At 36.1% G+C, this 256,618-nt stretch overlaps 1 protein-coding gene and 1 non-coding gene across 2 annotated transcripts; one reads left to right on the plus strand and one right to left on the minus strand.

The window, feature by feature from the left end:
- Positions 1 to 33,331: 33,331 nt before the first annotated feature.
- On the minus strand, positions 33,332 to 196,299 carry LOC145690031 (uncharacterized). The gene is made up of 7 exons (XM_081764529.1): positions 196,123 to 196,299; positions 173,693 to 173,754; positions 160,943 to 161,449; positions 142,819 to 142,956; positions 52,478 to 52,519; positions 49,667 to 49,768; positions 33,332 to 34,073 (listed from the first exon to the last, which is right to left on the minus strand). Exons 1-7 carry the CDS (start codon positions 196,247 to 196,249, stop codon positions 33,801 to 33,803), a joined length of 1,251 nt encoding a protein of 416 aa, XP_081620655.1. The 5' UTR covers positions 196,250 to 196,299; the 3' UTR covers positions 33,332 to 33,800.
- TRNAR-UCG (transfer RNA arginine (anticodon UCG)) lies at positions 49,038 to 49,111 on the plus strand. Its single transcript has one exon. It is a non-coding gene; the product is annotated as a tRNA-Arg (tRNA).
- Positions 196,300 to 256,618: the final 60,319 nt, after the last annotated feature.

The following is a 256,618-nucleotide window of genomic DNA, read 5'->3' on the forward strand; positions in this document are numbered from 1 at the left end:
AAAAAGCCAGCGCGCGTTCGATTTTCAGTTGTTCTCAAACATCACGTGATGCTGATCTCTTAACTTTCGGCGACAAGAAAGTGTTCGCGTTTTTTGTGTCTTTTTAGCATTCACCTTGAATAAAGGACAAAGCTTAATTATTTTTTTAAAAAAGTGTGTCGTCTAATACTCTAGTCCCACGTACCTATAATATTGCCCTTTACTTTCTCATATTTCGGTATCCATGAAGCATAGTGAATTGCGGTATTACATATAAAGCATAAATGTGAACATAGATGGCAGCAGATTCGAGCCTACCTATTTTGCGAAAGAATATAAAACTGTTGCAGATATTTTAATACGAACTTAAAGTTTAACTTATACTATAAACTTTATCTGAATACTGTGTTTAAAGTATAAACATTTTTCTGTATTTTTATATTTAAAAAAAGGTAGAAATTTCAAGTACTCGCGGCTAATATAGCAATCTATTGGATATTGGTAAGAAGCAACGACGCATTCCTTATCACAACAAAATCATTATGAATATTTTGATTTTTTGTAGAAGCAGATCAGAGTCGTGAATTGTCTTCACGGCTGTGCATTTGCTTCAATAATTGAAAAAAATGATGGGAAATTTATGTCATACATGTATTTGATGTGCTTAAGGATTGTAGCATGGATTTCTTACTGTTTTATGTTTTACCTAAATTCGCTTGCAAGAAGCTTAATAAGGCTCGCCATTGATAAGTTACGCTTATATTTGGCTTGTGTTTTACTTGTGAAGACAAATTTGCCGCAAGCCTTGCCCTGATGTAACTAACTAGCTTGCAGCAAGCAAATTGGTTTGCATAGTATAGCTTACGACAAGCCAATTGACCTGCAACAACACAAGTCTGCCGCAACCTTGCAGCAAGTTTAAATTAACAGCAATGATAAGAACTTGGCTTGGCCTAGGTTGGCTTAACAGCAATGATAAGAAGTTAATTGTTTGAAACCTCTACACGGACAACTGGGAAATTTCAGTAAAATATATACCAGATTACATCGAAATTATTACGAACGGAAAATAATTTATCACATAACGTAAACGTAGGGTTGCGATTCCTCACGGAAATTCCGGGACCGTCACGGTATCAAGATCTGCGCTCCGGAGTCCCGAAAATATTTCTTGGGACGCTTAAATGTTCCGAATTTCAAGGATGAAGAAACGAAGGAAATATTATTGTTTGCTTTTTTCGCAGGATTAGGTATAATTTATATATGATATATATTATATATGATGATTATATATGATTTCTCTCTTCAACTCCTAAATATAGCAATTCAAAAGTTGAAAAAAAAAAAAAAAAAAACATGCAAGTTGTTGAGTGTTAGCTTGTTAAAAATAACAGAAATAAAGTAAAAATTCAACGAAAGAAGTTCTTTGAAGATAACAAACGCCGCTAGAACATATTGCCAATGAATTAACTGTTAAAAAAGCAACAAACAGGCAAAACTTGTGAACGGAAACATCATACCTTGCATGGGCTAAAATACTGTATATTCTCAGACACGAAATATAACAGATCCTAAGGAATTAAAAGAAACAATTTTGCTTACCAGAGGGGAAGGGATAAACCATCTGCTTACGTTTGCTTAATTAGGGAGGAGGTCTACTAAAAAGGACTAGCTCGGGAGAGTAATGCTCCCGGAAGTAGAAACAAGAAACACAGTTCTGATTGGTTGGCGTTATCCACTTCTTGCCACGTTGCATTAAAATAGCAGAAATCAAACGCTTTCTGCTATCGGTCTTCGTGGCCGAGTGGGTTAGCGCCACATGCTAGTAATAAAATTCTCTTTTGGCGTGAGTTCAAACCCGACCCGAGGAAAGTTTTTTTTTTTACATTTTTTTACATTTTTATAAGAGTTATTAAAAATTAAAATAATACGAAAATAATACTTAAAAAAGTGATTTATTTACTTTTGTAAAGATAAGTAGTTGTAGTACTTATGCCCTTGTACTCCATGATATAGGGCTCGTTTTGTTCCCCTTGTACTTCATGATATAAATTTTATGACCAACTTAAAACAGCTGACTAGGATAGCGCGTAAAACAGCTGGCTAGAGTAGCGCGCGGAAAAACGTACTTCCGGGAGTATTACTCTCCCGAGCGGGTCGTTACTAAAATGACTAAAAAAATGTGATTTCGTAATATTTGAACAACTCTACCGAATGGAAGAAAGTAAATTAGTAGATAACACTTCTTTTCATTTTAACAATTCCAGTTTCTCGTAATTTAGTAGCGTCCCGGATTTTCATTTTTGAAATATGGCAACCGTATCTAAACGGGAAAACTTCAAAGCTCTGAAATGTGATTTACTCTTTTACGCACACACACACACACACATACACGCACACTATCTACTAGCAATTTCATATCTAAGCAATTACGATGGTGAGGACGCATACAAAAATACACCATTGCCTAAAATTTAATATTTTTTTTAAAAAAAAGAAAGCTATAGTATGAAAAATAGAATTTATTTTGTTCTCACCTATACATAATATTGTTCTCAGTTATAGAAAATGATAGCACAACAAATCCTAGTTTAAACCAGTATTATGTCCTTTTTAAACCAAAAAGGCATTCGAAAACCAATACAAGAAATTAACAACATAATATTGGGTGAAAGATCACGGTAAAATGTAATGGAGTGCGAAGACAAATGCATTTTACTAGATGTGCAAAACTCAGAGAGAGAATTCAGCTCTTTTCCCAACTATTAAAAATAAAAAAAGAAAAGAAAAATCTGCAATTGCACAAACATTCGGAAGAAATTTATTGCAACACGTACTTGATTCATTTTCCGTCGCCTAAATATATATTTTTTCTGGTTAAAAAGAATAAAAAAAAATCTCTCTCTGTCTTGATTTACTAGGAAACCTGATAATGAAGGGCATGGTAGGACTAATGGCGTGGACACGTTGCTGTTGTAGCATTGCCAATAGTAATTAATCTTCTTTCAACCAAGAAGAATATTGGAGGATTTGTTCGTGGGGGCCAAGCTGGCATCCACCAGCGTCGCACAAGCTGGTAAACACCTTCGGAACAGAAGTGCTGGGTACTTTATTATGACGATTTACGTGCTCTGAGAATTCTGTAGTCGTGAGGAACGAGAGAGGAGGAGGAGGGTGAGAGGAACAAGAGGTATGCTACCATATGTGTGTGAGCTTGGATATATGTGTGCTCTCAAGTCTAGTTAGAGAAGCATCTGTGGGAACAAGATTACAGGGATAGGAATTGTATAGAGTTTAACGGATTCAAAGAGAAATTTTATTACACATAACTGAGGTAAGGAAAACCCAATAGTCTAATCGGGAGCGGGGCACAGTGGCACAGTGGTAGACCGCATTTGGTTCGATCCCCGGCCAAGTATGTGGTGGACACCAATTCTTCCATCATCATTCACTTGCTTTAATTATCATCTCACTTAGTCTCATTGGCGGGACGTTACACTGAAAGATTTCATTTCATTTTATTTCCAATGGCGCGTGCCTTTGACGCAAGCAGTTTCGAATTCGATTACACGGAGAAAATTAAATTAAATTTCTAGTTTTACGCCCCACGATTATGCGCATTAGGCTAAAGAAATCTTTAATGAAGGCGAATAACGGAAGAATTTGTGAAATGAGAACACGGGAGGAAACGGGAGAACCCTAAGAAAAGTCACAGACACGATGTCGTTCACCACAATCTCGCTTGGTCTGAAATCGAACCAAAGACCTTTTGCACCAGAAGTGAACGATCTACCACCGAGTCATCGTGCAATTCTCGGTAGAGTATTTAACGCATTTGTTGATTTAGATTCCACCTTAAGACCAAGGACAGAATATCTAGATGCAGTTACAAAGAAGAGACCTTATCAGAGTATAAAACAGCTCTCCCAATCACGGCGAGATTATAATGCCGCTAATTTTACAGTAATTAGGTAATATCTTCAAACAGATAAAAGGTAATCGAAAAAAAAGTGGAACAAAACATGGTTTTGGTGTTATTTTGTAACAAAATACATCAAATTTTGACTCACGTAGTACACTAGTTGAGAAACAAGCCACCGAAAGCGCTAGCGGCAGTTGCAGCAAAGATGGCTACCTTTACTAGTCCCAAACGTGTTAGCTATGTGTTTTGGTTTGAAAAATCCAAGTCTGCGACAACTGTGCAACGTAATCTTCGTACAAATTATGATGAAGATCCTCCCAGTAGGTCTACTATTTATCAGCGGCATAAGTGTTTTATTGAAACTGGATGTTCGATACGACACAACAAATCTTCGTGCTGCATCACAAATGGAAGCCTCATTGAACCTCTTTAGGTATATTAAAAAAAAAATGTATTTTGCTACAGACACCAAAACCATGTCTGTAAGCTAACTAAATAAATCAATATGAGTTTTCAAAGTTGTTAAGTTCTTTTTTAAATACCCTGTACATACTATAGTTTCTGAACCAAAACGAAGAGAAACTGGCCATCCTAGCCATGCTATACTGTCTTCGTGGTCCCCAGTTTCCGGTAGGAGAATAGCGCACAATTTGCTTTCGAGCATAACACTTCGAAAAGGCGACGTATCAAGGATATAATTTTTTTAAAAAAAAAATCCGTTTTCTTTGTATGATCTTTTGAACTTGAAAACGTCCAACCCTGTAGCAAGAGGTGACAGCGTTACGATCTTTCCTCTGTTTGGGGTCTTCTCCCATGACACTGGGGAAGTCCCCACCCGCATACCTGGCGCCACCACGCACCATTTCCTGCTATTACTTCCACCAATTAACCCTAAACGAAAAAAAAGGACGCCTCTAAACGACTGGCATTTAGTGCCTTTACATTCTACTTTCTGGAGTCGATTTTCAAAACTCGAAGCATTCATTCCTTTTTTTTTTCTCTCTCTCTCTCTCTCTCCTCTGCAAACACCGCGGCCGTGTATTTTCAGACGGCTACAAGACTCAGCTCTAATGAATTGCCCAAAATATTTATATCTTCTTGTGACACAAACAAGTGAAAAGAACGGGAATACAACAATGAATAACAAGAAGCAGGTCATTAGCCCGGTGACCCTCTAATTTGTTTTCACCTACACAATCTAAGGAAACTTCGTTTTATTTAGGATCTTTACTTGTTTTAATCATATTGTTGAAATAGCAAGGTTGCTATGTAGTTACTTTTAGAGTGCTGTCTCTTACCATACAGATAATGTACTTCATCTTATTAGAAATACATTTTCCACTAGACCCGTAATCAGCGGGAACCATCTTCCAATGGTCTATGATGCATGTCCCGTCCATGAAATATAATCATAATGATAGTGTAAAATCTTATGCGATCGATGAAATTCGCCCAATCTTACCATGATATTCTAGATCTTAACGAGTTTAGTATGCATATGAAGCATTATTTTGCAGGACTTTGGTTTTCCAGTTGGAACCATCAAAGTTTGCGCTTTGGACTTAGTCAAATTTTCGCACACACACACAAATTACTTGCCATCATATTTAGAACAAAAATACATGGAACATTTTGCTAAGCCTTAATTTGAGGCACGAAAATACAGAGGTTGTTCAGTCTACATTTGGCCAATTTCGACTTACCTAAAAATTTAGAAGAATCCATGGCGCCAGGTCCGTAAGTGTTCGATGTGTTTCCCTTGGTTCCTAACAATAGCCCGACAGCGTAATTTCCACTGTAATAGGCTTCTCTGAAGAACTGGGAGGGGAATCTTGTCCCATTCCCTTTGCACAGCTTTCCAAAATCCTTCCACAGTTGTCACACGCCGTTTTCCCAAAGCCCGCTTCAGCAATCCAAATCCACAATAGTCCATAGGACTTGCATCTGGAGATTTAACAGATACCTAATTGAAAGGTATCACCTGTATACCGCTTGCCTCCTCCATCTCCCTGCAGAATGCGAGGGACGGTCGTGAGGTATGTGATGAGGCCTTGTCCATGTGAATGCGCACCAGATTGGCGTCATTTCCGTACATTGTTGGAATCTCATGCTCGTAAATCGGCCGCATGATCTGCTCCTGAAAATACTGCGAATTTATTTTGCAGTTCTTCGCCACCCTACGAATCTTCAGTTTACCTCGATAACAATAACCAGTAACGACCATGAACCCTTTCGGGAAGCATTCTTTACAGACACGGACCCACCTTCTGAAGTTCTTGGCGTCTTTCTCTCGGTACATGATGGCTCTCGGTTTGACGCAGTCGAAAGGTAAATCCATGCTTTATTGAGCGTTACGACGTACATCCACCTTTGTTTTGCCAGATGCCGTTCATACAGCTTCTGGGCGTTGCACTTTCGTTCCTTTTGGTGGGCATCCGTGAGAAGATGGCCGCGAGCTCTCATGACTTTTTCCAGCTTGAGTTGATGGTGTAACGTCCGGCTCACAGTCCCCAAAGACACGTCAAGACGATTAGCTATACACCTTTGTGTTGGCGGATTTTCTTGCATTGTCATTTTGCGAAGTTCCTCTGCATGGTGGAGGTGGCCTTGGTGCATTCCCGCTTCCTAGGCAACTTCGTTGGTGATCCAAATTGTAAAGCTTCGTTGTCCTTGTACTTTTTAATAATTTTTTTTTTATTCCACTTAAACTGATGTTGCAACCATTCTTCTTACTCTGTTTTCTAATGACAGAAACACTAAAGTGGGCGTCATAAAGAGCTGCAACATAGCCTTCCCAAAACCGGCTTAGTTTGGGCGGCATTTTGGTCACAGAGCGGAAACCCCACACACTTGGAAAAATTTAACACAACACTCACAACAATGGTTCTGTTTTGTGCGTTATTGTCGTCCGCGCGGAAAAAAACAACTCCGTTCCCAGGAAGCCACTGCACAACACTGCAGGACGCCACGAGCCAGGTCGGGTGAGTCCATTCTGGCCGGGAGGGGGAAGGAACGAAATCGGCCAAACGTAGGCTGAACAACCTCTGTAAATTATGAAAAGGTTTAGTTTATTTCCAAAAGTTTTTTTTTAACGGTTTCTCAATCTTCGGGATGAAATGTTCTACAAGTGCTAATTTTACAGTAGAAGTGAATTAACGGATGAATAAATATTTTTTATTTTGACAAACCCTATCGCGTAATCAGAGTTGATCTCATCGATTCAGAAATCATTAATGGTCAATTTAGTATTTAAAAAAAAACTCTTGAAATAGAGCTTCTCATTAATGTATTGTGTACTTATATTAAAAATCTACTTTAAAAAAAATGAAGTTAGAATTTTCTCTGCAATGGGGAAACTAGAGTCTGTACCTCCTGTCTACACTGCTGTTATACTTTTCTGTTAGGTTCGAAATGTGCGTGATAAATTATGGCGAGTTATCATTTAACACTCTTTCCGTGAGGAATGATCAAAAAAAGGATCAAATTATTTTTTTGTGATGTTGGGCAACAATTAGTTTTTGGATCAGGGTCCACAAAATTTTTGAACAGCCCCTAAATCGAGTTTTCGTATTTTCTATGGGATAAGCACATCATACGAGTTAAGTGATAGGTCGGGTGTGGCTACACTATAGAAAAAATATGTAGTTCTATAGATATAAGGCGTACAAGAAAATTTTTGATTCAATGAAATATATTCGATCTTGGATCAGGGGTCACAAAATTTTTGAACGGCCCCTAAATCGAGTTTTCGTATTTTCTACGGAAAAAAGCACATCATACTGAGTTAAGTAATAGTATGGGTTTGGCGGTAGTTCTCCAGATATAAGGCGTACAAGAAAATTTTTGATGAAATATATTGGATCTTTTGATCCAAGGAGGAAAAAAGGTGGATATAGGATTACGTCCACGATAACGAATAAAAGTGGAATTAAGTTAACCAAATAACGTAGTTTCGTTCGTTCGTTTGTTTGTTTCTTGGGAGTAAAATCTATTCGTTGTTTTACCCAGACTACCTTCGTTTATTATGTAAAATCTATTCGATGTTTCTACCCAGACTACCTTCGTCTATTATGTAAAATCTATTCGTTATTTCTACTCAGACTACCTTCGTTTATTATGTAAAATCTATTCGATGTTTCTACTCAGACTACCTTTGTTTATTATGTAAAATCTATTCGTTATTTCTAAATAGACTACCTTCGTTTATTATATAAAATCTATTCGATGTTTCTACCCAGACTACCTTCGTTTATTATGTAAAATCTATTCGATGTTTCTACCCAGACTACCTTCGTTTATTATGTAAAATCTATTCGATGTTTCTACCCAGACTACCTTTGTTTATTATGTAAAATCTATTCGATGTTTCTATCCAGACTAGCTTCGTTCATTAGTGTCTATGTCTACCACAACGTTATTTCTCCGTTTCATCATCTTACATACAGTTCTAACAACCAAATATTCAAACTCAGTATCCCCCACTTAAAAAAAAATCTACACTCGAAAAATGCTAACATGTCCCCAGCCTAAGATCATTTATAATTGTTATCCTTATTTATTCGAGGCACCTCTTAATACCTCTTAAACTACAATCTAAATGACATCAACACACAAACACACAAGAACAATGTTTTCTTTTTTAAAATAGGACAAAAAAAAAACTAATTATGATATACGATATTTCGATGCTTCTGGGACATAAACAAGGGGTTTTTCGCTCTTCTCTGAAATATATGAAAAAGAAGAGATAGAAAGAAAAAACGGGGGACTAAAAGCACGACGTTCGCCACCAGAGAATGTGAAAATATGGGGAGTACAAAAAAAAAAAAAAAAAAAAACAATCGATAGCAAGTAATTTGTGAAGCGCTGTGGGTACCTGAAATCTTCACTCAGCTTCTGTTGTTTTATGGCGTAGTAAATCAATTCGACAGTTGTTTCTGCAAGGAAAAACTAATACATCCACAAACACGTACAAAAATATGTATAAAATACAAAAAGAAAAGCAGACGAAGAGAAGAACAATGAAAGGACAAGAACGAAAAGTACTTAAATAACACAACAAGAGAAAGAATGTCAGGTATTTCGAAGGATTAGAAAGAAACAAATACACAGTTTGGTAAAGACGCTGTTTAAGATGTTAAGACACATAATTTATCTTCTGAGTGATTCAGATTACAACATCAGTGATCTTCACAATGCTGGAAAAAAGTATTAGTTTCGTTTGCTGAATTATTATTATTATTATTATTATTATTATTATTATTATTATTATTATTATTATTATTATTATTATATTTTACGAATTATTGATGCCCATTGATCAAACTTACACCAAAGGTCTCCTTAGTACACCAATGCTTAGAACGCGTAGTTTTGTAAGCCCAGCCTCGGGTCCGACAATCGCTGGAAATGCATGTTTTTGTGTTCCCGCGACAAATGTACTGTAAGTTTAGTTTTATAGTCATATATTGAAAATTGACGTTAAGAGGCCTAATCACGGCGAAATAAAAATACCGCTAATTTTATAGTAATTGTGTGATATCTTTAAATACATAAAAGATAATTAAAATGTGGAACAAGAGCGCACTAGACAATATTATTTTGCTTGAGGTACCGTTATCACAACTCATCTAGTGGCTTTCCGTTTTCAGCCGTTTATAAACGCGAAAATAAATGCCGATTTTCAAAATGGCTCGAAATCTAAAGCAGATAAGTGAGTCGTGATAACGGTATCTCATGTAAAATGATATTGTCTAGGGCGCTCTTGTTCCACATTTCGATTATCTTTTATCTATTTGAAGATATCACATAATTACTCTAAAATTAGCGGTATTTTAATTTCGTCGGGATGAGGCCTCTTAGCTACAACCAAGCAAATAAACAATAGATATGACATATTTTTTTTTACAATATTACAGGAAACAGTGTACACTAACAAATAGACGTTATCAAACCAACAAACCTGCGCCATCTAACAAGTAGTGACCGTTGCTGCGAAACTTCCACACCAGCAATCTCGAGCCAATTTTTCCATGACAAGGGTAACTTATGCCCATTTTTTTCTTTGTGTGGTGAATATAGTTGCACTCCTATTCGTTATCTGGTATAATTTAACTCCATTTCTTTTCTTTGTATGTTGAAATTTAGCCCCACTACTAATCGTTATCTGGCGACCTTAGCCTACCTTTATTTGAGAGATGTGGCTAACCGGGTACATTACAGCGCGAGCAGATGACAGATACGCCTCATTCTCTGGCAACACCGCAGCCTTCTCATTTGTTATGTAATAGCGTTTAAAGGAAACTCGGAGCACCAAATTCAAATGCCATAAACGATGTCTCTTAAGGCACATTGTCACGCTACATAAATCTTGTAGCTGTCATAAAAAAAATTGCAACCCGATCTTTCTATTTACTGTTTAGACGTTACAACTTCCTGAAAGCAAGAAAGGTATCTCCACTCATGCAGCACTGCACTCTAGTGGACAAATAGTGAATTTCCTCATTAGAAACGTGTATTTTGGCGCACTTCCCCTCCCTGTCCAAAAGAATCCGCTGTTTCGGAAGCGGCGAAACTGTTTTTTCCTTTATGTCAGCGAGAGGGCGACAGCAGGTAGCAAGCAAGACGTCCCAGAAAGTTGCACATGGTTCAACTCCTTGCAAGGTGGAAAAAAATGTTGTTCAACACTGTTTACATGGAGAAAAATAGTAGGGTTGCAAGGTTTTTTTTTTTTTTTTTTTTTTAATGATAGCTGCAAGATTCATGTAACGCGACAACCAGCCATTAGGATAAGTAGATATTACTAACATATAATAAAAATAATAACACTGTTTATCAGCATGTAAAATTTAATCAAAATTCAGTATCTGTATCCTCGTATGTGGAAAGGAACACCTGATCTCGGGATCAACCCGTTTCCAATATATAATAAAACAAAAAGTGGTAATTTAAATTATCTTCAAAATTCTTGTAGAAAATACAAGTTGAAATCCTCGTGATTGAAACAGCTAAGAATAAAAAGAAACAATGCATATAACATCCGCTTAGCTTTTTTTTTTTTTTTTTTTTTTTACTAATTTTATTTTATTTATTTACATTCTTCTGTTCATATTCGTTCACTGACCAAGAAATCGAAATGGAAATGTTGACGATTTAAGATTAAGTCATCAAAAAAAGTGAACCAATGAATTGGGCACCACATCTTTTTTGTTACCTCGATGGATTGAGCCTCACTTTTTTTTTTCGTTACCTATGTGAATTGAGCCCCATTTCTTTTTGTTACATAGGTCAGTTAGGTTCTATTTTTGATTTTGTTAATTAGGTGAATTTAACACTGGTTCTTTTATGTGATTTTTCTTAAAATTAAAAAATTTTAAAAAAATAATCACAAGGACAATAAATGTCGTACGCAATCTATACTACTCATCTGATTTTGACTTAACTTGGTGTTAAGATAGACCAGAAGTTACTTAGTACGTATATTAAATATTTTCCTGTCCAGATCTCTGGTTCTTGAGTTATGTTCCATTAAAATTAAGGGTTGGGCTTAGTCAAACTTTCGAGAAAAAAGAAACACAAATTGATATTTAGTAGACTTGGATACAGCGGAAGTTGGAGAAGATAAAATGGACAGAGAGAGTAACAAATGAAGATGTTTTAAAACGGATAGAAGAGAAGAGGACACTTTTAGCCAGCATCCTTCGTAGGAAGGCCAATTAGATTGGGCAAATTTTGTGAAGAAATTGTCTTCTTCATATCGCTCCACAAAGAAAGGTGGAAGGAAAGTGAGGAATAGGAAGAAGAACACAACTAATCGATGGTTTGAAAAATCGGTCCCAGGACATGCCAACAAGCAGAATACTTAATAATAATAATAATAATAATAATAATAATAATAATAATAATAATAATAATAATAATAATAATAATAATAATAATATAGAAAAGAATTAGGGCAAACACATGGAACAAACCTGTTAAACGTTAAGTAAATGCATGAAAACTTACAACAATAAAGATTTGAGTTGAGTTGATTTTAAGTTTAACCGTCCCTTTTAGCAGCGAGGCTATATGAGACGGGACCTACTGATTAACGTGGAATCCGAACCACATGAGCTCCCGCCGGGAATCAAACCCAGGTTTCCCACGCCAAGGGCGCGGACGCTAGCAGCTTAGCCACGAAGGAGCTCAATAAGGATTTGCTGTGGTTTGTAATAACGGCGGAAGTGAATATTTTCTTCCCGCAAACGGGAAACTCATAACTAGGCTTAGGGATGCGCACGAGACAAGATTTGAGGCTGTCTCGTCTCGAAAATGCGCTGTGAAAGTGATGTCTCGACTCGAAAAACGTATATTTTTCTATTGGAAGAGCTGTGTCTCGACTAGAATTTTCTCAGGAAAATTCTGTCTCGACTCGACTCGTGCGCATCCCTAATTAGGCTTATCTGGTGAATTGAACTTTTCTTACATTTTGTGCAGGAAAAAATCCGCTTTGCCATAGGTATTAGCAATTGGGTGAAAAAAAAAACTAACAAATAAATAAACGTAGTGGTTATATTGAGGGAAGCTTTTTTCTCTCCTTCTCTAGCGAATGTTACAGTACAGTTTTCATGTTAATAAAAATATGTCCACTATATAGGAGATCCATTTTTGTCACATCTTTTTTATATAGGGACAAGCATGAGCTTTATAAAATGAAGTGAACCTTAATCAAAACATGCATTTTTTTAACCAAAAAAAAAATCAACGTGAAAAATCTACCCTATCTAGTACCACCCCTCCCATGTATCTCCAAACAAAACGACTATCGCTTGATGCAGGCAGGCAGGCCGCAGCCAGCTAGCTTCTGTTCACCTCTTTATGGGCAAATGCTTATGCAACACAGAGTGCACCATCCGGGGTAACAACGCCAGGCCATGTACACTTCAATCAATGTCGAATAACTGCAACGCACACAAGGGCCGTCAATGAAAAGTGTTCAATCACAATGAAAATGGATCGGCACTGAACACATCTGTACAAACATCACTCCACACGAAGCGAAAAGGATTTATATTTTACTGTCAATGTTCAGGGACCAAGCATAACTCTTTTGGGCGGAGAATTTTGCGATAAATCAGTATCGAAGAGGGATAAATCAGGGGCTGGATTCGCTGCTAAATCAAGTTTTCACAGGCGACGTTTATATGTACTGTCTGCAAGAGACCAATTTGATTCGGGGGGCGAGAAGGGGGTGGTAGTAGGCGGGCAAAAGAGGGTGAACAGCTTGTAAATCAAGCATCCGATTTATCTGGAGCCAGAAAGTGGAGCGGGGGCTGAGAGGAATCAGAGAGGATTTTTTTTTTTTTTTTTAAATTCTTCTACCACCCCAAAAAATTGCTGTCGTGTTTGCAAGCTGTCCTTTCGTTCATGTACAAGCGCATCGGTCGTTCATTGATGCTAAGCTCGATGTTTTAATAATTCCACGGGTTGGACTTCAAATCAAAACAAGCTGAAAGACCATGTAATGCATCGATCACAGAATATTGCCGTCATACTGTGGAACATCTATTAATGTACTTGTCTGGCATATATATATATATACACGCCACACAAAATAGTAGTATTTCAGTCATGAGATAAAAGAGGAGGAAATTATTGCTTAATAATATTTATGTGGGTGCTAGGCTTTGAGCATAAATCGCTTCTCATAAAGACCTGCAATCAACAAAGTCATTTACCACACAATTACCACAATCACTTATTGCAAGAAGACATACAAGTGTTATTTCCAATCATGACTTCAATCATTTTAATATTAAAAATGGTTGAACCAAACACTTAAAACAATCATGCCGTATTGGGTTCAAGTCCTGAAACAGACAACTGTTGTCCAGACCTTTACACTTATCAAGAGCACGAGCACTGTTCGGATATGCTAAAAAAACAAAGCGTAACAAACACAGTTTGTCATCGTATCGAAACTAAGCTGAAATCACAAATGGATTTAAAATGAATCTATGTTAAAACAAGCAAACTTAATTGTTTTTCGCAATATATATCACACCGTAGTTTGTCTCCATAGTACAACAGTATACTAATCAAGTCTCAAAAGATACAAATTACTGCACTAAACTTTCTCGTTCCCAATCCTTAAATCATGTTATGCTGCAATTATTAGTAAAGCATTTATTTATGAAATGAATATATATATCTCTTGAATTATTTTTGAGAAAATTTTTAGAAAAAAAAAACACCGCCATAAGTAAGTTACTCTGTGTGGATTTTTAAAGAACAAATTATTTATATCATATTATAAGGCTGTTAATGAACTAGTGATTAACGAAACAGGAGAAACAAAATCTTAAAGAGACGTTTTCGAGAAATCTGCAATTGTTAGTTTTCCCCCTTCAGTATGCTACAGCTATTTTGGGGAACAAGAAGAAAATTCGAATCTCTCTGAAGAATCCTACGAAAATCCATTGTAATATGAAAAAGCACTTAATTACTGTACTTTGAAGGGAAAAAAACAACGAAAAATCCATCAAAGAAAAATCCTTTATTCGATAGGAAAGAAAAGCCAGACCATCGGACAAAGTGGGGTTTCTAGTTCCAACGAATTATTTGTAGGGCTTTAAAAAGTAATTTTCAAACACAAAAGTGTTTTCATAAATAATTTAATAGTGTTAGCAATAATTATTCTGAAAATACCATCATCATCAAAAGTATTCTGTCATTATTGGCAGATCACTTGCCACAACTTACAAGTTTTCATGCTCCACTGTCTTTCGTTAGCCTCTTCGTCTTCACGTACGATTTCTTTGTTTTGATATCGTCCATCAACTGTAGTCTCATTTGTCCCCTCCCTCTCTTTCCTGTCACCATATTTACTAGCACGTTCCTCATGATACAGTTCCTTCTTAACCAATATCCCAACCAGTTTCTCTTCCTCTTCTGAATAATATCTAAAATTGTTCTTTTCTACCTCACCATTTTCAATACCCTTTCATTTGTGTTCCGCTCGACCCAGCTAATTTTCTCCATTCTTCTCCATACCCACATTTCGAAGGGGCTGTGATAACTCTCGAACTATTGTTCTACCTTTTCTCCAACCATTTCCAACATTCTCACATTTGATTTCCGCTCGACCCAGCCAATTCTCTCTACTCTTCTCCACACCCACATGTAGTAGTTAAATTTTGTGGAACAACATTGTCGCTTATTATTTATGCACATACTAGGACTTCGGTTAGTAACGTTTTAGGAGCTAAAGACACATTTTAGGAAAGAGATTATGCTGAACAAATATATATCTATCTATATACATAGCATTTATTGAGGTCATTATAATTGGAGGGAAAACAGTACCCAAGTTTCCGATTTTCAAACATTCTGATATAATACAATAGTAAAGAAATTAAGTTTTGTAAATAATGAAATTTTACTACCGCTGAACTAATCATGCTTCAAATTGTCGTTAGTATTTTTAATTTTGTAAACTGAGCATAAATTAGGTTCTAATAGAATATCTGAAACTTTCAATAATTTCTCAACGAAGAACGAAATGCAAGCGAAATGTTATACCAAAACCAAAATAATATTGTATCTGTTTGTTTTTATCATACTTTTTTTCTTGCCTATCAGTTTGAATTTAGGTAATTCGGAAGATATATGTATGACAAGAAGTATAACTTTCAGGCATTGGATTGCGGACGTTAGGCAACCAAATTGACGCTACTGATATGCTGGGTTGCATAACTGAATTTCCTTTCAACCAAATAGATAAAAAATCAACCACGATAGAGAGACATTGAACCTAGCATTCACGACTAGTAATGTAAAATTATCTCTTTAATTCTAAAACTTACCATAGGAAAATAAAAATGTGGTACTCGAATAAGAAAGTCACAAAAAGTTCAATACGCGAAAATTACCGTTTTTAATCTGCTTTTTGCATCCTTAGTTACAACACTTCCGAAAATTTTAAAATAAATTTAAAAAGAAATTTTTACTCAACTCAAGAACGAAATGTTCTTCCGATTTCACATTCTCACAACTTCTTGAGACATGCGAGAAAACTTAAGACGTTCTGATTTCAATATACGGACCAAAAAAAGCAGATAATTGGAGAAGAAAGAATAATAATGAAATCAGTGAAATTTTGGTAGAAGAAAGATGTAGTGAGATTTATGAAAGCAAAAACAGAAATGCAGTCAAGGAGAAGAAAGACCCAAAATCGAAAAGAGTGGAGGCATGTTATAGAGAATGCCAAGACAGCTGTATAGCTAGTTGATACGGTAAGGTAAGTAGTTCAATCTTATTTCTGTACAAATTACATCAAATTTTACTGATAGGACTCATAGTCAGACAAAAGGCCATGCTTAAAGCAGTATCCGAACCATAGTCAGATTCAGATGGAACTACATCAATCGAGAATCGATTCTGGGACTATGTGGAAAGACAGTACGCGCGCTAATCTTTCAAACGAAAGTTGATTATAAAATTAAAAGATGAACTTTTTTTTTTTACGGAGTAAATGGGAAACAAAGTTTATGATTTCCTTGGGGAAAAAATCCGTTTTTTTTAGTTTAACGTCCCACGGTTATGCAACAAGGACAAGACAGACGCTGATAAGGATGGAATGACGAAAGTGGGAGAATCACGAGAAAACCCACACATACAGTGTTTATCCACCACAAAACCCACTTGGTGGGAGCTGCAATCGAAGCAGGGACCCCACATACCAGACGGAGCTACCGTGGCCTCCACTATCAAGATATATAGGTAGATACATAGTGAAAGAGCCTATCCGGCTGCAATTATGTGAACAGATTTTGGGGAGATGGCTGAAGTTCAGCTCAAATGTAGGAGAGATTATGTACATTCTATATTCCAAAAGCAAATTGTTCTAAAATTGATGGAACATGGTCAAAAAGCACGAAACAATAAATTAATGTCAATAGAAAACCAATGAAAAACAAATAATTCCTACACTTATCTGAAAAACCAAAAGAGAGAGAGATGACTGAAAATCAGCTCAAATCTAGAAAAGACTACATAGATTCTACATTCAAAAAGGAAATTGTCCTCAAGATGGAACATAATAAAAAAATAAAAAAATCAAGACACATGTAAATGAAAGTCAACGAAAAATCAATGAAAAAAATGAATTTGTTCACATATTCCAAAAACTATAACAAGAAGATGGCTAATTGAAAGATTATTGCAAACACATAATGAAAAGCTTAAAAACGATGTATAGCACATAAGGTAAATATGGATACAGCATTGTCAAAAGTCAAGTTGTTTAAGTAAAACTAATAATAAAGTATATGGATCTTCTTCGAATTACCCAGGGAGCCCCAAGCGGAGGTTACGAGCTTGCCATATCTCACATCTGGATTTGGAATCTCCAGACTCGATTTAGCATGCAACCTGACTTGTGACCTGATGACGTGATACAGACTAATCCTTATGGCAAACCGGGCAGGCCCTGTCTACAATTTAAGGTAAAATCCGAATCATCTTAATACACTCAATGCGAGAATTAACTCGGGACTCTATGCACCAAAGGCGCGCGCGCTAGCCACTAGACTAGCGGAAAAAGCAACACACTGAAAAAAAAATTCTAAAAGATGAATTCGTAAATCTTAATATGGATCAACTTTATATTTTTCTTCCTTCGCGTTAATATTCAAAATGGGATAGACTGAGCCTGCAGTAATAATGTTACACATTGTAGAACAATCTTAAGCCATTTTCCGTCTCTTTTCCCAATTCATTTAAGGTTGATTTAAAGGGACAAGTTTTGTTGATAAATGTCACTACAGTCTTTGTATCTCTCTCATGTATTTTTTTACCTTTCACAAAAATTCGCATTTTTCTTACAAATTTCAACCTAGAGACTTCAATTTTTCTAGAGAAGCAAATTCATAACCTATCGAAGGTAACAATCCGTGCCGATTATTTATTTAGAATTTTCTTCACTGCTGAAATGGCTTGATCGTTGAAATGGATATCCAAACCTTTAACAATATAACTGTTTCAACAATGAAGAAAATTATAAATAAAAAATAGACACGGATTGTTGTCTTCGATAGGCTATGAAGTTCCTTCTCAAAAAAAAAAAAAAAAAGAAAGAAAGAAAGAAAGAAAAGAAAAAAGAAAAAAGAAAGAAAGAAATCGTGAATCTTCGTGAAAGGTAAAAAGTACATGAAAGAAATACGAAGATTGTAGTGACATCTACCGCCAAAGCTTGTCCCTTTACACCAACCTTAAGAAATTTTCCAGTGGTCTTCCTTAAGCTTTTTCTTGATGGAGGTGCTATTAACAGGCTGCCTCATAGTCTTCATTTAGTGAAACACCAATGTCCTTCAAATAATTTGGAAAGCTGTCAGTTGTTATTGATAAAAATCGAGTCATGTTTTCATTATAGTCTTGCTATTTCGGTTATTGACCCAAGACTTCTTCCCACGTACGTTTACCCCCTGGGACACATGTTTCTGCTTGGTATGAAAGACACCAAGTCGTTACACATGTACACCTTGATGTTAATATCACAATGACATTTGTCTTTCATAATCACCATCCTAAAATTTGTACATTGTTTTACAAAAATATTTTTCCTTCTTCCTGCCTAGTTTGTTGCTTTAAAAGAACATCAGACCTTTCGGCACTATCAGCATGAAACATTTTGTTTTTTGGGGTGAAAACATACCTAGATAAATACAGACCAGATTCTTGCTTCACATATCAACGCCACTGTCGTGTTATGGCATCACTTGTAAGTAACTTGCCCCAAAAGTAAGAAATTTCCATCCACTAGCCTAATTTCCTCGTTTTGACGTATTTTTGATTGTTTTCTATACACTATTTTTACAATATTTCAATGACTCACAGTGAAACTATTTTTTAAAAATTTCAATTGGTACACACTCATGTCCAAAATGATTGTCGCATATCTATAACTGTCTTCTTGTAACAATATAATTTGATAATGATTTTGCAGGGTACTTGTAATACTGATACTATGTGTATGATCAGCAAATGTATATTTGTGGTAAATTTCATAGGAAAAGAAGTATAAATACGAAAATTAGAATGAGTACAACAAAATGATGCTAAATGGACAAGAAAGTTTTATTTTCGTTTTGTTGTTCTTATTTACTGCTCTTTTGACATGAAATTTGCCACATACAAGTCTTTGCCGATTATACACATACTAACATTATAAGAAATACCGGGCTAATTTATTATCAAATTATATTCCTGCAACAAAATATTCATAGACATGCGACAATAATTTTGGACATGAGTGTACCTATTATAAACGAGAAAATGTAAACGAAATCTTCCAATTTTACACCTCACGATAGAGACCTGCACGGGCCGAATGTTTTGGTCCGAGCCCAATCGAGCCCGAACGTGCTTAGGCCCGGCCCAGCCCGGGCCCGAAAAGTTCTGGAGATTTTCGGCCCGAGCCCGGCCCGGCCTGGGCCCGATAAATTTTAAAAGTTTTCGGCCCGACCCCGGCCCGATAATTTTTTTTTAAAAAAAATTAGCTCGAGCCCGAATCTTTCTCAAAATTTAGTACTAAATTTGACCTAACCCTCAGAAACATTTTCTAAACTTTGGTTCACAACCTGACGCTTGCCTTCCGAATCGTACCACTGCCTCCTAGAACTTTGCCTGTCATAGAGAGAACAAAAACTCCATTCCCTGTAACAAAAATCTAACTTAATTGATTTTTAGCATAAAGTGAAGATGGCAATATTATTTAGCGACAGGTAAAAAATTCCCACCCCTTCTTTTTATATTTTGAGTTCAGTAAAGGTCAAGGTCAGAGCTCAATTTACCGCATAATGCCTGCAATCCTCTATAGTGAAAGTGGAGCCGCTAAGCAACACAAACTGTAAATAGCTATTGCATTCTTTGTATCATTTTTAACGGACACACTTCTTCAACGTTTGGCTTTATTCCAATTATCGTTTAACGAAAGTCAATAATTATTAAAGAGTTGCAATTGATCGGCCCCATCCCGGCCCGAACTGAAGAGAAATCAGTGTCGGCCAGCCCAAGCCCGGCCCGGCCCAAAGAAATAACAGTGTCGGCCCGCCCAAGCCCGGCCCGGCCCAAAGAAACAACAGAGTCGGCCCGCCCAAGCCCGGCCCGTGCAGGTCTTTACCTCACGAACATACCCAGTAGTCAAAATGAGACAGATAATAAAGTAAAGTAAATGATTATGAAAGAAACTGGTAGAAAAAAATGGAATGAAATTTTTCAGTTTAACGGCCCACAATTATGCTCGTTAAGCTGAGAAAGATGATGATAATGCAAGTGAATGATGATGGAAGAGTTTGTGGAATGAGAATGTGGGAGGAAACGGGAGTAACTCGAAAAACCCACTGACACGATGTTGTCCACCACAAACTCAGTTGGACGGGCATCAAAACAGGATCCCACACACCAGAAGTAAGTACTCTACCACTGAGCCACCGTGCCCTCCAAGCAACTGATAAAATGAGAATGTAGGAGGAAAAGGAGAACCCCGAGAAAACCCACAGCATGATGTTGAAAATGAAATCTTTCAGTTTAACACCCCACGATTATGCTAAGAGAGATGATGATGATGATGAAAACTAAATTATGATGGACGAATTGGTGGAATGAGAATGTGGCAGAAAACGAAAATACTCCGAGAAAACCCAACGATGTTGTCCACTACAAACTTATTAGGGCGGTAATCGAAACAGGGATCCTACTACCAAAGGTAAGAACTCTACCACTGACCCACAGTGGAAAACGATGTTGTCCACCAAATTACAAAACATACGTAGTTTTCCAGTTTAGGAAAGGACGCGCGCTCTTCTCGCTGGTCTAGTAGCTAGCGCGTGTATCTTTGGTCCACGAGGGCTCATGTACGATTTCCAGTAGAAGAATAACTTGAAATTTGAACGCAAAATGGTGATTCGGATTACAGCTTGAAACTGTAGGTCCATGTCTCATATAGCCCCGCTGCTAAAAATCGACACTAAACTCCAGCCAGCCAATTAAATGGAAAAGAAGCAAAGATAGTATATATACTGAGTAATTTTGAAAACAATTTCATTATATTATTATTATTATTGTTATTATTATTATTATTATTATTATTATTATTAGTAGTAGTAGTAGTAGTAGTAGTAGTAGTAATAGTAGTAGTAGTAGTAGTAGTAATAGTAGTAGTAGTAGTAGTAGTAGTAATAGTAGTAGTAGTGTAGTAGTAGTAATAGTAGTAGTAGTAGTAGTAGTAGTAGTAGTAGTAGTAGTAGTAGTAGTAGTAGTAGTAGTAGTAGTAGTAGTAGTAGTAGTAAATTTTTTGTAAAAAATTAATTTTAATTGTTAATTTTACTTGTGTAGAAGTAGAGACACGATTTTTTGGTGACACGCAGAAACGCGAAATGTATCAGTTTTGTATGAAAATGTCGTGTACCTAAAATATATATTTGTTTTACTATTTGTTAGACCATATAACGCTCGCGATTAAACGCTAAATTCTCTCGAATTAGCGAAATTTGCAACAAGTCTAGATATTCCACGAAATTTACGCAAAAGTGGCAATTTTTAGACGCTTTTACGATTTATTCATTATCATTATTTGGCAAATACTAGCAACCTGATGGAAATTCCCTTTTTTTTTTTCAGAAAATAGACCACCATGAATTTTCGAAATTTTTACATGCAGTTACAAAATGAGCTCTAAACAGTATCTACTAGTGAAGTGGATACGAAAGAGTGTTGCGGGATGTGTTAGATAAACATTCAGAAATCGCTGATAGGTGTCTCCAACGAATGTGCATATCAGTTTCGAATGTTGATGTGGAGAGGGCTCTCTCTTCTTGCAATGCCATACTTACCACAGGGGTGCCCACAAGGGGGGCCTATGACGCAAAGTGCGTCATTGAAATATTTGGGAGGTTAAAAATCTGTATAAATATGTTTGAGGGAGTGTCAAAATTAATCGAAAAGAAGATTTTTTCATGGAAGAACGCCTACGGGTAGACAATTGGGGGGGGGGGGTGCGTCATGGACATAAGGGGGGGTGGGCACTACTGCTTACCACCAAAAGCACAAACTTAACACCAGAAAACATTCAAATAATGCCTACGTGTTATTTGCATAAATAAACTGTGAATACTAAATTTATTTTTTTCTATTAATGTTCTGTGTGTGTGTGTGTGTTTTCTTTAAATGATACTTTTATTCAATGAGGATGCTTAGTGTTATATTTTAGAAACTCAAATATTGTTTAATATAGTCATACATAAGTTATGATAATTGATGAGTGGAAATTAAGGTGAAATACAAGGTAACTAATTTTAATTACCAGGGAAAATAGTGTTCTTACACTGCATTTTTATTAACCGATTTTATCCCGCTTTACGGATATTTTTAATAACGAAATACGAATTCTTATTTACCACAAAATCGTGTCTCTACGTATAAGAAAAATATGCTTCAAAATTCTTTGCTACTCACAATTACGAGTATATACAATGTATTATTTATGTCAGGCCCGTATTCACGGAGGGTCTAGGGGGGCCGGGCCCACCAAAAAGTTTTACTAGCCCCCTCCTAAAATTTTTACGATAGGCTTGCAAATGAACTATAATATGGTGATGAAATATAATATGGTTGGATCGGACCCCCCCTAACTTCTACCATCCACCCTTACATTTTTGGGCTGCCTACCGGCCTGATTTATGTCCCTATAGAACCCTTTTTCCTGATTAAAATAAAACAACTATGATTTGTTACGGAAATCGTAAACGAACTATGTTAAATTACAGTAATCCTCACCAGGTGTCCTTTGATAGTTCCTTATACTCCTCAAGGATGTTCATCAAACCTTTCCGGTTTAGAATATTGGGACGCTTAATTGATTGCAAAAAACAGAATCTCGCTATCTATTACCGGTTTTACTCTATAGTAATCAACGTTAAAACCGGAAGTGATTTATTTCTGCCACTTCCAGTTTGAATAAAGGGTTAAGAATGAAGATGCTACCTATTCTTTAAGAACGCTAAATCAACTCCAACAAAAAAATGTTTCTCGCTAACTTTTATCAATTTTGCTCTATCAAGATCAATATTGAAACCGGAAGTTGTAGTGAATTTCTTTCACATCCGGTTTGAGTACAGAGTTAAGGATGGAATTAAATGTATTTTGGGACTACTAGGTTATCAAAGCTGTCCAAATTTGCGAGCTCGGCTCTCGACTACAATCAGCCTCGAGTTCAATAGCGAGACATCAACACATCTTTAAGTTTTACTTCCCACGGTTATGCCGGTTAGGCTAAAGGAGACGGTGATGACGAGTAATGAATGAAATGGTGGAATGAAGAAAGTGGGAGGAAACGGGAGAACCCCGAGAAAACCCACGCACACGGTGTTTGTCCATCACAAAGTTTACTTGGCGGGGTCTGGGATCGAACCCGGGACCCCAAGCACCAGAGGTGAACGCTCTACCACTGAGCCACGGCGGCCCCGCAATGTATAGCGAGTAAGAGCCTAAGTTCGAACGAGCGCATGTCCCAATGAGGTTAATGAGCGCAAGTACGACCCACTGAAGGGTCTAAGCACGTGCTCTTAGTATACGTGAGATCGAGCTAGCTCAGGTTTCATGGAGGATAACGAGCGTGAGCTCTACAGAGTGCAAACCTGAGCTACAGTGAGCCTTACTAAGGTTAGTGAACTCAATCCTCTTTGAGAATAGTGAACCTGACGACACACGAGTCCCGGTTCAAAAATGGCTTTCTCTGGTATATATTTTGTAAATGAAATGAAATGAAATATTTAAGTTTTACGTCCCACGTTATGCCTGCTAGGCTGAAGAAGACGGTATGATAAGAAATGAATGAAATGATGGAGACAAGAAAGTGGGAGAACCCCGAGAAAATCCACGCAGACGGTGTTTGTCCCCCCCCACAAAGCTCACTTGGCGCGAGCTGGGATCGAACCATGGACTCCATGCACCAGAGGTGAACGCTATACCACTGAATATATATTTTGCATCCGAAGAAAAACATGAAAATGGGAATCGAGTCCAAGACCACTCGGAATCAGCCACTTCGATGCCTGTATCTTCATTACATACTTCCTTCCACAAGTTAATTAATGTCTGTCCTAAATGATACCTGACAAAGAGAAACGAAGGCAACGGGACACCACCAATAAAGATAGAATACACGATACTTTTCTCTTTTTTTAAAAAGACAAATTTCTAGATCTTCCGACAGTAAATATAGCTAAATTTTCCCCCTAGAATAAAGAGAAATGTCGGTTCATTTGGCAACACTAAATATAGGCTGGCGCCATTCACAGAATACCAAAGCTAAAACTTCTCCGATTGTTGCAGCTTTCGAGCTCCGTAGGCCGATTCCTTACCTGTCGCTTGGCGATGCCTATCTTCCAATTCTCCTATGGTGAATCCTGCTGTTCTGTCGCCAACCAAATCGGCTCTTATAGGTGTGGGAAACACAGGAAAAAAAGAAATGATAGTTATCATAACGGCTCTTCTTAGGGAGATATATACTAAGAAAAGCACAGAAAACAAACTTGAGAACCTCAGGTATATAGAATATACATACTGGAGGAAATCTGTTTTCTAGTCGGCATACTCTCACAATGTTAGCAGATAAACACAAGATCCTCAGTTCGTCTGTTACTATACGATGAACCTACCGAATTTTGCAGATGCCACCAAAGGGCAACATTTTGTAATAAAGTTCGATTCCCTTTGTAAGTAGAGAATAACATCTAACATGCAAAACAGTGTATTAAAAAAAATAAAAAAAAATAGGAAGACCCACTATAATTCAGATGTATTTTTCCGAAGTTACAATTCTTAGAATAACAGTCGCTTTCAAGATATATATATATATATATATATATATATATATATATATTAGTACTATTAATGAAAATGGAACGGAAAATATTTTGAGTTCCTGTCCCGGAACCCAAATAAAATGTTTTAATTCGGTGTGCTTCGGGGGAAGTGAACCGAAACACATTTCGACTTATCGGTTCTTGTTCACGAAATCGAACGCCAAAATCACATTGAATTATGTTTCGAACCAGTTTAATCACCATCGTTAGCTCAAAATTGTTACAAGCTGTAAACGATGTTTAACAACGATGATCTCGTTAAGTCAAGGGAACCACCTACAGCAACGAAAGACCAGTCCTGTATCGGTTCTTGTAGCGGACAAATAATAAAAGCCCTCCACCCGCCCCCCAAAAAATCGGCTTTGTTCCCAGAACCAGAGCCGAAATGACATAAAAGTATACTTTTTGGTCATATTTTAGCCGAACTTTATTTATTGCTCAGAAATATATTTACCAGTATTGGCAAGATTTTATTTGGAACTTCTGTAACAGGATTGGAAGGATGTAAGAAGATAAAATGGTTGACCTGGAGTAACTTCAGATATCCTCTGAAGTCAAGTTTCTTTGTTGCATATTGGTAGAAAATATTTCCATCTACATCCGGACTTTAAATACACAGAAAATTAAAGCAATACTACAAAAATATTGGTAATACATACTGAACACGATTGGATCTATGATCCCGGGAGAAAAAAATGAAACGAAATGAAATCTTTGAGGTTTACGTCCCATGGTTATGCCGTGGAGGCTAACGAAGACGGTGATGGTGAGAAATGAATGAAATGGTGGAATGACACGGTGTTTGTCCAGCACAAAGCCCAGTTGGCGCGAGCTGGAATCCAACCAGGGACCACACACACCAGAAATGAATGCTCTATCACTGAGCCACCGCGGTCCCATAATCCCGGGAGAATCTTTTCCCGAGACACCTGATATCATCACTTGCACTTATAAAATCGTCTTTCTTTTTTTTTTCTTTCTTTACACTGAACATACGGATTTTATTATTATTATTATTATTATTATTATTATTATTATTATTATTATTATTATTATTATTAACTGAGAGTGATATTGGACAAATGTTGGAGGGATTTTTGTCACAGAACCTGGCATCACTGAAAGTGAGTGATTTTTAAGCGTCATTTCAGTACTTCCTTGGGGAGAAAAAGAATTTCCGATATTGAGTTTCACGTTTTTAATTAGCATATTTTTATAACGTTTATTGATATATATATATATATATATATATATATATATATATATATATATATATATATATATATATATATTCAGGGGCATTTCCCTCAATCCTGCAGCCCCAAACACGTCTTTGCTTTTTGGGTTACATTTTAGGTCATATGTTCCCATTTTTTATTATTATTTTTTGGCATAGTTAAATGCAATTTGAAAGCATATTTCCAAAGATTTTAGGCCACAGAAATCCGAGCACTAATGATATTATAGGGAATTCCTTACATCCTACAGCAATGGACGAATTCGGTACCGGACACAGAACAGTTTTTATCACATTTTTCTCCGTTCCTAGTCCGAATTGTTTTTACCATTACCAACCCTGATAAATGAAGGAACTTATATATATTGTTTTTATATCAATGGCTGATTTGGATAAGATCTTATGTACAAATCTGAAGTTTTACAGGAAATTTAATTTCTTTTTTATTCAATTATCAAGCAGGTCGAACATATATTCAGAGTAAGTTTTACGACATGTATGAAATAAGAATTGCATCATCTCAAATGCGAGTGTTTTCTTTTTCTTTTTGTTTTTCAAATACCAACTATACTTTTTTTTCTTTCTTTTTCATCGACGCTTTAAACTTAAAAAATAGTGTATCTCCAGTGGTAGAAGTTACGTTGAATATTACTACTCGTAGTATTACTAAGATATTTGCAGATACTTCCAGGAAAATTTGGGAATAATAATTATCACACTGAGAATCAGCAGCGGGGTTCTTAACCTGGTGATTTTTATCTTTACTAGCTAGCGTCCATACATCACAATTTCGACATTATCACCAGAGAGATGCATACACGGTACATAACAACGAAAAATGGCAATAACCGCGATTACTACAGATAAAATTAAGGTTAGTAGGACTACGAGGGAGCAATGCACTTAAGAATGGAAGGAATGTGTTCCCTTTCACTTTGGCAACAGAAACAACAAAACAAATTGTTACCACTGCTTTGTTGTCTCTTTAGGGTGCTTTATGACCGTGAGTATGGCCCCTCGACAATCTGGCACCAAAAGGTTCCCCAATTTGGACATTTTGGACCAAAGATCTCAAAACTAACGACCAATAAATGAGCGCCAGTTCTCTAAGTAGATAACAAGCCAGAGCTCGAGTCTGAGTGGGTGCGAACCTCAAGTGTAAGCATGCGCGTGTGCGAGCTTCATTAACTATTGGCATGAATCCTTACTGAGTACGAGCTCAATATAATTAATGAGCGCGAGCTCCAAGTGCAAGTTCGGTGAGGACAGCGAGTCAGAGCCCGAGTTCGAGCACGCACGAGCCTCAGTGAGGCTAGCGAGAGTGACCATGAACATGTGCGAGCTTCAGTCACCGAGCATTAACCTTTACTAAGCACAAGTTTCATTGAGAATAGCGAGCCCGAGCGAGTGTGAGTCTATGTTACCGCGAGCATCTTTTTTGATAGAGTCTGAGTCCGTGCGAGTCCAAGTAAGATCCAACTACAAAATTTTGAATTCTGCTTTGGATTATCACATTTGTATATATATAATAATGAAACCGATGTTGTTTGTGATCAAATCACGGGCAAATGGTTGAGCCGATTGAAATTACTTTTCTGATATAGTTATCACCTACCATTAAGTTTTTTTTTTTAATGTTAGTTTGATTAAATGCATATCCCAAGGGAAGAGCGGGAGGTAACAGTTTATGCGAAAAATTTAGTATCTCACGAACTCCTCAAGCTAGAAACATGAAACTCCGTACTCTATATGAACATGTCATTAAAAATAAACGAACACTTGTTCCAGTGTTTTATTTTAATTTTTGTTATAATAGGGGTCAAGGGGGCGTTTTATATCTATATGTTCCAGGTTAACTCTGCAAATCCTGGAGCAATTTTCCACTTGGTACACATATAATTTACAATCTCGAAACAAGTAGTGTGGGATACGACACCCTTAGCAACCCTAGAGAGTTAGGGGGCGGTGGTATAAAAATATTAAAAATGAATGATGATATTGTCGAATCCATAGTTCTCGGGATTTCTGAGATGAATAGTGACACTTCCGATGCCGTTTAAGTCCAACTTCAGCCTTCACTAGGGTTAATGTTTCTTGCACTCCCAGCGGGTGGGAAAAGAGTAGCATGTAAAGATAACATGTAAACGAGCAATATTAGTGTCTAATCCTCCACAGTCTGCGGAGTCGCTGAGATTACTAGTAACATTCCTGATGCCGTTAAACTCCAAATTCGGCTTTTATCGGCATGGAGGTTGAGAAGGCGTTAAAATGCCTAAAATAACTAAGATTAGTATAGAATCCATAGCTTCTAAGGGCGGGAAAACGGCTGACCCGTTTGAAATTACTTTTGGAACATAAGTTAGTACCCATCTCAAGGTGGAATTTTATCATGTATCACTTTGATTAAAAGGCGTATTCTAGAACAGCGTTTCCCAACCGGTATGCCGTGAATGGGCCGCTGGTGTGCCGCGAGGATTCGAAACAAAATTATTAATTTTATAGCAATCAAATTGCAAAACGTAGGGGAAAATGTATATTTGTATTTCACATTACTGTGAACCTCTACAATGAATCTACAATTTTAAGTTTCATACCGGGTTACTGTTTTGTACATTTCTAATGTTGAAAAAAGTATTTGTTATAACTGTTATGACCATTATTGCTTCTTTATTGTTGCAGACTATTTTGTAACTTGAAAATTTAAAATATCATTCAATCCTTTCGATAAATTACTTACATTTGTGTTTTAAAAGTAAAAAAGACTTGTTTGTTCGTTCGTTGTTTAGTGATCTTCCTTCTTAGTAATAGGTTGGATACAGTTTTTAAAAAGAAAGCGTATTTTTAAAAGTCTAAGTCCAATATTTCTTTGCAATTGTTTTCTATTTTTAAATTAGAATGAAAAATAAGCATAATGATTTACCACGGGGAAAACCCAGTGATAGAGCTTTCTTCTCTGTGAGAAGGAGATCAACAATCACAGAAAAAATACCACTGTGTTTTATATTTACAAATAATAATATCTATAAGTGTGCCGCAAGAATCCAAGTAACACCCGTAGTGTGCCGCAAGTTGAAAAAGGTTGGGAAACGCTGTTCTAGAAGGATAGGATGTTTTAAAATTTATGTCAAAAGTAAAGTCTCTTATCGATTATTACCACTACACTTTAATTTAAATGAGTATCCTAAAGGGGAAAAGGGATTCAAATATTTTCCATATCCTATTTTCACTGTGCAACTGCGAAGAATGGGAATTTTTCAGCTGGCAAACCTATAACAGAGATGCAGAAACTCGAAAGACTGACCCAGAATAGTGAACCCGAGCACTTAGTGAGCGGGATCCCAATGAGACTAGTGAAGGTAGCTCGAGCGAGTGCGAGCCCGAGACAGCGTAAGGCTCAGTGAGCACAAACCTTGTTGGGAATAGTACTGTATAAAGTTTATGGAATACCATTTTGTTTTACACAAATAACTTAGTTAAATATTTGTGTGAAATAAGTGGTTCATTTATAGGTTTGGGAGGAATTTAATGATCTCTAATCTTACACATAAAGCAAAATGTTTTATTATTATTAATATTTTTTTTTTCATTTTGCACGTTTGTCCTTTATACATTGTCCACAAACACCAAAATCCACATTGTCGGCCTGGCATAAGGCTATTTTTAGATAACTGTAGGAAAAAGACCCTAAGTTATTTGTAATTTCTGAGAAGTGTGTCCTAAGGGGTGCGTTCAAAATTCATGTAAAGAAAATACAGCACCTCACGACTCTCTCTCAAATTAGACACTCAAAACTTAGAATGAAAACTTAAAAAAAAAAAAAAAAAAAAGTTTAAACGTGCTCAGGTGTATTCGAAAATTCTGCTTCTATAGGAGGCAATGTCTATATTGTTTCAATTTATTTTGTACTCACAAAACGGTAAAGGTAAGGAAACTGTTGATTCGTTTATTAAAAAAAAATTATTTATTTATTTATTTTGTAAGTGGTTAGCACTTGAGTAGGCATGTAATTTTGTCATTACTCCTAAAGGGGAAAAGGGTGCTTACAATTTTCACATACTACACCTCTTGAAATTAAATTCTGAACATAGTACGTCGAGCTGGGTTTTTATTCTTTCATTTCGATTCAAATACGCATCCTAAAGGAAGAAAGAGCCTATACCTTTTAAATATTTTTTATAAACATACTATTTTTCCTATGAGAATTTTCATCTAGTGTATAATGAGCTGAAATTTTTTACAAATTCTTGAGGCTACATATTCCTAACAGTGACACACTAACTGTAGAACTCGGAGGTTCAATGCCGCGTTTACAAAAGCTACCCACTAACTTCTGTCCTTAGCCAACTGGATCCAGTTTCTACTTTGTATTCCTATTTCTGCGAGATCTATCTTAATATTGTCCTCCTATCTGCGCCTAGGTCTTCCTAACGGCCGTTTTCCGATTGGACTCCCACTTAAAACTCAAAGCGTTCCTACTTTTCTTCCATTTTGGCTACATCGCCTGCCCATCCTGAACCTCATAGACTTGATGACCATGACAGTGATACACACTATTTGAAATAATAATAATAATAATAATAATAATAATAATAATAATAATAATAATAATAATAATAATAATAATAATAATAATAACAATAATAAACGTTCTACTTTTTTCTCTATAACTTCTCGATTGCCTTCGTTATAATCATTAGTGTTTCTCTCGTTCTAACCAGCAAGTAGAATAAAATCGTGTAAAAACAACTGAACAAATGAACAAAAACAAATACCGTAGAAACAAATAATATTGTTTCTCTTGAACATCCAGGTAGACAAAAAAATCAGATTAATTCATTTTTTGTAGGTTTAAAAAGAAATAATTGATAAAGAAAGGAAATTAAATTTTCTCAGTCTATTCACTTGATTTCAATATAAGAATAGCTGCATAAACTAACAGGCAAGAATTAGCCATACTACAGAATTACTAAGCACAAGAATTGTTCTTAGGTACCGCCAGCGTTTGCACACAACCCTGACGTCATTAGTGCTGAACCGGCTCTAAACTGCTGTTAACTATGGAACATTTAATACAAGCCACATTAAAATCACAAAAATGCTATTGTTTTCTTTCCACATATACTACATACTACATGCTTCTATCCAAAAATGTACGGAAGTAGTAACTAAAAAAGGTACTAAGAGAACTATAACATTCCAACAATTACAAGCCGTACCGAAGGATCCGATTATAGGGTTAGAAATTGTTCTCAACGAAAGTTATCAAATTAACATTTTTGAGAGCTAACTTTGTGAAACATGTGCCATTAACTTCAAAATGAATGACTTGTTGTATTGCGGGAGAGAGTATGTAATCATTCATTGGAGCGATCTACAAAGCGGCAGAACTAAACACCATTTTACTCACTCAAAGGATAAGTACTCGAAGACAGGCACGAATTCAGTTGTTCCCAATTTTGCTTTCTTTCCTTCTTTTCAAGCTATGTTATCATAAACAAGAAACGCTACGTTTTATTTACAAATTAACCGAATATTATCGAATAAATATGTTCGTACACTCAATGACAAATGTTCTTTAACGTTTGGTAAAATCTAATTTGAGATTAACAGTGGTATGGCAGGAAGGTACAAGGGTAGAATGGCTGGAACGTACAGAAAATTGTGTTCTTTTTAATTTAATGAAAACTACTCAAATTGTCCTTCCATTCTGAAGTTGTTTACGAAACTAATTTCATCAAACGGGAAGAACTTTTGTCACTGAATGTACATTTAACGTTCATTGCCATCATATATATATATATATATATATATATATATATATATATATATATATATACACCAGAAGTTCTGAAACTTACAAGGAGAAAGTAGACTTTGGTAAGTGAACTTCGGGGCCATTTTTTGCGAGGTGCTAGTGAACATTTAAAGAGTTAATATTACAAACTGGGAGAGCGTAATGGGCAAAAATAACGGAGAAAAACAGTCTTAAAGTTTTCTACTCAATGCATTATCGTACGACGCGCAAACTTATCAAGTGACGACGTGGCAGAGTGGGAAGGATCCTCGATTTACGTACAAAGGGTTTCGGGTTCGATTCCCTTTCGAGTCAAGCTTTTTTTGTTTTTTGTTTCAAGCAATAAAGTAGCCATTTGTAACTATAAGTAAAATATTAATTCGCCATATGTTTATAATGAATTAAAACAATAGAAATTTTCAATCACTTGTAAAATCTTTCAATGATCCATGTTAACTAGGAACAAAATTTAATCTCTTCCGGATCCTTTGCATATGTGTCGCACACTTTACTCACCCTGCCACCCCGTTACTTGATAAACTTGCATGTCGTACAGAATATGTGTCGAGTAGAAATCTTTTTGAAGGCGGTTTTTCTCCGTTATTTTTGCCCATTGCGCTCTCCCAGTTTGTAATATTAACTCTTTAAATGTGCACTAGCACCTCGCAAAAAATGGCCCCGAAGTTCACTTACCAAAGTCTGCCTTCTCCTTGTTAGCAAAATGAATAATTTACGGCGGATGCTCCCAAGGATGTGATGCGAAGAGTGTCACTGAAATTTTAAGGGGGCAAAGTTATTCTTTATTAAAGACTAAATATTTAAAGACTAAAAATTTATTTAAAAAAAATGTTAAAGAATTACCACTCATGTTAATGGTAAAAATGCCTAAGCTTGGATGAAATTTTATATATATAATGTGTTTCTGGAATAAACCTGGTAAACGTTAATCTGATGCATAAAAAGGTAAATAACGAAATGATTGATAATTTATATGGTAAACGCAGTGTGTATTTATAATGAAGATTTGTTAAAAGAAATCAATAAATGTCAGTTTTTACAGATTTATAGAAACTAAAACGAGATAGCTGCTGTATGTTCGGCAATAGCGTGGCTAATATTTGCGTACCGCCTAGGACCAAAAGAAATTACGAATATCACTGAAAACAGAAGGATATGCAACGCGTTGTTTCAATTTCCTCAAAGCTGGGAACTAACAGAAAAACAATGCACGATACTTCTCAATATGCGGTAGTTTACCTGTCAATGATAGCACCAAATTCATAACGATAGTGATGAAGAAGATTCTGTTCTGTGTTTTATGCGGCTTGATTCGTCATTTGTTGAAAATATATGTTACAAAGATGCATTATGATTATTAGAGATACATTCAAAAAAATCACACCAATCTGTCATATTATACCGCATATCTATTCAATTTTCTTAACAGAAACTACATTTTCCATAGATAATTAAGTTCAGATGGTACATTGCACTCAACGTGGTTCCACAATGACATTTTGCACACTTTATCATTTGTCCTCGTGTCTGAGATTCCATACGTAACAACTCAATATAAAAGGGTATTCACAAAATGAAAGACAGCCAAACACAACATTCCACAATTGAATTCACATTCTCACCCACATGACAGCGCCTTTTCAAAGCGTGGAATTTCCCCTATACGTTATACACTGAAAGAACCTAACAACTTGAGTTATACCATTTTTTTTTTTCTTTTCGGGAGTTGTAGTAGTTGTACTATATATATATATATATATTACACGTGTGTATGTATATATGCTGAAGAATTACTTTTGTGTGTCCTCATTCATCGTCCGTGATTTATTACGAAGGCATGTTCTTTTTCTTAAGTGAACCCGCACAAGACTTGCAATGCATACACATATATAAACTGCTAAACTCTCATCAATTCAATACAAAGCAATTCATAATAGAATGCGTTTAAAAAGTGGCCGCCTTCACTGCCAATAAACACAGAGTAGCAGGCCTTAATGGGAAAGGAACCTGTGCGGTTAATCTTACAGCAAAGTCACCGGGCATTGTCAACAACGTTGGGATGAAAATAATGCATCTGATGAATGGCTTAGAACGGAAGCAGCATCTGCTTTTAAGTATTTGTTCATCCCACTCTCTCCCTCTTTCCTCCAGGGCGTCGCAAGACAGAAAAAAAAAATCATCTTCTCCAGGCGTGATTTCCAGTAGCAACTTCAGTCGCTGTAAAGATTTTAAACACGTCTGTTAGCAAGCATCTTAACGAGATATGCTGTAGAAAAAGAGAAGGATAAAAACTTCGCCATGAAATTTTAACATTCATTTTCTCTTCACAAAACGAGGGGTGGAGACAATTGTGTTTTTTGGACGAGAAGAAGAATAAAGATTCTAGCTCCCCGAGAAACAAAAAGCTCAAGATCCATTTGTGGGGTCCTCCAAAAAGGTTCTGGAATGTGGTAATACGTGACCCTTAGTTAACGAAGATAAGAGAATGTATCATATACTGTGTATATAAATATACAGAGGACGGACATATAGGGCGGGAATATGTAGTTTCATATCTCTCATGAAATACGAGCCTCCTGGTTTCATAGATCATGGGTTAAAAATGGACCGCGAGGAGATGATTTAGGGGGCTTCAGATTGAACGGCACATCGCCTAGCTACCGGGGCCGAGACTCCCGCACTCCTGTGTGCGCTAAGGACCGGTTCTGTATCCCTCTGTTTCATCACAAATGAAGGTTCTTTATAGTGTTCTCCCAGTGCAGACGTTGTCTGTGCTAGGCAACTTCTGGTTGCGTGACCCCAAACAAGAAATCATCATGCCGTGTCAAACCAGTGGGTGTAAGCTTTAAACGAATACTATATATATTGCAAGCACCGCGACGCGCAGAAGCAGGATCACTCCCGAGATACGAACCGCATTCCTCCACGTACTAAGATGTCTTGGTGTAAGAAAGAAAGAAAGAAAGAAAGAAAGGAAAAAATCCTAAAAATACCGTACTCAACTTGTGTGGGAACTTCGTTACGTGCAAGTCTTTTCCCCTTTACTAGCAACTAATTAAAATCAAGTAAGATACAAAACATCCACATATTTATACAAATCATAATTCATTTTCAAATTTTGAAAGGAAAAACAAGTAACCAAATTACAAATATTTTGTCCATGGAACATTATATAACTATGAGCTATTTTTATTTATGTATTTATTTACTTATTTGTATCACACACTTAATATGTAAAAGAAGACGATACCATCGTTGAGTGTCACGGCTCTACCCACGAAATTCTACTTTTATTCATTTTAAACTAGATTTCTAATTTTTGGTTTCACAATTTTAAATGAGAAGAGTTTTCTTCAAACAAGCGTTTGTAATGTTCAGCGTTACGTTTCATTTAGATTCGACACAATTTTATCCAGTTACTAAAACGCGAAAATAATGTTTTAAAACAACAGCTGGATTTTTTTTTTTTTTTTTTGATAAGTGAATGGCATCGAACAAGTTATCATAGTAAAAAGTTACTATGTATTTACTAATCCATGGATCACTTGTTGAAATTTTCCCCGTATTTTCCATACGAGTAACGTGCCTCGCCCATCTCTGGTGTTCTGATTTTAAAATTCGTGTGATTACTATTGGTTGTGAAAATAATCCTTTTGAAAATGAAATGAAATCTGTAAGTTTTACGTCCCACGGTTATGCCGGTTAGGCTAAAAGAGACGGTGATAATGAAAGATGAGTGAAATGAAGAAAGTGGGAGGAAACGGGAGAACCCCGAGAAAACCTACGGGCACGGTGTTTAATAATCCTTTTGAATATCGTCCAAAAACTACATTTTTTTATACGAAATGCAAAGGTGGAGACACAGCTGAATACTTCTGCAACACCGACTCATAAAAGGATGTGATATGAATTAGTGATGGGCAAAATCGGTTTCCAGAAAAAAAGAAAATTGAAAATCAACAGCTCGGTTTTCTGCTAATCCAGTTCGATTTTTGACAGAAATCTGTTTCAGTTTTGCACCGAAACCTCTCTCTATTTTCTCCAAAGAGTTTTCAGTTTTTACCGAAAACGGTGTGATTTTCACCGAAGCCGGTACTTGTTCTTGTTCTTGCAGTACCGGTACTGTTTCCCAACAAGTTAGAGCCCTCCTATTTCAAGTGTGCCCCTGTTGTCGATGTGTCTTTTCCCGTACCTGCCTCGAAAAAGGAGAGAGAATTTGCTGTGACCGAGATCCTTCAATAGCTCAATGCGAACAGGGTTGTCACATTGAATTATTTCACGGACTTCGCTGTGCACTGTCTTGTTAGCCTAGCCTATTCTAAGTAGCTCACGGTTCTTCACTCGCCAAAACAAAACGATTGAATGACAAATTGGCAACACAGCAGAGGTCATTCAATTCTTTCCCCAAAGCAAAGGGGAGGTTTCTTCCGTAAGAGGGTGGGGCCAAAATATGTTTCACATATTTTCCGAGGGCACACTTGAAAAAGAAAAGCTCCAGAGAAGAAGTAAAATGTTTATGAAAGAAAACCGAATCGCTGTTTCGGTTTTCCCTTAAAATCGAAAAACCGGTATTTGCGTTCATCACTAATAAAAACCGGTTTTGCGGCCGGCTTTTACTCCTACATTTCACCAAGTGCAAGTACACCTTGCTGAAAGAGGCTGGGACAACCCCTTATGTGTATTTGGACAATATAAAAATTAGATAAATTTCCACTTCATTGGACATCGAATATGAGTTGTCTTGTTGGTAAGTAGAAAGCTCACCAACTATGTCACCGCATCTCTATATCCTTTCACTTCAACCCCCCCCCCTCCCATTTGTAGTTTTCTACATACCTTTTCGACTCTACCCTTTACTACTTTAGTATTCATGAAATACGAACAAAATCCCCCAAATTGCTTTTTAAGAAAATCGCCCGAGAAAACACCCCCAAGAATAAATTACCCTGTATGGGATTTTTCAGGCCAAATGAATTATGCCATATTGTCATGTTGGTAATTTATGAAATAGCCTTCGTCCGAGAAAAACTCACCTCCAAGAGAATAAATTACCCTGTATGAGATTTTTCAGGCCAAATGAATTATGCCATATTGTCATGTTAGTAATTTATGAAATAGCCTTCGTCCGAGAAAAACTCACCTCCAAGAGAATAAATTACCCTGTATGAGATTTTTCAGGCCAAATGAATTATGCCATATTGTCATGTTAGTAATTTATGAAATAGCCTTCGTCCGAGAAAAAAAAAACATCTTCAACAGAATAAATTACCCTGTATGGGATTTTTCAGGCCAAATGAATTATGCCATATTGTCATGTTAGTAATTTATGAAGTATCCTTCATCTTAGAAAAACTCACCTCCAAGAGTAAACTACCCCTTCTTGGTTTTCCCCAGAGAAATGACATGTATACCACAGTACAGGGTTGCTAATTAAATATTGATATATGAAATATACACAAAATCGTTAGAGCCATTTTCGAGAAAAATTACAATTCCTGATTTTCCCTCATCAGTAATCTATTCTTAATTTTGGGATAAGAAGAAAACTCGAATCTTCCCCTGGAGAAACCTATAAAAAAAACCGTAAGTTTAAAATTTGATGCGGATACAGAACGTAAAACGTTAGGATAAATGGGCTATACATTCAGATAAGGTAGAAGCAGTTTGAACAATGAATGTGGTCATATCATATAGAACTATGTAAGGTCATCCGACAGACTAAAATGTTACACTCATCCACTCCTGACTATATATATATATATATATATATATATATATATATATATATATAAAGATAAATTCAAGACGGTGATTCATTCAATACATTGTAATCACTTCTCCTATTCACCTTTTACTAATTCAGCAAACTGAATACATCTTATCGTTTTAATGCACCTAAACACACACAGTTTAAAATGTTTAACAATGGGAAGTACAGAAGACTAAACACTACTGTTCAAAGTACAGATCATTCCAAGAAATCCTTTCTTACTCCAATTTGATAAGAACTGAATGCATACGGTCAGCACATTGACTTCATAAGTAGTTTATAGTTGTGTAACCTGATGCTGCTATTAGCTAGTTAAGATATCTACTCAAAAGATATACTGCGAATGTCTGAAACATAACGCCACGCTTGTTTATAGTTGTATGCAAACTTGATAAGTAACTAGATAATAAGAATAGAAGAATACATTGCAGTGAACTACTGCATGTATATCGTTGATCCCAGGACCCCGTTGAATGGTAACGGTGTTATTCTCCTTTTTTTACCCATTTTCCCTTAGCACCATTTTCCCACATGTTTTCCGCTGTAAAAGTCTTCACTGTAGACAATATTTCGGGAAGAATTGGTCAACTTGTAATGGCATTCAGGTATTTTACATTAATAATAATAATAATAATAATAATAATAATAATAATAATAATAATAATAATAATAATAATAAATAATCTATGTAAAAACAATTTCTGTTGTTGAGAGGTATAACAGCTTAATGTGGAATTTAATATGAGTTCCTGCAGGAATCTATGTGAGTCTCCCGTGTTGAAGGCGCATATCCTAACCATATAACCACAAGAGAATATAATTTCTACCAAGTGTTACATGAGAGACATTATATTTTCATATATTCATTACATAATGATGTAGTTAATTCATTACATTATATTGTTTCTAATACTAGCTGAAATGACCGTTCTTCGCATGGGCAGAATAGGTTTGTGGACAGTATTTGAACCCAATTCGCACTCCCTTCTCATTAGTGAGTCAGAGTAGGTGGTAGATTATGGTAGATCGTAGGTCAGTGGGGGTCACGATGGGTCATGGGTCAAATTTATATTGACCCACTCCATCTCTGTTCTACATGTTCCCGAAGGCACAACTTTCTTTGTCTTTCTGCGATGAGCCTTTATAAGTCAAAAATTTTCTGCAGGAATCCTGCAAAAATTTTCTGCAGAGGACACACTTGTGATTGTTAAAAATACACTTTACGCGACGTAAAACGCAGTTCAAACTATATTTATGCGAGTCGTCCATACATTTAAGACACCTACACACAGCAGGCATGTTTTTATACTTTTCTGTTGGCTATTTTTTTTCTCTTGCAATTTTTCTGCACAAGCGTGGCAAATTTTCTGCGATCATATTGCAGATCGCGGCATATTCTGCTATGGGGTACATGTCCAAGTATATGATGTAGCGATCACCCTTGGCCAACACTCCGATTGGACTCAATACGGTTTCATGCTCACTGCTCCACAAGGAACAGATCTAATTAATTTGTGTTTCGGCATCTCACGTGGTTCTTCTCTGATGGCCTAACAGAGGTTAGAAAAAAAAGTCCTCATACAAAATAGTTCTGTCTGCAAATCATGAATCTTGCCTGTCTAAAGATGATGATACGCCTTGGAAACTGAAACTACGTCATTTGGATCCAGAAAAATCACAAAACTGTTTTGTCTTTTCAAAATACCAGAACATTCAATCACCGATGATCGGAAAATTTGGATTAAAATTTTTAAAAGGCAATAGTAAAAGAAGAGGAAGAGAAAAAAGGGAATTAGGGCCAAATTAAGGGTATAAAGAAACCAAGAGGACAAAAAGGTGGTATAGATGCTGGAAAACCGGTTTTGTTTTTCTTTAAAAAAACAGGATTTCCTTTCTCTCCAAAGTAGTTCTGAATTTTTTACTGAAACCAATGCGACTTTTCACCAAAGTAAGTATCTGATGTTCTTAGAGTCCTCATTCCCAAACAAGTTAGCAAAACGGAAAACAGAACCGTTTTTTTTTTTTTTTTAACAGGTATTTTTGAAAATTTTCAAAAAAAAAACATTTTTTTTCGAAAAACCGAAAGAAAAACTGTTTTTGTGGGTAACACTACATTTGACACATCGAGTACTTTCAGAGAGTGCGTCTAAAAATCCTACTCCTTTAATAACATTTTGTATATACTACATCAAGCCCACTTTCTAAACTTTTGATCATCTTTATTGCATTTAACTTAACCACTAACATTTAACATAGTGGACGGAATATTTACGAAGTCTAATCACTGCGAAATTAAAATACTGCTAATTTTACAGTAATTATGTGATATCTTCAAATAGGTAAAATATAATCAAAATATGGAACAAGAGCGCCCTAGACAATACTATTTTGCATGAGGTACCGTTATCACGAGTCACCTAGTTGCTCCCCATTTGCAGCCATTTAGAAACGCGAAAATAGATATCGATTTTCTAAATAGCTGGAAATCGAAAGCAGATAAGTGAGTCATGATAACGGTATCTCATGTAAAATATTGTTTAGGGAGCACTTGTTCCACTTTTTGATTATCTTTTATCTATTTAAAAATATCACATAATTACTATAAAATTACGGTGTTTTAATTTCGCTGTGATGGGGCCTCTTAAGAGGGTACAATTAAAAAAATGATGCTATTACTGCGACTTCAGCCGCAAGTAATTTATTCTACTACAGATCTATTTTAATGCGTAACTTGTAATTATAACGGAAAATTATAGTATATATATATATATATTTGGACATACAGCAATACAGTAGTTCCCGGTATACGTCTTTTATCCGTTTCAGATCCTTGGACGTATACCAAACATTTTTTTCCATAACACATAAAGGAAAAAATATTAATCCGATCCTATTTTTTTTAAAAAAAATCCTATTGTTATTGGCATTATTATACACTAATGAGGTTGTATATCTTCTCGTCCTACTTTCAATGCGAAGGTAGGACGAGAGGATATTTTCAAACCGATTATAGGGAACGAAAGTCTGCATAAGGAAAGTAATGACAACGGTGTTAGACTCGTGAACTTTGCAACATTCAAAAACCTTATGGTGAAGAGTACAAAACTCCCACATCGCGACGTTCATAAATACACTTGGACCTCACCAGACGGAAAAACACATAATCAAATTGATCACGTTTTAATAGATAGAAGAAGATAATCTAGCATAATTGATGTCCGGTCATTTAGAGGGGCTGACTGCGACACTGATCACTACCTAGTAGCAGCGATAATAAGAGAGAGATTATCGTTGAACAAAGGAAATATTCAATGTCTGAAAACGGAGAGATTTAATGTAAAGAAATTAGAAAACAGCCAGGTAAGACAGGAATACCAGATTGAAGTTTCGAATAGATTCTCAGCTTTAGAAGATTCGGAGTGCACTAGTGTTGAGGATACCTGGATTGAAATTAGAGACAACATTAAAATTTCAGCAAAAGAAAAATTGGGATACGCGGAAATACGTAGGAACAAACAATGGTTCGACCAGGAATGCATTAAACCACCAGAGAAGAGAAAACAAGCAAAATTACGTTGGCTACAAAATACGAATGAAATAACTACACAAAATTTCGTACACATCAAGCGGAAAACTTCCAAAACTTTTAAAACAAAGAAACGCGATTTTTTGAAAGCTAAAATTAAGGAATTTGAAGATAATAGCAAAAATAGAAACATTCGGGACATGTATAAGGGGATCAATGAATTTAAGAAAGGCTATCAACCTCGTGCTTACATATTAAAGAAAGTTGACGGAACAGTTCTCACGGATACAGACAGCATCTTAAATAGATGGAAAGATTTCTTTGACGATTTGCTTAACACGCAGCCAAAAACTAATATGCGTGGAGAAAGGGAGTTACACAACGCAGAACCGTATATTCCAGAACCGAACCGAATAGAAGAAGAAAATGCTATAAAGAAATTAAAGAAACATAAATCTCTGGGTGTAGATGGAATTCCGGCTGAGTTAACTTTAGCTGAAGGCAAAAAATTGTGGAACAAGATACATACACTCATTCTCCTTATCTGGAACAAGGAAGAATTGCCACAAGAATGGAAAGAATCAATCATTGTTCCAATTCACAAGAAAGGTGACAAAACTGACTAATAATTATCGAGGCATTTCTCATGTCAACATCCTATGAAATCCTGTCAAACATTTTATTAGCAAGATGACCCCATACGCAGATGAAATTATTGGAGATTATCAGTGCGGATTTAGACGAAATCGATCAACCACAGACCAAATATTTACCATTCGCCAAATACTCGAAAAGAAATGGGAATACAATACCCCGGTACATCAACTATTTATTGATTTTAGAAAGACATACAACTCGGTTAGAAGAGAAACATTGTGCAACGTCCTTACAGAATTTGGAATACCGAAAAAGCTAATTAGATTAATTAAGATATGTTTAAATGAATCCCAAAGTAAAGTCCAGATAGGAAAATTTTTGGCCACGAGCTTTCACGTCGAGAATGGCCTGAAACAAGGACATGCGTTGTCGCCATTATCATTCAACTTTGTCCTTGAATACGCTATAAGGAAAATCAAAGATAGCAACCAGGGCCTAGAGTTGAACGGAGTTCACCAGGTTATGGCGTACGTTGAAATAAATTTAATAGGGGATGATAGAAGAACAGAAAGAAATGCAGAGGTCCTATTAAACGCTTGCAGTGACTTGAGTTTAGAAGTAAATGCAGAGAAAACTAAATACATGGAAGAGCGTCGAGACCGTAATACGGCAAATTATGGATGCGTTAAAATGTTAAATAATACTTTTGATGAAGTGGATAGTTTCAAATATATAGGATCAATATTAACAGATAAAAATCATATTTACGAAGAAATTAAAAGCAGGGAATTCGTGTTGTTATTAGTTCAAAATCTCTTGTCGTCGCGAATTCTGTCGAGGAATTTGAAGCTTAAAATATATAAAACGATAATCATGCCTGTTGTTCTGTATGGTTGCGAAACATGATCGCTTACTCTGAGGGAAGAACATAGACTGAAAGTATTTGAGAACAAGATCCTGAGACGAATATTCGGACCTAAGAGGAACGGGAATGGGGAATGGTGGAAACTTCATAATGAGGAAATACATAAATTATACGGTTTACCAAACATTGTTAGAGTCATCAAATCTAGGAGGCTTAGGTGGGCAGGTCATGTAACCAGGATGGAAGGAAGTTGAAACGCTTTCAAAGTCTTGACTGGAAGACCCATCGGAAAACGACCATTAGGAAGACCTAGGCGCAGATGGGAGGACAATTTTAAGATAGATCTTGCAGAAACAGGAATACTAAGTAGAAACTGGATCCAATTAGCTAAGGATAGAAGTCAGTGGAGAGCTTTTGTGAACGCGGCATTGAACCTCCGGGTTCCATAGGCCATAGAGTTAGTTAGTTTTAATGGGGTTGTATAAATACACTTAAACATTGTTTTAAAATACAAAAGTAATTAGATTAAATAAATTAAATTTTACTTCACTCCACTTTTCTGAGAAGGGTCGAGTGCCTACTGAAATGGGAGAAGGAAGAAAGTTTGTAGTAAAGCTTCAGGAATCTGAAATTATGTTCTTTTCTCTCACTTTCTTTCTTTTTTCTGTCTCTTTTCACTACTTGATTTGGTTGAAGTGAGGTTCACAAAATCTAACTTTTTTTTTCTTTTTTGCTAAAAATATGTCCAAAGAACTTTGTTTCTACATTCTCTTTAGTAATAGGCCCACTATTTATTGCACATTCTTTACGGGTATACGTACTAAACATTGTATTTACCCTACGGTACTGAAACTCGTGGGCAGTCGTGGCTTTGTCTCAAGAGAGGTAAACAAGGGTAGCGCGTGGTAAATTGACTCATTTTTATCCAAACATATTCCAGCAGGCGATTCGTATTCCAAACAAAGATTGTATATCAGGCAAAATTTTTCGTGTCCACACAGGACGTATACAAAATTGGATGTATATCGCGCTACAACTGGATATTACTTGCATTATGCTAGTATCTTATTATGTTATTAACAAGTGAGATAGTTACCTGTTAGTCACAAAAGAAAATGAATTGTAAGTTTAAGACATTAAAAAAGTACGATTGGAAACAGAAATAATACAGAATGATACTACACAAGCTTAGTTGCCCTGAAGAGAAACTACATGAGGAAATTTTCAAAACGGAAAACTAGTTTCAAATGTGTTTATTCAGAAATAGTTCAACCGATTATATATATATATATATATATATATATATATATATATATATATATATATTCCTTTTGCTATGGTTATATTATATTAACGGAATATATTATCTCTTGATTAGAAAAAAAAAAACTGGAACATACATGAAAGCAAACTTGGTCGTGGAAACGTATCGTATTAAGGGAGATGAGGCTGATGATAATAATAATTCTACTCGTACAGAACTGAAAACTGCTCGAAGCAACAGAGAGAGAGAGAGAGTTTGGCTGAGTGATGCTCAAAACAAGAGCTGGAGGAATTGTTGCATTGGATGAACTGCCGGATTGATATTAATTAAAACGTCCACAGGCATACATGGGGCATGGAAGCAAACCAAACCTGCCTGGCTGCACCCTCTCTGGGGAGCGGTTTTCCAGCTCGGTCGTGGCTGATTAACCCCAGTGTTGATTTAATTACCGACTTGGTAATTGGTGTAGCTTCTGTCTGTCCGATCCCTTCATACTCCCCCTCTCCTACTATGTTCAATGCAATATATATATATATATATATATATATATATATATCCAATCCACTAGCACAAATTCTCCTGCATATTCATACTTTGGTACTGATGTGATGTGATGACAAAATCCCCCACCCATGGCATTTCTCTGCCTCAAATCCTCCAGCCCTGTCTCTTTCTCTCTCTCTCTCTCTGTTGCCTATATCTCCAACCAATCCTGCAATTTCCTCTCTCCGCCCTCCATCTCTTGTACTGGTTCTCTCTCTCTCTCTAAGGCCGAGGTCGCTACACCAAAATGACGAATGAACTTTGCGGTAAAACGTTCCGAGCAGAAATGTTTGTTTCTCTTCCTGTTATACTACATTATCCTTATTTCTTCCAACTGAAGAAGTTAAGACCTATCCTTTTACGATTCACGAGTTATCTTCAAACACAGTAGACTCAAAAACAACATGTTGTTTACATGCAAAATGTCATTTCAATTAAGAACCGCGGTTATGTAATTTTCTTCACTTTTTTTTCTTCGGTAAATTATTCCAAATATTAATATAAGCAAACAGAAAATACCGCTACCTTAATTCGTTGCTCAACTTCCAAATAAAGACTCTGTTAATTTCTTTTCAACAGTTTCGATTCTACGACAGAGGTTAGTCGTTTAATTTAAGGCTGTCTCTCAACACCGGAATGCATAGAACTTTCCTATATGTTTCGTAACTTTAAAATAGACATATTTGTTTATTAATTTGAATAAATGATCCTAGGACATTGCTTATTATTTGTTATATTTAGATGTGAATAGTTTATGATAATTATTGAACAATTGAAATGGTTTTACGGTTTTTGGTAAAAAAAAAAAATAATAATTTACATGCATTTTAATTATAATTACAATAAGTTATATAGAATTGAAAAAAAAGGTTACAGAAATTATGAATTAAAACAATTAAGCTTGTTTTGGAAGAAGACTTTTATGCATGGAACTTTTTGTGTGTTGCTTTTTAGCATGATTAACTGAAAGTCATTTACAGGATAATTTGATGGTATAAGCTTAGGTTTATCCTGACAAGGTTTTTTTTAAATTTAGTGGTTGATAGTTTTGAGTGACCGACTGACTTTTGTTTACTTACTGTTTAGTTTAAACACCTCTGGTTTTTGGCTTTTTACCTGTATAAGTTCCTTGTTTTGTTTTTGTATTTTCGTTATTTTTACTTATATTTTTTGATTTCACTTCCTTGAAAGTGAACTTGTTTATGGAAACTTAGCTTGTATATTTTTATTTTTAATTTAAAAAGTTTATATATATATATATATATATATATATATATATATATATATATATATATATATATATATATTGATGTGTTCGAAGTTACATTACATTGCCTCTTCTGGGAAAGAAAGAAAAAAAATCAAGTGCTTGTTAAAGTCATTGGTTACTACTTTGCTCTCTTCTTACTTTATTTTTATTATTATTTTTATATATATACACATTGATGTGTTTAAAATTATATTACAATAATAACATCACATACTTCTTATTTTATACATTTAAACTATTTACTTTATACATTTTAAAATTTGTCCAGGTATTTGTTATTTTTACTGCTGTATGTTCATTTTTACTTTTCTTGCAATTGAAAGCTGAAACATGGCCTGGATTTCGCAACAGCGGAAGGTTCATTTTAGAGCTAGACAAGGAAGTTTCTTTGTCGAACAAAAAATTCTTTCTTTCGCACATTGTGTCGAAGAATTTGAAGCTTAAAATATATAAAACGATAATTATGCTTGTTGTGCTGTATGGTTGCGAAACATGGTCGCTTACTCAGAGGGAACAACCTATACTGAAAGTATTTGAAAACACGACCCTGAGACGAATATTCGAACCTAAGACGGACTAGAATGGGAAATGGTGAAAATGTCATAACGGGAAACTGCATACTTTCTACCGCTTACTTAATATTATTAGAATCATTACGTCTAGGAAGCTCCGGTGGGCAGGTCATGTAGCTATAATGGATGGAAGTAGGAACGTTTTGAAAGTTTTAACTGAAAACCCAATCGGAAAAGTATCATTAGGAAATCCTAAGCGCAGATGGGAAGACAAGATTAAGATGAATACCTCGGAAATAGGAATTAATCCAGTTGGTTAGGAACGTAAGTCAACGGAGAGCTTTTATGAATGCGACATTGAACCAGAATATTACATACATCGCCAAATATATATATATATATATATATATATATATATATATATATATATATATATATATATATATATATATATATATAAAGAAGATCAAATACGGAAATGGAAATATCGTGGTAGATCTCAACACCTATTTCAAACTTACAGTGCTCAAATAAGAAAATCCACAGGGGAAAACGAAACCAACAACACTGAAGTGGTGAGTATCGAATGCCAGGGTTATGAAAATAGTGATGAAAAATAGGTTACAGTGCCATACGTAAACTGCTTATCCACGAAACTAAAAAGGATTTTCCGGTATTTCAACTTAAAAATTGGTTTGATCTCTCCCTCCGAATAAACAAAAATCTGTTTCGTTTCACAAAAAGTGTTTTGTAAAAGACCTTGAAAATCCGGCTATATGCAGGGTGTTTCAAAACAATACCGACAACGTTTGGGAGGTGATTCCCGACGCCAAGATAAAGACAAAAAGTATAGACCAACCTGGGTTCAGAAATGCTTCCTTTCGGAGTTATAGGCTGTAGAAAGCATAAAAAAATGAACTTTAAAGGTCCCTGGCTCCAATACTATGGGACGTACCGTAGTCGGGTCAAGACTTTATTTAGGAACTAGTATATGCCCTATCCAAATATCCATGTTTCAGAATCCTGCGGTACTTCCGCAACAAGTTTTATGAAGGTAGTTGGTGAGTACTTCAAATTATATGCCGTAGCGTTCGAGGGGGACACTTTAAGACAATTTTCTTACTCCATATACGATACGAACATGAAATTATAAATGAAACATCAAACAGGTTCATTACATTACGTAAACAAAACAGCACACAAAGGTAAATAAAACAAAAATGAGTCGTGGGCCCATTTCAGTAAAAAAAGTCTACTACTATTAGGGGCCCTAGAAATAATATTTATCCGTATGGCTTTGAGATTTGTCAATATTGTCCCCTTAATTAATTTATCATGTATGGAACGGGACCATGCGCCTAACTATAACAGCCCCGCAGACCTTGCCGTGCGGGAGGGTCCATAGACTCCGGGGGGCCATAAAGAGCAACAATGACTAGTACATTAGCAACAATGACTAGTACGTAAAAGCATAGAACTATAGCGTCGAGCTATCGAAGTCACATAAAGAGAAATTCACCTTATAGAGGTAAACTTCGACTCGTACAGGTTCGTAGATATGAAAGTTCGAGTTATCGAGGTTTTTAAATATGATTATGAAACCCTTAAAATTAGTCCTATCGAGGTTGTGATGTTTAAACATTCGACTTATAGAGGTTATTTTAACATTGAGTGTTATGAAGAGTTCAAGGGAATGTTTAAAAAATCGAGTTATCAAGAAATTCGAGTTATCGAAATCCAATTGTATTAATATTAACGAAGCTAACACACTCAGCATAGTAATTATATTTGTATTTATACGCCTGGTGGTGTCTAATTTCTAATATATATATAGGAAATTTTGTTTCTCGGGGAACATAGATCTATTAGATTTTTTAAAAAATGTCACAAATCGCGTATGTCATAAATCATGTCTTACGCTTAGCGTAATTCAAATATATTCTTAGTCTGTATAAAAAAAAAAAAAAAAAAAAAAAAAAGGAAATCCCTCACGGAACATAGAATTAAAATACAGTCATACAGTCATAACAATCAGTTAACCTTTTAACCCCCTTTATTTTCCAGATAGTGTATTGCCACTTATGAATCAAAATTCATATCTACATTCATATTTTCACGCTTTGGAGACCGAGACTTTCTCACAACGTAAGGTAGCTGGAACCGGGCAGATTTTCAGATTTTCAGCAAAGTGGATATATACTATTTTAAAATGTCTGTAAATGTGTCCTTATATTCCTAGAAAGTTGAAACAAAAACTGGATATACGGAATAGAACAGATTTTCAGAGCACGCATGCATGACATGGGTTCACTGCCTCAGAAGGAAGGGGGAGGGAAAATTGAAATATTCAAGTATTTTTCACTAACAAATGGGATTTTTCCCACTGTCTCCAGGCAACTACGCAATACATGTAACTGAAGCTGATTGACAGAGGTAATAACAATCCGCATGGGCCAAAGGAACGTTTACACACAGAAATTACATTCTGTTCCATAAATAGTGAGTAATGAAAAATTAGTTTTTTTTTTTTTTAAACAAAAAGAAGCGACCATTTTCCCCTTAAAAAATGTAAGAAAAATGTTTTGGACCTGATAACATTAAATACTGTTTTACAAGCATGTATTTAGAAGACATTTAAAGCATAGCAAGAAATGGAAAATATGATAGTGTTTCCAAGGTAACTATATATAGTTACATGATACCATTCGCGTTACCTGAAACTAATTATATACACAGTATACAAAGGTAATTATTTGATAATCAAAAGATTAATGATAAGCTCTTAAGGTTATTAGCTTATTACATATGTGATGCAAACTCTTTCATGGATAGTGGCCCCGCGTAGCGTAGTCGCTAACGCTCTCGCCTTCGGTGCGAGCGGTCCCGGGTTCGATTCCCGGTGGGGGCACTCATTCGAAAAAGTAAAAAACGCTTTTTCAGGCCAGCCTGAATGAGGTTTTCCTGGGCTTTCCTCGTTCACACCAGGCAACTAAAAAACCCATCCTTTCTTCCTTTCCTTTCCCCGGATTGTGTGCTCGCTGAGGGACGTGAAGGGCTAAATAGTCTTAGATGCCGAAAGACCAAAAATCTAAAATCCTATTCTATCCTATCCTATCTTTCATGGATAATAAGTTAAATAGGTGACGGATCGAGCTAATGTTGTAAATAAGAAATCACTGAAAACAACCCACAATGCGTGTGTGAAAAGTGCTGTGCAAGTATAAGAAAAGTTCTCTCTCCGAAGCTGTCAGGCTAATACATAATTAAACTAATGAACAAAACCCCCTGCTTTACCTGCAACCCACAATACATAGATGCAAAACTGGTTGCCCGCACATAAGGAATGTATCTCTTCATATCGATCAGGCTAATACCACCAACAGAATTACACATCTCCCAACTTGATAAAGTATCTTATAAATGAGCACACAATAATTATAATTATTTTAAAATCTCTACTTACCTTCATCCTGACGAATCGTGGATTCTCGCCCGCAAGTTTTGCCAGAGCTTGATAATCACCTTGGGCAGCACGAACTAACCACTCTCGAGACTTTGGATCCAGCTAAACGGAAAGCCCAAGTTATAATAGAAAATACTACAAATAATATACGTACTAAGAAACTACCAAACTGCGTTAATTTCACTAATTGTCCACAGTACTGCGTTCGCAAAAGAACTCTACCTAACTACATACTGCATTCGGACTCAATAAAGCAGCCAATATTACACTAACTGGAAAGTTGACCATCTCTCTATAACTTCATCACACATGTTTAATTTGGTCACATACATAGCAGAGGGTGATTTACTTTACAGACTGACATTTGTATAAGTAGATACCTTCACTGAAATTACTAGATGGTCAAAATACAATGGGTTACACTGTGTTGTATACAGACTTTTTTCGAGCTTTTACGGACAAAGAGCAACCTTGGGCTCACAAAAGCGGTGAGTTGTTCAAAGTGTTGGCATCATTATCGTGCACTGAGTTCCTCGTTGATAACTTTATAGTGCACCCACTGAGTTCCCTACTGATAGCTTGACCGTGCACTGAGTACCCTATTGATAGTGTAGTAAGTTCTCTGTTGTCAACTTAATTATGCAGTGAATTCCCTTTGCTAACGTTATCGTAAACAGAGTTCCTTGTTGCCAATGATAGCGTGCGCTGAATTCCTTAGTTGCCAATAATAGCATGTGCTGAATTCCCTTTTGATAACTATATCATGTACTGAGTTCTCTAGTGATAACTTTATTGTGCACTGTGTTATCTTATTGATAATTTTATAGGGCCCTCAGTTTCCTGTTCTCTACTCTATTATCGTGCACTGAGTTCCTCGTTGATAACTTTATAGTGCACCCACTGAGTTCCCTACTGATAACTTGACCGTGCACTGAGTACCCTATTGATAGCTTTATAGTGTAGTAAGTGCCCTGTTGTTAACTTAATTATGCAATGAATTCCCTGTTGCTAACGTTATCGTAAACAGAGTTCCTTGTTGCCAATGATAGCGTGCGCTGAATTCCTTAGTTGCCAATAATAGCATGCGCTGAATTCCCTTTTGATAACTATATCATGTACTGAGTTCTCTAGTGATAACTTTATTGTGCACTGTGTTATCTTATTGATAATTTTATAGAGCCCTCAGTTTCCTGTTCCCTACTCTATTATCGTGCACTGAGTTTCCTGTTGATAACTTTATCGTGCCCTGAGTCCCATGTTGTCAAATTTATTACGCACTGTGTTCCCTGTTGCCAAATTTGTCATACGCTAAGTTCGTTGTTGTTAACGCTATCGTTTACTAATTTTCCTGTTGTCAATGTTATCATGCATTAGTTTCCTGTTGCCAAATATATCGTGAACTGAGTTCCCTATTACCAACTTTATCGACACAAATCGAAACCGTTCTACCAAACGGCTGACTGATCTGATCTTTCCTAAATTTCTATATTCCACCATTACTGAAATCACGCACTAGAAACAAGAATGTATTTGCAAGGTAAGCAATAACAGAACATAATGGTAACACTACACTTCATTCTCAGAAGTTATTCCCGAAAAAAAAAAAAAAAAAAAAAAAAACCACCAAGCAGATTAAAAGTATTGAGTAATAAATAAAATGCTTAAACAGCGATTATTTCTTGATTCAAGTCACTCAGTACAATATTTTGTATTCTCCTTATTATACTTACATGTACACTCATGTCCAAAATTATTGTCGCATATCTATAACTGTCTTCTTGTAAGAATATAATTTGATAATGATTTTGCAGGCTACTGTTAATACTGATACTACGTGTATAATCGGGAAATATATATTTGTGGTAAATCTCATAGGAAAAGAATTATAAACACGAAAATTAGAATGAGTAAAACAAAATGTTGCTAAATGAACAAGAACGTTTTATTTTCGTTTTATTGTTCTTATTTACTGCTCTTTTGACATGAACTTTGCCACATACATGTCTTTGCCGATTATACACCTACTAACATTATAAGAAATACCGGTCGAATTCGTTATCAAATTATATTCCTACAACAACAAAATTTATAGACATGCGACAATAATTTTGGACATGAGTGTACGTGGAGCATGTTATTTAATGCAAATAATTTCTATTTTTTTTAAAAAAAATCTCAAACCGTAAGATTCCGATATTTGGTGGGAACCAGAGCTAACTACAGTGACAATGCGAGATTATTATTAGTTTTATTATATATGCTAATGCACTGCAGTATTAAAGTTAGCAGATTTGTGTCCAGATTTGAACATAAGTTCTACTTTTGCCTATTTAAATACGCCTGCCTCGGACCTTAATATCTGATTAAAAAGGATCCAGCCCGGTTTTTACTTCACCCTGTATACTATTCTCGAAGACTTTTATACTGCATAAGCAGCCAGAAATAGAAATTTAAGAAATTGTCCTTACCTTTTCTTTTTCTCTTTACTTCTGTAAACATGCATTTACTTCATAACACTAAGTTTGTTTTTACGTTACCAATAAAACTAAATGCAGTTCTCATTACATTTTTGCTTGCGAACTACTTCGAAATGCGTTGACCAACATCAATAGTTTTCTTCTTCAATAGCGTACACAAACTTAATATTATATTGTACCGGAAACTGTACTCTAAACTGGTCAATTAGTTCCGAAGTGTTTCACAAAAGAACATATACGTGGAGGTATGAACATTTGGCAGGCAACTGAAGTACATATTTACATTTTTTTAATGCTTGAAGTATTAACAACAAAGAATGATTATTTTACTCACATTAACAGAAGAAACTGACGCCGTGTCATCCTCGTCTTGATTCTGAAATAAGAAATTAGAAATAATAAAACGATGTTAACAGTTCAATGCATTGATTCCACCAAAAAAAAAAAAAAAAAACATAATTTTCTATTTTAAAATGTACGTTAGTTTATTTATGAAACCAAATTTTTCAAGGTTTCTTCAGTGTTAACAGATTTCTTTCTTTTTTTTTTTTTCCACTTATCTAAATCTGTCATTTTCAACTCAATACCTCGTGATGTCACGTTTTCTTCCTACCAATTCAATAGACACAAGCAGCAAACTAAGAAACCTAACGTTGACAAAACCAGTTGTGACAAGCAAACAAAAACATCGGTAGTGAAGTCACTGACTCTGCATGAACCAACTCGAAAAATTCATAGTACTTAATCGTACACTACCAACACTTCACTACACTTTTCGTCCACCTATCCCTACGTCATGCTCTGGCGTCTACAGTACATAACCCAGTTGGAAAAGACTAATACAGAAGATCCGAGTGAAAAGACCTGTTTTGACGTCACATATCACTTACTTGGAAATGACACAGACGTTCCTAGCGTAAAGATATGCTCTATCCTCACACACCGGACAGTCGCAAATGATTGATACAGATGGTCAAAGTATAAATTTGTGCTCTGGTGTCACATATCGGACAGTCGGAAATGACTGATACAGACGATTCAAGCGAAAATGTGTGCTCTATCATGAAACAGTAGTCACTTGGAAATGATTGATGATAATTCTAGCGTAAAAGCGTGCTCTGACGTCACACATCCGATAGACGAAAATTATTGATATACAAAATCCGAGATAAAGGCGCGCTCTAGCGTGAGCGTAAATGCGTACTTTAGCGTCACAAATCAGTGGGATGGAAATGATTTATACAGACGATCTGAGCGTAAATGTGTGCTGCCGTAGCACGTCAGTCTGCTGGAAATGATTTATATAGACGATCAGAATGTAAATGAGTGCTCCATCGTCACACATCACCTAACTGGAAATGATTCATGCCGATGATCTGAGCGTAAATGCGTGCTCAGTCGTCACACATCAAGTCAGCTGGAAATGATTGATGGAGACGATTCGTGCGTAAATATGTGTTCTGTCGTTACATATCAGTCAGCTATAAATGACTGATGCTGATGATCCGAGAATAAATGCGTGCTACGTCGTCACAGATCAGTCAAATGGATAACATTGATCCAGATAATCCGAGCGTAAAGGCGTGCTCTGGCATGTCATACTGGACAGTCGGAAGTGGCTAATACGAATGGGCATTTTACACCGGGAAAACATTATCAGCAATGGAAGATTAACGGCACTGAGAAATGTTTGGAAGTGGGTAAGTTCAAATGTTACAATCCCAGTATTCACCTGATGGAACCGACGGCTAACGTGGATTTGACCTCTGAATCTTTCGATTATGAAATCTGAATGTTGAACTACTCCATCTATGCGACTGTATTACTTTAGACTGCAGAATAATGCCAATTCATGATATCCAAACTATTATATTTGTTTCTTACTTTCTTTATTTGCAGTTCAACGTCCATAACACAGAAGCTAAATTAGATGTGGACCTGCAGCTTAATGTAGAATGAGTAGAACACGATGTTGGCACCCAAGTCTGGTACTGGACCAACACATCATGAAGCGATTTAGTGAGCTACTTGAATTAAGATGTGGTGAAATTCAGTCTATAAAAGAAATAAGACGCCGGGAGATGATATGATGACATGTCACACAGTCTTTCGTGACATGTAAATCCATGCGAAATATCATTAGGCTGCAATATGGTGTGTTAGAGAAGACCCTGTATACAAAAGTCTCTTACTCTGTCAGAGTGACTACACGATTAGTGTAAAGTACATTTTTACTAACGATCAAGCACGGTTTTCTGTGGAGCGACGAGTCCTAACCCAAAATAGTACCACTCTACAATTGGCTTCAAAGGTCTCTGTAGATTCGTCGTTTTTCTCAAAATTTTCAAAGTATTAAGAACATGAAGAACAATATGAAATTTTATGTATTCAATCGGTTTGATATTTATAAAATACTGCAGTATGAAACAAAATGGCCAGTGTTGTTGATGTATATTTTTTTTATATATATATATCTCTGAGAAATTTGCACATTATGTTGCATAACGTATTAACAAGATAAACAAAATTAACGCTCATACAAACAAAATATACAGTGCTATATCTTTTAAACAAATTTTCTTGAGTGAACGTCGATATAGCCTATATGGTCTGATGATCTGTGCACCTACCAATACACCGGATTCAAATCTCGATCATGGTTCTACATTAATGCGAGTAGTATGCCCTGTCCATAATTTCGCTATTGCATAAGGATAGAAAACAAAAACTTCACTCTAGACTGAAGAGATTTTTTTTAGATATAAACTGATTTTAAACATATTTTCCTTAAGTATACGCTAATGTGGTGATTCCCAAACTTTTTTTCAATCCTGGAGTACTTTTTTGAATATAAATGTATTACGAATCACTGAATGAGAGCTTGTTGCATTTACAATATGCATTTTTTCCCCAGTCTTTTCTAGTTACTTTCCGGAACATAGTTTAGGAGCTGTAGCTCTAACGTATAAAACTTTAAGCACATTGCTGTTGGACAGATTAAAATGTAATGAAACATAAAACATATTTATCTCGAATACGTTAAAATGGTTAATATGTAGTGCTATAGAATACTCTCGAATACTTGATAATCAAAACAATCAAAAGTTTAATATTCTCTTAGGTACAAATAGTGTTGCCCATGAGACGAGACGAGACGAGACTGAATTTTCATGTCGAGATACGAAATAGGGATGGCTAGAACCGGTTCCTGGTAGAACCGGTTTTCGGGTCTGAATGGATCCGGTTCCGGAACCGGTTCTTCGGATCCAGGTCTGGAACCGGTTCTTCGGATCCATGTCTGAAACCGGATCCGGAACCGGTTCTGAAAACCGGATCTCCAAGAACCGGTTCCTGGTGGAACCGAAACTTTGTGACCATCCCTACGCTAAACCCGAGCTGCTGGCAGGCTGTGAACAGTACGCTAGATGAAATGGTGGAAGCGACAGGCAGGCACCCAGGCGGCGGCAGCTTGTCTCATTTGGCTAAATAAACTGGGTAACTGGCAATCTTATTGGCTAAACAGGCAAACTGGCCAACTCATTTGGCTAAACACCCACTGGGGGCACAAGCAACAACCGGAACTTTGTGGCCATCCCTAATACGAAACGAGACCAAGCTCTTCCAATAGAGATACACTTCCCGATACGAGACTGTACTTTCAGGACACCTTGAACATATTTCCGAGAAGGAAAAGTGCCAAACCTTGCCTTGTGGGCAACATTAGATACAAGTAACGGACGTATAAAATATTAAACTGTTTTCTCTTGGATGCACAAACAATATTGTAAGCAAATTTATCTTGGGTACATATTAACACAAGATTAAATCACATTTTATTATATACATATGCTATAAGATTTTAAACATATTTCTCTTTAGAACACGCTATTGGACAAGAATTCAAAAGAATTCCTTTTGAGTATAAGAAAATATTCTGTAACGCTTCAAATTCATTTCTTTCGGATACTTATTTATTTATTGTATATTGAACACAACAGGTGTATACCCATTGACAGTGTTCAGTAGTATACATAAATGATTACATTGCATAATATTTGTTTCACATACTAAACTATGTAGTCAACGTATTTTTTTTATATGTACATCAAATATATCTATTGTAGGGTGTTTTATTTGGACACTATTATATATTGGGCACATTCTCCTAATAGGCGATATACTTAATGTATTAGTACGCTCAGGTAGTTCATGAAATGTTTGCAGCCGCGAGCGCATTTTCCTGTTCGAAACATGAAGGGACATTTCGAACAGTAATATTGGCGAATCTATCTCATTATGTATAAGTTTATGCAAAAAAAAAAAAAAAGGAAGGAAATTAGCTCTTCTTGCTTCAAGAGAACACATTGAATAGCTTAGTAAGAGTTCAAGATATTTTAGTACATATACATAAGTCTTTCTGTAAGATTTTAAGTGGAATTTCTAAGATAAAGGCTTGACATTTCTCATCAGTCTCATTAGTGCGATCTCAGACAAACAGTTGGAAACACTTAACAAGAAATTAGAAAAAATCAAACTTTGTGAAGAATGACTCTGTGAAAATGACTTTCATATATTGTATTACTATTCTACTGTCGATATCTGGAAACAAGGTGTAGCAAAGCAAGCAGAAACACTGGAGAAAAGAAAGAACGGAATGCAAAAGAAAGCTATGAAGAAACAAAAAAAAATCTAATTTTTATAAAGCCTCCACCTAAATTACGAAAAGCGTAATGTGAACATCTGTTTCTTGTCAAACACGTCAAGAAGAAGCTGTGAAACGCATCAATCAAAAAAACCGATTACCCCGAGAAATAAGAGATTCATTGCTAACCAATCAAACACACAGCCAAATTGCATAGGAACATGTCTGTTTTCTTATTTAATTTCTTCTTTCAGTCATTCCGAAGCTTCTTAATTTATATTTTTTACTTCTCTCATTGACAGAATTCAAACAAGAGAAAACTGAAGAAATTAATTATTCTATAGGTTTTACGTCAGTCACTGACGTTTGACACAACACAACATGAAAAAAAAAACTTTTTCCTTTTCATAAATTGTTTTTTATTATCCCTGTCCAACTCTCTACTCTACATTCTTCTACTGCTTTGGCTATTATATCTTCACATCGGAATTTGTATTGACTATAAATATATGTATATATTAACATAAACTGTTACAATATGAGCTTCATATGAACTTATCAATCACATTTAAAATTGGCTAAAGTGTTTTAACAAAGATCTCCACGTAAACGACAATGCTTATTTTTGCACAATAAAATCTGTTAAGCTGGCTAACTCTCAAACCTGCCCGCTTGTTTAATCTAGTTAGAGCTCCCTACTTTGATCTTACTTCTCAACCTCACAGTCAGGCCATCAAATTCGTAATCATTTTACTCGACCTCACACTCATGTCATTATTTAGGCACACACTTATTCGAAATCATACTGATATCATTACGGATATCATCGCTAAAATCACTAGTCTGGCATCACATTCATTCGACTCAGTCTTACGCCATCATTCGGGGGGGGGGGGAGCACCGTAGCTGTGGTAGAGCGCTTACCTCTAGTGTATGTGATTTCTGGTTCGTTCCCCTCCAAGTAAGTTTGTGGTGGACAACAACGTGTCCGTGAGTTTTCTCGGGGTACTCATGTTCCTTCCGGCATTTTATTCTTTCATTTCACTTGCCTTAATCATCCGTCTCCCTTAGCCGAAATAGCATAATCATGAGACCTTAAGAGTCTTCATCCCGGTGAAATTAAAATACCGCTAATTTTACAGTAATTATGTGATATCTTCAAATAGATAAAAGATAATTGAAATATGGAACAAGAGTGCCCTAGACAATATTATTTTGCGTGAGGTACCGTTATCACAAGTCACCTAATGGATTTCCGTTTTCAGCTGTTTAGAAACGCGAAAATAAATGCCGATTTTTAAAATGGCTCGAAATCGAAAGCAGATAAGTGAGTCGTGATAACGGTTTCTCATGTAAAATAATATTGTCTAGGGCGCTCTTGTTCCACATTTCGATTATCTTTTATCTATTTGAAGATTCACATAATTACTGTAAAATTAGCGGTATTTTAATTTCGCCGGGAGGAAGACTCTTAAACATAAAGATTTCATTTTTCTTACGCCATCATTTCGAAATAATGTTCATTCAACCCCTGACACTCACACTCTATAAACTTCATGCTCATTCAACCTCACACTCACATCATTATTTGGAACTCGTGCTAAATCAACCTCATCTCACTCAACCGCACGTTCACATTATTTGGAACTCGCGTTCAATCAACATCACGCTCACATCATTATTTGGAACTCGCACTCTATCAACCTAATTCTCATTTTGCAATGTTAGAGGTTGAGTGAGTTAAGTTCTGAGCTCATGAGCGCAGTACCGTGGCGTGGGAGGAGGGGTGAGCGGGTCAACGACCCCCGGGCGCCGAAGTAAGGGGGCGAAAAATTCGTGAGAAAGGAAAAATTACTTGGAATATATATATGAGGGCGCCGCCATATGTTCTCACCCCGGGCGTTGATTTTCCACGGCACGGCACTGCATGAGCGCCGACCTCATGAATTTTGTTGACCTATAACCAAGTCCGTAGATCTATGAAATAATGTTGATATATGTTGATATAGTCATGAGTTATTTTTACTTTGTGCATTTAACTAGTTTCCAGAATTGAACATTTCTGTTTCAACTTTCAAATACTCTTTTTTTTTTTTTTTTTTTTTTTTTTGTTCTCTGATACTTACGGATCGGACATTTCAGGTTTTAATACATTGGTACCTGATACTTTTGATGCCATAATTTAACCGTGGTCTTGTTTTTTTTTTTTAAGTTCTTTGTTTGTCTTTGCACGTATACTAACTGTGTTTTATTTCAACAAATTGTGTTGAAAATATAATTACATCTTTCTTTAGGTACCCATACATTAGGCAATTTATCCTATAAAAATAAAGTTTATCTAATTTTAATATGTTCAATTCGTGGAATAGCGGTTTTGTGTGCGCAAGAAAATGTTCATTTTTTAATTATTCTTATTACTTTCCTCTGAAGAACAAGAAGCTTGTATTTAAGTTGGACACTTAAGTTTCCATACCAGGCTTCAGTGGCGTAGGGAAGGGGGTCCAGAGGGGCCGCCCCCCCCCAAAGAGGTCCGACAATGTACTTCGGTACTTTGACGTTTGTAATTTTTTATATATTTTTATGTTTATATATTTCTTTGTAATGTTTCTATATGTACCAAATTTCACATAAGTAAATCCCCACGCTAAGCGGGTTTGCATATCCAGGCTCCTAACTATGAAAATATTTACGATCACTCCAACCCCAATCATTTCACAGATTCAACCTGTTGTATATAAGTTATTAGGACATAAAATTGAATGTAATTTATACGAAAAACCCTTTTATGCATTGCAAGACCTGTAACGTCCAAATATTCACCACAAACTTATAGTTGTATCGACATAAACAAACAAACAAAATAAAGTGTGGAGCAGGAAACCACTTTACACAAAAGTCAAAAGAGGTTATTGAAGGCATATGAACTGGTCGAGCGGTTTGGGTGAATAGTCTGTCAATCAGAAGTTTACGTGTTCAAACCCTGTAGAAAATATTAGTTTTTTTTTTTTTTTTCTTAAAAGTGTGTTCCTATTTTCATCAGAGGACTGAGAACATTTCTTTGAATAAATCTTTGGAAACTACTTTTCTCTCAAATTCGATTAGAAGCGAACATTATATGAATTGCAAATCTAACATCCACAGCTGAGAACAAAATATTAAGTATGTTCAATATGTCATTATTATCCTTTGATTTGTAGTGAAAAACTAATTATAAGCATTGACAATTTCAGAAGATTCTCCCCCGGTAATGGTCAAGATATGAATGAGAAAAAACTGATAAAACATTATTAGTCCATTTGAGCATGATCGAAGATAACTTATGGCCACGAAGGGGAAATTTATGTCGACAGGATCTCAAATTCTCCGACAGGTCATGACCTGAAATCTTCACTGTTTGAAAGGTATCCTTAACAAATAGAATATTATATTTATTTCTCCTTCTACGTTTTGAAATGGAAAAATCATAATTTTAAATAGAATTATAATACGATAAGCATAAAGATTTATACAACTAATGAAGTAAATATCCTTGTGTAAGTTATCGATTTCTATTCGGATTAAAACTCGAATATTCGTTTGCATCACATTTTAAAGTAAATCCTCTCTATATATAGTTCCTACTGGAAAGCATGTTTAACTCCAATTACTTAATCAATATTTTTAATAATATATTTTTATTGTAATACTCTTACTATTCAATGTTGTATGCACTTAATTTCCCAAAGCAAAACCTCACAAATGTATAATTGACTAGTAAATATTATCAAATAAATTATCATTTAGTTTACGTAAACATTGCATCGCCTGATTTGAAACTTCGTATTTTAAATAATAATAATAATAATAATAATAATAATAATAATAATAATAGTAGTAAAATCATAGCCATATCTTTATCAGAATTTCAGGCTTAGTCAATAAATGAATTCAACATAGTCTCTATTCGAAGCTCTATTTAATCGAATCAGATAGAAATACGAAGAGGAACTTCGAGAACAGGTAAAAGAAAAATGTTACTTTGGTGGGTTTGAAAGTAACTTTTAAGAGAGGTTTTTTTTTTTTTTTTTTTTTTTTTTTTTACAATTACAGACAAATGCCTTGGACACTATTTTCTTTTCTTTAAGTTAACTGATTCACCGAACGTATCTGACATATGAGTAACTTGTCTCTATTTTCTACTCGGTTATACACGTTTTACAATCTTTTCCATTAACCTTGAACGACAAGAACACGAACACAAAAACATCCACGTAGGTATGACAGTTAAAATTCCTAACTTCCCCCACGGGGAATCGAACCCGGAACCACATACACCTGAGGCACACGTGCTAGCCACTAGACCAGCGGGAAGAACAAATAAAATGTATTTTGTAGTGTCTGAAGTTTATAGCTATTTCACCCTGTTGTAGTATGTCTAATGATTTTTTAATGTTTACCGTATTCGTTACTTTGAGGAATGATATATATTATTGATATAGGTTTTATTACATATTCGGCCATAAATATTATATAAATTATCAGAATTATTCCTGATCTTCCATGGAAATTCACTGGTGCATGCGCAGTAGAAACAGAAGAACACAATTTTCTGATGTTGGTCAGAACGCAAATTTCTAACAGGCTGTCTGAATTCCTTGGTGGAAAGCAGTAGTTCCCAACCTAGGGACCTGCAGCTTCCTCCTGAGTAAGCATGAAGAGCGAGTAAGGTGGCGAAAGCTACTGGCATAAAAGAATTGTGCAATAAGTAAATAAAGCACTACTTATTATGACTTTCAAATTCAGCTTGACAATTTTATAATTGCCGTTTTACAAAAACATCATATTGCACTAGGAGGGTATGCAAAAGTTTTGCTGGAAATAATTATAAATTCCTGGGATGATGATGATGATGATTATGATTATTATTATTATTATTATTATTATTATTATTATTATTATTATTATTATTATTGGTCTCCTACTTCTTGGCCAAGATGTGAAATATTCACTACCTTCTTCATACCGCTAAATCAATTTCTTCACTGTTTTCTCGTCACAGCTCATACCCCTAGCTATCTGAATGGCAATTTGTCTAATTGTTGCTCGACCTATGATTTTCCCTCGCATAGTAACAGATAGTTTTCTACAGCTTTTAGAGCGAGGTATTTTGACAACCTGTAGAAATTTGCATTGTGATTCGTATTAGCAATGACAGTAAAGTGGATATTTCTGTTCCTACTGTGCATCATCAGTATCATTATATCAGAAGTATTCCGCCATTACCAGCGGGTCACTTACCGCAGCTGAGAAGCTGCCATGCTCCACGATCTTCTGTTAACCTCTCCATCTTCACATACGATTTTTCTGTTTTGATATCGCCAATAGCCTAATTCTGTTTCTATATAGTCTAATTCGTCCTCTCCCTCTCTTCCCTGCCACCATACCCCTCAAAATACTATTTCCTCCATAATAAAGGCTCTTTTCGCCATTTCTATCCTTGCTTTTATTTCACGTTCGCATGTCAAATCATCACTAGTAATAGTACTCAGATATCGAAAACTAATCACTTGTTGTTTTTTCCCGCTCCTACTTCTATATTTCACACCGATCGCTTCGTTTCAATCACCATGGATTTTGTCTTTCTAACATTTATTTTCATCCCATATTCTTCACAAGCCTTTCTCAAGTTTTCTACATCTTATTAATTTTCTTTTTAGATTCTACAACAACAACCATATCAACCCCAAACCGTATACACCTCACCATTCTATCTTCTACGGAAATTCCATCTTCATTATGTAGACTCGTTTTCGTTATCTCTTCTAAATAGTTATTAAATAAAATATAATCGGCGGAATATAGCCCTATAATCTCTGTTGAACTCATCTTCCAATTACACTGTCTGTCTACTGCGCATGCACCAGTGAATTTCCATGGAAGATCATGAATAATTCTGATAATTTATATAATATTTATGGCCGAATATGTAATAAAACCTATATCAATAATATATATCATTCCTCAAAGTAACGAATACGGTAAACATTAAAAAATCAATAAACATACTACAACAGGGTGAAATAGCTATAAACTTCAGACACTACAAAATACATTTTATTTGCTCTTCCCGCTGGTCTAGTGGCTAGCACGTGTGCCTCAGGTGTATGTGGTCCCGGGTTCGATTCCCCGTGGGGGAGGTTAGGAATTTTAACTGTCATACCTATGTGGATGTTTTTGTGTTCGTGTTCTTGTCGTTCAAGGTTAATGGAAAAGATTGTAAAACGTGTATAACCGAGTAGAATATAGAGACAAGTTACTCATATGTCAGATACGTTCGGTGAATCAGTTAACTTAAAGAAAAGAAAAAAGTGTCCAAGGCATTTGTCTGTAATTTGCAAAAAAAAAAAAAAAAAAAAAACTAACTCTTAAAAGTTACATCCAAACCCACCAAAGTAACATTTTTCTTTTATCTGTTCTCGAAGTTCCTCTTCGTATTTCTATCTGATTCGATTAAATAGAGCTTCGAATAGAGACTATGTTGAATTCATTTATTGACTAAGCCTGAAATTCTGATAAAGATATGGCTATGATTTTATTACTACTACTACTACTACTACTATTATTATTATTATTATTATTATTACTATTATTATTATTATTATTATTATTATTATTTAAAATACGAAGTTTCAAATCAGGCGATGCAATGTTTACGTAAACTAAATGATAATTTATTTGATAATATTTACTAGTCAATTATACATTTGTGAGATTTTGCTTTGGGAAATTAAGTGCCTACAACATTGAATAGTAAGAGTATTACAATAAAAATATATTATTAAAAATATTGATTAAGTAATTGGAGTTAAACATGCTTTCCAGTAGGAACTATATAGAGAGAGGATTTACTTTAAAGTGTGATGCAAACGAATATTCGAGTTTTAATCCGAATAGAAATCGATAACTTACACAAGGATATTTACTTCATTAATTGTATAAATCTTTATGCTTATCGTATTATAATTCTATTTAAAATTATGATTTTTCCATTTCAAAACGTAGAAGGAGAAATAAATATAATATTCTATTTGTTAAGGAAACCTTTCAAACAATGATAATTTCAGGTCATGACCCGTCGGAGAATTTGAGACCCTGTCGACATAAATTTCCCCTTCGTGGCCATAAGTTATTTTCGATCATGCTCAAAGTAGACTAATAATGTTTTATCAGTTTTTTCTCATTCATATCTTGACTATTACCGGGGAGAATCTTCTGAAATCGTCAATGCTTATAATTACTTTTTAATTACAAATCAAAGGATAATAATGACATATTGAACATACTTAATATTTTGTTCTCAGCTGTGGATTTTAGATTAGCAATTCATATAATGTTCGCTTCTAATCGAATTTGAGAGAAAAGTAATTTCCAAAGATTTATTCAAAGAAATGTTCTCAGTCCTCTGATGAAAATAGGAACACACTTTTAAGAAAAAAACAAAACGAATATTTTCTACAGGGTTTGAACACATAAACTTCTGATTGACAGACTAGTCACCCAACCCGCTCGACCAGTTCCTATGTCTTCAGTGACCTCTTTTGACTTTTGTGTTGTAAAGTGGTTTCCTGCTCCACACTTTTTTTGTTTTGTTTATGTCGATACAACTATAAGTTTGTGGTGAATATTTGGACGTTACAGATCTTGCAATGCATAAAAGGGTTTTTCGTATAAATTACATTCAATTTTATGTCCTAATAACTTTTATACAACAGGTTGAATCTGTGAAATGATTGGGGTTGGAGTGATCGTAAATATTTTCATAGTTAGGAGCCTGGATATGCAAACCCGCTCAGCGTGGGGATTTACTTCTGTGAAATTTGGTACCTATAACAGCACTTGCCCCCCCCCCCCAAACACACATCCTGGCTACGCTACTGCCAGGCTTCGATTCCATATGAAAGGTATGAACGGATGAATGCATAATAATATATTCTTGCAATCGATTCCGAAAATATTTCTGATATTTAAAACATAAACCCAGTGTGTAGCGAAACTTTTTTCTGATTTCACAACAATGTTTCTCCCATGTGAAATGTTCATCAAACCAAACACCTTAAGTATTTCATGTTTTCAACAACAGTTACTTTTTGAGAGCTTATTGTAATATAATAGTCATTAATGTTTTGCATTTTATGTCTGTTTCTTTCGCACTTAGTTTTTTTTTTCAATATTTAAAGTTAATTTATTAATTCGAAACCACTGTGATAATCTATCTAACTCAACGTTAATCGACTTACGTATTGCTTTAAGCTCTGGTCCTTTCATGAATATAACTGTATTGTCCTCAAACAAACAGTACTGAGAGTTTTTCAATACACATGGCAATGGCCCTAATATGGAACCTTGAGGAATTCCACAGTTTACTAGAGCTGTCGTTGTTGTATGTCCATTCACACTAGTGTATTGCAACCGATTCTTTAAGTAGCATTTCATAAGATTGAAGGCGACTCTCCGTATACCATAACATTGTAGTTTCTGAAGTTCCTGTTTCTAAAGTTCTATTAATTGTAAGTTCTAGAATTGTACGTTATTAGAATCTTTGATTTTTTGTGTTTATATTGTCATATCCTGCGCTTGATTTGTTAGGTAAAGCCCCAATTATGCTGCATATTTCAATTTGACTTATAGGCTTGAGAAATAGACTTGCTTCAACATTTCCTGAGATATGGTGAGAATAGTCCCCTGGTAATGATTTTATACTGGCCGCCAAGTTTGTCCCAACTCCTGTAAAAAAAAAAAAAAAAAAAAAAAACTGTTGAACTCATTGCTACTTTTTTGTTAACCATTGTCTTGTTAAACATTGTCTCGTTAAATAACTTAACGAGACAACAGGAAAGCCACATCAGACTTTCATACATCTCATAACTGCTCTGAAGAATGAAGCTCACCAAAACGATCTTTTGTATGATAGGACTGTTCTGAGTTTCAGGGGAAAAGAACGAAAAAGACATATGTAATGTTAGACCACAAGATATCTTCCATTCTCGATGAATACGAGCATACACTGGATGTGAAGAAGTGTTTACCGTCACTTGCATATATATAAAAGCTCCAGAAATATTTTGTCCGTGTGTATGTGATAATTTTGACTAGTGATGAGCGCAAGAGTCTTGGTCTTGCAGTTTTTGCAAGAGTCTTGCATGCAAGACCAAGACCAAGACCAAGACCAAGACCAGGAATCCCGATGCAAGACCAAGACCAAGACCATACCTGCAAGACCAAGACCAAGACCAAGACCATACCTGCAAGACCAAGACCAAGACCAAGACTCTTGCGCAAGAGTCTTGCACAAGTATGGTACTACTTGATTTTTTATAGAATGTAAAAAGGAAGGGGAAAAATCATTACATCTTTCACGTGAACTTCTTGGCTCCAGTAAAAATACCGCCGGAATGAATGTGTTCCCAGTAGTTTATGCAATCCATGTGAGTCGATCTGCTCCTGTAACATATAGCTACAGTATGTCGTTTTTTTGAATCGGTTGTTCACGAGACGACCGATAGCATAATTCTATGAATTGTTACAAGCTATAATAACTTCCGTGTCTGATTTACTTTGATCATCATTTGATCATTCACGACGGCCCACGATTGGATTTTGGGAAATCATACGAAGAATAGTTGTGTCCATAAGAAGTGGATAAGCAAAAATAAACTAGAGCATGTTATGGACACGGTAGCTCAGTGGCAGAGCGTGCACCTCTGGTACATGGGGCCCTGGTTCGATCGCAGCTTGCGCTATGTGAGCTTCTTTGGTGAACAAACACCCTGTGCGTGGGTTTTCCCGTTTCCTCGTACTTTCTTCATTCCACCATTTCTCATCATCACTGTTTCCCTTAGCCTCAGTGTAATAATCGAGGGAAGTTAAAATAGATATTTCATTTGATTTGAAAACATATTGATGGTGTTCTTCTTCCAAAACTTAAGAAATGTAGTATTGAACATCGGCAATTCCGTACACCATAGATGTCGACTACATGGGTATGGCATTGTCTCTGAGGTTCAAGCATCCGTTGGAAATTTTTAATGTGTACTTATAAAATTAATATTGAAATAACATTTGAAATAATACTTATAAAATTGACAAAAACTTAGCGCATGTGACCGCAAGTTTGATTTCATAGGTGGATGCTTATACGTTGAATAATTGTTTATCAATATAACTTATAGCCCCCTTAGGTATACGGCATATCTAGGATTCAACGATATAACATTATACAAAATAAATAATCTATATTCACAACTGAGAGTGATTTCCTACTTATTTCAAATAACTTGAAGTTTGATGCCGTTATTATGTATTTCTAATGTAGGTCAAAAGTATTTATATAAATTGAGTTTACACAAAAGACATAGACAGTTGAGTCGTTTTCAGTTTTCACTCAAATTATTTTAAAATATTGGGGCCGCGGTGGCTCAATGGTAGAGCGTTCAGCTCTGGTGTTTGGGGTCCCGCGTTCGATCCCAGCCCCCGCCAAGTGAACTTTGTGGTGGACAAACGCCGTGTGCGTGGGTTTCCTCGGGGTTCTCCCGTTTACTCCCACTTTCTTCTTTCCACCATTTTCATTCATTTTCATTATCACCGTCTCCTTTAGCCTAGCCGGCATAATCGTGGGACGTAAAACTCACAAATTTAATTTCATTTCATATTCTAAAATATTAAGAGGTTTAATTATTATTATTTTAATTTTTTCTCTCTATTTTGGTCAATATTGCAAAACATATCATCATCGTCATAATAATAGCTATTCTGCCATTATTGGCAGGTCACTTGCTGCAGCTGAGAAGCTTCGATGACTGTGGTCCTCAGCTAGTCTCTTCGTCTTAACGTAGCAATTTTCTGTCTTAATATCTTTCTTCAACTACGATCTCCTTCGCCCCCTCCCTCTAGCACGTCCCTCATAATACAGTTCCTCCTCAGCCAATGTCCTCATCATTACATCTAAAATTCTTCTTTTCTCCCCTACTGCTACTATTTCTAAAACCTTCGCATTCGTTTTCCGTTCAACCCAGCTGATTCTCTCCTTTTTTCTCCATGCCCACATTTCGAAAGTCTAATTGTTTCATCGTTTTTGCGTAATGTCCCTGTTTCTGCCCCATATAATACATATTAGAATCAGTAAAACTAAATTTCAATATTTAATTGGGAGTTTGTTTATACAAAGATGAGCTAATCGTGGTTAGAAAAAAAAAATCTGACGCCTTTAGAGTGTAAAAATAATTTTGCAATTTATGGTATTTCAGTAATCTGTGCCGTCTTGGTTTTCTTTCATGCGTCTCACTGTCAGGGGTAGCCTCCCCAATTTGGGAACCAGTGGAGTATTTGATCTGTTAAAACATATAAAAATATTACGAAATGTTGTGATTTATCTTATAAGTAGTGAAACGTGATCACCCATTGAAAAAAAAAGTAAAGATCATCGCCTATGTTGTACAGTATCATCACACTTACACACATTTAGGAACATACATTATATTTCCCTCACTATTGACGCAATGTAGGATTTATTATCCCTTATATCCAGAGTAAAATTTACTTATGAAAATCATAGATTTCTTAAAAGCAAAACTTGCAAGACTCTTGCAAGCAAGACCAAGACTGGGTGTGCAAGACCAAGACCAAGACCAAGACTAGGTGTGCAAGACCAAGACCAAGACCAAGACCGAGGGTTCCAGTGCAAGACCAAGACCAAGACCGCATGTGCAAGACCAAGACCAAGACCAAGACCACCCGGGTCTTGGTCTTGGTCTTGCATTTGCTCATCACTAATTTTGACAGAACTGGTCAGCGTATGTTATTGAGTATGACTGGAAAAGCTATGTGTGTGTATATTCTATAATTTTGACAGACTGCTTACCGTAGTTTTCTAAGTATGATAAGGAGCGCAGTTGACTGTACAGTGTACAATATGTGTAAGATATATTTTAGATTTAAAAAAAATGCGTACTATAAGTTGATAATTTTGACAAGGAAAGGAGGTGGAATATGTGTATGTATAAGTAATTTTGACAGAAGACGGTTCAGTATAAGTTCGTAAATATGATAAATACAGTTGCTCATAAAGACGTTGCCAGTCTCAAGCCTGGATAAAGTGAGGGGTGGTTGAGGAAAAATATACATCATATATCTTTAATAAATGCTTGCATGCAATGCTTATTAAAGAACGCCTTATACTTATGAATATGAGGGTAAGGTTACATCTGAAATTCATGACCAAGCAACAAGAATTAAAAAGTATGGAAGGAAGACTAATGAACTGTAAGTTTATATCTGATTAATTGTTAAGGATGTTTGTTAACAAAGTGTTTATGTCCAGATGTTTATTTGTAAAAGTATGTAAAGTAAGGAAGAGGACTGAGGATTTTCCTACAGGTATCTCACTGAGACTTAATTTTTTAATTGTTAATTGTTCCTTGTAAATGTGAAACGGATGGAAGAAATGAGACCTCCTAGGAACGTAAATTTTCCATAGTACATTTTATTAGATTCTAAATCACATCAGCATGAAACAAGTTAAAGAAGAGGGAATCTTATCTTCTTCCATTATCTTAGTATGAACGAATCGGTGATTCATAGGGCAGTTAACAGATCGAATCCGCCGCTCATAGCACAGTTAGCAGTTCCTGTCGCACATAAGACTGTCGCAAACAGGACGACACCCTCTTACTTAACATTCCTCGATTATGCCCGTTAGCACGGATGATCAAGGAAAGTGAATGATTCTGAAAGTATTGATGGAATGGGAAAACATGACATATTTCAGTTTAACGTACCACGATTATGCCTGTTAGGTCAAGGGAGACGATGACTAAAGCAAGTGAATGATGATAGAATAATTGGTGGAATGACAACGTGGGAGGAAATGGAGTACCCCGAGAAAACCCATGGAGACGATATTGTCCACCACAAACTTACTTGCAGATGACCGAACCAGGGAGCCCATGCACCAGAGCTGCCGTGTCGTGACAAAACGCTGTAACTTTGGCGAAGAAGTTTTGCGAAAATGAGCCTTAAAGTTTTCATCCGAAAATGTGATCTGTATCGTGTAGAACCAGTGTAACTAGGCAATAATGGTCAACCAATCAATTTTTACCAAATTTAATCACACAACATGCATTTACGTAACATTACATGTAACCACGTGTTTCCAAAGTCAAGATACACTATTTCTACACGATACAGATCACATTTTCGGATGAAAACTTTAAGGCTCATTTTCGCAAAACTTCTTCGCCAAAGTTACAGCGTTTTGTCACGACACGGCAGAGAGGTAAGCGCTCTACCACTGAGCCACCGTGCTGAATGTGATGAGAGAAAACGGGAAAACCCACTGACACGATGTTATCCACTACAAATTTACGTGATCTGGAGTCGAAGAAGGGACCACTCTTTCCAAACGTTAAGCGCTCCACACTAAGCCGCCGCTATGACAGCTACAATACCCGATTGATGTTGGTAAGATCAAGGCTGCGACAGCTACTATAATACTCCATTGAGTGGCCTTGCTAGTGTACTTGCTAACACTCTTGCCTTCGGTGCGAGCGGTCCCGGCTTCGATTCCCGATGAGGGCAGTTGGTTGAAAAAGTGGGAAAAGATCTTTTTCAGGTCAGCCATCCTGAATATTTTCCTGGGTTTTCTTCATTCACACCAGGCAAATGCCGGGATGATACCTAACCTATAGGTCCCAGGCCGCTTCCTTCCTTCCCCAATCCTTTCGACCTTCCCTTTCCCCGAATAGTGAGCTCGCCGAGGGACGTCATCCCTCATACGAGACGGGCCAACATGGCCTTAGATGCCGAAAGCCCAGAAGTCTATATCCCAAATACTCTATCGAAGATATGAACACGTCCTGGCAAACATGTTTGCTTTTTAGTACCAGCTCCTGCAAATATTACCTTTCTTCAGAGAAATCCATAAATTTTACGTGATCCCCAAAATGAAAGTAGTATTATGAGGTATGTAGGTCTATATTCGACACAACTATTTAACTTTCTTCGGGAACCTGCTTCAAGTCCTGGAAACTGGTGCTCGATGTATTGTCACACAGAAATGGCATCCGATGAAGGAATCTACTATGATTACAGACTTTATTCTGAAAAATGTGGATATTGTCACACAGAAATGGCATCCGATGAAGGAATCTACTATGATTACAGACTTTATTCTGAAAAATCTGGATACTGAAGATGTAACACTAAACAGACAACTAACGCTTTGTATTCACACACTAAAATGGATTATCATCATATCACTCAATTATTCTTTCTTTCTTTCTTTCAACACAAATGCTAATAAAAAAAAAAAAAACAACTTCTACGAAAATTTTAATGTTCTCGTTATATACGAGTCTGATTTAATGAGCCTCTTCAGGTGCAGGAAGACCATATTTGAAATTGAACAGACGAGTCTAATTTTCTCTGGAAATGGCTACTTTTACAACAGGAACAAAACAAAAGGTGCACAAAACGGTAAGATGTGCTAATTGCTGGCAGACAGCTTCTTGTATTGAGTTAAAAGTGCATGAAAAACGTAACTCTGTGCTTGTATACCTATATGTATGTTCTATCTTAATGCAAAAGAAAATGATGATTGGGAGCCACACGCAATTCCAGCGTATAATGAACTATAAATGCTCATTAAACAGGAGCACTTTCTTTTGTTAGTAAACTCATTGTTAGTTTCCTTCTCCCCATTCTTGCATTGTCTCATTTTTCTTTGTTGCAAAATGAAAATTAAAAAAAAAAAAAAAAAATCTTCCTTCTGCCTGCAGGCAAAGTTTACCCAAGCAAATCTCCTCCGGGGTATAACTATTGTGACGGACAAATGACAAGAGGAATACAATGGGCCTTTGTACGTTGTTAAATCTATAAAGCATCTAAAAACAAGGACCCTCAGATAAGCTTCCTTGCTTGAACACACTGCGTAACTGCATGATTCAAAATGGGTAGTCGAGTAGTTATCCCATTCGTCTTTGGTCCATGTAGTCTCTAGTTCGATCCCTCAACGGGAACTCAGTATCCACCATCCTATGGAGTACAGAGAAGATGACCAGATGTGAACATGCTCAGGATGCTTATAGGTCCAATTTGAACCTTATTCATTCTCACTTGCAATACATTATACTCTGGCTAAAAGGCCAAAACGTGTTCTGAAGAGGACGCCCCCTGATGTCAGTGATGTGGAAGAAGGATGAGGACACGGTGACCTGAGATTAAAGTTGAAAACAAATTAAGTTAAATAAAGCTGATAATTGCTTACATATAGAGATGGGACGAAGTACTCTGAAACAACTCATATCAACTCCCTTATTAACGATGTTAAATACCTGCGTCATCTTTGCTTTCTTAGTTCATTGAATTATATGGGTCAAACCCATAGCAGCACTAGAAATGAAAAGAATTCTTTCAGTTTAACGTCCCACGGTTATGCCCTTTAGGCTAAGGGAGACGATGATTAGCGCAAGTGACTGATGATAGAAGAACTGATGGAATGAGAAAGTGGGAGGAAACGGGAGCACCCCGAGAAAAACCACAGATATGCACTTATTTGACCGGGGATTGAATCAGGGACCCCAGACACCAGAGGTAAGTGCTGTACCACTGAGCCACCGAGCCCCCTTGCCGCACTAAAATACTCGTGAGATCAGCGAAGTCAGGCAGTGTTGGACTTGGTTCGAGGAAAGATGGGTAAACCGTTCGTACTCACCAAATGGTGTTGGAATTATGTAGTCTACCCAACGTCGTGAGGAGAACTGGCAAGCTACTTGAAAGAAAAAGTACCAAACTCCGGTCTGGACTCTGGAAAGCCAGTATTAACGGTAAGGATAGCTGATGTGTTGGCTACAGCTCACTTCAAATGGATGAATGCCACAGACCGGCTGGTAGACCCTGGACCTTTAAGTTATTAAATAAATACTTTATTATTATTATTATTATTATTATTATTATTATTATTATTATTATTATTATTATTATTATTTCGTCATATGATGCAGAAATTTAGGGCACAACAATTACGCCATAAGCTATTGAAACTTATAAGCCGTGAGAAAATGCTTGAAACTATCTACTTCCATATTTAATCGCAATTGATGATTGCTAGCCTAATTTGTAATAATACAGTCATCGATCGTTTTAAGGGGGCAATAACGATCCGTTGTTGCCAATTGTCCGTAAGTTGAGATACTACGGTTTCAATGGCTAGTATCCACAACTCGATTACGAAAGAAAGAGGAAAAATACAGTACTGGTCTATTGATCACGTACATTGTAAATATACACAAATCACAAGGACAGTAGTATATATCGTAAGCGATCAACAGAACTCATTCACATTTTGATCAAATTTGGCAAGAAGGCAGACCTTGACTTGTATAGTAAGCATGAAACATATTTTACTGTACAAATCTCTGGTTCCCGAGTTATGGGCGTCCAAAATTGGAGATCGGCTTCATCAAATTTTCGAAGAAAAAATTATTAATTGCTATTTAGAACAAGAGTTCCGGGGGGAAAACATGTGCCAAACCTGTTAAAACATTAAGTAAATGGAATATGTATTTATAATAATAAAGACCTGCTAACATCACTGTATACAAAATCGAAAAACTGATACTCATTATAGGTTAAATTACACTGAAATTCAAAAAGTAAAAATCTAACACTGGACTGCGAATCGAGTCCGGTTCTCCGGGTTTTACGATGCATTTAATCACTATATGCTATATGTAGCTGGTTTGATGGAGAACAAGTTTAGCGTGAAATGGTTCACCGCTCCAGTTAGGAAAGTTACGCAAGAGTAGTCTCTGGGAGTTCAGACTCCGCTCTCTGAAAGACCCCCTTCTTCAGTGCATTTAGTCTAATTTAGTTTTTTTTTTTTTTTTTTTTTTTTTTTTTTTTTTTTTTTTTTACACATTTTAATGGGACCCGGACAAATCCGCCAAATGACAAATCCGCCAATTACCAAATCTGCCAATTACCAAATGCGCCAAACGCGAAAATGACCAAATGCGCCAATTGTGAAAATGGACAAATCAGCCAATGGACAAATCCGCCAATTACCAAATCTGCCAATTACCAAATCTGCCAATTACCAAATCTGCCAATAACCAAATCTGCCAATACCAAATCTGCCAAACGCGAAAATGACTAAATGCGCCAATGACGAGAATGGACAAATCTGCCAATTGACAAATCCGCCAATTACCAAATCTGCCAATTACCAAATCTGCCAAACGCGAAAATGACCATATGCGCCAACCGTGAAAATGGACAAATCAGCCAATTGACAAATCTGCCAATTACCAAATCTGCCAATGACCAAATCTGCCAATTACCAAATCTGCCAATGACCAAATCTGCCAATTACCAAATCTGCCAATTGACAAATCTGCCAAACGGAAAACACCGAACTCTGTTTGTATTATCATCAAATAACTGGATAGTCTAGTAAAAAGCATACAGAAAGGAAGTATTTATGAATATCAAGCAACAAACTAAAAGTAATTAATAGAAATTAATCAAATCATCGCCCAGATATTTGAGGATTTGAACGAGGTAACCATTTAAAATAACATTAACGTTTACTCAGTATATGTTAAAAAAAAAGTTGGTTATTTTATGAAGACCGGAGAGACATGATGTAAAAGTTCAATAAATCGTACATGCTCTAACGCAATGGGATAATTTGTTTGTTTTTATATGTTAATTTTGATGAATTTATAACTGTTAAAAATGAATGTTCTTGTTTTTGCTGGAGTGATTGCCCCCCTTTCTGCACTGAGGTTATATTTTTCGGATGCCCGACCTCTTGGACATTACACTATACTTGTTACAGTTGGCAATACTTCTTAAAATGACGTAGTTGCGAGAAATTTTTAAAACGATCGTTGTTTGTTTTCGTACTTTTGACACTTGACCAACAGTTTTTGGGAGTCGTGATTACTACATATTCTCCTAATTTCACGACTTTTAGCAGTATTGCCAACATTAACATTCATTATCACATCTCCTAAACCATGTACAATATCAAATTGCTATTACGTGTTGTTTGCCATGACTCCATTTTGGTGTTGTTTGCCACGGTATTGTTCTCTCTAGCTTATCTTATACCACAATCGTGAAGACTTATACAAAATCGACTTATAAGCTAAGGGTTGCCAGATGAGCATATTATAATGATCAAATCTATTATATTATAAACAGAATGCATACAATGCGAATTGTCCCAAGCACATTATTGGGTTACTACGCTATCAGCTGTTCACGCCACAGTTAAATTTATTCAAGGTGAGTTCAAGCACTCAATATAATAATTTGTTTGCTTAGAAACTCTCCAAGTGCATTTTCAAAATTGATATTGCCTACAATTTGTTTGTGTTCGACTGTGTAGCCAACGTTAAATCTAGGCATATCATCAGTACTAACAATAAGGGGGTATAGGAATCCCGATAAATGGGGACTCAAACCTTCTAGAGGGAGCGCGATACGCGAGATATATATATATGTATATTTCATAACCTTTCTAGAGATCAAGTTAAAATTAGATTTAAAAATCTGGATTTAGCGATCTTTTAAACACCTTTGGTGAAAGGAGAAAAATTTAGTCTATTGGTAATACAAAAATTTAGTGACTTATGTATAGTTACTGGGGTATTTTCAAGTCCACACAAAGAGCTCCCTAGTGGATGAGCGGTTAGCGTAGGGACCCAGGTTCGATTCTTGGCGGGAGCTTATTTGGTTCGGATTCCACGTTAAATTGTAGGTCCACGTCTCATATAGCCTCGATGATGAACGGGACGCTAAGACTGAAAATCAAATTTGTCCCACAGAGATTATTAAAATACAAGGGTCGGCAATCCCTCCATAGCTTTTCTGAAACAAGATGGAATGTACACGAATTGAAGTGGATTTGAGTTAAGCATCCCATTCAGCAGAAGACTATGAGCCTTGGGCCTACAACTTAACATAGTTTCCGATACACATGAGTTTCCGCCGGTAATCGAACCCGGGTCCCCCATACCAAAGGCGCGTACGCTATCCACATAGCCACAAGGGAGCCCTGTGTACGATTTAAGACTATAAAACCTATGGCAGAAGAAACGGGTAGGTTACATTTCTCTAAGTTACAACCATTAATTCTTCCGGACGTTTGAAGATAAAATCTAGATCAGATCAATGTAAGAAATTGAATCCTGCATTTGATACTGAACCACTCCGAGAAGAAATCAGAGAAGAACAATTTAAAATATTGGCTTTTTGATGTATTCGTACACAAGATCGTATCTCAGGTGGATTCTCGGTGTACAGAAATGAGATATATTTACTTGACTTTTCAAGCAATTCTCAGAGTAAACACTTTGGATGACAGTGTCACAATTAAGAAATTAATTACAATCTACTCTGATGACTTCAGTTGTAATTATGTTAAAGAGAAACAAGTATATAAGTCAGTCTCTGTGCAGCTACTTTCTCGGATCTTCACAATAAAAATTATAAATTGATGTTATATTTGTGTTTCCTGAACTTCTGAATTTCCTCGCGCGAAGTGGATTCTGTGGTGGACAAACACAGTGTGTCTGAGGTTTCTCGGGGTTCTTCTTCCTCCCATTTTCTTCATTACACTATTTTTCATTCATTCTTATCATTACCATATCCTTTAGCTTACACGGCATAAGGGTAGGACGCATCGGCGCAAATCTGTCTTCAACATTGGTTGGGACGAGTAAAACCGTTCTCATATATATATATATATATATATATATATATATATATATATATATATATATATATATATATATATATATATATATATATATATATATATATAAGCGATGTTCAAAATATTTATGAAGTTGAAAAACAATGCTGTGAAGAATCAGAGGAGCAGAATTGTCTTCAGTGGCGTATTTAGGAGGCTATCGGGCTCAATTCCCCCCCCCCCCCGAAATAAATTTGTTAGTTTTTCGCATTCCACGTACAACAATAATCCTTCTTACCATTTCTAAGAATGCAATTGACTTTCCATTTTCTTATGCTCTTTGTTCAGAAATAATACTGTATTTGTCAAATTTCATTCCATGTAAGAACTGCGTTCTTTTGTTCTTTCTTTCGTCCTTTCTATTTTTCTCTTTCTTTTTCTGGACGTTATTTTCTTTCATTTCGCCTATCATACTTTATCGACCGTTGTCAGTTGTGATTCAAGTCGGCCGTCATCAGTAACACCAAAACTAAGAGGAGTTGATAAGCGAAACTGGTGTTCCACACCAACATGCGCGGATATCAACATGACAGGACTTTAGTTATTATAATAAAGGAAAAAATATATCGTTTAGTTATTTTTAAAAGAAGGGAATATTTGAATTAAAGAAAATCAAACCGGGGGAATAATTAGTCAAGGAATTTAGGAAGGCCAAGAGGATGCTTCCTTTTTCTTGTATGAATAGAATAAAGGGTTAGATTCACTCATAAGTTTTTGTATCATATCATATATAGGATTTATCGGTCTGCAAGTCTTGCCACTATAACTTCAATTTATGCATAAATTAAAATATATTTAATTCTCAAACTCAGATGGGCAATTGCACTCCGACTTCCTTCCTTGTGTTGGGCATAGCCCCTCGAAACAAAATACTAAGTACGCCTTATTCTAGAGAAGGGAGATGAAACTGATATTACGGTAGATGAATCTGATCAACTGTTGTGGAGTATATTATATATTAGGCGATGTAGGTGAAGTAGTTGTACATATCAGTATTACAAATCACTGCCGTGAACACATTCTTAAATCTGAATACACGTATATTTATAATTGGTATATTTCTAATTAGGCATCCACAAAGATCATCGTTAAAATTGTTTTATAATAATATAATAATATAAATGACTTTCCCAAAACTATGAAGAAAGAATATCAATTATGTATGACGCAACAATACTGTTTGAGCAAAATGATGATAATCTCAATAACACTACATGTATCGTTACAGAAATCTGACGCATGTCATATACTCTTTAGTTAACAGATGTAACCTTAAGATTATGGAGAAAAATATTCCAGCAATTGAATTATTTTCTTTGCTTACGAATCATCCTCTCTCAAAAGTAAAATTGGTACACGGAAATACGTAGGAACAAACCATGGTTCGATTTAGCAGAGAAGAGAAAACAGGCAAAATTATGTTGGCTAAAAAATCCGAATGAAATAACTACACAAAATTTCGTCGATATCAGGCGGGAAACTTCCAAACAAAGAAACGCGATTTTTTGAAAGCTAAAATTTAAGAACTTGAAAATAATAGTAAAAATAAAAACATTCGAGACATGTATAAAGAGATCAACGGATTTAAGGAAGGCTATCAACCTCGTGCTTATACATTAAGGAAAGCTGATGGAACAGTTTTCACTGATACAGATAGCATTTTAAATAGATGGAAAGATTTCTTTGACGATTTGCTTAACACCCAGTCAAAAACAAATGTGCCTGGAGAAAGGGAGATACTCACCGCAGAACCGTATATTCCAGAACCCAACCGAATAGAAGTAGAAATCGCTATAAAGAAATTAAAGAAACACAAATCTCCGGGTGTAAACGAAATTCCGGCTGAGTTAATTTTAGCTGGAGGCGAAAAATTGTGGAACAAGATACACAAACTCATTCTCCTTATCTACAACAAGGAAGAATTGCCACAAGAGTGGAAAGAATCAATCATTGTTTCAATCCACAAGAAAGGCGACAAAACTGACTGTAATAATTATCGAGGCATCTCTCTTCTGTCAACATCCTATAAAATCCTTTCGAACATTCTATTAGCAAGATTGACTCCATACACAGATGAAATTATTGGAGATTATCAGTGTGGATTTAGAAGAAATCGATCAACTATCGACCAAATATTTACCATTCGCCAAATACTCGAAAAGAAGTGGGAATACAGTAGCCCGGTACATCAACTATTTATTGATTTTACAAAGGCGTACGACTAGGTTAGGAGAGAAACATTGTACAACGTTCTTACAGAATTTGGAATACCGGAAAAGTTAATTAGATCAATTATAGCATGTTTAAATAAATCCCAAAATAAAGTCCGGATAGGAAAATTTTTGGCCACGAGCTTTGACGTCGAGAATGGCCTGAAACAAGGAGATGCGTTGTCGCCATTATTATTCAACTTTGTCCTGGAATACGCTACAAGGAAAATCAAAGATAGCAACCAGGGCCTAGAGCTGAACGGTGTTCACCAGGTTATGCGTACGCTGATGATGTAAATTTAATAGATGATAGGAGAACAATAGAAAGAAATGCAGAGATCTTATTAAACGCTTGCAGGGACAAGGGTTTAGAAGTAAATGCAGAGAAAACTAAATACATGAAAGTGCGTCGGGACCGTAATACGGGAAATTATGAATGCGTTAAAATATTAAATAATACTTTTGATAGAGTGGATATTTTAAAATATCTAGGATCAATATTAACAGACAAAAATCTATTCACGAAGAAATTAAATGTCGACTAAAAACAGGAAATTCGTGTTATTATTCAGTTCAAAATATCTTGTCGTCGCGAATTCTGTTGAGGAATGGTCACTTACTCTGAGGTAAGAACATAGACGTAAAGTATCTGAGAACAAAATGCTCAGACGAATATTCGGACCCAAGAGGAATGGGAATGGGAAACTTCATAACGAGGAACTACGTAAATTATACTGCTTATCAAAGATAGTTAGGGTCATCAAGTCTGAGAGGCTTAGGTGGGCAGGACATATAGCCAGGATGGAAGAAAGTAGGAACGCTTTCAAAGTGTTAGCGGTAAGACAAATCGGAAAACGACTATTAGGAAGACCTAGGCGCAGATGGGAAGACAATATTAAGATGGCTCTCGTAAAAATAGGAATACAAAGTAGAAACTGGGTCCAGTTGGTTAAGGATAGAAGTCAGTGGAGAGCTTTTGTGAACGCAGCATTGAACCTCCGGGTTCCATAGGCTACAGAGGTAGTTAGCTTACGAAGCATGAGTAGATGCCTAGGCTAATAATACAAATAGATTAAATACGCATATACTGAAAAGATGGGTTCTACTGACATTGGATAGTCTATACTCTTCTCGTGCTAGGGCCTAGGGGAGAGGAGGAGATAAGATTTCATATCAGGTTACGTCACACACAGTTGCACGCCTTCATTTTCATTAAAAATGGAAAAGCCAAGAGAAACAAACTTCATTTCACTTTCCTTTGTGGCAGTCGGACACAAATCATCACACTTATCTGCAAAAAGCACTTTTCAAATCGGATTATTGGGAGAGTCTCTAGTTCCTATGTTGGGGGGGATATATCTCCCCATTTTCCCGGAATTTGTGCCCGTGCCTACAGCTGAGACAACTTTCCAGCATGAGGAGAGAGGCATATCCTCCTCTGGCATTTATTGCAATTTGTGCCCAAGTAGCGGAAGTGGAATTAATACATATTGATGAGACTATTAAACGCACTACAGCACGAAGTTCAGTTTGAAATACTACAGAATACGATTCTTTTTTAAAAAATGGAAAAGCCAAGAGAAATCAATTTCATCTTACATTCCTTTGTGGAAGTCGGACACAAATCATCACACTTTCCCAAAAAGAACTTTTTGTCAGATTATTGGGGGGACAGTCCCCCTCAGTTCGAAGATTGGAGGGGACATGTCCTCCTCGTCCCACCTGGGATTTGCGCCAGTGGTATTGCGTAATTGAAATTGAAAACAGAAAATTATACAACAGGAGATAATATTAAAACTCCGTTAGAAGAGAAAATGCAATTATATCAATTTATTAAGTTATTGTGATATTAATGATGTTCTGTGTTCATTTGTTTTGAGTTTAATGTCTCTTGTTTTGTTTAATGTCTCTTGTTTGATGTTTGTTTTGAGTCTCTTTCAACAGCGACTCTAATGAGACCTCTCTCGTCCCAAAGGCGAGAACATTTACCACTTGTTCCAGAGGATCAAAAACAGAGGTGCCTGGCAACCCTTCCTCTTACTCTAGATGTGTGTAAATTTTCACGATAATAAGATATGATAAGATCGGAATGCAAATACTTCGTGGCAAACAACTCGAAAATCGAGTCGTGGCAAACAACACCGTTGCAAACAACATGCCACCCAAATTGCTGTAAACGGCATTATGATTATTACATCTTTTGAAAATAATCTACGTAATTGATGTGATACTTATCTCAGCTCTTTTTCGAAACAAAGCCCTTTGCAAGAAGTCAAGTTCTGAATTCCTTGTAGTTTTTTTCTTCTGTTTGATAGAAATACATCATATGCTGACCATAGTATTCGATACTAATTTGCTTTCGATGTGCGATGCACCACCCGTCTCACTTGCGTCCTTACTGTTGTAGAGGCCTCCCAAATTGGGAAGTTTTTGGATTTTTGTGATACTATAGTATCCTTAGTTTGAAACACTGAACAATAAAAGTGGTATTGTTTGTTTTCGATTTGTATGTAGACTTAAAATTTGTAATAACTTAACGTAGTGCTATTTTAAAAAAATACAACTATGTGTTGAGTGTTGGCAACACTTTTCATCCGATGATATTAACCAATACCTGGCTAGGTGCCACACTTCCTACAGTTTCTTCATGCAAGGTTTCTCTTCCCTCCCTCTTCTCGTTTTTCTGTTATCAAGGTTGGACATTATAAATGACGTACCCTCTCTCTCTCTCTCTCTCTCTCTCTCTCTATATATATATATATATATATATATATATATATATATATATATATATATATATATATAATGGGCGAAATGGTGTCTAGTAGTAAACCGGAAGAAGACCCGCACGCTGAGAATTAGTCGACGATGTATGGAACCGCCCGGGTTAGCCACTTATGTCCTACCCGTACCTCCTAGTGGTGCAGACTGGTAACTTCCTGTCTACGGTGAAACTTACAGGTTTCCGTAATGATAGGAAGGCGAACAGGGAGGGCTATCACCAATATGCCTGACCGGCACGGTGATTATTGCCAAATACCTCCAACTTCTTTAAACAATCATCATAGGACACAGTAAGTCAAGACCCTCATTCTCTGGAAGCAGAAGTGTGTCTGGGCAAGGCAACGTTCAGAATCACATGCAGGTAGAGGGTGCTAAGAATCCCCGGAGTTACGGACTAGATTACCATTTAAAACTGACAATGGCTACATACAATTCAAGATCCCTGGCTTCAGAAACAAGATTCCAGGAGCTGGAAGAAGAGCTACAGAAAATCAACTGGGAGATCGTCGGATTGAGGGAAGTAAGAAGAAAGGGAGAAGAATTAAGCGAATTGAAGAACGGACACTTATTCTAATACAGAGGATCAGAATGTGGCAAGATCGGCGGAGTGGGATTTCTTATCAACGAAAAATTGAAAAACAAGGTCCTTGAGGTAGATAGTATATCTAGTCGAGTAGCAAGGCTTGTAGTCAAACTCTCCCAGAGATATACACTACAAGTGATTCAAGTGTATGCGCCTACCACAAGCCATTCAGAAGAGGAAGTGTATATCCAGTGGTACTTGTAGAAACCGGAACTTGAATAAAATGGAAATCTGTCTATAATTGAAACTCCTCAGAGTCCTTATCGCTGTTATTCCTTAGAGTAAAATTCGGAGCCATTGCCTACCGTTTTATACTAGCTAAAATGCTAGTCATTCGCACAGGATGACGAAGATTGTGAAAATATTTAAATCCCCCAACTTCCCATACAATGCTCATTTCAACGTTTGATTACCCGGTTTATCTCGACTGAATCTATTCTTTGTTCATGTTATACTCACCGTGACTTTTTATTTTTAACTTCTCCTCACTAATATCAGTCATTTTCGATTATTTGCATATGTCATCCCTCTGTGGCTCTCTTAGGGATGATAGGTGTGGAATACGCGACAAAACGTACTAGCGACAAAACGTACCACCGACAAAACGTACCACTTACCCTGAGGGCTCCTTGTGAAGGGTTTTCTAAAAACACTTTAAATAATGACAAGCGACAAAACGTACCACTTGCCTGGAGGGCTACTTGCGAAGAGTCTTCCAATCAACCATCAAATCAAATAATGTCAGGCGACAAAACGTACCACTTGATAGGACGGTATATAAGTATATATATATCGGCCAAAATAAGGTTAAAAGTTGAACAGATTGGTGCTGAGAAAAGTACCGATGCAAGACCAAGACTAAGACTAAGGCTAAGACTAAGACCATGCCTGCAAGATTCTCGCAACACCAAGACAGTACCTGCAAGATTCTTGCCAGACCAAGACCAGCAAGAATCTTGCATATGTAATATTTGAATATTTGCTGATTTCCATCACACTTTATCCAGACTTTGGACCAGAGACGGATAGGCATTATTAGAGGGGTACGGGCGCTTTCTTCCATAAGGGCCACCAGCATCTCAATGTCACAAATCAATTGCACAGTTTTCTTTCTACAGTATTAACAATTGACAATTAAAACCTGATATTCTTTCATCAGTATATTATTCTGAATTGTTCAAAAATATTATATGAAGTTCAAGGAGAACCTACCAAGCTTTTGGTTTGATATTTTCTGTAGAAGCAATTTTCTTAATTGTTATGACCAACTCTATATTCAAAGCACTTTTTGGATTAGGAAAATGACCAAACTTTTTCTGAAAAACAGTGTGTTTTCTACCATCTTGTTTCCGCAATAACTGTAAGACGCCTTTGTTAACATTTGACCTTCCAAATGTACATTCACTGATAAGACTCATGTATAAATATCGCACAGTCATTCAGCAGAACAATGACACAGAATCTATGCAATTTTTTGTCAGATCACATATGACATGGTTGAGTATATAAGCGTAACACCACACGTGTAACTGAGTTTCTTAGTAGTTAAGCAGTTAGCGTATGCGCCTTTTCGTGGGAGACCTGGGTTCGATTTCCGGCGGGAGCTCATGTGCTTCGGATTTTCCGTAAATCAGTATGTCCTTTCTCATATAGCCTCGCTGCTAAAAGGGCCGTTAAACTCAAAATCAACTGAATCACACGTGTAACTGATCATAGGTGAATTAAAAAAATCCGAATATTGTCCTTGCATGTTACTTGAGCCATCGGTTGAATTTCAAATACACTTCTTAATATCAAGGTTCAACTTCTGCAGAATTTCCAGCAGTAAACCGCAAAGACACTGGCCTGTGGTAGTTATGCATTTTACAATGATAACAATACTTTGTTTAACAACCATTTTAACAACATACCGTAAAACAACAGAGCACTGGCCTGAAACTACTATATCTTGAGTAGTGTCTAATAGAACAGAAAATATTGAAGCTTAAGAGACTTCTTTCGAAATATCTTCTGTGATAAGTATGCTGATAGCATTCAAAACATAATTCACCGTGTTTAGTAAAAGTTATGCGACCACTATCCTGCTTACTTCCTCGTATATGACTCTTCTCGGTGACCTTATCTAAATTACTTTTAAGCGGAAGAGCAAATTTGCTTAAGAAAGGAATAATATCCAAAAAGTTTCCATGATCTATAGCTGTGTCTTTCAGTTTATAAGCTGCTACATTTCCTCTGTAAATGATCCCCCTTTTACCAATGAGTTTCTGCACTTTGACTACTCGATACATTACCTGTCTGTTCTTCTCAACCTTATACTGCCGTTTTTTCACCTGCTCATGAGGAAGTAGTTTCTTAACATGAAATAGTACGTTTTGTCGCGGATTAAATATCCGAAATGTTTTAATTAGTCCATGACAGGTTGTAATTATATAAGTGGTACGTTTTGTCGTGGAATAAATATCAGAAATGCTTTAATTAATCCATGATAGGTTGTCACTTATGACAGATCGTCAAAAGTGGTACGTTTTGTCGCTGGTACGTTTTGTCGGGACACCGATAGGTGTATCTCACCCCTACAACATTTTTTCCTGGTTATAAATAATATGTGTATCAAGTTTCGTTAAAATTGCTCCGGGCGTTCCAGAGTTATGCTGGAACATATACACACATACACATAAGGCCTACATACCTTTATACATACGTCTTTATATATATATACAGTATATATATATATATATATATATATATATATATATATATATATATATATATATATATATATATATATATATATACAGTACATCCACGTTTATAGAGACTATCTGAGACCAAAGACAATCTGGAAAATCGAAAATCCGAATAATCCTGATAATATGGATAATAAGCAAAACAAATCCTGAGTCAATTCACTTCAACGTCTTGTGAGTAAAGCTTTCTAGAACTCGATAAGAAGCATTTTATGTACAGTATTACCATAATTTACTGTGAAATCTATACACGAACTGTACATTTAATCAAAACAAAAAAGGAAACGTTTGTCGTATTTATGGTTACGTTCTTGCTATCATAGTTAAAAATTATTATCTATGGGGACATTAAATTTTAAAAAGTTTCTTCAAATCTGGTTTGGATTATCCGGAGATTCGGGTGAACGAGGGCCGGATAAACGAGATTGTACTGTACATAGATTAAAAACATCAAACTTGTTAAGACGTTATATATATATATATATATATATATATATATATATATATATATATATATATATATATATATATATATAATAGGATGTATGTATTAGTATATGTATGTATGTTCGAGCATAACTCTCGAACGCCTGGAGCAATTTCAACCAAACTTGGTACACGTATTACTTCGAAACAAACACTATGGGCGAAAGATACCCCTTTCATCCCTAGGAGGGTCACAGGAGGATGATATGTAAAAAATAATGTATGTAGGTGTCTGTATGTATGTATATATTGTCTAGCACAACTCTGGAACGCCCGGAGCAATTTTAACGAAACTTGGTACACATATTACTTATAACCAGGAAAAAATGTTGTAGGGGTGAGATACCCTATCATTCACAAGAGGGTCACAGGGGGATGACTTATGCAAATAATCGAAAATGACTGGTATTAGTGTCGAATCCTTAGTTTTTGGGGTCACGGAGATGAATGGTGACAGGCCCGATAGCGTTTCAGTCCCAGTGGAGGTCAGATACCCTTACCATCCCTAAGGGGGTCAGTGGGGGAATGACGTACAAATACTCGAAAATTAGCGATATTTGTTTCGAATCCATGGTTTTCGGGGTTGTGGAGATGAATGGTGACTTCCGATGGCAATTCCGTCCAAATATGGCTAAGAAACCCCTATCAACCCTTCGGGGTCACATGGGGGATGACATGTATAGTCAGAATGAGCCGTGTAATCAATTATTGAAATGTATATTGTTAGGGTAGTTGGGAGTTCAAATATTTTTATAAACTTGATCTCCCCGTTCGAAGGACGGGCATTTCAGCTAGTTTAACCAATAAAATACAAACCAGAGACATACACAAGCGATAAGTTCTGGTGGTCCGGACTCCCCTCTTCCCCAACAAAAAAATTGTTTTCTGTAAATTTAGTCTAATTTTAGGGGCGATTTTACAAATTTTAAAATTCTTTATCCTGAAATTGAAATTGGATCCCCGCTCTAGAAAGAAATTGCTGCGTATGCGCCTGATACAAACAATAGAGGGAAAGTGGGTTTGGATTGATTGTAACTACCGTTTTAAGAGTGATTCGTGCAATTAAATAGTGATATTCATTGGTGAAGTTCAATTAAGGTGACAATCATGTTCTCCCCTGCATCGATCGGCATCAGAGTGGATAAATTTCGAAATAAATTCCAGCGAAAAATTCTATGGGTACTGAACGCCAATCTAAAATCCTCTATAAATCTTTGATCCTTGAAGCATCTATCGAATTAGTTAATTATTAGTGTTTAGCGTTTCTTTCCAGCACCGAGACTATATATAACTTGGACCTACAGTTTGAGATGGGATCCGAACCACCACAATGCGCTTAAACTTAAAATTTCTCCCACTGGGAATCGAACCCGGGACTTCCTGCGTGGCAGACATCACCTAGGCACTAGACCTGTCTGAAATCCAGTGTCATGTGTAATTATAATCTGCGCTTATCCTAGACACTTTTGTCTGATTATCAAATGAAAACCGCCGGTTAAGTTATTTTAATTGTTAGCTCTTAATTAACATCTTTCTATGTACTATTCCTTATGTGTTTTCGTTTTCTTAATAGCATAATGTTTACAGCACCTGTATTTAAAAGCATGGCTTTAGATCGATCTATCCTGTTCAAACAACTTGAGTACGTTGGAAAATAACCACCCGTTCAAACAACTAGAAAGAGGAAACTGGAAAGCGACCGCTACTTTTTCTTCTTTTCTTTACGCACGTATTTTTACGCTAGGTGTAAGGGCCAAAATGCGGATAGACATTTCGGTCGGAAATTTACGGACGTAAAATACGCACGGGAAAACACGTTAGTATTTGCCTAGCTTTATTGTGCAAATGTATGTTGATGTGGAAGTGCTTTGTAAATTCGGTTTATTGTGTGAGATTCTGACAAATCAAGCGTGAAGTAATGTAAATTGTGGTCTAGAAAGGAAAAACGAAGTGCAAGAAAGAGGGAATAGTAAAATGTTAAACGAGAAATTGTCAACTTCCAAAACATTTCAGATGGAACAACCACAGAATTGATGTTTTTGCGTGTGTTTGCGCTCAATAGAAGAGTATACTCTTCACCGTGGAGTATACTTAGCGCCCGCATATAATTTCGTATACTTAGCGCCCAGAAAGTATTTGATGCTTATCAGTGTGCTAGGGTTGACCAAAGTGAGAACTAGTTTATATGTATAAATGTAATTTCGTACTTCTCTCCTCACCCCTCTCTTTTGACGCCTAAAGAACAAGGATTTTTCACTTGAAAGATCCTGCTATTCTTGCTGCACAATTGTCATGTCACTTGTAAAACCCCTTAGGCAAGTTGAAAGAAATGTGTTCTTTTCTTCCTCTTCTGTTCACAACCGTCTCAGCTCTAAAACTGAATTTTCATGTACATCTGTAATTACGTACAATTTAATTACGACTTAAGGGCATTACCATATCCCCAATGAGATTTTCATATATGGATGTGAATTCATGTGCCAGTATTATTTTAAAATTTATATAGTTTTAAATAATAATAATTACACGCACCTTAATGCAAATACTACTGCCTGGAAAACAACAAGTATTTATGCACATTGCATAACTTCATTTCCTATCATAAATACAGGGTGTCAAAAAATTCAACTGCTAAAATTTGCTGATTAATTTTTATATCAAATGAAAATAAAACGTTCTAATAAACATGTTATAAAACGACTCCTTTCAGTGTTATAAGCCGCCCTGAAAGCAATTAGTCACATTTTAAACCCTAGTTTGAAAATAATGGAACATATCGCAAGTAATTAAAGAAATTTGGCAAGAACTAGTTAATTCTTCTATCTAAATATCCACACAAGAATACACTTTTAACCCTAGGACTACCAGATGGGTCCATTGCACTCGTACGCATACTTTCTTTAATAATTACTAAGGCTCAGTAAGTATTGAGATTCTATGGCATTTCCCTGGTTGTGTTCTTGTATTATATTATTTAAGTATTTTTTCATTTCATTGAGTCAAGGATAGCTTTTAAAATTTATAGCATTGGGTACCGAGTAGGTCCATTAAACTCGAGCCTTAATGAAGAAATATGAGGATAGATTCAGTATAGATTGAGATTGTGGCTCGTAGCGGAGTTAACGTTCTGATAATCTTCTAACTGTCCCAATGAAGTCAGATATAACATATTGCAACTTTATGTGTTATGTAGTTCGATTGATTTAATTATTTGCAATTTTGCTTATTTTAGTAGCAGCTTTTCTTTATTCATTCACTTATATAAGTCCCTTGTCGGAAGCATAATAGTTGCTTTTGTCTATCAAACTGTATTAATTTTTCCACTGTATGCAGTTGCGTATCCAGGGGGTGTTTCCGGGGATCTGGACTCCCAAGCCCCAAAATTTGTAAAAGTTGCTAGAATAAAACCTAAATTTGCGCTTTCAGTCTCCACATTGACAAAAAAGAGTTTTCCGGAGTAGGACACTGACCCTCCGAATAGAAATTCTGGCTTTGCCACTGATTGTATGTAAAGTTTTGTTTATTGTTAGTGTGTTTTGATCATTTGTGGTGGTACACTAACAGATCACTAACAATACACGTCACTATTGATGGTAGAGGAGGGATATTTTTGGTAAATCAATAAACGATGAAGAAATTAATTCCCGACAGACGATAAGATATTAACAGACTTCTATGCAAATGTAACTGAAGTTTCTTGTTCAGGTACCGCTATTGAAATGAGACGTTGAGTAGTTTTCTTATCCAGAGGATGGGTTAGAAGTTTGAAGCGTAGCACCTATAGCTAATGCAAAAAGCACGTGTTAATGCAAAAAGCAAAACTCCGAAGAAAAGCGATCCTACAAGGGCTGTCTTATGTTTTGATGACAACATCGGCGCTATTAGAATACCTGATGACGAACTGTTATTAATTCGTGAAGTTGCAGATTCTTCACACACACTGCAACATAATTTTATTCTTACATATAATATGACTGTAGACGAACGACTTTTCATTTATTGGGTGTGCTCTCTCTTTTGACAATATATACCCAGTAAGATCAGCTATTTTACAATTGCAAAACTCAATGCACAACTATCCTGAAGTGGTCACTTCTAGAGCGGAGGAAAAACTCAAAGTTATCCTATATTAAAGCACAACAAAATCAGACGTTCACACTAACAATCATATGCCTCGCTGTTACACCACGAAACAATGAATAAAATGGCCTATGACAGTATTTTACATAACTGATGTAAATGGACTCAACACTTATGGTATTGTGTCTTCAAATCGTAATTTCAAACGAAAAACGTTAAAAAGTTTGAAATACCGTAAATTCTTCATTTCGTCTGGTTAGCAGTTCGCCAACGTTGAGAAGATAACACAGAGAATAGAAGCTTCCCAGCATACTGAAGAGGAACAGCCTAAGAAAGTCTCTCCAGCAAAGAGGGAGCACAAAACAAGAACTTTCTGCCGCAAATGCAAGCTACATGAATGTACTGACATGTAACATTTTTCAAGTGTAACACTGCGATTTTGATAAAATTTGGCAGGTAGATATTACACATGAAATAAACGAATACATGTTTCTTCTTTTCGGGGGAAAACTGTTTTAAGGGGTAAAAGTCCCCACCCAAAATTTGGAGAAATTTGAGGCCCGAGAGACGAGAAGAAGAAGTTATCGAAAGTGAATGAAATTGTGCGCAGATATTATGGCATGTATTCGTCTATTTCATGTGTAGTATCTAACTGCTAAATTTTATCAAAATCGGAGTGTTACACTTGGGAAGTGTTACATGTGAGAACAGCAGAATTGTATGAGAAGAGTCTTTGGGAAATTATACTGTAACTCGTTACATTCCAATAAAACAATTACCTGTGACTAATCAATTTTTAAAAATTGTTACGCAGAAATAAGATTCCTTCTTGCAAATTTCAATATTATATTTCTGAACAGTGTTTTACTTCATTGTAAAACCTTTGTATTTAGTTTTACGTCCCTTGGTTTTACCAGATAGGCTAAGGAAGACATGAATTTACTGATTATAGTGGAATCCGAACCACTTTGGTCATTCAATGCTCTCCCACCAGGAATCGAACCTTGAAGCTCATACGCCAAAGGCTTGCGTGCTTGCCACTAGACCAGCGGGTAGGGATAAAACAAACAAATATTGGAATGTGTAAATTAAATTCACAACCAGACGTGGCTAGTGAGAGAAGTCGTAAGCCAAAGCGTTCCAGACAAGTCACACGAACACGAAGTACATACTGCAGCAGTTGGGATTGGCGAATGTTTACAGGGAGAATGGGAAAGTCCGATTTCTATGGAATGGTGGACGGATTTGTTTTCCTTCTCTCTGACAAGGGTCAGAAGGGATGGATTGCTTACAGCAAATCGTACCAGAAGAAACTGAAGAATTCCTAATTTATTTTGATCAACATTACGTATCAGATAGTCTCTGGAGTATGCGACTTTCATCTTATGGTGATCTTACGATTCAATTTCTTTGCTAGCCTCTTTTGTTTCCTCGCAACTTACCCGTTCATATACCAACATTACAGAAAGAGACACGAACGAGTAAATTGACAGAAGCTTCGAATTTGAAATTCCAAAAGGCTGAACCTGTCCTCCTTCCTTGTGGATGGACATTGCAAAAGGATGAGGCCATGGTTTCAACTGCATCAAACAGGAGTAGCGAGATGAATTACCAAAGAAGAGGGTAAAATGGAAGACGACTGGCCTTCAAAGACTAAAATCAACTCAACTCAATTTATTCCGTTATGAGTATTTCAAGTTTGAAGTTACTGACGAAGTGCCTGTGGTGCATCATCATGTAAGTAGCCTACTATGAGAGGGATACACTTTACACAAAAGCTCTTTCAATTTTCAAATTTAAAAGTAGTAGAAGAAATAATAAAGAAAACGGACTTGAACCATATAAATATTGTTACTTGACTATTTCAACAAAAACGAAGTTGCAACTGTGCTGACGACCTCTACGGGGATGGAGATTTCACAAGTTTGGTTGGACCTCGCATAGAATTTTGTCCATATTACAAGTAACGTTTGTCCTCTTGACCTGATTTACAGCCGTGAATTTTAAAATCGAAAGTTATAACAGAAAAAGTTCTTTTACAACTATAAATTTTGGTATTTATTTTTTATACGATCTTGTACTTGGTGAGAAATTCTAGTTTGTAATTGTGAAAGTTGTGAATATTTGAAAGAATGTGAAGAAATATTTTCATAGCCTTGTAAAATATAAAGTAAATATTTTAAGTAAACACTTTTGTAATTTTCTTTAAAAAGATTCTAAAGTGACGGCTTATATTTTGATGTCCCTATTCAAATTACCCGTTCCGAAAACAGGTTCGTATTCATTTTAACCAATTTGAAAATACTTATTACCAAGACTTTTTAATTAACTTGATTGTTATTACCTACGATTACAACTAGCTATCATGTTCGAAAAAGTGTATGTGTCACCTTACGAAAAGACAAGGAAACTGCTAGTTCACTACTGCCAGGACAATGAATTAAAAGCTGTCACTGATTATTGGCAACGAAAGATACAGTTGTTAGTGCAACATTTTTTTTTTTTATAAACTAAACTTGTATTCGAGCATCTCATTTTATTTGGTTCGATGTGATTTATCGATTTATACATATATAATGTGTTTGACAATGTTATTTTTAAAGGAAGAAAATCAATCAACAGTGTGGACTATATCTCATTAACTGAGTAATGTAGTCTTAGAATTGGTGTAATAAAGATCTTAATGACAGCGACGACGACTTCTGTATAATTTTGGGGAGGTATTGAAATATGTGTATATCCTTGTCACAAATTCGAATAAAGATATCTACATTCAGGGAGGCCAATCTCCAAGATCAGTGTGCATGGTTAATGATGATGTAATTCAATTTCACTTTTATATCAGTAAGTAGCTGTAACAGAGCATCAATGTTCATATCTACGAATACGATATTTTACTACGTGTTCTAGAAAAGTTTACATGGGTTTTTACACGCATGTATAACATTTTGTTTACCTCAATATTATCAATGGAATGATATATGTCTCGTCATTGGAAGACTGTTAGAACTACGCGTTTCATTCTTGGAAATATGTGTGTCAGTGTTAAGAGGAAATCAAGTAACAAAAGGTACAATCCGATTGTTAACAGTTAATATTTTTCACTTTAGAAATCTGTAATCAGGATCACAAAATTATTACAAAATCACTAAGCATACAAGTTACAAAACACCAGTTACTAATGTGTATTTACTAATAGATGCGAAGTGAACTCAATTATACTAATTTTCCTTTTATATGAACTAATCTTGGATCATATTCAATCCACTTTAAACGTATTAACTACATAAAGAGAAACTTACTCTGAAAATTATTTGTTGGCTATCGAATAATTACAACAAACATTAGTCTTTTCGGGTTCGATTCCTAGTAAGAGGGCATTAAAATTCAAACGCGTTACTTCACGTCTCATATAACCTATGTACAGCAATGGGATACTAAACTCCAACAACCAACATCAGTAAACATTCATTTTGAAACATAATTGCGAATTAATTAAAGTAGAACACATCAAAATTAAAATACCCTTTTCCGCTTTCTTTCATCAATAATTCTTCTTCTTTTTCGTAATATTGTAGGATGATGATTGAAGAATACATCTAAAATAAAATGATAGTTCGGTGACTTATCTGTTGGCAGATTTGTCCATTGGCAGATTTGGTAATTGGCGGATTTGGTAATTGGCAGATTTGGTAATTGGCGGATTTGTCAATTGGCAGATTTGTCCATTGGCAGATTTGTCCATTGGCAGATCTGTCCATTCTCACGATTGGCGCATTTGGTCATTTTCGCGATTGGCGCATTTGGTAATTGGCAGATTTGTCAATTGGCAGATTTGTCAATTGGCTGATTTGTCCATTTTCACAATTGGCGCATTTGGTCATTTTCGCGTTTGGCGCATTTGGTAATTGGCAGATTTGGTAATTGGCAGATTTGTCCTTTTTCACAATTGGCGCATTTGGTCATTTTCGCGTTTGGCACATTTGGTAATTGGCAGATTTGGTAATTGGCAGATTTGTCAATTGGCAGATTTGTCCATTGGCGGATTTGTCCATTGGCAGATTTGTCCATTTTCACGATTGGCGCATTTGGTAATTGGCAGATTTGTCCTAGGCCCATTTTAATATAATTTATGCTCGTATTAAATTTGGACCCCTTCTGTAATAAATTTCTTCGTACGTGCATGGACCCAGTCCCATATTTCTCATAACCTACATCAAATTCAATCATTTAGCATATTATCACATGATAAAGTTATATCGCAATTCCTGGCTGCAAATAGCATATAACAAAGCTCATACCACTCTAATTCAAAATATTTCATTTATTCTACAGCGTTATTCTTGTTAAATTTTAGTTGTCTTTTATTTTACATTAATTTAACTACATCTGAAATTTAAAAAAAAAAAATACTTGTAGTTTTAGTGTATGTATATTTGAAGACTGAGAATACTGATGAGGAACTATGAAGATGATTGGGTTCCCTTTCTCACTTCCGCCGGCCCTGCTTCAATTCCACCTGCTTCTTTACCTCCTATAAATGAGACTGTGACGTGTGTATAGAGAGAAAAGCCACAATCTCTCGTATTTACGGATTTTTTTTTTTAAAAAAAGGAAAGGAGGGGAAAGTGATTCTCGCATACATTCTCGTCGGCATTCTAACGTCGCCGCTCAATGTAAACTTGGAAACGAGGAATATTTACGCCTGTAAAGCGCCATTACATCTTCTCCACGCCCTGAAATGTGACACCAGGATTAAAGCTGTATCCTGTCAGCATTTAGGAGTAACTTGTTCCCGGTGCTGACGTCCCTGGCAAAGCACCAAGGCTTCATCAACGTCGAAGGCAAAAGCGACTTTCGAAGGTAACAAATGATCCTCCAAGAACACCGGGAAGAACAACATCCGCGAAGGTGAGAACATGGTTAAGTATTGTTGGGCCTTGGCCAAACATTTGTTCTGCAACCCATGTTTCCATGCTGAATCACTAGCTATTTTACCCTTGGGAGGCGATGCATATGTTACACTCTGTCATAATGTAATTCATCTTTATAGGCTGGCTTTTCGCATACCATTTCATTTGCATACGTGGTACGAAAGGTAGTGGTGTAACGACAAATTACGGAAAGGCAAATATGTAACGGAATCTTTTGGTCTCTCTACTGGTGATGAGATTATATAATCGTCATCATTATTACTGACAGATTACTTTCCATTAGTGTTACTCATGACACGAGACGAGACGAATAAAGTTCTCCTGTTCCATCTCGTGCAGTAAGATGACCAGAGGTACTGATTTTCGCAGTACAGTACTGTTTTTCAAAGAGCTGTCCTACGTGTTGCGAACACGCCTAGAAAATTGAGAAATGTCCTTTTTCAAAATGACCTGCGAAATGTCCTAAGTTAACCTATTTCATATTTAATTCTTTATTTACAACATTCTGAATCGTAGGCACTCTTTTTCTGAATGATGAACTGCTGTGATTTTTTTTAACACTCCTCAAAAGATTAGGAAGAAGAACAATCAACAAACCATTGTTTTACTGAGAAGGGCTTGTTGATATATGGGTAAGGTAGGAAAGGTTTCTTTTTCATCTTGTAACAGTGATGCTAACCAAGTTAAGTAGAAGGGGGCGCGGTGGCTCAGTGGTAGAGCGTTCACCTCCGGTGCTTGGGGTCCCTAATTCGATCCCAGCTCGTGCCGTGTGGACTTTGTGGTGGACAAACACCGTGCTCGTAAGTTTTCTCTGGGTTCTCCCGTTTCCTCTCACTTTCTTCATACCACCATTTCACTCATCTCTCATAATCACCGTCTCCTTTAGCCTAACCGGCATAACCGTGGGACGTAAAACTAAAGATTTCATTTCATTTTCATTTTCCAAGTTAAGTAGAAGTGCCAATCTAAATTTCCTCTCATTCCTTAAAATAATACCACGCTCCGAAAATCTACAAATAAAATATTTAGCCCAACACGAAGTTTCACTGTACGTTCATAAAAATAATGTAATTCATCAAAGCATTTGGAGTTGAGTTGAATTCCTTCAATACATTTTATTCAGTACTTTTCTTTTTAACAAAAATGAATGGTTGACTTAAGTTAAACGTTAAATGAAATAGGAGTACGAGTTTTGCCGATGCAGTAAACTATCATGTACTATTATACTTGTGTCCTACTTTTCGCTTGTCAGAATCTGGTCACCCTATCGTGCAGGGACACCGTATAGTCTAGTGATTATAGCGTTAGACACATGTCCGCGTCGTCCCGGGTTCTATTTCCGACCGGTGTTTCCCCAATTTTCGGTGTTCATTTAGTGTCGTGAGGCAAACTGGGGAGTCACGTGAATAAAAGACGCGAGCTCCTGATACGCCGGTTAGCGATGGAGCGACGCAGCGGGTGACCACGTGTTCGTTGCTAGACTGAACTTAGTTCAACCGGTCACAAACAGATGGCGTGGAAGCGTCTCAGGCCCACAAAGGGCTGTTACGCCAGGCGGTTTTTTGTCCTTTCTCGTACATTTTGTAAAACATCTCGTCTCGATTCTCGTAGAATTCTCTCTCGTCTCTTTTTGTAAATCTATGTACAAAATTTATGCCCTTACTTTTTTCTTCATTTCATCTAGAAGTAACCAGAATTCTTTCGCGTCACGAGTGATCCACGAAGGGTGTGATGTAACAACATTTAAACCATGTTTATTGTTGATGAATATCGTGTAATGACTTGTGTATCTTATAACGTTGATAAATAATCTTCATCGCGTTCGTACACTCACTTTATCAACTTTTCGAGACGATACACCATTCCTCCTCTTGTGAACAACAGCAATTTCCACAAATTTAGAAGCGGTGCACTACAACTCTTTGTTAAGAAATAACTACTCTGTCTCTTCACCAATTGATGTACGAGGGCTGATAAATAAAGCATGATCATAAATGAATAAAACATAATTACCTGTACTAATCCTCCAAAAGTTGATGCTCTTTTTCAAAATAGTCCCCATTACATGCAATGCACTTGCCCCAATGTTTTTGCCAGTCATCAAAAACATGTTGGAAGCCATTTTTGGACAGATCCTTCAAAATCGCCTCCGCATCTTTCACCACTGGCCTTGAAGTTGCGAAACGCCGTCCCCGGAGATGTTTCTTCAAAGTTAGAAAAAGAAATAAATCACGAGGGGCTAAATAAGGGCTATATGGACGATGGGGTGCACACGGAACGTTGATTTTTGCAAGATAGTTAATAACAAACAACATTGGCAATATGAGGCCTGGAGTTATCATGGTGTAGCATCCATCCCGTTTCTTTCAAATGTGGTCGTTTCCGATGAATGTAACCTGGGAGGGTTTTCAATACACCCTTATAATATACACTCCCGTGACAGTTGTATGTGGTGGAACATGTTGGTACACCATGTCTCGAATATCGAAAAATGAAATGACCGTAACTTTGTCAGCAGAAGCAATCATTCTCGCTTTCTTGGGTTATGAAGGAGACTGCCACACAGAATTCTCCTGCTTGAACTCAGGGTCATAATGATGAAAGAAAATTTCATTGCACTGTACTGTTCTTCCCGTGTCTTCCAATGTTACCTTATGCGAAACTGAAACTACGTGTGCTTGAACGGCTGCCAAGGTCACAATCCTGATGTCATGGCCTTCAAACTTGCTCGATCTGTTCGTCACTTCTCCCACTACACAGATGTGTTTCGCTTTCTGTGCCTTGCTGTTGAATTCAACTCATAAACATTGATGATCAGTCCTTATTGATCAGTCTACGTACTTCTCTTTTATCTTCTAGATTACATCCGTAGCTATATGGTTAGTGTACGCGTCTTTGGTGCGAAGATCAAGGTTCGATTTCCGATGGAAGCTAATGCAGTTCAGATTCCACGTTAAGCTTGGTTGACTTCAAGGTTTGCGTCCTTTTTAGCAGCGAGGCTACTTGAGACGTGAATCTACAGCTTAACGTGGGATTGGAACCACATGAGGTTTGTTGCGTTTTATCACACACTTGGAGAATCAGGATTCATATAAACTATATTGGATCACTGTGCTGATAGAGGGAAAGGCAGAGGGAAAACCAGGAAGAGGAAGACCAAGGACAGAATATCTAGATACAGTTACGAAGAAGAGGCCTTATCAAAGTATAAAACAGCTCTCCCAAGCGAGAGAAAAATTTTAAAATTTCCATGTTGGCCACCAACCTGTGGTTGAGGTAAACAAGATCTTTCAGACTTAAAAGCAGAACACATATACACACTTGAATTGGTGCCATAATCACCGCGCATACTTACATGTAATACTTCTAGTATTTCATTAAACATACTCGATTGCAACATTATCAGATAACCTGAATTCTTTCCATAGGTACAAGGGCATATGATATTCATGCCACTAGGTACGAGGCCATTCATTTAATACCTTGCTATAATATATAGGGTGAACCTGAAAGATGTGCACAAACTCCCGGAAGATGATTCGTGACATCAAAAGAAGACAAAAAAAAGTCATCTTGCATGTTGTCGAATTCCGCGTCGTGTACAAGTGACAATGATGTCAACTTGAAATAGACAATCGGATCCTGACAATTGAAACGGAACAGAAAGATTGCACAAACTTTCAAGTCCGCGCAACTGTTTAATCTACCATTTTGCTTATGTTCACAGCCATATTTAGCTAATTTTGATGTCACGAATCACTTTCCGCAGTTTGTGATATATTTTCTGTTCCGTTTCAGGATTCGATTGTCGAGTCCAAGTTGGCACCCTTGTCACTCCTACACGACGCGGAAATCTACAACATGCAAGAGGACTTTTTGTCTTCTTTTGATGTCATGAATCACTTCCCACAGTTCGTGCATACCTTTCCATTCTGTTTCAATTGTCAGGATTCGATTGTCGATTACAAGCTGACACACCTGTCACTCGTACACGACGCGGAATTCGACGACATGCAACAGAAATTTTTGTCTCCTTTTGATGTCAAGAATAATCTCCCGGAGTTGGTTGCACATCTTTCAGGTTCACCCTGTATTTTAATAATAAAAATGTCCAAAATACTTCATCGCTGATACAGAGGGCGAAATTCTCGCAAGGAAGATGGTATTTGGCTGGCAGGAAAATTATATTTGAGTACTTATAATGTATGCCAGTTGAGCTTGGAGTCTTTTCTTACAATGATTTATTAGATTATTTTAGCCACGAAGATTGTAAATATGGAGGAGTACGTCTAATATTACAGTAGAGAACTTCTCAATCTAATCCCTATCACAACCCCACTTTATCATATCCTCTTGCCAGCTACTCCCTTAAAATTTCTGGTTTATAAATAAGCTTGTGTGGGATTTTTAATATACCCATTGTGGAGATCTGACGATATCCATTGAGTTCTATAATAGTAGGATCCATTTCTGGTATATGGTGGATACAGTAACTTCTCTAAAAGCGATTGGATTAAAACCAAATTTGGTCAGTTCCTTCATATTACAAATATCGAATCCGATCCATCATACTGTTTCAAAATGGAGATTGAAAACTTTAAAACTTCATAACTCCCTTAATTTTGAGTGATAACAAAAAAAAAGTTATTTCTAATTTGGTAAAAAAAAAAAAAAAAAAACGGACATTTGTTTTTAAAAAAGTTGAGTATTTTAAATGACTTTATAATATGCGTCACGAAGATTGATCCGAACATTGCCGCGCTAGTAAAATCACACCATGCTCAGGTATCTCATCAGCTTTCAATTTTAATTGTATTTCAATATGCAGGTTTTGTTGAATTTGTATATATCTGGTATTTCAATATGCAGTTCTCATTAGTTTCATATCGTATCTCTTTCATTTACATTGATTTTTAAACTTTGCACCTATTGAAAATGTTTAATAGATCTTTTTTTTTTCTTTTTGTTGATCTTAACAGTATATATAAAAATAAAAATATGCCTATCAACCCGGAATAGAGTCTAATTTTACTTATCTCTTCCGATTATCTTTGCGACCCCAGGTTGAGAAACCTTGCAGTAGAGAAGTTTGAAATTATTAGAACGTTACCTTAAAGGTTGGCTTAAAGGGACAAGTTTTGCCGATAGATGGCACTACAGTCTTCGTATCTCTCCTATATATTTTTTTACCTTTCACGAAAATTCACGATTTCTCTTACAAATTTCAACCTAGAGACTTAAAATGGTTAGAAAAGGAACTTCATAATCTATCGAAGGCAAGAATCCGTGCCGATTTTTTATTTAGAATTTTGTTCATTGTTGAAATTGCTTGATTGTTGAAATAGTTATCTAAATCTTTAACAATGGAACTGTTTCAACAATAAAGAAAATCTTAAATAAAAAATCGGCACAGATTGTTCCCTTTGATAGGTTATGAAGTTCCTTGTCTAAAAATTTGAACTCTCTAGGTTGAAATTTGTAAAAGAAATTGTAAATTTTCGTGAAAGGTAAAAAGTACATGGGAGAGATACGAAAATTGTAGTGACATCTATCAGCAAAACTTGTCCCTTTACACTAACCTTAATTGTATTCACTTACACACATCATCCAATCTCACGATATGTGGATGGTTCAAGGTTTTATCTTATTTAAACAAAACTTTTGTCACCCCCTGTATAACTCTGCACAAAAAAGAATATACATTGGTGCAAGATGACTAGTATATTTATTTTGCAAAAGGGGCACCATACCTCGTCATTAGAAGTTCGTTTACGATTTCTGGTTAAACAGTAAAACTACAAACTTTTGTGATAACTTGTCTGTTAAGTCTGCCTACCTTATACATTCGGATTTGTGCAAACGGGGACGGAAAACGTATAAAATTAAACGACCCTTATTTTGAGGTTTGAGGTCCCCCTGCTTTAATACAGCACTGAAGCACATACTGTGCAATAACAGAAAATAATGTTTTAATTCTAACGGAAGCAACAATCGAACAGCTAATAAAGAACACAGAGGGAAACCGTGAAGATCCCTTCAGCCGCTGTTCGTCCTCTATAAAGACCCATCCCTCCTGTCTCCTTATAACCAGAATAAACGAGTATCGCAGGAAATGATTGTTTCTGTAGTTTCTCTGCTTCTGTCTTCGGTTGGTGGAAGGAAAGGAAATCTGTAAGGCGTCAGCTGGCGGAGCTTCTTGCCCATGCTAAAATCTTCACCGAAAACTGTTTCTTCCTTCTTTCGATGCCAACCAAGTTTCGAATTACCAAAAGTTGGTTCTTCTCCTCTCCTCTCTCTCTCTCTCCTTTTGCTTCTTCCCATTCTCGAAACTCAATACTTGACTCAAAGACTCAGCAACACAGTCAATATCGCATCCGCACACAACCAATACAAAAGCAGTGATGCTACACAGTTGTTGTTGTATTTTACATCAAAATTTCCCCTTGGAAATGATTGAAAATTCCCTTTTCCACGTCTTCTTGTTCTCCGTTTAATTCGCTTGATGCACATTGGCATACTACTTTCTCGCTATTTTGGCCGTTCCAATACGACTCAAATTGTTCTTTATACGAGGGATGTTCGAAAAAAAAAGGTTACAAGGCATAAAACGTTTTATGTTATTCACTGTAACTTAACGAAAATTTATTTGTAGATTAATAACATGTCTGTTTTGGTTCAGGTTAGAAGACTTTGGATTCTGATCATGTATACGGTAGAGACCTGCACGGGCCAGACTCTGTTATTTCTTTGGGCCGGGCCGAGCTTGGGCGGGCCGACACTGTTATTTCTTTGGGCCGGGCTGGGCTTGGGCTGGCTGACACTGATTTCTCTTGAGGTCGGGCCGGGCTGGGGCCGATCAATTGCAATTCTTTAATAATTATTGACTTTCGTTAAACGATAATTGGAATAAAGCCAAACGTTGAAGAAGTGTGTCCGTGAAAAATGTTACAAAGAATGCAATAGCTATTTACAGTTTGTGTTGCTTAGCGGCTCCACTTTCACTATCTATAGAGGATTGCAGGCATTATGCGGTAAATGACCTTGACCTTCACTGAACTCAAAATATAAAAAGAAGAAGTGAGAATGTTTTGCCTGTCGCTAAACAATATTGCCATCTTCACTTTATGCTAAAAATCAATTAAGTTAGATTTTTATTACAGGGAATGGAGTTTTTGTTCTCTCGATGACAGGCAAAGTTCTAGGAGGCAATGGTACCATTCGGGAGGCAAGCGTCAGGTTGTGAACCAGAGTTTAGAAAATGTTTCTGAGGGTTAGATCAAATTTAGTACTAAATTTTGAGAAAGATTCGGGCTCGAGCTAATTTTTTAAAAAAATTATCGGGCCGGGGTCGGGCCAAAAACTTTAAAAATTTATCGGGCCCGGGCCGGGCTTGGGCCAAGAATTTTGAAAAACCTATCGGGCCGAAAATCTCCAAAACCTTTAGGGGCCCGGGCTGGATTGGGCTCGGGCCGAAAAATTCGGCCCGTGCAGGTCTCTAGTATACGGAGAAGCAGACATTAAAAATGACGACTCGTCTGGAAAATTGGTCATGAATAGAAGTGAGGTGAGTGGTGCGATTCCTGTGGGCCAAAAACACTGAACCTGTGACATTCGTAGGCAGAGTGACGAGGGTATGGTGACGGCTAAATTTCAAACCAACATGTAGAGAAGTGGTGTCGTGCCTTCAAACAAAAGACGAACCAATATTGATAATGACAACCCTAGACACAGGAGTAGACCCAGTATTTCAACCACTGACGTTACGCTTGGAACTATTAGAGTACCCTTTCTACACCCTAGTGACACCTGCCCCCAGTAACTTTCACCTTTTTCCCTGTTCTACAGCAAAAAATGGCTGGTCACACCATTATCTGGCATGTGATTATGTCAAAACGGCTGCATCACAATGGCTACCGGAATTTAAAGCGAATTTCTATGCAAATGCTATGGAAAACTTTATCTGCCGTTGTGATAAAGAGGTTGAACAAGAACTGTGATTACAACGAGGACTAGTTTTGAGTGCCCTCTATCATCAGGTGTGTTGATCTTCCAGTTGTGTCTTGCAAATAAGCTATAACAGGCTTTGCAAACTTTTTTCGATCATCCCTCGTAAAAGAGGTACTAATTGACTGATAATATTTAAGCCAAACTGCTTAAGCTAGAAAGCTGAAGTTTAGGCAGAACATAGGATTTGTGACATAAGGTACCACTAAGAAACGATGTTTGGAAATGCGATTGACTTGGAAGAGGGCTAATGGAGGTTGTAAGTGTTATAATAACATGTTCGTATCTCGGAATCTCTTAAGGTTAGGGACATGAAAGTTGGTATTTGGACTTTTCATTTAACATAAGTAAACATGTGCTTCACTGTTGTTAGATGTTTGCCTAAGAACAGAAGAAAAATTGGTGGGAAAGTTCACTAAGATTCTTATAACAAGCATTCGAATTTCCTAGAAAAACTTCGAATTCAGATGAATCCTATATGAAAAGTACAGAAGAACGCAAAAATATTGCCCGCAGTACCACGTGGATACATTTGTTAATTCAAAATATACGAGGTGGTATCAAAAATTTTCGGGACTAGTTATGTTTAAAAGAAAGTATTTATCTACGTTCAAACATTATAACCTTCAGAATAGTCACCTTGTACAGCAATATAGCGCTCCCAGCGTTTCTTCCACCACCGGAATGTGTCCTGGAAGTCTTCTTTTAGAACAGTGTCAAGCACCTTCTGCGGTTCACGGTGGATGTTACACTCATGTCCAAATGGCGATCTTCGAGCTGGACCTTCAGCTTCGGGAAGATTGTGAAGTCCGCAGGAGTAGAGTGAGTGCGGAAGTGCGATCATTTGTTTCTGGTGAGAAACTCACGGAGGGGAGCATGGTGGTGGTGTGCATTGTCATGGAGCATCAGTTTTCGCGCGCCACAGATTCGGCCGCTCTCGCCGAATGTTCCGGCCGGCCGACGGCTTAAAACCTGCAATAAAACTCGCAATTGATGGTCTGGCCCCTAGGGATGAATACGTGCACAATGCCACGAATGTTGAAATAAGATGAACATGCACTTGGTCGAGCTGGTGACCTGCCTCGTCGTAAAGATGATGAGCTCTTCCACCGTGAAGATAGTTGCTTTGTGTCACCCGTACACCAAAATTTCGTACTGGTAATAATTCTCAACAAGGACAGGTCATCTATGGTACGCTGACAGAATTCTTGACAGACTTCGACGCGGTGTTCCTTCTGCTCCTGGTTCAGAAGCCCGCGGACGAACTGGCATGTTTAAATCACATGTGAGGACTGCCCGTACTGTTCCGTATGACATGCCGACAATGACAGCAATGTTGTGCATCGTTCTCCGACGATCCTCATTCACAAGTTACCAAATAGCTTCAAATTTTGGGTGTTGTGCTCGTTGAAGGTCACCCTGATCTCTCGTCGTCTTCCAGCGATAGTCTTCCGTCTTGAAGCATGCGGACCACTCAAAACACCTCGAATGACTCATTGCAGTTTAGTCGTACACCTCCCAAATGATGTCAAAAGTGTCTGGCGGATTTGCCCAAATTCAGACAGAAGTTCACGTTCACTTGTTCTAACTAGCTGTCCATGATGAAATCACAATGTGGTAGCGCACGTGGTCAGAATAGCACCAGATCCAGAATTAGATACGACGATGGCTTTTGGCACACTGATTTATTAAGGTCGGTGCTCCCTGTGCCTGTGCGTGCTGTCTTGTACTGCCATCTGTTAGGATGTTACAGAACTCCAAGCTTTTTGATATTACTTCGTATTTAACTCCACTCAAACTATTTAATTCAAGGCTCTAGGCTCTTTGACTAAATCTACTCTCATCATTATTATTATGGTAAATGCTAGTAAGTTTCTCTATTGAAAAAAAAATCGTTCTTCATTGATTTTAGCAAATATTTATTGTAATTACACACTGCATTTATAACACAGCTATAACCAACCGTCCCATCATTTACTTTCTTATGCCTCAAATTAACGTTTAACAGATTTGCTTCACGTATTTTTGTTCTAAAGAGCAATCAGGATAAGAAAAATGCAAATATTTTACGCAGTTCAAACTGTGCCTTTGGTGGCTCAAAACTCGGGAACTAGCGGTCTAACCACGAAAATGATTTACATACGTACTAAGCGGGTCAAAGTCTATCACTAACGTAAGTTTCATGAAGATCGGACGAATTCCGCTGGGACGTTTAACGATACTTTCTGGGATTTCATTAAATCTAAATCCAAACTTTGGAACGAAAGTTTTACGTAAGGAAAAATTCCCATATACGCTGGGCAGGTGAAGATCTAGGATAATGCTAAGTTTCTCAGATGTATTCACTTAAGAGTGCATGATAGAGTCTATACATTGGAATGGTGCGATTGAAATTTCCTATTTACCTCTGGTGGAAAGGCACCATCTGTAACGTAACCACTGAATGGGTCGAGGTCAAGTGTACATCACAAATTCCATACATGTTCAGAAAACTGTCAAGAGGCAATGTGTTGCTGAACAGGGTCGGTGAAGAGCATATAATTGAGAATAGGCTTTTCTTTACTAGTTGCAACTGATAGATGCTGCACATTTAGCTGGATCTGAGCCAGGAGTGGGGAATGAACACATCATATGCAATTGGTTTATGAAATTCCCTGCTAGTGACATAATACTGAAAACAAGACACTGTACAACAGCGCGTTAGTACGTTCTGATTAGATCGACAGGAACACCGTGGAAGCTGATCCTATGAAAAGTGTTCGTGTAACTGCAAAAGAGTTAGAAATATACTACGTCATATCATTGTCCCTTGGCGACTCCGCGCAATCGGCAAAGTGGAACCGTTGAACTCATGGGTGCTGCACCGGTGAACAAGGATCGCTGTCTCAAGATATACATCCTCTTAAGTGAACGAAGTAATCTGAAAGCTTTCCCTGCATCGGATTAACACATCTAATGAAAAATGAAATCGACATGATAATCGTAAACTGTCAGAACAGTGGTTGCATCGTGATTAACGTTAGGATTATTTCCAAAACTACCCATCCATACCCAGAAGGTGCTGTTGCTGGTATGGTAGGATGATCCACCATTATGTGTTTCTTCCTCGAGGCGAAACCACCACTGCGGATAATCCCATACTCCATTAAATACTCCACAAACTTGTCCGCAAGCATCCAGCAATGGTCAACAGACATGATGTCCTCTTATTGCACGATAATACACGTCCACTTGTCGCTCAAAGGAGGGCGCCGAATCTCAGGCAGCTGCAATGTGAAACTCTTTCTCACTCACTATATTCTTCTGACGTCTCTTCCACCGATTATCATTATTCCAGTATCTCGATCAATTTTTGACAGAGGACTTTTCAGGTGACCGGGCGGTGCTATATACGGTTGAGAACTTCTTCGCATCACAGTTTCCAGGTTTCTTTCGTCAACCATTGGTAAAGCGATGGCAAAAGTGCCGGAGACTGAACACACTATATCAGGTATTGTACACTGTGTTCACTCAATAGAAGTGCACTTCGGCAAATGTCTTTGAATTGCATGCTGAATTTTACAACAGTATCCCTTCTTCCCTCCATTCCTCTTTTGAACCGTATTTGCGGAGTTGCAATGTGTTAACACCCACTGTGCCTGTTCTCTCATCCCAATAATAAGGTTAATATGAAGCAGATGTCAGACAATGTAAGAACAAGGAAGCTGGCCTTGGGAACTATGGTACGGGAACAGGCGTTTGGAACTGTGACAATTAAGATTTCACGTGGAGTTGACACGCGGCTGTCAATTATTTGAAATGCGGGTTCTGGTTGGTCATTTAGTTATCGCGGGTGTTTTCCACATGTTCACGCAGATGATGACTTATTTATGGCACAAGCCACTACACGTAGAAGGTGACACCTTTTATATACGAACTACACTTCCGTTGAAAAAACAAACTATACTTTATGTTTTTAGCCTTTTAAGGTTGGTTTAAAGGGACAAGTTTTGCCGATACATGGCACTACAGTCTTCGTATCTCTCCCATGTATTTTTTCTACCATTCATGAAAATTCACGATTTTTCTCACAAATTTTAACCTACAGACTTCAAAGTTTTAGAGAAGAAACTTCATAATCTATCGAAGGTAATAATCCGTGCCGATTTTTTTTATTTAGAATTTTCTTCATTGTTGAAATAGCTTGATTGTTGAAATAGATATCCAAACCTTTAACAATGGAACTGTTCCAACAATGAAGAAAATTCTAAATAAAAAATCGGCACGGGTGGTTCCCTTTAATAGGTTTTGAAGTTCCTTCTCTAAAAGTTTGAAGTCTCTAGGTTGAAATTTGTAAAAGAAATCGTAAATTTTCGTGAAAGGTAAAAAATACATGGGAAAGATACGAAAACTGTAGTGACATCTATTGACAAAACTTGTCTCTTTACACTAACCTTAAAGTGACACATGTCAGATGGAAATTCCAATCGCACCAATCCAATACTTCAATCTCCTAAGGATGCTCACCTCTGTTTACTAACCAGTTTTCACTTCATTACCATAATTAAAACAGGTGGATTTGTAGTTATGTTTATTTCCATAAGTTATTTGCTACTAAAATTTCCCTGCACCCTGACAAAATTTCCCTCAAACTTGTGCCATTGTATAAGATCTTCGGCCTCGAACGCACCTACCACTCCTATTCTAACGTATCTTCAAAGTTCACAATAGTTGGAAATAAGTCCAAAACATAAGAAGTCTCAAACTTAGTGCATGAAAGAAAGAAAAAAAAATGCAGCATGAAGAGACGGGAAATGGAAGTGGGAAGGGAGTAACTGTTTCTAGAAGTTTGCGTCTGTCCCGTACAATGCCAGCTGCTGTTCTTTTTAAAAGTTCAGGAGAAAAGGACAAACTTTGAAGCCCAGAAGGTTTCGAAACGAGAGGTGAACATCGAAAATGAGACGACAACAGACAGATACAAGTAGAACAAAACACTTTCTCAATATGCACATCAATTCTGTGTCTTGTCACCGAATACATACATATATATATATTCAAGTTGTTCACTCCTCACGCATCTGTCTATTTGGTGTGTTAGGAACTTAATGAAATGTTTTCCTTAAAAAAAAAAATAAATAAAATAAAGTATGATACTCTTGCGACTCATGTTCAAAAGTGATATTCATATAGAATATTGGATTATTGAATTTACGTTCAGAACTAGGGTTGAAAAGAGGGTAACAGAACAGAAGTATACTGTCAAAAACGCTCAATTTGTGTTTTCATTGCGTGCTTTTGCCGCTTATACGCAAAACTTTCAAATTCTTTGTCTTCCTTTCAGAAAAGGAAATCTTTTAGAAATGTGACATTTCTGTAGTACCTTTAACTCCATAAACGAGTATCGTTTCACACTGTGAAACTATGGAAGATTTCCAAATTATGGGGACTCAATATTCAGACCGGAACAAGTAGAGCTATCATTTGTAGTCCGATAGATAGAACTTTATATGGATGTTTATTACCGTTTCTGTTCTATGGTGATCTAAGTTGAAACCGAAATGGTTTATTTCTACTGCTTCCAGTTTCAATAGAGGATTAACGAAGGAGATGGAATCTATTCTTGGGGCGTTGATTCGATGAAGGAAAAAAATTCCATATCTCTTAAGGATGGTTTAAAGGGACAAGTTTTGCCGATAGATGTCACTACAGTCTTCGTATCTCTCTTTCATGTATTTTTACCTTTCACGAAAATTCACGATTTCTCTTACAGATTTCAACCTAGAGACCCCAAATTTTTAGAGAAGGAACTTCATAACTTATCGAAGGCAACAATCCGTGCCGATTTTTTATTTAGAGTTTTCTTCATTCTTGAAACAGTTATATTGTTAAACGTTTGGATATCCATTTCAACAATCAAGCCATTTCAACAATGAAGAAAATTCTAAATAAAAAATCAGCACGGATTCTTGCCTTCGATATGTTATGGTGTTTCTTCTCTAAAAATTTGAAGTTTCTGGGTTGAAATTTGTAAGAGAAATCGTGAGTTTTCGTAAAAGGTAAAAATTACATGACAGAGATACGAAGACTGTAGTGACATCTATCGGTAAAACTTGTCCTTTTACACCAACCTTAAGGGAGCCATAGACGCACATACTTGCATGCCCAACATCCATGAAAGATTTGTTTCATCATGCATGTTGGAGGAATTTTTTGCCCACACACGTACCAACTTGCTGTCCAACTTACTAGAAGAATGAATCGAAGGAAAGAATCACGTGATTTCTTCAACTGTCGTGATTGGCGGATCTAAATATAAAACAACCAACTTGCATGAACGAACGCATACACGGTAAACATGCATAAAGAACGGTAAACCCATCATGCATGTTTACAGAAGTTTCTGAAAACTTTCAATATGCATGAAAGTGGCCATACACGATCAACTTGCCTGTGGTTTTATCATTTTTCATGCATGTGTCTGCATGTATGGGCCCCTTTAACTGTTTTTGCTCTGATATTTATCGACAGACAGATAGATGGACGGAGCCAGCTGTTCTCTAAGATTTCCGACACTTACGCACAGCGTAGTTTGGAAGTCTAAACAAGCGAGTTCCGTTTCACAACGTGAAACTCCGGTAGACTACCAAACTATGCAAATTCAACACTGAAACTTGAAGTAAATTATCTACAACTACAGGTCGCAAGAGAGAAATAAGATTAAAAATAAAGAAACTGTTCCTAGGACGCTGAATCCATATCAGAAAGCCATTACTCGCTACCTTGTACTCGCTTTCTCGTGTTTCTGTTCTATGGAGATTAATTCAAACCGGAAGTACTAATTGATGTATATCACTTCCGGTTCCAACAGAGCAAAAATTAAGAGGCAAAGCATGTTCTTGCAGACTAAACCCATATCAAAAAGCTGTTTATTCCGTTTGATCCTTTATGAAACCTTCTAATCATACAACGATAACGTTGTATGTAATATTAACAATCTGTGCCAGTTTACAGAAAGGGATCAGAGGCGAATTATTTGAGCAGTATTATGTATAAAGAAAAGAAAGACATATAGAAATTTCGAGACATTATTTTTGTAATCGGTAACTAAAAAGAAAGTTGTTACTATAACAACGTCGTAAATAAATGTACATGTACGTAGACATCTTGTCGAGAAAATAAGTGTATGTATAAAGGTGTAGACATCTTGTTGTATATGCAGAAAGTTGATTATGTACGCTTCTCATGGTTAAGTATTAAAAACCAGCTCAGAAAGTGTTAAAACGTTTTGAATTATTTTGAAGATTACTAAATACGAACCAGGACAGACCCTTACAATCAGTATTTTAAAGCAAAAAATTGTAGATTTTCGTAATTTCCAGTCTGAACAGATAGATAAAAATCTAAACAAAACTCATTGTTGGAATGTAGAAAATGTATCAAAAAAAAAAAAAAAAAAAGCTTTTCGATATTTCTGACCGTTTTAACTCTATGGAAATAAATGTTGAAAACTGAAGTAGTAGTAAAATTCAACCACTTCCAGGGTTGGTAGAGGTGTTGCGGGTGCTGATGGTATGTTCTCTTAAGACGCTGAATCGACTGCCGCTATCTACTGTTCTGTTCTATGGCGACCAACTTTGAAGTTGAAAACGGTAGATTTTTAAAACTGCTAATCTGAATAGAGGGTTAACGGAGGAGATGGAACCTAGAGTATTGCGGGTGGTGGTGATTTCTAGTTACAATACTGAATTCGTATCATAAAGGTAACCAAGAAAGTTCTGTCGCTTTTTCACCTACCACCTTCGAACCCGATACGTCACTTACGACGTACTTGGAAGATCAAAAATAGTTCCCATCAGCATCAACGACCTTCTGTCAACGTTCTGCAAGTTCACGAATTCCATCGCGGTAGAACATGGTGGGCTGTGAAGCGAAGAATCTATCAAGTGCAATTTGCACCTCTACTATGGATTTGAACTGGCGTATTCTCAGGTGGTTGTCCAAGGAATGCAACAGGTGATAATCGGACGGTGCAATCTCCGCGGAGTATGGCGGATGCAATAGTGTTTCCCATCCAAAGCGTAGAATGGTGTCCCGGGTCATCCTAGCTACGTGGGGCTTAACGTTGTACTGTAACAGGAGGACACATTTGCGATTCAGAAGTGCTGGCTTCAGAGTTTTGAGTTTTTCTTGAACACGGCTCAACTACTGACAGTACACAGTTGCACTGATGCTCTGATCAGCTGATAGCAGTTCCTGATGTACGATGCCGCGAGCAGTCCACCAAACACACAGGAGGACCTTATTCTGGCGCGGTGCTGGTTTCGGCTGTTTTGGAACCGGTTCATGGAATGCTAACAAATGATGACGATGCCGTGGACCTTCGTACATGACCCACTTCTCATCACATATCAACACGCTCTCTAGAAATGGCTCCCTCCTCAGGCGAGACACCAAAGAAATACAGGTGTCTGCTTGAGTTGCCTTCTGGCAAGGAGTCAAATCATGTGGGACCCATCGACCCAACTTGTAGTGCTTCCCAAGACGATGGAGATGCTGCCGAATGGTTTCTCCACTTGTACTGAATTGTAGTCCCAGTTCCTCATATGTCTGGCCACTGTTCGCCTTAATTGTTGCCTCAAGATCTTCATTTTATACATGTGTTGGTCTTCCGGCACGTGGTGTGTCTTCGAGTGTTTCGTCACCGTTCTTAAACTTGATAAACCACCGCTGCACTGTCCGTGTAGTCACGACACCCTTACACAAGGCCTGGCACATTTTCCACCCCGCTCCAGCGCGGACCCGTTTGAAATCGCACAGCATACACACCCTTATGACGCTCTGTGGAGGTCCCATGTTCACGCTGTTCTTACGCAAGTTTACGGTGCAATTGAACTGCCACAACCAGGTAGTACGTTGGATATACCCACACTAACAACTTGCCTTTGCCTTATCTCCATTCGCATTTAACTCACGGTGTGAGGGCTATTTGAACACAGGCCCCCACAAAAAGCGACAGAACCTTTTTGGTTACCTTTATAATTTGACCACATGAAAGAAACTCATAAATTAATAAAAAAATAAAATTAATAAAATAAATCTCCTAAAAGGCATTTAAAAATTGTAGCATTTTGTTACGTTAATAAAACTAAACTATCCAAAGATGAGAAATACAGTATATAAATCGATATAACTAATCAAGCTGAACAAAACGATATAGTTGATGGTAAATTCTCATGTGTGGTTTCCGAGAAAATCAACAAAAACTAATTTCTTTTGTAAACATGAAAACTAATGTTATAAGAGACCATATCAGCTATTGAAGTACAACTGATACTAAAATTTACTTCATAAAACTCTAGAGCTCATCCGTGTCTAAGTGGTTAGCGTACGCGCCTTCGGCGTGGGAGACCCGGCTTCGATTCCCGGCAGGAGCTCACGTGGTTCGGATTCCACGTCAATCTGTAGGTCCCGTTTCATATAGCCTCGCTGCTGATAGGGACGTTACACTCAACAACTCAACTCCATAAAGCTCTTCATTATGACACTAGGAACACGACAGTACATAATATCATTCTGAGATACACTATAAAACAAGTAGCAGTATTACGTGTACACAACGTGAAAGAGTATGGTTTGTATGGAAATATCTTCTGAATGAATACTGAAACTAGAAGTTATAGTATTTTTTTTACCACCTCCTGGTTTAATACAGAGATTGGAGAGGGTGTGGAACATATGCTTGGGATGCTTAGTTTGACTGAAGAAAATCGCTCTGGGTATCTATTACAGCTTTTACTCTAGAGCAATCAACATTAAAACGGGAAGTGGTTGATTTGCGTCACTTCCGGTTTGAAAAAATGAAATACTTGATTTAACGTCCCACGATTATGCACCAAGGCTAAGGAAGACGGCGATGATGAGAAATGAATCAAATGGCGAAATGAAGAAAGTAAGAGGAAAGACGAGAATCTCGAGAAAACCCAGGCACACGGTGTTTGTCCACCACAAAGCTCACTTGGCGAGGTGAACTGGGATCGAACCGAAGACCCCACGCACCAGAGTTGAACGCAGTACCACTGAGCCACCGCGACTTTCGGTTGGAATAGAGGGTTAAGAGAGAAGTAGTACATATTCTTAGAACCCTAAATCGATTTCAAATTTGCTATCGCTTTCGACTTTAGCAGGGAATCAAAGAATGAAACGAAATGAAATCTTTCAGTTTAAGGTTTGTGTAAAGGGACAAGTTTTGATGATAGATGTCACTACAATCTTCGTATCTCTCCCATGTATTTTTTACCTTGCACGAAAATTTACGATTTTTCTTACAAATTTCTACCTGGAAACTTCAAATTTTTAGAGAAGGAACTTCATAACCTATTAAAGGGAACCATAGGAACCATCGGAACCATCCGTGCCGATTTTTTATTTTGATTTTTGTTCATTGTTGGAACAGTTCCATTCTTAAAGGTTTGGATATTCATTTCAACAATCAAGCCATTTCAACAATGATGAAAATTCCATATAAAAAATCGGCACGGATTATTGCCTTCAATAGATTATGAAAGTTCCTTCTCTAAAAATTTGAAATTTGTAGGTTGAATTTTGTAAGAGAAATAGTGAATGTTCGTAAAAGGTAAAAAAAAAAAAAAAAAATACATGGGAGAGATAGAAGACTGTAATGCCATCTATCAACAAAACTTGCCCCTTTAAACCAACCTTAACATCCCACGATTATGCCCTTTAGGCTAAGGGAGACGATGATTAGGGCAAGTGAATGATGATGGAGCAATTGGTGCAATGAAAAAAGTGAGATGAAACAGGAGTACCCCGAGAAAACCCACGGACCATAAAGTTACTGGGTCGGAGACCGAATCAGGGTCCCCACATTCCAGAGGTAAACGTTCTACCATTGAGCCACTATGCTCCCAAATAGGAAGTCAAGGATTAAGACATAATATATTCATTCTTGGGACGATTAATCTATAGCAGAAAACCACTTCTCGCAATTTACCATTTTTTGCTCTATAGAGATGAACGTAAAACTGGAAATGTTGGTTTCTACCACTTCCGTTTCTAATGTAATCTCCATCTCCGAATATAATTCGATTGTTAACTTTAGATATTCTACATCACAGCCGAAATCAATGATGATCCATCACGTAGTCGAGATATTTTCTCTCTCAGACGAATGGACACACAAATAGAGTAAATACAGTAAAACCTGTCTTCGCCAGACCCTTTATTAAACGGAAACTTGTATTAAACGGAAATATTCCATGATCCCATGAATTTACTGCCCAAAATCGTGTTAAGTTCTCTTCATTAAACGGAAACTGTATTACGCGAACAACTGAAATCAAAACAACCGTCTTAACGGAAAAATTCAAATTTAGGAATGTAACATTTAGAAAGTTTTTTGACATCCTATAAGAGGTTAGATATGTTTTTAGCAAAACATACACTGATGTGCAAACCGAAAGAGACACAACGGATATATATGTTTTAATTAAGAATTATATGAAAGGAGAAGAGGAGGTGGAGATGAAGAAAAATAAGGAATTGAGTTGGAATTGAATGTAAACTAAAGACTTATCAAGATTCTGTCAAAAGTTTAAGAGTCTTCATCCCGGCAAATTAAAATACTGCTAATTTTACAGTAATTATGTGATATCTTCAAATAGATAAAAGATAATCGAAATGTGGAACAAGAGCGCCCTAGACAATATTATTTTACATGAAAAACCGTTATCACGACTCACTTATCTGCTTTCGATTTCGAGGTATTTTAAAAATCGGCTTTTATTTTCGCGTTTCTAAACAGCTGAAAACGGAAAGCCACTATGTGACTTGTGATAACGGTACCTCACGCAAAATAATATTGTCTAGGACGCTCTTGTTCCATATTTCAATTATCTTTTATCTATTTGAAGATAGCACATAATTACTGTAAAATTAGCGGTATTTTAATTTCGCCGGGATGAAGACTCTTAAAGGAACTGCAACGTTTGCTTTACGTCGAAATAACACTGATATGCTTAGTGTGGTTTCTCAGGCTAAAGACTCTGCGGAAACTGAAGTCAATCAATGATTATACAGAAAACCCTTGTTGACAACTGGAAAAATTAAGTTAACGTGTGTACAATATTTTTTCTGTTCATTGTAAGTTTGCGTGTAAAAATTCGTAGTAAAAATAAATACTGTAAATTAAGTAAGGTATGTACTGCATCTTATTTCATCTCAATACGTCCATTATATGCATTTGCAAGCGCTTTTCTTTGTATACCTTCGTTAACCGAAATACTAACCGCAAACCTATCATTAACGGAAATTTTTGCGAGTCCCATTAAATTCCGCTAAAGACAGGTTTTAATGCATATGAAGGTAAACTAAACGCCTTAATTATCACTTAATTTTAAACTTTTCTTTAAATATCCCAGGGATATGGAATACTACACTAAAACTTGCAAAATCAGCTTTTATACGTTAAATATGAAGTGAAAATTACTCCCTGCCTAGAATTTCGAGAATTTTAGTCAATTTCAGTCACTTGAATACTGCACATAAAACGTTTCCTATAATTACCAAGATTCTAGAACGTCATACGGTTACAGTAGGTACGGCACACCGCGTCGATGCCAAATAGTAAAATTTCTTCCTTATATTATTTTAAATTACATTTTACGGTCAACAATGATCGTATGGTCTATGATATGACTCTGGACTGGTAGGTTTTTTTTTTTTTTTCATGAGGAGTACGTATAAAAAATTGAAAAAAAAAAAGTTGAAATATGCAGAAAAACACACCAACTCTTTCCAAGCCACCATCAACCAACCCACGCTCTAAAACTGGTCCGGTAGGGGAACGGAGGACTCTACATGTTTTACCTTTCATACCGCTTCGCGTTAACAAGTTTGTGCAATTAGGCCATCCACCGGAGAGCTACGAAAGGGAAGGGGGAAGGTGGAAAGAGTACGTAAAAAAAAGGACTCAAAACAACAGCCACCATCAACATCTCCCCCTTTCTCATCCCTCTCACTAACATTTATATATATATATATATATATATATATATATATACACATATACACTTGTAAATGTGTGTCCACTGATCACAAACACAGTTCAATATAAACTAAGAGCAATATTGTATATCAAAGTAAATGTAAAATGTAGTCACTAAGCTACACTATATTCCCTGCTCTTACAGTCCACGAAACGTTGGACCAGGTGGATGGTGCAAGTTTAACTGGATGATGCATGGTCAGCACATTGATTCCCAGCTTCATTACTTCTAACTTTTTTACATTTTCGATCAGAGTTCAATATAGCCTCGTAGCTTCCTAATTGTCTCACACTGTTAAGTCAATACTGAAGTGGCCCTGCATAGCGTAGGCGCTAACACTCTCGTCTTTGGTAGGAGTGGACCCGGGTTCGAAAAATGAAATGAAATTAAGTCTTTTAAGTTTTACGTCCCACGATTATGTCGGCTAGCCTAAAGGAGATAGTGATGATGAGAAATGAATGAAATGCTGGAATGAATAAAGTGGGAGGAAACAGGAAAACCCCGAGAAAACGCAAGAACACGATGTCTGCCCACCACAAAACTCACTTGGCGCGAGTTGGGATCGGACCAAGGACCTCATGCACCAGAGGTGAACGCTCTTCCCCTGAGCCACCGCGGCCCCAAGTCTCGGGTTCGATTCCCAGTAGGGACACTCTATCCAAAAAATGTAAAAGCTTCTTTACGCCAGCCATCCTGACTGAGGTTTACCTGAATCTTCCTCATTCACACCAGGCAAATGTGGAATCCTCTTGCTTACTCAATGCTTAATGCTTAATGATTAATTACTTGCTTAAGAGTCTTCATCCCGGCGAAATTAAAATACCGCTAATTTTACAGTAATTATGTGATATCTTCAAATAGATAAAAGATAATTGAAATATGGAACAAGAGCGCCCTAAACAATATCGTTTTGCGTGAGGCACCGTTATCACAAGTCACCTAGTGGCTTTATGTTTTCAGCTGTTTAGAAACGCGAAAATAAATGCCGATTTTCAAAATGGTTCGAAATCGAAAGCAGATAAGTGAGTCGTGATAACAGTTTCTCATGTAAAATGATATTGTCTAGGGCGCTCTTGTTCCACATTTCGATTATCTTTTATCTATTTGAAGATATCACATAATTACTGTAAAATTAACGGTATTTTTAATTTCGCTGGGATGAAGACTCTTGAAGCAAGATCTCAGCTTACTACAGAAATTAGTACGGAGTATACGTTATTCGTATGCTACATAGGCACTTCCCTTAAATGTTACTTCATGCCGTTGCAGGATGTCTGATATCTACCAGTCTTCCTTATATTACATACATATATGTATGTTACCTTAGTCAGCTATATGTTATATACGTCCATTTGTATGTGAGATCCTGACCGCTTATATTGTTTCATACGGAAAGTACGTATAGATGGAACACTTATACACAAAGTATTATAAAACATGCGTTTTCAGTTATACGTTAAGTCCAAAAACTGCAGAATTTACAAATTTCACATACGATTTTACGTACGCCACATACATTTTTCTCTTAGTGTACATGAGGTCAAAACTCTTTTATCATAATGGAAAGACAATATTATGTGTTTTTTTTTTCTTTAGCAAAAGTAGCCTACTTCGGTAATCTTCTACATATTATATATATATACAAAAATGAAAGTAACTATGTTTGTGACTTCGTATCGCTTCAACCACCCAACCAATCTCGGTCAAATTTTCAACATAGATGAGGTTCGGGCCTGCAATATTTTTTTTTTTTTTATCGTTCCACTTTGACGGTGGAACTTAGGGGAGGGGGAGGATATATATACAGGGGCGGATCCAGGATATGATCAAGGGAGGGGCTAAACCATATTTTGCCGTTGTATCCAGTGTAAAGCAGGATTGAAGCCCATTTTATCTAGTGTATATCTGAGCGTCAAGGGAGCTATAGGGGCTATCCCCCCTTGGATCCGCCACTATATATATATATATATATATATATATATATATATATATATATATATATATATATATATATATATATATATATATATATATATATATATGTATGTGTGTGTGTGTGTGTGTGTGAGAGAGAGAGAGAGAGAGAGGGAGATTACGTTTGAGACGGCTCTTAATTCTGGAACCACCCGCCTGATCTCGATCAAATTTTCAAAATAGCTGAGATTCAGGCGTGGGATGTTTTTTATCATTTCACTTTTATGGCGCAACTTAGGAAAACAAGGGGGGAAGATATTTTAAAATGTTCGCAAATGACTGATATTAGTGTCGATTCCATAGTTTTGGGGGTCTGAGATGAACACTGGCACTTCCGATGCCGTTTAAACCCACAGTCAGCCCCACAACTTGGGGCAGAGGGAGATACATACAAATGATCGAAAATGACTGATACCATTGCCAAATTCATAGTTTTCGGGGTGGCTGAGACGAACAGTGAGACGATTTCCGATGCAGTTAAAATCCAAATTCAGCCCAAAACTGAAATGTATTTTGCCCGTGCGAAGAATGGTATTCTGCTACGTATTGCAATTCTGTGATTTTGCATAGCAAACTGCGATGCGATACTGCTTTAAAAAGCAACTAATATATATTCCTACAGCTTAACACGAAAAACAAAAAAGAAGAAGAAGAAGAAGAAGAAAACCAATTTACTTCCATGAAACAATATCATCAAAAGAAGTTGGCAAAAAGCCCAAATCAATTATGAGAATGGTAAAAGAAAGAAAAAAAAAGGAAAATAGGAAAAGAAAACATGTGTACATACCACCAGAACTTATCCTATAACAGGATTTAACAATATCAAGATATGTAAAATTTATGTTATGCTGGTTGTGACAATCATAACAGGCTGGTAGAGCGTCAGGATTAAGTGATTAACCATGGTACACGACTCACCTTGCAAAAGCATGTTACTTGTCCGCTGCCATATACTGTAGCTACTCTTGTGCACATAAACATAACAAAACAAGCATGGAATGTGTGATGTTGTTACATACATACACAAAACATTTAATATTCCAGCTAGAGGCAAAAGAAGCTTTTTTTTTTCTTCACTTAGTAAAAATCTAACATGTGTAAAAGACCCACACACAGTGAACAAGGCCATGATTGAAGAGATGTATCACGACCTTCTTCAATACCATCGTGTTTATGTCAATCACACATGAATGGAAAACCCGATCTTTTTCTTTTTCTACTTTGCAATCTTTTTTTTAATCTCTCCCCCCCCCCAAATCTATCTGAAACAGTCATGCACTTCGACTGACTTTCTGTAAGAATTGAAGAAGTCATGAAAAAAATTAAAAAAACTTACATGGACACGAAGTCATATGTCAGTAATAAATAGTGTGATGGCGTGCACACTAGAAGTGATTAAAATACGTTTTTAAATTGAAAGACGATGGTTGAATTCATCCCCATGACCAATTTTAACATTACGCGTTATGGGTAATTCTTAACCCTCACGTCATGATAAGTTTTCACACTGAAAGAGGGAGAATTCATTCCCTTCTCATACAACGATTTTAACCCCCAAGAAACTGGAACAATTCTTCAGCCTCAAAAGAAATATATTCCATTTTCCACAACAGAAACATTTTCACCAAAATTAAAAAAAAAAAAAAAAAAAAAAAAACTATTGTTGACTGTATACTCAGTTTTTTTCACAGAAAGACTAACTATTTGACTGGATGAGCCAATTTCTGATTTGTACTTCGACGGAGCCGGGCAGTTCGATTGGTAGAACACGTTTTATTAACTACACAATCGCAACTTTTCGTTTCTTGAATAATATTACTAATATTTTAGCCACATGATAAAATTTCTTTGCAGGGAGTCATATTAATGCATCATAAATTTTAATTTTGGACATTTATTCACTAGATATAGTTACCTAATATTTTTGACTAATCTATACACAAAACTCGTTTATTTGTTTGATTCTAGTTAATTTATTTGTTTATTTATTAGCAGAGAGGTTTTTAGAGCAGCAATATCTATGAAAACCTTGAATCTCGCTGTGCATGATTTAATTAATTTATTTATTTATTTATTTGTGTATTTCTTCAAAACAATAATACAAACTAGAAACAATAGTAGTCTATATTCTCCCGTGTAATATATTTTAGCATGAAGAAACTCGCCAATTTTTAAATGCGCTTTTGAAAAATTTAGCTTATAGCACGTGAGACAACTTTTGATAGTTTTCTAACAATTGCTATTTTGTCACTGCATTCCAAAATTCCAAATAATAACATACTGGACCACCATTACTTTGAATAAGTCTTAATCTCACATATCTAGTATTGTTATTTTATTTTTAAACTTTATTATTATTATTATTATTATTATTATTATTATTATTATTATTATTATTATTATTATTATTATTATTATTATTATACCGAATAGATATACCGAATATCACTAAGTGATGTAATTCATGCAATCAAAGTTATTAAGGCGAGCACAGCTCCTGGTCCTGACAATATCCCCTATTATATAATTAAAGCCTGTAGTACCGAATTGTCAACTGTTTTAACAAATATATTTAATGCATCCCTGAGAAATGGTGAGTTTCCTTCAATGTGGAAACAAGTATACATTGTGCCAGTACACAAAATAGGTGATCGTAGAATTATAAAAAAATATAGAACAATAACACTAGTCAATGCATTTTGCAAGATTTTTTAAATTATAATACACAAACATTTATATTTTAATGTAAAAAAACAAATTAAGTGGATTTCAGCACGGATTTTATAAAGGGAAATCGATTGTAACAAATCTTGTACATTTTACTGATTTTACACATTTAGGACTGAAGAATAGATTACAAGTAGACACTATATATATAGATATGTCAAAAGCTTTTGATTCCATTGAGCATGAACTTCTTATTGATAAATTAAGAAACATAGGTCTATCTCCATTGTACATTCGCTGGTTTGTAAGCTATCTAGCAAACAGAACGTTAAAAGTAAAAATTGGTCAAATATCCTCTAGTTACGGTTATATAAAGAATGGCATACCTCTGGGACCCCTTCTTTTTTCAATATTTATTAATGATTTGTCTGAAAAAATTAAATACTCAACTATTTTGTTGTATGCCGATGATTTAAAATTATTTAGAATAGTAAATAGTGAGTATGATAACTACTTACTACAGGAAGATCTAGATACTGTTAGTACATGGTGTAAAAGTAACTTGTTGAAAATAAATTGTGAGAAAACTAAATACATATCATATACTAACAAAACCCAATACTACGTGAGCAAATATGTAATTAATGGAGTAACATTGCATAAAGCCGAACAGATTAAAGATTTGGGTATAGTGTTTGACAGAAATATGAAATTTAACCATCATATAAATGATACAATCCAAGGGACTAGAAGAATAATATGATTTATTTTCAAACAATGTCCTGAGTTTAGAAATGCCAGTTCATATGTATATTTATACAAGATGCTTGCAAGATCAAAATTAGAGTTCGGTGTAGTTATTTGGAATAGTATAGGTATAACATTGGCAAACAAAATTGAATCATTACAAAAATGTTTTATTAGGTTACTCTGCTATAAAATGAATAGAGATTACTACTCACGTAATTATGAATACTGGTGTCAATTTTGGGGATTGCAGGCATTGAGCGACAGGAGGAAACTTATTGAAAGAGATTTTATTAAGAAACTACTAGACAATAACTATCATAGTGAATATTGCTTGCATAATATAGGTATAAGGGCACCAATGTATAATACAAGAAATAGATGAACATTAGTTCCTTTGAATCCGAAATCTGTAATTTTAAGAAGATTGACCAATTCTTTTAATTTAGTTTAATTTATTTTTATCAGTATAGAAGCATGAATTTTAGAGCTTGACAAAGATTATTTTTAGTATTTATGACGACTATTTTGAGGCTTAAAAAAAATGGTGTTAATTTGACAAGGAATTATTAATCCGATATTGTTTTACTTTATTTTATCATTATGTTTTATTGTTTTAGTATGTAGCTTACATTGTATGTAATATGTGTTTATCTTGTCTGATAAAGTGCTGTGTTTTTGCCGTTAGGCTGTTCATGGCACAAAAATAAACATTATTATTATTATTATTATTATTATTATTATTATTATTATTATTATTATTATTATTATTATTATTATTATTATTATTATTATTTTGCCAGTGATGACAAGTCAAACACATAACACAAGCACCAACGCGCGTTGTTGTCTCTTGATACAGTTTTTAAGAAAATATAATTTGCTTAGAAAACTATTTCTTAATCTTCTACTACATTCCTTTCTTTTTTAACAGAAGTTTTATTTATTAAAACGACAGAAAGCGTAATCATCATTTTCCTTGCGAAACTTGTTTCGTTTTTTTTTTTTTTTTTTTAATATTTATTCATTGTACTTAGTATATATCCCGTATATCTTTCACATTCTTAAATTTTCTTGAAGATTCTAATCTCATCTCTATGCATTAATGCTGATAATTCTGAAATTTTAGATGTCAAATAGGTAATGAAAGTTATAGAAACAGTAGTGGTCCTAATGGTGAACCCTAAGGGATACCCATTTTACGTGAATGTTGTAGGTATTCTTTAAACAATTCAAAACGTTTACTTGAAAAACAAATATATTAACTGAACTGAATGTTTATTGTAAACTTATGCTTAGTTCTGCTCATCAATTTGTTTCTCATGTAGAGATAGCAGCGCTATTCATATAGTGAATATACTTCTTTTAAAGAAAAAAATCTTGTTCAATATTACTTATTGTGAATGTGCATCTTGGTAATAACTAATAATAATGTGATTTTGTTCGTAATACTAGTCGGAACTAATATGAGAGGTAATTTACGAAAACTAGTATCTTTTATTATCTTTTTAATGCTGGTAAGTTTATGTACTTACTATAGATTTTATTTAAGAGACAATTATTTTGTGAAAAACAAGCTTTTAATATGGGCTTCATGTGAATTAGACATATATTGTATTGTGTGTCTGAGTGATTATTAAATGTTTCTTTTTTTAGTTTAATGAACCATGATTATGCATCGTAGCTAAGACAATGATGATGAGATAGATGACTGGTGAAATAAAGAGTTGAATTGAGTTGATTTTTAGTTTAGCGTCCCTTTTAGCAGCTAGACTATATGAGACGTGGACCTACTGATTAACGAGGAATCCGAACCACATGAGCTCCCGCCGGGAATCGAACCCGGGTTTCGCAAGCTGGTGGAATAAAGAAAGTGGGAGGAAACGGAAGAACCCACATAAAACCCACGCACATTGTTTTTGTCCACCATAAAGCCCATTCGGCGGAAGGTAGGATCGAACCAAGAGCCCCATGCGCAAGAGATGAATGCTCTACCACTGAGTCACCATATACCCCTAGCGTATTAAATGTGACGGACAGTAGGGTGACATGTTAAAGCTATGAATTTTTAACTTTGTACAGGTATCGTAGTTGAGAATAAAGTGTTTCAGGAGATTAAGGAGTTACTCAGCTCAATTTTTATACTTAATATTGATTTCCCTGTTTATAATTGATACAACTTTATAACTGATCGGTTATGTTGAAACGTAGGCTAAATAATAGTTGTATCTTAGATTGATATATTTGCTAACTTCTGGAATTGAAGTGCGAACTTAAAGTTTACGAACTTACTTCGAATGTTTCTGAATGAAATTTCATTCATTTTAACTTGGCGCTAGTTACGAGGTGTGATCAAAAAGTACGGTAAATAATTTTATTAGAAACCAAGTAACAAGCGTACATGGAATTTGATTTAATCTCCTTCAAAATACTGTCCTTGGCTAGCAATGCACTTACCTCAACGCTGAATCCATGACTGGAAGCATTTCTGGAAGACTTCTTTCAAAGGACGTTCAGCTGCTCTGCCGTGACCCTCTCAATATCCGGAGTGGTGTCAAAACGTTTTCCTTTAAGAGTCTTCATCCCGGCGAAATTAAAATACCGCTAATTTTACAGTAATTATGTGATATCTTCAAACAGATAAAAGATAATTGAAATATGGAACATGAGCGCCCTAGACAATATTATTTTGCGTGAGGTAGCGTTATCACAAGTCACCTAGTGGCTTTCCGTTTTCAGCTGTTTAGAAACGCGAAAATAAATGACGATTTTCAGAATGGCTCGAAATCGAAAGCAGATAAGTGAGTCGTGATAACGGTTTCTCATGTAAAATAATATTGTCTAGGGCGCTGTTGTTCCACATTTCGATTATCTTTTATCTATTTGAAGATATCACATAATTACTGTAAAATCAGCGGTATTTTAATTTCGCCGGGATGAAGACTCTTAAGCACAGTTTTAATTTTTGGAAAGAGTTAGGAGTCGCATGGTACTAAAGTAAGGCGGATATGGACAGACAGGAACACTTTTTCCAACCAAAAACTCGAAGTGTGGCACGGCGCGTTTTCGTCATGAAGAAGGAAGCCCTTTGCCCATGCAATCAGCGGTTAAAATGCTTTTCATGGACCCACACGAGATGTTTAGTTTTTCGGAAAGATATCGAATAGCCATTCGCCTGTTTAAACAAATCATTTCGGCCATTTTTTTTTTTTTTTGCACGTTTTCATATGTTTTTGACGTCAAAGGACGCCTGGATCGTTGTTGTTCTCATCAACCGACTCCTAGCCACTTTTGAATCGCTCATACCACTTGTAAAAGTCTTTAATGCCACACCGCTACATCACCATACACTGATTTTGACATTTCGTGAGCTTCTTTGGCACTTTTTGGCAGCTTAGATCAAAAACTTACAGTTGGCGCGCGGCAGACACTTTTGACACGTCCTCACTCTTCTGCCTCTGAAAGTCAACTAACATGTCACAACTTGTTCAAACTCGACACTGACTGTACAGTACCAAAATTTAGGATATCGGGCTTACTAGTTGAAATGGATACATCAATAGATGGCACTAGGCAAGTACAATTACAGTACTTTTTGATCATACTCTGTAAAAGTCGACTCTGTGTCAGATCTAAGTTTGAAGTCGAATTGATATACTTTTATCTATTATTTGTTGTCGTTGCATGTTTTCTGATTTCTCTTTTTAAATTTAGGGCTAAACTTATATTTTATATCGTAATATGTGTTTAATACTACTACTATTTTACAGTAATATTACTAATAATAATAATAATAATAATTTCTTGATCTTATATACATTATCTTAACACTATGCAACACAGTATTACTTTATATTGAGTTTAAGCATGGTTTCTATTCATGATACAAAACCATGTCAATTAATACCGTATATATATATATATATATATATATATATATATATATATATATATATATATATAAAACTTCGCAATAATTTAACAAGTACATCTATTTATTTAATTATTTCATTTTTTACCTCGTGAAAAAGATCTACTTCAAAGATTACACTAATGGTCTTAAGCAGTTTATATACGTTAAATCTTAATTGCCACTTTTTTGTCGATATTAAGATTTCACAAGCACATCTTTTAAATTATGGGACATTTATAGGTGTTTAAGAAAAACAGAAGAAACATTTACGGCACTCGACCAAAAGAGACACAAGACACCTTTTATCACCAGTTGTTATGTATAGCAGTATGATGTGGTCGCTTCTTTCACAGCTGGCAAAGCCTGTTTCTTCTAATTTAAGTATTTATTTCCCAGTGTATACCATTAAAAATTATTGTTGAGGAAGTGAGTTTTTTTTTTTCTTTTTCTAAGACTAACTTTTGAATGTGGTTTAACAAACGAGATGGCTCTAAAGATAGGCCCAACTACATCCATTCACCCTTATCACTGGGATCTATGTATATTTCTCTCGTGTCGTTTTTATCTATCAGAACAACATTATTTGATATAAACCTAACTAACATACATAACGAAAGCAAAACTAGTTGGTTCACATGTAAGGTGACTTAACATAAATTCGTCTCTTGAAAATTTTTCCACTACGACTAACACACAATATATATATATATATATATATATATATATATATATATATATATATATATATATATATATATATATATATATATATATATATATATATATACAATGAATCGTGCAGACTGATTATTAATCTCTTTACGAAAGACAAAAGTTAGTTATTTTTACCGCACAAGACAACGTAGTCATCTTATTAACGTTTCGACGGAAGAAGTCGCCGTCCTCGGTTGGTCCTGCCAACCGTCTCCCCTCCCCCACCAAACAACAATTCACCATACATTGATTCTCAAAACCAAAATAGTCGCACGGCAGGAGTGGAGACGTACGGGGACGTCGAAGACAAGTGGGGGAGAGAGAAGGCAGAAGCAGCACTAGTGTAGAGAAGTGTGGGATGAGGTTCCGTTTACTTTTTTGACAAGCGATCTCTTTTCCTCCCTATCCCAAGAACACCAAACCAACTCTTGTTACCTTTCAGAGATAAGCGATTCTATATGGCATGAGTAATGGGAACTCTATCAGTGTAGAATTTTCACCAGTCATGGAGTAATTTTATTTCAAGGCACCCACCCTTCATGTGTTTGTTTTCTCCTGCTGAGACACAAATTACTTTACAATCAATCCTTACCTCCTGTTCTTTCCTAACCAGTGACTCTCTCCTTCTCCTTTTTCCCTCCTTATACTTCATGTCCTCACTTGATTTTCTTAACCTGTTGCTAAAGGTCCAAATTTTCTTCTCTTACTGTGAGGATGACACGAGTGAAACCACATAAATGAAAAATTGTTATTAAAAAAAAAAAAAAAAAAAGCGTGCGTGGCATAACTGTTAATGTTTCTCTCTACCTGTAGATAGATTCCCAATTGGGAAGTCAATAAGAACAGTGGCGTTGAAATACGAAATTTTATAAGGAAGCTTATTCCAATGTAAATATAGCTGAAGCCATTTCACAATTGGCAACAATGAAGGTGAAATATATCGTAGTACTAGCAGAATGCCCGTTCTTCGCACGGAGATAATACGTTTTATTTTGGACACAAAAGACATCAGAACTGTCATCAATCAATTTAGAGACCCCCAAAACTATGAATTTGACACTAATATCGGTCATTTTCAATTATTTTTACATGTCACCATCCCCACTTAGGATTACTGACGAGGGCTGAATTTGGATTTAAACGACATAGGAAGGAACAGGCCCGTAGTCAAGGGGGGGCTAGGGCGGGCTCAGCCCCCCCTAAATTTTTTGCAGCCCCCTAACTAAAGTCATAGTTCGAATTAACGGGGGTTGCCGGGGAAATTCCCCTTCGGTAAAAATGTATGTCCTGCTCGTATCACAGAAGTAACATAACATCCATTTCTGGGGTAAACTTTCGCCTTCTACATTTACAGCAAAAATACATAAGCATCCTCCTCTCGTTCGAAAGTTTAATTCGAACACTGACTGAAATGTTGGAAGAAATGGTATTTCCAAATGTACTTTAGAGTGCTAAATTAAATTTTACTTTTATCATCCTCATTTAAAGTATTGGCCTATTTATGCGCTACGCTTCTTTGAATTGCTAATATTTCTTTGAGCGTGAGACTTTTTTTTTTTTTTAATGCTTCATGTGCAAACGACCCTCGCTGCAGGAGAAAAATAATTTATGATTATTCTATCGGCAAACATGTATTTGTGTTCAGAAACAACATAGTTTTACCTTAATCTGCGGACGAAGAGTTTACTTCTTCCTGTCCTTCTTGGAATTTGCAACTGAAAACATCCTTTTGCTGTGAGTCATTGGCTTTCGGTCAATATGCGAGAGATTGAGAAGACAGCATCCCTCAACAGGGGGTCGCAACTGCTTCGCTCTAATCATCACACAGATGTATGGGTTTGTTTTGTGTATATTGGACATGGAGAGAGAGAGGGGTGGGGGGGTTGACTACATTTTATTTCACGTGATAACGGAGTAAGAAAAGTTTCCTTTTCTGAATTGTGTTTACTCTTGTTGTGTTATGACTTGAACATGGTTGTAATTGAAAGTTGATCGATGCTGGTTTCTGAAGGTGCACCGAAGTTGACTTGAAGAATGAGCAGGGTGCGAATTACCGGGGGGGATGAGGGGGATTTCCCCCCTCAATCACATTCTGTTCCCCCCCAAAGAAGTCAGCTGAAGTATCCCCACCGGGGATGCTCTCTTTCCCCCTCAAACTATGCTTAGTATAACTCCAAATTTCACTGATTTTTATTATTTGTTGTAAATTTAATCTTCTAACTGTATTTCGAAATGATCGATGTAAACTGTTCAGTTTTGGTCATTTCTACTTACCACCTAATTACCCACTATTTTCAACGTTGTTTAGTAGAACTATATTATTATGACTACGGTTGTTACTTGCAACTGTACCTTCGTACCCTTCAATTCGTCATCGTTTGTGAATTTGAATGTACTAATTGCGTATAACAAAGCCACATATAGATTTATAAATGTTCTTAGCGGTTGGCTAAGAAGAAGTAAACAAATAGCTTCTTCTACCATACTTGGCGAAGTTCGGATATGTCATATTCATCCTCTATATTTGTATCGATTATCATCTTATTTTAATTTTTGTTATAACATGTTATTTCATTTTCCAGTGTACTCTTTGTTAGCACATGGTCTTCATTCCCTAGTAGGTTGTGTGTATGCAACTCAAAAGTTGCATTTAATTTGTGATAATTAGCATAGTAATCACTGCTTTTACAGTTTACGGAAATGAACTTTTGAAACTGTACTCAAAATCTGACATATAGGTAGACCTATTCTCTCGTAAGTATATGTTAACATACACGCTGGGGGATACGCTCCTAGTGAGCAGACATGTTAATGAAGGTGATTTTTAGGTGAATAAGCGAATAATTCAAGATTAGTTTCAGCATTTGTTAATACGACTGGTTCTCCGTGTCATTGTCCCTGTCTGTATAAGTATTTCAACTGGAGCGGGTTTTTTAAAAGTTAACCCTTCATTTTTCCATCTTTTCGCTGTACAGTTTGCTGTCCACGCAATTAATGTTGTCTGAAAAACTTCAGTGTAATGTTTTACTTTATTTGAATAACGTAGCCCATAGTGAATCAACTCATCTTCAACCTAACAGTAAAGTAATTTTTAAGTGTTGACTTTCCGTGCCCATCACGGAATCGATATTTGGAGAAAAAAAGTCGTGATGAGCAGAGCTTTAGCGGGAAGTAGAAGCACAAGCTCGAAATTTGAATTGAGAGATTTTAAATATTTGGCCTTCGATTTGACCTTGATGTGAGAAATCGGGATCAGCAACAATCCATTTCTTATTTGATAGGCTAATATCTAGATTTTCTTAAAAAACAATGTCCGGTTTAACTGATAATTTTAGTGGTTTTCACAAGACTGAAGTAGGTTTCTTTTCGCAACCTGTATGTATTAATGCAAAGTGGAAGCTTTCAATATGAGTGGAAAAACATATGCTTGTGATCATGGCTATCGTTCGAGCCAAATTATTAACTAACTAAACCTTAGAGAGCTACGGGGACAAGAGTGAGTACAACATTAAAACACGTTCAGAAAGGTTTAGTGGGGTGTGTGTATGTCAGACAATATATATGTACATAGTTATTGTCGGTAGATTTATTAAATTAATAAATCTCTTATTTATTACAGATGTCACACACACACACACACACACACACACACACATATATATATATATATATATATATATAGGGTAAGGCATTTATTGTCTCATTTTGAAATTTGAACCTTCAGACTATGTCCTTTGGCCTAATTTTATCCCCCCCAATATAGATTATCTAATTCGCACACTGAGAATGAGAATTGTAGTGTATCAGCAACATGACTATTTGTTAAATAACTTGGAATAGGTAAGTAATACTTTTAATATATCTTTAACTAAAAATAAGTTCGATTCACTTAATTTTTCTCGGGGATGAAATATTAGATACTTATATTAATATACATTAATAATTGTTGCCAATCTTTGGTGCCAGAATCAAATGTTCATGCAGATCATCAGACGTAAGCCTAATTATTCAAAATTACTATTTTGTAAAAGAATACCTTGCAATCTTCTGGTATGTAAACAAAAAAATGCAGCGGACTAAACGGAGGTAGTAGTTGCACCTATAGAAAAAACATAATTTTCACTTAAAAATTGGACCTTATATGTATAATGCTTTATAAATTTGAAATTTGACCTTTGACTTAAAACAGGGTGCGTTGGAGAGTTTAGCATCCCTCTTCAGTAGGGAGGCTATATAGACACGGGACCTATACCTTAAAGTAACATCCAAACCACTATCGGTTTGAATCCGAGGACTCCCAGTACGGTTTGAACTCGAAACCATACGCGCCGAAGGCGAGCGCTGTACCCATGGGGCTCGAGTACCCACAAAAGTAAAAATTTGTTAATGTAGTTTCATTTTGAAGAAGAGATATCTTCAATAGAAATAAGTAAATAGCTGTTTAAATCATTAGTTCTAAACTTAAACTTTTTTAGTACCTACGAAAGCAACTGATCTCGAATTCTTATTTGCACAATGTAAAGAAGAATTTCATATATACTTTGATATGAATTGTACTATACAAAGAAAATTTAATGAATTGTTACTTCTCTTATCAATTTCGTTTCGAGAAAGAAGGTAACTGCGCTAGAACAGGGAACTTTTTTGGAGTTATTTCTTATTTGAATGCTCGGGTACCAGATCATAACAGATTATTTTTACTTAAACATGACTTTAGTAGCAATCATCCTAAATGATTGTTGATAGTATGTTCCAAAGAGTCTAGAACAGTGGTTCCCAAACTGGAGTCCGCGGACCCCAGGGGTCCGCGTGACCTGGCTACGGGGTCCGCGACGTCTAAAAATTGAAATGTGTTGTGATAAAATGGAACTCACAGCTGTTATGCAAAATACATTTTTTTTCAGTTACTAAAAAGAAAGCAATTAGAAATTATACCTACGTTTGTAAATTTGAATATTTTCTTTACTAAATTTCTGCCCTGAAGCCGGTCAACCGTTATATAGGACTACTTGGGTGAGAGGAATTCCTTCTTTTTTAGGGCATTTTTCTCTAAAGAAGTTGTACATTAACTGCACCGTGCCGATCTTGTTTTGTTGAGTTACAACAATGACATCACCAGAAATCTCGATCTGGACACAATTGTTCTAAGATTGGCAGCATTCAGAACAAGGAGACTTATACTGTGATTGTGTTGTTAGTGATTGTTCAAATGTTCATCTTGTTTCTACTATAGTGTGCCAACATGAGGAGAGTATATATGCGTGTTGTGTTTGTGTTTCTTAATCTTATAAAATTTATAAATTTGTAGATAGCAAAAACCCATAAACATATCATTATTTCTTTCGAACACATAAAAAAACTGGTCAAAAAATGTTTAGAAGTACAAGTGTAAAAAAAAAAAGCGCGTAATATTTGAAGAAATATAAAGTTTCGTATCTAAGAACATGTAAATAATAATACAGGTAAAATGTTAATTTCATTTTTCCAATATGCATATATTTGTTTAGGCCACATGTATTTCAAAATATTGATTTAAGATTTTGAGACCCTTCTCTGTAGAATCTCTCTGAAGATAGTATTAAATCTCATTACTCTCTAGATGTTTTCGAGTTTCACAAATATTTTTTCAGTCCATCAAAAATTTAGAAACGTATTTCCTGTACTAATTCTTTGGAAATTTTAATGATTGGTTCGTTCGGCCAACTATTTTTTTTAATATTTTTTATTTCCTTGAAGATGAAAAAACGGAAGAAATATTTTGTTGCCATAACATATAAATAAAAAGGAAACACATAGTATTCTAGCTTTCAGGTACAATTGTACTAACGCTATAGGGGAAAATTTTAATAGTAATTCTTTCACGCTGTAGTTTTAGTTTTAAGAGCATAAGAAATTATTCATCATCACACACAGAGACAGACATTATATATGAAACTTTCTTTATATATATATATCTGTGTGTGTGCCCGCCCTAATTTACATTTAGCCCCCCCTAAATTTCGAGGCTGGCTACGTGCCTGGGAAGGAAGTGTCACTGTTCGTCTCAGTGACCCCAAAAATTGTAGATTCGATACTAATATCGGTCATTTTCGATCAGTTTTATATATTTCCTTCTTCTTCCTCCCCTAAATTGCACCGTCAAAGTGAGATAATACAAACCATCTAAGAGCCAAACCCCATCTACATTGAAAATTAGATCGAGATCGGTCGGCTGGTTCAAGAGTTGTCACAAACATAGTGACTTTGATTTATATATATATTCACATAATGCAATGAACATCGACAGCGTTTTATGTTTATGTACAGAACGTTTTTTTTTAAATAGTTGGAAATCGTAAGTACAGTAAATCTGTCCGTAACTTAGAATTTTATCTGAGGGTGCAAGCATCAATACGCGTATTTGGGTCCCTAGAAAAAGTTGCCTTTCTAGTTCGTGGGCCCCCGCTTTCCATTTTCCTCTTACTCTTTATGGACCTCCCGGAGCCTGTGGGCTCTCCCGCACGGCAAGGTCTGAGGGGCCGTTAGTTACGCCTCCGAGCCCGTTCCATACATGGCAAATTAATTACGGGAACAATATTGACAAATCTAAAAGCCATACGAATAAATATTTTTTCTAAGGCCCCTAATAGTAGACATTTTTTACTGAAATCAACCCACGACTCACTTTTGTTTATTTACCTTCTGTGTGCAGTTTTGTTTATGTAATGTAGTAAAACTGTTTGATGCTTCATTTATAATTTCAAATTCGTATCGTGTATGCAGTAAGAAAATTTTGTCTTAAAATGGGCCCCCTTAACTGGTGCGTAGCTTCCCTGGGGGGCAGTTGCTCCTCCTGCCCCCCCCCACAAGTTACGGCCCTAATTCTGGATAATAATCATAAAACAACTACAACAACTGATAGCACAAGTAAGAGCTCCGTCGCGGCTAAGCGGTTCGCATACGCGCCTTTGGCCTGGAGGACTCAGGTTCGATTCCCGGCGCGAGCTCATGTGGTTCAGATACCACGTTAAGCTATAGGTTCACGTCTTATATAACCTCGCTGCTGAATGGTGGGGACACTAAACCAAATCAAATCAAAACAGGCAGCGACACCAAGTAAACATAACTGCTTATTATTTGGATTAGCACGGGGCACTGAATGAGATGTTTGCCGTTTATTCTACAATATTATCGGTGTACAATGAAAAAAAAAAAAAAGTGTCAAAATACAAGACATACCAATCGATAGATTTCATTACATGAACAAAATGATATTTAAGTGAGTGTAACTCTTTATGTACAGTTTTCGAGAAAAATGAACTTTTCTGTAAACATAAAAAATGATTCTATACAATGATCACGAAACTCATTAAGATTGAATTGATACAAAAGTATACCTAATCAAGCTTTCCATAGAGATAGCAACATTACAGCATATGTGCTTTAATGTTTTCGAAAAGTGCCTTCTTGAACGGAAAAAGTAAAGACAGGGATGATTATGTGAAGGTTTCACGTAACTCCAGTGAAATCAAACTTACTTTAACAAGCATCTTGGAAAAAAAAAAAACTTCGTATATACCTTTCAAATATTTTTATAAGCCTTATTCTTTCCGACTGTAGAATGGGAATTCCGCTAGTTGTTAGCAAATTCGTTAGATGTAGGTTGTTGGGTTGATGTAATATACATACAGATTTTGAAAAGGCATTTGACAAGGGTCAGTCACAAAGTGTTATTGTATAAGCTAAGTGAATATAATTTTTCTTCTCCCTTGATCATGTTTTTCTCATCATATTTATGAAATCGTAAATGAAGTGTTATCTACAAAGAATTTAAATCAACTGACTATACTGCATACTCTGGAATTCCACAGGGCTCCAACCTAGGTCCTTTATTGTTTCTTTTATTCATTAACAATCCCTCTGATCACTTATCATTAAGTGACAAATTGCTCTCAACGGATGACCTCAACATATACGACAGAATAAAGAGTCTCAATTTACAACCTGACATGAAAAATATTGCTACCTGGTATTTTCTTAATAACTCAGTGTAAACATAACCAAATGTAATATTTTATCATTTACTAGAAACAAACATCAAATAGAATTTAATCATTCAATTTAATTAATTAATCAGATCTTACTAAATAGATTAAATTCACTCACATATCTTGAAGTTACACTTGATACGAAATTAACATTCAATAACCATATAGTGAACATAGTTAATGAATCTTTCAAGATGTTAGGGTTAATAACTAGTTCATTAAACTGGAAAGGAGTTTAACAATATTACCACACTAACAAAAATGTATTATTTCTATGCCCGATCAAAACTAGAATATGTTGTTGTGATCTGGAACCCATCGCAATAGCAATGCTGACTTCAACTGGAGAACCAATCTAAATTTATCAAATACTTGGCATACAAGAGAATTGGAATCTATCTATTTTATGAAAACCATCTAACATTAATAGACAACTTCTGTATCCTTACACTTGAACAAGGCGAAACGTGATAGATGTTATTTTTCTCTATACTAAATAGTACTAAACAAGTTTAATTGTACGGATCTGATATCGACACTAAATTTTCATGTTCCAACACTTAAAGCTTCGTACTGATAACCCTGGCCTATTCTATTGCAAAAAAAAAAAAAAAAAAAAAAAAAAGTATTATTGAAGCCACCAATCTGAAGAATATGCTCTTATAACAAAATAAACCACATATTAAAGAAAACCATTGTAAACATATATTGTAATACACCAACACTATAACGGCTTATCCCTGTTGTGTAGATGACAAATAAATAAATAAATAAATAAATAATAAACTAATCCCACTCGAATTTCTAACATAAAGGAAAGGAAAGACACCAAGAGATAAAGAAACCAAACGATTACATACACTGTCTTCAGATGTTTCAACATTTTTCTTTTCTTTGCATTTACCTAAAACATGCATTACGCTTTGTTGTCTTGTTTTCCAGCATAGACATCATTTATCCATCCATTTATCAGTATGCGATAAACACAACCGAGGAATAAATCGGCTTACACAATCGGAACCCTGATATAATTACACGTAGAAACAATACAATAGAATGTGGCTGTGGATGCAAGCCAATCTTATACTACAAATATGAAGAGAGGATGTTTCAACTACTCATTGTACGTGACTTCCGCATAATATGTAGTCCAAGAAGGGATTGCACAATGTTTTTTCTTCCATGTTCGGCTCCACTTCCTGAGTGAATCATAATCAAAGTCATGAGGCGGTTTACAATACAGAAACAAGGCTGTCTCACATGAATTACCACAAATCTTTCTACACTCTGCAGCAGGGTTTTCCAAACTGTGCGTCGCGGCGCTATGGTGCGCCTTGGTCAGAGTTGTCCAAACTCGTGAGCCCAGCTCTCGGCTCCAGTTGAACTCACGTTCAATAACTGGTTCGGGAGCTTCGTAAGTAGAGAGCGCGCCAGAGCTCGAGTTCGAGGAAACAAGCCCAATGAGGTTAGTGAGGATGACCATGAGGAAGTGCGAGCCCTAGGTTGGGATTTATGTATTTGGAGGATCAGTATGTTAATAACATTGGGTTGTTTCTAATGAATAAATGTAACACGATTCAGTAAGATACAACAGAAAGGAGCGGATAAGATATATATCCAAAAATGTTCTATAAAATAATAATAATAATGACAATAAGAGAGTTTTACAGCTTGCGCCATTTATATTTGTGTTTAGAATGTATGGTCATATGCAGCTTTTTCAACATTCAAAGAGGATTTGCCAAGCCAGTAAAAATAAAAATCTAATTTAAAGATATATCTGGCTTTCACCCAGGAGGCCCGGCATGGGAAGGAATTTTTCCCGAGCGAAGTAGATCAAGTGGTAGAGCGTTGGCTTCGCATTCGGGAGATCGTGGGTTCGATTTCCGCTGCCGACCATCCTGACTGGGGTTTTCCTCAGTCCTACCAGGCAAATGTTGGGATGGTAACTACTAAACAGGTCCCGGCCAATTCCTTTCCATTGTTATTATTGTTGTTAGATATCCAGTATAAAATGGCTTCTGAGCTGCATCTGGTGATTGTTATATATATATATATATATATATATATATATATATATATATATATATATATATATATACAGGGTGCCTCAAGTATCTCAAAATTCCCCTCACACAGAGTAACTCTGTTATTATCCGAGTTATAACAAAATGTAAGAGGGGAAACCGTCTCCAAATATGATGTTTTCAATCTATAGTGAAGGATTTTTTAAAATCCGACGAGCCGTTTGGGCTGTACACTCTTTATGCGCCCAATGTTAAATGAAAATGCAACGCTGCCATTAATAGAATGGCTGGGGGAAGGAAGAGTAAGACGGGAGGTGGATAAATTTTGTAGGAGTATGGTGAATGAGAACATGTTTGAAATGGGGACTGGCCATCAATACGTTAGTGTAAAAGACAGTAATTTCATCCACTTATGCTGTGGGTCCAAGTAAATGGCCACGTTGCCTTTTCATTTAACATTGGGAGCATTAAGAGTGTATATCCGAAACGGCTCGTCAGATTTTAAAAAATTCCTTCACTTTAGATTGAAAACATTATCATATTTGGAGAGGGTTTCTCCTCTTACATTTTGTTGTAACTCTGATAATAACAGAGTTACCTTATGTCATGGGACTTTTGAGACATCCTATATATATATATATATATATATATATATATATATATATATATATATATATATATATATATATATATATATATATATATATATATATCGTGTAATTCTAGAAAGACTAGACACGAATGATCCCTGAGAAAGAAGTTAACATTGCAAAAATTGTCAATGTAACTGTACGCTGCAATAAAAAGTATTTTTGAATGTGTGTGTGTGTCTTTATATCACGTCAGCAATTCAGAAAGAAATATCAGTCACCTGAGGATCTTTCCAAGAACCGTTCTTTCATAAAAGTGAAGGCCCTGTGAGAGTGGAAGTTCGGGGCTAAAACCCACTCAAGCCCCTCCTTAAAACTTAAATCCAGCCCTGCTGAGCCCCACTGAGGATAGTACGCCCAATGAAGTTATTGAATACACTGAAACTATCTTTTCAAATGTCCTATTGATTTGTCACAGCAAATTTTCGATAAATCATCTATTGCTCTTAATGAAATGTAGGTATATTCGGAAACTTGCAATTTCAGAAAAAAAAAAATTACAGAGACGTTACATAACTTGAAAATTTTTAATTATCTTAATGTATTACTACAAACTCTACCAAAATTATGATGAAAAAACTTCTCTTTTGCGCCAACAACACTTGAAAACGCCAGTGGAAGACAGTGTTAACATCACAACCTTGGTTGATTTTTCCAGTCATAGAACATAATAAGAAATTGAATTCATAAATTTCCTAGCATCTCTATAACCTAATTTTATCTATGTTAGAGCGAAGAAAACATCAGTGAACGAAACTCGGTTTTATATTTTCTTATTTTACTTTTAAACCGTTAGTCTTATCTCAACCAAATTTTGTAGTCATCAGAGCGATTCGCAGCTACTTTTAGAAGAAAGAAAATATTGAATAGCATATGGTAGAGAGGGATAATCATCGATAAATCATTTCTTCCATAGAAGCTGATGGAGCAAAGCGACGCCTGAACGTATGCAGCCATTTGTACATTTGAGCTTGCGAACGTTGCATAACTTTCTAGGAGTAAGATGTTTATTAGCCGTTTCACTTCTTTTTTCCTAGTATCATCATCATCACCACAAGTATTCTGCTATGGCAGCTCACTTGTCGCACATATATAGGAGTATCATGCACTACAGTCACCCGCCAATCTCTGTTGTGTTCATCGCGGTGGAACAGTGGTAGAGCGTTCACCTATGATGCATGGGTCCTTGGTCCGATCCCAGCTAGCGCCAAGTGAAATTTGTGGTGGACAAACACCGTGTGTGGGGGTTTTTTGGGGTTCTCCCACTTTTTCCATTCCACTATTTCATTCATTTCTCGTCAGCATCGTCTCCTTTAGCCTAGCCAGCATAACTGTGGAACGTAAAACTTAACGATTTCATTTCATTTTAATTTTCTTTTGCATTCTTATGCGATATCAAGATTATGTACGGGTCTACTATTAACGTGGGATTCGGAACACGACCAGAGCTGGAATCCGGTACAGCTAACGGATACATAGACTATCATGCAAAATCAACTCCCACAATATAGGCCATTCTTCATCAGACTATTTCGACTCCAATAGAGCTGCCAGGCTTGAATGCCAATTTCTCTATTTTCAAGTAAGACGTGTCCTCTTAAATATCGATCATTGATTAGTCTTCTTTTTCCTCTGCCTCTCTGATTTTTCTTCTTTCCTGTCTCCCTGATTATTATTCTTCCCCTGCCTCCCTGATTAGTCTTCTTCTTCCCCTGTCTCTCTGATTAGTCTTCTTCTTCGCCTATCTCTCTGATTAGTCTTCTTCTTCGCCTGTCTCCCTGATTATTCTTCTTCTTCCCCTGTCTCCCTGATTAGTCTTCTTCTTCCCTTGTCTCCCTGATTTTCTTCCCTGCCTCCCTGATTAGTCTTCTTCTTCGCTTGTCTCCCTGATTATTCTTCTTCCCCTGCCTCCCTGATTAGTCTTCTTCTTCCCCTGTCTCCCTGATTAGTCTTCTTCTTTCCCTGTCTCCCTTTACAGATCGTTAGAAGCAATAGCTGATTTGCGAAAATCTGCTGAGGCTAAATTACAGAACACTTCACACGGGAATTATAGCAGCTAGTATCTAATATCGTTCGTTCAATTTTGATTTGATTTGATTTAATTTTTAGTTTAGCGTCCCTGTTAGCAGCGAGGTTACATGAGATATGGACCTACAGCTTAACGTGGAACCCGAACCACATGAGCTCCCGTCGGGAATCGAACCTGGATCTTCCACGCCAAAGGTGCGTACCCTAATCGCTTAGTCACGAGGAAGTTCTAGTTTAATTTTGACCAGAAAATGTTAAATACAGTATGCTCGCGTGTATGAACCACACCTTCTCTCATCCTCTCTAAAAAAAAAAAAAAAAAAAAAAAAAGTCAAAACTAAGGGTAGGCTTATAAATGGGCGCGAGTGATACAAAATGCACATGTCCGAGAACACAATAGCACTTACATGCTACATGTGTAATTGAAGTATGAGTCATTGTTGTTCTTGGGTTGACGTGTAGGAGTTAGTTATACGGTTGTTGGTCCTTTTAAGAATCTGTTGTGGTAAAATAAAATTCTGTTAAGACAGGATTTTCATTTTCAGGCTGTTTTTAAGAAACTGAAGCTTAAAAACACGTTTTAGGCTACTCGCCGCTTATACGAGCAAATATTTTCTTAAATTACTGTTGTGGATTAAACATGAAAGGTAACTAGCTCTATGGCCTGTGGCAGCGTTTCTCAACATTTTTTTTTTTTTCTTTTGGGCCACACGAAAGTACGTTTCAAACGTTCGCGACACCTCCGCATGTGATTTTTTTTTCCCTAGATGCAAACAAGCATAAAAATACACACTATACTTTTTTTTATTGTGGAACAAATATGAGATACAATCTCATAGCGTTAAAAACAAACTTTCCAGCTTTCAACTTGGATGACAAGTGTGAAATCAAGTCGATCGATAAATTTTTATTTTCCTCTACAGATAATTTATTTGCGGAAGATCTTAGAAGACATTAAAAATCTCGCGACACGCCAATGTGTCGCGACACGGCGGTTGAGAAACACTGGCCTATGGAACCCGAAGGTTTAATGCCGCGTTCACAGAAGTTCTCCATTGACTTCTTTCCTTAACCAACTGGATACAGTTTCATTGTACTCCTATTTCTGCGAGATCTATCTTAATATTGTCCTATTTGCGCCTAGGTCTTCCTAGTGGTCGTTTTCCGATTGGATTTCCAGTTAAAACTGAAAACGTTCCTACTTTCTTCCATACTGGCTACATGACCCGACCACCTGAGCTCTTAGATGAATCGTATATATAGTATATACCTGCATATAAAATTGTAGACAAAATTGAAGTTGTGATTTATACTCGCGAATATTTTGTCATGCGAAAGGGGGAAAGTGCAGTAAACTACAGCACGAAAACTCGTTGTTTCTTTCGTGAAAGTTTTAAAAATTATCAAACATCAGCCATAATCCAGCAGCCCCAGGGTAACAGAACCTGAGGTCATACGACACGCCACTGAGCAAAATCCATCCACCAATACACGATGATTGTCAAACCAACTTGGCATTTCAAACTACACCCTAATGTTTCACCTTCACGAACTCGGGAAAACTATCAGGTCAGGAGTTGATTGCAGATCAGGTCCAGAGGAAAGTAGATGTATGCCGGCAACTGCTGCACAATTCGCATGATGGCGTTTTCTAAAACAATGGTCATATGCGACGAAATATGGATATTTTTCCAAAATCCGAATGTGCAAAAACAGTCGCTGAGCAAAAGGCCAAGCTTCAGAACTGATCGTCAAACAGACACATTTCGAGTATAAGGTTCTACTCTATGTGTGTGGTACTACGAGAGGATAATTCACTTCGAGTTTGTTCCTAACGGCCGTACCATCAATGCCGACTTTTATTTCGAACAGTTGGAGCGTGGATGTATGTAGCGCTATGCTTAAAATATCCTGCATTGGTGAACCGAAAGCGTGCCCTGGTGCAACAGGGCAACGCAAAACCACAATAGGACTCGAAAAACTTAACAAAAAATTCAGGAACTTGATGGCATACAACTGATGTCATACCCGGCATATAGTTCTTGTCCCTCCTGATTATTGCCTGTTTCGGTCCATTGCGCACTTCACTTCATCAACCAGAAGGTGGAACAGTGACTGAGTTTGTTGACTCTAAGAACAGAAAGTGGTATCGACGTGGAATTAAGGAACTGTTGGCAGGAAGGTGGCTGCAGGCAGTCCAATACGAGGGACTATACTTTGAATGTTAACCTGCTATCATTACATTGTAATATATACACTTATGTTGTGTATCAGAATATTGCAAGACTTCCCTTGTACATTTTTACACAATAAAAAGTACAATGGAAAGATAGGAACGTTCTGTTGGCAGTGTTAGATATTTTACACGCACAGTTTATTTTCAATACATAAGGTCCACATAAAAGAATATTGGGGTTATAAGCTGTGTAATATCTCTTAACTATGACGCACAATAATGAATCAAGCCTACAAATGTTTAATGCAGGGTTGGCAAAAACCATGGTTTTTATTAAAAAAACCAAAAAAACGGTTTTTTTGGTTTAAACCAGGTTTTTTTTGGTTTAAACCAGGTTTTTATGGTTTAAATGATTTGCTCTATATATTCATATCATATATGGGCAGAAATAAGTTTGTTTCGCCTTGATGTTATTATGCAACAACCGGGTTATGCTGGAAGGGGTCACATAAGCTTAAAGCGGAATAAAAACCGCTTCTCGAGTTACATCCGAGAGAAATTGTCCTCTATTTGAACTCGGAACCAGGACTAATTGGCCACAAATGCGATACGTCTGCCGACTCACTCACGAAGGAATCCTGATAAAAAAAAATACGTTGTACTGATCTTTACATGCTTCTTAATATAACTGTCAAGAGTCATTTCAGAAGGACAAAAAGATACACAGTTGCACAAGTGAAACCATTACACAGAATTAATTACATATGAACAATTTCAAAGTACGACGGAGTACAGAAGAACTAATCTAGTTCAAGTTAGTTAACAACGACTTTTATTGGTCCAAATTAAAGAAATACACCGACTTAATCTGCATATCAATAAGAAAAGGAAATAAAGATACGAATTATTTGAGTCCACTTTGGCTCAGACTCATTTATACATAAATAGATACCAAAGATACTTATTTCACTAAATGCCTCTCGTGGGTTCTGTATGACCCCCCCCCCCACACACACACACACAAAGTACGGCATTTTCGATGTATTTTATCAATAGTAAACATTGAAACGAAACAATATTTAGAATTTTTCTTCGATTGCAATTACATAACAATAATAACAACTACAAAAAAAATCACAAAATAAACATTTATAAACTTGTAAAAAAAAAAAAAAAAAGTTGCTTTTGTAGTATAATCTTTTTGAGTAATGAATGGGGAATTTAGGTCTGAATATAATACGAATAATATACGGGAGTGAAACGTGATAACCCACAAATGTGTGTTCATCAAGATTTTACAAACACTTACACTTTTACGAACATTTTTTTGTTTTTTGGTTTAAACCAGTTGGTTTTTTTGAAAAACCCAGCTGGTTTAAACCATGGTTTAAACCACCTTGGTTTAAAGCAGCCAACCCTGGTTTAATGTGAATAACATTTATCACGCGGGAAACATCCAATTGGTAGCTGCATCAGTCCTCCGCCGCAAATTAAATAAATCAGTAGATAGTGGAGCCAAATGTGATTTTTTGTAAGATCCAACAGAAAAAAAAGTTACATCGGAGTCAAATTAGGTGACCCTAGAGGCCACGCGAAACAATACCTAGTAAAGCAGAATGTTTTCTGTTCGGGTGTCACCATTTTTTTGCTACTGGCTCTGTCAAACAGAAAGACAGGGAAACAGAGCTTATGCAGGAAACAAAAATCTCTGCCATCCACGCGCATACGCACAACTAATGCTCTCATCTTCGCTATATGATTCTGGTCGCGAATGACTACTACACACCTCGTGTAACACATTACAGCAGATTGAACACTCGATAATCTTTTAGGTATACGCTGTCTAGAGTACACGCTTTTAGGTATACCAGGTTCTAGGATTCTTGGTTTCCATTAGAAAAATAAATCATTCCACAGACTTGTACCTCGAATATTAAACTAAACAAATATCAATAGACGTGATGCTTTTAAGCATAAAAAAAAAATGCACATTTAAATGTTCAGTACTAACACACAATAAATAAAAATAAATATATAATTTCAAGCAAATAAACTGAAAAATAAAACAAAATTCAACAAAAAAAAAAGTTACAAATAACAAGTAACCATCACCGAAAAATTCTTATACATGCTGTTTTGTCTGTCTGCATTAAATACATGTATATATATTGCACTTCCCATCCATCACTGCAAAAGCCAAATTCTTGAAACCAACACACACACTCGTAATATCCGTCATTTTAGGTATTTTGCTTCTAATGCATGCTGAAATGTTGATAAATTTGATTCCAACATTATATAAATCAATCAATCATAAAGCAAATAAGTGCTCAGTTAAAAAGCTGTTATTTTTTTTAAAGCATTATGAACGAAAAAAACTTCATTTTGGAACAAGATTAATGATGAAAATTCCCTATGGGTTAATAAAATAAATTAAGACTTACCTTATCCGACCGGAGCTCCCGTTTTTTATATAAAGCAGGGATCCGTTGCAAATCGTTTTCAGAAGCAATTCGGTTAAATTTCTGCATACGTTCTCTAACGCTTATTTTTTGTTCAGGCTCGGCCTCTGCTACATTTTCCTAATGGAATGAAATGAAACCAAAATGGAAATACCGAAAAAAATGAAAAATGAAAGTATTATTAGGGCATGCTATTATGTATTTATATATGAATGATCAAATGAGCAAATTATGAAATAAATAAATAAATAAATAAAATAAACTTTATGTACACATTTACATACATACACACACTAACAATGCAAACTAGAGATGAGTAACTCATGAGATTCAGGTTGAAATGAAAATGCAACTCATGCAGAGTTTGAATTACGGTTGAGCTATGGCCTAAAGTTTTGAAATTTTGTAAAATTGTGGGGTCTATTAATTATGCGAGATCTAGGCCTCAAAAACATGGAATTGACAATTGAGTGAGTTTACCAAAGATACAAAAATCTGTTGAGATCGATAATATGAAGCTGATATCTTTAGTGGGCCAAGGCGTAGTTTATCAGTAAGTGGAAAGGAGTTTGAGATGGAGTGTAGTTAAGGAGTTGGTATGTATTGTGAACTTCAGATTCCAGATTTGCTGAAGTTGAAGAGTTAGACCTTTCTAAGATTAAAGTTGAACTGGTGTTGAGAAGATTATCTGACGACGTATCAAGATTGAGGAAAGTTAGAGACACATAGTTGATAGGGTTTGGGCTTTGAAATATTGTTGAAAGAAGTTAACAAACATTTTAGGAATGATAAAAAAATGCATCAAAAGATAGCGATCTTGGTCAATAATTAGTTTTTAGATCAAGGACACAAAATTTTTAAGCGGCTCCTAAATCGAGTTTTCGTATTTTTTATGGAATAAGCACATTTATACTGAGTTAAGTGATAGTTTGGGTTTGACTATACTATATGTAGTTCTCCAGATACAAGGCCTACAAGAAAATTTTTGCCTGAAATATATTGGATCTTTTGATCCAAAAAGATACATAAGTAATAAAGTTCAGAGTTTTGAAATGTTGGGGGAAGTTTTTGTTGGGAGAAGTTAAGAGATATATAGATTGTGTGGTTTAGGAGCTTAAAGTGTGAGAGAAGATGAGAAACACATTGATGGTAAGGTTTAGAGTTGTGAAACGTTGTCGCGGAGACAAATTGAGACACACAAGATGTAAGATTTAAGATTTTTTTTAAAATGATGATGAGAGAAATTAAGACACATAGGTGGTAAGAATTATGATCCGGAAATGTTGAGAAAAGTTCAGACAAGGTTTAGGGTTCTGAAATGTTGAAAGAAGTTAAAAGATACATAGGTGGTCAGGATAAAGGGCCCTGAAATGGTGAAATGGTTCTCTACATATCGGTGGTAAGATTTAAGATTTAGAAATGTTTATGATGAGAAAACAAAAAAATAAGTGGTAAAATTTTGGGCTCTGATGAGTTATTGTTGAGAGAAAAGAAAAATACATATGCAGTACTGTTTAGAGGTCTCTAAAGTGTTGTTGTTGTGTGAGTTCAAGGAATCATAAAATGGAGTAACGTTGAGGTTCGACGTTTAAGATGTCTGTAAATTAAGGCTAACATTGAGATTGAAGAGAAAGTAAATCATATGAATCTGAAGACAGACACCTGAGAGATATCATCACCTTTATTAGGCTATACATATAGTCAGAAACATTAGATTACGTATCTTATCTGGATGTAGAGGTGCAGTTGCGGAACTTCTATCTGATAGGAGGTTCGAAGCACAAAAGTGCAGCAGTTGAGGAAGCAAAACCTCTGTGAAGTCTTGTCGAACAGAGGCTGTCAATCAAGAATATGAAACTGATGAAATAAGAAAAAACAGAGACAATATTGAGGAATCAAGAAGGTGTAAAGTTCAAGACCCAGAAGTACTGAGCTTGAATCGAGTGAGTTTGTCATCATATTAGCGTACAATTGACGTTGGATGAAGTCTAGAGATAAATGTTTACCTCTAGTGCAAACATAAACAACGATTAAAAAGCATGCACAATGCTTACAAGTAAGCCACAAATTAAAGCACACAAAGCACAAAAAAGCATTTTCATTAAAAAAACGAAAACAAAATTATTATTCACATTCAATAAAAAAGCAGACGTTAAAATAAAAGTGCAAAAAACATAATTTACAACCCAATTTTAATTAACTGCAAATGCTAAATTGTTTCTTCTTACTAGTGCATTGTAGCGGTTCAACTGGAATTCGAGGTTTGCCAACTTCTCTGATAAACTCGAAGAAATTCCTGGACATTAGCTGGAAATTTCCTCACTCACGCTGGAAATATAACAATTCTCGGTTTCTTCAAATCTCTGAACCGATTTTTTCTGTTCAAAAAAGTTATCTACCGTATTTTATATTTTGGAGAGCAGTAATTGCACAACTTTTGATCCGATTTCAGAAATCATGGAAGTTGTTCCCAACTCTACTTTTCAGAAATCATATAAAGATTTCGTTAGATAATCGCGAAAAAAATTAGCGATTTACATCTGAATACTTATCTGTATATTAACTGATGTATCTGTACAACAATACTTTTCAGTATACAAACAGCAATTACTTTTCTTGGAAAGATTATTTACCATTTAACATTTTCATATTTTCGTTTTGTTTTGTTACCTAGAAGCTTGATGTTCTTAGTCTAAAAAAAAGACCAGCAATGCTACACTACGTTTAGTACTAAACTGATTTGATTACGTTACTTAAACTCTTTTACTGTGTGATAACAGTATTGCATAAGTTGTTCGGAGAGAGTAATATAGAAAGTACCACCTCAACATTTCAGGATTAAGCAAGGGTTCTAATCTAATATGTTTTTTAAATATATTGAATGGAATCCCATATTGAAATTTTAAAGTGAATGAAAAACTTGTATTCACTGATGCAAAAACCCTCGACATACCATATTACCTTTCTTTACATCTAGTATTCAAAGGAATCCTCTCTTCCCTCTGCATCACCCATAGTGGATAGCATATTTGTGTTTTCTAATTTGAAATGGCTCCCTATACCAAAATTTATGTCAGGCAACAGAACCTTCCACTTCTCCCTCAACACTACTGAATTTTCGTGCGGGTAAATAAGTACTCGTATTTTCTGTGGCAAAAATTTCCATATACCAAATTTCGTGCTAATACGTCCAGCAGTTCGAACGCCTTTCCTCCTTGTCACCCATATTGAATCCGTGCAAGTGAATGACAAATTCGTGTTCTCTTGGAAGAAGAAAGAAAGAAAAAAAAAAACGATTTCAAGCACTGGATTTCGTCCCTTTTCGTTCAGCGGATCAAATTGAGTTTACCCTCCCTCAGTATTACACATAAGGAATTCGAGCAAGTGAATTAAATTCTATCATCTTAACAAACCCTCACCCTATACACCAGATGTTACGTCTTTAACGTTATTGATATAAAAGTTTGTAATACCAATGGACTTGTCACTCCGTTTATTACCGTTAGGAGATGAATGTTTCAAAAAGTGGCTATCTCAAAAACTGCTTCCATCAATAACTATCATTATGCAAAAAATTGTACTGATTAACGAAGTAGTTATTCAGTAAGATACTGTCCATAATCGCACGTAGTTGTACTATACTAACAAGTAACACTTCCCAAGTGTAACACTCCGATTTTGATAAAATTTGGCAGGTAGATACTATACATAAAATAAACGAATACGTGTTTTTTTTATTTTCTGCGGAAAACCGGTTTTAGGGGGCAAGCCCCACCCAAAATTTTGAAAGTTGACCCCGGAAAGGCAAGAATAAATGGACCGAAGTGAATGAAATTGTGCACAGATATTGTAGACATAAAATGAGGGAATATGGGTTTCGTATTTTTCTGGAAAAAATGTTTGGGTGGGGCACGGACCTCTCCGAAGTTATCCGAATAATTGTTACAATTAATCGTTACACAAATAATTGTTTGAATCATTACTCGTTAAGAGAATAGTTATTCGAATAATTGCTCGTTACCCGAACATTTGTTTGTAATAATAATTAATCGTTACCCGAACAATTGTTTGAATAATTACTCGTTAACCGAATAATTGTTTGAATAATTACTCGTCATTTGTATAATAGTTCGAAGAATTACTCGTTACCCGAATAATTGTTAGAATAATTACTCACTACCCGAATATTTGTTTGAATTACTCGTTATTTTAATAACTGTTTGAATAGTTACTCGTTATTAGAATAATTGAATAATTACTCGTTATTTGAATAATTGTTTGAATAATTACTCGTTATCAGAATAATTGTTCGAATAACTACTCGTTATCCGAATAATTGTTCGAATAACTACTCGTTATCCGAATAACTGCTCGTTATTCGAATAATTTTGAATAATTACTCATTATCTGAATATTTGTTTGAATAATTAACTCGTTTTCGAATAATTGTTTGAATAATTACTAATTATCCAAATAATTACTCATTACGTGAATAATTGTTCCAATACTTATTCGTTATCCGTATAACTATTCGAATAAGAAATTTTATTCGGATATTCAAAGAATCCATTAACACTACTGTGTAGCATTCGTATACCTTCTCGTTTCTTGTACTTCCTACTAAACACAATGCAAGGCCGTTTCTGTAATGCTCAACTATTACGATCTTACCTCTGTCATTCGTAAAATTAATGACGCAAAAAGCTAAATACACTTGTTAGTCGTAAGTAAGTATGCTGACAATATTAACTTGCAACTTGCCCAAAACTGGTATCAAAACAAAATGCCTGCCAAGCCAGATATGAGTAATGCTATGTTGTTAGTTGACGTAAAACGATGTTACTGAACTTAAAAACGAAAAACAAAACAGCTTACTATATATATATATATATATATACACATACAAACAAGTGGAAACTTTGCACACAACTGACTTTACTCGGGTAGTACAAAATATTTGAACATCTTCAATCTTTTCAGACACATGACAAATCCTCCACTTACGTACATACTCTATGAATCGTTTGCAATACAAACGTACAAAAGAGTGGATGAAGTTTATTTAGCCGGTGTTTATACATTATAATACATACAGATCGTGTAAAACTCTTTCTACAAGTCAAATTTTATGATGGATTCTCTTTTCTTTTTAACAGCTATAAAAACGAAGAAAGAACTTCATAAAATAAAATGTACACACAAAAATCATATTTAAAAATAGACTACAGATGTTCCGTTAGTCCTTTGGAGCTAAATACGCCGAAACTTGCTATGTATTTACAACCATATTTAGATTGTGTCCTTTCACATCGCCTAAAACAGACTATCTTTCGCGCGTAGAGACAATAACAGAGAAGAGATCTGTGTTCATGGGACCTGAGGACTCGGCCCTTCTATGGTTCTCCACATTCTAGTAAATTATGCAAGGCTCAAAAGGCACTATGTGACTTTTTTAAAAAAAATTTTCTATGCCCCTCGCCTTATTATTTGTAACCAGATGGATGCCTGACACCCACAAATATTGCACAGGAAAATTGAAATGAATTTTTTGGCTTTAAAGAAAGCAAGAATGGATACACCTAATATGGTCTAAGAGTTCAATTTAACATGGATCATAAACACTTTATCTATCGCGCTTTTTTTTTTTTTTTTTTTTTTTTTAAGGCTGCAGACTACTAAATATTTTTGAAAAACTAATATTTTTTTCTTTTGCCCATTTTTCGTTAAGTGGAAAGAGGTAATAAACTGTAACTTACCACAATAATAGATAATGTTATTCTACACTCTAAAATACGAATCGGAAGAATTTTCAGTGTTGCCATCCATAGAAATTACAGTGTGACCAGAATTTGAATTACTCAAAAATCTAGGTAAAGGCGGTGCCTTCCATTTCAATTCAGGCAGAGCATGTACCATCACCATCTCAGATATTGTTGAAACTTTTTTTTATAGCAACTAGACATGTTTTTAAGAGACCCATATTTTTTTGTTTTGTCGAAAAAAATTTTCCCGCCAAGTAATGGGCCATCAAAGACGGGGAGTACAATTTATGAATTGTAGAAGACATGGAAAATGATCAATTTCTGAGCCTCACCATTCGGCTATGGAGACAGGTAGAGTTATAATTCTTGTTGTGGTATGTACATAGGGATATAAATAAACTATATTTTATTATAGTTTGGTTTGCGCATGCGTATCTTTTTGTACATAAATTAACAAATGAACGTCAATTTATCTGAAAAGTCGAAGTTTGCGAATTTTTTTCGAGCACTTCCGGTTCGAATTTTAAAATTCTGTTTTCACGGTTGGTAAGACCTAGTTACCCGCTTTCCGAAAAAAAATTTGTATCGCTTCTGTGGTCAACCGTTTTGTCGCAAAAAATTCGAGAAATTGTAAAATTTTCAAAAATCGCCATTTTTGGGCGCCATTTTCTCGAAAACACCATTTTTTAAAATTCTGAAATTTTGTCAGATGGTTCAACTTTACCTGAATAATAAACACACCAAATACCATTCTCGACCAATGCTTCATGGATTAACTGCAGCCTTTTAAAGTTATCGAAGTTTCGCTAATTTTGATGTCACAGTTAGCAACACTGGGAACAATAAAAGTGCAATGATTTGATGATGTTTGTGGTTCATATTCATTAAATGAAGAATAAAAGGTTTTCTTGGCTGGTTTTTTATTATTTTGAACAAAGAGGCTCTTTGAAATAGTAAAATGAGCCCCCCCCCCTACTCCGTTTTCTTAAACTGAAGTAATCTGAGGTGGAAATTACGATTACGAAACACACAAATTTTAAATTTACTTGAAATGGCCATCCAATGAATTCTGATGATCTATAAAAGGCTTAAACTATTACCTCAGTATGATTTGGAATGCTCCAGACAAAGTCTCAATTAAGTGCGATGTCATTACAGTGATCGAAAAATGACAAAAAGTTAAAAAAAATCGAAACATTTTCTTACGCGTTCCAAAGAAATTTACTGAATTTTTAAACAGAACAATCCCAGTATAAAAATGGGTCACTCGGAATTTTATAGTATTCGACTAAAGTGTGTCGGTCCGCAACCTGAGAGGGAAGTGTGTGTGTGTGTGTATTGTGCAAAATTTAAGTTAGCTGCTACTGCGTTGCTACAAATCAAAGGTGCAGCCTGTATTGAAGCTGTCATGAGTGACCTATTTCCTTTAGTAGTATGATCCGTAGAAAATGACAGCTGTCTTCTTCAAGAATGTGGAGAATGTCCTGGAGTGGAAGAAATAAGTGTGGTGTCTTTAATTATTGATCCTGATGAAAATGAAAGTGGTTACGTATGCCATATGGGAAAATAATGATCTCGTTACAAAAAAAAAAAAAAAAAAGTGTGCCACTTTCTGTTTTCGTATTGTACATTGCCGGTTTAACTGAAAGAATTGTAATTCATGACTACATCAAGAAAATCCAAAGAGAATCAATTGCTACCGAAAACCACCGTATAAAATTTCAAGATACAAATTCTATTTTACTTCATGTGGACTTCGTTGAAAACTGGACTGTTATTCTGCAAAGTGAAATTCAGAGTTATCACCGAAATATGAAACAATTGACAGTTTTGTTGTAATAAACGTCGATAAAACACACGATTCGGCTCATGTACTCATAGTCATAGACAAAATTCTAAACATACTCGAAGAAAAGCGAAAATATATTTTATAGAAAAAGGTTTGAATACGTGAAAATAGGTGTCTACAATTTCCCAAACCGTGTCAGTGATTTCTGATGGTGCTGCATCCCACTTTAAAAATCGCTTTCAGATGTTCGAGATGCAGACAGGTCCGATAAAGCAGTGTTTTTGCAGTGAAACCGGCCATGCAAGGGTCTCTTCGACGGTAGTGGGGAAGGGGGGGGACAAACAATGTGGCAACGCGCCATAGCCTTAGGCTAAAACAGATACACAGTATTAAAACCGCAGTAGAAAAAAATGAAATGAAATCTTTAAGTTTTACGTTCCACGCTTATGCCGGTTAGGCTAAAGGAGACGGTGATTATGAGAAATGAATGAAATGGTAAAATTGCAGAACGTTACGAGCTGGGATTGAACCAGGGACCCCAAGCACTGGAAGTGAACGCTCTACCACTGAGCCACCGCGTCTCCACTAAAACCGCAGGAGAATTCGTGAGTATAGTGCAAGTACAAACTCCGGGTATTACTCTCGTTTTGTTACCTGGAACTGAATTCGACGACTTCCGGAAGAAAAAAGGGAAAGTATGCGACCAGTAACTGGTATTCAATGAAGTTATCTTTGGCTTTCGGAAAATTGCGAAGTTTTTATGGCAGTAACGGGTCACCATGAACTAACTTCATACTTCCCCCAAAATCGAAATTTTGCAATTCAAAGTGTAGATTTAAGAAATCTGCAAAAAGGAACTTTTGTTATATACATATATGTATGATAACCAGTGGTGCGTAGCAGAAATATTATGAATAAATCATGAATTACGTGAAGTGCTGTTTATGCTTCCACATGAACCTTCAGCAGGGTACAGGTTTCCAGAAGAGCATAAGAGAAGTGAAAATAAGTGTTTTGTGACTATCGACAATGTGCTACGCAGGGGCGTATCCAGGACAGACTTCTGGGGGGGGGGATTGTAATACTGCTACTTAGAGCTACTTTTAAGAGCTCCAAACTCTGGGATGGGTTTTATTCATATATAAATAAGAAAGTTTCTTCTTCTGGGGGGGGGGGCGGCAATCGTCCCCCTAGATCCACTCCTAGATGAGTTATGAGTGAACCAACATCTATCGGAGCATCTGCACGGTTACATGCTATTAGCAAAGAAGACAACCACCAAGCAATAGATTGGTCCATGTAAAAAAAAAAAAAAAAAAAAAAAAAAAAAAAGTGAAATTTTGTTTTCTAAGACCATTTTAAGTAAGTGAACTTGAAATTTGTGTGTTTCGTAATCGTAGTTTCCACCTCAGATTACTTCAGTTTAAGAAAACGGAGGAGTAGAGGGAGGCTCATTTTACTATTTCAGAGAGCCAGGGGATATAGTTTATTTATATCCCTATCAAAATAATAATAAAAAAAAAACCAGCCAAGAAAACCATTTATTCTTCATTTAATGATTGTGAACCACAAACATCATCAAATCATTGCACTTTCATTGTTCTCAGTGTTGCTAACTGTGACATCAAAATTAGCGAAACTTCACTAACTTTAAAAGGCTGCAGTTAATCCATGAAGCATTGGTCGAGAATGATATTTGGTGTGTTTATTATTCAGGTAAAGTTGAACCATCTGACAAAATTTCAGAATTTTAAAAAATGGTGTTTTCGAGAAAATGGCGCCCAAAAATGGCGATTTTTGAAAATTTTACAATTTCTCGAATTTTTTGCGACAAAACGGTTGACCACAGAAGCGATACAAATTTTTTTTCGGAAAGCGGGTAACTAGGTCTTACCAACCGTGAAAACAGAATTTTAAAATTCGAACCGGAAGTGCTTGAAAAAAATTCGCAAACTTCGACTTTTCAGATAAATTGACGTTCATTTGTTAATTTATGTACAAAAAGATACGCATGCGCAAACCAAACTATAATAAAATATAGTTTATTTATATCCCTATGTACATACCACAACAAGAATTATAACTCTACCTGTCTCCATAGCCGAATGGTGAGGCTCAGAAATTGACCATTTTCCATGTCTTCTACAATTCATAAATTGTACTCCCCGTCTTTGATGGCCCATTACTTGGCGGGAAAATTTTTTTCGACAAAACAAAAAAATATGGGTCTCTTAAAAACATGTCTAGTTGCTATAAAAAAAGTTTCAACAATATCTGAGATGGTGATGGTACAATTTTATATTTTTTTGCCTGAGTTGAAATGGAAGGCACCAGGCAGCGATTAGAAAAATGAACTCAACGGTAATTGATGACTTTTCATGCTGTCTATGTTCCTTGTTTACTACCTTTTAAATAATATTTCTATTTATTTTATAAACCTTACATAAATTATTACAAAATAAATAAGTAATTACAACATAAATAGAAACATTATTTAAAAAGTAGTAAACAAGGAACATAGACAGCATGATAAGTCATCAATTACCGTTGAGTTAATTTGTCTAATCGCTGCCTTTGCCTAGATTTTTGAGTAATTCAAATTCTGGTCACACTGTAATTTCTATGGATGGCAACACTGAAAATTTTTCCGATTCGTATTTTCGGGTGTAGAATAACATTATCTATTATTGTGGTAAGTTACATTTTATTACCTCTTTCTACTTACGAAAAACGGGCAAAAGAAAAAATAATAGTTTTTCAAAAATATTTCGTAGTCTGCAACTGACAAATATGTTCAATGCAGTTGTACCGCTGGAAGCTTAATGGGTATAATAAAGTTGTAATTTATTATATTAATAAACTAGCTGAAATGCTCGTTCAGCACACGAGAAGAGTAGGTTTCTGGGAACTATTTGAACCCCTTCCATTTAAACCCCTTTAGGATACCGTGAGAAATGAATTTGTACTTTAATGGCATCGGAAGTCACTATTCATCTCAGTGTCTCCAAAAAGTATAGATTGGATACTATTATCGGTAATTTTCGATTATTTTTACATGTCGCCATCAGTCCCATGCCAATGGGAGATGAATTTGGACTTAACGGCATCGGCATTGTCATTATTCATCTCAACGACCCCGAAAAGTATGGATTGGATACCAATATCGATAGTTTTCGATTATTTTTACGCGTCACCTTCACTCTCATGCCGATGGCAGATTAATTTGGACTTAAACGGCATCGGAAATGTCACTATTCATCTCAGCGACCTCGAAAACAATGAATTGGACACTAATATGGATCGTTTTAGATTATTTTTACATATCACCCCCTCTCCATTGAAGAAAATGTGCTAAAATGTGCTCAAGTTAGGCCAGGGTCCACTCACGTACGAAAAATACCCAAAATTGATGCAGTGGTCTCGGAAGAGTTAAATGTTAAGTATCATTACATTCATTTTTATTTACAGAATTCCCTTATGTAATTTTCGATTATTGACCATATACCACCTAACTCGCTGTAACTAGATTACTGTATCTGCTGCTTACAATGAACTTTTTTGTTTAAAAAAAATACTTCATAAATCCTAGACTATGATGGATTTAGGTGTATCCATTTCTTCTTCCTCTTACGAAAGTTTCATTACACTTCCCACTATCGTTTTCAATTTTAGTTAATAACTTTAAGCCAATAAAAATTTTCAAAAATTTACATAATGAGCCCTTAAATTTTTGCACTACAAAATAGTGTTGAAATCAATAATTTAATTTAATAGCATTGTATAAATATTAAAAATTGCCCACTTTTGAAAATTAGCATATTGTTTGCTTATACTTAAGAAACAACCATACCGTCTAAACTTTTTCAAAAGTTTTTTTTTTTTTATCGATATCTATACATATTACAAAAATGAAATCAACATTATACCATGTAATAGAGGCCCAAAGTAGCTCACTCCCTTACAAAATAAGTATCGTGAACATTCTGGTAGAAGAAGTCTTACCTAAATCTAGCGATATCACGAGCAAAGCGAGCGAGAAAAAAAAAACAAAAAAAAAGCATACGTCTGAAGCCTATAATAAGTTGATTACTATATTTTAGTATTGAACAGAAGGATTTGGGGGCCCTGGAGCCTGGGCTCCATTGGCTCCGCCCTTAATCCGCTCCCGCTCATCATCACGAAAAAACGGATAAACACTTTGCAATGAATCTTAGTAGGCCCTACTTGACTCAAAACGGGTTTTTATCACACCCCATATATTAAAATGTGTATCCTCGGAGGGAGAAAGAGGGTTTAAAAGATGTACGCCAAAAAAATACAGTATCGAGACGGGGACATATAGTCTCGTTGTTGACGTCCCCATTAATCCCCCAAATAATGATAATAATGAAATAATAATAATAATAATAATACAGTAGGTCACGAGCCCTTACGAAGATGAAAACTAGTACGAAAAGCTCCTTATTAAAAATAAATGGGCATGTGCTCCAGCGTTTTAGGAATTCCACTTTTAAAGGGGAGTAACGGGGGCAATTTATGAATATAATTATCTCCTATTTAAAAATAGTATTAATGTTGTCTACCTCAATCACGGGAATCTCATTATCACGGGAAAACGACTGAACCTCTCGTAAAGAAATTTTTCAACATTGTTAGCATGGGGACGAGTTGACCTTCTTCATTTCACTTTAAATCAAATACACATTACAAGGGAGGAAGTGGGTTCGAGTTTCCACAAACCTGTTCTTCTGTGAAGAACGAGAATTCCAGTTAGTCAGAGAATAATATTAAAATTTCTCTGTATAATTATTTTCAATATAGTTACCAGAGACTATCTAGATGAACAACGGCTGTTAGGACAGGGAGGCACAGGTTTTAAATATTTTATTATAGAATTCTCGTACAGGTGGCAGTAGTATAGAAACAGTGTAATAACGCCTTTTACTTGCGGTTATGAACTGAGAATTTTATTTATACTATTCTGGTATTTTCTCTCCAATATTTTGAAAAGCATATACATCAAACAAGTTGAAGTATCACGTGTACAACACGTGAAAAAGTTTGGTTTCTTTGACGTGATATTTTCTCGCTTAATATATAAACCGGAAGTGGTAGTAGATTTCTACCACTTGTGGCTTCAATAGAGATTAGAGTGGAGATGGAGTATGTTCTTGAGACACTTAATTGATTGCAGCAAACCACTTCTCGCTATCTATTACCGTTTTTACTCTATAGTGCTCAACGTTAATCCGGAAGTGGTTGATTTCTGTCACTTTCGGATATAGTAGAGAGTTACGAGAAGAGAAGATAGCTATTCTTAGAACGCTAAATCGAGTAAAAGGAACGCTTCTCGCTATTACTGTTTCTGCTTTATAGCGACCAACATCAAACCGGAAGTGCATGATATCTGTCACTTTTGGATTTAGCAGACAGATTAGTGGAATGGAATGTGTTTTTGGGACGCATGAGTCACTGCAGAAAACTGCTTCTGGCTATTCATCACCGTTTTTGCTCCCTAGTAATCAACGTTAAAACCGAAAATGGTTGGTTTCTATCATTTCCAGTTCGAATATCACTTCTTTCAAAAGAACTCTATTCTTCTGACCCTCTGCAACATTCTGTCCAAAATTAATGGTAATCCATCAAGTAGTTCTTCAGATCTGTTTGTTCTCCGAAGGAAATTTTGATAAACCGAACTCCTTAAAAACTATAAGTTTTTCAAGATACTACTACTTAAGAACAACAATGCACACTAATGTTAACTGTACGGCAATTCTACTAAATACTCGAAAACTGCATATCACTGTTTAAATTAGGGATGGGCAAAACAGGTTTTTGTGAAAAACGGAAACCGGTTTCTAGAAAAATCGAAATCCGAAAAACCAACATTTTGATTTTCTCCAAAACCGGTTTGGTTTTTCACCGAAACCGGTTTCAGTTTTCTCCAAAAATCGATTCGTTTTTTCGCCGAAACCGTTTTCCGGGTTTTCTCCAAAACCGGTTCTGTTATTTCCCCGAACACATAAAACTATTACTGTGGAAATGGAATCGGTTTCCGGAAAACAACGAAACATTATTCTGGTCAGAAATAGAATCAGTTTTGGAAAACCGCAACCGGTTTCGATTAAAATAAACAGTTTTGGAGAAAACCGGTTTTTGACATTTAAAAAAATAGTTTTTTTTGTCCCGCATCTGAGTTTCCTGTTATATCATTCAGTAAGTAACTTAATGTGATCGCGACGACTCGTGAACCCTGGGCTCTACGCCAATCACAAAACTGCTTTTCCTACGTGTGATGATGCATCGGAAGAATTCGGTACGATTCGTAGAGCTAACTTCCAAACGCACACTTGACGAAACGTGAAACGGAAGTACATCAACAATATTGCCGAACTTAGAAGACATGGCGAACAAACCACATAAAAACAACACGAACGCAAACAATTATTGAAATTAAACGGTAACAATAATAATAATAGCAAAAATACAAAACAACAACAATAATGACAAAAATAAACAAAACAAAGCTTATCAGCAATCCGACAACACTGTACCTTCAGATGTTCTCTGTATAGCGCGAGAGATGACAATGGCAATGGCGCGAGGGTAAATGTTCATAGGTGGGTGTTGACGATCGAGACGGGCGTAAATAAGGGCCCCGCAGACCCCGCATTGCGGGGGGCCTCAGGCCATCAGGGCCCCCCAAATCCTGACATGGGATGCAGAGAACGGGCCCCGCTTCACGCAGTCTGCGGGAGGGCCCCCAAGTCTTTAGTTACGCCACTGGATCAAGACACCCCGTGCGTTCTATTGGATGCTGAAATTGGTAGATCTAGGTCAAGCTTCACGACTCTCTGCGATCACCATAGTTAATGTTTTCGAGGAAGCTTTTATTCTTTCTCAATTCATCTAAGTCTATTCATACCACCATATCAATCTTGCTGATCAAACATAATTCAATACTGAATTAAGGTATTTTTCTCGTGATGAAAAGTTCAAAAACCAGGGAGTGTCGGTGCATCAATAGCATGAACTTATATAAGCATAGTAATTTCTAATTTTCCGAGGGAAACAAGCTATGACTTTCTTGAGATATACATGAATTAAACACATGGTTCTGTCCTGTCTCTCCAATAATACAAAGCCAATGGCGTTGGGATTTAATCTACCGATATAATGAAAGCTATTTTCTTTCAGATGTTGTGGACCAACAATCACGGCGTAAATTATGGTTAAGTTACGTTACAAGTAAAAGTCAAATGGTGTTAGGTCTAGACCTCGTGAAAAAAAAATCACCATAAATTAAAATTATACAATGTTCTAGTAACTGGCGTTATTATTGCACATTATGGTACAACTACTATGAAGCATACGTTATGACCTAATTTACACAGTACTAGTTACATACGTTTTCAGGATTATATAGATATAGAGCCATATTTAGTAGCTGATGAACATTTACATACGGGTGTGTCATTAAAAGGTCTCAGAATACCCTTCTTTCCCCGAAACAGAAGTGTCAGTTCGCCACTGTACATTACGACTGTCGCCCTACGTTGAACCGTGCTTACAATTTATAGCTGTCATCTTGAAATCCATCATATTGATTTAAATTAGAAAAAGGATCATGTGGAGTGGAATATCAAATAACGATGTAAATTGTGCGTAGTACAAGCAAAAATATCCTTCATTCTTGCCACATGTATCTGCAATAATTCCGAGAACCAATATGGCGGATTTCAAGATGGAGGCCATGAATTGGACATAGGACTCCTATCCCGACGTAGAATGATGAACTGTCTATGGACGACACTTCCTCTGTTTCGAGATACAAGAGTGTCCTGGGACTTTTGACGGCACACTCTATGAATATGTGTTACTTTTGACTGTTTAACAATACAGTAATGACGTAATGGTTCTACATAATTGATATAGATAATACAACGCGAACTGGTAAAACAATATCGTGTACTAATGCCGAAAAACATTGCTCTACGTTACTACGGAGCTCGCGTGTGCGCTATATATTTCCTCTTCAAAACTTTGCACATTTGATATTTTCATTATTACATGAATACATATGTTAATTATTTGAGACACAAAAACATGGCTTATGTTAATAAGACAGTTTCGCTCACGATCACTAAAGCATTAGTATTGTGAATACACTTACATTCAAACAAATACAGGTAAAAACAATAACTAGCTGACAATCAATTTGCACGCAATATGTATGTTACATAGAATCATTTTTAAAACAATACAGTTAGGACTCAATTGCACTGGATATATATTCCTCACATAACTTTTTATTATATTATACTAATTTCTGTACTATAAGAGTGAGTGTAAGTTTCGTAATATTGGCACAGTGTAACATTTGTGGCGCGTATTTCACGTGATCGAAGCAGTTCAGTCCGTTGAAGGTGCTTGCTAGCACGGATATAGATATAGTTGGTATCCAAAAGCGTTGTGCAGTGCTGTGTTCCGTGTGTGATTGCAAAACTGAGGGGAAAAAAAAGGTTCAACAAACTCCAATTTCAAAACTTCTACTTTGCGTGTCTAGAAGAGGCCATAAGGCCGCGGAAACAATCTGAAACTGTTGTGCTAGAAGTGAGATAGTTGATCACAGAACAGCAACCAGATGTTTCAAAAAGTTTCGCTCGATTGCAAGTATCTCGCCGATCAGACACAAACCGCCGATCTGTCAGGTTGGCCCAAAACCGTGGATTCAGAGATTGTACACCAGACCACAGAGACAAATCCGATGACTGCCACATAGGTTATCTAAGAACATCGATATCTCGAAGTCCTGTGTATTTTCTCATCTTCACGATCTCAGCAACAGCATTCGAAGCTGCCGAACTGTGACTCATGAATTGACCTTAATTCAAGTACAAAGGCGAAAAGATATGTGTAAGAAACTACACGAAAATTCATGCGATCTGAGTTTCCTGAATAACAGTGCGCCATGAAACGTTGATATTTTTTCGAAATTCTAACATGTATAAGTAGTGGTTAAATGAGCCCAGGTAGCATAACATGATACCAAAGACGGGCATTTCAAATACACGGTTATACTTTGCGTCTGGTGTGGAATTACGAGGGATAATTCACTATGAACTTGTTCAGGGCGATCGAATCATGAATACCAACTTGTTATTCGAAAAGTTGGAGTGGATATATGCCACTGTATGTCAAAAATACCCTGCAATTGAGGACAGAAAGCGAACCATTTTGTAGCAAAATATCGCGAAATCTCACATCTCTTGAACAATCCAGAATAAATGCCAAGAATGTGCAGAAACTTGACTGATGCTATACCCAGCATATAGTCCAAACTTGGACACCTCAGATTATTGCTTGTTTCGATTCATAGCTCGCTTCCTGCGTTTCAACAACCAAGAGGAGGTGGAAGCAATAATATAAGAATTTGTCCTCTGGAACAACATATACTTATATCGGCACGGAGTCGAAGAATTAGCCGAGAGATAGTTTTAGACGATAAAACACGATAGCCTCTACTCTGGGTGCTAGTCATCTTTCGTTGTAACCTGACGCATAATGTACGTAAGTAACCAAATATTGCGAAACGTTTGACTCACCCTTGTAGCTGTGGAAAAAAAATAATAATAACTCCATGAAATAAAAACATACGCATGACACTTCTCAGCTGAAAATAACTCCTTCCATAGAGCACTAACTTCTCTAAATTTTAATATTGTTTTACGTTCTCAGTTATTTTAGAACGAATAGCTCTTGATAATGGCTTCATACATATTCATATACGTAATTTACGACATCAAATTACTTTAGGGATTTTTTAAAAATATTGTAGGTAAATGGATTTCACTTAAAAGAATCGCTAAAATTAAATTAAATGAAGTGAGTCACTAGTTCCATTTTGCTAACTCAAACTAATAGAAAGTAACCCGAAAGCTTCTTACTGCGAATGCCGAAATAAAGTTAAACTACTCCAACTTTAGGAAAAGAATTGACAAGTGCGATATCAAACTTAAGTCATGACTTAAACTACACATAAATACAGATGAACAACACCGTATGTATAACTTTATACAAGCTTCAAATATTTTACAGAATTGTCCAATAGGTGGCATTAGTGTAAAAGAAAAGCATAAACGGCTATTGCTTTACCCATCTTCAGCGTCAAAAATATTTACATTCTTAAGGTACACAACATGACAAAAATTGTGTATCTATCTGGTTTAAAGAATATATACATTAATTTGAGACAGCTTGTATTGGTCACTTGAAACTGACTGAACTAGAGTATGTATAAAATCACTTTTAATATTATTTTTATTGATTTTCGAAGCTATAATTAGGAACAAAAGTTAATCTGTCTGCTGTAATGCATATTTTCTCTACTCTATGAAAATGTTTAGTGCAGCAAACATTAGCTGTACGTCACATCATTTTGATAGTTCGACAAACAAGTGAATAACCAACATTTGCCTTTTTTAAAATTTTATTAAGTAAAGTTCATATACATGCACTCGTTAACCAGGATAAACTAATACTAAATGTGTCCTACCTCTTTCGCCTTCTCAGCCTCAGTCTTTGGTTTCTTATTTGCCTCCATCTGCACGTTCTCCTTGTTTTCATGCCTATGCTTATCACTGCTCTTCCGTCGAGGTGGAACAGGTGGAGGAATTGGTGATATATCGTCACCAAGGTCAGACTCAGGTAACTTTTCACGACTATCTAGCACATCAACAGCACCCTCGGGTAGTGAAGGTGATCTAGGTAAGTCGGGTCTATTGGGTATTGCTGTCATTGGAAGTGGAGGAGACATTGGTGGTTGCAGAGGCGGTGAACTACAGTGGACTGCAGCAGAAGGTGGTGGCGGAGGACGGTACGGTGGAGGTTGACGAGGTGGTGACTGAGCTTCTGGTGGATCGAACAATATAGGAAATGCTGTTGAAGGTAACGGGGTTGATTGCCCGGAAGACATTGGAGAGGAAGAAGAATAGGAGGAGTACGTTGGACTTGAAGGCTCTCCGATGCGATACCTCTTCTTCAGTACCAAGAACTTCTCACCCTGTGTGAAATGGACAAAAGAAGAAACCCAATTACTGATTTTAACCATATAAAAGAAATCAATGTTAACATGTTCCCTACCAAAATACAATTTTAGTAAATAGTTTACTTTTGTGTTGCTTACAATGAGTAAATGTCTCGTTGTGCACGTAATCAACGGACTTAGTCCCTTAATTTATTTTTCCTCTGTATTGAAAACGACTTGAGCAGCTTATTTTTGTTTTACATATCATTGATGGATGACCTTAGTCGACAAGTCGAATTACTTGCTTAATAAAACTGTACTTTCGACATCAAAATCTCAATAATAATAATAATAACGATAATTAAAATTGTACGTATGTAACGGCCTGAACTACTTAATACTACGAGAGCCGTTCGGAAACTAACATCCGATTGGTTAAAAAAGAAAAAAGAAACACCAAAGTAAATAAGAATTTATTATATACATCTAAAAAAAAACACTTCATTGCTCTGCTTTTCAATACAGTTCCATAAACATTCAAGGATTTATCATATCTCTGCACTAGCTTAGAAATTCCATCAGCATAAAAATCTCCCGCCTGTGCCTTGAACCAGCCTGTGACTGCTTCTTTAATTCCTCATCATCATCAAAGCACTGAAATCCTGGAAATTTGTGGAAATTCATCAGAAAGATCCGAGATTGTGAAATATCGATTTTCACAAAGTTTTTCGTCAATTTTCTGAACGAGGTCATCAGTGACCACTGATAGCCTGCCACTCCTGTCTTCGTCATGAATAACTGCGAAAACCTGGTCTTTTCATTTTGATTAAATATTTTCAAAATTAAAGCCTGTGACAAACATCTTGGCATTTCAGCTAAACGAATAAAACTCAAGCTTTGACGCGATGTTGCCGAGTGCTAAGGGGAGTGGCTATGGCTAAGCAGACGAACTACAGCACGATCAGGTGCCAGAGTATAGACGTGGGTGTGTATAAAATAAACGTGGCAATACCGCTGGCCTCTCATTTGCTAGCAGCATTTAAAGGGAACTTGGAGCGCCGCCTTCAAATGCCAAGATGTTTGTCACGACGTTTAATTCGTATGTTTGTGTGTAATATTTTAAAAACAATTTCTGATGTTTAAACTTGTTGCTTTTTCTCTACGGTCTGTATCTTGGCAGAAAGAGACAGCATGTCTAGGAAGTCCCCCTCTCCCGAATGTGTCCCTGATTTTCACTTTTCGATTTTTCATACACAATTTGTTAATTCTAAACAATAATTGGACGACTTACATGCGGGCACTATTTCTTTAATTTCGCAGTAACGCACAGGACATGGAAACGCGTCACACTACATAGTAGGCCGAGATGCGGGAAATACAGTAAGTACATTTTACACTGAATAATTTGCTGTATTTGGCTTAATCATTAAATTATTTAAATTTATATTTTATCTGTTTACTTTCATTTAAAATCAAACTTATATATTTCAACAGAAGAAGCTACTTTATTTTCTCTGGTCTCGTGGAGACGATGCCCATCATTTGAGTCATTCAATTCCAAACCGTCTCTTGTCCATTTCTCTGGAATACCTTTTTTCATTTTTTTAAATTTCCTAATACTTAATTTCAAATAATTAATCCTATTGAATGTGTTCAGGTAATTATTTGACATTTTACAAAACTAATTTTACTTATTTTCAGGTGTCGAAATAATAATGATTAATACAAAAAATTGATTTCACGAAAGTTTTGTAAAATAGCAGTGGCGAAGAGTACTATGAGGCTCTGAGGCCGGGTCTACCCTGTTTTCTAACGTATATTTTCTCTATCTTAGCTTTCTTATAAAATAAAGTCAATACTTCAACATTTCTTTCTTTCTTTCTTTTTTTTTTCTTTTTTTTGGTAACAAAATAATAGGTTGGAAACACTCGAAGTCCCTTCCGTCTGAGCCTCACCAGCCCGCCAGATAGGTTTAGGGACTACGCTGCTCAAGGAGCGAAGTTATTTTCGCTTGGAATTGCACGCATTGTTGGGAAGGTGCTAAGACTGGCCTCTGGTAGTTTAGTTTTAGCGTTGAAGGCATCTGCGAATACTAATATGTTATAAAATGATCTCCTTAACACAGAGTAGTAAGTTTCTATGTAGAATTATGTATTTTTGTTAATGATTACTGGTTTAATTTAGGTATATACTCTCAGTAGTTATTCAGGGTAGCTGTTTTGTTTCCTACATGGGACCTGGTCCATACTACAATGTAGAATATAAACCTGATACATTAAACATGTGTATAAATTTACAAACGCTACAGTACAGGGTAAAATAATTATACTTGTGTATAATTTTAGTTGTTTTTCATTTTATAGAATCAGTGGGTGGGGTATTTACGATTTTGTTTCGGGGGGCTTTGCTTGTTTCGTAAGAGGCTTTGCTAACTTTATTTCTGGAAATGTGAACATTCTGTAATATATATAAAATAATAAAGTTGCGATAAAATTTCGGTGAGTGTTTAAGCCCGGAAGCCCCCCCCCCCTCGTTAAATATGTCACTCCATAGAATACAATATTAAATATCTTGCGCTGATTCAAATGAAGTTCTTTCTGAGCATTAACATTTCTAGTGAAGTCATTATTACGAGATTCATTAATTAAATGCAGTATTGTACTTACTTTAAAGTGGGAGATGCAAGTAACAAACGTTTATCCAAGAAATTTAACAGCTAAATGTAAAACTACTTTCTTTTCCTCTCCCTCCATTTTCAAATATGCAGGAAACGAAAACAGTAAGTGAGGAGGAAATTCAGATCCTCCTCCTGCAAATCCCAGACAGAAAAAAGTATGAACTGCACTTTAAAATATTTGTAGTGGTACATACATTAATACATATTGTGTGTTTTCCTCCACGTAAATATTTGTTGAATAATAATAATAATAATAATAATAATAATAATAATAATAATAATAATAATAATAATAATAATAATAATAATAATAATAATAATAATAATAATAATAAACTACTTTCCGTTTGCTTTTGCTTATATATCCATTCTTCCTTGATAAATTAAACAGCAACAACAAACCTACTATGTATAGAACCCCTAAATAGTGTTAGAAATAGAACTAAGAAAGTTCTTTAAAATAAATGGATTTGGTAGTTTTTTTCTTTTTGTTTAACTCAATAAAGAAAATAGGCTTCTGACTGTAATTTTAAACATTTTATTATGCATTAAATGTTATTTGTGTTATTAGTTTGTCGGGCCTACCCTACTTGTGGGATTACGCTTCGCCACTGGAGACGTTTTGGAAACGGACAACACATTTGATGTTTGTTCTATTCTTTAAAAGTTACAGTTAAAAAGTTAATCACCATTTTCACACAATTTTTAGGTCATTTTTCCGTGTTTTTATGGACATTTTATAGATCATATATCTATATTTTTAGGTCATGAACTTCCGCCCCATAATCACATCTCTAACCTTCAGAGATTCCGAGATAAGGAGATTTTAAGATAATAATTGCCGCCCCTCTCTCCTCCTTACCCTATCGAAATCCTTCCCTCGTGGGATTTTACATCACAAATCCTATATATGTTCAAATTTCAAGTTTTTAGCTTAACGGGTTTGGCTTGAGTGTTGATTAAAAAGTCAGTCAGTCAGAAGAGAAATACACTCGCCAATCAAATCATTAGGGCCAAACGATACTTTCTGAACCACCTGCTTACGTAAATGTCATTAGGGACAACAGAACCACTCGCCGAAAGGTGACAGGGACCTCACTCGATCAGTCAGTGTGGTGCTTATGCTTAGAACGAGTAAGGTCGCCGATATATCGGAGTTTGACAGAGGGAGGGGGAAGATTGTAATGGACAAACGGCTGGAAATGAGCATCTTGGAAACAGCGCGACTTGTAAGGTGTTCGCGAGCTGTCGTGGTTATTCTCTTCCAAAGTGGGAAAAGTACGGTGAAACCAGCAGCACCAAACGACAGGGCGTGGGGTGACTACACACCTCTCTAAAGATGTTGGTCGTTGTAAGCTGTTGTTGATAAAACAGGTTGTCGAGTGAAACTGCGGTACAATTACCAGCAGCTAATAACAGTGAACGAAGCATGAGTGTGTTTGAGGACACAGTTCACCATACACTGTTCGATATGAAGCTCCGCAGTTAACGTTCTACGTGTGTACCAATGTTAACCGCACGGCATCATCGATTACGACTGGAATGGGCACACATCCATCGTCACTGGACCGCTGAGCAATGGCACAACATTGCACTGTCCGAAAAGTCTGATACTGCCTTCATCACATTGATGGCTGTGTCAGAATAAGTCGTCTTCCAGAGGAACAGCTACTCGAAACAACATAAATACAGTAGGACGACGACACGATAGTGGTGACTCCAGTATGAGTTGAGGAACCTTTACATGGTCATCCATGGGCCCAGTATTGCGCATGAGGAGCACCATCACGGCTCCTAGCTAACGTCAGGTCTTTCCTGATCATGTAACCCACTCATGTCGGACACATTTCAAGCTGGGAATATCATCTTTCAGCAAGATAACGCTCCTTGTTACTAGGCCAACGTTGTGCTGCAGTGATTCGAGGAGCACAGTGGTCAATTCCAACTGCTGTAATGCTTTAATTATTAACCCGATTCTGACCCAACTCAACATTTAGGAATAGCATTGAGCATCAGGTCAGAGCTCATCACCCTTTTCCGCGCGATTTACAGCAATTAAGTGACTTGTATATGCAGATGTGGCACACCATGCCTGCAGCCACTTACCAACATCTCACTGTTTGCATGACACACCGAATTGCGGCTGTCCTGCAAGACAGAGTACAAGCAGATAGAGGCATGCGGTCATAATGTTTTGACTGGTGAGTGTAATTCTCCAAAACTAAATAAATAAATAAATAAAAGGAGACAAAACATAGATCACGAAGGTATTCAACACCGTGAAATGGATCATGTCCACAATTTTCATATTGTTTACTCTTATTGCATTATTTGCAAAAAGAAAAAAGAAAAGTAAAGAGTAGTGAAGATCGTTAATGAAATCGTATGTAAATGTAAAATGTCTTGATTTTGAGTAACAAATTGACAGCTGTCGTCCGTGACATCTGCAGAGCAGTTATGCTAAAAAAGACAGGCTTCTGAAATTGCACTTAATAATTGCATGTTCCACGTGTCGCATGCGTTACTTGAAAATTGCAGTTTTTTGTCTATATTATATAATAATGATAATTGGTAATTAAAGTTTTCCAGGAAGATGTGTATTATGTAGTTTACTGTGTCAGCATGCTTGCGTAATAACTCAAACGCTACTTCATAATTGTTTAGGTTAAAAACAATATAATTGAAGTGCGTACTTAACTGTTGCATGCATGCAAAATACGTAGAGTAGTAATTTGCTTGTAAAACAGTTTATGAATATTTGTATATTGTAAATATATAGTGCAGGTACTTGAGAACAGACTTATGCGTTCGAGTTTGTTCTTCTTCTCTTCTTAATTCAGTTCCGATAGTTTAACGCAGAGCTGTTCATCTTCGCGAGGGTGGCCCTCTTGAGGGCATCCTCATCCTCAAATTCCTTCGCCCACAATGACGCGAGAGCACGGATGCGCGAGGGCGAAGACAAATTCACAACAGGAGGGCGAGGGTCAACTGCTACTGTGAGGGCGAGGATGAACGAGGCCGAGGGCCAACTGCCACTGCGAGGGCGAGGGTGAGTGAGGTTGGAGTAAAATGAACACATACAGTCGACGCAGTTTCCCACTCTTCCCCATCCTGAACGAGACTCGTGTCGTTGTACTTTTTCTTAATTACATCTTGTACAGAATTTTGAACATTGAAACAATAAAGGCAGGCCCAACAGAAATAGTAGAAAGTTACAGAATCTCTCCAAGATTGCATCAACCAAGAACCGGATGTAGTGGCACATGGAGTGGTTGTAGATTTAGCCACTAGAGGGCAACAAATATGACGATATTTACGGTAAGAAAAAAAAAAGGCTTACTTCATCTTTGAATTCACTAAATGTGAGATAACTGTGACAGAACAATGGCAATTTCATTTACGAAACAGCACAAAAGCACGAAAGCATTTGTTGACATCGGCCGTCGTATGTAGGAACGTATGTGACAAGACCTCTGCGGAGTTATCGGGGGTGCTCATATCGAACACTTACAAGGTATCACTAATCTTGGAGAGGTTTTATAACTTTCTGTATGAATAAATTTGCTGGGTCTGTCATAGTAGTTTCAATATTAATATTCAGACCCCGTAAAAGATTAAGGAAGATCCTATTATTTGGTCTGCATGTTGCAGGCACGGCTTTTCTCAAGGTCCGTTTTCTTCTGCCATTATCTCCCTACCTAAAAGCTTGATTCCTCCACATATCATAATGTTTACAATTATCTTCTTTTCTTCTTTCCGGAATATGCTTCAATATACTCCGTTTCCCTCCTATCAATCTAATCTATTGTCATGATTTGATTACTTATTAAACAAAATATTGATTTTCAAGTTCAAACATCCTTCTACAAGACCACATTCCCAAGACTTTCATTCTCAGTTTTTCCTCTTCTCTTCGCGATCATGCCTCACATCCATACAACACACCACACTCCATACATATACTTTTATTAGGCTTTTCTACAGTTCTGTGTCGAGGTTCCAGTTAGAGGACTTTTTATTTTAAGTGAATTTCTTCTTCGACTAAGGTATTCTGGATTTTACATCATGCTGTTCGTTGAATTTTAGGTCCTTTTCCAGCACCAAGACTATGTGAAACATGGACTTACAGCTAAAGGAGAATCCAAATAACCATAATGCGTTCAAACTTTAATGCTCTCCCACTGGGAATCGAACCCGGGAACCTATGCAACAAAGGCGCATGAGCTAGTACTAAACTAGCGAGGAAGACAGGGTTTTACATCTTGTTTGCATCTATTTCCCCTTATTGTTATAATCTCTAAATATCAGAATTCCTTCACCAAGTGATCTCCGATTTAGATCTTTACGAAATTACAAATAAGCCACATTTTCATCATTAAAAAATAATTTATTTACTTTAATGTTCCACGGTTATCCCTTATGTTCTCGAGGATATAAATATACATATTGTAGCGTTATTTCTTCTGTTAAGTCACATTCCCTGATTCCAAATGTATATATAGTTCACGAGATTATCATGAATCACATAACACAGTTATTCCCTTTTGAATATATATATTCACTTTCAACATATATATCGTGTTTGTCACATTAAAATATACATTCAGTCTTTACAAGATGGTTCTTCGTTCTCTTTATCTTTCTTAGTTACCGTAACAACGACATCAAACAGATAAACAAGTTGTCATAGCAACGAAATTAAGAAATATTTTTATATGATACAAATATTTAAATTAATTGTTTATATTTTTCTTCTTCTTCTTCTTCTTAATTGCTTGTGTCTTTAAAATACCACTTTTGCCCGTAAATATAAACAATACTTAGAAAGTACATACAAATTATACATTATTGTTGTATTTATGGCTTACAATTCATAAAATAATATATTATTTTCATTTATCTCAATATCATTCTTATATTTATTCAATAATCAATTTTATTTTAATTCTACAAAATTACCGACGAGAAGGACATATTCAAAATGTGCTAAATCTGTTGATTATTTTTAGGTCGTAAATATATTATTTAATTCAATGTCATTTATACTCGTTGACAATAAAGCTGGTGTAAGTTACAATACAACGTAACATGTTTCATTTATTCAGGCATATTTAACGAATTTGATAGACAATATTTGTATTGATGCATAAATGTAATTGCATAGAATGTGAACGAAGTAAAAATTACAATAAAATCATAACCTAAATACATTCTAATAGGTTCATATGTAGATTAGAAATTATGCTTAATTCTCATGCATTCCTCGTAATCGATTCCGCAAACCGAGGTATGGATTTTCTAACGCAAATACATCCAATTCTAACAAATTAATATAACTGTATAGAATTCAAACGAAGTACGAATTACAAATGAAATCATAACAATATTCAAAGTGAAACAAAACAAGAATTAATTGAATATGTTTTTGACAGACGCCATAACTTTACATTATCAAAAGATTCGATTAAGTTACATTGAATGGCACAATCTTGAGTACAGTCCTGCATGTTATTTACTTCACCAGTTCTTTGGTTCCTATTTTGAAAATTTCTGCCACCTATGTAATTATTACGAAATCTGGGAGTTCGTGAGAAATTAGCTCGATTTACATTATTCCTAAAAGCAGTATAATTATTATTTCTATTTCCTCTGAAATTAGGTTCGGTCGCATTGCCAATACGAGAAAATCTAACATTACCTCTCGTATTATGACTACAATCTTCTCTAACATTGATATTTCGAACAGGAATATAGTTAGCTTGATTTCTGTTATTATTACCTTGCAATCTAGTCTGACTTTCATAATTTTGAACTATCATTATTAAGAGATTAAAATTAATACATTGCGAAGAGATCAATACTTGCTGTAGCCCAAACGGTAATAATATTCTTATTGACGCGATAATATGTGATTCCTGTTGATATGGATTAATCTGTTACAAGTCATTATAGGCAGAGATTACAAAATCTGTAAGGCTTTTGTCCACTTTAGGGTCAAAACGTCAGTTTCAAATTTGGGCATCCCGGTCTGCTAATATAAAGTCGTTCTCGAAATTTACTAACAGCGCATTTTTAAAATCGGAATAATTACGCAGACTACTTCTGATTGCTTTGTACCATACCGAAGACGGTAGTAACAAAATGTGCGGTAAGATTTTGAGGAAGTTAGCCTTATCTATTCCAATTAGTTCACACTCTTCAAATTTCTCTAAAAATATACTCGCTGGGATGTCCTCAGATTTATCGCTGAATTTAGTTGATCTTATTTCACTGAATTTCACGCGACTATTATTAGTACTAAAATACCTTATATGTCGAGGTTTTACGTGTGTATGATTCCTGCGACGTGGTTTTCTTTCTTCGTCCTCAATATTTGAGATGGTATCTTCCATTTCAGAGTAGACTTCTGATGAGTTGTTATTTTCACAGGGTCATGACTCATTTCTCCTATGTTCTTCATACACAACGTTGAGGGCAGGATCAGGATTACACTTGGCCGTACTGATTTTCTCTTTGATGGTATGAATATCTTCTTGCAACCTTCGAATTTGGTTTGACTGTTCGTTGACTTGCGTTTTGACTACATCATCAGTTCTTCTTACCACTGTAAAGCTATGAATAATTTGCTCTATTCTATTGTCGGTTATTTCCAATTTGGTATTTATCTGCTGCGTTACTTTTTCCAATCTGGAATCCATCTGCTGTCCTATTTGTTGTGTCACTTGTTCCAATCTGGAATCCAAGTTTTGTGTTACTTGTTCCAATCGGGAATCCAAGTTTTGTGTTACTTGTTCCACTCTGGAATCCAATTTGGATCTGCTGTCCTATTTCTTGCGCCACTCGTTCCTATTTGGTATCCAATTTGGAATCAATCTGTTGTGTCATGGAATTCATCTGCTGTTCTAGCTGTCGTAAAAGATTAATTACATCCCTTGTAGTCTCAATGTCTGAAATATCGACATCTTCAACTCCTGTATTGGTATTCATTTTAGGTCTTCGGTATATTTTTCTTTTATTACGTAGTAACAGATAGTCCGTGTTGTTGATTGAGATAGTTTACTAATATTTCTGACTAATCTCAAAGTTCCCAGGTTTCGGCATCATATAAATATGTAACGTTATTTCTTCTGTTACGTTACATTCCCTGATTCCAAATGTATATATTGAATATTTATACAGTTAACGAGATTATCATGAATCACATAACACAGTTATTCACTTTTGAATATATATATTCATTTTCAACATATGTCGTGTTTGTCACATTAAAATATTATATATTCAGTATTTACAAGATGGTTCTTCGTACTCTTTATCTTTCTTAGTTACCGTAATAACATAAAACAGATAAACAAGTTGTTATAGAAACGAAATTAAGAAATATTTTTATATGATACAAATATTTAAATTATTTCTTTACATTTTTCTTTTACTTCTTCCTAATTGCTTGTGCCTTTAAAATACCAATTTTGCCCGTAAATATAAACAATACTTAGAAAGTACATACAAATTATACATTATCGTTGTAATATATACTACTAGAACTTGAAAAGTGGAAGGGAACGAAAGATCTGCGAGAAAACTTACGGCCGCTACAGCCAATCATAAACTCACACTGGGGAAAAGAGAATCGAACCTGTTAAACCACTGATAAGGACTGCTTCTCAGTGGCAAAACCAGTTTTAGAAAATCACAAAAATGTATTCAGTAGCCCTTTCAAGATATACCACTAGTAAGAGCAGAGCTGGTTGCATACGCGAAAGGCTTTTTTTTTTTTTTTTTTTTTGAAAGCCGGAGAAAGTAATCTTCCCGTTACAATAACCACTCTAACCCTGATATAGCGAATTAGTGGTCCGGACTAAATATCACGTACAAATTGGGACCAAAATGTTGTCAAATACAATACTCAGACAAGGAGTGATACCAAACTTATCCTCAACATTTGATCTTTCAACATCGGACATAAGAACTCCTTTAAACTGAACAAGAGTCTTACAGTTCTTATTATTTTTATTATAATTCAAATTTCATATTGATATTTACCAGAACAAGCCAGAATCACATCAAAGAGTGCGGCCAACAAAGCATTATCCTTGAGCCCTAATTTGAGTTGAATTGAGTTGATTTTAGTTTAACGTCCCTTTCAGCAACGAGGCTATATGAGACGTGGACCTACTGATTAACGTGGAATCCGAACCACATGAGCTCCCGCCGGGAATCGAACTCGGGTCTCCCACGCCAAAGGCGCGCACGCTAACCGCTTAGCCACGAGGAGCCCTACTTTGAGTCCAAATTTATATCCCATGCGTATCCTAAGGGGGAAGAGGTTCTAATATTTTCCATAAATCTATTCTCCCCGTGCGAAGAACGGACATTTCAGCTAATATCAAATATATGCAACTTTTTTGTTCTATGACACTTGTAAATTCTAAAATATTTTCCAAGATAACAATTGTAAATGCTGCCTATGAAGGTCTGAGAATTATCATATAACATTTAAACTTTAAGCTGAACATTTAAATACAATCTAAACTCCCTCGTGGCTATATGGTTAGCAATACATTCAGCACAGGAGACAGGCGTTCCATTTTTAGTGGGAACTCTCGTGGTTTGGAACCCACGTCAAGTTGTAGGTCCACATATCATACAGCCTCGGTGCTGAACAAAGACGTTAAACTTCGAATTAACCAATTAAATAAATCTCTTCCTATTGTATGTCAACTACGCTAAATACTAATGGAATAAAGCTTATACAGATACACATGAAATTATCGAAAATATAGGCAACTTACTATACTTAATGCCCCTTAAATGCAGATTTCTGACCAAACAAGTTGTTAAGTTGTTAATACCGTACGTGTGAATTAATTTTAGAGTATCTTTTTTAAAACTCACTACTACTAAGGTAGCGGCGTTTTCTTCAGAATGCAAAAAGAGGATAAAAGGCACTATATATAAAAAGAATACATCACTTCATACGAATTCGAATGAAATCACATTAGCACTTCATATTTATTACACGGATTGGAGCCGTGATGGCTCAGTGGTAGGGTGTTCACTTCTGGTGCAAAGAGTTCTTGGTTCGATCCCAACTTGTGCCGAGATTTGTAGTGGATAAACACCGTGTGCGTGGATTTCTCGAGTACTTCCGTTTTCTCCCACTTTGTCCATTTTCCCATTTCATTCATTTCTCATCATCACTATCTCCTTTAGTCTAGTCAGCATAATCATGGGACGTAAAACTTAAAAGATTTCATTTTATTAAAGGGGTGTGAAGTAAAAAAAGAAAACTCAACAAAACAATTTTAGTCTACTTGTTATTTGCCCCAAAAGGGAAAATATATTTTATTACAAGGCATCACTTATTAATATTATTTAGAAGAAAATTCATGAAATTTCTTTTTTCACAAACATCTGCAACTTTATCTACCACCCACACAAATTAACAATATATCCGCAAAGTGTTATATTGATACGGATATCTGCATCCACGTAGATCTCCATCTACAAATATAATGTCTACACTATGTCGTAACGAATTCAGAATATCTCCATGCTGCCAAACTATATATATACAACTAAAACATTTTTTTTTTACTTACATCTTCGTTCCGTATGTTTGCCAAAGTGTTAACAAATTCCTTAAACTTATTTCGCGCCTCATCTGAAAAGACAAAATTCAAAAACTTCATGTAACATATGTAATAATAAAATGGAGATATATTACAAATAAATAAATGTTTGAATATAGTATAATTAATTACAGAAGTAGAACTGAACAAACATACTTTCTATTGCCAATTACACTGAAATATAAATTAAAAATTAGCTTGCGTTTAATTTTATATATATATATATATATATTTAAACTGTCCTTATGTAGGAATTTTTGAATGGTTCTATCGCTAGTGTGTGTATATATAAAATAAATATACGAGCCGTAGAACCACTCAATAATTAATGCAAAAGAGCAGTTTAAAAAGTGTGTGTGTGTATATATATTTCCAGAAAGTACTTAAGTTGGTGGAAAGAAAAATTACGGAAATTTTGGCAAACTAAAACTTTCGTTACTAACGAAATACCGATAATACCATATTGATACGAAGCATACGTATATTAATAATATAAATACTATTAAAAATACGAAACCAAAAAACAAAAATAAAAAATCTTCACACCAGAGACAATCTACGGGGTGACTAAGGCAACTCAGCCCCTGCAACCACAATCAGCACCCCCCCTGAAAATTTCAGTCGTTTATTTGGATAAATATGTTTTTTTTTTTAAATACCCTCCTTCTGTCTTAGTGTTCTGTGTACAGGCCTAATCAAAGAGGAGCTCCTTCACTGAGCAAGGACCCCTGAAAAAAAAAAGCTAACACTATCTAACAAAAATACAACTTGTCGTTGTTACGTGTATTCAAATACATTGTCAAATGTCTTATGAAAATTTCCAGTACACAAATTCTTGATATTGCGCAAAATTAACTGGAAAATATATGTAAATTGACAACATTCATTTCAATCCGAAGTTTCCATAATCGAAGTTTTTGTGAAAGATCGGAAAAGCAAACCAATGGAATAGTACACATAACTGCCCTCTCCTAGTAATATCCGTAACACGAGAAATTCCACGACTCTTTTTGTCAGACGAGACGAGACGAGAAATTTTTCGGATCTCCTAGGTAATAGTAGTTTACCAAAGTCTCATATCTCAAACATTGCTATAATGTTACATGATTCATAGTAAAAGAACTATAAACTGATAAAGTTATTGTACAGAGCGTTCAAAAAGTCTCTATACACCTGAATCGTGGCAAGTCACATGAAATAAAATTTTATGCGAAGGTTTGCAACACTGCTATATTATCGCCTTGTGTGAAGCTCCTTTCTTAGATTCCAGTCGGCAAAGTGACGTTCAAGTGATTACTCAAGAAATTTTGAGTAAAATAATTTTTTCGTTGCTTTGAATATGTGACAATTCAGGTGTATAGAGACTTTTTGAACGCTCTGTATAAGCGCAATGATTATAAGCAATAAAGAATGTCAAAACTTTAAAAACTGAGCTTACAAAATGGTATTAAATAAACTATTATCAGATCCTTCCTCTCACGGTCAGATCCAAAGCCGTCCACTTCGGAGTAATCTCACTCAAACTCACGTTCACAACATCATTTCGACCGCACGCTCATAACATCCTTTCTTCTACATCAAGCTCACTCGACCTCACGCTCACATTATGATTTGGAACTAGCGCTTACTCAACCCCACGTAATGTTGCTACGAGACAAGACGAGACGAGACTTCAGGTTGTCTCGTCTCGTCTCATGCAAAGCATGTCTCATCTCGAATGGTCCAGTCTCGTCTGGTTTACGAGACGAGACGAGACACAAGAAATGTCTCGTTTCGTTGCAACACTAGAACGGCTGAGGCCCACAAAAAAGAGCTCTTTTGCCAAGTGGTTACAATTACAACTTTTTAACAAATCGAACAAAGTTTGGTTTGGTTAACAGAGCACAACATACAACACGACTACAATCTTCCAACAACGTCAGCTTACTTTCGACTGAACCAGTAATTACCTACTACGACGGAAATATCTGCCAATACCGTAGGTACAGTCGTAAGGCAAGCCTTCCTCACTCATTCTGAAATCCTTTTTTCAGAACCTCTGGCGCCTCTTTAACAAATAAAGAAGCCTATATGACTTTCCGATTGCAAAAATGGCTTAGGTTCGAATAACATCATAAAACAATAATAAAAAAAACTCAATTTTATTGTCAAACTAGAATCCTTTCAGAACTAAGTACCGAAAAAGGCTCTGACATGTTTCTGTCTTTGTTCGGAACGAGAAAGACTATGAAACAATGGTTAGTTACTGATAATCCTGCCATTAAGAGAACTTGTACTTCTACAACAGGATTTTCACATATAGATATGCCCACCAGCCCCCGGATTGAAATCTGAAACACTGATCTCTATGAATGTTTCAACATTGTACTTGAATCTGGAACACTGCCACAAAATAGTTAAACTTGAATCGATTGAAAAATGGAAATGAAAGCTGTTTGTAAGAATCATTTAAACAATAAGTATTCCCTGTTATTTGTAGGATAGTCCTCATTTGAAATAATAAACGCCGGTATACATTTCGAAAGCAAATAATTTATTCCGAGTTAATAAAGTTTTAAAGAAATTCAAAAACTGTGTTTGCATTTTCGAGACACGAGACGTCTCGTCTCAAAAACCAGACGGGACAAGTAGTCTCGTCCCGTGTCTCGCCTCAAAGGGTTCTATCTCGTCTCGTGGCAACAGTAACCCCACGCTCACTTCATGAAGGTGAGGTCGAATAAGCATGAGTTCCAAACTCATGAGCGCTGACCTCATGAGTTGGGGCACCTTTGACCAAAAGCGCCCACTTTGGACTAACCTCATTCAAACTCATGGTCAGATTATTTCGACGTCACGCTCACAATATCTTTTCGGCATCACGCTCACACCACTGCAATCTCACGCTCACAACATCCTTTCGACATCACGCTTCACGCTCACAACCTTTTGATATCAGGCTCACATCATAATTTGGAACTCGCCCTCACTCAACCTCATGCTCACTTCGAGAGGTCGAGTGAGCGTCAGTTCCGACAGTTCCGAGAGTTCCGAGAGTTCGGGCACCCATGATCAGACCAGAAATTTGGGGACAGAGTTTATGACTTAGTAATTGACGGACACTGAAATTTTGTCACTATATGAAATATTTTTACCACAGTGATTCAATTACTAGACAGTGACAATCGGTTTACTTACTTCAAAATTTTTATTATTTGTTCTTGGAAACTGAACAAACATCAAAAAATGATCTTGTGGCAAAATGACTGGCATTCTCACCTTTCAAAAGATGAGTTTTAATACCAGGTAGAAATACGCTTACTCAAATAGTTTCGTACATCTAGTGACACCTGAGTCAGTGTCTAAATTGATACGATGAATATCCAGCCCTGCGAGAACATTCACTGTTAACATCTCTGAATATTAAATTTATTGACTTGATTGAAAGATAGTACTGAATATTTCTCATATTTGCAATTCTGCACACGCGTCGATGACTAACAACAACTTTGAAAGTTTACTTCTGACTGAATCCACGTATGTTGTCTGACATACTGATATCTCCCAATTAACGATTAATGCCTCTAGGAGTAAAAAAAAAATCTACAAACTAACGACTATGGCTGGCCAATTTTATTTTTCTATGGCAAAGTAATGACCATTCAACATTTTGAGACTCACATCACCATTTAGTTGATTTTAACATAACTTTCAGCAGCGAGGCTATATGAGACGGGACCTACTGATTAACGTGGAATCCGAACCACATCAGTCCCGCTGGGAATCGAATCCGGGTCTCCCACGCCAAAGGCTCCCATCACCATTATTTCTGCCTCTCCAAAACTGAAGTTCGCTCTCTTAAGCACACGTGTAGCTATTTGGGAAAAGAGGGAAGGACGTTTGGAAATTTCTTCCTAAAAAAATACATATTAAATGCTTGTTTGATGTATACTACTATTCATATATATTCATATCTGTTCTACCATATATGCAACACATGCATTTGTACGGGGCGGCAAAATCTGTCCTAACTGTATTATTTAAAATAAATATTTCTTGTTGGAAACATACTTTATGATGATGGTAGTTAAATTTACTAAGCTGACCTTATAATTGAATACTACATTCATAAATTATGTTTAGGTCAGATTAGTTTAAATTCACATGGACAGTGCTAAAGCAAATGGTCAAAAAAATTTCAGCATGAATTGCTTGATTGTACTCAAATACAAGAACTCAATTCTCGAACAACGGCGAACACCTGTTCAATTTAGCTAGTTATCAAAGTTTTTATATCAAAACTAGTTTTGTCTTTGTTACAAACAAGTTCCTTATCATTGAAGGTGGAAACATTTTTTTTTTAATTGTTAACAGATGTAGAAGGGAAATCAATAAATAAAGATAAAAGAGCTAGTTGCACTGGAATTGCAAACTAATACATTGAGATTGAAGCTCGATATTGAACTCTACGCAAAAAAAAAAAAAAAAAACTTTCCTCTGCAGGTGTGCTTGCTTTCTCTTCCACTATCATAACAGATTAATATTTAAACAAAAAAAAAGACAAAAAGAGATTGTATTTGTAGTGTTTAGGCCTTTCTGAGCGCGAGTACTCTTTTTCTCGAAGTATAGCATACTTAAAATTGTAGCTTTTAAGATTTCTCTCCAGATCGTGGCTCTTTCTGGAGAAAGGGGATGGACAGCAAATTATGGCAGTGCACGGGGAAGCAAACTGCCTAGGGCCGGCCCTGTATATATAGCAGTTTTTTATGTTTGTAACAGGCTACATTCACCCCAGAAAATCGTGTCTACCATTATTAGCGTGTTATTTCCATCACCTTCTTAGGGTATTATAAATATCTAGTAACTGGCAGGATAATTTGTATTAGTTGATACTTCTTGATGTGAGCAAACCTTTCACTATATAGTTGACATACCAAATAGCAAACAACGTATTGATATTTTCTGTAACCAGGAACGTACGCAGAGGGTGGGTCCTGGGTGTCCAGACCAGGGCCGTGCTGGGATACTAATGAGGGCGGTGGACAAGTCTACTAAAAGGGCGCTCATACAAACGGGAATATATATATATATATATATATATATATATATATATATATATATATACTTTGAAAGAAAGTATGGAAATAGCTAATTTGTGGAAACCTTGAATCGAAATCTAGAGAAAAAGTTTTTAGTTTCTCTAATAATATTTCTGTCATATAAAAAGAAGCTAAATGTATCAACAACTTAATATAGCTCTATGGCCTATGGACACAGGAGGTTCAGTGGTGCGTTTACAAAAGCTCTCCATTGATTTCTATCCTTAGCCTACTGCACCGTTTCTACTTTGTATTTCAATCTCTGCGAGAATCATTTTAATATTGTCCACCCATCTGCGCCTTGGTCTTCCTAATTTTCGTTTTCCTATTTGGATTTCCAGTTAGAACTTTGAAAGCGTTCACATTTCTTTCATTCTGGCTACATAATCTGCCCATTTGAGCCTCCTAGACTTGATGACCCTAACAGTTTTTGTAAACGGTATAAAATTATCAGTTCCTCGTTATGAAGTTTCCGTCATTCCCCATTCCCGTTCCTCTTGGAGTTCGAATATTGGTTTAAGAATCTTGTTTTCAAATACTTTCAGTCTGCGATTTTCCCTCAGAGTCAGTGATCATGTTTCGCAACTATACAGCACAACAGACATGATTATCGTCTTATATTTTAAGCTACAAATTCCTCAACAGAATTCGCGACAACAAAAGATTTTTAACTGAATAATAACACGAAATACCTGCTTTCAGTTGACATCATTTTTTTTTTATAGTAATTATGGTTTTGGTCTGTTAATAATGATTCTAGATATTTGAAAGTATCCACTTTGTCGAAAGAAAATATTATTTGGTGTTTAACGCATCCATAAAATGCAGTATTACAACCCCGACAAATTTCTTCCATTTATTTAGTTCTCTCTGCATTTACTTTTAAGCCCATATCTCTGCAAACGTTAAGTAAGATTTCTGCATTCCTTTCTATTGTTCTATCATCCCCTATTAAACTTACATCATAACCATAACCTGCTAAATGCAATTCAGCTCTAGAACCTGATTCCTGTCTTTGATTTTCCTTATAGTGTTCTCCAGAACAAAGTTAAATAATAATGGTGACAACGAATCTCCTTGTTTCAGGCCATTCTCAACGTGAAAACTCGTAAACAGGAATTTCTCTACTCGAACCTTACTACCTTAATTAATCTACCTTTTTCGGTATTGCAAATTCTGTAAGCATTTTGTACAATGTTTCCCCCTTACTCTAGTCTAAAATCAGTAATTGATGTGCCAGAATATTTTATTCCCATTTCTTTTCAAGTATTAGTTGAATAGTAAATATCTGGTAGATAGTTGATCGATTTTACCTACATCCGCTATGATAATCTCCAATAATTTCGTCTGTGTATGGAGTCAATCTTGCTAATAGAATATTTAAGAGTATTTATTAGATGTTGACAGATGAGAAATGCCTCAATAATTATTAAATCAGTTTTGTTGCTTTTCTTCTGAACTGGAACAATGATTGATTCTTTTCACCCTTGTGGTAATTCCTCCTTTTCCAGATAAGGAGAATGAGTTTGTATATCTTGTTTCACAATTTTTCCTCTCCAGCTAAAATTAAGTCAACCAGAATTTCGTCTACACCCGGAGATGTGTGTTTCTTTAATTTTTTAATAGCGATTTCTATTTCTGTCTGGTTAGGTTCTGGTATATACGGTTATGCTGTATGCATTTCACTTTCTCCACGCACATTAGTTTTTGGCTATGTGTTAAGCAAATCGTCAAAGAAATCTTTACAACTATTTAAGATGCATTCCTGATATGTGAGAACTGTTCCTTTAGTTTTATTTAATATATAAACAAGAAATTGATAGCCATTCTTAAGTCCGTTGATCCATTTATACATGTCCAGAATGTTTTTATTTTTTAGTATTATCTTCAAGTTAATTAATATTAGCTTTCAAAAATCCCGTTTCTTTGTTCTAAAAGTTTTGGAAGTTTTCCGCCAGATGACAGTGAAATTTTATGTAGTTATTTCGTTCCGATTTTGTAGCCAACGCTGTTTCTTCTCTGCTACTTTAGTGCATTCCTGGTTGAACCAGGGGCGGATCTAGGACCGACTTCTGGGAGGCCGGTGGGTTGTCATACTGGTACTTTTAAGGGCTCTAAACTTTGGGATGAGTTTTATTTATATATATATATATATAATAAGAAAGTTTCCTCTTCTGGGGGGCGATCGCCCCCCTGGATCCACCCCTGGGTTGAACCATGCTTTGTTCCTACGTATTTCTGTGTGTCCCAATATTTCTTTTGCTGAAATCTTAATGTTATCTCTAATTTCAACCAAGTATCCTGAACACTAGTGTACTCCCAATCTTCTAAAACCGAGAATATATTCGACAGTTCAATCTGGCTCCTCTCTCACCTGACTCTCCTCTAATTTATTTAAATTAAGCAGATCCGTTTTCAGATATGGAATATTTCCTTTATTCAACGATAGTCTCTCTCTTATTATCATAATCAAATCCTCTGAACGACCGAACATCAGTTATGCTAGACTGTTTTCTTCTATCTACTAAAACGTGATCGATTTGATTATGTGTTTTTCTGACTGGTGAGGTCCAAGTATATTTATGAACGTCGCGATGTGGGAATTTTGTAATCATCACGATAAGGTTTCTGGATCTGCAAAATTCACGAGTCTAACGCCGTTGTCACAACCTTCTTTATGTAGACATTTATTCCCTATAATCGGTTTGAAAATACCCTCTCGTCCTGCCTTCGCATTGAAACCGCCTAACAGAATTTTCATATGGTATTGCAGGAGATGATCAAATGCCCGTTCTATTCTTTCGTAAAAACTTTGTTTATTGCCATCCTTATATTCTGTTGGGATATGTACATTTAAAACAATAATATTACACCACCGACCCTTAAGAGAAGTAAAAGAAAATCTATCATTATCAAATTCAACTCATGTAATTGCTGATATTACTTATTCGTTTGAGAACGAAAAGTCCTGTAGTTGGTAATTTTTAATTCGTTCCCCGTAAAAGAACGTAAAATTTCCCGATTTAACTCCTCCATTTCCTTCTAATCTAACTTCCTGATATCCCACTAGGTAAATCTTCTTTTCTAAACTCATTTGTTACACATTTTAACGCGCCTGCCCTATAGAGACTTCTTATCTTCCAAGTTCCAATTCTCATGTCGATTTTACTTTGCTGAGTTCGTGCCAAGTTATCAGTTCTGATCCGAGGAATCTGAGAATATATCTGAACAAGCTTTTTTTTTTTTTTTTTTTTTTTTTTTTTTTTTTTTTTTTTTTTACAAGATGAGTTGTTAGCCCCACACCAAATCCTCAAGCTGGAGGATCACCCCTTGTCTGTTCGCGACTGCTTATTCAGTATATTCGCAGCTAACCTCTATATTCCAGAGGCCTTGTCCTCGATCCACAAGCTGAGGACGTGCCGTGTCTTGGTGACAGGAAGACCACATTTTACGGAAATTAATATAACTATATTTTAGAATTACAATAGGTACTGATTATCCGAACACTGACTTAAAACACACAGGAACAATCAATATGCTCGGACATATGAATGGATATTAAGACTGTGAAAGCTTTGATGCCGTAAAAATCGTAAATTAGAGACTAGTGTCAGTGTAGCATTTCATGAATGCATCGTACGTTTGACTATCCGAACTATTCTTGATGAATTACATCGTTTCGTTTTATAGGTACATAACTTTATAATATTTTTGTAAGTGATTATACTCTTTACCTATCCTCTGCCAATAGCAACTGTATGAATTTATAATACAAAACTGAAATACAGAAGAATATATATATATATATATATATATATATATATATATTAAATGTGATATTTCGCAGGGCATCTCATGTAAAGGGCGCCATATATTCTTCACAGCTTCTTTATTAACAATTACTATTCGAATTTAATATACAAAGCTGGCACACAGGATAACTAAAATCAGTTATCTATAATGTGATGTTTCGTAGGGCGCCTTATATAGAAGGCGCACTGTACCTTTCACGGGTTCTTTAAAAATAGTAACTGTATGTATTTATTGTACAGAACTGTAGTATACAGAATAGTAAATAAAATCGTTCATCTTTGATGTGAACTCGCAAGGGCGCCTAATATAAAGGGCGCACTGCACCTTTCACGGGTTCTTTACCAATAAAACTGTAAGAATTTATTACTAAAAACTTGTACCTTTATTTATACTGTGATGTTTCAGAGGGCGCACCGGGACACGTCCCGGTGTCCCGGTGGGCCAGCACGGGCCTGGTCCAGACTCCCCCAGGAATTTCGAATTTTGTGTAAATTTAGCCTAATTTTAAGGGGCAACTTTAGGAATTTTAATACAAACAATTACCATACAACATACAAGCCTTTTTCTTTTGAACCAATGGATGTATAATTTGTATCAATTGGCCAATTAGTATGACTGCTATATCTGTTTAAGCCCAAACCTGCAACTTCCTTCGAAACCGTCCAAAGGCCAGTCATTTTCCATGGTGGCGGCTTGATCACAACTTTTATTTTTTGAAGAATTTATACAATTTGAATCAGAAAGCTCTATCGAATGTTTCTACAAATTACCTTGCTTGTATAATTTCCCTTCTAAAATTTCGTTTAATGATTGGCTTATTCTAACAATCATCAAAGACAACACTTTTTTTCTGTTTTAATCAAAGACAACGCCTAGATCTTTTTGAGATGAGACGCGTTTGAGAGGCACATTGTTAACATTATATATCTGTCTAAGAACATTCTTTTTAAGGAAATAAAGATATTAGTATATAGGTTCCAAGTAGAGCACCAATTACATAACATATCTATGTCAGCTTACAGTGAAGAAGCATCGTACACAATGTTAACGACCCTGAAGAGTTTAGAGTCATCAGCGAAAAGGAATATATTTGATCAAGAGGTCGAGAAGATGCTAGGTAAGTCGTCCATATACAGGGTGGCCCAAAAATATGTATACAGTACCGTACTGACCAGCTCATTACATTTTATATAATTTCTTATTGCTATCCATCAGGTAGACAGTTTCTTTATTATATGTTCTCAATGTCTTTTTAGTTATACTTTAAGCTCGGAACATCCGAAGCCAATAAACCCGTAAACTAAAATGTTACACTTGATCAATGCAGGAGTGTATACCTACTTTTGGGTCACCCTGTACAATAAAAACAAAAGTTGACCGGCACACTCCCTTGAGGCACTCCTATAAGACGGACTAAACAGAGTCACGGATCCAGGAAGAGTGACGCGTTGTTCTATCCCTGAGAGATAACAATCTAGGAAAAAGAGGATCTTGCCGTGAATGTTATACTGTGTGATCAAAAGCATCCGGACACCTGGGTGAAAATGACTTACAAGTTCGTGGCGCCCTCCATCGGTACTGCTGGAATTGAATATGGTGTTGGCCCACCCTTAGCTTTGATGACAGCTTCCACTCTCGCAGGCATACTTTCAATCAGGTGCTGGAAGGTTTCTTGGGGAATGGCAGTCCATTCTTCACGGAGTGCTGAACTGAGGAGAGGTATCGATGTAGGTCGGTGAGGCCTGGCACGAAGTCGGGGTTCCAAAACATCTCAAAGTTGTTCTATAGGATTCAAGTCAGGACTCTGTGCAGGCCAGTCCATTACAGGGATGTTATGGTTGTGTAACCACTCTGCCACAGCCCGTGCAGTATGAACAGGTGCTCAATCGCGTTGAAAGATGCAATCGCCATCCCCGAGTTGCTCTTCAACAGTGGGAAGCAAGAAGGTGTTTAAAACATCAATGTAGGCCTGCGCTGTGAGAGTGCCACGCAAAACAAGGGGTGCAAGTCCCCTCCAAGAAAAACACGACCACACCATAACACCACCACCTCCGAATTTTACTGTTGGCACTACACACGCTGACAGATGACGTTCACCGGGCATTCAAGAACAAAACGCGCTTCTGCATTGAACAACAGAGATCTTATACAAAGGAGATACGTGAAGACCCACCCGCGTTTCGTGGGACACGCACTTGACATTCGGTTATATTTCAATATCCAGACAGGAGGAAGTAGATAATTTTGTGAAGTAAGAAAGAGGTGGGTAATTTCATATAATAATTTCACAGAAGAGAAACACAATATCCGCTATTACACTCAGGATTCAACGGCTAGCCATCCTGACGAAGGTTTCTTTAACTTGAAACGAAGCCACGAGGTGGGATGCAGAAATATTCGCTGTGCTCTCTAGATGTAGCACCATGCGATATCTAGCTCTTCCCAAAACTTAAAACCGTGCTTGGAAAACATTTTGATAGTATTCCTAACATTGAGAGGGCCATGACAGAGCAGCTGAACGCCCTTCCAAAAGAACCCTTCCAGAAATGCTCCCAGTCACAGATTCAACGTTGGGATAAGCGATACCACTTTAAGAGTCTTCATCCCGGTGAAATTAAAATACCGCTAATTTTACAGTAATTATGTGATATCTTTAAATAGATAAAAGATAATCGAAATGTGGAACAAGAGCGCCCTAGACAATAATATTTACATGAGAAACCGTTATCACGACTCACTTATCTGCTTTCGATTTCGAGCCATTCTGAAAATCGGCATTTATTTTCGCGTTTCTAAACAGCTGAAAACGAAAATCCACTAGGTGACTTGTGATAACGGTACCTCACGCAAAATAATATTGTCTAGGGCGCTCTTGTTCCATATTTCAATTATCTTTTATCTATTTGAAGATATCACATAAGTACTGTAAAATTAGCGGTTTTTTAATATCGCCGGGATGAAGACTCTTAACGGATTCAACGTTGGGATTACTAGCCAAGGACAGTACCTTAAAGGAAATTAAATCAGATTGCATGTAAACTTATTACTTTGTTTTTAATAAAGGTATTCACCGTGTTTTTTGATCACACCTATTAAGAAATAAACATTATAGTATTTTTCCCCTTCCTCTATTCCCATTCCCCTCTTACACATTTAGAATATTTTATATGATTTAGCTCTGAGTCAACCAAGGCAAGTGAATATTGTTTAGCTGCTATTTATCTGTTTGTTGCATTTTTACTACCGAATAGAAACTTAGTGGTGTAGTTAGAGTGTAATTCGTGACGTATTAGAAGGATAAGATTGTTTCTACTGGCTTCGGTTCTCTAATTAAATCTCGTTATTGTCAAATAGGATTGAGAAACAATTCTTCCCTCGTAACTATTGTAGATATTGGAACAAATCTTGACATACGTATTACGTATAGGCCATAGTATTTTTCAAAGTAGATTTTATTCGAGTACATGGATCCGAGACCGTTTCAGGGAGCGCCAAATTTTTAAAAAAAGAAAGAAAGAAAGAAAGAAAATATTCTATTTACCCCGAATTTTACTTCTTTCCGTACATTATGAAGACACGTGCATGGTACAATCTGAAAGCTTTTTTTCATTCTGAAGAGAATGATGTATTCACGATGATACTCAAATTAATAGTACAGCATATGGAAACTTTTATTTTGTGTACCCTCCTTTCACCGTATTTAAAGGCCTATATGAAATTTAGTATTGTCAAGCACAACTGAGAAACATCTTTCTCTCATAAATATTCTAGATATTGCAATGAAACTCCGCACACGCATTGCGCATAGAGAACAGTATTTTTCAAGGTAAATTATGTTAGGCTACCTATAGCCGAGGGTACTTCAGGGAAGCAATATATATATATATATATTTAAAAAAGTATTTTTGGAGGGAAATTTCCCTATTTTACCCAAAACTTCACTTCTTGCACACCTAAGCATGATACAATTTGAAACCTTGTTTTATTCTGAAGAGAATGACGTATCTGCCATGACTTCGAATAAATAGTACTGAAGCAGTAGCTACTTAACTGAAAGTCAACATTTTCGTCAAAAGTTGCAAAAATCTAAAAGGGTTTTACACTGAATGTATAATAATAATAATTTTTAAAATGTGGAACTGACTTCTTTCGAAAGAACTGAAATGTTGGATTTTTAAAACTAAATCTCATTTTCAGTTGCTAATTTCCTTTTTAAATATATATTTTACAATCAAAGGGCTTTAATGAGATAATCGTACTATCCGTCACATACTCCAACAGATGCGCAAGAAGAATTCAGAAGTTTCCCGATCTCCTTTTCAATGTAACTATTTTTCGTTTTTATATAACTAACCAGATGTAGTGTTGAAAAGATAGAAGCACATCTTTGGTAATATAAAATTTTTAAGTCAAGCGTTTATCGCGTCTTTGATTCAAATTATGTTCTTACAAGAAACAAACACAAAAAAGTCTGATTTGTGCATTTGTAATTATCATTAAAGAAGATTTTTATTTCCTTTTTAATACAACACTTTTTCACTTGTACGCATGCAATTAGCCAAATGTAGTGCTGAGAATTTTAAATGAAGCATTCTCGATTTGTAACTAACTGATACACTGAGACAGTCATTTTATTATTGGTTTGTAATAATACGCAAGTTGTAAGTACAAAAGTAGGGAACAGAGTCGCGTTGCTTTTGTCTCAGATTACACGGAAACACCGTTACAGCAAATTTGATCGAGAGCGAAAAAAAATAGTTTGCATGATTCTCAAACATATTTTGTTTCAATGGTATTCCGTTCTAGAGATCTTCTTTTGATAAATAATATTTAAAGCTAACCCTGAAATTAGGTGTATTCTGTAAATCACGACTGAAGAAATTAATTATGATCTCATTAATGTTATCATTTCAATTCGTTTTGAAGTATATTTTTGCTCCCCCTCCCTCCATTTTTTGGGAAGGGAAAATTTCAACGACCCTGATGGTCACAGCAAGACTAGCTTGCGTAGGAGTGAAGAGAAACGCGTAACCATAACCAGGTGCGATTGCTGTTGTGTAGTTAATGGTTATGGTGAGAGAATTGTATGGTAAATATGGCTGCCTTCATACAGTCTCCCGCCAAATGCGAGGTACGCGCGGTTATCAGGTTTCTCCTCGTTGAGAAGACGTCGGAGTCAAGAGATCCACCGGCAGTAATAAGAAGGTCAGAAAATGGTACAAACATTGTACAGCAGATCCCAGTAATGTGCACGACAAACATCGCAGTGGCCAATCGTCCACGGTTACGCCTGAATTGGAGGAAATTGTGCAGCAAGAATTTTGCAGAACCGGCGGTTCCCAATATCTGAAGTGTCATGTCAGTTTCTCCCGTTCTGTACTCCATGAGACAGTCACCCACCGACTGAAGTTTCGCAAGTTTTGTACATGATGGGTTCCAAAACAACTGGCAGCGGAGCAAAAGAAGAAACGCCTAGCGCCCGCTTTGGCCATTTCGCGCTCAATACAGACAGGAAGGTACTTGAATCGTATCGTCACAGGGGACAAAACATGGATGTCTTACATGGTCTCACCCTACAGCCCCGACCTCACCCTCACCTACTTTTACATACAGATTCCTAGCCAAACAACTTTTCGACGGCGTAGCTGAGTTGTAGACGGTTGCAATGTCCTGGTTCCAGTCCCTGGTGTCAGAATTCTTTGAGACAGCATGCGACTGGGGTGTTCTTCGGGCATCACGATCAGACATCATCTTGTGCAAGAATTTAAGGTCAAATCCATGAGTCGATTTCTTAAATGCGGTTCCACCAGTGTATTAACTTATACATGCTGAATCACAGAGCAGAACAGGACTGCTATTTGAGTCACAGAAGGGGAAGGGAGAAGGAGACTGTCAACGCTCTTTGCAAACTTCTTGACACTAGAGCCTAGTCAACCAGATCGCGCTTTAGCTGTATGATGTGTGGTCAGCACAATGACTTCCATAACAGATTCTTGTTTTCTACACCGGGTTCGCCCTCTCTTCAGTTCCATCAAGATGCTTGGTAAAATACGGAAAACTTTATCCCCGCACTGGAAATGGAAACCTGGAGTACATCCCACCAAATTGGTATATGCTTATCCCTCGAACACATAGGAATACCATAACCATTTAATACATTATGCCTTAAGGTGAGTTTAAAGGATCGCTAATGACCAGTATATATGGCAGCACGTTTCCTCTATATTTCAATGTATTCTGGTGGAGAGAGATTCGCTACAATTCAGTCAAAACGAACCGATAGATTTTGAAATTTTGCCCGCAAACGAATTCAATCATTAATCAGAGACTAATCGTCTGTTTATATATATATATATATATATATATATATATATATATATATATATATATATATATAGTGTCTTTCATCGTTTATTTTCATATTAGCAGTATTTTCCTGAAGCATAAAATCAAATGCTCTCAACAATGAAGAAAACAGAATAATTGACAATTGCACGGATTACCCCTGAATATATGTTCCACTGAATGATTAGGTGTAGACGAGACGGCGTTTGTTGCGGAATCTGAAATAAAAATCAATAAGATGTAAGAAAATTTGATCAAGGACTGTGAAGAATATGGAATCTAAATAAAGGCTAGAAAGACAAAAACCATAGTGATTGGAACAAGCGGTCCGTGTCAAATATAGAAATAGAAAGGGAGAAAATAGAACAGGTGACTAGTTTTCGATACCTCGGTAGTTCTATTAGTGATGATATTAAGTGCGAACGTGAAATAAAAGCAGGGATAGGAATGACAAAAGAAGCCTTTAGGAAGAAGAAAAGTCTATTTTGTGGAACCTTGAAGAAAATGAAAATAAATATTTTAGTTTAACGTCCCACGGGTAACCCTGTAGGCTAAGGAAGACGAATGATTAAGGCAAGTAAATCATGATAGGATAATTGATGGAATGAGAATATGGGAGGAAACGGAGGAACCCCGAGAAAACACACGGATACGATGTTGTCCAGCACAAATTTCCTTGGCCGATATCGAACCAGGGACCCCATGAACCAGGTAAGCGCTGCACCACTGAGCCACCATGTCCCCCGATCTTGAAAAAAATGAAATCTTTGAGCTTTACGTCCCACAATTATGCCGGTTAGGCTAAAGATACGGTGATGATGAGAAATGAGTGAAATGAAGGAAGTGGGAGGAAACGGGAGATTCACGAGGAAACCCACGCACACGGTGCTTGTCCACTACAAAATTCACTTGCTGGATCTGGGATCGAACCAGGGACCCCAAACACCAGAGCTGAACTCCCTACCACTGAGCCACCGCGACCCTGCTCTCCCAATCTTGAATAAAGACTTGACAAAAAGACTCGTAAAATGCTTTGTGTGGCGTATTGTACTGCACGGGCCAGAAACGTGACCATTACGAACAAGTGATGAAAAACCTCTAGCATCTTTCGAAATGTGGGTGTGGAGAATAGAAAGAATTAGCTGATCGAGCAGAAAACTAATGAGGTGTTAGAAATTGTGGGGAGAAAATAAGTTTTTAATATTATTAAGAAGAAGAGAGAGAAACTGGTTGGGACATCGGCTAAGAAGGAACTATATCAGGAGGGACGTCCTAGAGTGTATAGTGGCAGGAAAGAAAGGGAGAGGGCGAAGGGGGCTACAACTGATGGACAGTATCGAAAGAGAAAAATCATACCATGAAAACGAAGAGGTTAGCGGAAGACTGTGAAGCATGGAAGGTTCTAGTTGCAGCAAGTGACCTGCCAATAATGGCAGAATACAATGGGAGCCCGAAGGGGGACAAGTATGCCCGTCCCCCATGGCTCGCGAAAACAATTTTTTTAAGATTTTCTTAATACAAATAAAAAAAAATATAAAACGTAATATAGCAACCGGGGAGATGCCCCTCTAGAAACTTTTCTTCGGGCGCCCATGCAAATTTGCTTGCTAAAATTTGAAGATTTATGTCGTGAGGTTGATCAAGTTACTGTGAATACCGTCACCCCCTTGCAATACATTGGAACATGGATGTTCATTTTACTCCGACCTCACTCACCCTCGCCCTCGGAGTGGCAGTTGGCCCTCGCCCTCGTTCACCCTCGTCCTCGCAGTGACAGTAAGCAATCGCCCTCGTTCACCCTCGTGCTGGAAACTTGTCCTCGCCCTCGCGAAGGAGGTTGTCCATCAACCTCGCGCACTCTCGCCCTCGCAGTGAAAGTTGGCCCTCAACCTTGCGAAGGGAGTTGCCCATCACCCTCGCATTCGCAGTAAAAGTTGGCTCTCGCCCTCGCGAAGATGGTTGTCCATCGCTCTCGCTTGCCCTCGCCCTCATATAATTGAGGGCGAGGTTAATTGAGGGTGAGGAAGCCCTCGCGAGGTCCTCCCTCCTGAGGATCAGATCCTCAATTTTCCAGCCTATTTGCTGAATTATTTCCTTAACATACGTCCTAAACAAAGAAAACTAAACATACCATTGTATAACTTACTATGGATCACCTAAAATGGAACATATTATTGACTACTCCACGCTTAATATCACCATGAATATGTTCAGATAAAATTTGAATAGAGTTTCCTTTACAACTTTCGATGCAAACTGGTGTTGCCCATGAGACGAGACGAAACGAGAAATAAGGTTTATCATCTCGTTTCATAAATTTCATAGGTCTCGTCCCGTCTCAATTCTCGGAAACTTCTTTAATGTCCCCATTCTCGAAGACTCACTTTTCGTATCGTTCTGTAAATTTACGTACAAAATGTATTCCTTTATCTAGAAGTTCTCAGAATCATTCTGCGTCACCAGAGTTGTAAGAAGGGTGTATCTAACATTTAAACTATATATATTATTGGAATATATTGTGATTTGAGTAATTTTAAAAGCTCATAAATAGTGTAACTTTTGTTCATTCAATTACGTTATTAGTAGAGAGAAATAAGTGAAACTAAGAAGCAGTGCTTCTATAATTATTATTAACCAACTATATAAGATTCAGATTGGTGCTCATCAAGAATACTTACGTAGAAAGGAAATTTAATGGAGAACTACTGGAAGTAAGACAAGTAATGATATTCGGAGGAGATAATCAATGGGATGTGGTTGGGTGTTTTTGGATATGAACAGTGTTCAAAGTGGAAAAAAAAAAAAAAACATGGCGGTATGTTTTATTACGATTTTGACTTGACATACCGGCTATCTACATGTTGAAATATAGTGAGGGAATGTTGCCAAAAAGATTGCATTTCTATTCATGTAATGACTGAAAACCATTGGAGAGCTTCTCTGTAATTATAAGAGTGGGAGGGAGGGACACGGAGAGACTTCAATCCCTACCAACAACTTTCTGAAAAATAAATCTCCTCATGTTGCAGTATAGAAAATTATACACGAAAATGCTTAAAAACCAAATTTTTATATTAACAATTTCCTGCAAGAAAACTCTCGGAACCCCCACTCGACTGAGGAGTATTCCAAACCCGCGGAAGATTCGCCCATGCTCAAAACACGACATTTATATGCATTAAGACAAGAAGTCACACACATACATAAGAAAGAAACAATTCAATTCGGCACATCAAAAGATACACCAGTTGAACTTCTTTGAAGACAAACATTTTAAAAACAAAAGGTAGGAAAAAGATAACAAAAATTTTGGTGTTGTCATCTTACAAATTACTTCTACATAAGAAATAAAGTCTCTTTACGTGCAAAGGTATTCGTCAATTAACGTAAATAAAAATGGATTTATTAAAGGTATTTAGCACCTACTCTCCAGTGACGGTATGTCTTAATCACTGAAAAACAAGAGGCGGTATGACTTCATCACTAAAAAAACAAGAGGCGGTATGGCATATCACCGCATACCGTCTCACTTCGACCACTGGATATGAATATGCATCTTATTAAGTCAAGTAGCTATTTCACTTAATATAACTTCTAGAATCAAATTGTTATGGCCTCGGTCTGTTTATATCATTCGCAACCCCACACCTTCTACACTACACAAGAAATAAGTTAAGAAATCCCTAGGATTCCAAAGCACTACACCCTCACAGGTAACCAAAAGTGCTATTGTAACAAATAAATTCTTATTCTTAGTTCTTGAAGTCGTTCTTGCAAGCCCATCCATTAAAATATGCTATTTAATGGGATATTACTTTTCAACATAATAGTAATATCACTTATCTAGGAATCTTATAGTAATTTACTTTCTGTTTGTACTTCTCTTCCCTATTTCAGGACTTATAGTTCAAGCTGAGAATTCGAAACCGAATACACTCCTTTCGGTAAAAGTAGTAGTAGGGGATGGGAGGTATGTTATGCTTCCATAAAATTCACGTGTTTATACGCTTACTTAATTTCTCGATACTGGTATTTTCCTGTTATAGTATCCTTTCAGCTAAATAAAAAAAAAAAAATCGGGTATACTGCCACATGCAACCTCGCTTCGATCATTGTGTACAATGGATCGAACCCATGATGACATGCTCGTACACAACACGCTGGTCAACAGCTCAAGAACCGGTGAATTCCTTTATTTTATTATGTGGTTTAAAAAATAGGTATTTCATTAAGTAGCTCTGGCTTTCGCAGAAATATATGAAATTAAAAAGAAAAACATGTTGCACAAGTTCACTTTAGGACTACACTTAAAATTACATGTGTTGTTTCTTGGAATTAATATGTTTTATCCGAGATTTAATTTAGTGGTATATACAGTAAATATCCATACAAAATAGGTTTTGCTTAGAATAAGGTTAACTTACGCTATACTACGTTAGAGCAGTGGTTCTCAAACTAATTCCTATCACGACCCCCATTTTATCACATCCTCTTGCCACCGACCCCCATATAATTCCTAGTTTGTAATAAGTTTATGTCGGATTTTTAATACAGTACCTATTGCCATCTCACGATATCCATCTATTTCTACTGGTACAATAGTAGAAGCCATTTCTTGTATACAGTGGATACAATAAATTTCTTAAAAGTGAATGCATTGAAACCGACAAGTCCTTGCAATTGGTTTTCTGTAACGAAGTCTTGGACAAGTTCTGGCAGAAGGGGAGAGAAGAATATCCTGGTCTGGTATTTGCTGCTTTAAAAGTAATAATTCCATTTGCTACATCGTACTTGTACGAAAGTGTTTTTTCTTCCATAGTAAGCATTAAAACAAAAACAAGAAATCACTTATCAGTTGAAAATGACTTGATACTGTGCGTCACGAAGATTGAACCGGACACTGCTGCACTAGTGAAATCACACCATGCTCAGGTATCTCATTAGCTTTCAATTTTAATCGTATTTAGATATGCAGGTTTTGTTGCATTTGTATTTTTCTGGATTTCAATATGCAGTTCTCATTAGTTTCATATCATACCTCGTTCATTCAAACTGATTCTTAAACAACTGTGCAACTATTGAAAATATTTAGTAGACCTATTTTTTGTTGTTCTTAACAGTATATAGCCTATAAAAATAAAATATGCCTATCAGAACAAAATCCAAAACAAAGTATTTAAAACTATTTTCCGGTATTAGATTCTAATTATATTTATCTCTTCTGCTTATCTTCGCTACCCCCAGGTTGAGAAACCCCGCGTTAGAGTATAAGTTTAATTAAGATTTGCTTACGTGGGTAAGTTTACCTAGAGCAACCTTGCTATTTACCTCACATATACGTTAACTTAGTTTATCCCGAATACGTAAGGAAATGTAAGATCGCAAGAAATGCCTTATTTCTAGTTAAAAGCTATATACAGAATAGACTTATCCATACTGGTTTACTTTTGGCACACCACTAGAAAGAATTTTTGAAATCTTTCACCAATTTTCTTCTTATTGTCTCCTGAAAAGTTTCCGCTGGACGACAAAAAAATATTTTGCTTAGCATAGATAAAATTCAAGGGAGCCACCGGAACTAAGAGTTGAAAATTTACAATTCTTTTACGATTTGCGTATAAATTCGGCTTCCGGATTTGTGGCACACAAACTACAATGCAAAAAATACAAACCAACCAATGCTAGGTGGCCACTAAAAACACGAATATCATACAAAAGTTAGGGCACGGCGAAGCTGGTGGGCCCACGCACTGGCGCGGTTGTGCGGTCGATGGGAGCAGTCGCGTCAGCGATGGTGGGTACGAGTAAGCTAGGATACTGAAAAGAAATGTGCTTTGGCAATGATATGAGCTTTAATAGCACTTGTCGTGGTTTCATATTAGTAACGGTCCACTTTGTAAACATAAAATGCAGATTCTGGACACTGTGCAAAAATATACCGGCGTTGGAAGATAGCATCTAATACAGTCATCTTTCATATGCACTCACGTATTTTATCCGTCGTAAAGCACCTGTAACGATTTTATAATAGTAATCCTACACTTGTAAACTTAAAATACAGCTATATAACTTTGTATCTAATTCTGTCGCCTGCTGAAATTTGTAACTTATAAACACGCCTTTCCATGCAAAATACTGAATTTTATCTGTAAATTTTCCAAAATGTGGTGTGCTAAAACTACACAAGCACCGAATTTTCTTTCTCATAATTTTCTCTTTTTATTTGCTGTGAGACATCTGAAAGATAACCTGTCAATTTTAGACAGATCTATAATAAATCTATAGCAAAAACGGCAGAAGACGTACATTTCGGCTACTTTCAGCGCTCCACTTTCTGTATTTACTAAAATAATAATAATAATAATAATAATAATAATAATAATAATAATAATAATAATAATAAATATAAACATAAAATTAAGGAAAATTCCGTACCACTATTCCAGCTTATTATTAATAAGAAAATTTGACGGAATATGTCCTGATATACACATCAGAAATATATTCTGATACTAACAGAGTAGGCCTAGTATCTCATGTACAAGGGTTCACCGATGCACGGAATGTTGTACTAATAACTAGGTCAACCTCAATTGTATATTTATATGCATGTGGCTAGTAATATAATGTAAACTCAATGTAATTCTGATCATGTTTACCGTCGATGACACTATATTTTGAATATAAGTACAAAACTTTTTATTTTTTTATAAGTAAACATTAGGATCTATATTTACCCTTGCACTTGTTAAAATCCATGTTAAAAAAGGCTTGTTTGGCCGGCTTTATCACACTCAAATTACGACAAAGTTGTAAATGTTGTTTTTATAAATGTACATAGTTTGTGGTCTAGTCCCTTTTTCAAAATATCTCATTTCTGAATGTAAATATGTATACCATCAATGCATAGTTAACTGATCCTTGAATCAACAGGTGGAGATTGTAAACACCTTGTTTAGCTATTCCTGTAACTAACAAATTACAATTGTATATTCTATATATGTATTTCACTGTAAAATGTACAAAAACAAGTTAAAATAACCATTTAATCAATCGTAAATATGACCAATCCATACAAATTACTTTTAGCTTCTTTCTCAAGCCTTTCCCAACAGGTAGAGCAGGTACAAGTATATCCCATCATTCAATTTGTAATAGAACACTTACCTTTTGTTGCTGGATCAGTCAAAAATGGTTTGAAATATTTCACTAATTCATGATTTCTCACTCTTCCACCTTTCTCAAGCATAAAACCCAACACAGCATCCTGTGAAAATTCTGTGGGCGCCGCCATCTCCGGAAAGTTTATTTACGTTTTCGTTCTTGGGAAACAAATGAATATCCAACTCCGCTGCCAGCAGTCCTCGAGACAGCAGAGCAACGATGTGCGATATCCAGTACAAGGAAAATGTGCGTGTATTTCTCTGCTGAGAATCAACATTTAGAGCATGAAAAGAAGTATAATATCTATATATACCTTTTTATTTATTCGTTTAAAGCTTTGTTACATATCAAGTAGATATATAACGACATTTGTAAAAAAAATATATATTACCAATATTTTTTTTTTTTATTCTTCCTAGTTGGTTATACAAATTGGTGTGAATGTATAGTAGGCAGGTTGATTTGAAGCATCCAGGAGGACTTATCCTCAGCGACTGACTTCAAGACTTCAGATGCACCGTCTCTGTTAGTCAAGGAACTCTGTTGCAAAATAAAATTTCAAATTTGATTCTCTGACGGAATTAAGATTCCAGTTTAAAGTAATAGTAAACATATTGCATGTACCAGATTATTGTGTTATCGTGAACGTTTTTGTCTTCAATGATTTGACAATTTGATAGCGATTTCTTGCATCGCTGAAGATTCAGTTATTTCTTATTTTCAAAAATTCAAGAGTTGTGTTGAAAGCAGCATTTCATGTATTGTGCTGAACTAGCTGTTCCGGTATTTCTATTTCTTTCTTTCTTTTTTTTTCATGGAAGTTTCAGATAGTTTTGTCTTCTGCAGGCAGACATGCTTTATATTCACTTTTCTTTAATTACATATTCATTTTGTAACCAATTTTTAATCAGAAACTCCTAAAATCACAATTAACTGTATTACTTGGTCAATAATACGCCTCAAATGCTTTTCTTTCTACGTAGTTATTAACGAAAAATCATACTTCATAATAATGGTTGGATTGGATTTTAGCAACTGTTTCAATACCGATGCTATGAGGCATTGACCTACAGCTTAGCATGCGATCCGAACCACGACATGAGCTCCCGCCGGGAATCGATTCCGGAACTACCATGCCAATTCACAACAATAATAATAATAATAATAATAATAATAATAATAATAATAATAATAATAATAATAATAATAATAATAATAATAATAATAATAATAATAATATCATTTGTGTTCTACGAAACAATGAAAGTAATGTGAATTTCAGTTAGGCCTCTCAAATAATATTACTACTTCACGTGTCTTAGTATTCTGGCTGCAGGTCTAATGTGTAGTAATACTACGCTTTGGCATTTGTTTAATAATTTTTATACCAGAGCTATGCACTAATAATAAATCTTAAATTTAAGTGGAAAAAATGAAATCTTACGTCCGACGGTTATGCTGGCTAGTCTAAAGGTGACGGTGGTGATGAGAAGTGAAGAAAATGGTGGAATGAAGAAAGTGGAAGGAAACGAAAGAACCGCGAGATAACACAAGCACACGGTGTTTGTCTACCACAAAGTTCGCTTGGTGCTAAATGAGATCGAACTAAGGACCCCAAGACGTGAATGTTCTACCACTGACCCACAGCGGCCCTATTATATTTAAATGGATCTAAGGATGTTGCGAAGGGGGTGGAGTAACACCTTTTTCTTTTACCGTTTTTGCTCTATGAGGATCACTATTGAAACCGCAAATCATAGATTTCTTCCAATACGAATAGAGGGATAAGAGTGGAAATAAAACGCCGAATCCATACCAAAAAGCCGTATTTCACTATCTCTTACCGTTTTGATCTATGACGATCACTGTTGAAACCGTAAATCATAGTTTTCTAACGATACGAATGGAGATAACATTCCAAATCCATACCAGAAAGCCGTATCTTGCTATTTCTTAATGTTTCTGATCTATAGAAATAAATCTATTTTGATGCATTTTTGTTTGCAATTGATTCCGCGTCCCCAGAATAGGTTCCATCTCATCCGTTCACTCTCTTATCAAACCGGAAGTGGTTAAAATAATAATTTCCGGTTTCAACGTTTATCACCGTAGAACGAAAATGGGAACAGGTAACGAGGATCGGGTCTTTTGGAAACGATTCAGCGTCTCAAAGCAACATAGCATGGCTATTCACAACACTATCAAAACCACAATTGGTTCAAATTTACCATTACTTCCGGTTTGAGTAGTGATTTCCATAGAGCAAAAACGGTAAACGCTATTAAGATGCGGTATTTTTTGATACCGATTCAGCTCATCAAATGTAGGTTTTATCTCCTCTCTTCACTATCTATTCAATCCAGAATCGATTCCAATTAATCATTTCCGGTTTTAAGTTTCATCGCCATAGAACATACCAAGTAATGTTTTTTTTTTTTTTTAAGTGGATTCAACATTCGAAGTATAAGTCCTATCTTTGATATTATTAATATATTGCAACTAGTAATTATAGATATATTAGTTAAAGTTTGAGTATTGAATTCCCATAGTTTAGAAGTTTATCATAGTTTCACACTATGAAACGAAACTCACTTGTTTACTCGAAAAATACACATGAAAATTAACCCTTAAACATGTTTTGTTCTTCTGCTCGTAGTGATTTATAGACTAGTATAGTATGCAAGGATCTTATAAAATAGAGGATCTGCTCTTACAACAAAATCTTGAAGTCATGCGTCACAGTTTCGCCATCCCTACTCTGCCCACTCCGCCCAATAGGATCGCAATGTTTTGAGCCAACAATAATGGCGGAAACGAAAGTAGCCAATGAGATGATGGCAGAAACGAAAATAGCCAATCAGACGTGCCGATGTTCGGTTGTTTTTTTGGCTTCATCGATTTAATAGGATGAAGATACATATGGGCAGATCCTCTATTTATAACATCCTTGATAGAGGGTCTTATATTTGGGTCATATTTTAGTTAAGCAGAGACACGACTAGTGAGGGAAGTCACATTAGTTTTAAAAAGTTTAATACTTCATATTAAGGAGAAACAGTAACCTAACATTCTCATTCTTGTATGCAAAATTTTGAACGTGATTAATTTAATAGCGTGATTCTTACTTCCGTATCAGTTTCTTCTCCTAAGTGGCGTGGTTCTTGCCTCGGTATCAGTTTCACCTCAATAACTGGCGTGGTTCTTACTTCAGTATCAGTTTTACCTCAATAAGTGGCGTAGTTTTTACTTCAGTACCAGTTTTCCCTCAATAAGTGGGGTGATTATTATTTCAGTATCAGTTTCACCTCAATAAGTGACAGGTTCTTACTTCAGTATCAGTTTCACCTCAATAACTGGCGTGGTTCTTACTTCAGTATCAGTTTCACCTCAATAACTGGTGCGGCTCTTACTTCAGTATCAGTTTCACCTCAATAACTGGTGCGGCTCTTACTTCAGTATCAGTTTCACCTCAATAACTGGTGCGGTTCTTACTTCAGTATCAGTTTCACCTCAATAACTGGTGCGGTTCTTACTTCAGTATCAGTTTCACCTCAATAACTGGCATGGTTCTTACTTCAGTATCAGTTTCACCTCAATAACTGGTGCGGTTCTTACTTCAGTATCAGTTTCACCTCAATAACTGGCATGGTTCTTACTTCAGTATCAGTTTCACCTCAATAACTGACGTGGTTCTTACTTCAGTATCAGTTTCACCTCAATAACTGGTGCGGTTCTTACTTCAGTATCAGTTTCACCTCAATAACTGGCGTGGTTCTTACTTCAGTATCAGTTTCACCTCAATAACTGGCATGGTTCTTACTTCAGTATCAGTTTCACCTCAATAACTGACGTGGTTCTTACTTCAGTATCAGTTTCACCTCAATAACTGGCGTGGTTCTTACTTCAGTATCAGTTTCACCTCAATAACTGGCGTGGTTCTTACTTCAGTATCAGTTTCACCTCAATAACTGGCATGGTTCTTACTTCAGTATCAGTTTCATCTCAATAAGAACGTGGTTCTTAATTCAGTATCAGTTTCACCTCAATATGTGGCGTCATTCTTACTTTAATATCAGTTTTACCTCAATAAAGGTGTGAGACGAGAAGGCATAATTCTCATACAGCGTTATCTTTTTTTTTTTTTAGGTTTAAAAATTATTTGGTTTTAATGTGATTCTTTTCTCTAAAATTACCCATTAGATTTTACGCCCACTTGTGTCATTTTGTTTTACTCAACAAGATCTATCGATTAGTATTATCTTTAAAAAAAAACGATAGTATTGTAGAATTTACTCAGAAGCGGTTATTTAGTTCAGCACGATGAGATGTGCAATTCATATACGTCTTATCTTCGGACAGAATCATAGTTTTTAAATGTGTATTAATTTCTAAAGAATTTATCATAATTTTGGGTAATATCTAATAAGCCATACTGTATGCTGACATCCAGTAGCAGATCTAGCCCAGGGCCGGGGCCTAGCCCCCCCTAGTGTTTTGAGTGAAAGTTTATAGTAAACTCATGATATACCTATCACAATCTGCGTTCTGTCTGCTCCCCTCCTATTTTTATCTCCTAGATCCACGTCTGCTGCCATCTTGTACTAGTGTTCACCATGAGACGCAATTTGGGGCAGATTTGTCTTGAAAAGGAGTCGTCAAAGTGCGACTCGTCTTTCACTTTTGAAAAGCGTTTCTTTTTCTTTTGGAAGACTTTTCTCGTGTCTCACATCTTGTCAAAAAAAAAAAAAACTGACTTGTCTGATCTCGTAAACGACACTATTTGCTATTCATAACGAAAAGTTTTATGAGAGAATGCCTTAGTACCACTTTCATCTTGATAGATGGCGTGGTTATCGTACATAATCGATTTTCTAGTAACTACCTACACATTCCACCTTATGCAGAGTCGTTTGGACGTATGATTAGCGTCACACTAAAAGCCTGACTACTGCTGGAAATATATGTTAGTAGAACTCTAGTATGCCACTAATCATGCGTCACAACGACTCTGCATAAGGCCCATTATGTTTTACATTCATTCATATCAATTTGTTCAGGTAGATAAGATCTGTCAGTCGGTATGTTTATTTTTTTCTTTTCGTTAGTGTTACTAATTAATATTGTACAATTTGTTTCTCAAAGTGTGAAAATGCAAATAAGAATAGACTATACGATGCAGTTCATTTATTAGATTCTTTATTTATTTATTTTTTTAAATAAAAACTCTTACTCCAGCCTTACCACGTTACCCTTATTCGCCAGTCGACCATCTTATTGCAATTCATAAACATGAACAGGCGTCAGATTTCTATAAACCCTCATCATTGAATTTATAGTCGTCATCAGTGGCGTATTTAGGGGGGGCTTCCGAGTTTAAGCCCCCCGTCATCTTACTTACTATAGAAAATTATATGAAATATCTTGCAGAATTTTCACATTTTCAGGCAAAGCCCCCCCTTCGAAAGTTAGCAAAGCCCCCCGAAACAAAATCGTAAATACGCCACTGGTCGTCATCCATACATCTATAGCTTATGATTTCATTACTACACTTCTTCATTTACACTAACAGGACTCCAAGTGTATACCTGCTCTGAGTAGCCTCAGAGCAGAACATTAACGCCATCGTTCACACTAATACATATCCTTGTGTTTTACTTATTGCACTTCATCATTTACATCATATGATCTCATAACATTATTATGTCTGAATAACAAGCATTAATAAATAAATAAAAAATAACGACAATAATAAATCCTGGACTCATCTTAAATTCTTTATCTACTATAATTGGTGCCACTGGCCCAGGGACGTATTTATTTCGGAAGGGGTCTAAAGCGTTTTTTGAAGGGGACCAAATACAATTTGAGGCTAAATTATATGAACATTTCTAAAATTGTCCCTAAAAGTAGACTACATTTACAAAAAAGTTGGGATTTCGGGGGGGGTCCGGACCCCCAGGACCCACCCCTGCATACGCCAATGCACTGGCCCAAGAGAAGGCGTAGGGAATAAAAATTTATTTTATTTATTTTATTTTATTTATTTATTTTTTTTTTAATGTGGGTGAAAGTACTTGACAGTTACTTATCGTCTTTTCGGGTCCAGAATAATACCCATTCAATACTACATAGATATAGTGTTTGCAGTACTGGACCACAGTTTCCCCAAGCTTAGACCCCTCCCAACAAAAATTTCTGGAGGCGCGCCTCCATTCATCCATAACATTCTGTTCGGGCCAATAAGTTCTATCAGTCGGTATATATATATATATATATATATATATATATATATATATATATATATATATATATATATATATATATATTAATTCTAATGATATTATAAAATGCAAATAAGAATATATGTTGCAGTTCGTTTTTAGATTCCTTATTTTTTTTAAAAAAAAAGCTACATATATATATATATAATAACATTACAGTAGACAGTTACACGCTATAGTCTTGGCGTTCCATTATTGGTCACAATTTTTATTAAACTTCACGTTTTGGTTTGAAAAGCATTATATTTTCTAATATACAAACAAGTGAAACTTGAGTTCCTTTTCTTTTCCTTCCCGTCCTCTCTCTCTCTCTCTCTTTCCTCCTCTCCGTCCCCCTCTTCTTTCTCGCTCTATTATTATTATTACAAACCCAAAGTACGAAGTTGTCACTCGTTAATTGGAAGTCATGTTTTCTCACCGCTTCGGTTCCGTGACATGTCGCCTTCCTGACGAAATACACCAGACCAAGAAAGGAAAAGAAAATGGAGAAATATTTAAACAAAAGAATAATAGCTATAGCACCTTCATATTGTTTCGAAATTTTCATTTCCTAACGGAAAAAAGAAAAAAAAAAGAAAACTGAATTTATCTATATATAAAAGAAATCTAACTTTCAGTAATTGTAAAGTGGACGTGTTTATATGAACGATTCTTCTTGGATCATCTCGTGTTTTCATTAAAATGCAGAAATGAAAGATTGATTCGTCTCCATAAGCCCTAACAGTGATACCAATCTGAAAGATTATATAATTCCATGTCAAGTGTCAAAATGTCCTATTTTGATTTTGAATTTACTACGTTATACTGAGTACAAGATAATGACAAAAACTTTAGGAATGATCAAAAAAATGCATCAAAAGATTGCGATCTTGGACAATAATTGGTTTTTGGATCAGGGGCCACAAAATTTTTGAACGGCCTCTAAATCGAGTTTTTGTATTTCCTACAGATAAGTACATCATACTGAGTTACGTGCTACTTTGGGTTTGGGTAGTTCTCCAGATATAACGCGTACAAAAAAAAATAAATGAAATATATTGGAGTCTTTTGGGTCAGGGATCCCAAAATTTTTGAACTTCCCGTAAATCGAGTGTTCGTTTTTTTTTTTTTTTTTTTTTTTTACGGAATAAGCACATTATATTGAGTTATGTGGTAGTTTTGGTTTGGCTACACTATATGGAGATCTCCAGACATGAGACCTACAAGAAAATTTTTGCCTGAAATATATTGGAGCTTTTGATCCAATAATAATTATAGTAACAAAATATGAAAATGGAACTATTCGGTCTTTCACAAGTAAAATATAGTTTGTGTATGAGAAATTTCCCCAATCGAAAATAAGTATAATTTTATTGTCAGAATTGCAGTGTCTCCATCAAACTTGTAATTGAAACTAATCAAAAGCATGTTTCAGCCTTACAAAAAAAAAAAAAAAAAAAAAAACGATTCTTAAAGGGAATAATTTTTAGTGTTAACTTTTTAAAATTCTTTATTCAGAAATGTTTAATGTGGATATTCGCTTAAGTTGGACTCTAAACCCCAGCTGTATAATCAGAAATAAATGAAATTGTGTTGCAGCGTTTTCGAAAATTCCGCTTCAAAAAAGGGAAAATAGGGACAATTTTTTACAATATTTAAGTTTCCTGTTTTATATTCATTAAAACTTATTCTTCCCGTGTGGGGAAAGGGCACTTCTATTTGTCCTATTATAAACATTCGTCATTTGCTTTTGTAAACATGTTTAAATAAATACCTAAAAGCGAACTTCATTGGAGGAGGGGCAATTGTTTCCCCTCATTACATTCCTGCTGTTATTTAAATTTCATCCCATATTCTTAAGTCGTATTTTCTTGATAGTTTAAATAAAAATACTTCTGGAGAAAAACACATAAGATATATCCTAGATTTAAAAGAAAAAAGGATTTTAAAAAAACTCGTAGTACAACGCTAATTATAAGCAATCACTGAGGGGTATGGTGGCTCACTTGTAGAGCGCTTATCTCGGGTGCATGGGGTCCCTGGTTCGATCCCCTGCAAAGTAAATTTGTGATGTATAACATAATGTCCGTCGGTTTTCTCGTGGTACTGCAGTTTCCTCCCACATTTCATTCCACCAATTCTTCCATAATCATTCACTTTCTTTAATCAACATCTTCCTTAACCTAACGGACATAAACGTGGGACGTTAAACTGAAAGATTTCATTTTTAACAAACAATTACTAACTGATATCATGCAAATACACGAAACTCTCACAGTGTAGTCGCATCAAAACTATACAGGGTGTTTCAAAACAACACCGACAACGTTTCGGAGGTGATTCCTTACACCAAAACAAAACAAAAAGTATAGACCAACCTGGGTGCACAAATGTTTCCTTGTGGAGTCATAGGCTGCCGGAAACATTAATTTCAAACGTCCATAGCTCCAAAACTATGGGACCTACCGAGACTTCACTGAGGAACTAATATGTGCGCTATTCAAAAACACATGTTTCAGAATCCGAAGGTACTTGCGCAACAATTTTTATAGACGGAGTTTTTCTACTGGCATCTAATCTGAAGTACTCACCAACTACCTCTATAAAAATTATTGCACAAGTACCGCAGGATTCTGAAACTTGGATACAGGTATTTGGAAAGGGCATATACTAGTTCCTACGTGAAGTCTTGATCCGACTATGATAGGTCCCATAGTTTTGTAGCTATGGGTCTTTAAAGTTCTTTTTTTTTTTTTATGTTTTCGACACACTATACCTCCGAAAGGAAGCATCTGTGCACCCAGGTTGGTCTATACTTTTTGTCTTATCTTGGTGTTAGGAATCACCTCCGAAAGTTGTCGGTGTTGTTTTGAAACACCTTGTATAAATATTTAGAATTTATGACAAGCTGGAAGCATTAGAAATGTGGTGTTGGCGCAGAATGCTGCAAATATCATGGACCGAAAGGACAAGGATTTTAGACGTACTAAAGAAAGCCAATGAAGAACGACAAATCATGAAGATAATAGGTAAAAGAAGATACAGCATGCTTGGCCATCTTATTCGGCTCTCCGATTAGAACACCGTGTTGATAGAGGGAAAGGCAGAAGGAAAACCAGGAAGAGGAAGATCAAGAATAGAATATCTAGATGCAGTTACGAAGAAGATACCTTATCAAAGTATACGCGAGCTCTCCCAAGGGAGGGAAAAGTTTTAAAATTTCCATGTTGCTCACCAACCTATGATTGAGATGAGAAAGAAGATGATGATTCAATTAGAAAATTCATTGAAACTTCCTCTGAAAAATAAATAGGCCATTATGCTTTTTAATTTAGTTTACCATTTAAATGGTTTGTTCTAAATATTACACTTCCTTGATTTATTAAAAAAATACCTTTGACTTACACAATCCTGGAACATCAAGAAACATAAATGTATGTTTAAAAAAAAAACTATATTTTTATCTTTGAAAAATCATTAACAGAGTAGGAGAAGAGAGAAACAAAAACCGTTTTGTAACACAAACCTAACATGTAAGCATTATTTATGTTTACATTTTAGTAAACACAAAGGCCGACAGGCATTTTAGTGATGATCATTAAATGAGACAGAAATGTCTGGTATATGTGAAGAATTAAAAACAGAAAAAAGTAATGATAATAATTGTAGTAGCACTAGTAGTAATAACAAAACAAAAACAGAATGATAATGATTATTATTGTTTTTTATCTGCTCATATTGAAGTTCACGTGAGAAGCGGAACACATAGAGTATATGATTGCTATCACCAATTAAACCGAATCTTAAATATGATGCCTGGTCTCTGTGTCTTTAAAATATTATCTGATTTTCCAGAATAGATATAGCTGTCTTAAATACAAAGAATAACTTTTAATTTATGACTCATTAAGAGACCATCTCCCTTCTTTTGTTTCTCAAAAAATAAAATTAAAAAATAAAGAACCATTCTTTCCGGGATTCCTCTCTGTTGAATTAACTGCACAAGTCTTCAGTTTTGTTATTATACACTCTATAATTATGAATTGCCGGTATGCTTATAATAAGAATTGTAAAGCATAGTCCAAATAAGTGTTGCCAAGGTAGCATATATTTTCCTACCTCAAGAGAAAATTTTAGCAACTAAATAGTGCCAATGTAAATTTCAGAACATTTTTTTATCAATAATAACAAAATGAATATTTTCAGTTTAATGTCCCTTTAGGCAAACGAGGAAACCAAGTGTGACACGAAATTGTAGACGAGTTTATGCGCAAACGAAGTGTTTTTGAGTACAATTAAATCCAAATAGAGGGCAAAACCCTCGATCTCAACCGTTCTGGAGATATAGAGAAATAAGGGGAAGGACGGTGCTCCGATATTTTGCGAATTTTTGAATATGTAGCGATAGTGAAAGTAAATGATCGCCCTTGATGATATAGAAATAGAAATAGCTATTTCATAATTAATTTACATTCTTTAGTATATAATCAATTGCAAGTTCCTGTCTTCCGCAATATGATTCTGTACGCACAGCGAAAGTCAGGCTACAATATTAGCGCAACTGGTGATTCCATTCTTAATATCAATGAAGTGTGCTTTTCTGAAGTCCGTGACAGCGTTAACTGTCAGAGTGGAGACTGTGTGGAGGAACAATGTCTCGTATGTGCTTATTGCCGTAAAGCGTTGTGTGACAGAGATTTCTTGAACAGAGAGTACTTCCATTGATCTAGCGTTTACAACTTCGTATCGTTTCACAATGTATTTTCTTGTATGAGGTATCAGGAACTTCTTTACTTTTGTGATGTCAGTGTTGTGTACATACAACAACTTTATGTGATATCAGGCGTACATGTATTCGTTTTTAGAGTGGAAGATACTATTTTTGTTTATTGGTTCATCCTCTGCGTTTTAATAAATATCACACAACTACACATTATTGTACATACGTTTGAAACAATATGTGTTTATGTTTCACATTACTTTGATTGTTTTCTATAGCGCTCTTGCACAGAATATAACTTTGTATTTTTTGTTCACATAATAACGTCTCTGTTCCTTTGGCAATATAATTAATACATTTTCATATCATCTTTTCTTATTTTCTACGAACTAACGACATGATACATTAGCAAGTAATATCATACAATGTTGTTCTTTGTGTCAATGATGTTTGTTATTCCTCATAGCTCCTTCTTTTTCCGGCCCTGGGTAAAAACTACGCCACTCACCTCAACAGTTTGTTTTGCCGATAGATGTCACCACAGTCTTCGTATCTATTTTTTTTTTTGTAACCTTTCACGAAAACTCACTATTTCCCTTAAAAATTTTTAACCTAGAGACTTCAAATTTTTAGAGAAGGTACTTCATAACCTATCAAAGGCAACAATCCGTGCCGATTTTTTATTTAAAATTTTCTTCATTGTTGAAATGGATTGATGGGTAAAGTACATTATTAACCCTTTAACAATGGAACTGTTTCAAAAATGAAGAAAATTCTAAATAAAAAATTGGCACGGATTGTTGCCTTCGATAGGTTATGAAGTACCTTCTCTAAAAATTTGAAGTCTCTAGGTTGAAATTTGTAATTAAAATCTTGAATTTTCGTGAAAGGTTAAGAAATACATGAGAGAGATACGAAGGTTGTAGTGACATCTATCGGCAAAACTTGTCCCTTTAAACCAACCTTAAATGCAATTTTGAAACTCACTTGCAACATAGCCGAAAATCCACAAAATGTCAGAACACCAGCTTTCCCCCTTACCCCTCTATATCTCCGGAACGGTTGAGATCGAGTTTTTTTTCTTCTATTGGAATTCATTGTTTTTTTTAAAAAAACACTTCGATTGAGCATAAACTCGTCCACAATTTCGTGTCACACTTTAATCGGTTTCCTCGTAAGAGAGAGGATGATTAAGGCAAGTAAATGATGATGGAAGAATTGGCGGGGTTAGAATGTGAGAGGAAGCGGCAGTACCCCGAGAAAATCCACAAACACCATGTTGTTCAACACAAATTTACTTGGACGGGGTTCGAACCAAGAACGCTCACGCACTAGAGGTAAGCGCTCTACCATTGAACCAACGTGCTCCCCCCAAAATTTTTATAAGTGTTTCGAAGTAAATTGCAAATACAGTACTTTTCTATCTTAAAAAGGAATTTTTGTGAACTAAGTGTTGCTACCCAGGAGATGTAACAAGATGTGGTGGAAAGAAAACGAAGAAGTAAATAAGAAGATTACAAAGCAGGAGATGTTGTTAAAACACATCTTTCTTACGCCAAGAAGAAGAGGTAGAGAATCGTAGTTCATGAAATGTTTTGAATTTTGCGGCTGCAGAAGTTGGTTAGCAACAAATTGAATATGAAGATGAACGAAAGCAAAACGAAAGTTGTAAGATGCCCAATAACGAAAACAACAAGAAAATCGAAGATGAAAATAGGGGGATCGCCTTGATGGAAGAGGTATACACACGGGTTCTGTTACTTGGGAGTAAAATAAGAAGTGATAATAGGAGCAGACAAGATTAAAAACCCATAATATCTTTAACGAGGAAGGTGTTTGAACAAAAACAACAGCTTCTGACTAGAAATGTCGATATAGAACTGAAGCATAAGTATGTATAAATACGGTATACCAGATTGACTTGACACCTAGTCTACCGTTCCCAGAGCTACTATTGACTGAAGGAACCCCACTCCCTTTGACTAAGACTCTCTCTCTTAGCAACAGCTGAACACTCATTGGCTCAACGCGTGGGTGTGAGCTTTAGTTCACATTTTTGCCACGGCTCAAGACATTTTGGCAGCACTATAGTACATCGTTGTGTGTGTGTATATAAGTGGATAAAGCATCAAATCAAAATGTAGGAGAAAAAGAGAATATACTGAAAACTATGTCCAAATGAAGAAAGAGGACGATTGGGCCTACCACGAGACATGGAGGAATTACATTATTGAGATATGTAGGGAATGACAGAAGGAATAATACCCAGAGTAACACCGTATTGAAATATACGGACGTAAATACACGGAAGAAAAAATATAAGGAAACGAAAGATTTGGCTGAGAATAGGAAAAAGTGGAAAGTTGCGTCAAACAAATCGAGAGATTGCTTATAAAGAAGAAGGTAACTTATCCGCAAAGTAAGCTGCGGAATACGGACGATCATAGATCGTCTACAAAACTAGCAAAATAAAAGAGATTTTAAAAAAAATACAGAGAAATATAGGTTTATAGTAGGTCTATTGGCAACATTGGTGGAAGGGAAGAAAAGCAAATTTTCAACCTAAATTCTTATATATATATATATATATATATATATATATATATATATATATATATATATATATATATATATATATATATATATATATATATATATATATATATATATATACTTAGATTTTTAAGACAAAAAAGGAACTTTTAGGAGGACGGAATAAAACGTAAGGCTAAAACTTACATTAGTCCCAATGTCGTTAACTCCTCTACTGGCAAATAGTGAGAGGAAGGGGGAAGAGGGATTACATTTTATTACACGTATGAGCGGCAATTAAAACAATGTTATGTTTTACATGCTGATTACAACTGTATGTTTAAATGTGCTTTTGTGTTACACGCATAAATCATCGCCACACATTTAGTTCTCGAAAAGACTGACAGGAGAGTGTAAATATATTCTCCTTCCTATTGTACTGTTCAGTATAATTGTGTGTGTGTGTGTTGAGTTACAGTATTTTCGACTGTGTGTGTTTCTGATTTCCCATATTTTACATATCATACGCATTTATTTATATTTATCACTTGTACATTTTTCATATAAAATAGCATAGTATTATCATTTTTCACTTAACATGTAATGCACTAGCATTTAAAAATAAAAGCTGGGAAGAAAATATCCCGATTCTTTCATTTGATGAAACGTTTGTTTTCTAGAATATAACAAAATGCATTTTTCTTTAAAAACAAAAAGAAAAGAAAGAAAGAACAGTGCATACAGACTTCTGGATTAACCCCTTACCGCATGCCGTGCCATATATGGCACATACCCTTGTGATTTATCAAAGACATCAAATGACTGTTTTGTCTGCTGTGTGAGATATTGGCGTATATGAATAAGAGATTTTGGTATCATCTGGCATGTTCTTTGTGAGTTGTAAGTGTGTCATATATGGCACTTACTTATTTCTCGTCGGAATTTAGTAAAAAAAATCTAAAATTCAAGTTTTAATTCCTTTTTGAAGTTCCAATATGAGGATTTCCAATACTGATTTTTTTTCACTAAAAGAAAAAAATCATGCAGAAAGAGGTTGAGGGAGCGAAAATCTCACGGATCCAACAATCTCATATGTGCAAATGAAACTGATTTTGTGGGTGATTGAAACACAGAAAAAACAATGAAACAAAATGTTCAAATACTGTTCTCACCTCCTGGGTTTTTATCATGCCAATTTGTTTAAAATATGTATCTTAAGGGGGGAGCGGAGATTTAGATATTTAAGCTAAAAAAACATTTGGTATCCCACGAGACCATTTCACCGCTTTTTTTCGCTCAAAACTTACAGAAGAAAAAAAATAAATGAAATTTTTCAGTTTAACACCTCATGATTATGTCCTTTAGGCTAAATGGAGACGATGATTAAGACAAGTGCATGATAGTGAAAAATTGGTGGAATGAGAATGTAGGGGAAAAGAGAGAACTCCGACAAAATCCATGGACACGATGTTGTCTACCACAAGCTTACTTAGCCTGGAATCGAACCCGTGACCCCATGCAACAGAGATAAGCGCTCTACCAATCAGCCACCGTGCACCCACCGTCAACTTCGGAAAGTGAATACCATATTTATGTCATTATTCAAGGTCTTTGTTATACAGGCAAGTGCTAACGAAGGTAATGATATCTATTAATGTCAGGTAAACAATGGATAGCACAGGTAGAGTTATACCTAAATTGACTGTTTAGTTCTATTATTCAAATTAGCGTGACATACAGACTGAGATATTTCTTGATTATTAAAGGATATTATGAGGCAAGAGATAGCGCAGATAGACCTATATATAAGGTAACCAAGAAAGTTTTGTCGCTTTTTCACCCACCACTTTCGAACATCGATACGTCACCTAAGACGTACCTGGAAGATAAAAAATAATCACCATCAGCATCGACGATCTTCTGCCAGCGTTCTGGAAGGCAATGGATTCCATCACGGTAGTACTTGGTGAGCCGTGAATCGAAGAAATTATCAAGTACATTTTGCACCTCTACCAGGATTTGAACTGGCGTCCTCTAAGATGATTGTCCAACGAATGGAACAGGTGATAATCGGACGGCGCAATGCCCGGGAAGTATAACAGTGTTTCCCATCCATGGCGTAGAATGGTGTCCCGCGTCATCGTAGAAAAGTGGGGCTTAGCGTTGTCCTGTATTAGGAGGACCCCTTTGAGATTCAGAAGTGCTGGCTAAAGAGTGTTTTTTTTTTTTTTTTTTTTAACACGACTCACATTTCAGCTGCTGACAGTACACAGTTGCATTGATGCTTTGACCACCTGGTAGCAATTCCCGATGCACGATGCCTCGAGCAGTCCACCAAACACACAGGAGGACTTTCTTTTGATGCAGTGTTGGTTTCGGCTGTTTTGAACCGATTCATGGGATACTAATCAATGATGACGGTGCTTTGGAGTTTCCTACAGAACCCACTACTCATCACATGTGAACACACTGTTCAGAAATTGCTCCTTCCTCAGACGAGACAGCAAAGAAATACAGATGTCTGTTCGTATTGCCTTCTGGCCCGGAGTCAAATCATGAGGGACCCTTCCACCCAACTTATAGTGCTTCTCAAGTTGATGGAGGTGCTGCCGAATCGTTTCTCCACTCATACTGAATTGTAGTTTCAGTTCCTCACATGTCTGGCCACTGTTCGCTTCAATTGAAGCCTGAAAATCTTCATTTTGTACATATGTTGGTCTTCCGGCACGTGGTGAGTCTTCGAGTGTTTCGTCACCGTCCTTAAACTTGTTAAACCACCGCTGCACTGTCCACGTAGTCACGACACTCTCACCAAAGACCTGGCATATCTTCCGCCCCGCTGCAGCGGCGTTTGACCTCAGTTTGAACTCGTACAGTATACACACCAATGTGGCTCTTTGTGGAGGTCCCATGTTCACTCTGTCCTTACGCAAGTTCACGGTGTAACTGAACTGCCACATCCAGGTAGTATGTTGGATATACACACTTCAACAACTGACCTTCATCTTATCCCCATTTGCATTCAACTCACGGTGTGAGGGTCAATGGAACACAAACCTCGACAAAAGCGGCAGAACTTTCTTGGTTTCCTTATAATTGAATCATTGAGTTCGAAAACCGGTCATCTCCATCGAAGCTAATTTGAGAAGCGTGACAAACAAAACTAAATTAGTCATGCATCTGAGATATAGTGCTGTTTTCATTTTCGGACCGTAGAACTGAAATTTGTCTACTTTCCAAAAATGGAAATAACCCTATATGTCAGATACATATCGATTAATTTAGTTTTGTATGTCACGCTTCTCAAATTAGCTTCGATGGAGATGACCAGTTTTCGAACTCAACGATTCAATTGCGCCAGGTAGAGGCACAGGTAGTTACATCTATTGAAGTGTCTGCTTATTATAAGGATTAATGTGTCACACACTGAGACATTTCTCGTTTATTAAAGGATATTATCAGGCAAGCGATAGAGCAAATAGCGACCCATATTGGCGCCTGGTAGCCAGGAGATAACACAGGTAGTGCCATCTATTGGCGTGACTGTTTATTAGAAGAATTAATGTGACGCACAGACTGAGATGTTTGCCATTTATTACTACGACAATTTTGCTCTCAGATTATAAGATTTTCCAATAGGGGAAGGGGATGAGGAAAACGCCAATAAAAGCAACGAAAATAAGCCAGTGAGTATGAAAATTAACAAAAGAAAGACTTGTCCAGTAGATGGCTCTCAAGTATGTGCCTTTTATTTCTTCTTCATCCTATATGATTACGGTCGTTACACAACACTTAACCAGCATTCATTCACGTTAGACTTGATCCCATCCCCTTATAGACATGTTCTTTTTTTAATATAAACCACAATTAACCTCCTGTTTGGAAGACGAGTTAAGACAGACCTCACCTTTAGTAATCCTATCATTATGCAACCATCATACTTTCCTTGAAGGCTATTAAAGACATGTTGTTTACCGCACCAGGTGCCGGGCTACCACAATTAACTCTCATCACCTAGTTAGGGGGCTCTCAAGAGCTTTCAATCATAACAGAACATACACACACATATACTATATACATATACACTAACGGACCACAGAAGAGAAAGAAAAGAAAAAAAAACTATGAACTCACTCTAATAATTACTTTACAAGATACCTAAATGATTGCTATGTACAGAATTCGATTACGCAGTAGTGTAATTGACTGTCGCAACATGATAATAATAATCCTTTAAGAAGACGGGATCGAGATTACCAGAAAAAAGAAACGAGGTTCCAGTCTATTTATTGCAGGAGAACAGTAGCGTTACCAGGTACTTACATATTTGACCAGAAGGCTGGTAACAGAATTACCTTAACGCCTACCAAGTTTTAGTTTAATAGGTATGAAAACTGAACAATATTAGTGATGTTTTGCATTGATTGGTTTGATTTTCAGTTGATTTTCAGTTTGATTTTCAAGGATTAGGAAAGGGAGGAAGCGGCTTAGGACCTGTATGTTAGGTACCATCCTGACATTTGCCTGGCGTGAATGAGGAAAATCCAGGAAAATCCCACTCAAATGTCTAGCCTGGGAAAGCTTTTACACTTTTTCGACTGAGTTTCCCCACTTGGAATCGAACCCGGGATCCCTCGCACCAACCACGAGAGCGTTAGTGACTACGCTACGCGGGGCCGCTTTTTTTTAAAAAAAAAAAAAAAAAGAAAATAATCATGGAACATATCTATGTTTAATTATATAGATTTAATTTTAGTATTTATTTAATCGAAGGTAGGGGTGTTCCAAGTAACGTGGGTTCCTGTCACCACGGCATGGCGCGTCCTCAGGTTGCGGATCGTGGAGAAGGCCTCTAGATATAGAGGTTAGCTGTGAATATACTGAATAAGCAGTCGCGGACAGACGACTAGGAGTGGTCCTCCAGCTTGGGGGTTTGGGTAAGGCTAACACCCTCATCCTGTAAAAAAAGGTACTTGTTCAGAAACATTCACAAAAGCCTCGGACAAGGACTGATAACTTGGCACGACATCAGCAAAAGAAAATGGACATGAGATTTGGAACATGGAATATTAGAAGTCTTTATAGGGCAGGCGCGTTAAAATCTGTAACGAGTGAGTTAGAGAAATACAGGATGGACTTAGTAGGAGTTCAGGAAGTTAGGTGGGAAGGAAATGGATCTGAGAATTCCGGAAATTTTACGTTCTTTTACGGGGAAGGAAATAAAAATCACCAGTTAGGAACAGGGTTTTTCGTTCACAAACGAATATTACCAGCAATTAAACGGGTTGAATTTGTTACTGACAGACTTTCTTTTATTACTCTTAAGGGACGGTGGTGTGATATTATTGTTTTAAATGTACATGCTCCAACTGAAGATAGGGGTGACGATATAAAAGATAGTTTTTACGAAGAAGTGGAACGGATATTTGACCAACTCCCGCGATACCATATGAAGATTCTATTAGGGGATTTCAATGCGAAGGTAGGACGAGAGGATATTTTCAAACCGATTATAGGGAACGAAAGTTTGCATAAGGAAAGTAATGACAACGGTGTTAGACTCGTGAACTTTGCAACATCCAAAAACCTAATCGTGAAGAGTACAAAATTCCCACATCGCGACGTTCATAAATACACTTGGACATCACCAGACGGAAAAACACATAATCAAATTGATCACGTTTTAGTAGATAGAAGAAGACAATCTAGCATAATTGACGTCCGGTCGTTTAGAGGGGCTGATTGTGACACTGATCACTACCTGGTAGCAGCGATAATACGGGAGAGATTATCGTTGAATAAAGGTAATATTCAATGTCCGAAAACGGAGAGATTTAATTTAAAGAAATTAGAAGAGAGCCAGGTAAGAGAGGAATACCAGATTGAAGTTTCGAATAGATTCTCGGTTTTAGAAGACTCGGAGTGCACTAGTGTTGAGGATACTTGGATTGAAATTAGAGATAGTATTAAAAGTTCAGCAATAGAAAAATTGGGACACGCGGAAATACGTAGGAACAAACCATGGTTCGACCAAGAATGCATTAAACTAGCAGAGAAGAGAAAACAGGCAAAATTACGGTGGCTACAAAATCCGAATGAAACAACTACACAAAATTCCGCAGGTATCAGGCGGGAAACTTCCAAAACTTTTAGAACAAAGAAACGCGATTTTTTGAAAGCTAAAATTAAGGAACTTGAAGATAATAGTAAAAATAAAAATATTCGGGACATGTATAAGGGGATCAGCGAATTTAAGAAAGGCTATCAACCTCGTGCTTATATATTAAAGAAATCTGACGGAACAGTTCTCACCGATACGGATAGCCTCTTAAATAGATGGAAAGATTTCTTTGACGATTTGCTGAACACGCAGCCAAAAACTAGTGTGCGTGGAGAAAAGGAGATACACACCGCAGAACCGTATATTCCAGAACCCAATCGAATAGAAGTGGAAGCCGCTATAAAGAAATTAAAGAAACACAAATCTCCGGGTGTAGATGAAATTCCGGCTGAGTTAATTTTAGCTGGAGGCGAAAAATTGTGGAACAAGATACACAAACTCATTCTCCTTATCTGGAACCAGGAAGAATTGCCACAAGAGTGGAAAGAATCAATCATTGTTCCAATTCACAAGAAAGGCGACAAAACTGACTGTAATAATTATCGAGGCATTTCTCTTCTGTCAACATCCTATAAAATCCTTTCAAATATTCTGTTAGCAAGATTGACCCTATACGCAGATGAAATTATTGGAGATTATCAGTGCAGATTTAGACGAAATCGATCAACTATCGACCAAATATTTACCATTCGCCAAATACTCGAAAAGAAGTGGGAATACAATACCCCGGTACATCAACTATTTATTGATTTTAGAAAGGCTTACGACTCGGTTAGGAGAGAAACATTATACAACGTTCTTACAGAGCTTGGAATACCGAGAAAGCTAATTAGATTAATTAAGATATGTTTAAGTGAATACCAAAGTAAAGTCCGGGTAGGAAAATTTTTGTCCACGAGCTTCCACGTCGAAAATGGCCTGAAACAAGGAGATGCGTTGTCGCCATTATTATTTAACTTTGTGCTGGAATACGCCATAAGGAAAATCAAAGATAGCAACCAGGGCCTAGAGTTGAACGGCATTCACCAGGTTATGGCATATGCTGATGATGGATAGGAGAACAGTAGAAATAAATGCAGAGATCTTATTAAACGCTTGCAGGGACATGGGTTTAGAAGTAAATGCAGAGAAAACTAAATACATGGAAGTGCGTCGGGACCGTAATACGGCAAATTGTGGAGGCGTTAAAATATTAAATAATGCTTTTGATAAAGTGGATACTTTCAAATATTTAGGATCAATATTAACAGACGAAAATCATATTCACGAAGAAATTAAATGTCGACTAAAAGCAGGGAATTCGTGTTACTATTCGGTTCAAAATCTCTTGTCGTCGCGAATTCTGTCGAGGAATTTGAAGCTTAAAATATATAAAACGATAATCATGCCTGTTGTTCTGTATGGTTGTGAAACATGGTCGCTTACTCTGAGGGAAGAACATAGACTGAAAGTATTTGAGAACAGGATCCTGAGAAGAATATTCGGACCCAAGAGGAACGAGAATGGGGAATGGCGGAAGCTTCATAACGAGGAACTACATAGTTTATACGGTTTACCCAACATTGTTAGGGTCGTGAAGTCTAGGAGGCTTAGATGGGCAAGTAATGTAGCTAGAATGGAAGAAAGTAGAAACGCTTTCAAAGTCTTGACTGGTAGACCCATAGGAAAACGACCATTAGGAAGACCTAGGCGCAGATGGGAGGACAATATTAAGATGGATCTCGCAGAGATAGGAATACAAAGTAGAAACTGGATGCAATTAGCTAAGGATAGAAGTCAGTGGAGAGCTTTTGTGAACGCGGCACTGAACCTCCGGGTTCCATAGGCCATAGAGTTAGTTAGTTAGTATGAGGAAGGAAGGTTTTAACCAATTTCACCATATATCAGAAGGTTAACCCTTTAACCGCCATTAGGCGTCAACGCTATGCCTCACTGTTTTTATAAATTTGTGCCGCGTGGCACTTATGGATGCCTCACACTTCTTTTGTTTTCGAAGATTATGCCCCATGCAGTATGTAGAATTGGTCCAAATAAAATTAGAAAGATCAAAATTACGTTTTGCATCCAGGGATATAATTTTTGCTAATACATTGTGGCAGTTAAAGGGTTAAACTCACTATTTTTTTTCCTATCGTTTTCAACCCCGACCACTGAGGAGTGTTGAGAAAGCCTCAAAGAGAATGCTTATAATATTCTATCAAAATTTGATAATTTCACGAAAGTTATCGTGAAACTTTAAAAAAAAATCAGCGGGATGGAAGAAGGTGTAATCCATCTTTGCTCTTCAGTGATTTAGAGTCTATTCAGAAGGGGTTGATTCTGAAATCTTAAAGAAAATAGTCGTCATAATGCATCAAAATGAAACATCTTTGAAAATATTAAAAGAATGTGTGTTTGTGTGTATGTGTGTGTATGTATCTCTCTGTCTGTCATAAGTTCTTCACATAGAAAGGAATGATGTACAGCTACAAACACTAGATCTAATCGCCTACGAACCTTTTTTTTTAACTTCGACACAGTGGAGAATTAGGGGTATCAAAATGTAAGCATAAACGGAGATTATAAATATCTGGGACGCCGAATATTAGTGTCAAATACGTAGGTTTCGGGGTTGGGGTCATAAACAATAACAATCCTGACGCCGTTGAAGTCTAACTTTTTAGCGTCCATCGTTATGGAGGGTTGGGAGGTCATGAAAAGTAATACTCAAGATAATTGCTATTAGTGTCAAACACGTAGTTTTCGGGGTCGCTGAGATGAATAGTAAACCCTCGACTAGCGTTGTAAAATTTCCGGAAATTTTAAACCTGTTGGTAAAAAAAAAAAAAAAAAAAAAAAAAAAAAAAAGTTCTTCCGATTTCTTTCCAGAGAAATTCGAAAATTGGAAGGAAAAAAATAAAAATATTTGTATTAGGTTAATTTTACTAGTGATGGAACCGTTTTTTTTTTTCGTACACGTGACAAATGTAAGTTGAGAAATTTCAATATTATGAGTATTTAAAAAGAGCACTTGAAAATAGCATAATTATTCTTGAAAAGTAATAGTCTGCACTCATTTCCGTTATGTGCTTTTAAGTCGTATATTCATGGATGTGCATTAATTACAGTTACATACAAGTCTACCATCATGAAGCGTTTCTGTTGCAACAAATAAGTCTGTTGACTGCGTTCTTAATATGCTCTTTGATCTGGTGAAGTTTTGTTAATTTTAACCAAATTGCTTCTTAAAAGAAAGTGCAGGTAAATTTCACTAATACTCATGAACTAAACCATATAATTATTACTATTTAATATTCTAATATAGACTTTTATATAAACTTTATGTACAAAATCATGCATTTAAACAAATATCTGTTTTCTAGTGTGACTTATATATATATATATATATATATATATATATATATATATATATATATATATATATATATATATATATATATATATATATATATATATATATATATCAAAATGTAAGTGACTATGTTTGTAACAATAACTCTTGAACCATCCGACCGACCTCAATAAATTTTTCAACATAGATGAAGTTCGGCATTATTCTTGCCATTTCACTTTGTTGGTGTAACTTAAAGGAAGGGGAGGGAGGAAGATACATCGAAAATAACCTATGTTAGTGCCGAATCCATAATTGTCGGGGCCACTGAGATGAACAGTGACACTTCCGATGCCGTTTAAATTTAAATTCAGCCCCACAACTTGCAGGAGGAGGGATTATATATATAAAAATTGTTGAAAATAACTGATATTAGTGTCAAATACATAGTTTTTGGGATCGCTAAGTTGATTATTGACAGTTCCAATGACATTTGAGCGTCTCCTCGACATTCTTAATTTTGCTTATTTTAATAGGGACAACGATTCCCGATAGGAGATAATTGAAATTCAAACGCATTAATGGTTTGTATTCCACCTTACACTGTATGTACACTCATGTCCAAAATTATTGTCGCATGTCTATGTTGTAGGAATATAACTTGATAACGAATTCGCTCGGAATTTCTTATAATGTTAGTGTGTGTATAATAAGCAAAGACATGTATGTGGTAAATTTTATAGAGCAAAAGAGCAGTAAATAAGACCAATAAAACGAAAATAAAACTTTCTTGTCCATTTAGCAACATTTTGTTTTACTCATTCTAATTTTCGTATTTAAAATTCTTTTCCTATGAAATTTACCACAAATATGCATTTCCCGATTATACTCACAGTATCAGTATTAAAAGTACCCTACAAAATCATTATCAAATTATATCTTACAAGAAGACAGTTATAGATATGTGACAACTTATTTTGGACATGAGTGTACATATTTTATATAGCCTTGATGCTGAAAAGGGATGCTAAAATCCAACTAACTAATAATACCGTAAACTGGGGTTACTTGCAAAGTTTTTTTTCATACTACCTTTTTTTATTCATTGCAATTAATTTTTCTTCTTCTTGCGATGTTTTTAGAGCTTAGTTCATGTTACCTTTTCCTGCAGTCATAACAAAATTTTGTTGAGACTGAAGCCTCCCAGGAGCCAAAATGAGCTGTTTCCAAGTAGCCCCGCTTTTGGAGCTACTTAGGAAATATATGTCTTTTCATAGTAGTAAGAGCTGTGTGAAAGATGGGACTATTTGGAAAGAACCATTTGCAAGATCACACTTTCCTGAGAAGATTGGTATGCAAGATGCCTACATTTCTTTCATAGTTACGTGTTAGTAGGCTGTTTTAAATAAAAAAGTTTTTTTGCACAACCTTTTCATTAAACACAATAAATTGTTGAACCAATCTAAACTAACTACAGTGGTAAGCTTGTCTTCCTGAAGACCTACAGAACCAGTAAAAAAAATGTTTTTGCAATATGCTTTTATAAACAGTAGTTTTTCAAACAATGGAAGGGAAATTTCGGCAAATGCCAATGCACGCATAAGCTCTTGAGACTTGTTTAAGACACTAAAACATGCCCTACATAATTTTATGAATGTATGCCAGTAACTTATATATTTATGTATGTATGCCAGTAACTGTCTTAATAGGTTTACAAAATTACCTGGTACCATTTTTACAAGTGTACATTTACGTTAACTCTTTGCAAAAATATCATATGGTTCTGTAACAGTGTTGCCACAGTCCTAGCTCTGGAGTGGGCTGAAAAATAGTACCAAATTGAAACAAACAGGGCTGAATTCATTATTTTATACCAGTGTAATACATGGCTCTAGAACACGAAACTAAAAGAGGTGAAGTTCTAGAACACTCGCCCCCCCTCTTCCAAGAGTCCAAATCAAGAAAGTGCTCTTTATAAAAATATCTAAACAGGAGGACCCCGAACAACCGTGGAAGTAGATGAAACTCTTCTCGCACGTAGAAAGTATAACAGAGACCGCATATTAAAAGGGAAAACAGTTATCTTCTTTACCTATTGTAAGGAAACCAAACGCTCCTCTTGACCAATAAACCAAAACCATTTGGCATTATGACAATATATAAAAAAATATATAGGTTAACGAGGCCGTATATGAAACAAGGAACAAATGAATCGTCTCCGAGTTCGTGTGTAGCCAGTGTGTTATAGTAAAATATTACGAATTACAAAATTTCCACACAAAATTCGTAGCGTTATGCGGTGCAACGTCACAGAATGAACGTTCAACAGCATTTTTTAAGAGTCCAATGCACAGTGGCAAGTACTTGTTAAATGGTGCTGAATTGTACCAACTTTTTCACAAAAGGGGCTGAAAATGCCAGCGTGGTACCAACTGGCCGATGAATGACAAAAAGGGCTGAATTTGGTACAATTGTACCAAGTGTGGCAACACTGTTCTGTAATAATAATAATAATAATAATAATAATAATAATAATAATAATAATAATAATAATAATAATAATAATAATAATAGTAATAATAATAATAATAATAATAATAATAATAATAATAATAATAATAATAATAATAATAATAATAATAATGTAACACAGTACGACAAAGACAAAAATTCATATATTAAAATTCTTTGCTCGCTAAGTCATATGGAAAACAACTTGTTCTCTGCGATTGTAGGTAGGTTCAGACAAAACCAATAATGTCATCGCTATCAATATCATCATGTTTAGTAGAAAAACGGGCAAAAAATAAAACAGTGACCACAGATTGTCCCAGAAAGGAAGTGGAAATGTAAAACCAATTCATCTCATTAGGAAACTTCTAAAAGCAATAATATTTAGCACAATCAGGTAAAAATCACTTTTCATTACGGAAACACAAGGACAATTTACAGAAAATTCAAAAAAAAAGTACCAATTGCTGAGAGAATTTTTAGACCTGTCTACAAATAAGACAGCACTTTTGACCATCCATATTGTTTCCTTTAGGCAGTGGCGTATTTACGATTTTGTTTCGGGAGGGGCTTTGCTAACTTTCGGGGGGGGCTTTGCCTGAAAATGTGAAAATTCTGCAAGATATTTCATATACTTTCCTATAGTAAGTAAGATTTCGAGGGGGCTTAAGCCCGGAAGCCACCCCCTAAATACGCCACTGCTTTTAGGTGTCTACTTTTCATTGGTCTGGAAGAAGACGACGTATCTGTCATAGTTCTCTCATTAATATACTGTATAACACAAAAATGTCAGTTTTCTAAGTAGCCCCAGTTTACGGTATATAATAATAATTATGGTCCAATAATCCCGCTCTCTTGGAGGAAAGATCGTGTGATGGGGAAGGATTTGTACTGTAAGGGTTGACTTAAATCACGGAATCATGGTCTGTGCACCCGCAAACGGCACCGGATTCAAGTCCTATTTGTGGTTTAGAGCTCAGATTTATATACACTCCGCATTTCATAACCTCGGTATTACATAAGGATCCAAAACAGAAAATATTATTATTATTATTATTATTATTATTATTATTATTATTAATAATAATAATAATTATAATAATAATAATAATAATAATAATAATAATAATAATAATAATAATAATAATAATAATAATAATAATAATAATAATAATAATAATAATAATAATAATAATAATAATAATGCATGATTAATAAAATGTTAATTTCATACAAGTGGTTGATGTTGGATCAATTGCGGTGTCGTGTCGGCTCACTTAGAAGCGACAATGTCCTTAATTGCGGCTGTTATTAGTAGAGAAATGAGGTGACCTGACCTTCACTGTTCTGTTCATTAAATCGAAAACGCAAAATTTAATAGTCTCTGCATGGTTTCGTGGCTCCATAAACTGTTTAAGAACTTCTGTCATACACAGACGGACATCTGCATTGCGCTACCATATACAGTATATGGCGCCATCACAGAACAGAATCAGTAACAGCCGCATATCATTGTGTTCGAGTAATAAGGGATCTAATTAAAAGGGAACACACAGTTTCATGAGAACTTACACATGCACAGATATACACATTGCTATAATTAAATGTATCTAGTGTGAGAGAAAGGTGGTTGCTAACATCGACAGCTAACAATTAGGCAATTTGGGATAATGATACTAGGTTCGAATCCTGAAGCTTAAATTACTAAGATATCATTATTCACTCACTATAAGTAGACCAACGGAAGTAGGTCCTACTGGTGTGTTGCTTCCATTAAGCTTTGCAATAATTTCCTAGAGTCTTAAGATAGAGACAAGATGTTAGACAAAATATCTATTTCGTTACTGGTAAGAGATATGACAAAAATGAACGTACTGAGGTTGGTCTGGAGTGGGGATCCTATGTCAGCAGTGTCGATTTTTCCTAACGTACAGGAGAGGCGTTCGAATATATGTGTTTCGTTGCCATATATCGAAACAAAGACATTCAGATTCTGGCGCCGAAATATCATTTGAGGGACTCAGCTCCCAGGATTGGCGCCCATACTCTATACTTCGTCAGCAATATTTATTTCCATTCTTTTTTGCCTATTTCGCTCTATATTGCTTATATTAAAGCTTCAGGGCCCAGGGGTGCCCACAAGGGGGGGGGCTATGACGCAAACTGCGTCATTGAAATATTGGGGGGGTTAAAAATCTATATAAATATGTTTGAGAGGGTGTAAAAATTAATCGAAAAGATTTTTTTTCATGGAAGAACACCTACGGATAGGCAATTGAGGGGGGTGCGTCATGGACATGAGGGGGGTGGGCACCACTGTCAGGGCCTATTATTGCCTATTCTGTTTATTCTCTTCAAATTAAGGACTTCACCGGAATAACTGTATCAAGGGCCCCCAAAGAAAATTTTCTAGGGAGGACATATCCATGGTTGCTATATTACATCTGGTATTTGTGGTATTAAATATACGTTCTTTGCTATATTATGTATACATTTTCGTGAGCCAGAGGGGTCTGGGCCCACCCTGCCCCCTTTCGGGTGTCCATGAACTGTATATATGGGTAGATCTTCTGCTCAATAAGTATTTCTGTAATTCTAAAAAAAAAATAAAGAAATAATAAAAATAATGAATCTTGTTCTGCTCAGTCAAGTTCGTTATGGGAAGAATGTCACCACAAGAAATGTGAGTGAGTTAGAGCGTGGTGGCTCAGTGGTAGAACGTTTACTTCTGGCGTGTGCGGTCCCTGGTTCAATTCCCGGAAAGTAAGTTTATGTGATGGGCAACATCGTGTTCATGAGTTTTCTCAGGATTCTCCCACTTTCTCATTCCGCCAATTCTGCCATCATCATTTACTTGCGTTACTCAGCGTCTCCCTTAGCTAAAAGAGGCATAAACGTGGGACATTCGACTCAAAGATTTAATTTAATTTAATTTGTTACTAATTGGTTTATATTTTTTTATACAGTACATATATAAATAAATAATTAAAATGTTCGAGTAGAATAAGAAGTATTAACTGCATCTCATTAGTAACGGATTATATACTTTTTAAAGCCCAAAAATAGTTTTATCTCGATTTTCTCACAAACTACGCATGAGATTTCCCTTCCAAGCGTTGGACAATATCATAATTAAACAAGTGACTTTCGTTACATAGTGTGAAGCTACGGTACACTTCCCAACTATGTGAATTCAAAACTTAAACTTGAAGTAGTATATCTATTTACTAAACGGCGTGACAAACATCTTGGCATTTGAAGGCGGTGCTCCAAGTTCCCTTTAAATGCTGCTAGCAAATGAGAGGCCAGCGGTATTGCCACGTTTATTTTGTACACATCCACGTCTATCCTCAGTCAAATGATCGCGCTGTAGTTCGTCTGCTGAGCCATAGCCACACCCCTTAGCATTCGGCAACGTTACGTCAGAGCTTGTGTTTTATTCGTTAAGCTGGAATGCTATGATGTTTGTTACAGGCTTTAACTACTGACTGCAATAGAGTAATAAGATCGAAAATAGTACCTGTTCCTCATACGTGGAATTCATATCAAAAAGCCATTACTCGCTATCCTTTATTGTTTTTGTTCTATGGCGATCATAAAGGTTAAAACTAGAAATCGTTAATTTGAACCACTTCCGGATTGAATTGAGGGTTAAGGGAGGTACTCTAACCTACTCTTGTGAAACTGAATCGATTACAAAAAAGAGTTATTTCGATATTTCTTACAGTTTTGTTTTACAGAAATCAACATTGAGACTGGAAGTACTAGTAAATCTTAACCACTTCCGGTCTTGGTAGAGTCTTGCGGTATTGATGCTATGCTTTCTTAAGACCGTGAACTATTTGCAGAAAACCACATGTTTAGTAGAACTGTTCAGTAGAATAAGAATTGTTCTATAATGACAAATGTTAAAACCGGAAGAGATTAATTTGAAATACTTCCGGTTTGAATAGAAGGTTAACTGAGAGAATGAAACCTATTATTGGGACCCGAAATTAGTTGCATGTCTCGGCATTTTTTACCATTTTTGCTCTATGAAAATCAGTATTAAAATCGGAAGTAGTAGTAAATTTCAACAACTTCCGGTTTTGGTAGAATGTTGCTAGTTGTAACGATATGCTCTCTTGAGACTTTGAATCAACTGAAGGGAGTCACTTGTCGCTATGTATTACCATTTCTGTTCCATGGTTATAGTTATTGAAACCGGAACTGGCTAATTAGAAAGCACTTCCAGTTTGAATAGATGGAACCTACTCTTGGTATAATGAATTGATTACAGAAAACTGCATCTCGATACCTCTTACTGTTTTGATCAAGGAAAATCAGCATTGAAACCGGAAGTAATGTTAAATTTAAATCATTTCCGGTTCTGGTAGGGTATTGTGGATATTCATGGTATGTTGTCTTCGGACGCTGATTAAAAAAAAGAAACACTTCTAGCTATCTGTTCCCGTTTTCGTCATAAAACGATGAACATTGAAACAGGAAATGGCTAATTTCAACCATTTCCGGCTTGAATGGATAATTAATGAAGGTGAAACATATTCTTGGGATAATGGATCGACTTCAGAAAACCGCATCTTGATATGTCTTACCATTTTTGTTCTCTGGAAATAAGTATTGAAACCGGAAGTAATGTTAAATTTGAACCACTTCCGGTTTTGGTAGACTGTTCAGGATAGTCGTAGTACGTTACTTTGAGACTCTGAACCGTTCAAGAGGCCGTTTTCTCTCTATTGTTGCCGTTTTCGTTCTGTGGTGATAAACATTGAAACCGGAAGTAACTAATTTGAAATATTTCCTGTTTGAATAGAGGGTTAAGGGACGAAATGGAATTTATTGCTGGGACGCTGAATCAATTGCCAAAAAAAAAAAAAAAAAAAAAACTTTTCTCGATATCTTTGATCGTTTTCGGTCTGATACCTGTTGGCAAATGGATGAATGGGCGAAGTTGTTCTATACAACTTCCGACACTTATGCATAGCATATTTAATTTGGAACTTTAAAAATTAAAGTTTAAGGATTGATCATAATTTGGGGCTGTGTTTCATTAACCATACTGAACAGTATCTTCTTGCTAATGCCATAGTGAAATGCTTTATTAACTTATATTTCAGGAGTAGTTTCTTTGTAATAAGTGCAGTGATAATCGTACAGCATATATTTTTAGATTTACAGAAAATTGTTTTTTAATTGATTTTCTCGAAAATTACGCATGAGAATTTACACTTAGTTATTTCATTTTGTTCAGCTCGATGTAGTCTATCAGTTGTTATATGTTTCACTTTGGACATTTTTGTTTTTCGTCAAAAGTTAATAATATTGTTGAATACACTGAGAAAAATCCGTTCTCCGGACAGCGGTATATTGTACAAATATACGTTATCCACTTGCTTAGGGTCTTCACTACAGCGAAATTTAACTACCACTAACTTTAGAGTTTTTCTGTAATATCTTCAAAATAACTAAAAACATTCGTAAAACAGAGACGTAGTGAACTAGATAATATGATTTTGCATGTGATACCTTTGCCATTATTCACCTATCTGCTTTTGGTATGCCGCTATTTAAAGAACCCGCAAAAAATGCTAAATCTATCTACAGTTGCAAATCGAAAGCAGATAGATGAGTTGTGATAACGGTATCACATGCAAAATCGTATTGTCTAGTTCACTACGTTTCTGTTTTTCGAACATTTTTATTTGTTTTGAAAATATTACAGAAAAACTTTAAAATTAGAGGTAGTTTAATTTCGCTGTACTGAAGACCCTTAATACAGAAATCAGTACGGAGCATACGTTATCCGTATGCTACATAGGTACTGCCCTTGGATGTTACATCATGCCGTTGCAGGATGTCTGACATCTAACAGTTTTCCGTATATCACATGCATATACTTATGTTACATTTCTCAGCTGTATGTTATATACGTCCATTTGTATGTGAGATCCTGACCGCCTATATTGTTTCACACGGAAAGTACGTACAGATGGAACACTTACAAAGAAAGTATTATAAAACATGCGTTTTCAGTTATACGTATGCTATACGTTAAGTCCAAAAACTACAGGAATTACTCATGTAACCTATCTTTTTAAGTAAGTCATCAACAATTTTTTTTTCTCAGTGTATCCAGTACACTTACTGTACGATGGTTTCACGATTAGAAATTTTCTTTTGGTATTAAACGTACCAAAAATACTTAAGAAGTGTTAAGGTACATTTTGTCATTATCTAGAAAATATACTTGTTTCTTACAAGGTTATTTTGTCATTAACTTATTTCGTAAATCAGAATCTGTCACTCCGAATCGTTTCTGATGCCTTATTATTTCTTGTTAATGTCATTTAAAGTTTATGTGCTCTACTCTATGCTATAAATTTATTTGTTTTCAATTGGCCCCGCGTAGCGTAGTCGCTAACGCTCTTGCCTTCGGTGCGAGCGGTCCCGGGTTCGATTCCCGGTGGGGTCACTCGGTCGAAAAGGTGTAACAGCCTTTCCTGGGTTTTCCTCATTCACACCAGGCAAATGCCGGGGTGGTACCTAACTTATAGGTCCCAGGCCGCTTCCTTCCCTTTCCCCGGATTGTGTGCTCGCCGAGGGACGTCATCCCTCACATCGTGAAGGGCTAAATGACCTTAGATGCCGAAAGCCCAGAAATCCAAACCCTAAATCCCCCCTTGTTTTCAATTTTTTTTTTATCCTGCAGATAGTTATGATAATTTACGGCTTTCAGCGGGGATGTACGCAAGGGGGTGGATCCTGGGTGTCCAATCCTCCCGAAATTCTGGCTTTTCAGTAAATTTAGTCTGATTTTACAAATTGTAATATAATTTATTTTCATATTAAATTTGTACCCCTCCCAAAACAAATTCCTGCCTACAAGTATTTCCTCTCACTTTCTTCATTCCACTTTTTAAATGTCATTATCATCACCGTCTTCCTTAACCTTAATATATAATTGTGAAACGTTAAACTATATATATATACTTTAGTGCAGCGTTTCCCAACCGGTGTGCCGCGGCACACTGGTGTGCCGTGAATGCGCCGCTGGTGTGCCGCGAGGAATCGAAACAAAATTATTAATTTTATAGCAATCAAATTGTAAAACATAGGAAAATGTATATTTGTATTTCACATTACTATGAACCTCTACTATGAATCTACAATTTTAAAAGGTTGGATACAGTTTTAAAAAAGAAAGCGTATTTTTAAAAACTTGAGTTCAATATTTCATTGCAATTGATTTCTATTTTTAAATTAGAATGAAAAATAAGCATAATGATTTACCATGGGGAAAAACCAGTGTTCGAGCTTTCTTCTCTGTAAGAAGGATATTAATAATCACAAAGAAAAAATACCACTGTGTTTTATATTTACAAATAATATCTATAAGTGTGCCACGAGAATCCAAGTAACACCTGTAGTGTGCCGCAAGTTGAAAAAGGTTGGGAAACGCTGCTTTAGTGTATTTTTATGGTTGCTTAGGAATTGATCGCCATACTTTGACAACATTTTTTTTTCACTGTAGTGTTCAGCAGCATTGTAAGCCTGTATCAAGTATTTACTTTTTAGGTCCATAGAAAGTACAGAAAAAAACATTACAAAATCACCTCGTATATAGTATAAGCTAATTAAGATATTCAAAGTCAGTCATAAAACTATTCCTTCAGACGATCCATACAAGGCAGGATTATATATATATATGAGAAGCTTGTAAAATATGTTAAAGAAGAGAATAAAGAACTGCATCCTACGTTTAATCCTGAAACATTGCTTCCGATTGAATTATATTGATTTTGAAACCACAGCACGGGCTTCGATAGGCCTTTTTTCTAGCTTTCCCAATATATATATATATATATATATATATATATATATATATATATATATATATATATATATATATATATATATATATATATATATATATATATAATTTCCTGAACAAAACGCATTTCCTGGATCACAAAGTGTATATGAGGGCAGCATTACCAGAAAAATAAAAAAATAAATAAAAGAGAAGAAAGATTACAGAAGCAAGTTTTCGTTGTCTTTTTTAGAGAAATACCATCCTTCGTGTCGAACAAGCAATTTACATGGTGAAATAACTCGGCAGGTGATATTTTCCCAGCAAAAATATAAGAGATTAGAGTGTACAAAGTTACGTCCTGGATAGAATGGAACGGGGAGAGAAGAGTGAATGAAGAATTTAGTTACTTTAAGGACATAAAATTTAACATTATTTGTTTTTTTTAAAGAAATAAATAAATGAAATAAACGACATCTTGTTGATCAAGAATTTTGACATGATTTACGAAAGCAGTAAAACCAGCTTTTTTTTTTTTTTTTTTTTTGTGAAGAATGACATACTCCATCTTAATTGACTTTGAAAGGCTGAGTGTGTAGAATACATACATACATACTATATATATATATATATATATATATATATATATATATATATATATATATATATATATATATATATATATAACTTGTTTATTCTGAGGGATTTAAACAACTATATCAACAAAGATGACATTATTGATGTCACATCGAGTACATCCTCCGTATGCTAACGACTTCGACTCCTAACTCTCGCTAAACTAACTGCTACACACGTATTTGTTATTGATAATTTTTCATATGTTGAAATGTTGATTTTTACATTTTTTTCACTTTTTTCACTCAACGGGATGAGACAACAAAAGTGCACTTTTTCTGTCAATATATTAGACCAATAATATGCTCCCAATCTATTGCTATTGTAGTACGAAACGAACTATTTAATATCCTCGAGTGTTACAATGTGTAATACAAGTATTTTGCGCCCTATCCAAAGATTAAAAACACAAACTTTCTGTTGCACAGTGACAGATTAAGGACGGGGCGCACGTCTCTCAAGGAAAATGTATTTTTTTAATACTTTTTTAGTAAGACAAACACTTTTTTTTCTTTTTGTCAATATATAAGACCAAAATCTACTCTCTGTCTATTGTTAGACAAACAGAGTATACAGTTTTCAATCAGACTTTACAACTAAAACGACACGACAACTTTCAAGCAGTCCAATACTATAACTATTTCTAATACTATTTGGTCTAGGAATTAATTCGTGCGGGTGGACAAGAGATGGCGCAACGAACGGAGCGTCCCACAGTTCCGTGTATCCACACATGTGTTGCAAACCCCTGTCATCGCGTATCGTTCGTAGTATAGGGCAGTGGATTAAAGCGTCAACAACACCAGTTTGTAGTTAAGTGAACATGACGCAATTTGTGCCTGATAAAGTGTTTTTGCGGGGTGTCCTGCTGCATTACTTTAAATGCAGAAAAGTGCGACTGAAAGTCATCGTATTTTGGTGGAAGTGTATGGTGACCATGCTCTAGCTGAGCGAACGTGTCAGAAGTGGTTTGCACGGTTTAGAAGTGGTGATTTCGGCTTGGCAGACCAAGAGCGAGCTGGACAGCCAAAAAAATTTCAAGACGAAGAATTGACAGCATTGCTCGAGCAGGATTCGTGTCAAACGCAGGAACAACTTGCAGCAGCATTAGGCGTTGATCAAACAACAGTCTCCAAACGCTTGAAAGCCATGGGAATGATTCAAAAGATGTCACATTGGGTTCCACATGAATTGAAAGACAGAGACGTTGAAAGACGAAAAACCATTTGCGAATTGCTGCTTCAACGACAGAGCAGAAAGGGGTTTCTGCATCGAATTATTACGGGTGATGAGAAGTGGATCCATTACGAGAACCCTAAACGAAAAAAGGCCTGGGTGAAACCAGGTGAACCAGGTCCATCACAACCAAAACGAGATATTCACTGTGCAAAGGTTATGCTGTGCATATGGTGGGATATGAAAGGTGTGGTGTACTATGAGCTGCTGCAACCGGGTGAAACTATGAATGGAGAACGTTATCGACGACAGTTAATGCGTTTGAAGCAAGCTCTGGCCAGAACACGACCAGAATGGGAGAACAGACATGATAAACTTATTGTTCAACATGATAACGCTCGCCCACATGTCGCAAAACCGGTCAAAACCTATTTAGAAAATGACGGATGGGAAGTTTTACCCCACCCGCCGTATTCACCAGACGTTGCTCCTTCGGACTACTACTTGTTCGATTGCATGAACAACGATTTGATTGGACAGCGGTTTACTTCTTCAGAAGATATCGAAACATGGGTCTCTGACTGGATCGCTTCCAAGGATGAGGACATCTTTCGCCACGGAATCCGTACATTGCCTGACAGATGGGCGAAAGTGGTGGCTAGCGATGGACAATATTTTTCTTAAGGTATTTATGTATTTTGTGTTTGTACTACAGCTTCAATGTGTGCGTACCAACCGCACGAATCAATTCCTAGACCAAATATAACTATTTCAAACAGAGTACACGATTTCAAAACTACAACAATTTTGAAACAGAGAACTCCAACACTTCAATGACTTTCATACTGAGTATGCAACTCCAACACTCCAAGTTTCAAACAGAGTACACAACTCTAACACTCCAACTTTCAATAGAGCATACAACTCTAACACTTGCAACTTTTAAACACAATACACAACTTCAACTGCAGCTTTCAAATAGACTGTACAACTCCAACACTAGAACAACTTTTAAACAGAATATACAATACAAATTTCGTACGATACATTTCCAGCTTATCATTCATATATTCTTCATGCCTTAATTTATCCGTCCTTTGTACAGTAATCAGCATTAATTATACTTTTCCCTTAAATTCACATCAAATGAATGTAGCAAACTTTATGTATCTTGCTTTAATCAAGCCCCGATAGTGTTATTTCATCATTTATTTCTTCAATCATAAAAACAAAGGAATTAAAATTTAACAATTAGGAGTTGTTTAACATCGTGAAACTACGGTCGATATTCAAAATATGGCATGGAAACTCAATATTGAAACAGCAGTAGTATATCCATCACTTCCGGTTTCAATAGATAGACTTCCGGTTTTAATAGAGGGATAACGTTGAACATTAAATTTGTTCTTGGCACGCTGAATCCGTATTAAGAAACATTAAAACCAGAAATAGCAAACTTCTATCACTTCCGCTTTGTATAAAGGGCTAAGGGTTAAGATGAAACCTGTTCTTGGGACACTAAATCAATATGAACCACAGTGGTTTCCAACCGGCGTGTCGCGACACACTGGTTTGTCACACAAATCCATATGATGTGTTTAGGATTTCAAAATTATGAAGCATTTAATAATTAGTCAAAATCAACATCTAAAAAATAATTTCTAGTTATTTCTCGCCGCTATAACTCTTAAGAAAATCAGTATTAAAACCGGAAGTGGTGGTAGATTCCATTTACTTCCGGTCTTATTAGAGAGATAAAACTCAAATGGAATCTATTCTTGGGACGCTAAATACATATTTTAGAAAAAAAGAAAAACTACTTCTCGCTATCTATGAACATTTTTGCTCTCTGGTGAATAACACTCAAACCGGAAATGGTTGACATCTACAACTTCCGGTTACAATAGACGGTTAACAAAGCGGGTAGAACATATAATCTATTCTTGGAACATTTCAGAAAACCAATTGCTTCTTCTCTCTTTGCCGTATTTGTTCTAATATTTGACGACAGATTAATGTAGTGGTTCCCAACTGGTGTGTCGCGAAATTTTTCAATTTAAAAACCATGTAGCATCTAATATAAATAAAATAAAGAGTTTGTTTGTCCGTGTGTCTGTCTGTCTGTATGAGGCGTGGGGACCAGACGAATAGACCGACAGTTACCAAATTTGGGTCACAGGTACCTTGGTCCAGGCCCCAGACTATGATAAATTGCTTTTCTTAAATTTCGAACCAGGGGAGTCTCAAGGGGGCGTTTAATAGGACATATAAAAGTAGTAGAAAATGCCCGATATTAGTGTCGAAATTATACTTTTCGCGATCGCTGAGATCAATAGTGAAACTCCAATCGCATTAACTTCCAAATTCACTCCATTCGGCTGTGGGCTGAGGGTCACCGGCGAGGAGGGAATACCGAGACCTGTAAAAATAATCCAAAATAACCGATATTAGTCTTAAATCCATGGTTTTCGCGGTCTCTGAGATCAATGGTGACACTTTCATCAGCTATGACTTGCAAATGCAGCTACCATTGTATGCGGGTTGGGATCACCTGCGGGGGGAGGAGTATCAAGACATGTAAAAATAACCCAAAATGATTCGTGTTAGTGTCAAATTCTTAGTTTTTGCGGTCGCTGAGGTGAATGGTGATATTCCCACAGGCGTTGACTTCCAAATACAGCCCCCATGCGAAGTATTGGTATTTCAGGTAGTTTAATAATAAAAAAAAGAAATACTTAAGAGACTGTACGACGACAAGAAAAGAGATCGTTGTTTACATCCTCGTACCATCTTTGTTTTGGTCTACCTCTTTTACTCGTGGAAAATATCTTTTCATGTAATATCTTCTTTGCTAGTCTTCCTTCTGTCTACGTGTCCCGTCCAGCGCAGCCGTTGCGTTTTTATAAACCGTACAATATCTTCTCCTCTTAAGATGTCTTCTATTTCTTTGTTGGTTCTGCTTCTCCATTCGTTATTTTCCGATTGACCCGAAAAATCTTTCTTATTATTTTCCTTTCGAATATTCGTAGTTTTTCATCGTTTTCTGTCGATAACGTCTATACTTCTACGCTGTAAGTGGCTATCGGTCTAATTGTCGTTTTAGTAAATGTTCAACTTGGTTTGCCTGCTAATGTTTTTGTTTTTGAGTATTTGTACATTAGCATGATACGTCTTGTTTCCTTCTACAATTCTTTCTTTGATTGTAGTTGTCATGTTAATCCTGTTATCTATTGTCATTCCTAAATATCTAAATCTGTCTACTTCTTTCAATGTTTTGTTTCTTATTACAAAACCTTACCTTTCTCCTGTTATTTTTATCTGATGTTATTGCATGTATTTTGTTTTTTCAATGTTTACTTGCAGCCCCAGCGGATTCGTTAGTTTCTCTAGTTCGTTGTATAGCTTCCCGAGTTCGTATTCCGATCTCGTCAAGATGGCGATGTCATCTGCATAGGCGCATATGTAGCTGGTTTTAGTGATAATTGTGCAATTTTATCTATTTCTTGTACTGCAATATGCAAGGCTATTATGTCTATTATGAATAAAATTGTGGACAGCCCGTTTATTATTATAAATAAAAAGACAAACAAACGTGTCACGATACGTGGACATTCAGTAAAGTGTGTCGTCATGTTGTAGACGTTCAGTAAAGTATGCCGCCATGTCGTGGACGTTCAGTAAAGTATGCCGCCATGTCGTAGATGTTCAGTAAAGTATGGCGTCATGTCGTGGGCATTCAGTAAAGTGTATCGTCATGTCGTAGACGTTCAATAAAGTGTGTCGCCATGTCGTAGACGTTCAGTAAAGTGTGTCGCCATATTGTAGACGTTCAGTAAAGTGTGTCGCCATGTCGTAGACATTCAGTAAAGTGTCGCCGTATTGTGGACGTTCAGTAAAGTGTGTCGCCATGTCGTAGACGTTCAGTAAAGTATGCCGCCATGTCGTGGACGTTCAGTAAAGTGTGTTGCCATGTCGTAGACGTTCCGTAAAGCGTGTCATCAAAAAAAAAGAAACTACTGGAATAATGGACAGATGTTCTATAAGACCGATATTTACGAGGTATTCATAGTATAGTTTGAATGTCTAAAGACGTATATTAAAATACTACATATTTCAGTGATAGCTAATGGCCGTTTTTCTTTAAGCTAAGATTAAAATATATGACGACACTGGTCGAGACAAGTTGTGACTTCAGAGTTAAAGGTTTTATTAAGTAAACATTAAGATCTTTGGTCAAAGCAAACCATTTACGTAGTAAATTGAATGAAAAATACGATCTTTTTGTTTTTATCTTTAAAATAAAAAAAGAAAGAAAAATGTACAAAATACTACACACATTGTCCTTTTCAAGGTACCAAAAGTAACGTTTAATTATCTTTGTTTCTTTATTTGGTTTTCTGTTCTGGTAAGACAAAAAAGATCTGAGAAAGAAAAGAAAGAAAGGAATTGGAAGATTGATAACTTTGGTCGCTGCGATATTTCTCGTCTAATCACCTCGCAGACACTACAAGCAGTTAGCAAAACATGAACAAGTTTATAAGAAAGGAAACAGTGAGAGAGAGAAAAAAGACCCTAATAATGTCAACTTAAGGAGATAGAATAGCAACTTCCACAAAATATACAGCACAATTTGCTGAGAAGCGCTTTTAATCGCAGATGGTGGAGGGAGGTTACAATGATTACCTTTCCCCCTTAGTCTCTCTTGCGCTTTGTTAGTGCTGGATGGATGCTTTACTCTGTTTTTTTTCTCTCTCTCTCTGTTCTTTTGGAAATAATACATTAACAGAACTGATTAGTCGCAAACGTAGGAATGAGCTTGTTTGAAATGTTTCAGGGTGGCCTCGATTTTTTTTAAAAATATATATATATTTCCTGTTTGTGAATTAATGTACAACGCTGTTGGTCCTCATTTTTCAACAGTACTATATCTCTCATTAAAACAAAAATCTTTTATTTTTATTTTTATCGCTAGATTTCAAGACTTCTAATTCGATCCTTCTGTGTTAAAATTCTGGTTTCTTGACACCAGTGGCGACGGTGGTGGTGGTATTAACTCTGCAGGCCCTCTCGGCGGGATTGAGAGCGAATTTTGAGGGTGTTCCCTCAAGTTATGATACTCGCTTCGAATAGGGTTTGTTTTTAGTCTAAGTAGACCCAAAGCCCCTAAATAACATAGTGACTGCGACCGAAGGAAATGGTCCAACTTGATGTTCTCGGATGAATCACATATGGAGGCGTTCATTGCACAAGGTATTCAAGTTCAATTTTGGTCATATTACATATTTAAGATCTCTACCTGAGCGCTCACTGCGCAAAGGACTCAAGTCCATTTTTGATCATTTTGGACATCTCATGCTTAAGATCTGTAACTGAGCACTCTGTACACAAATGATTCAAGTCCACTTTTAGTCATTCTGGACATCATAATATTTAATACTTCTACCTGAACATTCAGTGCAAAAAGAATTCAAGTCCACTTTTGGTCAGTTTGGACAAAATATATCTACCTGAGTGCCCAGTGCACAAAGAATTTAAGTCCACTTTTGGTCATTGTGGACAAAAGATATCTACCTGAGCGTTCATTGCACAAATAATTCAAATCCACTTTTGAATTTTGGACAAAAGATATCTACCTGAGCGTTCAGTGTACAAAGGATTCAAGGCAACTTTTGGCCATTTTAGACAAAAGATCTCTACCTGAGTGCTCAGTACACAAAAAATTCAAATCCACTTTTGGTCATTTTGGACAAAAAGAAATCTCTACCTGAGCGTTCAGTGCACAAAGAATTCAAGTCCATTTTTGGTCTTTTTGGACAAAAGATATTTGCCTGAGTGCTCAGTGTATAAAGGATTCAAGTCCACTTTTGGATTTTGGACAAAAGATATCTACCTGAGCGTTCAGTGCACAAAGGATTCAAGTCCACTTTTTGGTCATTCTGGACATATTTGAGACTTAAGATCTCTACCTGAAGCTCCTTTCAGTGCGTGAAAGATTCATGAGCAGATATCGTAAGTAACTCTTATAATGTAAAAGACAAGTGTTCACTTTCCATGTATTTAAACGGAGCATACAAATTCTCTCTCTCTCTTGTTCTGAGGACTTTCGTAAATGGACTTGAATCTCTTGTGCTCTGAACACCCCGGAAAAATAGAGAAATTATTCCTTTCCGTTATGAACAAGTTACTAAAATTTTAGGAGGGGAAAAAATAAAGAAAAATGAAATATTTCAGTTTAACGTTCCACGATTATGCTCTTTAGGCTACAGGAGATGGATGATTCAGGCAAGTGAATGATGATGGAGTAATTAGTAGAATGATAATGTGGGAGTAAACAGGAGTTTCCGGGAAAATGCACAGACACAATGTAGGAATCGAACCACGGACTCCACGCACCGGAGATAAGAGCTCTATCACTGAACCACCGTGTTCCTTTGGGAGAAGAGAATTATCTGTGCTCGTGTCTGACCATGTTCGTTAAGAGTCTTCATCCCGGCGAAATTAAAATACCGCTAATTTTACTGTAATTATGTGATATCTTCAAATAGATAAAAGATAATTGAAATATGGAACAAGAGCGACCTAGACAATATTATTTTGTGTGAGGTACCGTTATCACAAGTCACCTAGTGGCTTTCCGTTTTCAGCTGTTTAGAAACGCGAAAATAAATGCAGATTTTCAAAATGGCTCGAAATCGAAAGCAGATAAGTGAGTCGTGACAACGGTTTCTCATGTAAAATAATATTGTCTAGGGCGCTCTTGTTCCACATTGCGATTATCTTTGATCTATTTGAAGATATCACATAATTACTGTAAAATTAGCGGTATTTTAATTTCGCCGGGATGAAGACTCTTAAGGGAAATTTTACTGTATATTGTATTTCAAAACATAAAGTCTTCGTTACGTACCTTTGTCTGAAGTAAGCTATATTCCCGCTGGCTATATAACTGTAAGATGTTATAGATATACCACACTGACTTGACAGCTAGTCTTCCGTTTCTAGCGCTGTTATCGGGAGAAGGAATTCCACTCCCTTTCGCTAAGGCTCTCTCGCCTTACAACAGCTGAACCCTTATTGGCTCAAGGTGTGGGTGTGGGAGGGTGTGAGCTTTAGTTCACATTTTTGCCACGGCTCAAGACATTTTGACGGCACTTTAGTAGGTCTTCAACTAAGGGCTGCTCTTCGATTTTTCGTATTTCATTCCATGTTAAGGAAATGCCAGCAGTTGAGTTCTACGAATGTCTCCTGGTGCTGAGAGCATCATGATTTCAAATGAACTATCCTCTTATACCTATACTAGTGTCAATTACCCGCTTCGCTGAGTTAAAATAAAAAAAAATAGTAATATGTTTCGTTTGTCAGTCACTTTTTAGTATTACTAAGGCGCTCTCTTATATCGGTCACTAGCAGCGTTCACCCCGCTTCGCTGCGGTCACCCCGGAACGCAATAAACTTTGTTACTTAGATAATTTTTACTTTTTCGCTTTCAAGTGATATGATAAAAACCATAGAAGATTGCAGTAAATCTTAACATTATATCGCCTGTCATTTATGTTAACCCGCCCCGCTTCGCTGCGGTCATCCCGGTGCTGGCATATTGTAAAAGTGTCTGTAAAAATAAGCAAATCAATTAAAAAATTTTAAACAGAAGATTCAAGCTATTTTCCGCTGTATATCGCCTGTCATTTTGCAGTAAATCTTAACATTATATCGCCTGTCATTTATGTTAACCCGCCCCGCTTCGCTGCGGTCATCCCGGTGCTGGCATATTGTAAAAGTGTCTGTAAAAATAAGCAAATCAATTAAAAAATTTTAAACAGAAGATTCAAGCTATTTTCCGCTGTATATCGCCTGTCATTTATGTTAACCCGCCGAGTGACAAGGTCTTGCGGGTTGCATATAAATACGTTTATTTTTACCTATGATGAACTAATAACAAAGGATTTGTACGTTATGGACACTTGAATGGTCAATTATCTCAAGACACTGGTAATTAAAAATTAAAGTGATATGATAAAAACCATCTAGGGTCCAAATCCTAATAACCCCCCAAAAATGAAAGAAATTGGTTCAGCCGTATTAGCGTGATGAGCGGACAAAATTTTGTACGTTCTCTTTTATATATATAGATTTTGATCACTTTTAAACATCTCATCCCTCCCTCAAGTTGCAGGACTGAATTTGGATTTAAATGGCATCGGAAGTGTCACTATTCATCTCACTGATCCCGAAAACTATGGATTCCACACTAATATCAGCCATTTTCGATCATATATATATATATATATCACCCTCCAAGGGCGGATCCAAGGGGGAGGCTATAGCCCCCCTCCTTGACCCTCAGGTATACACTGGATAAAATGGAGGATTCCAATTCTGTTTTACACTGGATAAAGCGGCAAACTATGGTTTAGCCCCTCCCTTGATCATATCCTGGATCCGCCATTTTCACCCTCTCTCCCTTCTAAGTTGCACCGTCAAAGTGAAATGATAAAAATCATCCCAGTCACGAACTTCATCTATGTTGAAAATTTGTTCAGGTGGTTCAAGAGTTATTAAGTCACAAACGTAGTCACTTTCAATTTTATTTATATAGATAGATTTTTTTAACAATATTCATACTACAATATAATAATAATAATAATAATAATAATAATAATAATAATAATAATAATAATAATAACTATTATTATTATTATTATTATTATTATTATTATTATTATTATTATTATTATTATTATTATTATTATTATTATTATTATTATTATTATTATTATTATTATTATTATTATTATTATTATATGAAATCATTAATTACTTGTGCTACATAGACTCTCATTGAAAATACACAAACTCCCCTCCTTGAAAGGTGAATTTCTGGCAAAGCTATTCTACTGTAGTTTTCTTTTATTTTTTAAAAACTTTCTACTACACTACTTCTTCCTCATCTCTCCCTAAAGTAGAAGAAAGAGAGAACTAACAGTATATCCTTTTTTTCTCTTTCTTTCTTTCTTACATCCATTCAGAGCCCCCTTCCCTTCTATCTATATGTCTGCGTTTGTGGCACCCATCCATCTCAACAGCCACTGCCAGCACCAGCAGCACCGACTGTGTGTATGTAAATGGGTAGCAAGTGAATGAATGAGTGAGTGAAAACTTAGCAGCCGAAAGTTTTGCGAAAGCAGTCTGAGTTAATTAGTTAATTAATTAATCATCGTGTTCTTGACGTGACAGAAAACGAACACGAGAGCGATGAAGGAACATTTCTCATCTTCAACGCATCTTCTATTTTCTTCTTCTTCCTCCTCTTCACAACTCCTTCAACTTCTTGAACATCCTTCGACAGTTTTCTTCTTTTCTTTTTTCTTTTTAATTACTATTACGATCCCTTTTACCCTTCTTCCCTTTCCACTACACCATCATCTCTCATCTTGAATGTAACAAAAACATGTCTTAATTTTCCCTCTCTGCCAGAGAGTAGTAGCACCATCTTTAACCTACTACTTTATAATTTTGATTTGAGTTGAGGTACCAATATGCTGCCCTGAGGAACACTGTTTCTCTCTATAATTAAATTGGTAAATGTGAAAACGAAATATAACGATATCCAATTCTAATTAACTGACTGAGTGTTTTTTAAAGGAAAGGTTATGAAAACTAAAACATATCGTGCAAATATCGTAATATAGTATGCCTAGAGTGATATTGTAATGTTATTTCTTTGTTGATTTGAGTTTAACATCCAGCACCTTTTCAGTGGTGAATAGATGGATTTCAACCGTAATCAATAAAAATATTCCATGGGTTAGAGACCATGCTAAGTTTTGTTATAATCGAATTAACACGTAATTGAATAATTCATTCTACTTTATTATTATTATTATTATTATTATTATTATTATTATTATTATTATTATTATTATTATTATTATTATTATTATTATTATTATCTTTTTTCTCTATTCATCAATGATATACCAGGAAAAGTCAGGTACTCAAAAATACTATTATACGCAGATGACATAAAGCTCTTTAGAATAGTTAATGAGCATGATAATTATCTCCTGCAGAAAAACTTAGACGCAGTAAATTATTGGTGCGAGAATAATTTATTAACAATTAACTCTGGAAAAACAAGATATATGACATTTACTAATAAAACTCAATACTTTGTCAGCAAATATAAAATTCATGGAGTAAGAATAAACAAAGTAGAATAAATTAAAGATCTTGGTATTATTTATGACAGACAATTGAAATTTAGTAATCACATAAATGATTTAGTGAAATCAACGAGAAAAACAATAGGTTTTATCTTTAATCAATGGCCTGATTTTTTAAATGGTAGTTCTTATGTGTACTTATATAAGACACTTGTTAGATCCAAACTTGAATTTGGTTCAGTCGTTTGGAACCGTTTGTCTAATATACTTATTAATAAACTCGAAGCAGTACAAAAATGTTTTATACGACTACTGTGTTATAAAATGAAAAAGGACTACTATTCACACGAGTATGAATATTGGTTAACTTTTGGAGACTTCAATCTCTAGCAGAAAGAAGAAATTTTATGCATAAATACTTTATTCAAATGGTATTGGATAATAAATATAATAGCGATTACTGCTTGGAAAATATAGGAATATTCTAAGAGTGTCGTGTTATAGTGTAAGAAGTCAGTCAACATTGGTAGCACTAAATTCAAAACGTGAAATATTGAGAAGAGTGACAATGTCTTATAACAGTTTAAATTGTACATATGTTGGGAGAAACAATAGAGCAATTGTTTTATTTTATTTTATTTTTTCCAAAGATTAAACTGTTTTAACTTCATGACAAGGGTCTTGATTTTATTATTATTATATATTTTCAGAATATCTTTAGTTATAACATTTTATTCAAAGAACCAATATTTTATGTGGAAATGTGACAATAGGTAACCAGGATCTTTTACATAGAGGATACGAAATTTTAAGCAAAGTTGATTCATTATTTAAACGATAGTTAAATGAAGCTTTAATTTCCATAGTTCTGTAAATAGTATTTTATGATATTGACTGTATCTATTTTAATCTTATTTTATAATCAGATTTAATCTTGTAATGTGAATATATTAAACTTCTGACAAGGGCCTTAACCTCCTAATACGAGTATTCATTCTATATCACAAATTTTCTGGTCTGTTTTAAATGATTGTATAATGGTCTTAACATAGTGCTGTATTTTTGACAATAAGCTGTTCACGGCACTAAAAACAAAATTATTATTATTATTATTATTATTATTATTATTATTATTATTATTATTATTATTATTATTATTATTATTATTATTATTATTATTATTATTATTATTATTATTATTATTTAATGTCGCACATATGCAGATTCTAATTTCTAATATAATCATCTTTATTTATGTCTTACCGTAATGTTTATCCTGAAGTTAAAACATACTTTGAGAAAAGCGAAAAGGAATCCATAGTTTAAACGTTTCATTATCTATTGAAGAGATTTTAACAAAGTAACGGGTACAATCAGGGGCGGATTAAGGCTTTTGGAGCCCTGGAGCCGACTATTTCAAGGGGGCCCTATGTTACGAATAATTCCAGCGTATAAATTTTCGTTGCTGCCTTTCACAGCCTCATAGGTTTATCGAAACACTGAGAACTATGTATGTTGTAATATTTTAATGTGCTCCAAGTTTACAATAATTAGATATTTATTATTAACATTTAAATACTCATATACTGCAGTGTAACACACAAATGCCAAATACAAGCCAAATCGTCAACAGTCTCTGCAAAAACACTAGAAGAGTAAAAGTGAAAAAAATCATATACAAATAGATAAAGCTGTGCAAAGCTACATTGTTAGAAAAGTTTTCTCCCTACATTTTTGCTCTGCAAAGAATTGTATTATGTCATTAAAGACATTGAAATGACAGAGATATTTCAAAGGAATTGTCACCACAAGCTAATAATTTGGTTTGTAATAGAGGCCCAAAATAGCTCACTCCTTCAGAAAATAAGTGTCGTGAAGACGCTGGTGGAAGAAGACTTAACCCTAGTAATACCGCGGGCGTGGCGAGCGGAAAAAAATAAAATGGGTCTGAACTATAATATAATAAGTTGATTCTTATATTTTAGTATTAAAGAGAGGGATTTTGGAGGACCCCCTGAGGCTGGAGCCCTGAAGCCTGGGCTCCATTGGCTCCACCCTTAATCCGCTCGTGAGTACAATACATGATATGTTAACGGCTACCTTTACTTGAGAATTGTCCAATATTATGAATACTCTCCACGAAGAAAGACGTCGATAATTTGTTCACTTGCCCGTTACACATGAAGAAAATAAATCAATAAATAAATAAATAAAACATTTCTTGACCGCTCTACCACTATGTCCAATGCCCCCAATAAGTTAGCGTCACGAAATAGTGAAGCCTGTTAACTTGATTACCTAAGTTGGTCACTTCAAAACCTGAGCTCATTGTTGTTGAATCCGTATTTTTGCTTAGGATACGTATAAGTTATTACTCTATCAGTTGGTCACTTGTCCATCTTGGAACTTGGCTGCATTGAAGAAAAGTTATTCCTATGTAGTTAATGTTAAATTTACCTTTGTATGTTGGATACGTAAGTGTCCAAGTTAATAATGCAGGATATCTCCAAGTTAATACAGGTCAATAGGTTCTGTTACTTCCTGTTAATTATTAATTCTTTTATTATCATACCATTTTTATTAAAAAATGGGAACACTGTTATTTTCGAATTTAGATTTCATTTGTTATTCAAGATGGAAAGTGTTGAGGAAAGATAGTGCATAAGTCACGAGAAGCATAACATTTCTTCTAAACTTTCAAGTTAAGTTCATTCTTTAAGTGCAACGAACACTAGTGCAGTTATTATATGTACTGTGTGATTTATTTTAAGTGTTAATGATAACCAGCGATTAATAAGGTTATAACGAAACCGAAAGATAAGTATTCGAAGTTTCCATTGTTGCATTATAGTCCATTACCAGCTCAAGAAACTCGATGGGACGTTTGCGGAAGTTTGTATTGAATGTGTCGTGATGGAACTGTGCCGTTCCTCAGTATATTTTAATTCATTTCGAACCCTCTAGTCACTGTGCTTTTTAAAAAGAAAAATTAAAAAGAATAAAAATAAAATAAAACAAAACAGTGATGTGTAAAATAACGGCAGAATATATATATATATATTCGTCAACTTTCACAGCACGTGGAAGTGTATTGTAACCCTCTCTCAGAATCTGTGAGACAATGGTGACAACTCGACTTATTGTCACATCCATCAAGTGTGGAATCCATGTCGCCAGTTTGGCACCTTGGAAGTTACGCGCTCATTGGCTGCTGCTATGGTTGAAAGCGCTCTCCTCCCATCCCAGCAATTTTTTCCTTTTTTTCAATGTATGTTTTTTTACACAATTTTTACTTCCCTAATCCTTTAAAAGAGAGAAAAAGAAGAAATAATTCCCAGAAGCTGCAATTGTTACTCACGGTGAGAACATTTAACAAATAAGCTTGTAATTCGCACCGGTTTCTGATTTAAGAGTCGAAAAAGAGAGGTGTCTGTGAATTCTTTAAAACAATTTTCTCATTTATTTATTTTTTTCCTTTTAAAAGACTGAATTCTGATTGGTGTTTTTCAACTTGGTGTGAAAATCTTGAAAGTTATTACAAACAAAAGGAATAAGAATAATGATATTTATGATTTCTCTTTAATATATAATTTTTCGCATTACAGGGAGATCCAAATAGAGTTGTACCGCCCTACACTAACTTCTCACGGCAAGTGCATTTATTCGGTTGTCACGACGATTGGTTATTAATACTACAACCTCTGATTGAAATAAGAACTGAAGCTTTCCCGGTATAGTGATGGAATATAATTGTTCTCGAACAATCAGCCAGGTGAATTCCACATCGTCCAACGTTTCAAGAACTGACAACATTATTCTCGAAACGTTGGAGGACGTAGAATTCACCTGGCTGATGGTCCGAGAACAATTATATTCAACTTCTGATTGGCCTACGTTGCACAGTCAACTAGAAATCCACAGTACCGTCGATCGGGATAAGCTTCATGAAGTTAATCGTCCCGTTCAGGACCAAGACTATGTAAGACGTAGATTTACAGCATAACATGTGATGAACCACATAGCCCCCGCCGGGAATATAACTCGGGTCTCCCGAACATGCGTACGCTATGTTGTTACTAGGGAGTTCTCGTAGTTTAGAGATTGTTTAACAATTAAAAACGCATGTTGTAGCTATTCAGCTTTAAAATATTAAACGTCTTATCTTCTTTTTCCTATTATTATTATTTGGTATTTACTCAGTTTGCCAGCAGTGTTTCTATAGGGATACTTATCGAGGAGGGGAAGACCGGGAGTTGGCCAATAACACTACCTACCTGTAGTTAAAATAATTGCTAAACATAAAAATATAAATATAAAAATAATTGCTAAACAACTCACATTATGCTTTATTTATTTGTTTTATCTTTCTGAAAATTATGATTTATTTTAAATTTGTTTTGAAGATAAATGATGGAACGCAAATATTATTTTAAATAAATTGTTTTCTGTGTATTTATTAAAATATTATACATAACAGTTTATTTTACATCATTAAACTAAAATAAAATGTTGTTAATCAAAATCATAAATGGAAATGTTTTTGCCAGAGTTAAGTTAGTAAGACAGTATAAAGTTATAAATATAAATGTTTTTTGCCACAGTTAGTAAGAGAGTATTCATTCATGAATGTATTTATGTAATACAATACAGTCATGAATTTTCCTACTTCGTAAGCAAAGCGCCTGCAATGTCCGTCAACCCGTTATGCGTAGCTCTTCTACTGGTTGCCTAACACAGACATTATCAGTGCCCTAGCCACAGTATTCGTCTTAGGGGCTCAAAGCGACCCATAAAACAATTTTAGATAAATAACGGCATTTTTTTGAAACATTATATGAGAACTGACAAATCTATTGGCAATTTGGGTTCCTTATCAACGAAAACGGAACGTTTTTAAAGCTTGTGGTTGTCGAAAAGAATTGGTCACACATATCATATAAACGTTGCTTTATTATTGTTAAAAAAAAAAAAAATGAACGCTTAGATAACCAAAATCGTGTTCAAGATAGCAATCTATGTCTAAGGTGTTGCTATTTTTTTTCTGTTAGGTCGCTATATTAATTGCAATTACATGCTACTCTTCAGGAGGGAATGCTCTTTAGCACTTAGTATCGAAAGAACAATCGTCTATGACCTTTCTTGGGCTAATCCAACTATAAGTTTCACATTCAAGAAATTTCAATATTTTGTGATATACATGCATACAAGCAGCAATCAGAATAAGTTCTATGTGAGGAATATTAATTGGCATACAAATGAATATTAGTGAAATTAACTCGTAATTACTCAATACTTTGATTTGACTATTTCTATTTTGAATTCAGTGTCGTTTTCAGCAGTAAGGCTATACGAGACGTAGACCTATAGCTTAACAAGGGATCCGAACCACATAAGCTCTCGCTGGGATCGAACCCGGGTCTCCCGCGTCAAAGGCGCGTACACTATCGATATAGCCCTAGGCAGCTCTACGTACTCACTATTTGTATGCGTGGTATTGCTAATTCTCCATCCACGTTTCCGCTAGAATTCTTTCATTTTCAGTTTTCTTTATACTCTTTGTGAAACACAAGAGCTAACAGGTGGCTAACAGGTTAACGTACGTGCCATTGTCGTGGGAGACTCTGTTTCGATTCCCAGCTGAAGCTCAGGTGGATCGGATCCTACTGCAGAAAGGGACGCTAAACTGAAATCAATTAAAATTTCTTTGCGAAACACACCGAAAAGAACTGGCCAGCCTGTACTAATCTCTGCTTAGTGATTCCGGATATCTATTATCGGTAACAAGGGAAAGAACAGTTTTAGGGGAACACTTATATTCATGCAAGACAGGACTAATAAATCTTGTTTGCTTATTTTTGATCGTACCCTTAATTTTTTTTACCATAAAAAATGCTGTCGAAATAGCAAATCTCTAATCAACACTACAGTTTTGACTGCCAGCTATTTACCATAAAAAATTATAGTTTCTTATGTTTTTGTAACTAACAATACATTAAACCTACCCTTTTGGTGTATACTTTGAAATAAATAATATCCGATAACTAAATTTAACCATAAATTTTAGGGTAGGAGATTATTTCTTATATTTATGTGTAATAAAACAAGTACTTAAAAACTTTTTTTTTTTTAAACCATACACCCAGTATAGTGGTAAATAATAAACTGGTTGTATTTAGGTGGCAATCTTCCAGCAATTTCCTTTAGTAACAACATGAACACACGATTCAAGTACTTAAAAATACAATCAACAACCATTTATGCAGCAACTACAGCTATACACCATGCAGAAAGAAACCTGAAAATGATATTTCAATGAGGGCAGTCGCGTGCCAAAACATGTTAATACAATTCCCTGACCTTGGATCTGTCTAAACGCCGTAGGTATAGAAGTCCTCTGCAGACAGACTGGTTGGGTATCTCTCTTAAGTTTTAAATGCTTGAGGTGTAAAAGTGAAAAGTTTGGTTGTACCTAATGTTTATTATTATTATTATTATTATTATTATTATTATTATTATTATTATTATTATTATTATTATTATTATTATCACAAATATTGCTGTGTTGTTCCTCGTCGCGATAAAATTCAACACGATAATGTTCCATATATATGTGTATTAAGATAAAATGGAAAGTGCACCCTTACTTAACGTTATGTAAGTTTAACTTTGTTACATCACTGGTGATAACACAAGTTCTTCATTCTCTCAGCTTTGAGCCAAAGAGGAAGTTTTTTCTAAATCAATCTTTGTTTGTCAACAGTGATTATTCAGTTATTTTATCATTATCTATATACGTATTCAGTATCGTTACCAAGCAGAGATGCAAAAAAATCTAGTTTTTTTTTTTGGATTAAGTTTTCTTAAATATGAAAATGAATGCTTTTTAGCAAAATGAAAATGATTTTTTTTTTTTTTTTTTTTTTGCTTCTTGTAATTCTCTTGTTGAAGCATTACTTTTGTTTCATTGTAATGGATTCCACAATTAAGAAAGCACATTTATGACATTCAGAACTTGTGAGTTCTGTCTTCAGTCCAAATCTGACTAGCTGTCTTGATTGGTTTTCGAACTGGCACTGCATTGAATGCCACCAAGTGCAAGTTATGCAACCCATCATACCACAGTTGTCGTTTTGGTTGCCTAACCGTCGTAATCAAGTTACGAATGAAAGCTATACATTATAACACACATGTTTTACAGGTTGCCTAAATTCGAACCGCTAAGTAAGAAGAAAAACACCACTAAACAGAACACAAAATCATTTTTGTTTTGTTTTAAAAAATCTCGTTTACGTCTCGTTCTCCGTACGGGAAACACTTTATCCTCAGCTTGAGATATCAAGTAGTCTAAAAACTATTGAGCGTTTTGTGCACAAAGTTGTGTTAATGTCTCAAAGCGCAGGGTATATGAATCGCAACGGATGAGGCCTAATGTCATTTATCGACTGACAGTAAATGTGCAAACTGTGTTAGAAATCTTGTAATAAAGCGTAAATTATTGCATCGTGAAGACGAATAAACTTTCCACAAAACTATGCTACATTTTACAATTTTATTTCCATAAAGGCACAAATACTGCCGAAGCGCGTGAAAAGATTTGTACGAATAGGCAAGATAAGTTATCAAAAGCAACAGCCAAAAGAGGATTCAGTTTTCACTTTTGTTCCGGAAATTTCAATGTACAAGAAACTCCTCATAGAGAGCGACCGATCAGAGGAAAACTGGGTTAAGCAAAATCGCCAAGTAAGCATTCATGACATCACCAAATAGTATAATTATAAACTATTTGGAGAAAGCTAGCTACAAAAAGAAGCTCGACATTTGGGTGTAACATGATCTGAATCAAAAACATTTACTCGATTGAATTTCTGTCTGCGAATCTCTACTGAAACTTAACTAACTCCAGCCATTTCTGAAGGAGTTGACCACAAGTGTTGAAAAATGGATAACCTACGACAACAATCTGCAAAAAAGATCGTTGTGGAAGCAAGGAAAATGCCCCAGAGTCTATAGCAAAGCCCACACTGACGCACTGGAAGGTTATGCTGTGAGTTTGGTGTGATTAGAAGGGCGTCGAGCATCACAAGCTGCTGCCGTCAGATAGAATGATAGAGCCGGACCTCTACTGTCGGCAATTAGCGCAAGTTCACTTAGCGCTTCTAAAGAAGCGGCCAGGAGTGATCAATAGATGTGTTGCATACCACCTTGACAACGTCAGACCACACACACATTTTTAGCGGTTCGTCAGGAACTGATAGGTTTTAATGTGTCCCTCGTATAGCCCGGATGTGGTACCGTCAGACTATCATTTGTTTCGGTCTCTCCAGAGCTCCATTAATGGTGTTAAATTAGTTTCAAAATAGGCCTGTAAAAACCATGTGCCATAATTTTGTGACCAGCAACCACAGAAGTTCTATACCGAAGGGATTATGGTGTTGCCGGAAAAAGTAACAGATCATCGAGCAAAATAGTGTTCATGGAACGTTCTATTCATGGCAGCGAATGTTCTTTTGGTTATCCTGTGGAATGTATCGGAAACGAGACTTCCTTAAGGATTCCTATGCGGCATTTCTGGACTCTTAGTGTGATAATTGCAGGACGAATCTTGGGCATCCCGTGACAAACACATCTTACTCACTGCAATAGGAAAACTTACTCACTAGCACCTCATCAAGGTTTTTCCATTAGGCATTTCCATTTGTTAAAAGTTTAACATCCCTGGATAATGCACCGAGGCTAAGGGAGACAATGATGCGAATATGAAATGAAATCATTAAGTTTTACGTCTCACGGTTATGCCGGCTAGGCTAAAGAAGACGGTGCTGATGAGAAATGAAGGAAATTGTGGAATGAAGAAAGTGGGAGGAAACGGGAGAACCCCGAGAAAACCCACACACACGGTGTTTGTTCACCACAAGCTCAATTGACACGAGCTAGGATCGAACCGAGGACTCTAGGCACCAGAGGTGAACTCTCTACTAATGAGACACCGCGACCCATGATGATGCGGGATGCGGAAATAATGGAAGAATGACGAAAGTAGAAGTAAACAGGAGCACCCGAGAAAACCCACCCACACGGTGTTAGTCCGCCACAAAAAACACTTGGGCGGGTACTGGGATCGAATCAGGGACTCCACGTACCAGAGATGAATGCTCTACCACTGACAATGATCCAGCGTGGTCCAACGTTAGACTTGTAAAATATCTTCCTAATAGTGTTGGTGAGAGTTTATATCCTGTCGAATATTATCTTTTTCATACATCTTTAGCATTTTCTTTTCATACTCTTGTGACTTGATTGATATAGAAGATTCAGAAGATTTACTGATCTTAGAAGCCGTTTCCGCTGATCTTGTGGATAATGCGCTCAACCTTGTTGAACAGACTCCCGGATTTCATTCCCAGATGGAGTAGCCAGGAATTGAACTAATACGGTGGTTCGAATTCCAACTTAAACCATGAACAAAACTGGAATTTGTTCAAATAATGATATTATTATAGCCTCTAAGATATCTCTTAGCCATTCTCCCGTTTCACACATTTGGCTACAAGATATCTCAAAAGATCAATGTAATCTTTTCATGGGGCCGCGGTGGCTCAGTGGTAGAGCGTTCACCTCTGGTGCTTGGGGTCCCTGGTTCGATCCCAGCCCCAACTAAGTGAACTTTGTGGTGGACAAACACCATGTGCGTGGGTTTCCTCGAGGTTCTCCCGTTTCCTCCCACTTTCTTCATTCCACCATTTCATTCATTACTCATAATCACCGTCTCCTTTAGCCTTACCGGCATAAACGTGGGACGTAAAACTCAAAGATTTCATTTCAATTTCATATCTTTTCTTCCTTCTCCCACATTTTTAAAACGAAGAATATAATGTGAAATGCAACACTGTTGCAAACTAAAAATAAGAAGCCCCAATAAATAAATAAATAAATAAATAATAATAATAATAATAATAATAATAAACTCTAGACTTCTTGGCGTCCAATGTTCCAGAAACGCTAAAAAGGTGACAACTTCGAGGTCAATCCCATTCACAACCCTGTTTTCCCGTTTTCGCACCTGTATCAGTTTAAGAGAACAGTTTAAAAATAAAAATAAAAAAAAAATGGTACTAAACATTTGGAATGCGGGCAAATTGATTATACCACTACTCATACAAGCAATAAAATTATGAATAACAGTATTGTTTTGAACTCCTTCTCTCTGTATTTAGATTTTCTGAACATACACCATTTTTAAATTTTGTTTCATTCAAATCAAAATAGCATTCATAATAGCTCTTAAACTTCCCCTAGGCTGAAGAAGAAAATACCTTTGACAGGATTTCTGAGGATTGACAAACTTGACAAGGAGGACTGAACAATTAAAGTACATTAAAAGTGGAAGATGTATTTACTGACTGAACAGTTTCAGTATACTGAATGTGGAAGATATGCTTATTTCGTGACTAAACAATTCCACTATAGTGAAAATGGAAGCTATGTAAATTTAGTAACTTAATATTTTTAGTATTCTGAAAGTGTGCTATTTCATTGACTCATCAATTTCAGTATCCTGAAAGTAGGGGACGTGCTATTTAACTAACTGAACAGTTCCAATATCCTCCTGACGCCCAGAGGAAATCACAACATGAAGCACGGGGAATCTCAACTGCTGTCCAATTGCACAACATATTCTTTGTCTGACGGAAGCACAATTTGAAGTGTAGAAATTACCCTACAAAAGGTTTCAACTCAGCAAAGCTCGAGATATCCGCAGGAACGAAAGGGCAAATGTTATTTTTTGTAGAGCCGGCTCTACACAGGGTGTCAGGAGGGTATACCAAAAATGGAAGAGAAACATAACGCAATTGGTATTGCAATGTGTTGCATTAGAGAGAGAGAGAGAGAAAAAAAAAAAAACAGCCATATCCAGTTTTTCTTAATTTTGTAATCAAAACTACCGGCAATAGTCTCCTGAAAGACGTCGCATCAAAATAAAGCAAGAGAATTATTTCCACACTGGCAATTCAATTAATTTGAGGGATTTCAGATTTGATTGGGGTAACATTTTAGGATTTAGGATTTAGGTTTCTGGGCTTTCGGAATCTACGGCCATTTAGCTCGTCACGGTTTGAGGGATGACGTCCCTCGGCGAGCACACTATCCGGGGAAAAGGAAGGAAGAAAGGATTGGGAAAGGAAGGAACCAGCCTGGGATCTATAAGTTAGGTACCACCCCGGCATTTGCCTGGTGGGAATGAGAAAAACCCAGGAAAACCTCATTCAGAATGGCTGGCCTGAAAATGTTTTTTACACTTTTACGACCGAGTACCCCCACGGAAAATCGAACCCGGGGTAGGGATGCGCACGAGACACGATTTATGGCTGTCTCGTCTGTAAAAGTGATATATCAACTCGAAAAATGTATATTTTTCTATTGGAAGAGCCACGTCTTGACTCGAATTTTGACAGGAAAATCCTGTCTCGACTCGTCTCGTGCGCATCCCTAACCCGGGTTAACATTTTTTTCTGCAAACTTGATATTCGGCATTCTACATTATCAATGACAGTAAGTGTTTCATAACCAAAATGTGTTCCATAAAATAATATTGTAAATAGTAAACAGTGTCTAGCACTGTTGTGCATTACATGTTTACCTGAAACATAACTTCACAAATGTAAAACATTAAATCTTGACAGCAAAGAAGAAACATTCAAAATAAAATATGGTACATTTGAATTTTGACAGAATACTATTTCTAATAATAATTTAATATAGATGTAGAATAATAATAGTGTATCACCAAATTTGATTAACAGATGTATCTTGTAGAGTTTAAAATAGTGTTGTAGCCAGCAAATTCTTCTAATAAGGGGAAAGAGGGAGAAGAAGAAGAACCAGGAAGACTACTTTTATACACACTGAAAGCAAACTAGAAGCCTTGTTTCAGAACATGAAAGCATTCATAACCTCCTCATCGGGGTTTTAGGCCGTATTTTGCGCTTAGGGATGCGCACGACACGAGTCGAGCCGGGATTTTCCTGACAAAATTTGAGTCGAGACACAGCTCTTCTAATAGAAAAATATACATTTTTCGAGTCGAGACATCACTTTTACAGCACATTTTCCAGACGAAACAGCCGCAAATCTTGTCTCGTGCGCATCCCTATTTGCGCTCATAAGATTATTTTTCATTTAAAATGCCATAATAAAGAAGAATGATAAATTTTGGGGGAGGGGAAATTATAAATTTGGGGGAGGGGAAATTATACATTTTGGAAAAAAAGAAATCTTTGAGTTTTACGTCCCACGGTTATGCCGGTAAGGCTAAAGGAGGTAAGGTGTTGATGAGTAATTAATGAAATAGTGGAATGAAGAAAGTAAGAGGAAACGGGAGAACCCCGAGGAAACCCATGCACACGGTGTTTGTCCACCACAAAGTTCACTTGGCGGGGGCTGTGATCGAACACGGTACCCCAAGCACCAGAGGTGAACGCTCTACCACTGAGCCACCGCGGCCCCTTATACATTTTGGAGGGAAATGGTAAATTTAAGGGGGTTGCGCCGAAGCTCTTAGGGAGAGATTATTTCCTGCTCCTTATACACGCATACATATTGCACATATACATACTTACGTATAATTATTACATTTGCAGCACGCTACTTTATCAAAACATGGATTTGACAGTGTGTGAAGTTATAATCATAGGTTGTAGGAAATTTACCAATAAATTAATTATTCATAAGGAAGAAAAAAATATATTTTAACTTTTATTACAAACATTCTTCATTTGATATGTTTATGTATTAAAAACATTTAATAAACATATAACAAATGAACTACATTGGGATGCCAGAAAATCTATTAGAGGGGCCGAGCCCACTTTTGTACCCGGTGGCTACTCCTTAATGTAAGAGAAGTGAATTATATTCACGTAGAAAGAGGTCAGTAAGTTTATACACCAATTAAGAACAGATAGAAGAAATACATTAAAAGCCAACTTTTAGCTTATACAGCAAAAGAAAATCCCTTGATCGAACCACATTTAAGCACACCGGGCAAAAAGTTAGTCACCCTCGGTAGAGTTTATTTTATACCGGATAATATCGCATTTGGTTTGCGTTCATGGACTTCAGATATTTTTCTCGGGTTTGAAAATACATTTCTTGAGCATGGTGTGAAGCTCGTGGCCGATCCCTCTGAGTGAGGATCTTTTTTCCGACCACAATTCTGATCTCATTTTACTTTCACACATATGTTACGTAACTTCTTGTAGATACGATGAACAATCTACTTTGATATACCAACAAATTAAGCAACTTCATTTATTGTGTACCCATGGGCAAGCCCAAACGCAATGGTCCCTTTTTGGCCATTCCGTCACATCTTTACTTGAACCCATCTTGACGAGCTGTTTCAATAAACCGACTTGCACACTCACTCCAGTTAACTCGAATTCTCAAGCGTCAGCAGTAGTCTAGCCCACGAGACGAGACGAGACGAGAAATAAGATTTGTTCGTCTTGTCTCATAAATTTTGTAGATCTCGTCTCTATTCTGGGAAAGCTTTCCTCAGCTCGTCTCGTTCTGTAAATTTATGTACAAAATTGATGCCGTGATTTTTTTCTTAATTCCATCTAGAAGTTAATTCCCTCTAGCGATGCGCACGAGGCAAGATTTGTGGCTGTCTCGTCTCGAAAATGTGCTGTAAAAGTGATGTCTCGACTCGAAAAATGTATATTTCTCTATTGGAAGAGCCGTGTCTCGACTCGAATTTTGTCAGGAAAATCCTGTCTCGACTCGTCTCGCGCGCATCCCTAATCAGAATCTATATGTGTCACGAGAGACTCACGTAACAGTAGAGTATCGAAGGAAGGTTGGTGAAGGTTGTAACCCGTTGAAATGAAAACGTTTTACTAAATTTTGGAACTGCAAAATTATCTTGTGTGTCGGACGTTCATTTCTCTGTATAACGATACATAACTTACAAATATTTAGATATGAATGGGTAGAGTTTCTTCTTTGCCAGGCAGAATGAAGAGACGAATGGATTTTTTTCACATAAAATTAAAAATAGTTCTATGACATTTCTGGTGATTTGAATATTCATTTAATCGTGCAAAGCTTTGCGAAGCTGGAAGAAAATAGTCTGTTTTTATACATGTCTGTGTGAGAACATAGACAAAATATATGTACATGTAATTTGTCCACCACTTGGTACAGTCCGCAGCAAAAAAAAAAAAAAAAAAAAAAATGCAATATGAGCATGTACGTTTACTGTGAAACTACGCCTAATAGCCAAGCGAATCAACATAACGTTTATAGCACGAATCACGCCAGGAGAAACCTCGGCGTCCTCCCCTGCACACTTATTTTGGAGGAAAAGACTTCGTCGTTACACAATAAACTTACATGCTCATGTTGCAGGTTTTTTTTGCTGCGCACTGTATAAGCTTGGATTGAACTAATTATCTCATGAATCATAACTTCATAATTACAAAGATAGTTATTGAAAAACACACAAAGGCAGTTATTGAAAAACAGTTTTTAAACTGGAGTGGTGGGGAGATAACCAACGTACTAGACACACTGGAATATCGGTTCTTGTGAAATCAGCAAAGTCAAGCAATGCCTATTCTGGTGAAAGCAAAAATGGGTGACCGTTTGTACTCACCAGGTAGTGTTGTCATTGTAGTGCTCAAGCAACACCGTGAGGACAATTGGAAAGCTACTCGAAAGAAAGAAGTAGTGAATTCCGATTACAAAGCCAGCATTATCGACGAGTGCAGTCGATGTGCTGACCACATATCACACCAAAGATTTGCATGCTACAAGCCGGCTGGTTGATCCTGGTCTCATAAGTGTTGTTGTCCCTGGAGCTGTGTTTTAGTTTTTAGGGAAGAGAGACATTAACTCTTATTCTTGATTGATTTTAAATGAGCTCCCCCTTGGTTTAGCGGTTAGCATACGCGTCTTTGGCGTTGGAGACCCGGGTTCGATTCACGGCGGGAGCTCATGTGGTTCGGATTCCACGTTATGCTGTAGATCAAAGTCTAATATAGCCTCGCTGCTGAAAGGGACCCTAAACTAAAAATCAAATCCAATCGATTGATTTTAAAACCAAGTAATGGAGGTGATTGTGAAGCCTCAAAAAATATCAAAATCTAACTATTATTATTATTATTATTATTATTATTATTATTATTATTATTATTATTATTATTATTATTATTATTATTATTATTATTATTATTATT

The sequence above is a fragment of the Thermobia domestica genome, chromosome 7 (assembly GCF_964235325.1).
Source record: "Thermobia domestica chromosome 7, izTheDome1.hap1.1, whole genome shotgun sequence".
NCBI classification, from domain to species: Eukaryota; Metazoa; Arthropoda; class Insecta; order Zygentoma; family Lepismatidae; genus Thermobia; species Thermobia domestica.

Excerpts from the sequence above, each read along its gene's own strand:
- LOC145690031 (XM_081764529.1), bottom strand. The coding sequence starts at position 196,249 with ATGGCGGCGCCCACAGAATTTTCACAGGATGCTGTGTTGGGTTTTATG. Across the intron at positions 49,769-52,477 it reads CGTCAGTTTCTTCTGTTAAT|CTGGATCCAAAGTCTCGAGA; the intron begins GTGAGTAAAATA and ends CTTTCCGTTTAG. Across the intron at positions 34,074-49,666 it reads CACGATTCGTCAGGATGAAG|CGACTGAAGTTGCTACTGGA; the intron begins GTAAGTAGAGAT and ends AAATCTTTACAG.